At 39.2% G+C, this 281,819-nt stretch overlaps 3 protein-coding genes and 1 long non-coding RNA gene across 13 annotated transcripts in view; 2 read left to right on the top strand and 2 right to left on the bottom strand.

The window, feature by feature from the left end:
• Positions 1 to 25,624: 25,624 nt before the first annotated feature.
• Positions 25,625 to 86,402, bottom strand: EPC1 (enhancer of polycomb 1). 6 transcript variants are annotated; one of them, XM_078378549.1, is made up of 15 exons: positions 86,144 to 86,402; positions 85,369 to 85,560; positions 54,056 to 54,215; positions 48,289 to 48,434; positions 48,005 to 48,211; positions 47,684 to 47,832; positions 45,852 to 46,011; positions 44,043 to 44,219; positions 43,863 to 43,952; positions 43,625 to 43,773; positions 41,813 to 42,165; positions 30,815 to 30,933; positions 29,749 to 29,890; positions 29,062 to 29,425; positions 25,625 to 26,996 (listed from the first exon to the last, which is right to left on the bottom strand). In XM_078378549.1, the coding sequence occupies exons 3-15, from the start codon at positions 54,153 to 54,155 to the stop codon at positions 26,924 to 26,926; spliced, it is 2,229 nt and encodes a 742-aa protein (XP_078234675.1). In that variant the 5' UTR covers positions 54,156 to 54,215; positions 85,369 to 85,560; positions 86,144 to 86,402; the 3' UTR covers positions 25,625 to 26,923. The 6 variants fall into 6 exon arrangements, with proteins under 6 accessions (XP_078234675.1, XP_020656336.3, XP_020656309.3 ...); XM_020800685.3 differs by lacking the exons at positions 85,369 to 85,560; positions 86,144 to 86,402 and adding exons at positions 30,648 to 30,734; positions 69,538 to 69,838 and having other exon boundaries at positions 26,425 to 26,996; XM_020800677.3 differs by lacking the exon at positions 86,144 to 86,402 and having other exon boundaries at positions 85,369 to 85,854.
• Positions 86,403 to 98,467: 12,065 nt separating this feature from the next.
• CCDC7 (coiled-coil domain containing 7) lies at positions 98,468 to 217,657 on the top strand. Of its 5 annotated transcripts, none has more exons than XR_013537752.1 (66): positions 98,468 to 98,653; positions 102,017 to 102,252; positions 102,922 to 103,011; positions 106,104 to 106,193; positions 107,377 to 107,397; positions 107,519 to 107,551; positions 109,771 to 109,931; positions 111,132 to 111,196; positions 116,144 to 116,218; positions 117,885 to 117,960; positions 118,570 to 118,600; positions 119,978 to 120,067; positions 122,310 to 122,407; positions 124,728 to 124,794; positions 126,344 to 126,409; positions 127,162 to 127,563; positions 129,640 to 129,710; positions 138,015 to 138,369; positions 139,401 to 139,452; positions 140,555 to 140,680; positions 141,284 to 141,364; positions 144,886 to 144,993; positions 145,180 to 145,296; positions 145,505 to 145,624; positions 146,894 to 147,016; positions 147,640 to 147,762; positions 149,057 to 149,185; positions 150,650 to 150,751; positions 151,154 to 151,273; positions 154,425 to 154,550; positions 157,981 to 158,100; positions 160,345 to 160,470; positions 161,186 to 161,305; positions 161,735 to 161,854; positions 162,363 to 162,482; positions 163,745 to 163,870; positions 167,160 to 167,279; positions 169,263 to 169,382; positions 170,889 to 170,996; positions 172,377 to 172,499; positions 173,840 to 173,959; positions 175,266 to 175,391; positions 176,352 to 176,483; positions 177,007 to 177,132; positions 182,168 to 182,269; positions 184,232 to 184,357; positions 184,977 to 185,090; positions 187,069 to 187,191; positions 188,007 to 188,126; positions 189,333 to 189,449; positions 190,656 to 190,775; positions 191,226 to 191,351; positions 192,686 to 192,787; positions 193,886 to 193,984; positions 196,024 to 196,146; positions 198,250 to 198,363; positions 198,647 to 198,754; positions 201,083 to 201,205; positions 204,457 to 204,531; positions 205,360 to 205,452; positions 206,740 to 206,826; positions 207,726 to 207,871; positions 209,714 to 209,803; positions 211,159 to 211,245; positions 212,215 to 212,279; positions 214,080 to 217,657. XR_013537752.1 is itself a non-coding variant. In XM_078378545.1 (66 exons), exons 2-66 carry the CDS (start codon positions 102,034 to 102,036, stop codon positions 214,164 to 214,166), a joined length of 7,368 nt encoding a protein of 2,455 aa, XP_078234671.1. In that variant the 5' UTR covers positions 98,470 to 98,653; positions 102,017 to 102,033; the 3' UTR covers positions 214,167 to 217,657. The 5 variants fall into 5 exon arrangements, 4 of the variants coding, with proteins under 4 accessions (XP_078234671.1, XP_078234670.1, XP_078234672.1 ...); XM_078378545.1 differs by having other exon boundaries at positions 98,470 to 98,653; positions 106,107 to 106,193; positions 207,746 to 207,871; XM_078378544.1 differs by having other exon boundaries at positions 98,470 to 98,653; positions 207,746 to 207,871.
• Positions 217,364 to 270,972, bottom strand: ITGB1 (integrin subunit beta 1). Its single transcript, XM_078378548.1, has 16 exons — positions 270,666 to 270,972; positions 258,492 to 258,561; positions 257,133 to 257,218; positions 247,312 to 247,534; positions 237,806 to 237,976; positions 236,609 to 236,847; positions 233,948 to 234,103; positions 232,933 to 233,028; positions 232,032 to 232,121; positions 230,419 to 230,559; positions 230,044 to 230,246; positions 228,243 to 228,481; positions 226,746 to 226,968; positions 224,960 to 225,192; positions 222,299 to 222,465; positions 217,364 to 218,521 (listed from the first exon to the last, which is right to left on the bottom strand). The coding sequence occupies exons 1-16, from the start codon at positions 270,672 to 270,674 to the stop codon at positions 218,456 to 218,458; spliced, it is 2,412 nt and encodes an 803-aa protein (XP_078234674.1). The 5' UTR covers positions 270,675 to 270,972; the 3' UTR covers positions 217,364 to 218,455.
• A 10,530-nt stretch (positions 270,973 to 281,502) lies between these two features.
• The window catches only part of LOC144583800 (uncharacterized), a 7,079-nt gene continuing 6,762 nt past the window's right edge, over positions 281,503 to 281,819 (top strand). Inside the window, exon 1 of the long non-coding RNA XR_013537751.1 lies at positions 281,503 to 281,632. This is a non-coding gene — a long non-coding RNA (uncharacterized LOC144583800). The remainder of the gene's footprint in view (positions 281,633 to 281,819) is intronic.

Here is a 281,819-nt window from a genome sequence, read left to right as displayed (position 1 = left end):
AACTCTCACAGATACTTTAATCATTCATATTGATGAACTTCACTGTTTAAACGTACCAACTCTACTAAAGATATATTTCTGTATAGGTCTATAGATATAAAATGGACACACCCGTACCCCTTAAAATGTCTCCTAAGGAAGTATGTTTTTCTGAACCTAGTGGGACTTCTTTCTAGGTCAACTTCCACTGCAATTTTTTACATACTTCCTCAGCTGAGTTCAAAGTGGTCTTCTCCCAAGCAAGTGGATATAAGATTGCAAGTGCTCAATGCAGTCCAATGCATGATTACTAGTACAGTGGGGGAGTAAACCTCGCTGAACACGGTGGCACCATTTTGTTTAAAAGCTTCTTGCACTGTCCTTCAACAGAGCTGCAAAAATTATTTACCCAAAAAATTAAAATAAAATTCTTAACAGCATAGTCAAAATAAATTTCATAAAATCAGGTTGTGATCCAATATCCATTTACTTGGCAGTGGACAAGTATACAGTCACATTGCTAAGGATGTTGAAGGCCTGAGTGAATATAGGACTACTGTCTGCTCACTTTGCAAATACATGCATATTTTAGAATTCCAATTTAGGCTTTTTAAAAAAAGGCTGTGGTCAGAAAACATAAAAGAAATAACCATTATGTTTATCAGTCTCTGTGTTGATGCTTTAGCCATTGGTTCTTTAACAGTGGGGACACGTGCGTGTGTAATAAAACCTTGATATTCTTAAGACTGATTTAATAATTCATTTGAATGTATTCCTTCAGTGACAAAACTAGATTTCAAAGCAGTCCAGGAGTAATAAGGGGAGAGTGCTTAAGATTATTAAAATCAGAGGCTAGAATGATGGAGAAGGCTCCAAAGATGATGATACCTGTTCTTTAACAATGAGATAGGTTTTAAGAAGAATTAAAAACATAGGTAAACACTTAAATCTTATCCTCCAGGTTAAGACCATGTAATGTTCCATTTGTTTGTCCAGAGGTTCTCTTCATTGGAAGTATAGTCAATTACTTCGCCACGTTATACAGTCTGTCTCTCCCAGTGACCTGCTGCTTTATCTTGTATACCTATGAACTTGATACCATGTAATCTGAGGATATAACGTGTTCTCAGGGGCACAAATGCACATTGTAAAAAATAATGACATATATATTATTGCTATCAGCACGGAAGGAAAATCAAGCTAGGTTGCAGAAGGTAATCTGAGCCCTAAGGAAGATGACCAGTTGCAGTAGAAATCCTGTGTGTTGGATAAAACTTTGGAAATAATAATAATACTAATAATGGTTATTGTTGTTATTAATAGATACTGCTGCTGCTGAATTGTAAATTTTAATCTTGCAAAACACCCAATGTAGTGCTTGCACTAATGGAGTGGTATATAAATCAAATAAATAAATAAATGGGGGGGAAATACAATTACCCCCCAGGCCATATGGCCAACAGCAAGCTCGGATGTTTAGGTAGAGGTGTATTGCTCCAGGGATGTAAGCCTGATCTATGTAATCATTTGAAGGGTAGCAATTGCATTACAATGGAAAAATAAACTGTTGCACTGAAAATAAGACCTAACCTGAAAATAAGCCCTAGTAGGATTTTTCAGGATGCTCGTAATATAAGCCCTACCCCCAAAAAATAAGCCCTAGTTAAGTGAAACCCTGCCCTCCACTCTTGTGCAGCAACCAGAAGAAGATGACATGACTGTATTTGAATAAATGTAGATGGTTGTCCATGGAGAAAATAAAATATCCCCTGAAAATAAGCCCTAATGCGTTTTTGGAGCAAAAATTAATGTAAGATCCTGTCTTATTTTTGAGGAAACGCGGTAGATAGAAGCATTGAAGATGTGGATTTACCATGGGGTGCTAAAAAAAATTTGGCTTGAGATGGTGACTAATGAAGAAGTATTAAAGCTTTTGAGTGAAGACCAGGAAATCCTGCAATAAAAAATGGAGAAAGCTAGAAATCCCATAATAAGGAACAAATATTACAGTTGGTTACAGCTGATCATTCAAGGGAAAGGATGTACAGGAATTAAAGGGGAAAAAATTGACGAAAAAATATTTAAGACTGGTTTGTATGCAACCCGAGAACTTTCATTGCAGCTGCAGCATCCAAAGCCTGGTTAGCCATGATGAAGTCTGATTTTCTGCAGCAAAGGGCTGAGTGTCTCATATTGGTGGTTGAGACTGTTTTTTAGTTATCTCATTTCACCTTGAGGAGCGACTGCTTCTCAACATACAGAAATTTCCTTCAAAGGCCTTGAGTGCAGCAAAGCCAGATCTGAGTCTTCTTCATGAAGATCATGTTGAAACAAGTCCACCGATCTTATGTTGTAGGTAAAGCCTTCAAGGATGCAGCCAGGTAAGTGCTGTAGGCAAAAATTATTCACTCGGCAAAGGGTGTGACTGCACTTTTTAAAGGCCACTGCTCTTTGAAGCTGTCTGAAGTAACTACACTCAGGAGGTACATCATTCCAAAAATATGCTCACAATCATCTTTTTAATAAAATGCATGGAATGCCGTATCATAATTACACCCAAAACTTATGTGCGCTGCAGTGCCTTTCATGGTGCTCTTGTGCATGTTGATGGCAGTCATGTTTACAACAAGGTTAGCACATGATTGTGATTTACCGTTGCAGTACATCTGACTTACAGTAACCCTAATAGGACTTTCAGGTTACGCTATGTGAGCCATTTAAGGAGTGGTTCTACTGTGGCCCCTCCCTGCCTCAAGTTCTCACAGCCAAGCACGGATTTGAACTCTCCTGAGACCTATTTGCTAGTAACACCAGCTTGTATTACTGTCATAGTTAGCAAATTTATTTGTTTATCTTATTTATATCCCGCCTATCTGGTCGGTTAAGACCACTCTAGGCGGCTAAATATCATGTATTTACACCATTATCAGTAATACGGTAGTACACTGAAAGCCAGAGCAGTATTGTGGTTGAGTGTTGGCTCAGGGGATATAGATTCTGTTCCCCGCATTGCCATGAAACTATGTCTGGGGAGATGTTCTACCTCACTGGTTCTTAACCTTGGGTTACTCAGGAGTTTTGGACTGCAACTCCCAGAAGCCTTCACCACTAGCTGTGCTGGCTGCGGTTTCTGGGAGTTGCAGTTCAAAAGCATCTGAGTAACAAAGGTTAAGAACCACAGTTCTACCTCATGTATCAAATGAGGCAGCTGGGTTTGGTGGCAAGCATTTGCTGTTTTTCCTCAGGCAGCAAAATGTCTTGGGCCAGCCTGCTTGTACTTCCTAAACCAGCGATGGCGAACCTATGGCACGTATGCCACAGCTGGCACACTGAGCCCTCTCTGCGGGCACGTGAGCCATAAGTCTCCAGATCACTACTCCCCCCCCCAGCCAAACCCGAGGAGGCAGCTGGCTCCCTCACAGGCGACAGGCCAGGATCCAGAATTCCCCCTTCTGCCACCAGTTCTGGTTCTGCCACTACCCACTGGGTTTTGCTATTGTTTTCAGTTTGGGCATTCAGGCCCAAAAAGGTTCACTATCACTTTCACTATCCTCCTGACCAAATAAGGTGGAGGGTACTGTACTAGCAAATCAGTAGGATTCTTGGCTTCAGTACATGAAGTGGAGTGGAATGGGAGTTATCCATTTATCCTGTACTTTGGCAGCAAGACCGGGAGTGTCAGATATTCTTTGGAAAATTTACCCCTTTGGACAACAGCTGTCTTGAGGAATTCTGGGAATTTCGGTCCTAAAAAATGGAGGTTTTTGCAAGCAATGTTTCAGTGTGAGCTAATGGAAAGTATATCGTTGTTCCTTTTCTCAGTGGTGAAATTAGTGTTAGCGATGTGCTGTTTGAATTCTCATTTTACAAACAAAACAAGAGAGTAATCTTTGGGTGAAGACAGGCGGACTTGCAAAAGTCTGGTTGAAACTTTTCTGTCTCTAATCGAGTTTCTGTCAAGCTTTTTAAAGCAGAGGTTGTGTGTCCAGGGCTGGGTTAAGGTGCAGGTTCGTTACTGGCCTGGTTGTCCTACTCTGGGAGCTCCTGTCAGAGGCTTTCAGTTCAATTAGCCGCTCAACAGCTGACACAAATTGTGCAGAATGCTCGGCCTCGTTTGCACAGGTGGTGCCACTCACTGCCTTGGAGGCAGATGTCAAGCTCAAGCAGACTTTCCGGGAAAGGGCGTTTTGCAGGGTGTGTCAACTCAAAAGGCCCTGCTTTGTGGTGTCTTAGCCAAAGCGACAAAAGGAGCTCTGGGCCACAGCTGTTAGGCAGGATGCTGGAAGCAAAAATGGATCCAAGAGTCCTTATTAAGTCTCAGCTTGAGATGAGTAGAATGCTATTAAAAGTTGGCATTTCCACACTGGAGTTTCACTTGTATGTTTGTAAAGCATTGGCTCAGCAAAAATCAGGGGAGAACTGATGAGTCAACTGCAAATTCCATCATTTCAATGGTCCTACTCTAGCCATGACTTACTACAGGATGTCGGCCAATAACAACCTATAAATAAATAAATCTATTCACATTACATCAAGTAAACCTGCAATTCTAGACACACAAATTGATGAGCAAGCTGTGCTGTACTTTATAGAATCTACTTTGGATTGACTAAACCCATGAATATTTAGTACTTGTAGATAAGCTCCATTCAATTCATTTATTGTGATTTCTAAGGTCAGTGTCCCTTGGAATGCAGCCTCAAGCTCTTAAAGCTTCAACTTTTACAGTTAACCTTGAATAATTTACATACAGTAATTTTGTCTGTTGCCTTGCATTATACATACATCCCCTTTAGGCTTCCTTATTGTAGGGATTCTGCCAACACTGAAGCTTGGGATTTGGCATGGAGAAATTCAATTGGATCTACAAAAAAATAAATTTGACTAAATTGTCAGCACAGGTGCACATGCAGAATCAAACAGATCTTGTTTCCATCCACCCTGGTTTAAAAGTCAAGTGGATTAATCACTCTGCGGTGCTTCCAGAACCAGAGGTTGCTGCTGTTGTTTCAATTTATATACTGCCCCAGAGCACTCTCTGGGTGGTTTACAATGTGTTTATGCAAACAACTTACCCCATTTCCCAGCAAGCTAGGTTCTGATTTTACCGACCTTGGAAGGACAGAAGGCCTTGAGCTCACTACCTGAACCTGTTGAGACTGAACTCAGGTCCAGAGCAGAGGTTTGACTGTAGCGGCTGGAGCGGGTCGGAAATTGAAATGGTCGTATATCGGGATGTTCGTAAGTCAAGCCACCACTGTACTAAAACATTGCATTCCAGAGGTGATGCACTTTACTCTGTCAAGTGAATAAAGTGATGAGACTTTTGAGTTATAATCTTCCTTGCGGCAGCCACAGTAGCATAAAACCTTGGTGTACTGATTGCTTAACTGGGACTCCCATGCGGTATAAATCTTCACTCAGAGTATGGCAGATACTTGAACAATTAGAACTAATAATTAGTGGTACCATAGCCATGTTTTTACACAGTTGGTGTATAGAACATTCTAAAATACCTGCATGACTTTCCATTATTTAAGCAAAGAAATATGTATGTGGTTTTAAGTGAAATGCATTTTAATTAGAAAGAAAGGCAAGCAATCACTTAATATTATTTAACTGAACAATAAGTCTGCCAATATGATATTAGTCATTTTCCTGCAAGGGTCCAGCAGCATTACTGTTGATTGAAGTCCATTATAAAAATAGGGAAGGATAAAATCAGTAAAAACCGCCTTAAAGTGCATGCTGGTGCACTAAAATGCCCTTCCTGAATGATAATAGTCTTACATTATTTCTGCTATGTTATTACACCTAATTTGGCAACTCGGGATTTTAGAACAGCATCCTGCGGCATTTATTTGGAAAATAACAAAAAAAAATCTGACTATAGTGTAGTAATTGGTTTTGCCAGGCTTAATGCTGACGTATGATAGCAGTATTGGTGGTAAATGACTGCTACGGGAAAATGTATAGTTTTAGGACAGGTTCAAGAAGGATACCTGCACATACTCAAAGCCTGGGCATACTCGGCACAAGCCCCAGGATATGTAGAGATGTTCTTGATTAAATCCACCTGTTTCACGCCTTATATTTGTGCCACCTTGGACAGCCTGTTACAAAAAGTATCTAACAAGTCAATCTCAAAACATAAAGGTAAGATCCCCTGCCTTATCATTCAAGGACTATTCTGTGGGGCTTAAAAATATATATATATATATTTTGAAAAGCAGACACCCATTACTAATTGCTTCGTAACATCATCACAGCTGACAGACAGCGGTGTCCTGGAAAGAAAAGTCCAAAGGGCACTTTCGTAGGCAGAATTAATTGCACAGGTGATTTATTTATTTATTTATTTATTTATTTATTTATTTATTTATTTATTTATTTATTTATTTATTTATGCTTTGCATTCCTGCCATAATGCCCCTGCCACGTCATGTTTACCACGTAAGATGTCGCAAAGACCACTTACAAGCGTCTTTACTCCAGCCCTTCGTTATTTTATGTCGAGTTAGATTTTATGTCTATGCCTCATCTTTCTACTTGATGTCTCTTTAACATTGCAAACAACCTTGCTATAAGGTGGTTACAGAAATACTGCGGGTAAGAAATAAATAAAATACTTGGTAAAGTGGGACAAAAAATAGTCTCTATTTTTATACCGATGCACTTTCGTAAGCAACACAACAGTTCTCTCAGTTGTTTGTTTTCAGTATTAGAATCAGGAGGTCTTTACACAAGATGGCAAACAGTAGTGCTTTATGGGAAGAAACTGCTTTCATCTAAAGATATCAGTGAGTAGGGCTTTGTTTTGCTTTGCATTTTTAGTCTCTACCCCTAGAGAGCTTTTTCCTGAAACCCTCTGGGACGCAACCAACTGTATTACATAACAAACAAATGAAATAAGGAGCTGTATCTTTGTTTAGTTTTCTAATGAAGCACTTTGAGGTATACCACACCAATTATATATCTACAGCCTTCAGCAGTTACTTGGCTCTAATTTTTTAGATTTTAAAAGCACTCTTGAAGGACCTCTGGTACATACATACCGTTAATGTTACATACCCAAACACACGTGTTCTCTGACTGTATATATGGTTTTCCCTGTAGTGATGTACGGAAGTGAGAGCTGGACCATAAAGAAAGCTGACCACCGAAGAATTGATGCTTTTGAATTGTGGTGTTGGAGGAGGCTCTTTGGGGTCCCCTGGACTGCGAAGAGAACAAAGCTATCCATTCTAAAGGAAATCAACCCTGAGTGCTCACTGGAAGGACAGATCCTGAAGCTGAGGCTCCAATACTTTGGCCATCTCATGAGAAGAGAAGACTCCCTGGAAAAGACCCTGATGTTGGGAAAGTGTGAAGGCAGGAGGAAAAGGGGATGACAGAGGATGAGATGGTTGGACAGTGTCATCGAAGCGACCAATATGAATTTAACACAACTCCGGGAGGCAGTGGAAGACAGGAGGGCCTGGGGTGCTCTGGTCCATGGGAGTCCCAAAGAGTCAGACACGACTTAACGAATAAACAACAACAAAAGTTAACTACTAAGGAATGTACAGTGTTCCTACCCTGCAAGTAACATTTCATTGGTCTAACCGTGAGGCAGTTTGGAAACGGAGGAGTCTTGCAGTCATGCAATCTCCCCACATGATTCCTTCAGATATCACACAGTAGAAAATTAGCAATGAATGCTTTGTGTGCTTATAGGGGCAGAATATCTAGTGATCCAGTCAGCTGTTGCTGCATAGCCTCAATGCTGTTGTTGTTTTTCTTTCCAGATGTAAGATATGTGGGCAACAAAATCACAGGATTACAGTACATTTGTTTTGGGCTTCTATCCGTTTGTTTGTTTTTTGGTTTTTTTTGCTACTGTGTCCTGTTGAGATTTTTATGCAATATGAATCTAGACAAAGGCTATTTTGACTTCAAGTGTAATTTCCCCCATTGCTTAGGAAATGGCTAAAGAGATAGGGAACAGACAGACCTATTTCTAGACCTTTATTAGGATTTTTTAAAAAGTTAGGATATTAAATTATTCTAATCAATAGACTGTTGTACCATTGATTGGGTGTGCCTGTGTCCATGCAATTTTTTCTATGGCGTGAAGCCCTGTCATCAACCAAAGTTAGTTTTTTTTTAAAGTGTTTTTGTTTGTCCTGAGAGAGTGAAAAGGGACTTTTCCAGTGTCCCCTTGGTTCGTATGAAAATATCTTTGCAGGTGTGGTTGCTACCCTCCATGTTTCAATATGATCATTTCCAGTCCTGCAAAACCCCACTCCTGTATATGTGGTTCCTCCACCTATGGAGGTTACCTACCTCACATTTGCTTGAAGCTTACTGGGTTGCTTAAGCTTGTGTGTTTCAAAGAGCCAGGAACGATGATATGCCCTGGAGTCTTCTCAGAACTTGTTGAAAAACAGCCCTAGCTGTTGCTTTGTGTTTTGGGTAAGACATGATGAACTGATGAAAACAAGGAAACAGGTTCTGAGATTTTTCCTTGCTTGGTGTCTCTTTGTGAACATAAGAGGGTATCCTGTAGTACACCATCTTGCCTGTTGCCCTTGCTATTGTCAATATTCAGGCTGCCCTTTGCTGTGTAAAGTTTGGCAACCTTTTTCTTGCTGGCAATGTAGGCATGATATTGTGCAGTCCTATCAGGCCATTTCCCGGTGTTCTGAATTGTGGATTGTAAAGGCAAAGGTTCCCCTTGATATTTAGTCCAGTCATGTCCAACTCTAGGGCATGGTTCTTATCCGTTTCTAAACCGTAGAGCCAGTGTTTGTCCGTAGACAGTTTCCGTGGTCATGTGGCCACATAGGTGGTACCTATTTATCGACTCGCGTTTTTACATGCTTTTGAACGGTGAGGTTGGCAGGAGCTGGGACAAGCAGCGGGAGCTCACTCCGTCGCATGGATTCGATCTTACGACGGCTGGTCTTCTGACCTTGCAGCACAGAGGCTTCTACGGTTTAACCGTCCCTGAATTGTGGATACAGAAGTACAAAAACCAGAGGGTTTTTTTTTGAATAATCTAATTATAGATAATACTTGTTGTCTTGGGTTCCTGATTTAGCCGTATGTGTGCTATTTATTTTGCGGATGCCTCCTAAGAAAAGATATTTATTTAATCTGCCTCCTGTCTGGTTAACAGATGTTGTTGCTGATTCACAATGCCAGGCAGCTTAACTTATACTTTGAGGAAGTTATTAAATGTCTTGCACAATCACCCAGGCCTCATTTAATTATTTTAATTATTATTTTAATTATTTTAGACACATCTTGAGATTTAGAGTTGTATGCCAGGCTAAATTGGCCTTGGAACAGCTCCATGTTTTCTTGTTTCCATTAGTGCTGTAGCATTAGTGATTGCATTTTGAAGCTGCATCTAACTGCAAATTCAGCTGTGCATATTTTCCCACACATCAATGGAACCCAGGATACTGTTAGACTTTGGGTTTCCTGCTGTTATCCGTTTCATTCTTAAGGCCTTAACTGTTTTAATAATTGTCTGCTGTCTTGTATTTTTCTTCAAATGGCAATTACAACTTATTCCCAATATTTATTCTATATTTTTTTCATTATATTATATTGTATTGTTTTGTCTTAAAGTACTGTATTGCCGCATCGTTCATTAATCAGTTTCCATTTATTGCTATCCCAGCAATATGGCAACTTGGGTAAAAAATTCCCCTTGTCATAAGAAAAAAATCCTTGACATTGCTGACATGCCATATTTATAGGCTTGTGACAGCTGGCAGGGTCTGATAGAATCTAACAGTTTGCCAGATCTTACCCATGTTTATTTGGGGATAACATAGGTTTTAGTAAGGTTACTTCCATCCAAATAGACATAAAATCACAATCACAGCATGTGAATTACCAATGTATTGGGAAAACGTATTGTCCACTTTGCAGCACCTGACTAGCTACTGTGAGCACATACTTATACTTGGAAAAAAATTGGCCTTCCACAGTAAAGGATAACAGAAGATAAGTGAAGAGATTCTCTGCTTCTTCTGGATATATTCAGGTTTATCTGTAGAGATGGAATATTCATATTCTTTTTTTGGGGTAGACAAATGTGAATATTGCCACACAGGTGGCTGGGCCAATTAGACCACACACACACCCCAGAACTGGGCCATCCTCTTACTGCTTTCAGTGTGGCATGCCTGGCCCACTGTCATTCACGCTGTGCCAATCATGGAAGTAGCCTGGCCAGGGCTTCCCCACCTCCCTGCGCTGCTGACCAATCCAGTGAGGAGGCACAATGATGAGTCTCCCCACTCAGCTGCTGGGTGGTCAGCAGCGCAGGGAGGCGGGGAAGCCCCAGCCAAGTTATTTTTGCAATTGGTGCAGCGTGAAGAGCGACAGGCTACATGCACTGTGCCACAAGTGGTAAAGGCACAGACCAGTTCTAGGGGGAGGGTCCAATTGGCCTGGCCACCTGGGATAGCAATATTTGTATTTATCTCCTCGGAAGAAGAATACAAATATCCCTTCTCTAGTTATCTGCCTCTAGCCCAACTGAATCTCTCTGTTCATGTACGAACAACAATTGGCTGAAATCCTGTTGACATGATCATTAGGGACAATTTTTCAGAAATTCAACACTTCTTCCCTTCCCATGCATCCCATGACTTCCTCACAAAGAAGTTTACAGGGAGTTGTGGGGACCATGAAGCAGAAGTAGGAAATGTTTATTTTCTGAAACATTAGCACTGCTGATGATGTCATCAGACTTTCGCAGGCATACTGATGCTAATAGAATTTCAGCCACTGTTTTCTAACATGGATTGTCAACCATATTTTCTGGCATGAGCAACTATGGGCAAAATGTTCCTGTTAATAACTTTTATGTTTCTTTTGATTTGTAATATATATTATGTCTCATTAGGGAGCTAAATTGTTCTGGAGCATCGTATTCTGTGGTTTTCAAACAAGTGGCTGTATTAGTCCGTGCAAGGATATCCAGACAAAAACAAAAATTATAAAACTATTCCCAGCATCTTTTGCGGACTGTTATATTTCAGTGTGAGTTTTTGTATCTGAAGAAGTGGGTGTTGTTGTTGTTGTTGTTTAGTCGTTTAGTCGTGTCCGACTCTTCGTGACCCATGGACCAGAGCACGCCAGGCCCTCCTATCTTCCACTGCCTCCCGGAGGTCTGTCAATTTCATGTCCAGCCATCTCATCCTCGGTCGTCCCCTTCTCCTCTTGCCGTCACACTTTCCTAACATCAAGGTTTTTTCCAAGGAGTCTTCTCTTCTCATGAGATGGCCAAAGTACTGGAGCCTCAGCTTCAGGATCTGTCCTTCCAGTGAGCACTCAGGGGTGATTTCCTTTAGAATTGATAGGTTTGTTCTCCTTGCAGTCCAGGGGACTCTCAAGAGCCTCCTCCAGCATCTACAAAATATTACACCACAATAAAACAGCCAGTCTTTAAGGTGACACAGCATTTTTGCTTTCCTTTAAAAATTCCTGTACTAAGGATGGAAAGCCTTTTTTTTTAGCCCCAGGGCTGAGTTCAATTTTGAAAAAAATATTCTCAGGCAGCTACAGTCCACCCTGAGAACATGTGCCAGTGGTGGGTGTACCCAAAAGGAATCATGTGAGACGAAAAATGCTGAAATTGTTTTAACATAAAATTCTTACTGCCAGTAACTAGCCTCAGCAAGAGAGATTTCTATATTTTTGAATCAGGAAGATACATTTACAAAAGCTGAGAAATGGCCAAACGGGCAGAAGGCAAAATGACCATCTGTGGCCTTGCAAGGGTAAGGTGTTCAACCCTTGTCTAAGCCATTCATAATTTTTGCCTGAACATAGTCCTGATGTTCTAACACAACAGTGACATTAATTTTGAAGCAATAGAAACATTTACTTTAATCATCTTAGAACTGCAGAGCTGGAAGGGATTATCAAATCCAGCCCCTTTCAAGGAAGCGCAGTGAGGAATCGAACTCCCAACTAGAGATGGGCATAAACCACTGGTTTGACAGTTCATGCTGGTTTGGCCGATGACCACAGTTGTTCCGCAGTTTGTCAGTCTGCCACCTCCAGTTGGCACCTACTCAGAGGCAGGGCACCGGCCTCCCTTCCTACCTCATCTGGAGGATGTGGGGCACTGAATCACAGGTGTGGCTATTGGCCAAACTGGCAAGAACCACCACTTTGTGACCATCTCTACTCTCAACCTCTGGCTGTGCAGCCAGATACCTAAACCACTGAGCTATTTACTTCCTATCTGTGTACTGTATTTACATTGCACTTTAGAGTACAGAGGGCTTCATAGACAGTAATCTCAATAATCTTTACAATAGTATTTTGGTGTGAGTATCAACTATAATGCCAGTGGAGACTTCTCGCATAGCGAATTTGTGACTGACATGAGATTTGAACCAGGGACTTTCCAGATCATGTTCAGCACAGAACCATTTTGTAAAGTTCATCATCATGTCAGATATTTTTTTTTGTTTGTGAAGTATTTACAGCCAGAATGAGACGTCAGCCAAAAATAATCTCTCTTAGCAGCTGGAGTTGAGGTCAACTGACGGCACATCTACAGTATTTACCATGCCTAGAATAAAAAGCCCACAGCTTTTCATGAAACACAATAACACCCAGGCACTGTTTTCTTGTTGGCTGTCATTTTCAAAGTGGCATCTGTGCAAATAGCTATGTGTTACAGTAAGTAGCTGTGCCACAGATAGTGGCCAGATATATTGATTTCAAATTGTCATTTTCCACCACATTCCTGTTATTTATTTGACACAATTTTAATTTATGAACCAAAAAGAAACCCAATCTATTGCATATTCTTTTGTCATATCATTAATTCCACTGAAAATAATAACTGGAACCATGGGTATATAACATCAAATGTATATATTAAATGTAAATTTTAATGATTATATTATTTTCAAAAACTCATTACTTTTTTTTTAAAAAAAGATTGTGTGTCATGGTTGTTGTGGGTTTTTTCGGCTGTTTTGTGTGTCACTTCGTCAAACCTCATAAAGTCACAGAACACAAAGGCTACACAAATGTGATATGAGATGTTGTTGTTGTTGTTTATTCGTTAAGTTGTGTCTGACTCTTCGTGACCCCATGGACCAGAGCACGCTAGTCCCTCCTGTCTTCCACTGCCTCCCAGAGTTGAGTCAAATTTATGTTAGTAGCTTCCATGACACTGTCCAACCATCTTGTTCTCTATCATCCCCTTCTCCTCTTGCCTTCACAGTGATATGACATACATCATACATATTCAATGACTCAGATTGGCTTATGTAACGTTCATCTCCAGCCAGGATGCTTCTTTTGTTCTCCTCTGTTTATGCCACCCTAAATTGCACAATGCCAAGCTGAAGAGGGGTTCTTTCAAAGTTAGTGAGATATTTAAGGAATGGCTTTACCAGTTCCTCTCCCCTACTGAGTTTCCATGGCTGATCAGGGATTTGAACCCTGTTCTCCAGAGTCCTAGGCAGTCACTCCATCTTACACCACGCTGGGAAGCCTCCCTAAGCTGATCATGGGATGGATTTTGACACTCGCTTGGTGATACTTAATTGTACATTATTTCCATAAAATACAACCCATAATACCTTCAAAATAGTACTTTATGTCATTTAGGATTGATATCCTGTCCTGATGAAAGCATTATTTTATATTACATCTTCCTCTTAGAAATTTACACATAATTTGACATAAACTTATTGATGCATGGCTGAGTTTTGTTCATTTTCTTTTGTGATAAAATAATAACATTTTTTGGAATAACATCCAAAGTCAACTGTCATCTCCAAGTAGAGTAGACACATTGAATTGGGTTTGTTAAACAGCACTTATGTTAACAAAGTCTCATAGATTCAATGGGGCTGCCTAGTTGGAAACATCAACCAGTTGGATTCATCACAGTTCTGCAATGAACAGAAGCCCAACCTGTTTATAGGATTTGAAAAGATAATATCTAATTCTTGCTTTCAGTTAATAGGCGCTATGTCACCAAGTGCCAGTCTTCATTGAGGTACATATAAGCATTCTTTCAAACTGTATGGAGTTAATGCCATTGTGTGAATAAATATCAGATTATAAGTAATGCCTTAATACAGTGGCAGCTGATGCCCCTTGTGGTTGAAGATGAGAAGGCATAGCAACTGCGGATGGAGCCAAGCACAAAAGGGAGGTACCTACATTCATGCACTGATGCACATGCACACATGCATGCACACAGCCATTGTCTTACTTTTTTTTCATACACACATAAGCAAGCAAGCATTCACCCATACTGACAAACAGAGAATCCCTGTGGAGGAAGGAAATCTCCCTGTGAAAAGGAGCAGGCAGGAGAAATATAGCTGAGGGTAGCCTGATCGTGAGGTGGGGTGTCACCCCTGTTGCCCTGTTGCCTTTCTGAATAGATGTTGATGTTTCTCCGATGACAAAAACATCACTGGCATCTGGTATCAATTTAGTTATCCAATTCAGCCATTACTCAGATTTCTTCAACTCCTTTTTGTGATCTCCCTGCTGTTGCCAGAATGCAACCATATTTTAACCGCGTATCTGAGCTTTAGTTTAGGTGCGCTTACTAGGATAGATACAGCTGTTCGTCCAAGTTCACATAAGTTTCCTATTTCAAGAGTCCTATGAAATCCCTCACAAACTTTGTCACTAAAACTTGATCTTAATTTTAACACTGCAATATAAATAGAAATAAAATAAAATAAAATAAATAAATAAATAAATAAATAAATAAATAAATAAATAAATAAATAACAGAGGGCTGGTCTTATTGCTAGTTTAAAGCTTAATCTACTCAACATGTGCTAAACAGGCAAGAAAAGAAGGATGACTGTTCGTAACAGCAGTCCAGGTGGAATTAACAGATCGGCCATGTTAAACTTGAGACTGTAAGCAGCATGACTGTTTCCCCCACTAATAGCAATATCGTTTCTCTTGCCTTGAATCTTGGATTGGGATCATGACACACAGTTTAATGCGGCTCCGTCCACTGCAGTCCTGACCACAGTTTCTCTCCCCATGTTGCTTTTAGCCCTGGGATTTTATACGTGTAATTTATTTTTAATTAGAGCAGTTTCTATTGACTGTCAATAAATATGGGATTGCTAGCTCTGCATGGCTTTTACAGTGAGCCTAGCTCAGAAGTGCTAGAATAGCTTTGCCCTTGTTGGATGATTTACATGTCATAGTTAAAAGAGGAGCAAAAACACTTTGCAGAAAAGGTAAGTGAATGTAAATAATCACCTCTTAACAACAGAATTAGTTAAGTAGCCATAGGAAAGCTCAGCCCTTAAAATGACCACTCTAAATTAAGTCTCTATTGGCTTTGCCATAAGAGGATGCCCTACAGCAAGGATGGTCTATGCAACCCCCAGCCTCCAAGAGTGGGAATTCACCTTTAAATAGGTCACATCCCTCCTCCTTCCCCATTAGGAGGACTCCAAGGAAAAAAACTGGTCACCCAGACCTTCCAAGGTTGCCTACTCCAGCCCTAGATGTTAGTTTGTTTATTAGCTAGCTAGCTATTGTGTCCTTCTTCCAATAAACAGAAGGCACCATGCATGGATGTCTCTATAGCAGTGGTTCCCAACCCTGATCTTGGATGATAGCTCCCAGAAACCTTCGTCACTATCTGTGCTGGCTAGGATTTCTGGGAGTTATAGTCCAAGAACATCTGGGGATCCAAGGTTGAGAATCACTGCTCTACACTTTGTGTTCCCGACAACCCCGTGAGGGAGGTTAGGCTGAAAGAGAAGGGTTGGCCCAGGGAGTCACCCACCAAGTTCTGTGGTTTGGTGAGAACGAGAACCTGATGCTCTCAGGTCTTGGTCCAACATTTTAACAACTACACCCTATAAGCAATTTCAGTGTCAAAGAATTATATACACACATGTGGAGTATAGAGGTTGAAGAAATTAGACACCTGGCAAGACTGTAGAATGATTCAGTCCTTCTGACTGAAATGAGGAATGATGAAAGCCTGTGTCCATTGACCTACACTTGACAGACATCCTTGTATCTTTGCTGTCTCTTCCCATCTATCCCTTCAGAGCCCATCTGTAATGGGGGGCCTCATTTTTTACATGGGCACCCCTTACTACACATGCACCACCATGAATGGATGATGGGGAAGTCACAGCTGTTAGGGCAAGAACGATCATCATTCCCACATTTTCGATTCTTTATCACATGAGAGATAATGCTTTAACAGGCATTAATAGAACTGAATAGAACTTTGTGAGCCTACCAATCAAGCATATACCTCCGAGCAGTTTGAGATGTGAATGTTTGTGTGCTGGCTTAAAATGCAGTTGACACAACGCCAACAAAAGGAAAATGGAGGTCAGAGGAAAACCCCAAACTGCTTATATGAAATATCTTGAGGGAGGTTGGGCGGGGTCTGTTTTTAGGGGATACTTTTCCAATCTCCAAAACTGCAATGTCTAAGCTTTAGGGAGGGCAGTCCTCCATTTGAAAGGCTGTCTAATCCAAATCTTTTTTAAAAGCAGGAAATCACGAATTTTGAAACTCCCCATCTAAAACGAGCACCAAGGCAGCAAACTGAGAAACAGACATGTCATCTTGCCACAGGCATCCTCTCTCAAGTAAGATACGTTGCAATTTTGTTCAGTTTTAAGAAACAGACAAACTTAAATCAGGACATACAGTTTCATGCAAATCGGCGCCCCCACACTTTGTCCTCCTTTTTGGCAATTTATAAGTGGCCACCCTACCCACAACCCCATAGACTTTAGCGGAGTAGGTGAAGGGCTCATGAAGGTGACAAGAAGCAATTCCTGGTCTTTCCTCACTCCTGAATCTCCCTCCTTTCTGAAACCTGAGCATCTCCACAAAGCACCTGTTTCAAGTTACCTGGCCTCATGAAGTGCTCTGACAAAGCAGAGGTATACTGCAACATTGTGTTGCAGGTATCATTTATTTATATAGATCCTTGGCAGAAAAATGTCATAAAATCTATTCTGTGCAGTTTATGTTCCAGGTACCTGAAGGAATATCTGATTCTGCCTCAGCCTGATTGTACACTGAGGTGATCTCTTCATGTTCTCCTTCAAAGGTCTGTACTATCACGTGACCACAGAGAGTCCTTTTTGGCCAGTGGACTTCTCCCAAGAAGGCTAACCTAACACCTATGTTGCTTAAATAAAATAAAATAAATAAATAAATAAAAAATAAATTATCTTTCGGCACAAGAGGAAAGGAACAAGGCTTTAGTCCCTTAAGCCTTTGGTTTAAAGCATTTAATGATTGTATTCTCAAAGGCATTTAGTGATTATTACATTTTTACTAATTGAATTCTTCATCTGCTGCTTTTAATAACAGCTGCCTTAAGATTAATTATTTTATTTGAACTGTGGTTAATAAAGAAAATCGGATAATTGATATTTGTTCAGAATATTCAAGAAGCTCATTGTGGATGCCCAACATTTTAATTAAAATTAATAATTATGGCAGAATACTTGACAAAAATACATGAGGAAAATAGTCAAATAATGAGTGATGACAAGAATTTCAATAGCTATTGCCACCAATCCTTATTTATCAACTGCAGTACATCCTGATACCACAAGGTGGCGGAGCATCAAGTCATCTCCAGATTTGTTCCCTCAAATGTGCTTTGGATTTTATGAAAGTATGTTTTTCCTGGTATGGTCCACTGAAATACAAAAGGATAGAAAAGAACAGAAAATGATTTTTAAAACCGTAAGTCTAGGACATACTGGTATTCAGATATTTAGGCTTTTTTCCCCCTCCCATTTTTAAATTAGCTCATTTTTGCACCTTGAGCAAAATGATATACAGAAAGCGGTTTAGGTTTTGAGCAAAAAGGCAGGCATTCTGATGGCTTTTTATGAGAATTAATTATCAACATCCAGCAACTAACCCAACATACATCCCTCCTGAACCTGAGAGCTGAAGTGGGTTTCCTACCAAAATGCTCAGCTATATGTAGAAAGTTCTGAACGTAGTTCTGTACAGGCACAGAACCTACGTAAGGTTCCACAAAGAAAACTACACTTCAAGTTGATATATGCATGTTTCCAAACCTGAGCATGTTATGGTCAATAGAATGCAGGAGCATAAGGGAAATTCGTTAGAGAGAATTGACCAGAAGGAGAACCTGAGGTCAATGTCTCTGACAGTAGACGATTCACTCCCAACATCCTACTTCAACTGTTCTCCCACTATGGCTTGGTTTACCTTTGAACCAAAGTCCAGCAAAACTATGCATATAAAACCTTAATGGTATTCTCCCTTTGCCAAGTGTAATAGCTATAGCTATTCTCAGCATGGAGAGAAACCTATTATTTGGCTGGCATTGCCCTTCCAGAAGTACATTTAGAGGTACAAGCAAATAATGAACAAACTAAGGTAAGACAGTGGACCCTCGACTTACAGACGGCTCGACTTACAGACTTTTCAAGTTACAGACTTCTCTGGCTGCAAAATTTAGGTTCGACTTGCAGCCAGAGAATTGACCTACAGACCAGACCACAAAAAAACCCAAAATGGAACAAAAACGGAACAAAAATGGCCAGTTACGGATTAATCGGTTTTCAGTGCATCGTAGGTCAATGGAGACTCAACCTACAGACTTTTCGACCTACAGCCACCGTTCCAATATGGATTAATTCCATAAGTAGAGGGTCCACTGTACAGCACTAAACCCATCGATTTCATGGGTACCAATCCCCCTGGACTACAGCTCCCAGATTTCCTGGTCAGCCCAACTAGTGGTGAAGATTTTGTCCTTCCATGCTTCCCCTTTGATTATGCTTCTTTTAACTGAAGTTGTTTTCCACTTGATGTGAAATGCCAAGAAATCTGCATTAAGCCTGTGATATGCTTGCCAACCATAATGTTTTGATGGCTATTTACATGATTATTTATTACTTTAATGCAGTAAAGAAGAAACTTGCATAGGCAGGGAGTTTGGCAATGGAATGAAAATGCTGACCCAAAAAAATAGAGGTTCTTCAGCCCAAAGAATTGAATGAGAAAGGAAGGGGTATAAGAACCAGGTGCCCTCATCAGCTGCTGAAGAACATGGGCTAAATCCAGTCCCAGGTAGAGCAGACCCACTGAATGAACAGGATCTGTTAAGCAAACTCTTAAATGGGTTTCTTTCAATGGGTTTATTCTCATTTGTAATAATGACTGGATTTAGCCCTGTGTTCACTGCTATATTATATCGCTTTTGTTTTATGTAGGAGTGGGGAGCCCTTCCCTATCTAGTTTAAACACTAGCTTTTCTCTGCAAAATATTTGGAGGAGACTGGAACATTGCTTGGAAGTTCATGGTAGATATATCCATGTTCACTGATAGTGATATGCTTGTCCCTTGATTTTTCCCCAAGACAAAACTGTGCCTCCTTTAAAACTGCTAAAGAGCCTACCCAGACATCCTGTTTACTCCTGTTTATGAAGGGTTCAGGAGCTCATTGATTCAGATTAGTTTAACAGATGTGCATGATGTTACTGGAGTTTCAAATCAAACCTTTCGTCCCATGTATCCAACATAAAATAAAAGGTTGCATTCTTATATGACTTACTTGAAGTGCTTCACCTCAATCTTCCCTTGAATCTCTACAAGAAACAATAATATCCACTCTGTCTTTTCAAATTTACTTCTGCAATCCACAACTGGAATTAAGATTGCCAGAAGAAATATAAACAACCTCAGATATGCAGCTGATACCACTCTGATGGCAGAAAGTGAGGAGGAATTAAAGAACCTCTTAATGAAAGAGGAGATCGCCAAAAATGGTCTGAAGCTCAACATCCAAAAAACCATAGCTTTGCCTATGTGGCCCTTTGTCGGCAAGGTGATGTCTCTGCTTTTTAAGATGCTGTCTTTGTTTGTCTTTGGTTTCCTCCCAAGAAGCAGGGGGGCGCTGTCACCTTCTGCAGTGATCATAGAGCCCGAGAAAGTAAAAACTGTGACTGCCTCCATATCTTCCCCTTCTATTTGCCAGGAGGTGATGGGACCAGTGGCCATGATCTTAGTTTTTCCAGTAGCGATGCATGAAAGTGAGAGCTGGACTATAAAGAGGGCTGACCGTCGAAGAATTGATGCTTTTGAATTGTGGTGCTGGAAGAAACTCTTGAGAGACCTCTGGACTGCAAGAAGAACAAACCTATCAATTCTAAAGGAAATCAACCCTGAGTGCTCACTGGAAGGACAGATCCTGAATGAGAAGACTCCCTGGAAAAAGACCCTTATGTTGGGAAAGTGTGAAGGCAAGAGGAGAAGGGGATTACAGAGGGCGAGGTGGTTGGGCAGTGTCATCGAAGTGACCAACATTAATTTGACCCAACTTTGGGAGGCAGTGGAAGACAGGAGGGCCTGGCATGCTCTGGTCCATGGGTTTGTGAATGGTTGGACATAACTTAATGACTAAACAACAACAATCCTGAATCTATGCCTAACTGAGCTGTGGTAGGATGCTGCTCTACAATCCAGTGGAATTATGATGCTCCGATAGTTCCCATCTGTGATGTTTACCCTGTGCCCCCTGCTTGTTTCACCAAACAACAAGCTCACGTTATGTATCCCAACACGTCCTTTAATATGCTGCCACCAGTTGATCTCTTTACCAGCTATGTTTCCAGTGAAAGACTGAGGTCCATTCAGTACTTAACTTTGAACTAAGAACAGGTTTATTGGTTACAAGTTGTTTCGGGAATACAAGTACATTCTTAAAGTTACACAAAGCGTTCAGTATTTTCCTTTAACTTCTTCTATATTTAACTAATACAGATAACACTGACTGTTCACTCCCCAAACTTTCTCTCTGCCTCAAAACCCAAACCTTCTCTTCAAACCTCTCTCCTCTATCTAACTCTTGTCTATCTCTTTTCTAACTACTTCACACTCTGCTTCGCCCCCCCCCTTCTATATAGCCGACTCTGCCTCCCAACAGCTCCCTATTGGTTAGTGCTGAATATGCATGACAAGGTGACCACTACACCACCATCTTACCACTGTTTGATGTAGGTGGCTTTCATAGTATTAATTCTTCCTGAAAATAACATTCCAAGCGTTGGGCATCATCACTCATTCCTAAAGGAGCCCTCCAAGTTCCAACTTCTGTGTGAATCAATAATGTGGGTGCAACTACTGATTAGAAGGGGGCAAGGCCAAGGATGTGAGATATATGGAGATCCAGAGCCAGGCTTTTTCTGAAGCTAATAAATTTGATGCATCTTGTTATCTGGAATGACAGAATATTCCAGTCTCCCCAAGATACAGTTATGAAAGAATTGCCTCTCCAAGAGAGCAGGGGGTAAAGGTGAATTCGTTCAGAAACCAGACAGGGGAATAATGGTAAGGGCCTTAATGCTTTCTCTTAAATCCAGCTGCCAACCCAGCTAGAGTAGACTCTTTGAACTAAACTACTGAATGGCACGTCAACACTCCTGTAAATCCCATTGATTCAATTGGCCTTCTCTAACTAAGACTACCAGTTGAATTCATGACCATATTTATTATAGAACTTTTAATGCCTTGGGTCCTTTTTAAGAGAAAGGTGGGATAAAAATATTTTAAATAAATAATAAAGAAAGTTTGCTTGCAGCATACATAAACTGTTTTAGTCTACAGCTTGGGAATTAGTGCTCTAAGCACAAGCCATGAAAGCTGTGGGAATCCTTCCTGCACAGAGAATCACACAGAAAAAATTAAACAAATGCTGCTGGTAATTAATACATGGCATTGGTTGCAAGCCAAGGTAAACTCTTAATTAGCTCTTTGCCCAGAGGCGTGATACCAAGAACAAATGTAAAACATTATGCAAGCTGATTGTTGTCAGTTAACTATACTGATTTGTAGCAAATTTACTTGCATGGCTATTTACACATTTACTACAAGAGGGTAATTTCATGCTACGTTAGCTTAGGCAAGAAAGCTTTTACGGACAACAAAATCAGGTTGTCATGCCTTCATTGGCTACTGGTTCGTTTCCACATCAACTTCAAGGTTATAATGTTAAAATTCAAAGCCCTAAACGGTTTCATCTAATGTGTTCATTGCTACCACAGAAGCTCTAGAATCTTCCGATGAGGCTCCGCGCAGGCACGAATCACGCCGGGTGTGATTCACAGAGGCCACGAAGAAGAACTTCTTTACTTCCAAACTAATGAAGAGACTATTGCCGGTTTGTGGAATTTCCCATGTGACGTCGTTTCCTTACCACCCCCAAACAAATGGGTTAATGGAAAAAATTAATGGAACATTAATGAGAATGATACGTTCGTATGTGGCAGAGAACCCAAATGACTGGGATAATAAATTACAACCACTGCTATATGCTTATCAAGATATTCCCTAAGAAAGCACAGGTTTTAGTCCTTTTGAACTTTTATTGGGTCGTAAAGTAAGAGGGCCTTTAGATTTGTTATGACAGAACTGGGAAGATTATAAAGAACGGGACCCTGAGTCAATTGTAGAATACATGGATAATTTAATGAACAGCTTACAAAAATCCCTAGAGATAGTTGGGGAAAACTTAAAGGGGGCCCAAAGTAGACAGAAAAGTTGGTATGACAAAAACAAACAAACAAACAAACAAAAAACCAAGAAAGAACATTCGATCCTGGAGAAAAAGTATTGGCCAGTGCATTTTTGGTTTCTGTGCGGGATTGCATCAGATATGACTCTTCTCTGTTTTTTTGTGTTGTTCCAAGGCAAACAAAAGAAATGAAAAAGTCAATACCAAAACATTTGCAACTACAACAATTTTCTGAGAGAAGAGCTGCAGTTTCTGACAGAATTGCAAAGGTGCCAATATTTTTGGCCATGACTGTACATGTTGCACTTACTACTTGCCTGACATGCATTCAGCTGCATTCTAGAATGGCAATTGCTGGAGCTTCCTTAGAACAAATATAGCTGCCCATCTTGATATAAATAGGCCGAGAAAGTATACCCTTTAGAAGTAATAATTAAAATTCATACAGCATTGCTTAGCTTGTTTGGTATCTCACATACAGTGGTGCCTCGCTTTACGATTGTCCCGCATTATGACGAAACCGCATTACAACAATCTTTTTGCGATCGCAATTGCGATTGCAAAACAATGGTCTGAATGGGGTTTTTTTGCTTTGCGATGATCAGTTTCCTGCTTCGGGAACCGATTCTTCGCAAAACGACGATTTTCCTCCAGCTGATCGGCGGTTTGAAAATGGCCGCCAGGTAAATAAAATGGCTCCCCGCTGTTTTCTGGGATAGATTCCTCACTGCACAGGCACTGAAAAGGGCCGCCCTATGGAGGATTTTTGCTGGACTGTGAGTTTCCAACCCACTGGAACACATTGAAGGGGTTTCAATGCATTTCACCTTGCAACCTTTACTTCCTTGATAGCAATACACAAATGTATACTCTAAGGGCAGTTGCACACATTATTTTAATTGAATCAAATGAAAAAAACCCCACCTACCCAACTTCCATGCACTCAGCACATTCAAGACACCTTTTTGTGTGTGTTAGCCTGCCACTAGTTAAGTCTTGTGACACCATCCACCTGGGTGTTTGTATAATGTACAATTGTTCATTTATAGTTTATTTTACATGCACAAACTGTCCTTGCTTGTGAATTTAAAAATATATAATAAATCAAGGTTTCTTAACAAAACATTTTAACTTTCCTCCGTCAGATCATGCTTCTATAATAACAAGGTGAGTGCAGAGACATGTGAACACAAAGACACTAGTGGCCTTTCCACTCCTCCCATTATTTCCATTGGGAGGATCTAATACCTTCACAGATCCTCTGGAATGACCTTAGGTGAAACCACTCAGAACTTTGCAGTAGTCACTTAATATATATACTTTGAATCCTGCAGCAATATTTCCTAGGCACAGTAGTTATTCAGGAGGCATACTCTATGTAGTCAAAAGCAGTGATGATGAACCTTTTTGAGCCTGAGTGCCCAAACTGCAAAGAAACCCAAACCAAAACAAAAATTCAACCCAGTGGGTGGGTGGAAATGGAAGAGGGAATCCCGGGCACAGAGGTGCCTCCAGACCCCTCTGGATCCACCTCCAGTCGAGCCCAATCCCGCCGTCTACGGCTCAGCTGGTAGGAACATGGCTGGCCCATTGCCACCAGCTGCTCTGGATCCTGACCCACCGTGGCACTAGAACTGTGTCTGCAGCCGCCTCCTCTGGTTTGGCTGCCTGGGGTAGTGATCTGGTGACATATGGCTCACATGCCCACAGAGGGCACTGTGCCAGCTTGGCATGCATGCCATATGTTCGTCATCACTGGTCTAAAAGGTAGTAAGGCTACCAGGCCTAGGAAGCACTGCAAGAGGAAATGAGGCAAAAAGGCTATACAGTCTTAAGAGGACTAGGCCCAGCTACAAATGAGTGAAATACAGGTTTCTAGATCAGTCTACTGCAACTCCCAGAATTCTACCTGGGAGATTTTAGGAGAGTTCTGGGAATTGAACTTCCTCCAAGAAAGAAATAGCACATACCTACAGTGCTCAGAATAATTTTAGACAGGCTTATTTTTATTTTACTGTACTTCTTTCTGTCTTTCTAGTGGTGGAACTAAAGGCTTTGATGCAAAGTGGAATTGGCCTAGTCATTCAATTTGTAGCACAAACAGGAGATGTGAACTTTGGCTTAGGCACTCAAACTTATGAAAACTTGATGTCCCTCTTAGCATGTATGTGCTTTCAAACTTCCAAAAGATTGCTATTTTCTTATCAGTTCTCTTTTCATTATGCCTGTTTTAAAAACATTGCTGGACAGTATGAAGGTCTGTTTTTAATCCTTGTTTATGTTGTATATTACCTTGTGTTGCTTTGACAAGAAAATAATGGCAGGCTGGTGTTCTGCTTCAGTAGGATAGGATCCATCCATTCTCCTGGTGGCTTGGCAATGTATTAAAAGTTGTCAACATAGTAGCTATTTATGGAACTGATTAGGAAAGATACCCATGATAGATTCATAAAAATAACTCAGGAAGCTGAACAGTGAACACAATAAACCAGTGACAGGACTGAGATAACTCAGCTAAGCTTCTGGACTTATTGTTGTAAAACTGAAGACAGAATAGTTTAACCAGCCATTCTCTAATCTTTTTTTTTTTTTTTTTGGCCATGTAAGAAATAATATAGGCTGAATCATTGATTATATAAGTTGCATAACACACCTTATAAGATGGTGTGTGAAGAATTGTGTCTAGTCTGTGGCCCCCTTCAAATGTGCCAGGGCCCACAAGGAGCCACATGACCTGCATCCAGAATGGCTGTTTTAGACAACTTACTGCTGTGATCAATCAAAGGCCTGATTTAATGACTCTGAAGATATGATACATGCAACAAAAGCTGATGTTATCTCCTACTTTTTATGTTTGATCCAATAGTTCAACAGCTTTAATTCTGAACTGAGTAATCAGGAAGTTGAGTCATGGCAACTGGACTCAACTTCCAGATAACCTCACCTGGAAGACTGAGAATCTTCACAGATATTTTGAACTGAGTAGTTGTATTAAATTGTAGTCTCTGAAGTGCCCTGAGAAGCTATAGGCAAAATGTGGTATACAAGCTGAATAAATGAAGTATAGTATGAAACACACCACACACTTGTCTGTCAACATGTAATGCCCTGGGTTTATTTTGTGAGAGTTCTATCACAATTTTCCAGGTGGGAATAAAAACCTTAAGGATAATGTATGCCATTGGAGTGGGCATTCAGGCTTCGGTACTGACAAAGCACTAATAGTAGAGTCTTAAGTACCATTCTCTTCACAGAAGAGAGGGCAAATATTTCCAAAGGAAGGCACCCGACAGTTGTGGTTCTGGCCTTGCAGCCTCCTGGAGAATCTTAAAAGGAAAAAAAGCTGGCTGTTTTCAGAAACTGGAATGATGATACACGTACAGCAATTACTGCATTCTTCTCCCTTATAGCCTTTTTCTTAAGAACAAGTAAAGAATGAAGTCTTTAACAATTATACAATAAAAAAAATATAATTTGTGATCAAAAGAAGGGCAAGACAACATAAAAACTCCAGTTGTAAGGACTCCATTTGCATACTTGATTTGACACCACTTTTTTTTTGGTGTGCATGGAAATGGGACAACAGAGAGGGCTGTATGAAGAGCAGCAACATAACTTTAGTGCTTTAAGTACCAGAAACTTGCACACATGCTTGTGAGCTAGTTGGTTGGTAGAATCCATGAGACTTCATTTTTAGCTTGTTACTCGCCTTATGATATTAGAACAGGAAGATCCCATTGAATAGTACATTCCCCATTTTTAAACTGATGCCTTTTTAAAAAATTCTGTATGTATGTCACCATTTTTCACATGATACACAGAAAACTCAAGGACCCAGAGGGGGAACCAAGTTATGTTAATACCATTTACAAAATACCAAGGAGTCCACAGCTACCTAACACATTTACTACAGCACAGGAACCAATGAAGGTACAGTGTACAAAAAACTGTAAACACGGCACAATAAATAGATAAAACAGCAGGTTCCGCACCATGCACATGATGTGATGACACTTCATCTCTATACAATCTCACCTTCTCACACTCTTACTTTGTTGCAATTCTCCCTCCCACCCCTCCCCCACCCCAAGTGCAAAGCATCACAAATGAACGGTTCTGTATTCAAGTAACATATATACAAGGGTATTACAAATATGCAGTACTGTACAGATAATTGCTGTAGTCTTAATTTACAGATGTTGATTCTTTCCTATTAACAGTAAGAAAAGAAAAACCAAAGCATGAGAGATGTGCATTGCTGTCAAGTCCCCACAGCTGCCATGGAAACGCAATATGCTGCATTCCATCATCCCTTGCATTCAAATTGCTACTGATGCATAGCACCTAAACAAGTTCCCAAGGCTGAAGTTCCATTGCAATGGAAACTACGTCACCTCCATTGCTACTGTATTGTCTGCTATATTGTTCAGTGCTGGCTTTTCTGTTTCATGGTTTTCCCTGTGGGGGAAAAAGGGGAGAGGAAAGAAAAAAGTAAATATTTAAGCAGGACAGAAAAACTAAAACAATCTGTGAAAGGCCTGGTACAAAAATATAGTAAAAATAACTTTCTTCTATCTTCAGAATATCAATATAGCATCGAACTGTAGCCTTGTAAGGCACCACAAAATTCATTTAGTCCAATTCCCTGCTAATGCAGGAATGGTATCAGTCCCTCAACTTCAATTAAGAACACTTTCAAGAGCAGACCAGTTCAAAAGCATATCTGAGTACAGAGTGAATATGTGCATGGAAGGCCAGAATGCTAGCCAGCCTAGCATCCCTTGGCAGGGGGACTTGTGATCCGGGAGAAGCTACAACTGAACTGCTGGATTGCTCAGTGGCTTAGGCATCTGGCTGCAGGGCTAGAAGTAGGGAGTTCCAATTCCCCACTGTGCCTCCTTAACAGGGGCTGAGCTCAATGATCCATCGATCTGTTTCAGCTCTGTAGCTCTGATATTATAAAGCAATAAGTAAATAAATAAACAAAAACACATTTAAAAAGTCCTGAAAACAGCCTGAAGATTCACTAGTATGGAATAGGATGATACAATATTGAGGGACTGCATGAAGAGGACAGAAGAAAAAAGCCAATTACACAAAAGGATTTGAACAGATGTGTGACTATTTCCTGATTCATGCTGACATGCTGTTTTTAAAATGTACCAAAGAACACCAGAAAATTCTCCCTAGAAGAAATTATAGTAAGATAGTCAACCTTTTAAATTTCACTTTCTGCCATGAAATTTTACTATAGTTCTTTAAATCCAAACATTCTAATTTTAATGTTGAAGAATTCAGTATGAACAATGACTGAAAGTTATTTTGAATTGCAGATGCATCTGAATAGCCTCTAGTCTAGATGCTACAGTCTAGATATTTTCACCTTTAACTGGTTCATTCAGAATTATGAGGGGGTGCTGATAAGTATTGAGCCTTTCTCAGAAAAAATTGAACTAGGAAGCTGTAACTGCCACACTATTCTACATATCCCCCCTGGAAGTCAATGCACTTGCGACATCTGTTCTGCAGCTTCTTAAGTCCCTGCAAATAAAAATTTTCCGACTGCCGGTGTAACCACTCAGTTGCAGCATTAGTTGCCTCCAAAACACTCCCAAATCGTGGATAATGGCACAAACTCTCTCACGTGATATTCTCAGACATATAGTAATACTTTTGGCTGATATTCGGCAGTCCTCCATGATCATGTCATGGATGGCTTTCACATTTGCAGGCACAGAGACAGAAACAAGCCTTCCACTGGGTTTCTCTTTTTCAACACCAAAATGGCCTGTTTTAAAATTGACAACCCAACGTTTAACTGTTGCATATGAAGGGCCACTGTCACCCATAATTTCTGACATTTCATCACGGATCTGCTTTGCACCTTTCCCTTGTAGAAAGAGGAACTTGATTATGGTCCTATGCTCTTCCACATTGAACTTTCCTGGAGGTGCTGCCATGTTCACTTTGGACCTGAACATTAAAGATAGGTTAAACTCATAGGTGGTTGAATTTTGCACAACTGAATACAACAAATTGGCCAATATACTCTGTAATTTATAGTTTCCTAGCTCATTTTTTTGGGGAAAGGCTCAATACCTATCAGCACCCCTTTAACTGGTTCATTCAGAATTATAGTAGCAGATAAAAATGCATTTCATAGGAATTTCTAATTACTCACAAATAACTATGCCATTTTTTCTAGTAAGAGAATCAGGTTGTAATATTAATGGTCCTTGCAGACCATTAACTGACCTTTATTTCTTGTATAATTTAAGAAATAAAGAAAAAGAAAAAATACAAGCCATATTTTCCCCACTTAGCTTATCTGATTAGCTGGGAGCAAGGGGAAACCTCTGACAAGTACAAAAGAGCTTATTTCCTCACCGTGACCTATAAAGTCATACCGTTAAGAGTGCCTGCAAAACATCTTGCATTGCCCAAGCGCATGTAGATGATCTTACAAATGGTAGACAGATATTATAGCTTCTCTCATGCTAGCATGACTGCCAATATAGCTTACCTTGGTACTGTGTCCACAGAAGATGAAGCTGGCACCTTGGGCACCTGACAGTTTGCTGCAGCCAGCTTTAAGGCAGATGATGGAACAGCACTTAGAGTCCTAGGTATGTGTCGTGCATTGAGCGTAGTAATAGAGTTAGCAGTGGCAACAGAGGAGGGTACAGTTAATCTAATGTTGTTCCCAAACAGAACCTGAGTTGTTGCAGAATTGGCAGCAGTTCCTTGATGACTCAGTGCACTGTGGGAACTTGAAGTCTGTGTCATATTTGAAGGCTGTAACAAGGCTGAACCTGCTGTTGATGACGAGCTTGTATGTACAAGTGCTGTAGGCGAAGTACTACTGAGGTGTAAGCCCTTATATACTCCTGGGGAGATGGGGGGGAAAAAACCACAAATAAGGTATAGTGTCACTATTAGCACATGCTGGCTGAAATTCTGTTGTGCAGACATGCAAACAACATAAGTTTTAGACATATATTGCCATAAGTTAAGAAATCTCTGTAGGCATTGTCTGTTAACACAGGTTCGCTCAACTCAGTATCCAGTCAATAATGTTTGTAGAGATTTCTTAATTTATGGTACTTCACGCCTAAAAGCTACACTATTTGTGCAACTGTGCAACAGGATTTCAACCAATGATTTACAATACACAAATATTCAGGACACAATCATTTTTACAATTTCTTACCTGAGGCTTGAAGGATGCCATTCACCCCAATTCCAAGCACCACGTCATCCTTTATTTTGATTCCCATGAGCTGTTCTGATGTAACCAATGCTGAAGCAGCAAATTGAGCACTAACAGAGTCCAATGTCTTGGAAATAAAACCCTTTAAGGAAAAGAAAAAGTAATCAAGAATTTACACATCAAAGTCAAAGCATATATTCTAGCAATTTACTAATTAATTCTAATTAATTGCGAAGTAGTTTATGCAACTGAAAATAAATGATACTAAAAGCCACTATAGCTAAAAATCAGACCCCAAAGACAGAGCATAACAGAGAACAAAAAACTCTATTTACTAAATAAAGATTAAAATAATTTGTTCTACAAATACACATAGATCTTTGCATCTTCTCTCTTCTGAAGAAAAAAGAGAGAGAAAAGGACCAAAGCTCAATAGGGAAGCAATTATACACCCTTGGAGGAAACATTAATATCCTGAAAGCCCATTTACTCCTTAGAAACAAAGACAGACTAGCTAGGATTTGGGAAACTCTGTAAGTAACATGTAGGTATGTGTGACTCAAGTATTAATATAGACTTATCTCCTGCTCTTAAAATATTTTTTAAAAAGTCAAGAAGTTGAACAAACCAAGTGCCTAGAGTCTTCCCAAGAATCTCAAAACCTTATGTTTAGCAATCAGTGATGATGTGATGATATATTACTATCTAAAACACTGAGGTGTTTAAATATCATGTAACATTTTGTAGGAGTCAAGTTCTGAATCTTAGCTGAATAAGAGAAAACAAAAAAGAAACAAATACATGCAATCTAGATTAATGATGCTATCTGGAAGTTTTTAGATGTCCTTAAATACTAAGCCACCTCTTTTCTGTTGGGAGGCAATGCCTACTATACTCACCTGTAGCATCCCTTCTAAACATTCTAGAGGATGGCTAAGATGTAGATTCGAGCGAAAGCCAGTTTCCTGTTGGTTAGTTGCAAGGTGCTATGGCAACAGCTCATAATTAGAGATGGACCCTGGTGGGAAAAATGAGGGATAAATCATAATACAGACAACTCCCTCACCTGTGCAGTGTTCGTAGAAGAATTAATATTTGCTTGCTGTTGATGAATTTGTGCAAGCTGCTGTTTCTGCATTAGTGCCAGTTGCTGTTGATGTTGCTGGTATTGTTCGGCTGTAAATGCTGAACAAAATATAAAATGAGAGAATACTGTATCAAAATATGTAAACCTCATATATACGTATCATATCCTAAAAGAAAAACATGTACAGGTCTGAGGGACAGTACATATATACAGTGCTCTTACTTCAGTGGGAACTAGTACTAACTTCACTTGTAATAGAAGTGTGACTGCCACACAGGATTATTAATGTGGCTTGCTGTTCCAGGACAGCCAGTTTTCAGGACATTACACTCACTATACTCAAAGAGTTGCTGCTATTAACTAAAATGTCTTAGATTAAATTTGTGTCCTGCTCTTGTGTTAAATACTGTTTCCATTCAGTCCCAAGGAGACTTTAAACATTATTCCTTTAAAACTTTTAAAGTCAGACTATGGTGAAGCTTTAATTCAGTTTCCCTCAGTTGACCCACCTGGGGAAAAAAATCCAGTCAATAAGATGGTTATGCTGATTTATAGAGGAGTGAAGAAAGACTGTATTATACTACTTATTTTTCTATGGAGAATTCTAAAATAGAAAATAGAGAGGTTTCATTGCAATTTTCATTTTAGTGCATGTTAATGAAAAACTCCCCACTGCCAACATTTGAAGCGTGTTCATCCCTAAGAATAATATTAAAATTAAAATTATAAATTTAAAATTATAAATCTAGATATAACCATGTATTACAAGATTTTCCAAGTTAAAAGATATAAGAATTTGTGACATTGCCACTCCTGTGCTCTGAAGATGCCAGCCACAGAGACTGGCGAAACGTTAGGAAGAACAACCTTCAGAACACGGTCAAAGCCCCCGAAAAACCCACAACCACCATTAGATCCTGGCTGTGAAAGCCAGGATCACGAATAAATTCCCTTTACGTTTGTTAAGACACAATAAAGGCACACAGACTTGACCATATTTGAGAATCATGCGTTCCAGAAAAAAAAGCAAACTGTAGAGAAACTTTTTTTTAAAAGAAATGACTACAAGTAAAAGTGGTACGATAACCTGAATTTACCAGTGAAGGGAACAATTTTTAGTTTGTCTCTTGTAAGTTATGTTGCCAATAAAAATAGGGTTATAAAATATTTATGTAGATTGTTTATAGGCAGACGTACTACTGACATGGCACTTTTGATATCTGGATTTTAATAGCATACTAAGATTTAATTATTCTGTAAACAATTAAGACATTGCCATATGATGTTTTTAAGTGGTAAGGATTTACAACGCTGCACAACTGAGTGCCTACACTTTCAAAAATGTTATGTAAGGATTTCTGAAGTCATAACAGGCCACCGGAGCCTCTCTAGATTTCTGTACAGTGAGCTCTGCTTAACAGCTGTGCAAAACCCATGTAGAAGAATTATTAATCTCTGGAAGAACTGGAAATTTGAACATTCATAATCTACACATTGGCAGTTATAACTTAATTCTCAGTATCTTCTGAGCAAACTCAGAAGATTAAATTAAAAATTGTACAAAAAGATATGGGTTTCTTCAACTGACTGCCTGTGAGTCAGTCTTCTTCCTCTAAAGATGAAAACCCTTAAAAAAATTGCAAGGCCATTAAGTGGTTTGCTAGGAATACTACAATGGTAATATGAAAATATGAGACTGTTAGTAAGTCATCATTAGCTCCAACTCATAGGTATGTATATAGTCAGATCTGAGACAATCATAAAAATGCCTTCCCATACAACTTAAAAAAATTATCCATTTAAATCCAGAGTTTCTAAGAACAGCACATGTATTTTAGAGGATGCTTTTAAGCAAACCAAGGAGGTGGAAGCCCACTGTACAAACCTTTGCATTTATTAAAGCAGTGGTTCTCACTCTTATATACCTAACGCATCACCAAGTGTTCCATCAAAGAACCTGATTCACATGACAAAAGGAACGGAAAGCCACATTCTCTCCAAGAAATATGCTCCTATGTCTACAATCATTTTGTTTTTATATTTTTACTTAATGGCCATGAAAAATTACATCACTACTGTTAGGAGTAAGCATCAAAATAATTCTATCAGCAGTTGAAAACTCTAATACTGTTAAATATAAATTGTACTGCTACAGTAACAATAATAGATAAAAAGGCAGTAGGATTATTGGGAATAAGTTTCATAGCTATGATTAAAAAGACAAGGAAGAATATTCATGTAATTTCACATTATGAAAACTTTCACCCCACTTAGTCTAATATGCATTTCACTAGTGGGACAGTATGGCCAAACAACCACTGCCTGCCCAACTGTGTTACAGAATCTTTTCAAGTTTCAGAAAACAAAAGTGAATCACCTATTAAATTTACTCACATCCTTACAATATCTCCATAGCCAGGTATATTTTTCTACATTTCTCCATACCCAGCTATTTCTCTAGAAATCGTAACTTAGGCTTATACCATTACATTTACTGTTTTATTTCCAGCAGGAACAAAATACAAAGTAAAAAATGAATTATGTATCACTGTTCTTAAACAATTATTCTGTCACTTTTCTTAAGCTTGGATGAGGATGTTTGAGAAACATAAAAATTTAAAGGGGTGCATACGAGTATGGTATTTACATCACTGCTCACATTAAATTTCTTTTGGTTCTTTTAGTTCTTAAACTGTATTTTTATTCCAAAAATAGCTATTTGTGCCTATTTCTTTAAAATTCAAAATAAGCTGAATTCAGATTTGTGATTTATTTTACTTTTTAGATTACACACTGACTTTCTGTTAAAAGGACTTGGAATTAAAATAAAGCAGAGCTCTGAAGGCATAAAGATTTCTCAAAAATCAAAAAGTGGGTTGGGATACTGGTAAGTTTGAAAACCACTGTTCTGCATGTTTGGAAACTTTTACAATTATTAAAATTATCTGCAATATGAAAACCTCTTATTTTTTCTTAAAGTTGTAAAGTACTTAGCTTCTGGCAGGATGCATCTTCAACAAGTAATTAACAGGGTATCACAAAATTAGCCTGCTGCTGTGGGAAACTGCAAAGCTTTATAGAAAACTTCAAGTAATTTTAGAGTATCTAACAGAAATTATCATAGGGATGTGATGTGTTTCAACCCTGTGCTTGATGTGTCAATATGAAGGGTCTTTTCACATTATAGCCATAGTTCTCCATGTCTTGACAACTTTTTGTTCAAATAATACAAAGAAGAAAAACTCTACACAGGTTGGTTGATTTAGGCGGCATGAATGTTTAATAAGCAATGTTACTAGCAGTATGCCAATTGATACCATCAGTACAGAAAGGCCCTTTCAGAACAAATTATCACACAACATTAGTTGACAATTATGATCGGACAGGTTACAGCATCTTGAAAAATGACAAAAATATAATATGCTGAAATTTCTCTAAGCAACTAAGCATTGCTTGGTTTTGAGTAAAACTGAAGTTTTGATTAGCCTACAGTCCCCTTAAAAAGCCACCTCTTCGCAGATTAGCACTGTTCATGGAAAGTTTAAAAAAAAGGTTAAGAACATTCAATTTATCTATCAGATTTCTAGACGGAAGAAAAGGTCACTTAATTTCTACAAAGTTATGAGCGTCTGAGCAGCCAAATTGAATATACAGTGTTTAGACTTGTTCTTCTAATCTAATGAAGCATTAAACCTGTTGATTATTTTACTCTAAAGAAATATCAACCATACTTAGGTAAGAATGTATACCAAAAAAGTCACACTACATGCTCATCAAGCCTTGTGGTGCAAACTACAATATTGCAGTCAAGAGTCTGCTCACAACCTAAGTTTGACGCCAATGGCTAGTTGGCCATGAGGTTGATTTAGCCTTCCATCCTTCCGAGTTTAGTAAACAGAGTATCCAGCTCACGAGGGGAGGGGATGTGCAGACTGCATAATTAAATTGTAAATCACATAGAGAATGCTTTAAGCACTATGGGATGGTATATAAGAGGCACACTTCATACTTTGCTTTTAAGTTAGTGTAACAAGCCAGCATCCAATCATCCAGTACAGTATTATATTTAAATTTTTTCACGAGTTATTAGTTATGCATTGGAATTTGTATAAAAAATATTTTATATCAAAACAAAAAAATCATATGGTATACCCACCATGATTTTGGACTTACACTCTCACATTCTCTTCTAAGCCAACCAACATGCAATATCAGAAAAACACAATACTAAAATTCCAACTACAGTGGTGCCTCGCATAGAGAGGTTAATCCGTTCCGGATTAACCTTCGCTATGCTGAAGTATCGTTGAACGGGGCAGGGATTTCCATTGGAACGCATTAAACATGGTTTAATGCGTTCCAAATGGGCCAAATACTCACCGTTCAGCGAAGCTTCTTAATGGCCGGCAGCCATTTTCGCGCCCTCGCCTCGCTTAATGAGGGCGCGAAAACGCTGCGCGTGGCCATTTTGGGCCATTTCCGGGCTTCCGGCGGCCATTTTGGCCGCCAAACAGCTGATCGTCGGGCTTCGTTTTGCGAAGATCGGTAAGCGAAACGCTTACCGGTCTTCGCAAAGCGAATTTTGCCCTATTAGAAAAACGTTAAGCGATCGCATTAGTGATCTGAAAAAACGGATCGCTATGTGATTTCGTCGTTATGCGGTGCGCTCGTTAAGCGAGGCACCACTGTATATCTAAAGAAGGGATGTGGTGGTGCTGCCAGTTAAACTGCAGAAGCCTCTGTGCTGCAAGGTCAGAAGACCAGCAGTTGTAAGATCGAATCCACGCGACGGAGTGAATTCCCATCGCTTGTCCGAGCTCCTGCCAACCTAGCGGTTTGAAAGCATATAAAAATACAAATAGATAAATAGGTACCACCATGGTGGAAGGGTAATGGTGTTCCATGTCTAGTCACGCTGGCCACGTGACCACGGAAACTGTCTTCGGACAATCACTGGCTCTACGGCTTGGAAATGGGGATGAGCACCACGCCCTAGAGTCGGATACGACTGGAGTAAATGTCAAGGGGAACCTTTACCTTCATATCTAAAGCAGCACCCTAGTTTGTGGCCCACATACATGATGGAAACTTTTAGCACACTAATTTGACAGAGCATTGTGAAGCTTGTTTTTGCTTCCATTGAATTAGCCTTGTCTTTTAGTAATATAAGATAGGATGGTCAATCCAGATATAAGATGCCTGTAAGCTTCCAGGCCATGTTCAAGGTGCTTAAAGCCCTTTTAGGTCTTGGGACCTTGTTACCTATCTAAGCCTCTCTTCCTCAAAACATCTACTTGTCCCATCTGTACCTCTCTCATATTGGGATGCTTCCAGTGGCCACCCCAAGGGAGGCCTATAAATTTGTTACCTGAAACTGGGCCTTCCTCGAGATGGCCATGTCAGTTTGGAATTCTCTCCCATTAGAAGTGCAACTGGAGCCTTTCCTCCTCGGTTTCACGAGGTAACTTACGAGCTGGTTGTTTTCCCAAGCCTCTTTGTAGCCTGCCCCAGATTAAGGAATTTTTAACACTTCTCTCTGCCTGGCTGCCTATTATTTTTTGTAGTTTTACTGTCCTTAACTGCCGGGCGCATTTTCCCGGATCATGCTTATCTGAGTCTTATCTGACTTTTCCCAGTTCTTTTCCTGTCACTTTCATTGTTAATATTTTGTTACTTTGATGTCGCTTTTGTTAGCCGCCCAGAGTAGTGCCTCTGCTACTAATTGGGCTGGATAAAATGTACACAAATAAATAAATAAATAAATAAATAAATAAATAAATAAATAAATAAATTTTTTTTGAAAGGCATACATGTAAACCAAATGAATATCACTATATACTACTTTAAAAATAATTTATGCCAAATGATGCTACCCAGTGCCACTGACAATTTTGATGGAAGCACTTAAGGTATAACACTTTTCTTTCTAGAAAAACTAAAATTAAATGAGTATGTGAAAATATTCTTGGGTTGGTTTAAACTTTAAAGCAGTGGTTCTTAACCTTTGTTACTCAAATGTTTTTGGACTGCAACTCCCAGAAGCCTTCACCATCAGCTCTGCTGGCTGGGGTTTCTGGGAGTTGCAGTTCAAAAACACCTGAGTAACAAAGGTTAAGAACCACTGGTTTAAAGGACACTAAACGTTAAAGAGCATGATACTAATGGGGTAGTAGAGACATGGAAATAATAAACAAACAAAAATAAATTTTCCTAGTGTAACTCTCTAATGCTACTTTACTATGCATTGATTTACTTAAAAATACTTCTATTTACATGTTATTTCTTCAACTGCTTCAATTATGGCTCACTGGTATTGAGAGACGTTTACTGCAAAGTATAACCCGTTTCTCATTCATACACAGCAGCAAAGTTGGCAACACAATCCTGAAGTATTTTAGTTAAAAAGGCTTTCTGAAACTGAAAAAAAAAACCCCTCAAGTCATCTTGTGACTCCCAAGTTTTCATTTATTTTATTTTTTTGAGTAGGTGGGGGCTGGGGTACTAAATGGGCTCAAACATGTGGCAAAATTGGTAGTTACACCATCTCAAAGGGCACAAACACATCTGTTGAGTAAAAATGAACAGTTTTTTTTTTTAAGGTTATGATACGGGGCTGTATGAAGATTGCAATTTGCACACCCCCAAAACACAAGATCAACAGGAAGCAGCTTACTTAAGACAGAAACTGGAGATCTGAGAGAATGCACAGATTAACTTAGCTAAATACAGTAGTTGACCTATAAGAAACTGTTATTTTACTGAATAGCTAACAGAATTCTCAAACTAAATTAGTAACATTCCAGAAAACCGTGACTTATATATTTTTATTTATCTCAATCTTAACTACAATATTTTGATTTAAATTATGGTAAGTATATTACTGATTTGATTAGTTGACAACTCATGCCTTTTTTAAAAGAAGGACTCCAGGTCACAAGTGACAAATTGCTTCTGTGAAACATATGCTCTGAAATAGCAGTGTCTCAGGTTTTGTAGACAAAATTGTACCAATGCAGTTAGGAAGTCACCAGACCATTTTATGCAGAAAATGAAACTGTTTAGCTCTGAAGATACTTGGGTTAGCACATATATTTCAGCTCTCATCTCTCACCTTCTTGCTGGGTGGAATGCAGTTTCCTATATGTCTGAACAAATGAAACGAATAACAGTCTGAAGTTTTTCAATTTTGGTCTGGAGCAGAAGCACCAGATTGCAATTCACATTTGGCAGCAATCACAAATTATGACTCCTCCAAACAAGTCAGACTGTGAATTAGAATTGGGGAGAGTGGAGATGGGGAGAGTGTGTGCACAAGTTCAGTCACAAACATGGGCCATCTCTTAGGTTTATGCCACCTTAAAAATCCATCTATGAATTAGGTTTAGCAGGCTTTAATTTACACACTCACATATTAGTGTCTTCTAAAAAGTGCCATTGCACAAGAAAGTCAGAACATGCTGTCTTAGTTACAGATATAGGTATGATACACTTTTAACACCATAGTCCTATGAATGTTTATTTGGAAGTAAATTACTTGAAAGTAAATTCTACTGTGTTTAGTGGGCTTATTCTATAGCAAATGCATTTGGGACTGCAGTCTAAATACAGTGGTGCCTCGCAAGACGAGTGCTTCGTTTAAAGAAGAAATCGCATAACGGAGAAGTATTTGCGATTGCAAAAGTGATCGCAAAACGATGTTTCCTATGGGTTTTTTTTTCGCTTCGTGATGATCGGTTATCTGCTTCACTAACCAATTATCGCAAAACAAAGATTTTCGCACAGCTGATCAGCGGTTTCAAAATGGCCACCGGGTAAAAAAAATGGCCGCCCGCTATTTTCTGGGACAGAGTCCTCGATGCACAGGCAGCGAAAATGGCCGCGCTATGGAGGATCTTCGCTGGACAGTGAGTTTCAAGCCCATAGGAACGCATTAATTGGGTTTTAATACGTTTCTGTGGGCTTTTAAAAATTGCTTTACGATGTTTTCGTTCTACAGCGATTTCGCTGGAACGAATTAACATCGTAATGCGTGGCATCACTGTATTAATTCTCTAGGCTTTGTAGTTTTCTACTTACTTAACTTTCAGATCACCAGCAGCTAAGCACAAAAACTTCCAGTAACTAGAAATAAATTGTCTTTTAATTCTAACTACTATTACTACTCTTTTGACAACTATAAATGTTGAAATAATTGGCCATGCTTGGTGAATGCATCAGAAAATCTATATTATTATTATTATTATTATTATTATTATTATTATTATTATTATTATTATTATTATTATTATTATTATTATTATTATTATTATTATTATTTTAAAGGGCAGGAAGGAGGGTAGCCTCCATGCTGGTATTTACTCCAGACCTAACAAACAATTTTAACTTGGTGGCGTCACTCAAGAAAGCTTGTCCCAATACACTATACAGAATGTAGATTTCTTAATGCAGGCCTAGCAAACATCTATGATTTCTCAGAACAGAACACACAGTCCATTAAACTCTGATGCTGATGCTTGTCTGAAACAGCTGTGTGTGTTTTTTTTGGGGGGGGGAATAATTTCCTGCACAGCTCCCGACATAGTGTTGAGATGTCTATCGTTTTTTAGGTCATAAGGCATGCAATGTTCTCCTAATACAATGCTACAATGGTCATACAAATACTTATTTGATGTTTTATGTATCACTGTTATTACTCTTCTACATGGGTCTGGAACAGGCTAGTGAAAGAATTCATGAAAGACTAACTACTGAACATAGTTTTACATTTAAAGTGTATAAGTTACATTTAGAACATAAAATATCTTAAATTATTAGGGACAATAGTTTTTTTTAAATTATATAATTGCAAAGTTTTGTTTTCTCTGAAAGACAAATAAGCATTGCCACTGAAGGATACAAACAGAATTCAATACTGCTACTGAATATTCTGTTTCATTAGTTTCAGCTAAGTATAATACTATCAGCATTTAACTATCAAAATCTATGTCTCAATGTCTTACTTTTAACAAAACACTTTACCTCCTAGGCACTGCTTCCATAAACCGCTCTGTACCATAGGTATCTAAATTGCATGCTGTTTGCTTTATTTATTCAAGTGTACAATTCTGAAAAAGACACTAAAATCTAACATGGAAAAGAAATTTGTTGTCTTAAGTCATGTATATCATAATTCTCTAATATAATCATTTAAGAAAAAAATCATTTTTCTAGGTAGGCTGGAAAACATTGGCGTTTCTAACTTAGGCTTCATTATGAAATGCCTATAACTTAAAAGGAACATTTTATTTCCTGCCTGCCATCCTACTGTTCAATATCTAGCACTGAAGATCTTTTGGCAGCCCTGTAGTCTAAGAGGCTAGAAATCACTGTCCAATGAATGAATGTTTCCAGTGGCTGTGTCTAATTTTTAGAACTAGGACATCCTCAAACTATAATGCATATACAGTCGTGCCCCTTTTTACGATTACCCCGCATTACGATGAATCCACTTCACAACGACGTTTTTGCAATCACAAGACGATGGTCTAAATAGGGTTTTTTCGCTTTGCGACGATCGGTTCCCTGCCTCGGGAACCAATTCTTCGCAAAATGATGGTTTTTTAACAGCTGATCGGCAGCTTCAAAATGGCCACCGGGTGATTAAAATGGCTCCCCGCTGTGTTTAGGGACAGATTCCTCGCTATACAGGCACCGAAAATGGCTGCCGTATGGAGGATCTTTGCTGGACGGTGAGTTTTTAGCCCATTGGAATGCATTGAACGGTTTTCAATGTGTTTCAATGGGCTTTTTATTTTCGCTTTACGATGTTTTCGCTTAGCAGTGATTTTCCTGGAATGGATTATCGCCGTTAAGCGAGGCACCACTGTAGTCTTAATACTGTTTACAGGTAGTGGTGCCCCACTTGATGACGAATCTGCTTTACGATGAGTTTTTTGCTATTGCGATCACAAAACAGTGATTCAAAGGGTTTTTTTCACTTAACGATGGATTCCCTGCTTCGGGAACCGATTTTTCGCTTAACGTTGGTTTCAAAACAGCTGATTGGCGGGTCGCAAAAAGGCCACCCGCTGTGCTAAATGGCTCCCCGCTGTGTTTAGGACGGATTCCTCGCTTTACAGGCACCGGAAAATGTCCGCTCTATGGAGGATTTTCGCTGGACAATGAGATATTTCCCCCACTAGAACGCATTAACTGGTTTTTAATGCATTCTAATGGTTTTTTTACTTTCGCTTGACGACGATTTTGCTCTACAGAGATTTCGCTGGAACGGATTATCGTTGTCAAGTGGGGCACCACTGTATTTAAAAAAATGTTTTATGCATAACACTAGCTCAATAGTTTTAATATCTGTATCCACCATGGTCTAACCTTTTATGATTTTATATTTTATTTTTAGCATCTTAATTTTACATTTCACCTTAAGAACTAAAAAGCAAGCTAAGCTGTTACTTATGAATATAGCACAGGATCACACTAAATCTTGCTTATAAGGAGGAGACTATCAGGGTACTGTTTTGACGATGTGCTCTAAGAACACACTAGGTCGGAGACAGTGCAATTCAGTGTACAGAATGTATAGAATGTTTTAGATTAGAACTTAAGAGATCTGGGTTCAAACCACCACTCTGTCATAGAAATTCACTTGAGGGATGGGTCAATGGTAAACCACTTACTGAACATTTAATATACTTTGAAAACCCTGCTAAGAGTTGTTGTAAGTTGGAAATGAGTTGACCACACATAACAACTCCAGGTTACAACTAGAGTCTGTCATACTTGGAAAAGAATCACTGCAATCAAGTTAACCACTCTCAAGTCTAGATCCAACCCTCACAATTAAAATTTGCATTTTAACAAGATTTATTTTATGTAATGTAAACACAAATAGCTGAGAAAAAAACATGGAGGAAGTAAATAAAAGTCTGATCTTATTTGCCACAATTATTCTTAGAATTAAGTTTGTCAAAATCAACATACCAAAGTGTGCTGAACCACTGCTACTTTTACTTTGTATAGAGGTACTGCATGTCTGGGTCCCAGGTTGTGCTGTGCCTGTTCGATTTACACTTCTGTGTAATTTCTTATAGGAAAATTCGTCACTGTCACTGTCATGTAGGGTTGGTGTCCGAGGCCTAAAATGCCGCCATCTACATGATTTGATATTGACTAGTATCTGACTGAGGTCTTTAGAGAAAGATCTGTCCGAGGTATTTGTTTCTGAGGTATTGGCAAATTGATTGATTGAAGAGTGTAGCTGTGAGGAAAGCATTTCTGAATCCAGCTGGCAAAATGCACTGTTGTTCTCCGAATATGCTCGGTCCAGTAGCACTCTAAAAGAATAATAATGAAAAGGCATGATTTTTCTCTACCATATACAAAGCCTAGTTAATAGTACCATGAGGAGCACACAACAGAAATAGACTTAGAATTCTATTGCAAACATTCTTTTCACATCAATTAACTCAGAATATTTCAAACACATGGGAATTATATATTTTGTTACAAGCCCTATGAGTAAATAGCAGGTCAACATAAAAATGTGACTTCTCATTGAAAAAAAAAGTGGCAGTATATAACTCCTGATTCAATCTAAAGAAAGGTTTTGCATAGTGTGGCACTCCATATGTTGTTAGACTGGACTACCATGAGCTCTAACCAGCACAGCCTATAGTGAGGAATGTTGAGAGTTTTAGGCCAATAATAAAATTTGCTGTACAAATAGGTATCAAAAAATCTGGTCCAAGTCTTCATAGAAAGATACAGTCTTCTAAGGGTTTCTGAGGAGGTTCAGACTCATGTGTTCCCTCCCAATGCATCTTGTGCTGATCCCTGGGTTCCTGATTATGATTTGGGGCAATCCACAAATTGAACATTTGGATAAAACGCAAATAACAGTTTATTTCCAAATAAGACTCAGAGATGAAGAAAAAGCATTGGGGGAGAAGATGACCGTTTGTCATCTTCTGTAAGCTTTATAGGACTTCAGGAACAGAGGATAGAAGCTTCCCTCTTCTCAAATCAGAAGAGATTTTAAACTCTTCAGATGCCCCCCATTGACACAGCTATCTTATACTACAGAGCAGATCCTGTGGTTGCTATCAGCTAATGGATATGCAGACAATACACAACAATGTTTACTGTAACAGCATTTTCTTGAAAAATACCATTTTATGGACCAGGAGTGCAACTGGGCTGGGGGAAGCTTAAGATTTACTATTGTCAACAGATCAAATGTCCTATGTGAAAACAGAAGATCAACATAAAAATGAAATTTATCATTGAAAAAAATGCTGTCATTGTGACAGCGTAACATATGTAATTTCCAGGCCCCTTTACTAAAGGCAGCTACAAGTACTATTACCGATGACCTCCAAAGGACTCAAAGAGGGTATGCAAATGACAGTATCAGTCAAGCTGTTGGAGGCAGCCCTATGGTAGGGACATGATTCACTGGCAAAGCACATACTTTTTGCATGCAGAAAGGACTGCATTCAGTACCCAGCTTCTCTAGATCAAGATGAAAAAGTTCCTACTTGAAACCCTGGGGTGCTTACTGCCAATGTGACTTGACAAGGCTGATACAATATTAAGCAACTTTCTATATAGTTAGAACTTTTAAAAATGCAGGCCTATACTCAACACTGACAATACAGGATTGTCAACTGAATCATGGGTACAGTTAAAAAAAATACTGAGGGCTGCTTAAGATTTTTGCCCAAAATGTTTCAAATGTGGCTTTGTGCAAATCTAATACTAGCAAATTGATTAATGAGGCACGAAGAAACTTACCTTCCACCACGTCCAACCCGTCTACGTGCAAACCCAATGCACCGATGTGGTACAGTAAGGGTTGTTAAGCAATATCTATAGCGCTCATCTCCTAAACCTGTCCCTTTAGGACTACTCCACGGCCAGTCTCCAGTTCGGTCTAAATGCGGCTAGAAAACAAGTATTTGAGAAGGATTTTAAAATGGTATTTTCATTACTATAAACCTTCACAAGAAATCTGTAAAAACCCAAGACTTACAGCATAATACTGACAGCCTGCTCTCCTACGGAAAGCAAACGGACCATCAGGATCATTTTCTTCCTCAGCTTCAGAAGAACCAGACAAGACCTTCAAAAAAAAAATCAAGGAAAGGAACAGGTAAGAACAATGAACTAATGCTTCTTCCCTTTCCCAAAGTACTAAACTATGAAGTCTTACTTGAGAAAGAGGTTCCTCATCAGAGCTAGGAAAATCATATTGGTTCATATCCTTCGCATTAAAGACTGGCAGTGCAGCAGGAGTTGCTTGTTGAGTAGCAGCAGTAGCTGATGAAGGTACAATTTTAGACTTCTTCTCATACTTTCTCTTGGGTCGGATAGCATCAGCTTTCTCTTGCTGCAAGAAAAGGCAACAGGTCAATACTTCTGTCTACTTAAGTTTTACCTTACTAAATGGCCAGCCAATACAACCACAATAATACAAATGAGTGAACAATATAATTACTTTACACAACCATTCTGTTCTCCAACTCTTTGGCAAGAATCTAGTTTCAGATAGTGATTTTGTAATGTAATACTAAACAAATTCATTACATCTAATTCTGCTGGAATCCTGCTAGTTATTTACATATGTGTAAGTTAAACTGGTGAACTGCCACTAAGTAACAAAATGCCAGTCACCTTACCAGCTGCATGCCCGCTATGCAATACTTCTATTTACATGTTATTTCTTCAACTGCTTCAATTATGGCTCACTGGTATTGACAGACGTTTACTGGCAAAGTAACCCCAGTTTCTCATTCATACACAGTGCCTCATAACAAAACTAGCACCTCATCAGTTAGTTCCAATATGCTGCAGTATGTTACTCTAAGGCTCACTGACCCCGACTGTGTAAGAACCGCAGATCTCCTACCAGTAGTTCCACTGGCTCCGGACTGGTTACGTTTTCTTAGTAGAGTCTGGTGCCTTTGACAACGGTTCCCTGTCACTGCTCTCCTCCATCTCAGGAGACTGAGCATCACTAGTCCCCTGACAAGAGTCAGTTTGGCACTGGCATCAGTTCTCGTCATTGAGGCCAGTGAAGTCCTGCTGACCACCAAGCCCAGTCCAGTGGTTGGGCTTCGAGCCTCTCAGTGAGGTTCGGTAAAGGCAGCTGATGGTGAGCATCAGTTGCTTTCTCTCTCCTTGTAAAGCCTCCTCCTTCTCTCCTGCTGGCGTTTAAGCCACCAGCACCTCAGCTGCATGAGGGTGGTGCCACAAGATCCACTGGGTGTCTTGGACACTACAGAGCTGCTGGTGAAGTTGTCTCTGGGGCTCAGGTGGCAGCAATCCCCCTCCCTCTGAAAGGGATTGACCTTCTGGTCCCAAGTCAGCTCAGTCACTCTACAAAGGATTGGATCCTGGTCCTCTGACAACGAGTCCCAGTTCTACACTTCTTGGACTCCTCAATGGGAGCCCTCTGGCCCAGAAGACTAAATCTCCCTGTTCACCTTCCTTTCATCCCAGTTACGTGCCCTACTCCTGTTCTCCAAGGTTCCACTTGTCACCCCTCCCACCATAGAACTGTACTTCTTTCTTTCCAGCCACTTTGGAAATGCAGAGCAACTGCTACACACAAACTCTTGGGTGGGGGGGTGGAGGTGCTAGGGTAGGTGGGTCACCTGGGGTGCTAGAAGTGACCCCCTCACAGTTACATAATTTAATTTCTGCAGATATAAATTACCAACAGGATTCTGGCACTGTCTGATACATGCCCATCACAATTCCAGTTGGAAGTGCTTCTAGCTATTATGATGCCCAATTATGATACAACCTTGTTACAGATAGGGTATTTCTCTTCTCTATTGGACTTGCGAACTGTCTGCCTTGAAGTATGGCAAAGGGGAATATCCACTGCAGTAACCAGTTATTCTTACTTTTACAAACTATTACAAAAATATTCACATGGCTTGTATTGTTAATAACATGTTCTTCTCTACGAGCAATCAGTAAAACACAACTCGCATGTTTTAACAGTTTCAGTCACCTTGTTGACTTTAAATTCTTTCAGTTCTATACTTTCTTGGTGTTTAAACTGAGTGCTGTTGGCAACAGGAACAACGGGGATGGCATAAGTAGGCTTCATGGGCTGCCGCTGTGCCATTACCTCAGACATGATATCTCCATTATAATCACCCAAATTGTATCTGAAAATGGAAAACAAGAAGTTTGAACTTGCCATATTTTAAAAACATTGCATTAGTCTACTAATAGTACCTCACCTTATGTTTAAAATTTATATAGTCTTTTATCCAGTGAATACAAGCTTTATTAGTGCGAATTAAAACATTTTACTCAAAGAGAAACATCCAAACAGAACAATAAAGAATATGATGATAAAATCCAAAGTATTGAATGCATGACTGAAGCAAACCAATTACAAGGAAAGGCAACAGGTGGCAAGTTACGATTTTCAGCAGGCATAAACATTCATTTGACAGATCAAATGGATCTTTAATTATGAATCCAAGCAACGTAAATCATGCCAGTGTGGTCACTGCAATCCCCAACCCAAATTTCTACATATACTACACATCAAACTGAGTTCCCTTTAAGCACTTAAGAAGTCCTACACAATGTCCTGATTTCCATAAAAAAACAGTTTCTCTGGTGTTCTAATTAAGATATCTCCCATCTGTCTCAGCTTTAAACATACAAAAGAAATGTTTCATAGGAGCTTATAAAGCACAGTACAGCAGATCATATCTGTCCATCTATCTGATTAGTTTTGACTAGGGCTCAGGTAAAGTTTTCCCAGTTCTACATGGGAAAGCCATGGGACAAAAACCAGGGTTCTTCTGTAATACATGAACTCTTGAATAATTTTGATGTTTAACATCTCCCAAAGTGAAAGACATGTCAATGGTACTAAACAGAAAACACATAAAGCAAGCAAGGATTTTTTAAACACACCTATCCCCCATACTTATCTATGTCATGTATACTAAGTCAGCTGACACAAAACTGTAAGATATTGTTGTGAAAAGACTGTATAATCGTGACTGTGTGCAAGAACACACTGCTCACTATTCTACCCAGCTTGGACTGTAACAAACTGAAAAGAACTGAACAGTACAGTATTCCTCCACACACTGCAAGCATACTTTTACAGTCGTGCCTCGCTTTACAACTGCCCCATATAACGACGAATCTGCTTAACGATGCCTTTTTTGCGATCGCAAAACCATGCTTCCTATGGGCAAAATCCAATGTGCGATGATCGGTTCCCTGCTTCGGGAACCAATTTTTTGCATTACGACGATCAGCGAACAGCTGATCATCGGGTTCCAAAATGGCCGCCAGCTGAAGAAAATGCCCCCCCCGCTGTTTTCTAGGACAGATTCCTCACTAGACAGGCACCGAAAATGGCCACTATATGGAGGATCTTCGCTGGACGGTGAGTTTTTAGCCCATTGGAACGCATTAATTGGGTTTTAATGCGTTTCAATGGGTTTTTTATTTTCGCTTTACGATGTTTTTGCTCTACAGCGATTTCGCTGGAACGAATTAACATTGTTAAGCGAGACACCACTGTATAAGTAAGGAATAACTTTATGCTTAAAGTAATGCATATTCAGCATTGTAAAGATACCATTAAACCTAAATTTAAGAGGTAAGTAAGTATCAATTTTTAATAATTAAGTGATTTTTCATATCAAGTAAGCTATTGTTAAATATTTTAGATTTTACTGTCGTAATTAGATGTAGTGTTTTATTTATATGTCCACACATACATAACCATATTTCTGTTCTTTTTATTTAACATCACTATAATAACTTCAACAGCCAAGTACTCTGAAAGATTCAAGCATTCCTTACCTCTTCTCCATAATTTCCAGTGTTAAATGGAGTAGCTCCCTCTTACTTTTTTCCCTTCTCTTTATCATCTCTAGAATTGTTACTGCACGACTCAAATCTCGACGCAGTTTAAGCATCTTTTCATAGGAAGCTTCATCATTCTTTCGATTCTGCAAAATACAGAAAACCCGAAATATGTAAGCTAGACAAATATGAGAACTTTAAAACCAAACTCTGAATTAAATACAATCAAATCAGAGTATATCCTATTCCCTTTACAGGGACAGATTCTAAACAATGTAAATGAGCAAAGATTTTCTATAAATATTTATCTACACTCACTTTGCGGGTCTGCATCTTTTCTGTTCGCCTCCTAAATGCAACGTAAGGATCATTTGTGCTGGAACCATCACGCTTCTCTTGTTTCACTGCTGGGATAAGAGAGGGACCTCGACAGTTTTTCCTCTTTTTAATCCAGTACTCATATACTTCTCTAATTAGTTCATCATCTTCCTTCAGGAGCAGCTTGGCTTCCTGCAGACTGACTGGCTAAAGGTAAAACACAGTTACATTAATTCCATATATTCATTTCTTGGAGAATTTCAAATGACTGAAAAGCCTTGTACCTGCTGACCACTGCCTTTTTCCAGTCGATCTATCATTTCTTCAAATTGTAAAGGAGAAATATCAATCTTTTTCTTCAGCTTATTCACAAAGGCCTCATCTTCTGAATCCAAGTCATAATCTGGCTGCTCGGCATCCAAACTAAAAGCTAAAGGAGAAAAGATGTGTTTACATTTTGTTTTTCAGACATTCTGGTTAAAGTACCCTGTTTCCCCCCAAATAAGACAGGGTCTTATATTAATTTTTGCTCCAAAAACGCAGTAGGGCTTATTTTCAGGGGATGTTTTATTTTTTTCATGTACAACAATCTACGTTTATTCAAATACAGTCATGTCATCATCTTCTGGTTGCTGAGCAATGCTACACAATGGTAGAGGGTGGGGTTTCACTTAACTGGGGCTTATTTTGGGGGTAGGGCTTATATTACGAGCATTCTGAAAAATCATACTAGGGCTTGTTTTCAAGTTAGGTCTTATTTTCAGGAAAACATTGTAGATCAGATGGGGCAGAAGACTTTGTGCTGAAACTGCTTAAAGGAATAGATGAGCTTAATAACTGCTTGCTTTACAGAGGCCCAGGCTCAAACTCAAGATAAATTGTCCTATTTTAAATGAGAACTTCAAAACTGACTATTCTGGGATTTCTAGAAACAGACACATACATTTCTGTAAGTTAAAACACTACTAAAATTTTTAAAAAATGTATTTTTACTGTGTTTTGAGAATACTGACTGGAGGCAGGAAGCTTTTCTTTCTAGAATCAAGATAGGCAATTAAATTTATTACTGAGAACAGCCGGCCTGTGCACCCCAGAGAGCACCCAGAAGAAGGGAATAGTAACCCACTCCTGAGTGCTTTATATCTAGAAAACCCTGGAAAAGGTAACCATACATAATTTATCAATCAAGGATGTACATCCAGTAATATGGCTTTTAATCAATGAATCGATTCTACACAAATGCTGTATAATAATATCATGTTCCTCTTTTTTATTTGAATGGGGGCATGTCCATTGGCAGAGGCCCCTCAATTAACTCTAGCCATTCCAAGACAGAGGCAATGGAAGTAAGCAGATACAAACACACTCTGTCTCAACAGCATTTGTAGAGGAGCGAAGAGAATGTTACTGGATTTTAACCTATGGAAATCAAGAGCCATCGTGGAACTCAAGTGGGAAATCCCCAGATCAGTGATTGCGTGTTCCTACAATAGCTAAATATTCCCAACTTGGGGCACTTGGGACAGAGAGGATGCCAGTCTCAGGAGCCTTAATTATAGTTGAAAACACCAGAAGAGGCTAATATTCTGACTCTAAAATGGCAAAGCAACACCACCACTGCAATGAAAAACAGGCTATGACTCCTTAGAGATCACTTGTCTTGGTGTGGTAAACACGTTAGCCATTTGGAAACAAATGCAGCTGTGCTAACATGTTCACAAGCACTGGCCAGTCAGACACAAGATTAATATTTATTGATACAAAGGCCACTCTCGCTCCCAATAAACTCTGTAAAATAAGTCTTGTCCTAGTGAACCCTACAAACAATATGCATCAACATCAAAACTAACAGCTTTTAAATAATGAATATGTGACTGCTAGTGGTATATACAGATTGTTGTTTCAATAGCCGCCCCGAGTAGACATGGTCTAGAGGGGCGGGGTATAAATTTAATAAATAAATAAATAAATAAATAAATAAATAAATAAATAAATAAATAAATAAATTTAATAAATAAATAAATAAATAAATAAATAAATTTAATAAATAAATAAATATCTATTGGAGATATCCAAAGTAACATCACTCAGTTTTCAGATACTGCTAGAAATTATACATCTGTTCTGTTACTAATTACTAATACTAATTAATGATTACTGTTAACACTTTTAAGTTGGTCTTAAATATCCTTATTTCAACAACCCTCCGAGCAGCAGTCATACAAAAAGAATTCCAAACAAAAACAAGTGACCAAAATCATGAAGTGCAGGAGGAGGGAACTGACCCACTAATAAATTCTGTGGGTCAAAACGAAACCAAAACAACCCTCCTCAAAGCCACCAAATGCTGTTGATATAGATTACCAAGGAAGTGATGGCGAACCTTTTTGAGCCCGAGTGCCCAAACTACAATACAAAACCAACTTCTTTATTTCAGAGTGCCAGCACTGCAATAAAAGGCACTACAGTAGTGCCCCGCATAGCGAGGTTAATCCGTTCCAGATTAACCCTCGCTATGTGAAATCGTCGCTAAATGGAACGTAAAAGCCCATTGGAACGCATTAAACATCGTTCCAATGGGCCCTAAACTTACCGTTCAGCGAAGTTTCCCCCATAGCGGCAGCCATTTTCGCGCCCTCGGTAAGCGAGGGGAGGGCACGAAAACGCTGCGCGCGGCCATTTTGGGTGTCTGGTGGCCATTTTGGAACCGCCGAACAGCTGATCGCCTGACGCTGTGGAAGGCTTGGGGGGGTGGTGGCAAGAGGAGGAGAAGAGGGAAAATGGGGGGGAGGACGCGCGAGCGCGCGCCATTTCCCTCCCTCCATCTGCCTGCCTGCCCGTCTGCGTTCCTCCCCGGCCAGCGCGGCCCCGCATCACTCTCGCGGCAGCGGCTCCTTCCTGGCACCCATCTTCGGTCAGCGAGTTTTTTCCATAGGGACCAACGCTATGCCTCCACATTAGCGATCCCGGAAAAGGGATCACTATGCGGATTCGTCGTTATACGGTGCACTCGTTATGCGAGGCACCACTGTATTACTATCTCTGAGGCAAAAGTGATGAAACTGAGGTTGTCCTACTTGGGCACATCTTGAAAAGACAGGATTCTCTGGAAAAGACATAAATGCTGGGAAAGGTGGAAAGCAACAGGAAGAGAGAAAGATCAAACACAAGATGGACAGACTCCCTAAAGAAAGCCACAGGATTGAGTTTACAAGAGCTGAGCAGGGCAACTGAGGACAGGTCATTTTGGAGATCATTGATTCATAGGGTCACGATTAAGTCAGAGGCAACCTGGGGTGGAAGAGGGTGGGCTTCAGAACCCGCACGCTGCCACCCCTACCTTTCCTTTCCTGTAGTAGGGACCCCTCCTTCTGGTCAAATGGAGGGATCGATTCCAGAGGAGGAGGAAGCACCAGTGACCCCTCCCCATTTCTCTCTGCCTCTTTCCCCTCCCCGGGGAGAAGGACTGTCATGAGCGCTTGGTCTCCGGAGAGGTTAGAACTCTCCTCAGAACTGGAGACGCAATGCCTCAAGCAATTCTGGAGCGGCTCCCTCTCATGTCCGCCATGGAGGAACATGGTAAGGGGGGGGGCGTAGAGCAAAGAACCAGCTCCCCAAATCAAAGCGAAGCTAGAAGTTACTAGAAATTCCTGTTGCTGCTTTCCCCCCCTCCCAGGCTCTGCCCGCCCAGCTCGGTCCTTCTCGGAGGCCCCCTTCCCTTAGTCATTCATACACAAACTGAATTACGGATGCTGCTTCTTCACTCTCCCAATTCCGCATAGGGAAGCAAGCAGCCTTGGCCGGAAACAAGCCAAGAGAAAAAGGGGCATGGCTGAAAGGGAAGGGCAAGGACTCATGCAACTCTCACACACAATGTAACGTGGAGGGCCCAACAGTGGTGGAGAAACCAAGGCAGCATTGGTGTTGTTACAAGACTAGGTTAGCTACTAGCCTTATGGCTCATGTACCCACAAAGAGGGCTCTGTGTGCCAGCTGTGGCACATGCACCATAGGTTCGCCATCACTGACCTAGGGTGTATTTCCTTGTATATTAGAAATAAGTTTTTATTCCCTACTTACATATACCATATTTTATTAGTGAGAGCTAGCAAATGAAGTCTGATATCATAAAGGTTCCAACTGCATTACGTATTTCTCCATAAAATTTGCCACAGAGTGTGATATCTCATTAAAAATATATCAGTTGATTTGCAAATTAGGTGAAAAGAACTGGTCCTAAAAAAGGTTGCCAGGAGATTTGCTAATATCTTTTTTCCACTATCAAAACTGCCTGATTATTGTTACCATCTGCTTTCTTTGAATTATTTATATTTAAAAATACATGTCTTATAATTCAGTTTATTCATTTTTATGTAAATATGAATACACACAAGTGACGCACAAAAACTATGAAAAACATTTTTAGTAACTCTCAATAAAACAGACAAGTACCATTCTGCCATTATATAAATTTCCACCTTTCATTGGATGTTTTGTCTTTTTGTTTTATCAAATATTTATATCTAACCGCTTAGGACAACATACTCTCAAGCAATGTTTCCTCTAAGCTGCGTGCATGCCTGCTTGCCCAGAGCTCTTCAGGGTTGCGCACGCGCAGCCAGCAGCTGGCTTGTTTACTTCTGATTCTGAACGAAGCCCTGCCCACCCCTGCGCACATGTAGTGAGGCTCCCACACAGTGGGGCAGAAACTTAGAGGGAACATTAGTCTCAAGATAGCTTACACCTGATCCTCAGTATGTAATGCACAAAAATTAAAAACAATTTAGGAGGTATTTTCCAGAAGCTTCCCATCACAGCTGTCACCAGTGCCTGGCAACTGACCATGCTGTCTAGGACCTATGTGAGATACAGTTTGAAACACTGGGAAAGCTTGCCCAACATGCTATATGTTTCTGGAGGGTGGTAAAATTCCCTCCTTGGATTTATTAAAAACAAGATGAGGAAGACCACAGAAAAAACAAGGTAACTTGCCAATAGGGACCAAGTCCAAAATTATAGCATAGCACACGAAGCCAAGCTTATTGAATGAAAACAAAATCAGCCTGTGGCATATTTCTGTAACTCCCCCCATGGGAGCAGAAAAGAATTTCTACCATAAGTAATATGATCAATAAAGGAGAAAAATATTTTCCAGTTATGTCTTGCCAGTCTTATTTTACAGAACAATCTTATTAGTAAGGTTTAGCAGCATATCTCAACATTTAAGAAACCTCATGTTAATTAAACCAGCTATGTGACCCTGTGGTCGCACCAAACATATTGTGCTTTTTATTACTTCAGACAAAAGCAAAGCCACGCACAACCAACAATTAATCTTAGTCCCCACACTTTAAAATATGTAGCTGAAATAAAAACCATGCAGTCTGAATCCATCTCTTAGAAACATATGCATCTCCCCAAGATGTATGTGTTCCCTGCTGCTATTATTTCGGTTTGTATTAATGCCTATGTTGAGCTGTTTATTTCCTTTCTCTCTATGAAGCTACTTCCTCAGCGTTTTTTTTAACACTTCATATAAAAGATAGATTTTGAAATGTTTTGCAACCAATCCCCCTAAAAATCCCTGAGCTATAAAACCCAGAAATCATTACTAAATTAATGGCCAGGATCCAACAGGCAACATCTTCTCGTTGAACCATTTCCACCAGTACAATCTAGAGGAAGGGGATCTCTTCTTCCCTGCTTCCTTTCTCGATTACGCCAAAAAACTATTCTGGAAGGTGAAAAACCCTCTGGAGCTGATTTTTAGGCAGCATAGAGGGCTGTTGCAGGAAAAAGGGGAATAAACGTTTGTTGCACTGCAGCACAAGTGTAGACTTTATAAATTACCCACTGTTTTAAAACAAGCACAGCACTACCTGAAAAGACCCATTTGTGGACTTCAGATATCATAAAAATAATGGTTGTTGTGGGTTTTTCGGGCTCTTTGGCTGTGTTCTGAAGAACACGGCGAAAGAGCCCGAAAAACCCACAACAACCATTAGATCCTGGCTGGGAAAGCCTTCGCAAATACATCATAAAAATACTTACGCTGTATGTGAATAAGCTGCTTTGGCATCTTAAATTCTCCAGGGTATATAGATTCATAATACGCAATATTACTTTCTGCTTCTGGGACTGGTATGACCATATTATCCCTCTTCTCTCCATACACCTGCTGTGCTGAAATTGCCCGCTGAAGATGATGTTCCTACAAATAAAAATGAAGCAAGTAGAAAGCTGAAATTTACACTTAAATTAATTGGGGATGGGTGGTGAATAAAGAGGAACTTATAGGAATATTACAATTATTTTTAGCACATGTACTAGGAGATATGTAGGACATTTGCAGAACATCTCAGTGGGTGATATAAGAAGCATTTTTACTGACTAAATATTGTTAGCTACTTAGAAACACCAACACAAGACAAAAACGATTATATACAGTAAGGTAAAGGTTCCCCTTAACATTTACTCCAGTTGTGTTCAACTCTAGGGCGTGGTGCTCATCCCCATTTCCAAGCGGTAGAGCCAGCGATTGTCTGAAAACAATTTCTGTGGTCACGTGGCCAGCGTGACTAGACATGGAATGCCGATACCTTCCCACCGTAGTGGTACCTATTTATTTTCATGCTTTCAAACTGCTAGGTTGGCAGGAGTTGGGACAAGCAACAGGAGCTCACTCCATCGCGTGGATTCAATCTTACGACAGCTGACCTTGCAACAGAGGCTTCTGTGGTTTAGCTCGCAGCGCCACCCACAGAAACACCAACACAAGACAAAAACGATCATATACAGTACCACAATATAACAATCAAGATTTTATCAACACGTTGACTGAGTCCATTTGTCCATTTTTAATTTCCAGCACTTTAAAAATTGACTTATAAAGCTACTAGCGGTTTCTAGTGTTTCTCAGACAGAACAGTGAAAATAAAGCTAAGTCAATGCATGTTTTTGACAAAACTGCTCTATCTCCTCAAACCATTCAACCATGTAACCTCACAATTGCCTAGCTCCCCTTTTCTTTTCTCCCGTTTTCTTTTTTTCCTTTCCCATCTTGGACTAATTTGGATTTTATCTTAGTTTATTTTTATATTATATGTAAACCACCCAGAGTAGACACGTTCTAGATAGACAGTATAGAAATCTAATGAGTAAATAAATAAATAAATAAATAAATAAATAAATAAATAAATAAATAAATAAATAAATAATCATCATTAAACACTGTCCTTCTAATGCTGTAAGTCCTCTTATATTTTTTTAAAGGAGAAAAGCAAGGTTTTAAAAAATTAATTAATTAATAACTAACAGAACCATCAAATCATATTCATAGTGGTTAAAGGAGAATTTTACTCTAGAGGGAGTGAAGGACCCAATCTCCAATATGGATCTTTTTTTGTGCAACCTGTTCACAGGATCCCCTTCAAGCCATGCTTCAAAAGAGGAACAGATAAGCTGTCACTGTTCAGGAGTTGTTGAACACCAGTTGCCATTAGTCCCAAATAGTACAAACAAATGGCAGGAATGGGAGGGGGGGAGAGATGTGGAACTGAAAGGCACCAAAAAGACCAAATGCTGCCTACCTCTGCTTCAGAAGATCTGAAACATGATACATGTATTCTCTTTTCTCTTCTGATATAGTATAACTCATGGATTGATGGGGCGCTGGAAATTATTTTGGTAATCAATACCCTGGTTCCCCGAAAATAAGACTGGGTGTTATATTAATTTTTGCTCCAAAAAAAGACATTAGGGCTTATTTTCAGGGGATGTTTTATTTTTCATGTACAACAATCTACAATGATTTAAATACAGTCGTGTCATCTTATTCTGGTTGCTGCACAATGGTGGAGGGCGGGGTTTCAGTTAACTGGGGCTTATTTTTGGGGTAGGGCTTATATTACGAGTATCGTGAAAAATCATACTAGGGCTTATTTTCAGGTTAGGTCATTTTAGGGGAAACAGGGTAGTTTTCTATCCTTCTGAAAGTACCTGGGCTCACTTAAGATTCCTTCGATATCTGAAGATCACCATTGCCAGTCCTAGCAGAAATTGCAGTGGTAATTTTTAAGACTTCCAGCCCTCCTAACAGAGATCTCAAAGGTTTTCTCAGGACCAAAGATTATAAAGGAGTCTAAGAATCAGGGTTGGTCTTATAAAAATAACAGGTCATGCTTGATTATGTATGGATTCTAAATTTAAATGTGATTATACAGAAGCTAAAAAATGGAGATTGGATACTAAAACTTTTCAAGAAAACAATAAAAACAGAAAATGGAAATGTGGGAAATTAATGATAGGGAAAGTTGAAACCAGAGTAATGTATGTGATACTATGATACAGAGTGTGATGAGAAGAATTGGTATCATGTAATCTTCAAATACAATGAGAAAAATCATATAAGAAAGGTTGAAGATGAAACAATTATTAGAAAGAAAATATATAAAGATTAAAAAAAACAATCTCAGTGATACTAGCAATAAAGAAAGGGTTAGAGAACATAAAAACAGAGGAAGTTCAAGAGAAATTTAATGTACTTGAAAAGAGATAATTTTGAACACAGTAATAAAAATTCAATATTGGACGCAGCAATGTAAATTTTTAAAAAAGAGCTTTATTGAAGCAGTTGAAAATGACAGGAGATCTTGCAAGAATTTTTATAAAAAGTTATACAATGAGGGGAAGCTTTCTCTGGGAAGAATTCAGGAACACATTGAGAAAAATGAGGGGAACAGACTCCAAGAAATGGATAAAGGTTTAATGAAACAGCCAATAAGAGAGGAAGACATAAAGGAAATAATTAATACATTAAAAGTAGGGAAGACCCCCAGGAATGAATGGGTTGGGACCAGAGTATTAAAGAAGAATATTGCTACCAAAACTAAAGTCCCTAATATTTCAGTTAATTAGAAGAAGATAATTTTAAAATATTAGAAGATATAAAAAAGAATTGTGATTTAGGGAAAATTGGCCTATCATAGATTGCCAGAATTACTGAATACAAAATGAAAATAATTTTAATTCATGTTACTGATTAAGATATACAGTGGTACCTCGACTTACAAACTTAATCGTATTGGAACAGTGTTCATACGCCCAAAAGTGCGTAAGTCGAGGCAAGATTTACCTTAGAAATGCATTGAAAATCATTTAATCTGTTCAAGCTGTTTTTCGTTCGTACGTCGAGGCGCTGTTCGGAAATAGAGTTCCCATAGGAATTAATGCAAAGCTGATTAATCTGTACTCAACCACTAGGGGGAGAATTTTTTTTTCTTCTTTTGACCTAAGATGAACTTAGGTCAAAAAAAGGGCAGGAAAGGTTTTTTCGTTCGCAAGTTGAGGCTCCATTCGCAAGTCAAAGCAGCATTTTGCAAACTGAGCCATTTGTAACTCAAAACATTTGCAAGTGGAAACAATCGTAAGACAAGGCACCACTGTATAAAGAAAAGCTAAAGGACCAGCAAAATATGATTAATAAATTTTGTGATGGAGCTAAAAGTCAAAGATTAATGAGTGTGTAAATCTGAAAAAGCTGGAGGGCTGGGACCTCCTAATTAATTTAAGGCTATATTATACAGCCAATCAGTTAAGAAATATGCTGGATACTATAGCTTACTGTAATAAACTAATTTGGCTGAATGCAGAAATACAAGAATTAAATATGAACCCTGTACATTTTCTTTTCATACAAGATATAATAAAAATATAGTAAAAGCATATATGAAGCCACTTCTTTTAAAATATGCTTTTAATCTGGAAAACATATACAAAAATATTTGTTCCACCAGTTTCTCCATTATATCCAGTGGTAGAGTTGGAGAAATTCCCCCCAAATTTGAAAGAATGGTTGAAAATTTATCAAGAAACATACAAGTTATTAGATTAAATGATTGGTTTTAAAAATGGGGAATAAAGAGCAAATAAAAGAAGTAATAGGAATGGTAAAAATATCTCAGAATTATTTAATTAGGGCAACGGACAAAGGATTATGCTAGAGATGGGCATGAACTGCAGTTTGGCCAAGTTTGATGCTGCACCTGCAGAGATGTGGTGCAGACAATGCCAACTCCCCTCTCCTAGCTCCTCTGCACCTGTGCCCATTGCCTAGGCGACGTGTGCTTCCCTCCGTGACTCCCCAGCATAACTGCCCACTCACAGATTGCATCACACACTTCTCTCCAAGAAATGGATAAAGATTTAATGAAACAGCCAACAAGAGAGGAAGAGATAAAGGAAATAATTAATACATTAAAAGTAGGGAAGACCCCCAGGAAAAGTAGAGAAGACCTCCAGGACCCCCAGGTGAGGGAAGCGTGCATCACCCAGGAGGAAATGGGTGAGTATGCAGAGGAGCTGGGAGAGAGGAGTGTGCAGTGCCCACATATCATCCATGCAGGCACTGGGCCAAACTTGGCCAAACCACTCAACTGTGGTTCATATCCATCTCTACACTGAGTTAAACAATAAATGCAGAGAAGATACAAAATCTGGAGAAATTATATTTCAAAAGTGCAAGTGAAAATAAGGTAATAAAACAGAAGAGAGTAAAATTTATAAAATATTGCTGGTAGCAAAAAATCAGGAGAATTTACTTCAAACATGAGAACATGATCTGGGGGAAAATAAGTGCCAGTGTTTGGAGAAACATATGGAATAATAGGATATTGAAATCTGTATCAGTAAGGATTTATAAAAAGGTAAGTTAGTTTGAAGATAGTACTTAACTGCAGTGAAATTAAATCAAATAAACTAATTATTTTAAGATGTGCTGGAGAGGATGCCAACAAGCAAGTACTTAATTTCATATGTGACAGGAATGCGAGACTATATAAAAACTGATATAGGAATTGATTTTTAAGGAAATAAATGACATTAAGTAAATTAAACTTAGTTGTATATCCTGAAATAGTGCTTTCATCAGTATTAGAAAAGGAAGAATATAATCAGACAATTAAATAACTTATTTCCAACTAGTTAACCGTGGAAGGATTGATTATAGCTAGAAACTGGAAAAAGTTTCTAATTAAATTATTTGTACAGGGAATTTTGGGATATAGCTATTAATGATAAACTAATATGTAATATTAAAGTTAAGAAGTGGGAGAGCTAAGTCTGGATGATTTTATAGATATCTGGATATAACTGATTTTGTGTTAATAAAGGAGAAAGGACAAACGTCCTTGCAAGAGTCATTACAATTTTTAGCAGGGAAATAGGGCTCCATGGAGGTAAATGGTTGCAATTCTCAGCTGGTCCTGATGAAGAGGGAACACTACCTTTAGCAGATTTTTTTTTTTAAAAAACTTTATATTTAAAAAATCAGAAGTGAAATATGCCATTCAAAAACTTGAGTAGCATGTTTCATTTGGGGTGCTTTTAAAGTGCCATACAAAGTCCCCTTCATCATCAGGAAGCTACAGGGTACATATAGGTTGGAGGAGGCATGTGTAATGACAAAACAGCACCACTGCTGGAATGACTTTAGTTGTACTAATAATTTTTGATCATTAAAGCCTTCCCTCCATCCCGCAGCCAATATCTGCATACCAAAAGCTTCTCAATAAGGAAAGTGATTTCATGGGAGCCTCGGTATATTGGGGGGGGGAGAATAGGGAATGTTTTGTTTCTGAAAAACTGTTGCAGCTGTTATGTCATCAGCTTTACACAGTGTAACTTGCAACAACAGAATTTCAGGCACTGCATCAGGAAAGAGCTGAATTCTACTTGCAAGTATAGGAAATTCCAATGTGGATAAAAAAAATCAATGATTTTATAAAAATCAATTTGATTTAAATCACAATTTAAATAAAAACCCATTTTTAAAATTTGAGTGATAAAAATCCTAATTTTTTAAATTTAAATTGTGACTTGAAGCTATTTGATATAAATCCAATCCACCCTGGGACATTCCCATATCTATCATCTAGTTGGTACAGTATCCTGATGAGAGCTCTAAAGCAAATCATTATTAAAGTGAACTCTATTTTCCCTTTAGGCTCAATGTCAGCATAGGGATTTGCACCATGTAGAATATTCATGCCTTATAAATTAAACTTATGCTGTTTTAGTTCTGCTTCACATTTCCTTTCCCTTGCTTGTTCATTGTTCCACTCTGACTTATGCTATCTTTTTCCTTAACCCACTCATCTCTGCTCTCTTGCTGCCATGCTTAGTGACGCAAATTTACAGCACTAGTGATAGTGGTCCACTGTTTTTTCACTTCTTAATCTAGTCTACCAGACACTCTCTTCTGAACTCCAGTGTCTGCTCCTTTCTTCACCTATCCCCCCTTCTCTAGTGTTGTCTTCCATTCTCTCCCCCTCTTACTGCTGTGCCTGATACAGCAACATGTCTTTTTATACAACCAGTCACAGTAGCCATACAAGTGAGTTACAACAGTTTTAAAAATGAGTTTTGGATTTGGGTGGATTAGTTAACACTGAAATAGATACTCTCTGGCCCCACAAGCACATTCGGAAAATCAAGACAGTGCTGGATCAACACTTTATTCAGCAATATGCCCAGTCTCTTAGTTTTTCCGTTAAAAATGCATAAATAAAAATTTGGAGCACTGAAAGAGATCACAAGCATAGATTGCTGATACTATTTATTTATGGAAAATAGTTTTACCTTGCATTTCTCCTTAAAAAGACCCAAGGCAGTTTACACACACACTACATACTCTCCCAACTGTGAGATAAAGATGCAACCTCCTGGACCAATGATATAAAGGCCCTACCATTCTGTATAGGGGGATGTCAAACATTTTTTACAGCTCTAACAAGAAAAGAACTTTCCAATAGCAGACAAACTTTAAAGAATCTTTAATCAGGATATTTGGTTAATTTTCTTACAAAACTTTACTTCACAGCAAGCCATTCCTAGCTCTATGAACAAAGGTTGGTAACATGAGGGACAGGTAGGTCTGTCAGAACAGAACTCACAAAATTTCTAGTTTTTACACTCCCCAGGTTGTTTTGTCCCACTTTTGTCCACTCTGTCTTCCCACATAAATTAACATGGATTTTATTTCAAAGGAACAATACACGGTTTACTTGAAGTGCACTTTAAAGTCATACTTTTTGCTCTCTGTACATCTTTCTGATGTGCCTGGAGTATCAAACACATTCTTTTTTCTTTCATGGAATGCATCATATATTTTGAAATATCTGACCATGCACCCATATCTGCATTCGGGTCTAGGAGGTTTAAACTGGGTAAATCCATTTTAAAAGCATATAGTTGAGATAATGTCTCACCATCATATCTAAACTTGCTACTCTTTCACTAAACAGGAGCACAAATGATCTCGTAAACAAAGATTTATCTGTAAGTTTTCAGGAGAACCTAAGCTTACCACATAGGAAGACAAGGCCAAGCCTCAAACACAAGATACGTGGTGTTCACAAGGAATAATGCAACCTACACTTTTATGCTCATGTAACTAAATTTCAGCACAAATGATGCCCCTTTTATATAGCAAGCACTGTTGTTTTCATAATACGGTATGTACCTTGGCACCCTATTCCTTTCTCATCACCTAGTTAAGTAACTATGTGAAAGCTTTGACACTGAATGCAACCTGTGATCAACAATCTTGAAGATTAGGCCTTAAGCAAATAGTGAGTCACACAGCTGCATATTTGGTGTTGATGATGACAAGATAACAGTACTTTAATCTGCTGCTGTTTATTTTGCTAGTGGGAATTGCTGTTATATTATTTTAGATTTGGAAATGGAAGCCAATTTCTTATTGTGGGGATGTTTTGAGACAGTCTAAGTTGCCAGAGTTCCAGAGGCAGTTCATGTCATTCTGCCAACTCCTGCAACGTCGCTGGAACCAATTTTATTGGCTCTTGCCTTTCCATTGGACTACTTCAGCGACGTGGAGAGGGGGGATTTGCTGAGTGGGTAACGGCCTATTCTCCATATTATTTTACCCAGGCTTCGTGATCTGGAGAGGACACTCCAGCTTCGCATACAGCGTCGAAACAACATGGACATTGATTGCCACTCTTGAATTGGCCTTCTCAGCCACACTAGACGCTGTTCCACGTCCTCCATACAGAGCATGTTACCATAGTCTCTCAGGACTGAAGGATGCCTACCAGTAAGTTGTGTAAAAGTACCAAGACTGGCTTTTCACCCAAGAGACAAAGCAGGGAATAGAACTCCCAACCTTATGCTCCAACTCAGTAAACTGTCCAACTCATATGATCTTACAGCAAGTAAACAACAACAACAAACTTTTTTAGAACTCAGCTTCTAATCTGAGGGGAGGGCACAAACTGAACAAAGCAGGGTTGACAAAACCTAGAATGGGTTATCGATGGCATCAGAAATCAGTTCTCATCAGATGTGACCTGAATTATTGAGAAAACATTATGTTTAAATCATTGTAGAAGTAGATTTCCTTACACCAAAGGAAGACATGGATCCTTAATGAAATCCAAAAACTCAATCTCTGACTTCCTGTGGTTTATGTAAATCACCCTTACGAATCTATGAGGCTATCCTTACAAGTGTGTCAGATCAATGGTCCATTTAATCCATTCTTGCTAATACCAACTGACAACTGCTCCTCAGGATGTCAGACAAGAGTCTTTACAGCTTTAACTGAAAATGTCTAAGATAAAACTTGGAAGTTTTTACATGCAAAAGATGTGCTCAACAACTATGCTATGGGCCCTCCGATGCCTTGCAAAAACAGCTAAAATGATGACAAACAATAAGCGGGGACTGTACTTCCCTCTAATTCAAGCACTAATTTTTACCTTGGTCTAATTCAGAATACTGAGTAAGAAAGATTGTGCCACAAGGCAAGACCTGAGGTGCAAATTCACTGTCCCAGAGAAATACTGTATCTACCAACAAAGGTCTGAACTGGAAAATACTGCCAATGACAAAAAATAAAGACAAGATACAGAAAGGGGGACAAAGATATGGGAAATTACTGACTTCCACTCCCTCTTTTTTCTTGAAGTAGAAAGGCAATGGTGTTCCTATTCAGATCTACTTGGAAATTATGTGTCATAGAAGGCAATGGCAGATTGATACACAACAATCTGGGACACATAAGGAGCCAATGGGAGACATAACGAGTTTTAGAATAACAATACTGCAATTCCTTTTTCTGAAATGCTGAAAGGATTTTTCTTTCTTTTCTTTTTCTTTCTTTCTTAAATTATAGAAGAAATAAAGGTCAGTTAATGCTCTACAAGGGGCTTCCTCTTTTCCCCCACTAATATTACAACCTGATTCTCCCACTAAAAAAGGGCATAGTTGTGAGAAATTCCTATGAAATGCATTTTTTATCTGCTACAGGTAATTCTGAATGCACCAGTTAAAGGGGGTGCTGATAAGTATTAACCCATTCCAGAAAAAAAATGAGCTAGGAAACTATAAATTGCAGGGTGTATTGGCTAATTTGTCTATATTCAACAGTGTAAAAAATCAACTACCTATGATTTTAACTTAACTTTCATTTTTGGTCCAAAGTGAGCATGGTGGCATCTCCAGAAACATTCAATGTGGAAGAGCATAGGACCATAATCAAATTCCTGTTTCTACAAGGGAAAGGTGCAAAGCAGATCCATGATGAAATGTCACAAACTATGGGTGACAGTGGCCCTTCATATGCAACAGTTAAACGTTGGGTTGTCAATTTTAAAACTGGCCATTTCGGTGTTGAAAGTGAGAAACCCAGTAGAAGGCCTGTTTCTGTCTCTGTGCCTGCAAATGTGCCTTTGAGGTTGATGCGGAAACTTCAAGTGGTGCAGAATGCAGCGGCCAGACTCCTTACTGGAGTGAGAAAATACCAGCGTATTTCTCCTACCCTGGCCCATGCTGCACTGGCTGCCCATCTGTTTCCGCATTGACTTCAAAGTTTTAATGCTCACCTATAAGGCCCTAAACCAGGGGTTTTAAACTCAATTTACCTGGGGGCCGCTAGAGACAGAGTCTGGGTGAGGCTGGGCTGCATCAGATTTTCCGCCAAGCGGAGCAAGAGCCTTGGAGTTTCCTTAGCCGACAGACAGGTGGGCTGGCTGGCAGGCTGCAGTTCTGGATGAAGGGTGCAAGAGCTGCTGTCTTGGGAGACAGACGGCAAGCAAGGCAAGGCTTTTTTTAAACTCTTGACAGCAGAGGATGTGTGGGCACTTTGGGGGGGCAGGCAAGGCGAGGGCCACAAATTATCATCTGGAGGGCCACAAATGGCCCCCGGGCCGCATATTTGAGACCTCTGCCCTAAACGGTTTAGGACCTCGATACTTGGCAGAATGCCTGCTCCCACCAAGATCTACCCAGATCACCCACACGAGTTAGGAGGTGAGGCTGAGGAGCCTGACGCCGAGGGAGGCCCGGAAGGAAAAGACATGAAATTGGGCCTACTTGGTGGTGGCTCCTCGCCTCTGGAATAACCTCCCTCCAGAGATTTGCGTGTCCCCCACGCTGGATACCTTTAAAAGCCAACAAAAAACATGGATGTACACTCAGGCCTTCCCTCCAGTCAACACTTGCTTTTCTTTTCTTTCTATTTATTATTTACTCTATTTTTGTACTGTATTTGTTATTGATTGTTTCATGTAATATTTCTGTGCTATTTTATTGTATGTACAGTACGTTATATTGGAAGCCGCCCAGAGTGGTCGTATAGACCAGATGGGTGGGATATTAAATAAATAAATAAATAAATAAATAAATAAATAAATAAATAAATAAATGTGAAAGCCATCCATGACATGATCATGGAGGACTGCCAAATATCAGCCAAATGTATTGCTATATATCTGAGAATATCACATGAGAGTTGGTGCCATTATCCACAACAACATGAAAATGAGAAAGCTGGCAGCAAAGTGGATCCCAAAACTTTTGACAACCGAACAAAAGACGAAATGTGTGGAGTCATTGGTGGCTGCTTTGGAACATTTTGCAAGAAATGAGTCAGATTTCCTCAGCAAACTGGTAACTGGTGATGAGACATGGATCTACTGTTATGATCCTGAGACAAAGGAACAGTTTAAGGAATGAAAGCACAGTGGTTCCTCCAGGCCAAGGAAGTTCTGAGTGCAAAGGTCAGTGCAGAAGCAAATGGCAACAGTTTTTTGGGATAAGAAGGGAGTTTTGCTGGTGGACTACCTCCAACAGGGTTCAACTGTCAATGCAAAATATTACTGTGCTTTATTGATGAAGTTGAGGCAAAACATCAATGAAAAATGTCGAGGAAAGCTCTCCAAAGGTGTCATCCTGTTGCATGACAACACCTCGTCGCACACTGCAGGTGAAACAATGACAAAATTGACCTCCTTAGGCTTTCAAGTGATGCCCCATCCACTCTATTCTCCTGACCTGGCTCCTTCTGACTATTATCTTTTCCCCAAACTCAAAAAACACCTAAAGGGACAAACGATTTGGGAGTGTTTTGGAGGCAACTAATGCTGCAAATGAGTAGTTACACTGGAAGTCGGAAGAATTTTATTTGCAGGGACTTAAGAAGCTACAGGACAGATGTTGCATGTGCATTGACTTCCTGGGGGAATATGTAGAATAGTGTGGCAATTACAGCTTCCCAGCTCAATTTTTTTTCTGGGAAAGGCTCAATACTTATCAGCATCCCCTCCTACTTTATGAACTTAAACCATCACAATACTGAGGAGGCTTAAACTATTCAGCCAAAGCCACTCCCTGCATAACTTTTAAGAGGACATCTATACAGCAGCAGACACAAACATTCTAACATACTCAACTGAAATTTGATTTGGGACCAAGATATGAAACAAAAGCTGCAACAAACCTTCCAATGTTTTTCTACTTTGTAATTGATAAACAAATATTGGCAGTTGAGAACATTTGCTGTCTTGCATCACTCACACAAAATTAGCATGTCATTTATCTTGACATCTCACCTTACTTAACTCTCTGATGTTACTAAACAAATATTTTGGTGGCATACTACATATAGCTGGTCATCTGTTCAGCTTCCTTAGAAATGGAGCCAAAGAACAAAATGAAGAGTAGGAAGACTAGAACTGCTGGATAACTTGGTGATTCAGGAATCTGGCTGCAAAGCCAGATGTTGTTTGATTCCTCACAGTGCCTTTTTGGCATGGGCTAGACTCGATGATCCATAAGGTCCCTTCTAGGTCTGCAGTTCTAAGATAATGATACTGAATGTAAGAACCACATTACAAGTGATTAGAGATAAGTTTTAACTCAAATATGAGATCAGTTTTTAACATACTGGCTAGAACAGTGAACCAATTTTAAATCTGCTCCTTCCCTCCAACACTGCACTCAGGTGACTGAGCATCCAACAATTAATCATGAAGAGCCACTCAAATATAAGGTGGGAAGTCTCAAGCATGCAGAATTCACTAGGTATGCCATTAGTGCAGAAGTGTAAAAATCTGTGTGCTAAAGAGAAATATACTCTTGAAACAGCATGCAAAACTGGTATTAAAAATAACATGCAGAAAACTGGAAAGCCAAATTTGCATGCCAACAAAAAGCAAGACTTCTAGCTTAGTGTGAATATGCTCTGCTCGTCCCTTCTTGCATACTGGCAGAAACAAGGAGAAAGGGATTGCTATTTTAACAGCCAAACCCAAGATTCCCAGTTTCTTGCTCCTGAACAAGCCAGAATCATAAGCCAGCAACAAATTTTGTTTATTTTGCTACAATATTTTTCCCCAATGAGCAACAAATCAGAACAGCATACTCAAATATCCCAGTAAACTATTATTTCCTGGTTACTTTTATTTTCATGTTTAGAAGAACAACCAGGTTGTTATATCAGCAAAGTGCTCCTTCACTGTGAGTAATGATAATGTATGATTTCTGACTTATCACTGCAAGTGAAGACAAGCTGTTAGAATGTAAACTAAAATAACTGCCTTTGAAACCACACAGACAGCAAGAGCAATAATGCCACTAGCTTATTCAGCCTACTATAGCTTACAATAAATATACTAGAAAAAGGTTCATTAAACTGAGAAGGCAGAATGCTTGCAAAAGAATTCCTTTGCACTGCACAGTTATGTCTCAGTTCCAGGATCAACAGACATGTCACAGATAGCAATTTTAGGAAGATGCTCTTCAGTTTCCACTTTGACAATTAAGCCTCAGCTATCACACTGATAACTGGGTGCAAGAATAAACTGTCATCTTCCAAATTAAACTATCATTCTGTAAATGAACTGTTCATTAAAATCGAAGCTAGGGCAAATCCTATAGAACCTAATAATTCCCCATTGCTTTAGTCTCAGGTTAGGAGACCTCTCAAGCTATACAAACAGCAGGGAAATCCCATGTGAGAGAAAAATGTACCCCCATTTACTCCTGAAACTCCACAGTCAAAAAGTCCCAACAGTAAACTTTCATTTGGGAGATGGGCAAGTGCCACTTTTTAGCTTTTTTTATTTACAAGTTCAGTATTGCAAGACATGTGAAATACTATAAATATCAAACGTACTCCTATTGCTTGGATTTCATTTTAATGACTACTATTGTTACAAAAAAAATACTGTATGTCATTTTCATAGCCCCTTAGCACTAGTTTGTTAGTTTTTGTGTAAACATACCAGTTAATATGTGCCAATGCTCCCACAGACTCACTGATTGCTACACTTTTAGAATACCCCTTTAGGCTGCAGCCTGATATCACTTAAAGCCGAAAACCTAGTGTTTCTCACTTCTGAATAAATACAGAAGAGTTGCTCATTTTTGTCAGCAAGATCTGATGTCTAACCTCATTGACTTTTGGATCCTCTCCTGCTCTGAACCACCAACTGTAGGGCAACTGCAAAAACCTGACCCAGAAAACATGTATGATGACAATTTAGGATACCTGAAATTCTTGAAGATTAGATCCAGAACACAGAGGCTTCAACAGGAAGAAAATGCAATAGGACACCATTTATTTTCAACCTTATCCTATGCCAGTTTATCCAGAAAGAGTCATTCCTTCCTGCCAAGGAAAGGCTGATTTCATAGGACTGTTACTCTATCTTGTACTGGTCTCTCCAAATAAACTGTGCTTTTAATCATGCTAACATCCTCTGTTCAAACAATCTGTATTTTCTTTACAGCATCTTCAGAGGACAGCATCCAGAGTACAGGTTGCTGTCCTCTGAAGATGCCAGCCACAGAGACTGGTGAAACGTCAGGAAGAACAACCTTCAGAACAGGGCCAAAGAGCCCGAAAAACCCAGAACAACCATTAGATCTAGCTTTTATTTTAAAATGCAACATCAACCCAACCATGCATTCACTACAACTTTACTAACTAGAACTGTAGAAGTTATTACATGCCAAAGGATTCACTATGCATCTACCTGTGTCAGTAAGCCTGGATTCATAGTCATTAATTCAAAAACAGAGCTGTCGCACTCTAAAACATGTCTGCAGCTCTTCAAAATTTATAATTTCCTTGGGAAAAAACTACCTATACAAATTATGCATGTTTTAAAAAGTACAATTTTAGAGTCATTTACTAGATTTCTCAGACTTGTTACCCTCCATCGTTACATGCAAATTTAACATTATCTTAACGAAATGCACAACTGAGCTAAACTGTGATTACAGCTATTTTATTACATTTAGAACAAGTTACTTAATCCCAAACTTAAATGTGCTTTAAAATATAAAAATTACTGCCAATGCATAACTAACTTACCCACGTATACTCCGCTCATTGCTCATGCTTATCTCCTAACAGTGAATATAAAGACTTTCGCTCGAAGCAAACACTAGAAAGCTCCGGATAACAGTAGTGGTTTCACTTTCAACCACTTCCCCCCTCTCCAAACGCAAACTACCTACTAAGCGATTTCTAAACTAACTAAAATTGATTCTTCTTAGCATTTTTGTTAAGGGCAAAAGATGAGCCGCGGCACTACTTTAAACCCGCAAGGCAACAACCCGCGTTACACCGCAGTTTGCAGCGTTCGTCACTTCTCAGCTTAAACCTTTCGCCAAACACCACACAACTGGTTGTTATCACCGGCTCCGGTGCTCTAGCGCAGAAAAAACACGCCGCCTGCGACCACATGGGCCGCCTGGACTTCCTACTCCGTTGGCTTCCCCAGCACAGCTTATTGCAACGCAAAGACGCCACCTAGCGTCGAAAGCGCCAAACGTCACCCCCCCCCCCCGGTCTCGGCCTCTCTCAGCTCCCTACTGCACAAGGCCCAGCCCAACCAGAGGCACAACAAAATGGCGGCCAGCCGCCGCGTCACGTGACCCCCTTTGTGCCTTTCGGGGGGCTCAAGGAAGCCCGGCCGGCGGCCTCAGCGCACGGCACGCGAGAGGAAAACATTTCAAAGGGGGCTTCCTAGAAGGAGTCCAGCGGGGGGATAAGGCCTCAGTGTCAACCGTCCTTTCCCCCTCCCCCGGAGGGGGCAAGGAGGAGGAAGCGGGGGAAAAATGGCGGCCATTTTGTGCTTGCGCAGAGGCGATGGTGGGGGCCCGGGTGCGGGGCGATGGCGGGGCCCGGACAGAGCAGGGATGGGAGGGGGTCTCTCACGTACCGACTCCTCTTCCTTCTCCATGCCCGTGGGCATCTGCGGCACAGCACGGTTGATGGAGGCATATTCGGCCAAGTCGGGCAAGTCCTCGCAGCGGAAGACGGGAAGCGGCTTAGACGCGTCCAGCGCCCGGGCCCGGAACGACAGTTTGCTCATGTTAGTCGTCGTCGGCTGCTGCTGCTCCGGCTAAGGAAGGGGGGGAGGCAGCGAAAGCGCTCCGAGCTGAGAGCCGGACCCCGCCGAGCGCTCTCATGGAGGAACCGGGGCTCCCGCGGCGGGGCGGGGCTCGCTCCGAGGCGGGTCCCAGCAGCGCCGGCAGGCGCGACTATGCTGGGGCGCCGAGTTCTCTCCGCCGCCGCTCCGGTTCTGCTCAATACGCCACGGCCAACATGGCGGACATTAAACCTCGACTGGCCGCCTCTTTCAGCCAACCCCAGCGCCACAGCCATTCCCACACTGCATCGCGCAAAGGCGCGGGCACGGCGCTGCCGGGGGGGGGGTTGAAGGAAGAGGGGGCGCGCGCGCGGCTCGAGCACGCCGAGAAACGAGCGCGAAAAGAGCGGCAGAGCTCGAGTTGGGACCGCCTGGCGCCCGGGGAGAGGAAGCCCGTTCAAGTCTCCCTCCTCGAAGCCGGTCACTGCCTGGGAAGCTCTTTCCTCCCCCCCCCCTCTGGTGAAGAGTGAAAATAACTGACCCGCCCGAAGGAGTCCCCTCCCGCTCTGAGAGGAGCGAGAAGGAAGAACGGGCTCAATGACTATCGCCTGAGGGAAAGCGGCGAATCCGCTGCTGAGGGAGATCAGGGACACCCCCTCACGGCCGGACAGGATGCTCCACAGCGGGCACAAGGCAGCACCCGGGCCCTCTGTGAGAAAAGGGGTTCTTACGGGGAGGCGCTTCCAGGGCAGCAAAACTCCTCCATCTCCCTATTTTATCTCACTTTGGGCTCTAACTGGCTCCCGGTCTCTGTGACATCAATAAATTCTATGGAATTGGACAGGAAACAAACCGCCTCACAGGCAACGCTATCTGAAACGACTTGAAGTGCTTTTTTTAAAATAAGCGTTTTGAACATTATTTTTAAATGTCTTTTTAAATTAGACTTCACAAACTTTTTAAAGGCCCAACAAGAATTATATATTAAAAACAAACTCTCCAGAAAAAAAAAGTCACTGTGATGGACAATATCTTGCTTACCTTAACTGCCTGAGCTATTACATTATGAACTTTCTATAAAATGCTAGAACAATATTTCTTAATCCTTTCGCATTTTAAATCTTTCAGTGTTACCTGCCTTCCACCGCCCCTTAAGCTATTGTCTGTCACTGTTTTTTTTTTTTTGGGAAAGCCTGCAGAAGCTGCTGCTGCAGCCTGACAGTAGCAGCTGGAAACTAGAACTTAAAAGGGACAGTCTGGTTCCTGTCTGAATACCAGATGGGGTGGAATCCCAATGCTTTATCTCACATGTCAGAAATCAGGGTGTGAGCTTACATGACAGAAGGCTTGCTATGCCCAGCCTACAGAAAATTAGCATACCAACAAGCATGCTAGGTTCATCTTCTCTTCAGTATGTTTGCCACAGATGTGCAGCTGATCATACTTCACCTGGATTCTGAGAGAGTACCTACCCAGACACTAGAACAGTACTGCATCTCCTGGTTTTGGATACTATAGTTATAGACAAGATGGGGAGAAATTTCTCGTGAACAAAATCCTCACCTCTATAAAGTTTAGCAGGTTTGGCAACTACAGTATAAATCTCTGCAAGGGATTGTGCACCTCAATTTCTCAGCCACAGTGCTGGGAGAAATCTTGCAATAAAGTCTGGTCTACAAAAACCATAAAGTATTTCTATCCTGCCTTGGGTCCTTTTGGGGAGAAAGACAGCATAGAAATATTTAAAATAAATAAAATGAATAACATAAATATCATTGTCTTGAAGATGTCAGAAGACCTCTAAAACAAATGTGGCTATTGCTCTGCAAAAGACATGAAAACCAAATTTGTTATTTAATCAGTGCTATTCACATTGTGGTGGCTCAGGCTGGACACAGTGAAATGAAAGAAAAGCAAGCATACAATAAATGCATAACTTACTTTCTGGTCCTTCCTGGTAAACAGCGCCCTGCCATGTATTTGGGGCGCATATGCATCAAATCACTGTGCATAGGCATTCACTTGCTAACCCACAAACCTCTGGGAATCTAAATAAGTGCATTCTATTTACCATGAAGGAACGGATGGACAGTTATGCTTTGGCTTACACTATGAACAGGATTTCAACTAATTGGAAGTTGTTGTTAAGCATAATCACAATCCTTTTGCAAGTCTGCAATATGTATTTTAATCATCCACAATATACATACACTTTACATTTTTACCTGGCAGTAAGTCCAATTATCATTATTTCTGGGTAAGTCAAATCAGTAGCAAGTTACAAATATAGCCTGAAGTCTGATTTCTCCACAGTTTAATACAAGTGTGAGCAGTAGTCTACCCATTCATAATTTTTTCAAAGTATTGTATATGAAGGTGCTTTGACCAAAAGAACATATTTGGGAGATGCTTTAGGTGTAAGAATACAGAAGGGATCCAAGGAATAAGTAGCTGTTAAGACTCAGACGGCAACTAAATGGTCAAATACCATGGGATTTGCTCTGCTTATAAAAGAGGTGAATTTATTTACAGACTCCAAGACAAAACAGCTGATTTGACCTGGTCCAGCCCAGCTATTTTTCTCTGCCACTGGGGGGACTTCTACTTTTTCAAGCTGGAACAATTCAAATGGGCTTTTCCCTATGTGGTTAGTTGTGATATGTTCCTGTAAAGATGATGTTTTGGTGACACAGGCATTTGGGGCATGATGTTCAGAACCAGAGAAACATGCTCCATGTTCTTTCCTCTCCTTCAATCTTCCTCCATATTTTTAAAAATTTGTAAAAATTTCTTACATATATGTCATTAGTACTAGATCACCCTATCAACTTCTTGCTGGCTCTTCATTATTATTTCCCACATTTATATATATCTTGTAAAAAGATGAGCAGAGGTGGGACTAGAATAGGAAGGACGGATTGGCAGAGGTGGAATCAGAGAAGGAAGGAAAGAAGGGGGACTTGTAGGCTGGAGTGTGAATCATATCACATCCATTATGAACAGCGAACTCCCAAATCAGCCCCTGTGTGAGCACTGACTGCAATTTCAACTATATATAGGCTGTAAATCAAATCATAGCAGTGTAGTTGCACCCTCACTGACTTACTTCCAAATTTTATTCCCTGCTCCCAGTTACATGTGATCTAGGTTCACACCAGCTACACTCTGGAATCATTTTATACTTAAATACTTCCCACAAAGTGGATAACCACAGAGATATCAAATTTGGTTGGGATTTCTCCAGACCTTCACAGCTTAAAAATTTAAGAAGCAACTGTACAGTTTTTAACTGAATAGATATATAGGAACATGGGAAATGATGTCTGAGGATGAACTATATGAAATGATGCATAAACCAACCCTGGATAGAAAAGCAATTTCCTTTTGTAGTTGGAAGGCTCACCTTCCTCAGCCTGATTTCACACAATTGCAAAACTGGTCAGTTGCACATGTAGTTATGTGAACAGTGGCGGATGACAATTATCCTTACTTTTTTTTTTCTCCAACTGCATTTTAGCCTCTGAGAAACACTGGTAATGGAAGAGGAACTTCCTGCAGAGATCTCTTTATAGGTTACCTGGCATACAATGAAGTCATACATTAAAGAAATGTTTTAATGAAGAAGAAAATGGCTTTAACCATCTCACATGATCAAGAAAGACGTGTCCAAGTCAAGTAAGCACAGCAGCCTGAAAAATAAGTTGTGTTTTTGTAGTAGTTTTGTGGGTTATAAGGAAATGATGCACAAACAGCAACTTCCCTGCGTAGTCAGTTAAATTTGCTCTAAAAACTGTATTAGAAATAACTCAATATTGTCTGCAGAAAAATAATGATGTTTCATTCATAGAAGGATATCAATGATTCAGTAGGAGTAATAATTTGCTTTTACAACCAAGCTGTCTATTCCATTCTTCCTGAATAAGGAATAAAAGCACATCCCAACTGATGAACTGTGGCTATAAACAAAAAGACATAGTGTGATATTTAAACCTGAATCTGGCCTAAGAGTACTTGTGGCACAGTGGTTAAACTGTAGTACTGCAACCAAAACTCTGCTCATAACCCAAGTTCAATCCCAAGTAGCTGGCTCAAAGTTCACACAACATTCCATCCTTATGAGGTTGGTAAACTGAGTATCCAGCTTGCTGCTGCCACTAGTGGGGCAATGTGTAGCCTGCATAATTGTAAACCACCCAAAGAGTGCTTTAAGTGATATGTGGCAGTATATAAGCAGCATGCTTTGCTTTTTATAGTTCATAAGTCACAGTGGAGTATCTGTATTTGATAATCACTGGGCAAAATTAATTATTGAACTGAATGTCCCTCTATATACAGAAATAATGTAAACCTGTTCTGACAGAAGGTTGGGACACACGACTGGATTTTGTGTATATGCTAAGTATCTAGGGGAGAAAAAGGATTCACCATAGTTTAACAGTACATTTAAACTTCCCTTGATGCAACTTTGTGTTACTCTCATGGTACTCCCTTTCCTCAGAATAACTTAGAAAACATGTATACATGTAGCGATACCATAGTCCCTTAGGAGCATTCTCCTGAAGGACAGGCAATCTGATAATTAGCCGCACAGAGTGGTCGACCAGACCAGATGGGCGGGATATAAATCAAATCAAATCAAATCAAATCAAATCAAATCAATAAATAAATAAATAAGAGTTCCTGTGACGGACAGCTCAGTAACCACTCCTGTCAATCACAATGGAACCTTGATATATCAACCAATGGTTGAACAGAAGAGGCGGAACTAAGGAAATATAAGAGGAATGGAAGACAGTTAAAGATCAGTTAGAAGTTAGAGTTAGGGATATCAGTTAGAGAGAAGCAGTTTAAGCAGTTAGGACCAGCCTTGTGTTAGAGAAGAGTAATAGAGAGATAGAGAATAAGACGAGGAAAGTACAAGTCCTGTATGGTTTACGGTTATGATTGGAAAGAGAAGTGATAAGAAATGAATAAATACCTTGATTAAAATCATTCTACCTAAGCAAATATAAATGTTACCAAAGCACAATTTATTGAATGAGTAAAAGAAAACCATCCATGATTCACTTTATATGATTTACTGATAAACACATAAATAAACATTGTTATATTGGATAACTGTGATTTAAGAATCATTTTTGATAGAGTGAGGAATAAATCCTCTGGTCGCAGCAAAAAGTGTTGAAATGTCATACCCGAAAGTGAACCTGGGTTGTGTGGAAGAACAAACAGGGAAACTGGGTGTGTGTGACAGTGCCATATATACAGTGCTGCACAAAAAATGCCAAGCCACACAAATGAAATGTCAGTTGTTCAATGCTGTCTGCTTGACCACACATATACAGGACAAGGGGCCTGCCAAATAAATATCTGTAGTGTATTTGTCTCATTGATTTTAATGGAGCCTACATTCATCCAGCTAAGTTTGAATCCTACTTATTAAGTGGAAGTAAGCTTCCTGGACTGTGTTTTAGTTCTTTGTTTTTATTTTATAATGTGCAAAACTGCAGCTGTAGTTTCATCTCGATAGAACACAAATAGTCTTACAGTATGATTTTTAGTATTTTAGCACACCAGAAGAAAGGAAATGGCTGCTACTTCTTGTTCTGATTTTGAATTACTGAATATGAGACTGGTGTGATCGCTTTCATATCAGCCAACTAAGATTAATGTGACACTCATGCTCTCGGTTTCTTCTCTAGCTGCAAAAGCTGTTAGCAAAAACTTGATCTAAACATACTGGTCTTTTAAAGCTAATTTTCACAAAGATTTATGTTATTTCCTTCAAAAATACTGTTACTATGTTCCTTCTTTTCTTTCAGACAAAAGGTTTTCTAAGAGCTAATTGGGGTAGAAGTTAAAGAAGTTGTTTGGAGTGGTGAATCAGAACAATTACATCACTGAATATACTTTGTTTTCCATACTCCTAAACATGAACACTTATTCTAATTCTATACCTTCTATAGTATGTACTCTCCAGACTTTAGTTAGTAGAGCACTTCCAGATGTTGTTAGATTGCAACTCCTATCAGTCCACATCAGCAGAGCCAATTGTGAGCGATGATTGGAATAGCAGTCCAACAACATCTGGAGCACCATATATTCTCCATCCCTATAGTTACGTTATGGCAAGATATGTGGAGGTTCCTATCTAATGAAAGTGGCCAGCAGTGCCATTCTGCTTCATGCAATAGACTGTAAGCGCACAGGGGGAGGAATGGGCTTTAGAGCCATTAAATTCAAGTGGTCGCCCAGAATAGACCTTTGGTCTAGATGGGCGGGGTAGAAATCCAATTAAATAAATAAATAATGAAATATTTGGGCACATAATTATATTACTTTGTCCTCAATAGAAAAACTCAATGTGAATTGAGACTCTAAAAAGAAATATAATGGTTGAAATCCTGTTGTGCAATTTACACAAGCAGTGTAGCTTTTGGAAGTGAACTGCCATGCTGGATAGCTGAGTGGTGTAGGTATCTAGCTATGAAGCCAGACGATAGGAGTTAAATTCTCCACTGTGCCTCCATGATGGGCTGAAGTTAATGATCCATAGTGTTCCTTGCAGCTTAAGATTATTATTAAAAATCTCCATAGGCATCATTTGCTGCATACTGAGAAGAGCAATTGGGTGTGCAAGTGATGCCTATGGAGATGTCCTAGCTTGTAGCAATTTACTTCTAAAAGTTATGCCACTTGTGTAACTGTCCAACAGGATTTCAGCCACTGTCAGGCCAATTGAAGGTTTTGTCTCAGAAATCTAAGATAGCTAATCTATGAAGACAGTGTTTTTAAAAGTACCCATATATCCTCACCGCCCAATCACTGATGTGATTATCTGACTACCTTTTCAAGACACAACATTGTGACATAAAGCAAGATATATCAATTTATAGTAATACAACCATAAAAACAATGGGAACCTGTTTATTAAGAGGGATGGCTTGGAGACAAAGGGCCTTTTCGGTAGCTGCCCCCAGACTATGGAATGCCCTCCCAACTGAGATTCATGTGGCGCTGACGCTGATGACATTTCGGCGCCAGGTCAAAACCTTCCTGTTCCAGAAGGCTTTTAATTGAAATAATGTCAACTGTGGGTCCTGATGGCAATTTTTAGAGTATCTATTTTAATTGTATTTTAACTGTTTTATCTTTTTATTGTATTTTAATTGTATTTTAATTGTTGTAAGCTGCCCAGAGACCTTTGGGTAGAGTGGGTGGCATATAAGTTAAGTGAGTAAGTGAGTAAGTAAGTAAGTGCATTTATATCCCAGCTGTCTTTCATCACAGAACTCAATTTTGTAGATAGACCTACATGGCATCTCACCCAAACACTAGTTACAGTGAGGGTACTTAGCTTCATCAAAATCCACGCACTTTCAATTATAGCTGTAAAAAAGGCCTTTTAAGGGCTGAAACAGTTCACCAAGAGAATTGTTTCGGAGTAATCTGTGCTCTCCAGAAGCCTCTGGAGGACAAAATTTGCAATTCTTGAATAAAATAAGGACGCCTTCCTGGGCAAGTGCACTTTGACTACCCCCTTTTTAGACCACCAGTATTGAAGCAACAACATAGGATGCAGCTGGAAGTAAAAGAAATAAAACAGATATTCATAGAGAAAACACAAACATTAAAATGAACAGGATTTGGTCTGGAAATAGAGCTTAAAATTTAATTTGGATATCGGGCCCTATGCATCAGGATTAAAATCTTTAGACATCTGCAGAATTTCTAGAATCATCAGCATAAATTCTCAAATTACTAAAATAGCACTGGTTTTGAGAAAAGCAAAGGTACTAACTAGAGATGGGGATATTAGTATTCGTATATCCCCGCACAGGTGGTGTTAATGAGGGTCCAGCCCCATGGGGCCGGACGGTCCACTCACCGATCCAATGCAGACAGTGTGATTCTACCAATGGCTCCACAGTGCGCAACCTACTCACCACTCCTGGCAGGAGGTGGGAGGACAAGCCTTGCTGCAAGGTCAAAGAGTGGTGAGTGGATCGCGCGCTGCAGAGCCATTGGTACAATCGCGTCATCCATGTTGGATTGTTGAGTGGACCGTCTAGCCTCATGGGGCTGGACCCTCATTAATGCCACCTGTGCGGAGATATTCGTATTCGTATACCCCCATCTCTAGTACAAACACATAAGGCATCTCATGATACTAAAGCAGGTGCATCGGAAGTGTGTTTTGCACATTTTTTTAATCTTTTTACAAAACATACATTATTTTCCACAATTTGGTAATAATGAATTTTGCTGAAGGCCATTTGTCTAAATGGTGAAAATAACTGGGCTAAGTCAAAGAAAGTAAATCTATCTTTTAATGACACACAAAAGCCTTGTTCAGAAGTACTACTTGCATTCATTTGTAAAAAGACAGAATAAGACAATGGTTCCCAAACTTGGGTAATCCAAGTGTTCTTAGGCTGCACCTCCCAGAATCCCTGGCCAGCACAACTAGTGGTGACAGCATCTGGGAACAGCAGACCAAGAACACCTGTGTTACCCAAAGTTAGGAATCAATGGAATAAGAGAATTCTGGTTTATGGTCCATTAGCAATTAACATCCAGGTTCCTCCTAATGGAAGTATTACAGTAACACAAAACTGACCAGGAAGTGACAGTTTAATATTATGACTTTGGCAGCATATCCTGCCCAAATCAGCCAGACTGTAAAACTAAGCCTGGTAGTTCGTTTCGAATCCCTGGCTGGTTCAGTGGAAACAAAACAGGAGTTCTGTTTTGGATTTAATACTAAGTTTTTGCTTCCTGCTAGGTTTCTGTTTACTTTAATTAATCTTGATAATCACAGGAGCCAAGGACCATGCACAACAACACATTGCCAAAGATAAACTAGATTTCCTAGAATGCTGCTTTGTTATGTGAGAACATATATAGTATCTCTGATTAAAAGTTGATGAGACAACATAGAAGCAGCTATTAACTTTATCAACAAAGTGCCTTATAGTTATAGATGGGGGTATTTGTATATCCCCACACAGGTGGCATTAACAAGGGTCCAGCCTCATGGGACTGGATGGCCCCACCGATCCGCCATGGATGGCACGATTCTACAAATGGCTCCGCAACGCGTAATCTGCTCGCCACTCTTCAACCTTGCAGTGAGGCTTGTCCTCCCGCTTCCTGCCAGGAGTGGTGAGCAGATCGTGCGCTGCAGAGCCACTGGTAGAATCGCACCGTCCATGCTGGATTGGTGAGTGGACTGTCCTGCCCCATGAGGCTGGACCCTCATTAATGCCACTTGTGCAGATATTCGTATTCGTATACAAGTACCCCCAACTCTACTTAGGGTACCTTAAAAACAAATGAGCCCCATGGAGGTGTTACTACCAAATCCTAAAATTTGGTAGGGACAGGGTGAACATGTAAGCTTTGCTTCTTTGCTTCTCTCCCCCAAAAACTGACAGTTCTTCACATGTGCATAGTGAAGGTCTGCAGCATAGGTTCCAAGTGTGTTTTGTTAAATATCCCTGCAGCATTTCCATGACTGGGAGCTCTCATAAGGCAAAGCCCACAAGTACACTCTAAGAATATGCTTACAAGCTTCACTGCAGACCCTGGCCATGAATATCTGAAGATCTGCCAGTCTTTTAGATAGATAGGGGATATGGCGGCTCAACCTGGCTTGAATCGTCACATCACTACCATGCTTCAATCCTTGTATGGCCTCAGACTGTAATGCCAAAATGGGACTATGTATTTTACTTTATCTGGTACACTGGAATATAGTTTACAATATTTTGTGGGAAATAAAGAATAAGGGGTCTCAGATTTTGTTATCTGTCCTGGAACAAAGTGATATGGTTACCTCCCTTGAAACTTCTATTAAGACTGTATACTGCCACTGGATTTCATAGAGATATTTTGTTGACTATATTGTTGATCAAATTCCAGTAGATTTTCAGTCAAATCTAATGGGCTGTTTTTAAGCAAAAGAAGATCATGGCTATCTGTTTAGGTTGAGTTGAAATAAGATAAATCTGTTGAGTCAAAAAGAGACTCAAATAGAGATGTTTCTGTTCAGGGTTCTAGCTAGTTAGCCACATCCGCTACCAAGACACTTCACTATGACCCAACTTCCCCATCTCCACAGTCCTTTTCCAATCAATATGCACTTCTCTGTGACTACAAAGTTCCTCAGTCATCTCTAGGTTTTTGGATTTTTTTCTTTCCCCAAGGTTTAGAAGTTTTAAAAATATTTGTGTTTCTATAAACTGAGAGGATCAGAACACGTCAATTCCTTCCTTTTTTCCTCAGAGACCCAATTTTGGCTCTATTGCTCTTGGCACTCAAACAAGTTGTGTATTCCGTGGTGAGAAAGATGAGGAAGTTGAACAGTATGCAAAAATATATCTTATGTTCAGTTTTGGGCTCCAAAGCTGTTTCTGTATTCTCCCTTCACCTACCCTTATATAAGTGACTCAACATTTCCAGTATCACATAATATCCCTGTAGGGGATACAAACTTGGGCTCTTTCATTCTCTCTCTCTTTTAAAAAGGTTGAGGGTCAAGAGGAACGTACACTCTGCATGCAGATCTCTGCCGCTGTTGTAATTATAATAAAAATAATTTTTTAAAAATCCACAAGCCTAAATTGTTGAAGTGTCTTACACACAGTTTGAGTACTTCAAATTAAAAATGCCAGTGTATCTCATTTGTATTTTAACTTAAGAACTAACGCCAGAGGCTCTTTGAAGGTGAACAGATGGGCTACTCTTCACATTTGCAGCCACCTTGAAAACAATACAGAATTATTCACAGTAGTTAGGTAGAAGCTGTTTATAGAGACAAACGGAATGGCTTCATATAACTGAGTGTATAGAGAACACAGCATCATGTGCCATTCAATGTTGGTAGGAATGAAGTCAAATTCATTGGGAAAACATATCATTTTAATATATAATAATCATGTGCTATTGTCAATTCTGACTTATGGTGACCCTTTTCAAGCTTTTCCAGTTTCAGAAAAAACAAAAATGGTTTACTATCCCCTTCTTCTTCTGGGGGCGCCCCAGGACTGTGCAGCTTGTCCAAGGCCACACATTGGCTCTACTCACAGGAAACACACTGGGGAATCAAACTCCCAAGCTCTGGCTCTACAGCCAGGCACCTAAACCACTGAGCTATCCAGCCAGTGCTTCTTATACTGTCTACTGTACAGCAGAAATTGTCCTTGCCCATGTGGAAGAACCCCACAGGATTTGGAATTCTTGTTTTTCCACTTCATCCATTTTCTGCAAATAGTTCTAAGTTGTATATGGATACGTGCACCAGGGCAATTTAGGGACAGATGTGTGCACCCCTCCCATATGAATCTGTACCAGTTTCAGACTGCAGAAAGTCTACAGCTGCGATTCTGGGTACTTACCTGGAATTAAGTCCGACTGAATGCAATGTGGCTTACTTCTGAGTAGACACAGGTTTGCACCGTAAGGTTCTTTAATACCGATATTAAAGTGAAAAGGATTATAACAGACTCCTTAATGTGATTAGTACTGCAACTTATCTTTCCATCCACAGAATAAACATATTGTGCAAACCTATGTCAGAGTTGCTACTTGATCCTCTCACCAATAAATGCAATGGAAGAGTAAGGCAAGAGAACACAGAACCCTCAAGGTTTTTCACTCCATTGTTGCATTTCTCATATTAAATGTAAAGTATCTGTTTTATCAACACAAGTATCCTCTGAACTAACCTTTGTATTGATTTGAAACACAAACACTCACCATTGTCCAGAACCAATTCATCTTCAGAAACAGTAGCATGAGAATGACACAAGATGTGTGTGGAGAATAGCGGTTTTATGTGGGACTGCTCCTTTTTAGATAAATGGGAACATAATCTCTGGTTTCAACTATATAAATACCACATATCTCTCAACTGTGTCATCTTGAGGACTTGCATCCCAGAAGCAAAAGACATTTGTCTGAAGTTATACTTAAAGGCCTATTGTAGAAACCTAATACATGACCTTTTTGGTGGACATTTGACTATAAAGGCTACAATCTTGCCACTGAATAGGTACTAGGACTCAGCCATGATAAACTAGCTCAAATGAACTGTACTCATGCAATTATTCAGGACACTTCTTGTCTAAACTGCTAAAGCATACCCTTTCTAGCCCTTCCTTCTGCTGTATCATCCTCCATATCAGAATGTCTCAAGAATAACTGTATATAAGCTGACCTCTTTCCCAGTTCCTTACATTAGCACTTTCTATAAGCATCAGATTTCAACCCTCTTGTATTAGCCTGCCAGTTCCCTGCCTCTGAATGTCTATCTCCTCATATATGGTTTTTCTCAGTACTTTGCTTTGCCCTACTTCATCCACTCTAAAATCCTCTATGCTTTTGTTCACTCATATCTTCTGTGTTATTATTCCCAATGCTTCAAAATAAATCCTACACAATCTGTTCAGGAAGGTGCACCTATAAGTGCCCTGCCTTCATCATACCAGATCATGCATCATTCTAACAATCTGTTACCAAAACTTCCCTAATTCTTAGTCTGACAATTCTTTCCTTTAAATTTTCTCTCTATTACAGCTACCATATCAATCACACTGTATCCAGAAACTACAAACTTACAGTGTTTAAAAAATGTGTTGATAATATCTTTTGTGGGCTTTACAGACAAGGTCTCACTCATCTAATAAAGTTTACCATAACATGTGTTATATGATGACTTAAATAATGAGTTTTTCTCTTTTTACAGTTAAAGGTAGACTAGCTTTGTTGATGCAAACTATGCTATTTGGCCTTGAACAACTCTTGAACCTGAATAGTGAGATTTAGATATTTATCTTACCAAGTATTAGCAGAGAATCTACACACTGCAGATTAGTTTTCATTTTTATTAAAACAGATGTAGCCATCTTGTGACTGAACCAGGGAAACTCCTTACTCCCAAATAATGAAGTAACCTGCCCTCACCATCTGCTGCCTTGGGCCTTGAAAATAACTTGAGTAACAGTCTGGCAATGTCTGATCTAATTCAATTTGTTAATGTTATGAGAGCCTAAAGGCTATCTACACTAGGTTCCCTTGTGTCAGAGGTCAGTGCTTGGTTAGATCAACAAAATCTCAGGTATAGCTCTTTCCCAAATATCCAATAGAGGTGGAAAGAATGGAATCTCTTATCTTTACATACAAAATATGTTTTCCACAATAAATTACAGACCCCAAAACTGCTCTGAGCTCTCTGAAGAAAGATGAGAAACACTGGTGTGCCAAACAACCAAAATCTACACCATCATTTATTCTGCTATCAGTAAATGTGTGGAGTATTAGATATGTGGAGAGGGAGCAGTAGTCTCTCCTTTACCATCAATAACAGTTGATCAACTAGAGCCAACCATGGCACGATCCAAACTCCTCTTCCTTCACAGCAGCTATGTATACAAGGTGCCAGGGACTGCACCCATGTATCAAGGTGCCTGCAACACTGTATGGTGCAATCATGTGCTGCACTGCCACATTTTACCGAGATGGAGGCTGCATGAGTTGCATTCTTAGATCTGCAAGAGAACATCCATGTCTGGTATTTTCAAACAAGCATTGTTATTACATAGTGAGGCCCATAAGCAGTGAAAGCATCTCTTGTTGCTAATCTGCTCTCACCTAACCCAAATTTTACTTACTCAAATGTGAAATTTGTCAATGTATCCAACTAAATTACCGCCATCTAAAAAGAGGTGACCTTTATTAAGTAAATCTACTTTGAAACCTTCAGATAAATGCTATAGTATGCAACTCTGAAATCAATTTTATTTCAAGGACAAGAAAGGATTACCTTGAAGGATGTGAAATATATTTGGTATAATGCATACAAAGAATCAATGTCCTCTATAATTGCTGTTTAAATATACAGTACATGCTACAGAATTATATAAATTACACATACAAGGGACTTTATAGTACCAGGCTGAGAAATTCTTAGAGAGAAAAAAACATTCCTTTGCAATACTTTAATAGATGTCTTAACCTGTTGCATTTTGTAAGATATTTTGGTCTTTTCAAAACCATGTAATAAAATATAAGGCTATTAGCTATTTCAAGCAGGTGTGAATATATATTTCCAGCCATCTTTGCATCACATCAATCACTTTTTGTTTATATAAGAATATAGATGTCTGCAGGGGACACTATAATTGTGTCTTTTGTGTGCATCTGTATGTGTGTGTACATGAAAACCAAGCATGGAAAATTACTGTAGAATTTATACAAAAGCTTATGTAATATCTGTCTTGCTAGCCTTAGCTTCCATACTTATAAAAATAATCTGAATTAAAACATAACTATTTATAAAACATCCTTAAAAACACAGAATTTTAAAGAAAGGGCCAAATCCCGACATTTGGGTTCATGTATATACAGTACTTTCTTTCTCTTTTTCTTAATTCTTATAAGCAAGGACTAAAAAACCGAAACAGTAATTAAAAAAAAATACTTAATGAATGTATTGCATGCTAAAATCATCATGCATATACTTCCACAGATAATATGGAACTATTCTTAGCTCTTTAAAAATTCTTTATACAGCAAGTGTGAAAAGACTACCAAAGGATGGCATACAGTAGTTCTTCACATACCTTAGGAGCGTTTTCTAAAAGCAAGGGGGGAAAAAATCCAAACCCTCTTCTAGTCTCTCAGAACAACAAAGGACTGTGACGACACGTCTGTTACGGTGTATACTGTACTTAATATGTATAGATTTTACAATGCAATATATACGTCTTTTTAGACAGACACAATAATTAAGTAATAAGATTCCAAGTTCTATTTCGTTAGCAGAAACGAGAGAATGATACAAAAGAGCAAATCTTGCCCCACCTTTCTCCTGCCCCCCTCTTTTCTTGGTGAAACGAACATAAATTGTTTAGGAGCACCACAGCGCCACCAACACAGATCAATACAAAACAAAAAAGATTTCCCACCGTGTGCAAAAAAAAAAAAAAACCCTAGAAAAATGCCAAAAATTACAAAATGTCTCCCAAATGCACCTTCTCAAAAGACCACGACACCTAGATGAGGTATGCACATTCGGATCCTTTACATAAAGAGGGCTTAAGATGAGTGACCAAAAAGGAGCTGATTGGCGAATAAAAAGGCCAATGTTTAGTAACAGACATAACTTAATATAAACCCTGTTATGTCAATCTCCTCCTTCATTACACTAAGGGCAGTTTCTCCTGTAGTCTTCCTCAAGCCAGCCCACCCATCTCCCACCCCCAAGTAATTACAAAAGACAAATACCTTAAGGCGTATCCCCTTTTCCAATTAAACAATACACTGTGTTTCCCTTTCTTTAAAAAAAAAACACATTTTGTTTCTGGATATATTTATTAAAAATGTTGCCGACTTCAGCTCCACCTTACAAATATCTTAACTCCCCATAAAACCTGTAAGTCCAACGCATGCTTCTATTACATTCATCTTTAAGGAGAAAAGCAAATTTATTTTCTAATGATTAAAAAAACAACGAGACGACGTTTGGTGTAATTATTTAACAGAATTAAAGGAGAAAGAGCTTTTATTCGCGGCCGCGGGGAACGCTTCCGAGACGAGTAAATGACCGCAAACGGGGGGAAAAACCCAATATATATAAATATATATATATATATTTCCTTAGAAGATTAGAAAACTTACCTCGCAAAGAAGCAGACAGCTGCCTCTTCCCAACCAGGGTAACAAAATAGGCTGTGCATGGTTCCTCGCTGGGGAAATAGCCACCTCCACGCAGCAAAAAGATCCCCAAACATCTTTAAAAAATCTTTGTAAACGAAAACGGAGACTCTCTTCCCTGACCAGGGGTCGATTCCGAAGGGTTTTCCTCGGGATCTGTGGGGGCGTTTTGGTAAACCGGAGAAATATCCAAAGAAGATTAAAAGCATAGGCAGCAGGAGCCAGAAGACTCTGGGGTTAACAACTTTGTAATGGCAAACAGGCGTGTTCTGATTGGTTAGGAGGGCAGTGTCCCTACACAGTCTGCACTATCCCCCGCTCTCCCCCCCTTCTGCAGCCTGGAAAAAATGCAGAAATGCAGTGTGCCATTTTATACAGGCTTTTAAAACACGCCCCAACTCCACCAGCAAAAGCCCGGGCTTCATGTTTTGTGACCCTACTAAACAAGAGGACCTCTTCTCCGTCTCCTTCAGTACATAAACGTGTCCTTGCGGGGGGGGGGGGAAGAGAAAAGCGAGAAAGGCAGGGGAGGGAAAGAAAAAAAAAGACATACAAACAATCTACTCTTTTAATACAGGGGCTTTGGTAACCTTCTCTTCCCACGTTAAATGTTTATTTTTAAAACCACACCAAATTCTAAAGACGCTAATTAACTCTCCTTCCCCCCCCTCCCGCAGGTTAAGGCACCTAATACAATTTTAAGGTCATCGCAGCGAAATTTGTTTAAATGATATAATACCTAAAAGCGAGTCACGCCTGGAACAAAAAAAAATCTGCAAGTCGTTGGTACTGAAAGATGACTGAAAAAAAAAACAGAAATGGCTTTAATTTTCTCACACAACTGCATACCTACCGTCACAAACAGAGCTAAGAATACTGATTTCAATAGATAAACGTCCATTGTGAGAGACATAGTTATTTCACAAAGACGGTTTAAAAACCCCTCCTTATACTGACTGACAGAATTCGACCATGCTGCCCACAAACAAAATGGCTGTGGCACCGAGTTTTTTTGGATCCTCCCACCATGCCTCTCCCCCCCCCCCCGCGGCCTCCGGGAAGTGGTAAAAAATCCAAAATAAATCAGTACTCAAAAGTACAACGTACGGTCCAAACTCCACACGACATTAGAAAGGCACGGAGGGATTCTGGCAAAATGATGTTCTGCGTTTCTGCGGGTTTTTTTTTTTTTTATTGTTGAAAAGTGTGCATCAATCATTAGGAATGTATATGGCTGTGTAATTCGAACTTCCTGCTTTACATATGTATAAGGTCTTTCACCTATCTTGGCTGGCTTTCAAGTTAAGAGTGCTGGGAAATTTTATATTGTGCGTCTTTTGAGTTGTGACCTGAGTCAGTTAAAAGCTGGTAAAATGTAAGCAAATTCCCTATACAGTATATATATTAATATAATATATATAGGAAATTTGCTTACATTTTATATATTAAATGCTCAATAATTTGCTTACATTTTATATATATCTATATATATTTTATATATACATATACATACATATATATATGTATATATTATATATATACATATATATACATATATACATGCATACATACATGCATACATACATACATACATACATACATATGTGTGTATATATATATATACATATATATAGGAAATAACTGATGAGAAGGCTGTTAATATAACAGTTATATATATAAAACTTCAATATTAAACTTCCTTTCTGATGCTTAGTATTTTATTGCACATTATATTTGTAGCTTAAATACTGCCCTCTGAATAATCCATTCAGTTGTGTAGCTATTAACAGCCTTCTCATCAATTATTTCCAATAAGGACAGACATTGCTTTTTCAAATTAAATTTACTAACCATTTATTTCAAACATTTAAACAATTAACATAAATATAAAATAATAAATATATAATAATAAATATGACATCTCTAGATTTGGTTCTACAAAAATCTCCAAACTGAGTTGAGGCTGGCTCTGAACAAAACTTCATCCATACAGCCCCAAGTGTTTCTCCCCATTCCTCCATTCCCTCCCAGTATAGGCTAATGTCATATGACCCAAGTCTAATGGACAGGGCAGAGAAACCCTTGGTGCCAACATTGCTAGTTATGGCTCTGTAGCCTAGTCTGCCTACGGCACAGAAAGCCTTTAATGGCCTTCTTATTCTGAGAATTGCTGGAACTGTGAAAATAGAGAAGCTTATGCATTCTTGTTGCACAAGACCTTGCAGGACCGTGTGGAAGAAATTCCCTCTGGGCTGGTAGTGAAGATTTCGAGAGGCCCTAGAAAGTAATAAGGTGTGGAAAAACTTCAACTTGTCACCTGTATTGTGTATAAGTCTGAATGTATTGCAAACCCTAGCAGAAAGAACAGTAATGTTTTTCCTGCATGCCTAGTCACCCATAAGCAGTTTGTTTCCCCTGCCCAAACTCCTGGGTGCCTTATCACCTGATTCAGCTTGATTTACTGAATTCTGGACCTATTTACTCAGATTTCCCTAAATCTAATTGCAACAATCTTCTGGTCCATAAGTAGTTCTAGACCTCCTTCCAAGTCTTGCCATCCTGCTCCTGTGACATCATAGTCACCCATTCCCTATGCCAGGGGTGGGCAATTACTTTCTATAAGAGGCCACATGAAAAATCTGAACTGTATTCGGGGTGGGTAGTTATAGACCCCTAATAGACCCCCATTGGGTGAGGCACTGCGGTGAACGAACTACAGTCGTGCCCTGCTTAACAATTGCCTCGCTTAACGAGGAAATCGTTTTACAATGAGGTTTTTGCAATCGCAATTGCTATCGCAAAACAATGGTCTAAATGGGGGAATTTCACTTAGCGATGATCGGTTCCCTGCTTCGGGAACCGATTTTCGCTTTACGACAATCAAAAACAGCTGATCGTCAAGTTTCAAAATGGCCACCGCCTGAAGAAAATGGCCCCCCGCTGTGCTTAGGGACGGATTCCTCGTTGCACAGGCATGGACAATGGCTGCCCCTATGGAGGATCTTCGCTGGACGGTGAGCTTTTAGCCCATTGGAATGCATTAACCGGGTTTTAATGTGTTTCAATGGGCTTTTTTATTTCGTTTGACAATGTTTTCACTCTATAGCAATTTCGCTGGAACAAATTAACATCGTCAAGCGAGGCACCACTGTACAAGGCTGACATAGTTAACTCCCTAAACTTTTTAGGGAGTTAACTATGTGAGCATTGTAATTCATTCACTGCGGGGGGGTGGAAATGGCATGACGCTAAGCTAACTCACCTATCCTCCGTTTCCTCATGGCCTTCCTCTCTGACTGTCTTCTATCCCGTGCAAGCAACATGATGCATCATCGCGTCACCTGCGCAAGGATCTCTTCTGGCCTCTTGAGTCGCAGGCTCCACAGCCTGCGACTCAAGAGTAACAGTTAAAACTCACAATATCCCAGCGTCAGATCTCACGAGTTTTGCTTTCTCAGCTCACTCAGCGGCGACGGGCAGGCTGGACTGGAGCGGCGACTAGCGGGCCTGACAGGAGCGGCTCCTGGGCCGTATGTGGCCTGCGGGTTGCACTTTGCCCAGGTCTGCCCTATGCTCAACGTCTGACCCTGAAATCTCAAAAAATGGCATGTTGTCTTCTGGTATGGTGGCCTATATCCTGTATCTTATTAGTAGTACATTAGCAGTAAGAATATGCCCGCATTTTAACTAAGCAATACTGTAGTTCAAATACCTGTCTGTTAAAATTATTTTTGTCTCTGAAGGAAGGCTGTAATCTAGTTAGGCAGTTTTTGTTTGAATAAATTGTTTTAATAATCAGTAGTTCTACCCTAACATGCAACATTGATGCCTTCACATTTTTGTTTGGAACGAAAATGTAATGATTTGGGGATTTACAATGTGTAAGAATTGTTTACAATTTTTTTTGAAATTATTGAATTAGACCCAACCAAATAAATCTTAAAAGGCAATAGCAAAAAATGTTGGTGTGAAGGAGCAGTAGGTCCCAAGGAGGAAGAGCAGAGTGAGCTGTCCCCTCAGCTAGAGATGTTGAAACAGGAGAAAGTTATAGAAGTAGGGAAGAAAAAAATAAAACAAGGAGTTGAAAATAATGGAAGGAAAGAGGTATCAAAGGAGAGGGAGGAGAAGATTGAAATATGTCTAGTAGAAGAGAGAGATGGAGAAGAGGGGAAATAAGTGGGAGGAGACAGTTCAATATGAGGGAGGGGGGAAGACAATGGGAGCAGAAAATTATGAGAGAACGCGCGGGTTGTTAGAGTACTGTACTTTCCGAATTTGAGAGTAGGAGGACTGCCACCTGATCCAGACAAATCTAAAGAAAAGAAGACCTTGGTTGAAGCTCTAGAATGGACGGTCAAGGTTTTCCCGTGAGGATAGGGTCACTCAAGGAAGGTGATTCAACCAGACCCGTCCTTCAACCATCCATCTCCGGAGGGAGATTGGGCCAGACACCTGTGCTGTGGGACAATATGTGCGGTCTGGAGTGCTCCATTGAGGAAACCCACATATTGGGAACATTTTGGACAAGCCTCTCAATTAATCTTGCTAATCTTCAGAGAGAGTTATTGTCTTCCCAAATTGAACAGTTACCAGATCTGAGTTGTTTTGAACTGTTAGAAGTTGTAGTAGAGTCACAAAATGTCCAACTGAATAAATGTGTTAATGCTCAAAAACAGACTCAGTCGTCATTTCCCACCAAAAAACAGGAACTGCTCCCAACCTTTAATGAACACAATCACAGTTGTATATTTATTATTATTATTTTCTCTTTCCACTGAGCTTTCAAATAAAATATCAATAGCCACTGCAATCTGGAAACAATAAGGACAGAGAAGACTCTGCTTGTCCTGCTGTACTGGGGCATATCAATCTAGTCTGTTTATCCTTAGGAATTTTTATGGATGATGAGACCAGTTTGTGCAAGATATATTTTATCTCATGCACACCCCAACATTTAATGGACTCTGCCACACACAGATAGTTCGGTATATAAATACTGTAGTATTGTGGAACCAAGAATTGACAATGTATAAATGACTACAAAACATTATTATAGTCCCCCTTCTGAATACAAGTACGTAGCTGACCTGATAGCTCAGTAAGTTAGGTATTTGGCTACAGAGCCAGAGACTGGAAGTTCAATTCCCCACTGTTCATCCGGGCAGAACCAACTTATGTGGCCTTGGTCAAGCTGCACAGTCCCAGGACAAACCCAGAAGAAGGTACTGTAATGGTAAAACACTTCTATTAACTGTCTACCTAGGGCAACCCTGAAAAAAGGTCACCATAAGTCAAAATTGACTTTGCAGCAAATGAATACAAACAGTGAAAGCAACATGATGCTAATGCGACAGGTTATCATGGCAGATATTGTACAGTATGCAGACAATAATGTATAAAAATCAAGAATACACAAGAAATTGGGTCACTGTGACTGGGTTCTTGTTCTAAGTTTAGCAGTTCTTTGATGTGATTAACCACAGGAGACAGAATATCATTCACAGAACCTTGACTATCTTCAGGAGGGGAAGGGTACACAATAACTTCCGTAGGTTGAACAAAACTGTTTAACATAGGCGAAACAGTCCGTATCGTAGGCAGTCCCATCTGGTTTGTTCTCTCCCTTAATGCGGTGACATCTCAAATTGGTTCCAATCGTTTGGTTTCCTCAGTGGGATGCTCCTTGCTGTGCACATGGTCCCACAGCATGGGTGACGTGCCTACTGTCCTTCTCGGGGTGTCCCCCCAGGAGGGATAGGCTCCGGCCGTTCCACCTTCCTCCAGGGACCCTTTCCTCTCAGGTAAACATAGACCATCCATTCCAGCGGGTCCACCTCCCCTAACTGCACTTCAGTACCCATTACCCTACGTCCGTGTGTGGGTCTGCCTCCTCTATCACTATCTCTTTCCTCTCTTTTTGGGAATGAGAATACATAAGGTTCTTCTCCCTTGTCTTGTTGCTCACTCCGCTTTCCACTTTCCTCCTCCCTTGAGTCTATCTACTTCTCTGAATCCCAACTCCTTTTCCTGCCTTTTCCTCCCACTCTCTCATCATGAGGAAACCTTACACTACTGACTGTTCTCCCGCCTTCTTCCTAGTATGGCCTTCCTCTAGAGACATATCTAGCACTTCCAGGGGTACATTATGTAACACAGTGTTACCTCCTTCCACACAAGATGATTGAGAGGATGGCTCACTTCCAGGAACAACTGTTTTAATCCAGCTGTTCCCAACCGTTTTTGGTCCGCAGACCGGCTAGGGAAGGCGGGGCATCCCCGCACTCGTGCGCATGCACGAACAAGCACTCTCTCACACACACAAGTGCGTGCACCCCCGTGCAAGTGCCGCACCACCGTTTGCACATGCGCTCGCACACTTGTGTGCGTGCACAAGTGGCAGTGCAGTTCTTGTCAGGGCGAATGCGTGCTTGCGCGCAGGTGCAAACAGGCTGTTCGGGGGTGAGTGTGTGCAGGGGGTGAGGCAGGAGGTCTGTTTCGGCGGCCCAGTCCTGCTCAGACCATGGACCGGCACTGGGCCATGGACCAGGGGTTGGGGACCTCTGCTTTAATCAGTTCATCTTCATAGCCACAGTGTCAGACAATAGGCACTGTGCAGATTTTTTCCAGTCTTCTACTTCAGAGACACAACCAGTGGCCTTAAGAGCATTGGCTGTATAGCCCAGCGTTGTTGACACTGATTGACAATGTTCAGGCCTGATGTTTCATACCTATGCTCAGTGATTGCAAAACTGGAAACTGGTACTTCAGATTTTTCCTTAGAGAACTATTGAGATACCACTGTTTTGGAACATGGACACTGAGAAGAGGCAGAAGTAACACTGGCAGTCTTAACCTATCCAACTAAGGATTTTGCCTCAGTTTTGTTCAGGATTTTGCATCGATATATTCTGGTTGATAAATATTTGAGTAAGATTTGCACAGATACTATGACGTACAAAGTGACTCTTTTTCAGAAGTGGGTGTTCAAAGCAAAGGCTTTTTTCAATGATAGATTCTTGTCAACCTAGCAAACTCGAATGTGTTTTAAAAACCAAAGGAAGCTTTTTTTTCTGTTCAAACTATATTACAGAACCCAAGGCACTGAAGAGTTCAGCAAGATGTGTTAGAATATTGTAGCAAATAGTGTAAGAATATACACTTTAAAATATATTTCCCATCATTGTGACCATTAACACTTTGGAGGAGTGGACTGTACAAAACAGATTTCTTCGGAAGAGCTGGAAATAAATTCTGAAAATGGACTATGTAAAAATTGTCAGCTCATGCTGTTTGACTATCAAATGGCAATGATGCTGTATACTTGCAGTCCCATATGCTTAAGAATTGCTCAAAGACTTGATAACTGATATTAATTTTGCTTGAAATTTCCATCTCTTTTTATTTTTCTGAATCTTACACAGTTCCTTTTCTATAATACTAATTATTGTTCTGATGCAATCAAGTTGATTTTGACTTATGGCAACTCTTTCCAGGATTTTCCAAATAAAACTAGGTCAAGAAATAAGAATTCAAAGAGAGGGAGCCAACAATTAATATATCAAAACTTCCCATATAAACGCCATTCTTCAAAGGCGCAGCTCTCCTCTCTACCACCTAATGTGACTACAGAAACAGCACCTTCTAAGTCAGTGGTTCCCAACCTTGGGTAACTCAGATGTTTTTGGACTGCAACTCCCAGAAATCTTGGCCAGGACAGTGGGTGGTGAAGACTTTTGAGAACTGCAGTCCAAGAACACCTGGATTTCCCAAGCTTGGGAAAAACTGTGCTAAGTAATTAAATTTATAGCAAGAGCAGCCTCTTGTTGAAGATTGAGGGAGTGTCAGCCGCACACATGGCCATCTAGCCACAGGCTACATTGTGGAATTCCTATCTCTAGGGAGGCTTGCATTGTTTCTTCCTTTTTGGGGTTCAGATGACAAGAGTGCTGTTTCAGGGGCTTTGGCTGTTAAGACCATTACTTAGCAATGTCTGTTCTATTTCTTTATTATTTCTGGGGTGTATTTTTTTTAATTAGTTACTCCATTGCCATTAATAGTTTATTTTGTTGGTGATGTCAAGTTGCTAAGCTGGCCAATGGAAGAAAAAATAGAATATTAATATTTTAATTAAATTAATTTTTTAGTAATGCAGTAATTATAAATTCACTGATTATAGGCCTTAATATGTCTATTTGACTTAAGTACTGTCTATTATGATTTAGGGAAAAGGAATGACTAATACATTTCCATTAATCATTTTCCTAGAGAGGAGAAGAAACCTTAAGGATTGTGCACTGCCTATATGACAATTTAACTTATTTCTTAAATATAATGTGTGTATTATCAAAAAGTGCAATCTGGCAATAAGCTAAAATAGATTAATTTTAGCAATACAATATGATTATTGCACAATATTATCTGAAATTCGTACTGGGAAATTCCATGCAGCATTCCCATCTACACATATAATCTGCTGTTCCTTGCTGTATGAACTCTGTGTCTTCTCTGTGATGACGGAAATCTAGGTAACCGCAGATGCATCCACTCCTCTGCAGTTACAGTTGCCACCTGTTCTCCTAGGAGATTATCAGTGCCTTTGGTGTGTAGGTGTGTACATAACAGTTATGGGAATTCATTATGTGAAGTTTCCCCTTTCCCTTTATTTCATATCTTAAAACATTGAAAACATTATTATTGTACATTTGTCTGTTCTAAGACCAAAGTTTTTACATACCAACTGAAATGTCTGTTGGCAGAGCAAGGTACTGAAAAATATTTAAATATTATAAGTTGTATGGTTCTCTCCAAGAGGCTGGGACCCTGAAACAGTGCTTGGATTATGACTAGAATATGCATAGAGGAATGTATATGAAAAAGACTGTTATTCAGTTCCATTTTTTGTTAGGGCTTTACAGGTTCACACCGGTTACTTACTATTCAACTAATAACCTAGTGGTTGCATTTTGCATATTTGAAATGCAAGGGCAGCTCCAGATAAAACATTTTGCAGCAGTGTTATCAGCCTTTGTCAGGAATGGCCATTGCTGCTAAGCCAGTCAAGGTCAGAAAAATAAGCTTCTTGCTACTGCTGCCACTTGCATATCTGCAAAGGATTCAAGAAAAAAAAAGACAAATGACAAAGCTGATTTTTCAGGAGTGTAACTCCATATAAGATAGGTCACACATCTAATTGTGAAACAAGCACTTCAGCTGTCAACAGTGTTTTCATCTTGTCATCATGGTGCTTCTGCTCCTTTTGCTTGCTCCATCCAAGTCGTCACCATTATAGTGGTAAGACAGCAGACTGTGACTTTTACTGCCTCCCTAGGTACGAATGAAAATGTGAGAGAAGTGTGTTTTAAGTACATACTGATGATTCTAGAGCCCATATCTTTGAATGACATTACTAATGTATCATGTGGAAGTTGAATAGTGTGGTGGACAAAATGGAACCCTACAGAGTTTTCTATAGGCTGCCAAGCCAAAGAAAGGAACAGTGGTTCCCCACCACCTCAGTACATTACTTCCAGTACCCATCCTCTGCAAGCAATCTGAAGGATATACAATTAGTACAATTAGTACAAATTAGTACAATTAGTACAAATCAAGAGGACTGCACTTCCCCTTCTCTCTCCCAATGAACATCCAATAGGCTAGGATGACCGCCAAAGTAGTTTCCGTCCCCATAGGAGGATGAAAGTCAGCCTAGAAAGGAATGAGATACCAAGGGTGCAGTCACACATGCCAAAAGAACCTCAATCATATTGATTCTGCTGCTTTAAAAATGGTTTTATAAATTCTTGTTCACATGACACATGGATAATATACATTTGGCCAGCACTGTGTGTATCCTTTATGCTTAGCAATAAAAAAACTTTTAAAAAAATTTATTAATTAAAGAAAAACAATAATGAAAATACTGGCATAAAAAGTGTGTACATATATACCGTACAAAATCCCCCCCGTGCCACCCCCCCTTGGGACCAGATAACCAAATATATTCTTTTAACCTCTTTTCAACCCATTACCCTCCAAAAAGACATCGATTCTTCTGCTGGCTTAGGACCTTTCCCTTTTACAAAAAAACAATTCAAATATGGATTCCATACTTACAGTGGTGCCTCACTTAACGACGATAATCCCTTCCAGGAAAATCGGCGTTAACCGAAAACATCGTAAAACGAAATTAAAAACCCCACTGAAACGCACTGAAACCCGTTCAATGCGTTCCAATGGGGTAAAAACTCACCATCCAGTGAAGATCCTCCATACATTTTCGCTGCCTGTATAGCGAGGAATCCGTCCCTAAACACAGCGGGGAGCCATTTTAAGCACCCGGCGGCCATTTTGAAACTGCCAATCAGCTGTTAAAAAACCATCGTTTTGGGAAGATCATCGCAAAGCGAAAAAACCCTATTTAGACCATCGTTTTGTGATCGCAAAAAGATAGTCATACAGCGATTTCATCGTAATGTGGGGCAATCGTTAAGCGAGGCACGACTGTATTCAAAATCATTCTATTTTGTCACTCTCCTTCTTACTTTTATTTCACATTAGCTTATTATTTATCGCTAAACTCCAAATTTCTTTATACCAATCTTCAATTTGTTTGTCATTTTTCCAATTTTTTTGCAAAGATTAGTCTTGCTACTGTGACCATTATAACAATTAGTTCTTTTTGTTATTTTATAAGATGGTAATCCTTGATTATATGTACAAGTCTGTGTATCCACCTGACACTTGATCTATCCAGCCCACACCTAGTTACAGTAGCTTGCTAATCAGGATATAATGGGGCACTTTGTCAAAAGCTTTGCTGAAGTCAAGATATACTACATCTACAGCATTCCCTCTGTCTATCAGCGAGGTGACCTGATCAAAATATGAGATCAAATTAGTTTGACAGGATTTGTTCTTGACAAATCCGTGTTGGCTTCTAGTTATTACTGCATTGTTTTCTAGGTGATTGCACAATGACCACTTTATGATCTGTTTCAGAATTTGCCTGGGAATGATGTCTGGCTGACTGGCCTATAGTTCCCAGGTTCCTATTTTTTTGCCTTTTTTGAAGATAGGAACAACATTGGCCGTCTTCCAATCCTCTGGCACCTTACCCATTTTGCATGATTAGAAAAAAATGGATAGTGGTTCCGAGAGTTCTTTCAGTACTCTTGGCAGAAATACAGTATATTGATATAAAAAGTAAGAAAAATAAACAATTAAAATGGTCCATGTGATTAGGTTTTAAGTTTCATCCAGAAATTTCTGCACACTTGCGATGGTCCTAGTAAAGATGCTGCACTTTTAAACTGCATGACAAATATTCAGACGAGGCTCTTTCCATTTTTGTCTTTCTCCTGGAGAAAGCTGCACTTGTTGAACATCAGCTGTAACTTGTGAAAGGAAAAAAGATATTGCAGCTTTGAAATTCTGGATATATGCATTTATAAAACAGCATCATTTTATTTTATATATAATTTGAATTGGCTTCCAATTATATAAAAATTGATACATTTTATAATGTAATATAATGGTGATACCACAAGAACTAACTTCAGGATCTGATTGTAAGAATTCAAACTAAAGCAAAATGAGAACTCATTAATAGGAAAATTGTATTCATGAAGGCTTTCACGGCCGGGATCTAATGGTTGTTGTGGGTTTTTCGGACTCTTTGGCCGTGTTCTGAACAATCTTCAGAACACGGCCAAAGAGCCCGAAAAACCCACAACAACCAATAGGAAAATTAATCAACAAAAATCCTCCTTTCAGTATTTTAAACTGCCAGAAATACTGCAGTTCAATTCTATGAAGTAAGGCTTCGATGTAATACACTTTAAGATTACTTGACAATAGAAACAGCACAATAGTTTACTTCTGAGTAAATGTACAGAGTTATGTTGTTAAGTCCTGCTGAATTCTATGAGAAAATGAAGACTACCCTCTGGAAAATGAAGAAAAATTATATAAAGCCAGTAGGGAGGGGGAAACCCTTTTATTTTGATAGAGGCAGCAATTGTTATTTTCAACACAGAGTCTTAGAGTGCCTTTAGGACCAAAACATTTACAGTACAGTATTTTAGCATGAGTATTGGTGGATTACAAACCACACGGCCAAAGAGCCCGAAAAACCCACAACAACCAATAGGAAAATTAATCAACAAAAATCCTCCTTTCAGTATTTTAAACTGCCAGAAATACTGCAGTTCAATTCTATGAAGTAAGGCTTCGATGTAATACACTTTAAGATTACTTGACAATAGAAACAGCACAATAGTTTACTTCTGAGTAAATGTACAGAGTTATGTTGTTAAGTCCTGCTGAATTCTATGAGAAAATGAAGACTACCCTCTGGAAAATGAAGAAAAATTATATAAAGCCAGTAGGGAGGGGGAAACCCTTTTATTTTGATAGAGGCAGCAATTGTTATTTTCAACACAGAGTCTTAGAGTGCCTTTAGGACCAAAACATTTACAGTACAGTATTTTAGCATGAGTATTGGTGGATTACAAACCACTTCCTTGGTCACAAGACTTTTTTGGTTCAGCCAAGGTATTAAAAGCTTTCCTATCAAGTTGCTTTACGTTGGCTATGACATGGTGCCAAACCATTGAAGAGTAATATCTTTGTTAGGGCCAACTAATTCCAATAAAATGAGCAAACGTAGAAGTTCATGGACGGTGAGCCGAAAGACAGAAAAAGAGGTACTAGAAGGTTGGCCACCCCCTCATGTGTTTTCCACTGCGTATCAGTTAGCCTGATGAAGAATGCTGCTGATGACCTCGAACGTTTCCTGCTTGCTTTGTGACCTTATAATTAATCTTAAAACGGTCATTATCTTATAAGGTTCCTCTTGGATGCCGTCGCTACCCAGTGTCACCCAAAAGCCACGCTTCAGCGCAGGGAGAAAGAACGCGGCGGGGGGGGGGGGGAAGCGGCCTCCCTCCGCGCAGCGCCCCCAACCGGCGCAAGCCCACCAGTCTCTCCATCCCGACGCCTCGCGCTCTGAATCGAACCAAATGACCGTTAACGAGGAGGGGGAAGGGGGAGGGAGGCGCGCGCGCGTTCTCTCTCCCTCATTCTCCTCCGCCTCAGTCTTCTCTCCTAAAGGAGAGAGCTGCAGGAAAGCGCGGGCTGGAGGAGATGAGGCGCCCCGGGTAACGGAAGAACAACATCCTTTCGGGAACGAAAAACAACAACAACAAACCACTAATTGCAGAAAGGAAAGAGCAGCACAGCTTTCGCGTAGGTGGGTCTGTGGCAGCGAAGCAAATATGTGCCTTAACGCCACGTATTGGGGCGTCGTCAGAAGAGTAGCGGCGACAGTCGCCTCACCCTTGAGCCCTTTTTCTAGGGAGGAAAACGGGGTGGGAAAACGCTGAGGAGAAGCATCTCCGTTAATGACACACCTTGCTCTCCGACTCATTAAATTCCCTCCCGTCATCGAGAGAACACCTCCGTATCCCACAAAAACTCCAGCTACGTATCATTGGAGCATATCATCCTATTTATTGTAGTGCTTTTGTCTGTCCATCTAGCCTCAATTGGCCATGGAGTCCTGCTTATTGCGGTGGTAGTGGGGTTGCGGGACTGGAAAAACTTCATTTGTTATTAAGTCGTGTCCGACTCTTCGTGACCCCATGGACCAGAGCACGCCAGGCCCTCCTGGAGTTGGGTCAAATTTGCATTGGTTGCTACCATGACACTTGTCCAACTATCTCGTCCTCTGCCGTCCCCTACTCCTCTTGCCTTCACACTTTCCCAACATCAGAGTCTTTTCCAAGGAGTCTTCTCTTCTCATGAGATGGCCAAAGTATTAATGCCTCAGCTTCAGGATCTGTCCTTCCAGTGAGCATTCAAAGTTGGTTTTCTTTAGAATGGATAGGTTTGTTCTCCTTGCAGTCCAGGGGACTCTCAAGGGTCTCTTCCAACACCACAATACAAAAGCATCAATTCTTCGGCGGCCAGCCTTCTTTACGGTCCAGCTCTCGCTTCCATACATCGCTACTGGAAAAACCATAGCTTTGACTATGCGGACTCAGCAAGGTGATGTCTCTTGCTTTTGAAGATGCTGTCAAGATTTGTCATTGTTTTCCTCCCAAGAAGCAGGCGTCTTTCTTTAGTGTCAGTTCTAGAAGGTGTTGCAAGTCTTCATAGAAATGGTCAATTTCAGCCTCTTCAGCATCAGTGGTTGGTGCATAAACTTAGATTACTGTGATGTTGAAAGGTCTGCCTTGGATCCGTATTGAAATCATTCTATCATTTTTGAGATTGTATCTCAGTACAGTGGTGCCTCGCTTAGTGATTGCCTCGTTTAACGGACATCGCAAAACCATTGGAATGCATTGAATAGGCTTCAATGCATTCCAATGGGGAAACATTGTTTCGCTTAGCGATGTTTCCTATGGCGATTTTCGCTTAAGGACGGTAATCTGTTCCCATTGGAACGGATTAACCGGTTTTCAATGCATTCCTATGGGAAATGGTGTTTCGCTTAGCGATGTTTTCCCATAGCGATGTTTTTTTTGGGAACCAATTAACATCGTTAAGCGAGGCACCACTGTACAACTTTTCTCACTCTTTTTTTGACTATGAGGGCTACTCCATTTCTTCTATGGGATTCTAGCCCACAATAGTAGATATGATAATCTTCTGAACTGAATTCACCTATTCCCATTCATGTTAGTTCACTGATGCCCAGGATGACAATGTTTATTCTTGCCATCTCCTGTTTGACCACATCCGGCTTACCAAGGTTCATAGATCTTACATTCCAGGTTCCTATGCAGTATTTTCTTTGCAGCATCAGACTTTCATTTCATTTTCCAGCCGCATCCACAGCTGAGCGTCCTTTTGGCTTTGGCCCAACCACTTCATTAGCTCTGGAGCGACTCGTACTTGTCCTCTGCTCTTCCTCAGTAGCATGTTGGACACCTTCTGACCTGAGGGGCTGATCTTCCAGCATCATATCTTTTAGCCTTTTGTTTCTGTTCATGGAGTTTTCTTAGCAAAGATACCGGAGTGGCTTGCCAGTTCCTGCTCCAGGTGGATCACGTTTAGTCAGAATTCTCCTATATGACCTGTCCGTCTTGGGTGTCCCTGCACAGCATTGCCCATAGTTTTTCTGAATTACTCAAGCCCCTTCCCCACAACAAGGCAACAATCTACATTCATTCAAATACAGTCATGTCATTTTCTAGCTGCTGTACAATGGTGGGTTTCACTTAATTGGGGCTTATTTGGGGGTAGGGCTTATATTATGAGCAGGATTATATCTCGCCATAAGAGCCTTCTCAACTCCTAAGACCTTCAGAGGAAGCTCTAAATCCTGCTACCTTTTCAAGTCCAGCTGGTGGGGATGCAGCTGGAGGGCCTTCTCTATGGCTGTTTCCAGCGTGTGGAATGCTATTTTCTTGATTGACCATACTTTTTAGGTAGGTTTTAATGGCTAGTTGTCCAGTAATGAATGTTAATTTTGAGTATTCCATATTATTTTATGTATGTTTTAATTTGCTTTTAATGTCTTTTTTAAAAGTTTTATTTTAATTCTTATATATGTTTAATTGTTCTTAATGTAATAATTTATTGTGTTTTTAATTGGTTTGTCTTTTAATCATTTGTGAGCTGCCTTTCATCCTGTATTTGGGAGAAAGGTGGTGTAGAAATAAAACAAATTAAATTAAATTACAGAGTGTTTGTCATTTTTGGAGGTAAATGTAGTAGAATGTATCAGATCAATCAGGGTGGGAGAGACGGTTATGCACCTTCGCCTTATGTATGTAAGGAGTGGTGACTAGTTTAATTTTGTCCTATCCTGTTCTTACTGGCTTTGGGAATTGTGAGAGGAATGACATTCTTCATAGCTGGCATCTATGGTACATAATAATTTTTTACCTTATTTGCACATCATAGCCAATGGACGGAAAAGTGAGGTCAAGTTGCAGAAACTATGGAAAACACAAGGTGTAATTTCCTTTATGATTATTATTAATTAAAAAATATCCTAACTCAATTTATATGCCTATAGGCACAAGCAAGTGCCAGTCTAATGTGGTACCTCCTTCCTAAACCTGTACCTTAATGAGCTGCCTTTCTTTTAAAAACAGATCATACTGTCGTAGGGAGTGAGATTTATAGCAGAATCTTACATTTTACTTTTTGGACTACACGATCTAGAATCCCATAGTTAAACAGTTACTGCCCATGGTGGCTAAAAGATTCTGGGAATTGTAGGCCAAGAAAGCAACATTGCTAATTTCTTCAAATAAGTATAACTACAGTATCTGCTACCTATGCATATATGCAGTACAACCCACTGAATTTAGTAAGAATATATCTAAGTAAGCAGTTCAAAGAGCCATACCATACTCCCAAGGCATATAGAATCAATTGTCTGGAAATTATATTATCATCTCCTTATCATCTCCTTATCATTGTTGAAATCATTTTTTCACAAGTTTAATAATGACAACTACAAAAAGCAAAAGATTCAAATAATTTATGCCTGTTTCTTTCTGAGGACAGCATTTATCCAAACTCCCAACTAAGCCCCCTAAAGGCGATAGAAGATAAAAAGAAACTGACATGTTTTTAAAAATCTGCTTTTGAAAAGGTAATAAAACCATCAAAATGCAAGCAGCAAAAGTGAAAACAAAAACGAAAGATTACTCACCTCCTGGATCAAAAAAAAGAGGAAGAGCAAAATTTGAACCTGAGGCAATGGTTTTAATGCCTGCAGTTCCTCCAGAATCTGTTACACAGTACTCCCTATCTCTGCCATCAGCCAATAAAGACAGAATGCTGGATGAGATGGATATGCTTAGGAACATCACGGAGAATCTGAATAAGGTATGATAGTCATTAAAATGGTTTCCACTGTTGTTCAATCTTGCCTTTTAATTCTGTGGTAGGTATGTACTACTATTCTTAGATGTTTCTCTTACATCATCGGGTAAATGAAAATTTGTTAAACCAGATTTTTAAACTTATTTTCCTTATATCTTTTTTGTAAATCCTGTTATCTATTACAAATAGGTCATTTTAGAAAGACCAGTCAAGATTACCATACTACATGCAATCATACCCCTGATCATTCACTGACTACTCCTGTCACTTTCTTCTTTTCCTTGTAGTAGTACTGTTTATCTCTTCTCTGTAATGCTGTAAATTTTAAAATCCCTTTTAACACCTTGTTGAATATGTGGTTTATTTGTTAATGCACTGGACTGGGACTCCATGTTCTAGTCCTCTATGAGCCACGAAACTCATTCAGGGATCTTAGGCCAGTCACTGTCAGCCTATCCAACAGGGTTATTGTGAGAAAAAAGTAGGGAGAAGAAGTAGAATAGTCTTGAGGTGTGGGAAGAAGAGCATTATGAATCTTAACAAGTGCATAAAAGTTAATAAAACTAAACAGTTAATTTTAAAGTTCTTATGGCATTTAGTATTTTTTAGTATGAGATCAGTAGGAGGTATAGCTACTGAAATATTACAAAAATGGTTTGGAATTTTCTCTAGATTGTAAGTACCATGGAAGGCACTTATACAAAGGATGATGAAATAGAAGAAGAGGGAGAATATGAGGAAGAAGAAGAACCTGCAGCACCTGTATGTTTTGTGAATCATTTTATATATCACTTCAGTAGGTCTTATGATTTAGCCCAGCTGTGACAAAATGCATATGTATATGCAGTCTCCATAAGTATAATAGCATAGATACATTGTTACTATAGAACAACAGACAATTGCTACTTACCAGTGATGCAGAAGTACATTATTTTATCCAAAATAATTAACACTGCTTTGTTTGAAAAAGTAGATGTTTCAGTCCTAGATACAAAATATTGAATAAAGTAGGGGGAAAAATTGTGGTTCCTTGTTGTTAATACCTGTCTGGGGGGCATTTCCCCTAAAGTTGGGGAATTTCATGATCAGTTGTGCAATCTATCCGTGATCCTAGAACAGAAAAACAAGTCTCTGCTGTGGTGCACTCAGCCTTTTGCCAACTTTGGTGAAGCAGCATCCCTTCCTAAATGATAGGTTCCTAGCAACGTTGGTCTACACACTAGAAGTCTCAAAAATTGACTCCTACAATGCACTCTATGTGGGGCTTCCCTTGAAGCTGGTACAGAAGCTTCAGGAGGTCCAGAATGCAGTGGCCAGATTGTTCACTGGGTTGAAGAAGTCTGACCATATCGCCCCAATTCTGCTCTGCCTGTACTGGTTATCAGTCTTCCTCTGTTCCAGGTTTAAGGTTTTGGTTCTGACATACAAAGTTCTAAACAATTTAGGACCTCGGTACTTGTCTGAATGTCTTCTGCCAAGTTTGACTGCCCATCTGACTCAGTCCTCACAGACCTCACATCAGTGGGTGTTGACACCCCAAAGAAGCCTAGAAAATGGTAACTGGAAATTGGGCTTTCTCAGCAGTGGTGCCTTCTTTGTGGCATGCTCTTCCACAGGAGGTACAGTGAGTTCCCTCCTTTGCGCATCCAAAAAGCTATTACAAACGGAGCTGTTCAGAGAGGTATTGGCCAGAATGCTATTGAGATCCTAATCTATCAGGAAACAATAATTAATAATGATTTTACTCTAGAGCAGGGGTCTCCAAACTTTTCAGCATGAGGGCCACATCTTATATTTTACACATTTTTGAGGGCCGAATGAACACACGCATGCATGCATGGGCTGAAGGGAGCGGACCTAAGCCTGTGGCATTCGCTGGGCCAGATAAAAAGGCAAGGTGGACTGGATGTGGCCTGCAGGCTGTAGTTTGGAGACCCCTGCTCTAGAGCAAGTTAAATTGTTTAAGTTGTGGCAGCAAGTTTCAACTAATTAACAAGCAGCCAGGTGGATGCCTACTTGCATGACTTGATTCTGGTTATGGAGAGATTCAACTCTGCTTAAAAAAATTAAGAACGTATCTGATTAAATGTATTGTTCCACAGTAAGCTAAAGAAACCTCTGACCTGGGAATATTTTACCACACTATATGTTTTGTTTTGGATTGTGTCATCATAGGATATTTAGGGTATGAAATATTCAGACGTGGTTCGCCATTGGCCCTCTTTTGTAGAGTACTAACAAGAATTGGCTTGAGTGTCACTGCCATTATTTGTGAAAGATGCTTCACTGGTGTCACCTTCTCTCCCTGCCTGGGAATTGTACGGAATTTCTCTGCTTTCTTCACCACTGGAACTATCAATTATCTTCTGTTGGCAACAACTGTTAATTCCTGAAAAGAATGGATATATTTCAGTTTGGTGTCTAAGCTATGACCATTCTGGTTTGGGTTACCTTTTTAGTAGTTTAGATCCATAGTGGAATCTTACGTATTAAAATTTCATTTTCAGCTCCCCTGACACATAGAAGCCGTCTCACTGCATTAAAGTATATATCCAAGTGAGAGTTAAAATGTTTACCTTAATTTTGGAGAAGCATTTCTCTCCCATCCTTTAAATACTTCCCAAACTGCCTTACAGTAAAAATATACAATAAAAAAATCTAAAGAACAGTCCAAAGGAGCAAAATTAGTAAGCAAATTGTATACAATTTATTAGTAGAATGAAAATTGAATTTAGAAGTTTGGGGGTGTTATGTTTCTGTACTGTGATGGGTCTTTGGGGATTTGTTTATTTTTTTGGGTTCCCCCCCATTTCCGATGGGTCTTGGGGGGTTTGGTTGCTTTTTGGTTCCTCCCCATTTCTGATGGGTCTTGGGGGGGTTTAGTTGCTTTTTGGGTTCCCCCCCATTTCCGATGGGTCCTACATGCTTTCCTTGCTTTTTCCTTTGTTTTCTTTGCATTTCCAACCTTGTCCCTTTGTTCTCTGTGCATTTCCAATCTGCTCTGTTTGTTTTCTGTACATTTCTGATGGGTCTTGCACTCTTGATTGTTTTTCCCCCCTTCGGCTGGAAGGGATTAATCATGTTTCCAATGAGTCTTGCAGTGATTTGTTTTTTGTGATCCTCCCCCGGCCCAAACAGATTAATTGGGTTTCAATGTATTCCTATAGGAAATGGTGCTTCAATTTACAACCATTTCGGGTTATGTCCATCTTCTGGAATGGATTATGGCCGTAAATCAAGGCACCACTGCACCTCTTTCAGTTTGAGAGCCAGTATGATGTTATGGACAGAGTGACAGACTAGGCCTCAGGGGGTATGGTTTCAGATACCCACTCATCCATGGAAACTCACTAGTATGGTAAAACCTCATTAAATATCTGACAAACTTTGAAACTCTGTTGACTTTGCCATTGGATGCAGCTTCACAGCACATAATAACAATTTTAATTTATAACACCTCAGCTTAAAATATAGTGGCATGGCCCTTGTGCCCACAGAAAGCACAAGGGAATTTCAGCCATTTTTTGAATGTCAAAACCTGAAGGGATAAGTGGGGGATGCTTGGAGTCACACTTGATTTCGGGGGGCAGGCTGCATGTGGCCCAAGAGTGGCAGTTTGCCAACTCCTAATACAGAGTAACCAAAAGTTAACATTGTTGAATTTTAACAAAAGGAAGTCTAAATAATCTGAAATGGGAAAGATAATTCAAGAATTGAAATTAAGTTAGTATAGAATATACTGTACTCATGAATATTTTTCACTAGGCGGCATTGGAGTTTACATTTTTTAAAAAAATTTGGGTATGCTATATTTCAGTCTCTGTATATCTGTTTTTTTTTTTTTTTTTTACTAGAAGGAAGAACATGAAGATATGACCTCTTTCCTGATTTGTTGTTCTCATCTCAGGAACCAATTAGAGAAAGCACTTTATGAAGAAAAACAAGTATGTTCACTTAAAAAAATACAATTTGTGTAAACTTTATTTTGCTTTTACATTTGCTTTCTTGCTCTTCTTGCAACATTTTCAACACAGTCCTATCTACCACATCAATAACTGGTGAGGGTGAGGATGTAGCTAGTGTATGGTCACCCCTCATTATGTTTTACATAAGTGCACATCCAAGATCTGCTACCAGTGGGGTTTCGACAGTGATAGCCCCCAGAATAAAGTGATAGGAGATGGAGACATTTGGATCCAAAGCCTGCCCATTTTCTCAAATGGCTCAGAATTAATTTCCCACCTTGCAGCTGATGCACAACCTCTCCTCTGTTTCCAAAAGGGTGGAATTCAGAAAATATTGACAGGTCAAAAAAGTTGTAGCTAGCAGGAGCTGGCATAGTTTGGAAGAGGCTGACAAAACATAACTTTGTGCTAGGTCACCCCATTTAGAATTGCTTTACTTAGCAAGCAAGATATTTTTCTTGCTCATGTATGCATGCATGCTTAGGGATATGCAGACTTAAGGCTTGCTTGGCATTGGCAAGCCATTTAACTTCAAAAAAAACTTTAAAACAGCACCATCCCAAAAGTCCAAGGTGATATATGAATGCTACCTTGTACAGCTTCTGTTTGTCCTATGTAGGGAAACAAAAGTGAGAAGCTCACTGTACCAGTGGAAAGGTGAAAGGCCACACAGGAAAGTGGTCAGAAGAATGAAGACCCAAGCATCAGGTGGAAAGAAGCTACATATCATTTTGACAGGGGCCCTGATAATTTCAGTGGCTATTGTCATGCTCCTGAATGTCTTCTGGTGCAGGGAGGGCTTGTGGGGGAATCCATTTCATATCCCTGCACCTGCTTTGAGGAAGAGGAATGGCATGCTGGACCTATCTTTATAAGCACAAGGGAATTGATATTATCAATGATAGACATTACTGAGCTTTTTATTATGTATAACATAACCTTAATACCATTTTTCAAAGCTGGTTTGTGAATGAGCATTTTGGGCAGCCATGTGTAATGTAGCTGATGTACCTATTAACATTTGGAAGTCTTTACTTGGTGTTGTAGGGGACTGAGAGACTGACCCCATGTTCAAACAGGTTAGTTAGTTGTACAAATATTTCATGGCATATTAACAAATGTAAAGTTTACATTGAATTATATTTTACATTTTCTTTCATAGATATTAGAATCATTGCTTAAGGTAAGAAATTGTCCTTTAGATACGTATTTTAAAATATATTTTATTTCAAAAAGATTGTCTTAGATTGTCTTATCTGTCAAACCCTAATTGTATTTATTTATTTATTTTTCTTTGAAATAAGTGGTTTGAAAAGGAAGTCCATGAGATGGAAGAGGTAAGCTAAAATGTGAAACTTTGGTGATTATAGTTTGCCAGGAAAATCATGGAACATACAATAACAATGTGAATGATTTTTCTATGTGGGCTGCTGTTTCTTATTTATTATTAATTTTACAGTAGTTAAGATAAATTTTTAATTACTAATCTTAGTAATTCCACCCTTCAGTCTCATTTTGTATTTCAGAATTCACTTGAAGAATGTCATTTTAAAAAGATAAAAATTAAAATTAAACCACTATTTCCTGTTTTAAAAGATCCCAGAACAAAATATAATCTTGTAATAATTATACAGTTGAGTTAATTGTATGTTATAATTTTCATGTTGGGAAATAAATTTTAAACACATTTAAAGTGAGACAATATTAGAAGAGTTAATCAATATTGACTCCTGATACTACTTTACTTCCACAAAAGATACAGACAAAGAGCTCTTTAAAATTGTCTTTTGTGATGTGAACAGCAATGGCCTTTGTGGAGGTTCCTTATGTACAGCTCAACAGTTGTTTCATTTTAGAACATTCACCAGTTGGCTTTGTTGTTGTTAAGTCGTGTCCGACTCTTTGTGAGTCCATGGACCAGAGTATGCCAGGCCCTCCTGTCTTCCACTGCCTCCTGGAGTTTGGATAGGTTTGTTCTCCTTGCAGTCCAGGGGACTCGCACCACAATTCAAAAGCATCAATTTTTCGGCGGTCAGCCTCTTCACTGTTCCCGTATTGCGCATGACCATGCTCAGGATAAGCATTAGTGCATGCGGGTTCAGGAGATGTGAATCTCTTCTAGTCAACTTTTATTTCAATATTCCTTCCTTGCCCCTGAATCTCACTCATGGGGAAGTGGGGTTAAAAAAGAACTTAGGGAGCAAATTAGCTTTTTTCATTGCTTAGTCTTTGGGGCAGGGTTGATATTGAAATTTAAAAGAAGCTAATTTAGTGCTTAAACCATCCTTCTCTTGCACATGCTGATTCCTTTCCAGATTGGATTCTGATGACTTAGTTCAAAATGGTAAAAGAAATATTAAACAGCACACTACATATTTAGTAAACTGTTCAGTTTAGCCCTTCATTTACATGTCATTTCTTGTTGTAGATATTCACTTGCATGTTAACAAGATTTCCAAGTGTTTTGAAATATCAAAAAGCAAAGGATCATACAGAAGAAAAGGGGATGCAGATTTTGTAGATTCTTTATTTCTCTGCAGCCTCTCTCCCTTTGTATAGGTTTTCCCAAAACTTTGAAGCAGACTTTTAGAAATCATAAGGTACTGTAGGACAGTGGTCCCTAGCCTTGGCCCTCCAGATGTTCTTGGACTTCAACTCCCAGAAATCCTGGGCAGCAGAGGTTGTGGTGAAGGCTTCTGGGAGTTGTAGTTCAAGAACATCTAGAGGGCTAAGGTTGGGGACCACTGCTGTAGGAGATCTCACAAATGATGAAATTCACCTCTGCTCCAGACACAGGAGCATTCCAATGTAAAGTGTTCCCCTAGCAGGGGCAAATGTGATCTTAGCCATTATGTCCTTATTCAATAGTAAGGTGTCCTGAAACAAGGCAGAAAACTCCCTTATTACCAGAGTATGACCTAAAAACATTACCTTTCTGTGTCCAAAATCACCCAATTTTGAATGGCTTGAGTTTTATATATGAGAAGAATACAACTTCATCAGGTTAAAAATTCCCTTTTCATTCTCATTTGCCTGTTTCTTAGCTCAGTCATTTGTCTCCCTGGGGTGTGGATTTTGAAGTTCATTATGTCTTTTGGACTTTGAAGAAGCTTGGAAGAAAGTGGCCAGTGTGTTATAGACTGTATTGCAGGGATAAGGCTTGGTATCAGCACTATAGTGGGAAACATGTGGAGCTTATGTATGATGTATTTGGCCTCTAAGCCTCTAGTTGTCTGTGCTAGCTTGATGCCACGGTTGGGAAATATGTTGACTTCCAGACACTATACTGCAGCTTCCATCAGCCTTAGCCAGAGAATTGCTGTCCCGTAATATCTTTAGGGCCTAATATTTTAAACTCCTGTTCTATACCATTAAAGTAAATAATAAACTGTGCAACCCAAACCTGTATATTTTACTTGGTGGAACCTTTCATTCATTTCACTTGAGCTTCTTCCCAAGTAAGTATGAAAAGTATTACTCCTTCCAGAAATTGGAAAGAAACACAGTTAATAAATAACAGATTATAGTAATATTTTGATATCTAACTCTTTTTCAGATGGGCGAGGAGCAACTTATTCCAGATTGGCAAATTCCCTTAGCTGATAAAAACATAACAGATAACATTAGTAAATTATTGAACCGCATCCAAAGGCTTGAGGAGTTGAAGGGCCGTATTCAAGAACTGCCCAAGCTTATCCAGCTGTCTGCACCAAAACAGTAAGAGGATTGCAAAATAGGGTCATAACAATAAAATACAGATTTTATTTTTAAAAAGTTTAACTTTACAGCAAAAATGTATAGAAAAAGCACAATAGCTGGAATCCTGTTAGGTATTTATGCAAGAATAAGTGAAATTAAAGAAGTGCAGGTTATATAACTTGTTACATGATAGACATATGATCAGGAATGCAATTGGGACCCTGTTAATTAGCAACAATCCATCACTGCAATTTACATGATTTCACTTGTATAAATCACCAACAGAATGCCAGCCAACATCTAACCTTTTTATATTTGTTATCTAGAATATTCACATTCATGAAATGTCTGAGGTTCTTAAGCATTACACCTTTTTCTCCTTAATTAAGTAGACATTGTACAGGACCTATGTCTGCCCATCACACTTACCCAATAACTGCTAATAAGAACAAAGTATGGTATTGTTTTCTGATGACCAAAGTTTGTCTGATCTTTGTGAGCAATGGCCAATACATTGGAGCAGGTGTCAGACCCCTAGACAGGCCACTTCACTTTCCCAGGAGACCTATAAAGTTTTATAGACCTCCTAGGCAAAGCATAGAGCATATGGTTCATCATAGCTGACATTACCCAATAAAGGGTTAATCCCAGAATGAAGCCTAGCAATCATTGACAAATGTTTCAAAATTCATCTGGTTATCTAACTGTAATTATTTTCTTTGTTGCAGTAATTCCAGGCCACCCCAAACCTTATTTATTCTACAAATGTGTCATTTCTACTTGGCTTCTAGTTCCATAACATAAAATTACTTCAGAGTTCTTGTAACATCCAAATATCCTACAGTTTTAAGAAAATATCCTACAGTTTTTTAAGAAAAACTGTAAGCACATTACTTAAAATAATTCTTTCCAGTTTTAACATCTGTGAAACTTCAAAGTGTTATAGGCAGTTTTTAGGAAACCAAATCAGTGAAGCACACTAAACATTCTCATGCCAATTTATTGTTTGGTTTTGTGACAAGTGTTTCTTTTCTATCTCTTTTAAGAACAGTAAAGATTAAGCTATGATTTCTTATGTAGGGCATCCTAATTATTATAATGGATTTTTAATTCAATGTAAGATATAAGATAAAGTTAGGAGTCTTCTTTTAGAGTGTAGTGAATTGGCATTATCTTTGGAAAATTACTGTAACATTTCAATACTGTCCATTTTGATAGGGAGAAGAAAAGACCAATAACCCCAGTAGCACCTGCTCAAAAAGATCCAAGAAATATTATTGAAGGTGAGGAGTATCATTTAATATGGAGTTGTAGGTAGCAAAAGATAATGTTATTAAAGGAATGTGCATGAAGATGGAGCAGAGAGAAATAAAAATTTTGGATAGTGAAATATGTTGGATGAGACATTTGTGGCTAAAGGAAGCAGGGCTGGTAGAAATAAGGACTTAGAAACTATTGACAATTTCTCCTTTGGAAATTGGGCTTTATTCCTGAAGTATTTGTAACTATATACTTCTCAAAAATAGCTGCATTATTTGATTTCATAATTAGCAGCATGCAATATTTTCTGTACAATTTTTGGTTCTGTAACTTTGTTTTCAAAATGAAACTAAGCAAATAAAATCATGGTCAAGGAATCAATATTTGCAGCCCAAGCGAAATGCTTGGTTGAAACTGTGCAGTCAGAGAGGAAACAAATTACAGTACAGTGGTGCCTCGCATAGCGAATGCTTCGCTATGCGATGAATCCGCACAACGATGGGTCCCGGGCCATCGCTGGAGCGTTCGCTCAGCGATGGCCCCTATGGGCTTTTTTCGCTATGCGATGATCGCGCGGACGCGATCAAAGCATAGTGAACAGCTGATCGGCGGTTCCAAAATGGCCGCTGCTAAAACAAAATGGCGACCGCTGTTTTGCCTCGCTAACGAGGCATCCAAAATGGCCACCGCAAAACTTGCAGAACGGTGAGTTTTAAGTCCATAGGAACGTATTAAATCAGTTTTAATACGTTCCTATGGACTTTTTTGTTTCACTTAACGATGGATTCGCTGAGCGAGGGTTAATCCGGAACGGATTAACCTCACTAAGCGAGGCACCACTGTATATCATAGTTGATGGAAAACAATTGGCTGGGACATCATTGGTTACAATCAGTAGGTTTGGTGCAACATTGTATTACGCGTCATGGCACTGGATGACTTAACTGCTAGATGATGAACTACCAAATCCAATTGCTTGATCATAGGATGGCAGGACTATCAATGTCACCGGGGTATTTGGTCACAATGACAACCTCTATCATATACTGTAAATGCAAGTGTAGTCTACCTGAAAACTCTCTGACAGCAGTCATACCAAGATCACTTAAAAGGATCAATCAACTAAGCCTATAGGTATGCAAGCCTCATTTCTTCCAAACTGGATTCTGCCCACAATTTCCATTCCTGCCCAATCAGTTTGTAATCACTGAGAGATGATCTCAACAATGCCCTGCCCCTCATCAGAGTCCCTGTTTTAATATAGAAGAGAGATGGCTGGATAGTAAAGCTGCAACAATGACTGCATGCATGCGAAGCGCTGTGGAGCTTTTATATGATCAACACCCAGACCAGATTAAAGACTGCTCCTGTGAAGGCTACGTCCTCTAGTCCCTCCTCTGGCTAGGCCATCCTTGTTTCTATTGGCTTGCTAAGCACAAAGACAGTACAGTGGGGTCTTGACTTGAGAACTTAATCCGTATTGGAAGGCAGTTCTCAAGTCAAAAAGTTCTCAGGTCAAATCTGCATTTCCCATAGGAATGCACTGAAAACCATTTGATCCGTATCTGCTCTTTTCCGTCCATAGAAATTAATGGGAAGCTGCTATTCCTCCTTCAACCACTAGAGGGGGATATTTTGTTTCTTTTTTTCTTAAGTCAAGAAAGGTTCAGGGAAGGCAGGGAAAATACAGTCCAGGCAGTAAGGCGGACCCTTGACTTACAGAATTAATCCGTATTGGAACGGTGGCTGCAGGTCAAAAAGTCTGTAGGTCAAGTCTCCATTGAGCTACAGTGCATTGAAAACCGATTAATCCCGTAACAGGCCGTTTTTGTTCCATTTTGGTTTTTTTCTAGTCTGTAAGTCAAATCTCAGTCTGCAAGTCAAATCTAAATTTTGCGGCCAGAGAAGTCTGTAACTCAAAAAGTCTGTAAGTCAAGCCGTCTGTAAGTCAAGGGTCCACTGTAGTAGAGTCTCATAGCAGTTGATGATGTTCTTGGGAAGACTTTTCCTTCTGTGGTGATGCCCATCAATATGATGATAGTTTTGCGCGTCTCCCCAGCTGCAAGTGCTGCACTGGGAACAGGGCCTTAAGTGAGATAGGTAAGTTGCCTATTGGAGGCATGGATTTGAAGAAATGGTGTCCAGGGAAGAGATCACACTGAGGACAAATTTCACACAGTAGCTTTTATTTCTGCTTTATTAATGTCAGAAGAAATCAAATGGTGCTTCCAGACTGGAAAGGGGGGCCAACAGGGCAGGGGACCAAGAATGACCCCCCCAATAAATTAGGATTGTGAACAGGTTTGTGGGTTCCATGGGCAGCAACACTGCTCTCTCTGGTGGTGTTCCATTGTATCCACAGTTCTCATTTTCTTCAGGGAGGCTACTTTCATGTCCCCACATAGGAGCTTACATTGTTCCAGCAAGATTTCTAAACTATTCAAAAATAGCATGCTTTATAAAAAGGTAACTTACTGTACTTCCTTGCTCCATTTTTGTATAGGACAATCAGTAATTATTACATATATTATTTGCATTTAATTGAGTTCAAAGGCCTAATATGTTTTCTGGAAAAAGATGGCAACAAATACAAATAAGTACCCAAGAGCAGACAAAGCCATGAGATGTAGACAGGTTCATATTCCCCTAATTTTTCTAGCTTTGCATCTGTGCCTTCCGCATTAATCTAAGAAAAATTAAACTGATGAAGCAGGACATTTTTTTGAATTTGTTACCAGTATCCCATGTGGTGTCTGCCTAGGTCAAGAATATTCATATGCTATCTGCATGGACCAATGAGAGTGCTGGATAGGTGGAGTCACAAGATATAAGATTCTCGGCAGAGATTAGATTGGAGTTGTAGGGTTTGAGAGTGGGAGAGTTTGGAAGTTTGGGGTGGATATAGAGTTGGCGGTTGAGGGTGGATGAAATGCGATATTTGGTTCAGAGTTAAAGACATTTATTGTACCTTCATCACCTGTATTAATAAACAACTTCTGTTTGATTCTAGTTAAAATGACACATTGTCTGGACCTCTATTATTAATAATACATAATGTTGATGTAATCAACTGGTGGCAGCAACACGACACGTAGCTTGTGCCCTTTGCTTGGTGGAACAACCAAGGGGCAGGCAGGAACGTGACACATGTATGTAATAATCAAGAACTAGGAAACTGGAAGGGAGGTGGGATTAACTGCTTAGCTGATGTATTGGTGCTGCTATTTGAGCAATCTGCACATCAAACCATTTCCTGAAACTGAAAGATTAATCACAGTCTGCTTTTCCTCTCTGTTTATTGGTTGTTATCTGGATGGTGAGGGTTCATTTATATGGAAGATAATGTGTGGAAGATTCTGCTTTAAGTAATTGAACATCTGTAAGCCGATTTTTTAAATTATATTTCTCCTTATATTATTGAGTTGCATCTTGACTTTGGTGTGACTACACAGGAGGAGAATGCAAATATATCCTCTGTTAAGCTGCACTCAGAAAGTCAGATTCCCTAGGGTTAATTCACTTCAGCCAACCACAAAAAGGGGTCAGCAGAGAGAGGGGAGAAAATCAGCCTTATTTTCAGCTTGTTAACTATTTGTATCCAATACTCCCCAGACCTGGTGCCTGGGTCTGTTTGCTTCCCTTTTCTTGTTCTGTTTCTTTCATTTTCATTTTTCTATTAAAGTCTTGCTGTCTTAGCAGTTGTCAAAATAGGTGACTGAGGAGTAGGGGGAAAACAAGGAATTGGCAGAGAGACAGGGAGGAAGTTTTCATTTCAGTGTTTTTTCCAGCTTCATAAGGGAGCTCTGTTCTGCTGTGGCTGCCCAGAGCTGCAGGAAGCACAGTTAGAGCAGAGTGATCTTAAAACTTCCTCCTCCTCCTCCTCCTCCTCCTCCTCCTCCTCCTCCTCCTCCTCCTCCTCCTCTTCTTCTCTCTCTCTGCTGTTTCCTTTTTTTCTTTGATTGCCTAGTTGCCCCATGTTACCAAATATGCACTCAGAGCATATGTATGAACTCGCACATGTTTGGAGACACAAGACACACTTGTAAAGACTCTTTGAAGTACTGCAAAGATAGTTCTTGCGTTGACTTCTACATCATGAGGTCAACAGAAAATAATGCAAGTCTACTATCCAAATCCCAAAGCATTTCCTACTTTATTTGTCAATATGGTTGCAACTAGAGACAGGCATGAATCAGAAAAATGGTGATTCATTTTGATGTGTGATTCATCAAGGTTGACAAGTCATGAATGACAAATTTATAATTTTTTTCTGACAAATTGATTCACCAATTCATTTTTTTGCTTTAGAATCCTATAAACTGCCCCTCACCGTACCCAGAGACACCACATTCTCAAGGAAGATTTCCCTGACTCCTCTAAAAGGCCTCCAAGTTTGGTGAAGTTTGGGTTTCAGATATCTACTTTGTACACTCACAAGTAGGGTCCCTAGGAAAGTCCCCCCCCCGACACCTAGGAACACAAACGTTACAGAGAAGCTTCTACTGACTCTTCTCTATAATCCCTCCAAGTTTGGTGGAAATCAGGTTTCAGACATCCAAGTTATACACCCATAGAGTGGGTCCTTTTAGGAAAGCGCCTTTTAGCAGCTGGCTTGGCAAACCCAATCTTCACCAAACTTGGAGGGATTGTAGAGGAGAGTCAGTAGAAGCTTCTCTGCAATTATGGTATTTCTAGGTGCCTGGGGGGACTGTTTTATAGTCAAATGAATCGATGAATACAAAATCACTAAAAATTCATTGATTACCATTCTTTGGGGGCATTGATTCGAATTAATATAAATAAGTGAATTAGTGATTTTTGAATGTATGTGCTGCTTGATTTTTTAATTCATGCCCATCTCTAGTTGCAACCTTACAGAAGGGTCCATTTAAATCAGTGTATTAAGTGTATGCATTAGAAGAGTTTTAAAATATAGTTTCCACTTAGCAGTTATACAAATTCTGTTTCAGAGCTTGCTATGAAACATGCAACTGAAGATGTGATGAACATGGTGCAGGTTTTCCAGGACGATGCAGGACAACCACGTAAGATATTCAAAACTTGTAAAAAAATGATGATTGAAATAGTAGAGTATATCACAACCAACACTAGCCAGTTTTGAGTCATAGTAAATTTTGTCTCATCAAAATCATTGGAATTTCAGTGTTTGACTGAATTAAACTTCGGAATGTATAACTCCATTCATAACAAGTGGAGTACCAATAAAGAATAAATAACTGTGATAAAAACGGAATAATTGAAACAAACATAATATGGATAGATGTGACATAATCAGCCAATAAAGGGCATCTACACCTAACTCAAATTGCAGCACATACAGAGATAATTTTTAATTGAATTCTATTCTATGTATTTTTCTGTGTATAAGATGCTAGTTTTTTGTAAAATCGTTAGACTAAAAATTGAGGGTCATTTCTTACATGGAGGTAAGCTGAGGAAATAACAAAATGGCCCAGACCTTGCCTCTGCAAACTGGCTTCCTGCAATCACGAGGCTTAGATGGCTTCCTACAGTCAGGAAACTTAGCTTCCTTCAATCACGAGCCTTATGTAACTGATGTCAGTTGATACTGAACAAACCAATTGCAACAGTGTTCAGATGCAACAGGGACTTCTAATATCCAAGCGTTCTGAGCCCAGAGTTAAACTGCGATGCATAATATGACAGCACTGGTATGTAAATGTTACCTAATTACTAAATAAAAATGTGTTCTCTTTTATGAGTTAAATATTGATTTCTTATTTTTGGGTTAAAAAAGCGAGGGCATTTAATAGGAGTTATATGTAATTATATAATTCCCAGTAGTACTGTGCTGAACTATTATTGTAAACTATAAGACTACACATACCTCTAGTAAACATAACCAACATATTACAATACTTCAGTAAGTATTAAAGTAGGTGAACAGAGAAATATTTCCTCTGTAACAAAAATGAGTAAAATGTGCATTTTTGTTGATTAGATAAAAGAATTTGGGGACAGATAAATGAGTGATATGCATGGACTTTTCATAATGGACTGATATGGAAGTAGTCTGTACATTTTCCCCAATAGTTGGGGAGCAAAGCTTCAATATGATTTATTGAAGCTCTGCTCTGAGCAGTTGTTAGTTGCTCTGGTTGTCAGAAATTGTGCCTACAGAGGACTGGTACCTTGATTGTTACAGTTAGAAGATTTGTGTGTATTAATTAGCTACATATAAGTACAGTGGTACCTTGACTTACGAACTTAATCCATATTGGAATTAAGTTTGTACATCAAAAAGTTTGTAAGTAGAGTCAAACTTTCTCATTGGAATGCATTGAAAACCATTTAAACCGTATCTGCTGTTTTCCATTTGTAGGTCGAGGTGCTGTTCGTAGGTAGAGGCATTAGTTCCCATAGGAATTAATGCAAAGCCAGTTAATCCGTACTCTACCACTGGGGGGCGGCGAATTTTTAAAATTTTTCTTCTTTTGACCTAAGATGAACTTAGGTCAAAAAAGGGCATTCGTAGGTCGAGGCTCTGTTCGCAGGTCAAAGCAATTTTTTGCGAACGAAGTCATCCATAACTCAAATCATTTGCAAGTCGGGACATTCGCAAGTCTAGGTACTACTGTATGTGATTTTCTTTCAACTTGAAGCATCCAAGGCTGTTCAGCTACAGGCTACAAACAAAGTACTAACAATGTATTTTATCTTTTTACTCAGAAACAATTGAAACAATGAACAACCGCATGATAGAAATAATGAAAGTCTTTGAAAGGCAAACAAATAAATTACACAGGTAATAATGTGTATGTAATTTTGCCCCAAAAAAGAGATAGTCTTTTCATTACAAATGAAATAGAATAGTCATGATAGAAAACTGATTCAAAGTAACTAAATAAATTAAAGTTCTTCTAGAATGTTATATAAGCCAGTTTTGTATGCCCTCAGAGGTTTCTTAGCATAAGTCTAATGATCTCACCAGCCACAACAATATTTTAGCAATTAAATGTTTCTTATTCCCCCTTTCAAAGGCTCCTAAACTCCCTTAGGATCCTGGTGCCTTTTGAAACAACAGAAATAGGAGGGTCTTAAATGTCTGAAAATCTGTTGCTGCAGGATCTCTTAGTAACGCCAATTTTCAGACTTTTGTAAGTTTCTGTCTACATTCCCCAAAGACTTTTCCAGGACCAAGAGGATTTTAAGGGAGCCTGGGAATCTTTTCAGGAGGCAGGGTATAGAAAACATTTAATTACCAAATTATGGCTGAAGCTGATAACCTCATAGATTTAACATGATGTAATTTTACATTACAGGAATGCAGCCCTTGCATCTAGGCATCTTAGCTAGAAATTGGCTAGAGGTTTTATAACAAGTTAAATACATTCAGTGTCTTTATCGTTTTCAGAGTTGCAAATGAACAGGATGTGCTGGAAGGTGTAAGTATGTTACAGTTTTTAGATTCTGTGACTGGTAAGAGTAGTCACTTCACTACTCTTTACAACTGCAAGATGCTGTCATATAGAAAAAAATAGTGCCATTGTCTACTGTATTAAAAAAAGACAGGTTTGCTCATTCAGATACACCTCTAGAATCCACTAAATCATGTTTGTGTGCCATTGAAGAATTGTAACAAAGGAAACTAAATAATCCCCTTTATGGAGCTTTGTGACTAAATGAATAGCCCTAGACCGCTGCCTTAGCAGATCAGTGTTATAATACAATTAGCCCATAGTGCTGATTATTGAGATTTGTGGCTAGATAAAGAGTAAGAGTTATATCTAGCTGTAAGCCTGAGTGCAACACTCTGGAGGTATAATTAGTTTTCTCTCATGGTGGTATACAAGAAAATTGGGTTGAGTGCTAAGATATACTCACAGAGTACTGTATCTCCTACTATGTCTTAACTCTAAACCTTGGTTGAGAAAATTGTAATCGATTTATGACTTTGCTCTCCTTTCTAGTGAATATGTTCCTTTGGTGGCAGTGTTAGGATAGGAAAAAATACTGTCATCTCAATAAATCTCTCTCTTAATTTATTGTCAGAAGCATCAGAATATCAATCTGAATTAATCCCTTCTCTTTATGATTCAAAGGAGTCAAAGCCCTTAAAAATGTAACATTCTGGTCAATAGAGGGATCTATAGTTGGGGATGTGTGCCTCATAATCTGGCTTCCTCAGCTTTCTCCATATTGTATGGGACTCAAGCCATCTCTATGGCATCCTCCCCTTTTTTTCTTTTCTAAAGCTGACTCAGGTGAATCTTTATACATTCTTGGCTCCTGATTCCAAAACATTTTAAACATATCATAATAATAAGGATGCTGAGTAAGTTCTGCCTTTTGTTTATTTGAGAGTTGTAGCGTATTTTTGCAACAAAAATATACTATTTTTGAATGACAGAAATCCATACTTTTTTGTTTGATGTAGAAGTTTGTAATTAAATGTAAAGCAGCTAAATAGAATTCTTAAAACCGAAGAAACTAATTGATTAGTTTTCAGTAAATCGCCAATGGACTTAAGGCCATTCAGTTAGGAATAAATATTATTCATGACACTAAAATTGTTAACAACATGAGCAGTCATTATAATACTTTTTCAAAGTAACAATGTTTCCAGTGTACTTACCCTTAAAAAACATGCTAAATGTAAATGTTGTTAAGTGAAATATATTACTTCTGAGCAATGATTGTGTGTATCAATGTTAAAAATTATTTCACATTTAAAAACATATTTAATTTCCAGTTTTTTAAACATATTCCCTACTTTGTAAAATAATCATTTGCTTCTCAATTTCCCTTTTCTATTTATCTAGAAATTACAGAAGATTCAGCAAGAATTTCGAAAGCTAGCAGAAGAAAAAGAAATAATGGAGGATGAACTTCAGAAGATGAAAGGTTCAGAGGTATTAAGGTTTCAATTACAAACACATTTGCTAGGGAGTAAAACCCAACACACATAGTCAGCATACTATTTTTACTATAATATTATTCATAACAATACATAGCAGTGTTATGAAATATAATAGAGTTGTAGTTATAACGAGAGACACTAGTCCAACTGTTAGAAATTTTAGCCACATTCAGATTACCACTGAATACATAGAAATCCCCACCAGATGGCACTAAAAGGAATATTGTGAGGAAAAGAAGAAATTATATCTTCATTGATGGTTGTTGTGGGTTTTTTGGGTTCTTTGGCCGTGTTCTGACGGTTGTTCTTCCAGATGTTTTGCCAGTCTCTGTGGCCGGCATCTTCAGAGGACTGGAGTAGAAGCTCGTCCATGCTCTGTTGCTGTTCGTTAGATAGTTGAGTATTTATAGCTGTGGGAACAGCTTTTGTCTTTTTTCAGGAGAGGTTAATCCAGACCTTGGCAAAGTGCGGCCTGAGGGCCACATATGGCCCACGAGCCACTCCTGTCTGGCCTGCGGACAGTTTTGAACATCAAAACCATTTATAGCTTTTTGTCTAAAGTTGATTAGTTGCTTATCTTTAACATACCACAAAAAACTCTTTAGCATTTGTGAAGATTAACAAGTTAAAAAAAACACAATCATAACATCACTGTTTTAATTTATTTTTAAGTAAAGTTGGTTCGGCCCCCGAATACAGTTCAGATTTTTCATGTGGCCCCCTTATATAAATTAATTGCCCACCCCTGGGTTAATCCAACAGTGTTGTTGAAAACATGTCTTAGAGTTGGCATAAATTCAGATCATAATCCTGTACTCACTGTAGTTTTTACAATATTAAAGAAAATGCAAAAAAGTGAAAAATGGAAAAAGATAGAAATTGAACAACTGAATAATGTATTGTAATTGCAAATATTGTTTATGAGATATAGGCTCACAAAGCATCAATAAGATTGCATACTGAAATAGTGCAGCTATAAATGCTATTTAATCTAAACTGATTGAGGTATTTATATGCTTCAAAGTAGAAAAGTACCTGGAAATAAAGAAATGAATAACAGAAAAATATTAGAGTTACCGGAAGAGAGAGGAAAACAAAAGAATAAAGATGATATCAAATACCAAGAATCACACAAGGATGTCTGAAATAAAATTACAGAGGCAAAGAAGAATGGTGATGCAAATGAGATAAGAAATAGAAAACCTAGAGCAGTGGCGATTAACCTTTTTAGGCCCGAGTGCCCAAACTTTGGGGGGGGGAAGAGCGGGCAGTGGGCCACAGCGGTGGCAGCTGCCCTGGACCCGGAAGTGGCAGCGGTGGAACTGGAAATGGCAGTGGAAGGGGGAATCCCAGGCACATAGGTGACTTGAGACCCCATTCCAGATCTGCTGCTGGCGCCAGCTGTTCCGGATCCTGGCCCTCCTGTTGAAGCGCCAGCACCGCACATGCAGATGCCTCCTGAGGTTTGACTGTGGAGGGGGGAGTAGCGATCTGGTGACTTATGGCTTGCATGCCCGCAGAAAAGGCTCTGCGTGCCAGCTATGGCATGCGTGCCATAGGTTTGCCATTGCTGACTTAGAGGTTCACCTAGAGGTGAAAACTCAGAGCATGGATTGGACATGTACTGTGATTTCAGTGAACTTCAGACCTGGTTAACTTCTAGAACACTTTGAGATCACATACTGTGAAAACTATGTTGTGGGTGTCAGGGCATTGGGATTAGAAAGAACGTTTATTCTAATTTATTCAGTCTATTTAAATAAGCAGAGGAATGTTTTGTTTGTTTTTAAGTGTTTACTGTTAATCATGGACAATCATGGATTGCTATTTCTTGCCTATTTGATGTGTTGTATTTGAGTTCATATGTTTCTTTAAATCCTATTTGATAATGTCTGTTGCTTTTGTGCAGTTTTATATTTGGGAAGGAGTATATGCAAAGCACAGTAAAGCAATTGTTTGAGTAGAGAATGAAAGGTTTTTGCTCTTTCCTGACTTACCATTTTTGCAGCTAATAGGTACAAGACATAGTAATAAATTCATTTTTTCTGGTGATTTCAATATCACATTTTATGAAATATGTGAGTACTAAACAATATGTTTGAGTATGTAGTGGCAATTGGAACTCCAAAATTTATCACCTTGTCCTAGTTAACAGCCATGTGACATCTTTCCTGCTGCTTTTATCTATCTTGGGGAAAGGCTTACACAAATTGTCTTTTATTCTATATCTTTAGCTCCCAGAAAAGGTAGGACCAGATGCAAGGAAAAAAATCCTGCAGAAAGTGGAGAAAGCGAAAGGTGAAGAGAAACCATCCTCTGCACCTGCAGAAAAGTAAGACCAAAGTGTAAGAATATTAATCAGTAACAATCTGGTTAACTTAATATAAACATACTTATTATTCAGAAAAAAAAATCAGAAGTGGTTGTTCAGTTTTTTTTGGAATGGAAATGGTAAAAGAGGTTCATTGTTAATTATAGTGGCATAGATCTTCATGCTTCTATGCGTACATATATATGTTGGTCTTAAGTTTGAAAGTTGCTTACTTTTTAAAAATGACACTTGATTTTATTTTTTCTGTTCCGCCGAGTGAGAAAACAGTAAGGTAAATTAAAATATTTTAGGTCTTCGGTTTTGAGACCTGTATTTTGGTTTCTCCTACTGTCTCGGCCATTGATTCCTTTTTCTTTATTAAAACAAGAAACCCCCCTAGGTTTGCAGATATTTTGCCCATATCATCTCTTGCGTGCAAGGTGTACCATGTGTCTTGATGGTGAGAGTGACTACTGTTTACCCCAGTTTCATGCCTACTATGCCTTGAATTACAGTGCTCATACGCTCCCTCAGTTCTGGGTTGTTTAATGCATAGAAGGGGCTTGGGTTTTATTATTTTCTACACTTCCCTCCCTCTCTACTTTTTATTCTTCTCAGTGCTGTTTGCCTCCATTTGTTTACTTATATAGGATGCTTTGTCCTTATGTTGCCTACTTCAACGTCCAGAAGCTTAGGGTTGAGGGGAGAAAGGTTTTTCTCTCTGTCTGTCTTTACTGTGGAAATGTGCTGCATTGTCCAGTTTGCAGTTTGTTACTTTTCTGAAATAGTTTTCCTTCCTTTCTCTGGTTTTCATATTTTCATGCCTATCTCCTGATGAAGTCATTATGTTTCTGTGAACATAGAGGCAAGATAATATCCCATCAAGTACATTTTCATGAATTGATATGTGAGGTGTGTTCTGTTTGAGAACCTGTGTTTTAACATGGCTGGTTAGGAGAAATGGTGTCTACCAAGGGCTGACTACTGTGGCTGCAACGACATGATCAAATACTACAGAGTTTGCTGCAGGAGTACATCGGATGATGAGCTTTTTTAAAATTAATGATTGCAAGACACAAAGGCTAATTTGAATTAATCCAATTTTAAACTTCTGCTGTGGCTTTTTTCCCCTCTGCTGCTTGGGACTTCTACTGTTTTCAAGCCAGAATGATTTAAATGGAGTTTCCCCTGTGTGATCAGTTGTTTCATTCTCCAAAGGGATGAGGACGTGACGGTATTCTGGTGACAAACTAAGCTGGGTGTGATGTTTTGGACAGTGAGAATACCCACCCCTACAAGCTTTCTCCCTAAGTGCCCCTAAATATTTGTTTTTTAAACAAATTACTGAATTTTGCACTAGATCTCATCGCTGCATTAATATACTAGTTTAGTGTTAGATCACCTTTGCAGAAACAAAACACACACAAACATATAAAAATCAGTTTGAAATATAAACAACTTGGATTAGCTACAACGGAGTACTCTGTTTCCACGGTGTGTGTATACGTGTATGCATGTTATTGAGAACTTTGGAAAACTTTCTTTTCCCTAGCACTGTGCAAACTTTAAATAACCATTGGTTTTGCAGTGATAAAAGAAGAGCCAGGGAACCTCAGAGAGCAGGCTCAAAGTAAGGGTGTGTATGGGCTGTGGCACAAATCAAACTGCATTTGATTTAGAGGCCAGCGCAGACACTGGCTTGGAAACAATCCATAAAATAGGCTGCAAAGCAAGCTACAGCAAAGCTGAATTACTCTAACTTGACTTGCCGGTATAGTTGCAGCCTGAGTCTGAGATTGCCAAGATGTTCTTTCCTGTGTTCTCTGTGTATCATACAAATGGGAGAGTCATGGTGGCTGAGTAGTGGACTCAAAATCCACTGGGGTGTTCCCACAAAGGTTCAAAGCCTACCTCAACCAATCCTGCTTGATTTGCAGGGGATTTACGCAGCAGGGACTTGGCCTTTGTAAGTCATGGCTTAGGAATTTTCTTTAGAAGAATTCTCCGAAATTGGCAAAGCAGGCAGCTGAGAATAGGCTACTGTACTCGAGATTTCCAAACCATGCCTGCCCCAGTACCTTAAATATGGCAGCTACATCTCCCTGCAGACTGAAGAAGCACTTCACTAAGAGTCGAGGATTACTCACCGGAAAAGAGGCTTTGAAAGTTAAGAAGCTGAAGCATAAGGAATTGTCAGTATTGCGTACTGAACAGATCAGCTCACCATAAACATATGTCTCACCAGTGTTGCAGGTCTTTCTTGCTGCCCTGGTAATACAAATGTGTCAAATACTTTTCCAACCTCATAGACAGTTAATTTGTCATACATTTCTAATTATAGGGTGCAACCTTTTGCCGGAAGACAAAAAGAACATCACAAGATGAAGGAAGATTTAGCTAAAGCTCAGGTAACGAGTAGTTTTGTGACAAGTTAAAGCTCTCTGAAACTCTCTTACTTTCAGTTGCTAGAAATCTTTAAATTTTAATATGATACATATCCTAAAAAAGGAATGGATCAGAAGGAACTGGACTTTTAAAAATAAGTCTGGTTTTAACTAACCTAGCTCTTTCTTAAAATTTGTAACAACAAAAAAAGAAGATGGGATTAAGTACGTGTTGTTTACTGTTTTGTTCGGTGTCAGCTAAAAATAACTGCAATGGAGAAGCTCCCATTTAGGAATACCCCTTATGTATTGAAGGCCATTACCTGGAAATTTAAGGACTTTGAAGACTCATAGGCCAGAATCACTTTGTTGATTTAAACTTTTGTAAAGAAAGTCATGCAAGTCTTGGTTTGCAATCAGGGACATGCCTAGGAATTCAACCAGTGCCTGGCAAACCTCTGCAAGAAACCTATGCTAGTGGGAAGGAGTCACGACTGGGAAAGCTTGGTTCCTAGTGTTGGGTTTTTTTTTTTTTGGCCTCCTTGGGTGTTATAATTCTTAACATCAAGAACTGTGAGGGGTGGGATGGGTAGCTATTTTGTGGGAGATACATTTTGCCAAATATTAAGGTCCTAAACTGTTAAGGGCTTTATATAACCAGCACCTTAAACTGAGCACAGAAACTAACAGGGAGCCAATGAAGATGTGCCAAGACTGAGGATATATGTTTATTTCTGCTGGTACCTGTAATCAGTCGATAGTTTCAGAAGTGAAGGAGCCTTGTCTTCTAAGGCAGTAATAAATGATCTCAAAGGACTTTAGAGCCAAAATATGCCCCATCTCAACCTCCCCCATGGGGTACACTGGGTCCAGACAAGTATGACTTTGGGGACTTTTCAGGATAGAGAGATCTTGGTGGACCCAAGAGGCCCTGTACTGAAAACCACTACTGTACTTCTGAAGGCCTCCAGAAACAGGAGTTGGCCCTTTTTATCCAATTAAAATATTTTAGAATACAAGGGCTTGGGGCAAAGTTGGCTTGTAAAAATGCTGTCGGGGACACATGAGACCAACATTTGCTCAAGGCCTTGGTGCCTGTCCTTTACCCATTAATTAATTATGAATCAGTTCCAGTTGGAACACATCCTCTAGGACATAATGGGAAAGCTTGAAGCTAGAGATGAGCTTGAACTGCAGCGGTTTGTGCCAGTTCGTTTACCCCTGCAACAAGTGTTAGGCAGTTCAGCACCCCACCCCGTCCAGTGGGCACCCACTCAGAAGCAGCTCCTGGAGGAGGTGGGGAATGGAAGCTGGGACACTGCTTCTGAAGGGGCATCTGCTGGAGGGGGCTGAGTATCGAACCACTGAACACCTGTTGCCGCTGTTAATGAACCAGGCCGAACTGCCAAATCAGCAGTTTATGCCCATCTCTACTTGGAAAATTACACATTTCTGTTATTTGATAGGGATATATTCACAGAGAGTATGTCATGAACTTCACAGTTTCAATATAAAATACATTTGAAGTAATATTACTTAAAAAATTTAAATACCTCAATTTTTGATATTATAGGCAAATATCCAGTCACTTGAAAATGAGAAGAAAATGCTTGAAGAGAAACTAAAGAAGGCATTAGAGGTATTACAGCACTGCTTGATCTATTCGAGTATTGTAAAAATATGTTAATGAAATAAATTTGCATACTTAGCTTAAATTATATGATTACTAGAAGGTTCAACTTACTGAATGGTTCAACCAGCCCTGAGTTTTAGCAGGATGAGGTGTTTAGATGACTGCTGTTGCTATAAAATCTGCATCCAGAGGCTTACAAGCTTGTGGAAGCAACAAGTCAACACCCTGGCTCGCATCCATGCTCCTGCTTATCTTGGACCTTGTTTTCTGGATCCTTGGCTTTGAACTCTGACTTCTGACTATGGTTTGTGTTTTGGCTGTGGCATTTGGTATTTGCTTTGCATCTTCTGGACTTCTGATATTGGACTGGTTTATTGGACTTTTGCCTGTTAAAACTCCGAACAGGCCCTCAGTGAGCACAAGATGAGGGCATATAGCCTATTTGTGATCCCCTCATCCATTCCTTTCTTCTAAGAGTGTCTTGGTATTGTGTAGCTTGCCCATGGCTTCACAGGTTAGCTCTTCTCCTGAGCTGAATAGTGAGGAATTGAACTCCCAACCTCAGGTTCCACATCAGATGCCTAACTCATTGAGTTATCCAGCCAGCAGAAATGTTACTGTACATATATAGACGGTGTGCTTCACATTATAAAATGATAATTCTACATTTATCATTCTGTCATTCTATATTTAAATGCTACATTCTATATTTAAATTCTATATTTAAATGCTATATTAATTTTTTTAAAAAATAATAGGAGGCTGAGATGGCGAAGAGTCAACTTGCTGAAATTCCTCCAACTATTCCAGACTGGCAGTTCCCTTATACAACAGTTGTAGAAGATGATAAAGATATTCCAAAGAAAGGCAAAAAGATGAAATCTAAAGGAAGAGGAGAAGACCGAACAGATTTAAAACAGTTGTCTGCTAGTGGACTTGACAGAGCAGGACATAAATTGCAAAGAGATACAGGAAAAGCAGGTGAAGCCCAGGACCTTTCCACAGCACCTGAATTAAAAGATGTCAAACAGAAGAAAAAATTGAGTGGTGCTCAAGAGAAAGAACTTCCAAAACAGGTTTCTCAGTCAGAAATCACATCACGTGACAAAAAGGAAGAATCGAAGAAAATGAAAGTCAAGACAGAGGGAAAATCAGAGACAGTAAGCAATGGCTTATTTTTATTTCTAAAATATAGATTATTTTTGAATGAAACAACATTTCCATATTTATTCTGACATCCTAGTCCTTTATCTTCAGTGAGTATGGGTAGGCATATAACTGGGTGCACACAAAATGTAGGCCTCCCAGAGAAAGAATCCATTTAAGCTATTCCACAGATTATCCCAAAGGGCCTATCTGAGGTACTTAGGGTGCAGTCAGATGGTCATATAGCTTGCGTTTTGAACTGCTTATGGCATGGTCTGGTTTGAGCTGTTTTTTGGTGTACAAGAAACTGTGAACCAGCCCAACCTTGCTCCATGCCCAATCTGGAACTTTTTTGGTCCAGCAGCAGGACTGTTCTATTTTGGAGCTGGGCTGGAACAATTCCTGTGTGCGCTGAAGAGTTGCTTTAAGGGAGATCACTCCAAGGAAAGGGGCCCTTTCCGACATGATCCTGTATTGCTGTCGGATCACACTCTTAGTTATCCCCACAAGATAAAATGGGGTTATGATCCATTTTGGATCTCTTGGTAATCAACAGTTTCATCACCACCCAGAATTTTACATGATTGAAATGGTTAGCATTCTCCCTCTACTGTGAAAAGGAGACCTTTCCACAATGGACCTCAGAGACAATCATAAGTGTGAATGTGCACATGACTACTTGATAAACCGCAGTGAGCAATCTATTATTTTCAAAATATTTCCTATCATTTTTGGTACTTTGTCTACTCTGCTTGGAGTCCTCTGAGTCTGAAGTTATGGTGCTGGACCAATTATTTCTAGTAGCGCTCCCTTTTTGTTCTGCAGTGCTTGCCAGTTACTGTACATATCTGTAAAGGAATAATTATATGAAAAGGATACTTTGACTTGCTAAAGGAATCCTTCCTTCCTTCCTTCTTTGCTTCCCTGCTTCCTTCCTTGCTTCCTTCCTTCCTTCCTTGCTTGCTTGCTTCCTTGCTTCCTTGCTTCCTTGCATAAATCAGCTCTGGAATGATAAATCAGCTCTAATATGTCTGAACGTTTGTTCATAATCCACAAAAATGTATGCTATAATAGATGTTTTAGTACTGTATTTCAATCGCCACTTTGTTGTTTTTGCTGTAACTGATTAACATAGTTACTACTCCTTTGGAAACAGTAGCTACACTTTAAAATGATGCCCCAATTTATGCAATCTTTCATTTAATCTCCTGCAAGCTTATTTACAAAATGTTTTAAGATAGTTACATTTCAGCAGAGGCAACATTTGTGAGGAAAGCATTGCACAATATGTTTGCTCCATAAAAAGAAGGAACACATGTTCTACCCAATTTACAACTTTGCTTTTTAAATTATAATATAGCTTGGAGACTTTCCTGTACCAACCATGAATGAAATGTTATTACTACAATGAAGGTTGCTGCTTGCTGACATACAGAAACTCTTTATGCGCAGTCTTATCTTCATTTAGTGTCTATTTCTCTTTTATCATTATTTTGTTTCCATTCATGAAATATATAATGAAAAGGTAAAAGACATTGCACAAAAAAGTATTTCTTACCCTATTTCTTGTCAATTTAGTCTTGCTTTCTTACAATTGGCCATATAAACTTGGGCATGTTTTGAAATGGAGAGGGATATCATCTGGGAAAGTAGAAGTTGTAAAACGGCATTAGGAGTAAAGTCTGATGACCCTTTGTACGCTGTCAAGAATAAACCATCATAGTAAATGCACATATCCTTTTCTTACTGAAAGAGAGACAATTATTTAAGACTGTAGATTCTTCAAAGGAAATGCAGGGGTCTTTTATACAGAGCACTTGTCACTACTCTTGTTCTGCTGCTTGGGTGGTACCAGAGGAATGGGCAGTTTACTGGGATTTGTATCCAGACAAACTTCAGTCTCTTCCATTTAAGAAAGATGCACGACATTGTCTTTTTAAAAAGAGATCTTTTGAGATACTGTATATAGGAGAGATTAATTTTCCTGCTGGGATTTCTCTACCGAAGTTTTTTTTATGTGAAAAAAATGTAAGCAAAGTTCTCCGTTTAGTTGGTTTACAGATCTAAAATTGACTATATTTTTCTTCAAGGTTGATTCTAAAGGTGCGGCAAAATCTAAGGAGACTGCAGAAATTAAGAGAGGACGTTCAATAATAAAAGGGTAAGTTCAATAATTAAAGGGTAGAAATACGTGAAATTTCAAAGTGTGATAGTAAAAGTACGTACAGTATAAGAATTTGCATGTGAATAGGCATTCGTGATTGTTTTATGCTACACAGTGAAAATGTGTAGTAAACATTACAAAGCATATCTATAGTTATTGTTTGCTATTCTAGTGAGCAGTTACATTTTCATCTTGTACTGAAATATTAGCTATTCACACACTTGTCCAGTATGTAAAGTCCCCCCAAATTATCCCATATAGGTATTTTGCTGTTTATGGCCTGAATAAAAAAACATTCTGTTCACTTGAACAAGATTTAAATTACACCTATATACTATAATGATCTCTTCAGCTTCTTTTGTTTTCTTATGACCGTATTCCTCTTTTGAAGAATATGAAGATTATTGCACAGTAAAATGAAATACTGTATTATGTTGTAGACTGGTAGACAGAAGGTGAATATTAACAATTTGTCTGTTTGTTGTAATCATATGCCTGCTTTCTCTCAGAATTGGGACATAAGGTGGCATACAAAGCAGTTAAAAAACAATAGAAATTTAAAATACATTAAAATCAATAATAACTGTCCCATCAAATCTGTTCTGATTTATGACAATCCTTTTCAGGGATTTCTAAGTAGAAAATACTCAGAAGTGGTTTACCATGCCGTGCTTCTGGGGGTATCCTGCGACTGTGCAATTTGCTCAAGGGTACGAAGGGTAACTTTTGTAGGAAGCACGGTGGGGAATTGAACTTCCAACCTCTGACTCTGCAGCAGATACCTAATTCAATGAGCTATCCAGCTAATTTACAATAAACTTACAAGCCTTAAACTAAGATTAGATTCATTATAAGATTAAAATTAAATCACTTAAAATATTTGATTAAAAACACAAGTTTACCTTTAAAAAGAGTACAGCACATTACATAAAATCTTATAATTTGCAGCAATTAATTTACGAAGGCCTGCCTGAAAAAAAAGGTCACTGTCTGCTGCTGGAAGCATAACAGGGAGGAGCCAAACCTGACAGCTTTAGAGAAGGCGTTCCAGGGCCAGGATACAGCCAACAAGAAAATTTAATTGAAATAATATTTATGTTTAATGTAAGGTGTAATGAAGAGCAGATTTGCATTCCTAAATTCAATTGATTATGAATTAGAACTGTGAATTGAAACAAGAGATATTATCAAGGAAAGATGCAAAAAGACTATCCGGGTTGTCCAAAGAAAATAAAAGCCTAAATAGATGACTGAAAATATTTCCAAAATTGTTGACAAGAGATGAGGCACAAATGTGGAAAGTGAGAGAATTAGAATCCTAAATGCAACTTTTCCTTTAGCACCGAAAAGAGTTATTACGGTAATTTGTGCAAATTGTGAAGAACAACAAAAGAGGAAAAAGAAGATACCTCTTCCATAAAATTCAAAAATTGAAAGGAAAATCTAAACCTAGAATAGGGTTGCTGAAAGATCAACAATATCTGACCAGGAAAAAATAAAAAGATGAAACCTATATACTGAAGATCTATATAGACGATATTCAAGGATGGCAGATTCCTTTCTAGAAGAATCATAGGAGAAAAACCCCCTGCAATTTAGCTCTTTAAGGTGCCACATGTTTTTTGTGTTTTTGTTTCTTTGGATTTTGCCTGATATGTTTGCACAGACTAATTTGGCTTCCGCTTCTAAAACTAAAAAAGCCACTTGTAAGAAATGAATCACCAGAGTAGGTAGTGTAGTGTAAATTAGAATTTGTGAGCTATAGAAAAATCTGTCAAAATCCTAACAAGAATATGCTTACAAATATGAAAAGTAGAATAATGCCCTAAATATTGCAGTGTTCAAGATACTTAACAAAGCTATATTGTGCAAAGAATTTCTGACAATTTATCCTCTTTTTTGTCACAAAATAATTTTTTGAAAAATAATGCTCCCTCTAATCTCAAACCCTGCTGGTGTCAACAAAATTTATTAGTTTGGTGCCACATTTTCAAATATTCACCAGATCATTGTGGCATGGGGAGCCAGGAGAAGGGGAATAAAAAAATCAAGTTGACTGAGCATGCCCAGTGGTTGCAGAATTTTAAGTGCCTGGTTGATAAAATAAAAAACTGAGGGAAGAGGAATACAAACTATGCCTGATTGTCTAGAAAACTCAACAGGAACACAGGAGGTGGCAACATAGAGTTTGAGGTCCATTATTGCAATTTCAGATGATGCAGTATCTTCAAGCTGGAAGTGAAACATGCAGTAGCTTTTGGATATTTAAAGAACTCTGTACTACATGCATATATTTTATATGTAAATTAAAATGGCTTTAAAATAGACTCTGAAAAGCTCTCTAGTTTTGAGAGTTCATGCAATATTGATGATGTTGGCTGAAAAAACAAGATAAAGGAAAGTAGGAAGAGGTTGAAACTAACCTGCTGACTCCCTACATAATATGCATAGGTGCTGAGATAGGAGAGAAATATTGCTACGTGGTTTGACAATTTTTCTTTTTCCATGTTCTGCGGTGTTGACTTGCTATTTTACAGCAGAGTACTCTATATGTTCTGTCAAAGAAAGTAGAAGGAAGTATTTTGCAGTTGCTAAATAAGAAATGGTGCTACTAGTCTGTATATCTTACAGCTCTGTAAATGGTGTTCTTTGACAAGATGTTTGATTCCTTCTTGCCTATTCTTCCTATTACACTGTAGATTCATTTCTCTGAATTTATGTCAAAGGCATTTTGCAGTGGTTGTGGGGTCTGGTGGCTGCAGACAAATGCTCTTGAAAGATTCCATTTCAAATTACACATTACATCAAATGTGTCTCTTGACATTTCATAGATTTTTTTAAAAAATCTTGAATAGTAGGCATGGAGGGGGATCATGGTTGGGGCCATGGCATTCTGAGAAAGGAGGTGAACTCTCATTTGTTGACATTGACTTGGTTAGGGTGTTGTTAGCCCCAGGATAAGTTCTCTTTAGCACCCATCTAAGCTTTTCCTACTGAACTGGTAACCATTTGGCGGACTTTTTTTTTTTTTTTTTGGTATTTTCTCCTCTGATGTTTCATTAAACTGGGTAGGGAAATATGCACAATTATTTGCAGAAACAAATAAGCATGAAGTAAGTTTAAACTACTGCATAAAAAAGATGAGCAGGATACAGATATTCTGTACTAATTGTAATAGTTTTCAGTGCATCTTACAAAATTTTATGAATAAATGGGTATGACTGATCTGGTATTATGTTAGCAAAAACATAGTGTAGGCATCACATTCACAGTTAAAATGAGAGCTACAGACAGTTTAAAAAGAATTATATGGGCAATATAAATAACAGTTAACAGCACTAATAGAACAATTTATTGAAATTAATCCCGGATTGCTCTTTAGGTCCTAAAAGAATTCCTGAAAGCCTTTGAAGAATGATTCCCAAACTTCCACGAGGAGAGCGATAAAACCAAAACAAGATGCTGGGGCTTGCTGCTGAATAAATAAATAAGATGGTTTGAACTGTAAAATGTTCTGCAGTCTTATTAGAAATCAAAGAAAAACATCAAAAGAAATGTTTTTGTGCAATATGACATAAATATTCTCACTTTATTGACTTTTTGTCATTTTCTATTTATGCATTCATACCTGCGGATACATTGGCCACTTTCCCCATACTGCAGTACCTAAAATAGTGGAATACGTCCAATATAAAACACTAAAGTTAAATATAAATTATAATTAAAACATGAAGTTGTTTAAAGCATAATAAACAAATTTAAGGCCCTTTGAAAGCCTTTCTGAAAAAATACGCTTGATTCTAACATTTTATAGCCTAGTCTTTAAAGAAGGCTATTTAGAGATTTGATCTACTAAAGAAAACGTCTGATATCCCCTCTGCAAATTCACTTTGCTTAATGAAGATAGTCTGAAATCTGTCCTTCTCTGGCTGCATGGGACAGGAGCAGTAAAAGAGATGAAGAAACTCTGTAATCTAATTAATGTTGTTGAGGCATGGTCTATACAAAATTAAATTTTTTGTCCTATTGTCATATTTCTGTGTGCCTCTGTCTCTGAGCGAAAAAGGAATCATGTGTTCCGGTAGAAGCAATTGTTGAGGAGTGGTTGATATAGTTTATGACTGTCAGCTCTTTATCTAGTAGTTTGGAACATTCTAATTCACATTGTCAAAGATAGTCTGAAACCTACCTTCTCTGCAGCCTCAGTTTTGTAATCCGGCTTCAGCGGGGAACATGGCCCACATGTCTGACCATGGATTTTGGAACTTTTCTGTTTTTTCTACAGCATACCCAGCCCTATAATGCCCAGTATGATAAAGACTTGTGTGGAATTGAAAGCTAGGTTCTGGTTTTGATATTTTGGTGGTCTAGTGAAGGTATCTTCCATGCTTGTTTTTGGTTCCATATTTATGTATTTATTGGAAGACAGAAATACCGCCTATCTACGCAGAAATCCATCTATGCATACATCCTCAGTTCTTTATTTTGTCCTCTGTATGATAACGCATAATAATACATCCAGGAGAGTGTCTTCCGTTCAGTGATATATGCTGCTCTGAGCAGTATTTTGCATAAGGAACATAAGATACTGCTGAGCATGATGGAAGGAAGGAAGGAAGAAGAAAAGGGGACACAGCACAATAAACATGACTTAGCAGAAACCTGAGGGGGGTCCAAATTATTGCGGCCTAGATTGTTCTAAACAGGGTCTAGTCTGTGTACCTGTGTCACTCAGGGCATGCATACACTGTTGAATTAAATCAGGAGCTGGCTAGAGGTTTGTCTTTTGAGGAAATAAAATAAATGATTGTGTTAAAAACACTGTAGATGTTTGCCTAAAGATAGTTCTCCATATCTGATGGGGAGCAATCAACTTGAGTAATAACAGAATTGGTTTCCATCTTTTTCTTGAAATCATGGAGGATGGGTGAAGTACCAGATGATTGGAGGAGAGTTACATTGTCCCAATCTTCAAAAAGGACAAAAACGAGGAACCGGGGTACTACAGACCAGGCAGTCTGACATCAAACCCAGAGAAATTTCAGGAGCAGATTATAAAGCAGTCATTCTGCAAGCACCTTGAAAACAATGCAGTAATAACTAAAAGCCATCATAGATTTGTCAACAGAAAATCCTGCCAGACTAATCTTATCTCATTCTTTGATCAGGTAGCCTCCCTGCTAGACAGTGGGAGTGCTGTAGATGTAATATATCTTGACTTCAGCAAAACCTTTGACAAAGTGCTCCATGATAGTCTGAATAACAAGCTAAATAAGTGTGGGATGGATAGAACAAATGTCAGACTGCTAATCAAAATATCATTGAGCACTGGAAGACAGGAACAAAATTCAAAAAGATCTTGATAGGCTTGAGCACTGGGCTGAAAACCAGAGAATTAAATTTAACAGGATAAGTGCAAAGTTCTTCATCTAGTGGAAAAAAACAAATGCACAGTTATGGGATAGGAGATATTTTGCTCAGTAATACTATGAATTAGAAGGATCTTGGAGTTATTGTAGATAAAAAAGAAAATGAGCATACAGTGTGTTGTTGCTGCAAAAAAGGCAGTTACTGTAGGCATCCTTTAGTCTTGAGAGACTATGGTAACATGCTCTGAATAGAGGCCTTGGAACAGTGTCTAGTGTGGTTGAGAAGGCCAATACGAGAGTGATGATCTTTCCACAATGAAGACAATCTGTCCACTGTCCAGCTCCCTAATTTGGCTAATTTTGGGACTGTCTCTTGGCCTCAGCCTGCTGAACAATTATCTCTTCAAATTGGGAGAGGCGATGCTGCACCACCTGCCTCCAGGCTGAACGTTCAGATGTCAAAGTTTCCCATCTGTTGAGATCCATTCCTAAGGCCTTCAGATCCTGCTTGCAGATATACTTGTATTGCAGCTGTGGTCTCCCTCTGGGGTGCTTTCCCTGCACTAATTCTGCATACAGGAGATCTTTTGGAATCCAGCCACATGCCCAAGCCAACGCAGATGTCGCTGTTTCAGTAATGTATACATGCTAAAAATTCCAGCTCGTTCTAGGACTACTCTATTTGGAACTTTGTCGTGCCAGGTGATACCAAAAATGAGTCTGAGACAACACATATGGAACGTGTTCAACTTCCTCTCCTGCCATGCACAAAGGGTCCAGGACTCACTACAGTACAGGACTACTTAGGACACAGGTTCTATAGACCTGGATCTTGATATACGCCATCAGCTTCTTATTAAGCCATACTGTCTTTGTGAGTCTATAGAACATGGTAACTGCTTTGCCAATGTGTTCATCCAGCTTGACATCTAGAGAGAGGGTGTCAGAGATTGTTGAGCCAAGGTGCACTTTTTTCTACAGAAAAGGCAAATGCTATTTTAAAATGCATTAACAGAAGTATAGTCTCCAAATCCTGTGAGGTACTAGTTTCCCTCTATTCAGCACTGTTTAGGCCTCATCTAGAGTGCTGTGTCCAGTTCTGGACACCACACTTTCAGAAGGATGCCAACAAACTGGTGTATGTTCAGAAGAGAGCAATGAGGATGACCAAGGGAACTGGAAACCAAGCCCTATGAAGAAACACTGAAGGAACTGGGCATGTTAAACCTTGAGGAAAGTAGACTAAGGAGAGATCTGATAGCATTTTTTGAATACTTGAAAGGCAGTCATACAGAGGAGGGGCAGGATCTCTTCCCAATTATCCCAGAGTGCAGGATAGTACACATAATAATGGGCTCAAGCTATAGGAAGTCAGAGTTATCAGGAGAAACATTTTAATTGTTAGAGGAGTATGACAGTGGAACCAATGACCTCAGGAAGTGGTGAGCGCTCCAACACTGGAGGCATTCAGGAGAAAATTGGACAACCATCTGTCAGATCTGCTTTGACTTGGATTCCTGCTCTGAATGTGGGGTTGGACTCTATGATTTTATAGGCCCCTTCCAACTCAATTATTCTATGATTCTATGAAAAACTGCCTGTCTGTGATTGGCATGGTGAATTGTGAGTTTCAGGTCAACCATGTTACTAAGCTCCATGGTAATGTGACGTCTCCTATATAGCCATTTGTATGCCCTCATTCAAGTGAACAAATGCTCCATATATTGGAAAATCTGAATATTAGTCCAGATAAGGGTCCATACTGAAGGGGAAGTAGACTGGTTTGTACACTCAGATTCTGATCCAAAGCACAAGCTGGCACTAGAGCAGATTGAGAGAATCATGCTCAGCCGTAGTTTTACACTATTTTACAGTCAACAAATATGAGGAAAATGCAGGAATTTTTCTTTCTTTGATTTCTTTTTAACATTGGAAAAACGTTGCTCGGAAAATCCTGTGCTTGTAAACTGAGACACCTCCATTAAATGAGAAATTTAAGCACCAATACATTTGCTTTTATTTGCATTTAATAGAGTGTAGCAAAAGCATAGTAAATTAATTTTCTGTAAGCCTATAAAGAATATGAATTTTGTCAGGTTGTCTTAAGCAGTGGCCCTGATTATGTTACTTTCTAGAAGGAGGTGGGATCTGACAGGGGACAGTGGAGAATAGTATGCTGCCACAGATCGTCCTGATATACTTTCATATGCCTGAAAGTGTGCTTCTTGAATAAGAGTGAAAAGGAAAGACATTTTATTGTGTGGGCTCCACTTGGAGAGAAAACTATTACTTGGGAAGCAGCTGGTAGGATATATGCTTTAGGAAGTTGGTGAAGTGTAGTGATCGCTGATAACATTAGTCAAGGCAAAGAAGAAGACAGACCAGAGAAGAGGGGGAACACTGAAAGGTGCCTGCTGTTTAGCCTAAGGGTACTGTTGCATCCTTCTCCACTTCTAACATGGACAGCTAAATGGGTAGAAAGCTACCATTACCATTATTCCAGCTAGAGATAGCAGCATTACACTTTGAAATGAGGCATTGCAAAGGTGGATTGGAGCAGAATGGAGCTAGCTTTGGATTCATGAGTCCATGCTGGATTCCCCTCAGTTTGACTTGAGTTGGATACCTCAGCTTTGCCAGTCTGGATCATAACTAATTGCTCATCTTTTGTTATTAGTGAGGTAAAGATTTTTTAAATGGCAAGATATGACAGGCTAGTATGAATAGTAATACTGTAGCCCCCCCCCCCATTCCTTCTGCTGTGGTTGTCATGAAGGGACAGTGCTTTAAGTATGTGCCTTCCCAATGCCATTTATGGCTACCCAGTCATAACAATATATAACTCAGTGGATGAATGAAATAGTTCTGTTAGTATCATTTAATTTGTGTGAAGAATGTGTTTAAATAAGCTAATAATTTCTGTTTCTTAAAGGACAGGGAAAGAAATCCCACCTACTATTCAAGAAAAAGAGCAACTACCTGATTCCACAGAAATTAAGAAAATGTTGCCAGTCACTTTAGATACATCTCCAGAGGAAACACTTCCACCTGACTCTAAAAGAAGAAAAACAGAAATTATGATGTCCCCTGAATTTGATACCAAAGAAGAAAAAGAGGATTCACTCAGCAGTGAGCAGAAACTACTTCCAAAATTTCAAGTAGAAGAGTCAGCTGAACTTGAAAAAATTATGGGAGTGTCTGAAACAGGACCGGAAGTTGGTATAGTAGTGACACCGGAACCCACTGGAACCATGGAAGGGATACCAGCAGTTCTTACTTCAGGAAAGGTATAAACCTATAGCAAAAGAAAACCCTCTTCAGTCATGAATTGAGTGTTGATAATCCACGCACAATGAGGAGGAGGAGTATACTAACTCTATCCACACTACATCATGCATTTATTTATTTCATTCATTTATAAGCCTTTCTCTCAAAACTAGAATCCAATGTGGTTTGCAATAGAGATAAAACAATACAATTACAATATAATTTAAAATAATTTTAAAATAATTAAGTTCATTATAGTATTACTATACAGTTAAAATAAAAATAAAAGATTAGGACGAAAATGTTGTGACACATGAAACTGCTGATTTCTCTAACCCTAACTGACTTCTCTAACTCTCATTTCTTGACCAGCCCTTTAAGAGAAGGCAAAGATGGGCTACAGGATTGATTTCTGTGTGAACAGAAGGACTTGATTAGATCACTCTAATCAAGCCTAACCATTCCAAAAACAGCCCACACTAGCTCGCTTCCTGATGCTAATGTAGCTGCACCCTATGGCAGAATTCTTATTGGTCCACTTACAGAAAAATAGTGCCTCTGTTTGTATATAGTTATTATTCATGTATTTATGTAAAAAGTGAATGTAGAGTTTTTTATTATTAAAAAAATAGAAAATTAAAACAAACTATTGTGTCACCTTAACAATTAGGAGATTATTTCAGGGTTGAGTGAAGGGCTTTGTAGTTCATGTAGTTCATGGTAGTCTTTAAGATGTGTCAATAGTTTTGTTTTTATTTTTTTATTTTGTTTTGCTTTTGTTATGTTTTTGCTAGTGTTATACATGGTGAAACAGATTAACATGACTAATGATCAAGTTAACTTTGGTCTCTAATACTAGAAGCCATTGCAATGGCATGCTGATCGAAACAGGGGTATAAATGTAGTAGGAGTGATGGAAAGAAACTCTAAACTACAGCTGAATCCAAATGGGTAAAACTTAGTGTTTCTTCTTCCACTCAAATTGACAGATCTTAGATACACATCAAAGAGTAATATTGTTGTTTGTCTTATAATTTTTCTTTCTTAATAGATTTTAACAGAAGAAGGAATTCCAGGAGTTCCCATAGATGTAAGATATGGAGGTAATTATTATTTTGATTTGTTAAATATAACTAAAAGAATCTAGCTCAATGTTATTTGAGAACATAACTCCTAAATTATTTTTAAGTTTTAATTTATTTAGCTGAACCAAAGGTTGGATATGGGGCTGTTGGAAAAAAATGGAGGTGGTGTTATATCAGCAGAGATGAATACCTAGCTGATAGACAAGCATTTGTCATGCCTGAGTCTGCAGTACACCTGCAAAAGGTTCCATGGTTGTACATGCCTGCCAGCAATGATAACAAAATAGATCAACTGGCTTTTTCCTTCATTGAGCAGGAGGTTGGACGTGATGACCTGATAGGCCCCTTCCAACTCAATTATTATATGATTCCATTATTTTATGATTTTTGTGTTCCAAAGGGTGACAAATGATGTCTAGGTGGAGACATATTCAGGTGTAAAGATCATTAGTCCAGAATTTCTCATGGTGCATTGGAGGACTAAGCTCTGAGGATTCTTTGCTCCTATGTGTAATAAATGTGTGTCAGACTCAATAAAAGCAATGTTTTTTTTTTTTTTTTTGGTTTTTGTTTTTTGGCTTCCCCGATCCTCAGTTGTACACTGTATGTCACTTTCTCTACTGCTAACAACTGGATCTAGGTCATTGATGAAAAACAGAAAAATACTCCACTTTTCCATTTCAAAAGTAAATGTGCATAGGAATTGCGATCTTTCTGGCTCCAAAGTATGTTCCCTCTATTTGGGACCATACAATTAAAGTAATAATGGTCTTTAGAAATTCTGGAAGTATAACTCCACAGAGAAAAATTAATATATTTTGCCTGTTATTTGAACAAGAAATTGAGCTGCTGCAGGAGTCGTGTTGAGATCACAAAAACTGTGGTATCATCACACAGAAATGTTTTGGGATGTCTGCTGATATATTTTTGTCATAAAATGTATTTGCATCAAATATATGCAGAAGTTATACATGTTGTAGTAATAAGTATGTGAAAATATATCATGTTTCCGAATTCACATAGAAAACTATTTTGTTGTTAAACTTAACTTTGTCTGTTGCCAAGGAACATTGGACACTAATAATTTCTAAAAGAAAAAAATGATTATCTTTCTTCATAGATGTTGAAACTAAGGATAGGATCAATAAAACAATGCTTCAGCTTGCAAATAATTTGAAAGAATTAGAAGGGATGCCTGAGGCAGAAACATTGGCTAAACTCTTGTTAGAGCCTGGCAAAAGCATGGGTAAGTACTAATCAGAGCTCCTTAAAATATTAGAGCACAGTCCGTGCTTGGGGTGACCATTGAAAGGTTGTAGCCTATTTAGTAGACTTCTCTACCCCTCTGCCTTCCAGGGCTACAGTTTTTATAGACTTTTTTTTTGAACTGAATGACAGTAAGAAGGGATCACAGACATTAAACTTGACATCTGTCCACAGGATGCTGAGATCAGAATTTGCTCTGAGTTAGTTGAAATGTTTGAGAACAATATGCTACTGTTGTTTTAATTCTTTGTCCAATTAGTAAAGGGTATGCTTTGCAACTATTTGAACAAATGTTTACAAAATCGCCTGGTAATATCGAGCTAACAGGGTCATCATAAAAACAGGATTTTTAAAACAGCACATGTGTAAGATTAATTACTGCATAACATTAATTCATCTAAGAAGGATTAATAACTGGCTTTTCTGCAGAAAAAGTAGTATGTTCTGCAGATTATTTTGGTAAATCACACAACGATTTGAGTGGCATTTTAATGTAATCGAACCTATCAATAATATGTGATCAAAATATGTCAGTAATTACATTCACTAATAATTCTGTAATCTACATTTGTCAATGAGATAGATGAATTATCAGATCGACAAAAACTTCAGTTACTGCAGACACTAAATGAACTGGTAACTCCAGATGAAATACAGCAAACTGGTAAGTGAACAGTTAGTAGTATAAAGAGCTAATAAAGACAGTTATCTGAATGCTCCACTATGTTAGGTTTACTTTTTTTACTTTTTTGTTCATTTTATTCAATCAACTGAATGTAATTTTTCAACAGGTAGATCTGGGTATTTGCTCTGCTGCATCTTTATGGCAATTAACCAATCCTCATTTGGATTTTCAGGCACATCTTCACCCCCAAGCTAGGTATGCATTTGAAAATCCATTTGAGGACATTAATTATCAGTGAGATGCCTCTGCAATTTATGCTATTTGCCTTCCACAGGCCTAACTGAGAGGATTTTTGTAACTTTTAAAGTCTTTGATCTCTTACTCTGAAAAGGGAATAAAAGGCATTACATCTAAACCTTACAATATTAACATGTTAGCTTATATTGTGATACAGTGGCCTTAAAACATGCATGGGAAAAAGACATAGCCAGCATGACAGAGACTTCTTATTGGCAGGTGCTATGGAACAGAGAACAATTCCATTTCATATCATTTTTATACTGCCCATCTGGCCAAGGGCCACCCTAGACAGTTTACAACATACACACAGCAGCAGCATAATTAAAATACCACTTCAACAAAACAAAGTAATGATAATATAATACAAATAAATAATACAATCAGAATGTATTACAATACATTTACATAAATAAACATTTAAAATACCTAATGGTATTGGTCAAATTAAGGCTAGATAATTTCAGCAAAGTCTGCAGGTATTATATTTTGAAATGCCTGCCTGAATAACAGGGTTTTTAGTGACTTTTTAAAAACTGCCAGCAAAGGGGCCAGACGAATTGCAGGAGGAAGTTCATTCCACTGTCAAGGAGCAACTGCTGAGAAGGCTTGGTTTCTCATTTTCTCTTTCCAGAAATGTCTGGAAGGCTGACCACTGCAACATGCTATTACTCTAGAGATTAGATTTCACCCCCAGCTACCCTGCTAGCTACCACTTTCCTTCATAAAAGCCACAGAATACTAGTATGTCACAAATCCTGCAGACACCTTGATCTTCAGCAATGAGCACTGCAGTGGACCATCTTCCTCTTTCTTTGCTAGAAGTGGGACCCAAAGGGGTTAACCTCACTAGCTTGAATTGACCCAGATTATTCTCCTGTCACAGTAGGGAATCAGTGAGGCCACAGTAGGGGCTAGGGAGAGGAAAGCTGGGAGTGACTTAACAGAAAGTGCAACAAAGGGTTCCATGCAGCTCCCTATTAGCTATCGGAACAGTATTTAAAAATAATTCATAGTGGCGCCTTTCATTATTCAGACTGAGCTATTATGATAATAATGTTTCCATCAGGTGTTGCTAGCACTGTGGGAATTTTGGCACTTGCACATATAATAGTATTACTCAACAACCCACCAATTTGGGGTGGAGGAAGAAATTTCAAAGTAGTAGAATTTATAGGCAACCGATCAGTTGATATGACACTGGCATTGTGTAGGCATCCTTCAGTCTCGAGAGACTATGGTATCGTGCTCTGTATGGAGGTCTTGGAACAGTGTCTTGTGTGGCTGAGAAGGACACTGGCATTACAACTACTGTATTATCTTCATATTTGAGCACATACTCTGAATTAGACATGGGCTACTGTATTTGTATTTGTGTCTCTGGGGATACAAAAAAGACCCATAGCACCACAGGTACTGTGAGGGCCCAGTTTCCTCTCCCAGAATCAGCCAGCCCACTCATCAGGCCCCACACAGTGCTAGGGTCCTTCATTGTTGTGCCAATCACTGCAGGAGCCCCATTGGCTTTCCATGCCTCCTTGTGCAGCTGACCACTTTGGTGAGGAGGCAGAACAGAGAGTCTCCCGACTCAGCTATCAGTGGTCAGCTATGCAAGGAGGTGGGGAAATCCAGCTGGGCTCTTGACGTGTTTGGTGCTGCAACAACAAAGGACCCCGCCTCTATGCCAAGCCCAGTGAGTGAGCCAGCTGGTTCTGGGGAAGGGAATTGGGCCCACGCAGCACCACAGGTGCCTATGTCTACTCTAAATTTACTTTTTTTAAAACTTCATATATTGTAGCAAGACTAATTGCCTCGAATTGAAAACTCTACCAATAACTCCTGATCCCACAATAGTTACGTATTCAAAATATGACACATTGCCATAATGGGAAAGCTGACCATCCATGTTACAGCCGTAGGTACTCAGAACAGCTTCTCTGAGATTTATTTTCCTTTCATTAAATGTGTATTGACTGTGGTTCCCCTGATACATAATATGTGCTTAACCTCAGTCAATACCAGATTGCGTTGCCTGTCTTACTATGCAATTGACATCACTATCATAACAGAGACCTCATACCATGCCATCACTATTTTTCATTCCAGTGGCTTTTCCACCCTCCTTGGAACTAGCAGTCTTACTGTAGTTTTGTTAATAGCCTCAATGATAGTTACACATGCTGTTCTTCCTGAGACTCAAATTCAGCAAAATGAGATTACAACTAAAAACTATCACCAGGATCACTCTTGCCTTTTATTTTCTCATTGGGGGATGTTAATTCATTATTGCCATTAGAGGGTATTTGATTATATTCCAACATGGTTCTCAGAATGGCTGAATCTGCATATATAAAAGTGAAGAAACCAATACATCTGATCTATAATTATGGCTGTGTACAAGATTCAGGTGTGAAGGGACATGCCTTGCTGTTGCATACTCTTTCACATATTTCATTATTGCAGTATTTGTTATTTTTCCACTCTATAACTACTGCTAGCATATAACAATGTACAAAGCGTACAACCTGACTGCAGCTAAGGACTCTCTCTCAGTCCTTGCAGTGAATTTTTAACTTAAGAAATAGTTGTGATACATCTCTAATTGTTACCCAAGAAGGAGCCAGTGGGCCACTTCAGTTGGTAAAACTTTTCAATAATTTTAGAGAGGAGAAAGCAGTTCAGTGCAAGTTTACTCTTTCCTGATTTTCTTCCCAGAGTGGTGAGACTACCAATCAGCTAGATAGGTACAATTGCGCATAGTCTTTAGATCAAGCAGAAGGCATGTCTTTCTCCCTGCTGACTTCTGTATTCAGTGTTTGGATTATTTTTCAAGAAGCACTTGCCCAAATCCCCTAATTTATTGAAAATTAAATTAGAGAACTTTACAAGGTAAAACTGGCCAGTATGTGTTGAAAGCTTATAAATAATGCAGTGATAAAAGCAATGTTTATATTTTCATTATCTGTTCAAGATGTATGTATATAAAAGGGTCGAAGGTGTGGGTGGCAAGAGAGAACATATTAGGAGAGAGAGAATGTGAGAATTTTTAAACCAAATAATAGCACATGACATAAGGCACTATGGATCTCAGAATAATGTACTGTATTGTTTAAAATATGCATTTATTATTAAAGTGCTTTATGAGAGCCATTGTGGTATAGTGTTGGACAAGAACTTAAAAGCAGTAGATGAATCACATGAATAAAAGTGTGGGGGTACCTTTTTTCTATGATGTGATCCCTTAGATATTTCACTCCATGTAGGTAAAGAAGAAGAAGAACAGAAAGAGAAGAAAAGAAAGTTGTTTGAAAATGTTGCATCAACTCTACACCATCTGCAACAAATACAGGTTCCTGAAGCTGGCCAGTCAGGTAGTATCTGAGTCAGGTAGTATCTGAGACAATGCAACAAGTACGTGCTTAGGATAGCCATAACTGATGTTCTACCTGATAAATTATAATGATACAGTAATACAGTGCTATAGTACAGCATTGCATTAGCAAAATGTTTAATTTCTTTGATACTGTGGCTAGATGTAAAGCTTTCTTTTTTCCTAGAGGAAGAAATTAATGAAATGAGAAAGAAAAGAAGATTCTTACTTGGAAATCTAGAATCAATCTTAGAAGATGTTGAACAACCAAAGTCTGCTGTTGAACCTACTCAGGAAGACTTTGGTAGGTTTCAGATTCAGAAACATTAACTGAAGGATGGCTAACTAAAATGTATTATAAAAGTATAAAATTTTCTACGAAGGTATGTTAACACTGCTTTAATCTAGCTGTTGTTTTGTTGTTTTGATCCAATACTAACTGCTGTGTTTCAGTATAAGCCAGTGTTCTGTTTCAGTATAAAATAGTGTTACAGTCATTTTTCCTTTTTTAGACAGAGAAATTAATAAGCTGTCAGAAGAAAGAAGCCTATTACTTGCAAGCTTGGAATCAAACATGAAAGATTTGGAACAAGCCCAGGCTCTTGCAACTGCTCAGCCATCAGAAGGGAATGGTAAGTGGTGTCAGGTGTTTATGTTCTTCTTTATGGTCTCGGTGACTTGCACATATGAGTCTTGTGCCTGTGCAGAGCAATCTTCAGAATGTTCCAGCTTTGATAGTTTTGAGAAATTCATCAACCGTTTACTCTTATAAGCACAAATGGAACAAATCTATTGTGTTTGCATACTTTGTCAGAGCACCACATACTATAATGAATTTAGAAACCACCTTTGATTTCCTTCTTCAGTTGAAAGAGAATGACTTATTACACTATTCATTAGTGTAATAATTCATTGTTTAGCAGTGGGCAACATACACGTCTAACTTTCAGCGTCGCTTGGCAGGGCTCTGCTATTTGCGTATGTGACTTCGCTCCTGAGTGCACATGTGATTCCCCCCCCCCCAAGGTTCTGTTGCAACCGGAAGGAGGCAGAGTTGCACACTATCTATTAAGGGGGTTATAGTCTCTTTTCGCACTGCTTCATACAATGGGCAGGTGAAGAACATATACTGTATGGTCTCAATCTCCCTCAGGTGGCAGGAGCATAACCTTTCAGCAAAAGCAGTATTTTTATACTTCCCTTCTAGTGCAGCAGAGGGGAGGGCCAAACATCTTGCCAAAGTAAAGGCTCTTCTAGTTCCTTTAATTTCCACTTACTCTGGGAAAGAAACTAGTGATGAGGTGAGAGGAATCCATGTGCATATTACTATTAAAAAGTTAGAGATGCATTTTCAGAACACAGGAAAGCAATGCAAAGTCACTCCATATTCTGTACAGTAGTGTTCTTTGTCCGAGAAGGGATTCCACTTCACTCTGCAATTTCAGAATGGGCTCGTACGTTTGCTTTGGTCATGAAGTCATTATGATCATTACTCTTTATGTCTGAATGATGTTGGGAGTGAGACCTGTAGCCCAATTTAAAATTTGCAGTGTGGGCTGTGGAACTAGAAAGATGGTCCAGCTTCATTCCAGGAGAAGCTAATTTATGGAAAAAATTCAAATAATATTTTTTCTTTAGTATCTCATAATTATTTTCCAATGCTACCTTAATCAAGAGGATTCAGATGGTGAAAGTAATAATTTGTTAAGCTTATAACAGCATATTCCTTTGAGTCTTGCTTTCTGATTATTTTTCAAACAGTTTTTCATTTCAGTGTCTGCTCTTTGACTACTTTCTTTCACACATATCTCTGGTTCTAAAGCCCACCTCTTGAACTATTTAAAAGAACTGCAAGCACAAAAATGTTTCTATTTTTCTTTTTCCTATTTTTCTTTCTACAGAAAACAAAATAAAGGAGCTGCTAAAGCAAAGAGAACTGCTGGCTGCAAACCTAGAAACAAATCTGCATGATCTACAAAGACTAAAATCTTTTGAAATTGGATTAACGGAAAAAGATAGGCATGGTAAATGACAAACACACAGGTTAAATTAGAATTAGTCTACATATATTTGACGGAATGTATACAGACACAGCAATTACGCTTTCCATTGGAAATCTATTTACAGCCATTTTGAAAGTAATGGATTGAAGAAAAGAAAAGCTCGACAGATTTTGTTTTTTTCAGGCATGTAAAACAGATTGGGAAGGTATTGCTCTCCAGATGATGTTGAACTCCCATCAGCTGTAGCCAGTATAGGTAATGATATGATATGAGGAGAATTGCAGTTCAACAACTTCTGGAGGGTGACATGATCTCTGTTTCCAATATAAGAGAATATATTGAATGACTTTCAAGATTGGTTGAATTTTTTCTTTAAAAAGATGGTTATTGTTTCAGCAGTAACAAGTTTTAAATTTGAAAATACTTCTTTAAATGAGTCATTAACTTAAAACATGACCTCAGCAAGGAAACATGACCTTAAGTGGAAATAGACAACCTTTCCATCTTGGTTCTGACATGGGAGAGAGCAATATTTTGACAGAACATCTAAAGGAAAAACCATATTAAACATTATTATTCCAAAGTGTTTTGATATTCTAATATTTTAATATTTTCTGATAAAGTGGTCTGAAATACCTTTGTAGGGGACAAATTGGAGGAACTAACTAAGCAAAGAAAGCATTTGGCTGAAGAGCTGAAGGCAGCTGTGACTGATATACAAGAAATGCGTCGTCCTTCACAAAGATCTTTATTTGCAAGACCCAGTGGTAAGTAAAAAATCAGAGATGTTGGATTTTGTTAAACTGGTTCATAAGGTTCACATTCTGGCAATGTTGTAAGTTCAATTTAAGGTTTGTGCCAGAAGTATTCTAGATTCTAGTCAAATATATGTATAAAATCCTTCCATGTGTCAGGAGGTCCTTTTTCATCTGTTTGCATATGGATCACATGGCTATTCTGTTTAATTTCTGCTATTTAAACATGGCATCGTTAAACATGGCAACCATTACTAACTAGATGAATTGCCAATATTCTATTGCCTTGTAATAGTTCTCCAGCATTTAGTGAGACCACATATATATAATTATAAAAACAAATAAAAGGATTCCTGTTAATCCCTCATTAAACTAAAGGAGTAGCTCAGATGGGGAAGAAGTGAACTATTCTGAATGTATCACTCTGTAGTTAAAGGAGACATAGATTAAGCAAAGTGAAGAGGGAAGCCTTCCAGCTGATTCCCCACTATACCTCCCAGTGAGCTGGGAATTAAACTCCCAGTCTCTGGCTTCACAGCCAGATACTTAAGACACTGAGCTGTCTAGCCGTTCTTTCCAATATGGACTTTTTTTCTCCTGCTGCTAAGGGTTTCAACTTTTTTGTAACTGCAACAATTTAAACAATGATTTGTCTGTGTGATTGCTTCATTTGACAAAAGGACCAAGTGTCCTTTGGGTGGTTTTCTAGTGATGTAGTAAGTTGAGGTGTGATGTTCTGGGATAGTGCAACCTTTCTCCCTAGTCTCCCCAAAATATTTTTGTTTATTTAAAAAAATTGGCTCTAGCACTAGATCACCTTATCACTGCATTACTACATTAATTTAGTGCTAGACCACCTCCACACAGACAAAAAAGAAATATAAAATTGATATAAAATAAAAACAACTCTGATAAACTCTAGCAGACTGCAGAGTTTTCATGGTATATGTGTGCACTTATAGTGCATGGAAAGCTTTGGGAAACTGTCCCTTTTTCCCTACTTTTAAACTGTCATGGCTTCAGGGCAGACCATAAAAGGAGAGCTGGGGATTAGCAGGAGGGCAATATCGATGGAAGGGGGAGTATGGGCATGGATTGAATTTACACTGGATTGAGAAGCCAGCGTGGTCACTAGCTCAGAAACAAGCTGGAGTCTTCATGTGGTCACGTAAACTGAATGCAGCCTCAAATGAGACTGTGAATCAAGCTGATGCAAATATTGTCAGTGTAGTCACACTCTTAGTCAGCAATGAGAATGTTTGAAACAAGAATTCAAAAAATCATTCAGAAGCATTTCTGATTGCAGAATTGGAAGTGTATCAAATGTATAAGCTATCTGAAAAGAAACAACAGCTACTAGAAAAGTTGAAATCTAATCAGAAAGAACTACAAGAAGCTCAGGAACTTGCAGCTACCCAGCCAGGGAGTGTTAATGGTATGTATATTGTGATTTCTCACACTGTAGCTACCACTTTCAGCATATGTCCTTGAAATTAAAGTACTTAACTGCCAAGCATATTTATATCCAGAACCCTGCACTTGTGGGGTGGGCCCCCCCACTCAGTACTGCTGAAAAATTGGAGGAAACGTTGATTCTGACTCATGTGGAGAGCCCCCATGGGTATCACGGTCTCTCCCTTTCAGACTCATAATTTTATACAGTGAGGTCTTGACTTAAGAACGGCTTGAGTTAAGAACATTTTGACTTAAGAACCGCTCTCATAGGAAAATATTGACTTGACTTAAGTACTTAGATTTGAGTTAAGAACTGAAAAAAAACCACGTGGGAGGCAGGGAAAGTGCAAAATTTGAACTTTCAGTTAACTGTTGGCTAGTGAAAAGGGTGCCTGTCTGCTTCCTCACTCCTCCCAGCGTTTAGAGAGTGGATTGGGAGACAGTCTTCAGACTGCCTGGTACTGTACTGCCTGGACTGTATTTTCCCTGCCTTCCCTGAACCTTTCTTGACCTAAGAAAAAAAAGAAACAAAATATCCCCCTCTAGTGGTCGAAGGCGGAATAGCAGCTTCCCATTAGTTTCTATGGACGGAAAAGAGCAGATACGGATCAAATGGTTTTCAATGCATTCCTATGGGAAATGCAGATTTGACTTGAGAACATTTTGACTTCAAAACCACCTTCCAATACGGATTACGTTCTCAAGTCAAGACCCCACTGTATATGTGGGAGAGCTATGAAACTGGAAATAGAAGAAGTGAGGCTAGTGTGCTCTGCTCTACCAGTGATGAGTGTATCTATCTTAATGATGACTGAATAGGACTTCTGTGAAAGATAAAAATGCTGTCTTCACAGGCAGCACTATCACCACAAACACTTACCAGACTGGGAAAGAGTGTTGCTAGTTGTTGACTATCTTGTTGATGGCACCCTCCAAAAGAATTTGGGAAGAAGATCAGGAGGAGGATTTGGGTTTCTGGGAAATCACCAAATTATCCCTAGTACTTAGGAAGCTGTGCAGGACATGCTAAGTGTGTGTGTGTCAGACTAAACATTAAAGGAAATGCTTTTTCCTTGTGAATAACCCATTTCCTTCTCCACCATGGGTTCTCTTCGGAAATGCATGTCGCTGCAATCAGATTTATCAATTAAAGCTTTTGTTTACCTGTAATGGCCAATCTGGAAGCAAAGCACAGCAATTGCAAGCTATGTAGGTAAAAAAAATACTGTACATTGAAGAAATATCTCTTCTCTAAACAATGTTAAAAATACTGTCCGGTGTGACTGTGCAGTGTTTTGCAAGGGAGGTGTCAGTGAGCAATGTTGAGTTGCTGCTTGACTTAGATAAATTCTAAGCAGAAGTAGTTGGAAAAATTCAAGGAACAGTCAACATTCATTACCATATTATATCCAATTTAGTTAGTATTTTGTTATGAAATCCATAGAACAAAAGCTGCAAGAGCTGGCTGACCAAAATAAATACTTGACTGCAGAACTTGAATCAACTTTGGAAGAAATGCAAAGAACTGTATTTCTACAACCTGTTGGTAAGAAGAGTATAAATTTTTTGAAATTGCTTTGATGTTGTGAATCTAATTATCACTGTAATAATTAAGCTCATCAGGAGCAAAAGTAGCAGTTGGAATCCCTTCCATTCCACCCAGATCCAGATAGGCATGGAAGTCCACCCCAGTACAATGATTTAATACTGGGTGAGGTATGTGAAGCACTGCTGAGGAATTTAATTTTTAATTAGTTTTTATGAGTTTCTAAAATGCCATTTCAGACTTAAGAATTTGACAACTAGCTGTTTTTTGCCATTGTATTTACACAGGCTTCGGCCAAAATGACACTTCCCAGAAAAACATAATTTTTGGGTTATATTCTGAACAATAATGACTTTTGAACTTGTTTGTCAAGACTATTTAAAAAAACACTTCTACTTGCAGAAAGAGAGATAGATGAACTGTCTTCAAGGAAGCAAGATTTGTTGGAAAAGCTGGAATCTAATCGGAAAGAGCTACAGGAAGCTCAGGAACTTGCAATTATAAAACCGGGCAGCATCAGTGGTACGTACTGTATGCTGTGATTTATTTTCCTGTCAATGACAATCTGAGTATATGGTGACTCTGAGCATTGTATCTTTATAGTTGTTAAGGTTCCATGTTGTCTTTTGTACAAAAATGAATGTTACAGACTGCTACCCTTTTCCATTCTGGCAACTTTTTAAAAAATGACTATTCACTGACAATGCAGTTCTACCTCTTGATCCTGTTATCTCCAGAAAGCTTGCTATCTGTATACAGTGGTATCTGTATACAGTAAGCTAGACGCTTACCCTGCTGAATGACGAAATCGCTTGACGATGACTTTTTTGCGATCGCAATTGCGATTGCAAAACGATGTTTCCTATGAGGGATTTTCACTTTAAGTTGATTAGGTCCTTGCTTCGTGAACCGTTTGTTCGCAAAATGTATCTATATTTATATTCACTTTTTATCCAAGTAGACAATTTAGAGCGAAAATTCTCTTATGAAAATTGTGGGGTTTTTTACACCTACCTTCCTTGGGTGGGACTAGCTTTTTGACAGAGAAATGTTGAGTTGTACACTAACACCAGTGTGCCAGTATTTTGTGTGACGACACATGAATATCTTTGCATTGGGGGAAATTGCTTCAATCATAATGTTTCCTTTTCTTTGTACGTGGTTGCTTCTATCATGGTTTAGAGCCATGATAGAACCAACCACCACACAAAGACCATAAGCCAAACAGCTCATCTGAAATGTTATCCTGACCTTAGCCTCCATGCCTTATTTCAGTGTAAAGAAAACTTTGTTTATCTGTACTGTCTGAGAATTGGGCCTTTCTTCTGTGGATAAGCGAAGAGAGGTTTATCATATAGCCTCCCTTCTTGGTAACTTAACTATCTCTGTCAATTTCTAGCAGAAACATGGAAGACAAACCTATTAATCCAGTATAAGCCTCTGCCCTTTCTTAGAACAGGAAAACTGTGCTAATGTGTCTGTGAAATATGTCACTGGGATTTGTTAGAAACCCAAGACCAATAAGGCTTTGATTTGTCTCATTTTGCTACATCCAGGTATATCAATGTACTTTTTTGTATTCGCGAAGGCTCTACGGCCGGGATCTAATGGTTATTGTGGGTTTTTCGGGCTCTTTGGCTGTGTTCTGAAGGTTGTTCAGAAGGGCCAACTCCCGTTCTTAGATGTCATGGTCCTACGCAAAACTGACCTCCGACTGGGACACAGTTTTCTACAGAAAACCCACCCACACAGACCGGTACCTACACAAAAACTCCAACCACCACCCACAGCAAAAAAGAGGCATAATCAAAACACTGGTAGACCGTGCAAATCGGAACTGTGAAGCTCAGTTTTTCAGTACTGTACTCAATCATCTGAATTGGGCCCTACAGACAAATGGCTACTCCAAAAATGAAATCACAAGAGCCATCAAACCAAGAAAACAACACCGAACTGAAGAAGAAAAACAGCCACCCACAAATAAAGTATTTCTGCCATACATCAAAGGGATCATGGACCCCATGGGGAAACTTTTGAAAAAACACAACCTACAAACAGTATTCAAGCCACCACAAAAATACAACAAATGTTACGATCAGCAAAGGACAGAAGGGACCCCCTCACCACTGCAGGAGTGTATCAGATACCTTGCAGTTGTGGCCAGGTATATATTGGAACCACAAAACGAAGCATCCACACCAGAATCAAAGAACATGAGAGACACTGCGACTAAAACAACCAGAAAAATCTGCAGTAGCTGAACATGCCCTAAAAAAAACTGGACATGAAATTCTATTTCAAAATACTGAAATACTGGATAACACCAGCAATCATTACGTCAGACTGCACAGGGAAGCCATTGAAATCCACAAGCACCAGCAGATCTTCAACAAAAAAGAGGAAAGTTTGAAACTCAACAAAACTTGGCTCCCAGCTCTCAAAAATACAGCGTGCAAAAGGTCAACGAACTCTACCCAGCCACAAGGACTGGGGATCACTACACACAAAAGAACAGCTAATGACACCCATCAACCACAGTGACAGATAATCTCTCCTTCTTATCACAACAATACACCCACAACAAGACACACTAATCACCCATCTACAGAAAAAGACAAAAGCCCATCTCACAGCCATAAATACTCCACTCCCAAGCCAACTACACCAGAGCACAGAGTGAAGATGCCGGCCACAGAGACTGGCGAAACATTAGGAAGAACAACCTTCAGAACACGGACAAAAATCATGGCACCTTAAAGGCTAACCTTAAAGAATGGCATTCTGGAAGTGGACGTATCCACGAAAGCTTACATCAAAATATAATGGTTAGTCTTTAAGGTGCCACATTTTTTTGTCTTTTTTTTATTTCCCTCTTTTTGGTATTGTTTTCTTTTGTTTTTTTGGATTTTGCCTGATATGCTTGCACAGGCGAACACAGCTACCTCTTCCATTCCACTACTAGTGAGTGAGCTGCCCAGTCATCCATATGTGTGATTCATAGAGACAACAGAGGAAGTTGTTTATCTGTAACTGGTTCTTTGAGTGGTTATTTGTAATTCATACAATCCACTCTCCTTTCCATGAAGATGCCTGTAGTACTATCGTACTAAACTCATACTTGAGTGAAGCAGGTGAGAAGTGGTTGGTCATGCACTTCATGAAGGTGGAGCAGTATTGCTTCCAAAATGCTACCCAATTCAAGAATGTTTGAACACTGGCTCTACACAGGCACAAGACCCGTATATCTGTATTCGTAGATGTGTGTTCATAGATACTCAAAAAACTACAGTTACAAGTAAGCAACCTGTCTAACTTTTTTCTGACCAAGCCTCGCATGTAATTTGAAGCAAATATGGTATAATCTAGATGTGTGTAGAATAGAATATTTCTTTTTTTTTATCATTTAGGCTGTCTTAATTTGATGAGATTCTTAAAAAGTATAAATCATGAAACTTTTAATGTGTGCCTTAGCACTAAAGAAGAGCCTGTTCAGATCATGTAATGTAGACTTAACAATAATTGATTTTATTGTTGCATTAATTTATATTAAAAGTTTGGACTATAAATTAAATTATTTATATGTGATATTGCATCACTGTTGCAAAATTCTATTCAATACAATTATTTTAAATTATATTAATATCCTATACAAAGTCATGTAAACTAATTTTAGAGCATAAGCTGCAGGAGCTTATGAAGCAAAGAAGACATTTGACTGCTGATCTAGAGACAACTATGTATGAGTTACAAAAAGCACGGGATTTTGCTTCAGAAGGAGTTGCAATCATACGACCCTCTGGTAAGCAGAGGATAAATTATATTCAGTTTTACTAAGGCATGTAATGTGCATCTTTTTCTAGTATTGCAAGTTCTGTTATGATTTTCACCATTGAGTCCATCAGCAGGAGGAGAAGAGGCAAATGTGATATCTTGTTGTAGAGCTCCAGGCAAGAACTTCTGCCTCCTGCTGGCATCTTTGATTTCCTCAAATCATTTTCTGTTTTGTTTTAATTGGTGTTTGTATTATCTTTGATAATCATCTGAGCTGAATTCGCCCATTCCTGTCCATTTTAGTTCACTGATGCCCAGGATGTCGATGTTTATTCTTGCCATCTCCTGTTTGACCACCTCCAGCTTCCCAACGTTCATAGATCTTACATTCCAGGTTCCTATGCAGTATTTTTCTTTGCAGCATTGGATTTTCCTTTCACTTCCAGGCACGTCCACAGCTGAGCGTCCTTTCGGCTTTGGCCCAACCACTTCATTAGCTCTGGAGCTACTTGTACTTGTCCTCCACTCTTCCTCAGTAGCATGTTGGACGCCTTCCGACCTGAGGGGCCCATCTTCCAGCGTCATATCTTTTAGCCTTTTGTTTCTGATCATGGGGCGTTCTTGGCAAAGATACTGGAGTGGCTTGCCATTTCCTACTCCAGGTGGATTGTGTTTAGTCGGAACTCTCCACTATGTCCTGTCCGTCTTGGGTGTCCCTGCACGGCATAGCCCATAGCTTCTCTGAGTTACTCAAGCCCCTTCGCCACGACAAGGCAGCAGTCCATGAAGGAGCTACATTCAATATGCCAGCAAGTTTGGAAAACTCAACAGTGGCCAGAGGATTGGAAAAGATCAGTCTACATCCCAATCCCAAAGAAAGGCAGTGCCAAAGAATGCTCCAACTACCGTACAATTGCACTCATTTCGCACGCTAGCAAGGTTATGCTCAAAATCCTACAAGGTAGGCTTCAGCAGTATGTGGACCGAGAACTCCCAGAAGTACAAGCTGGATTCCGAAGAGGCAGAGGAACTCGAGACCAAATTGCTAACTTGCGCTGGATTATGGAGAAAGCCAGAGAGTTCCAGAAAAATATCTACTTCTGCTTCATTGACTATGCGAAAGCCTTTGACTGTGTGGACCACAGCAAACTATGGCAAGTTCTTAAAGAAATGGGAGTGCCTGACCACTTTATCTGTCTCCTGAGAAACCTATATGTGGGACAGGAAGCAACAGTTAGAACTGGTCATGGAACAACTGAGTGGTTCAAAATTGGGAAAGGAGTACGGCAAGGCTGTATATTGTCCCCCAGCTTGTTTAACTTATATGCAGAATACATCATGCGGAAGGCTGGACTGGAAGAAACCCAAGCCGGAATTAAGATTGCCGGAAGAAATATCAACAACCTCCGATACGCAGATGATACCACTCTGATGGCAGAAAGTGAGGAGGAATTAAAGAACCTTGTAATGAGAGTGAAAGAGGAGAGTGCAAAAAACGGTCTGAAACTCAACATCAAAAAAACTAAGATCATGGCCACTGGTCCCATCACCTCCTGGGAAATAGAAGGGGAAGATATGGAGGCAGTGTCAAATTTTATCTTCCTGGGCTCCATGATCACTGCAGATGGAGACAGCAGCCCTGAAATTAAAAGGCGCCTTCTTCTTGGGAGGAAAGCGATGAGAAATCTTGACAGCATCTTGAAAAGCAGAGACATCACCTTGCCAACAAAAGTCCGAATAGTCAAAGCTATGGTTTTTCCTGTCGTGATGTATGGAAGTGAGAGCTGGACCATAAAGAAAGCTGACTGCCGAAGAATTGATGCCTTTGAATTGTGGTGCTGGAGGAGACTCTTGAGAATCCCCTGGACTGCAAGGAGAACAAACCTATCAGTTCTAAAGGAAATCAACCCTGAATGCTCACTTGAAGGACAGATTCTGAAGCTGAGGCTCCAGTACTTTGGCCATCTCATGAGAAGAAAAGAGTCCTTGGAAAAAACCTTGATGTTAGGAAGGTGTGATGGCAAGAGGAGAAGGGGACGACCGAGGATGAGATGGCTGGACAGTGTCTGCGAAGCAACCAACATGAACCTGACACAACTCCGGGAGGCAGTAGAAGACAGGAGGGCCTGGCGTGCTCTGGTCCATGGGGTCACGAAGAGTCGGACACGACTAAACGACTAAACACACATTATCTTTGAAGCCATTTCTTCCTGAAAAGTGAAATAAAGTAAGCAAATGAGTAAATTAAGTGCATATAGCAGTAGCATGTTAGATCAGTACTTCTGAGCTTTCCTGCCAATGTTTTATTCCGCTAACAGATCTTAGACTGACAAAATGTATTCTTCTTTTTAGGTCTTGAAGTAGAAATTTTATAAACATAAGTTACTTTATTGGCTTTTCAGTTACAGTGATCAGTACAAGATAATTTATGTACAGTCCTCTATTTCTAATGCATTATTTTTATTTCTTTTCTAAATATGAAGTTTCCAATAATTTGTAAGTTTTTACATAAATATGAAAGAAAGAAAGAAAAGGAGACCATTAAAAAATAAGAATGTGGGAGCAGACAAAAGTGATACATTTGTCTAAGTGGAAGATTTTAAATGCTTAGCTTTTAAAGTATCAGGCCCAAAACAAAACAAAAATATAAAGAAGACAAAAGTGTTGTGACACCTTAAACACTAATTGCTATTTTTAATGTGAGAAGAAATGAGTGTGCCTTGACACTTGATTGTTCTGATGTGTAACTTGTATTGTGGACAAAAAGCTAGTGTTAAGACAGAATATGGAGAGACAGAATGGTTTCTTATAGGCAAAGATATCAGATGAGTGTACATGTTATCTTCTTCTCTGCTCAGTCTGTGTGCAGAACGTATCATACAGAGGGCTGAACTAGGTTCAGATGAAGGAGGAGTGAAAATTTATGGAAGAAACATCAATAATTTAAGATATGTAGATGACACCATCTTACTGGTAAAAAGCAGCAATGACTTGAAATGACTTCTGAGGAAAGTGAAAGAAGTGCCAAAGCAGGACTGCAGTTATGGAGTTATAACAGTAGGAGGTTGTCCTACTCTGGTCGTCTCATGAGAAGACTGGATTCTCTGTAAATCACAATAATGCTGGGAAAGGTGGAATACTGCAGAAAAAGAAGATCCAAGACTCTATAAAGGAAGCTGCAATCTTGAGTTTGCAAGAGCAGAGCAGGGCTGTTGAGAACACGACATTTTGGAGATTATTCAGTCATAGGATTATCATAGGTTGGAGCTGACTTGACAGTATGCAACTACAACAATGATAATAATATTTGTTTAGTGGAGTCAGAAATTCACCTTATATTAAAATCTGTGATCAGCAAATAATCCAGTTTTAGAATATATTTCTTTTATATTACTGTGTTGGTAGTAATGATATTTAGAACCATTTTCAAAAGGTGATTCAAAATATTTTGTTTGCAGGAAGACAATTATATGAGTTATCTTCAAAAAAGCAAGAATTACTGGAAAAGTTAGAATCCAATCAGAAAGAGCTACAAGAAGCTCAGGAACTTGCAGCTACACAGCCGGGCAGTATAAGTGGTAGGTATTCTGAGATTTCACATATTATCAACTATAGGCCAAATTCCTGTTGCTCAGTTACCCAAAAGGCATAACTTATAGTGGGAAATTGTTGTAAATGAAGAAATTTCCATAGGCATTATCTGCTGCATACTTAATTGCACGACTCAGTATGCAACAGAGATTTCTTACCTTACAATGATTCACCAATAAAACATACGCCTTTTGTGTAACTGTTCAAGAGGATTTCAGCCATAGTCATGTGTGTTTGTATGTGAGTATGTGTGTGTGAGAGAGATTAGTGATTACATGCACAGACAGTATGGAGAATATATGCAGCGTTCTCTATCTAGTACAAGAGCAGCAACTTTTTTAAAAATGCAATAAAATTGGCCAGAGATCTTATCTTAACTACAATTTAAAAACTATTTACAGTAATCATAAAGCCAACAATAAGTACTTTATCTACCAGGAAAACTAGAAAGAAGAGGTAAAATTACTTTTCTATGAATGTTATTGATAAAGTATAGTGTAACAGCTTCAAAGGTTTTTTGACCATCCTCAGAATCTTCTAGAGCCTGAAATATTAGGACACGCCTTCTCCACCATGCATGCTACCCCCTCTGAGGATAGGCCTCAGTTTTCCCCAGTCCAACGCTGCTATAGAAACAATAGGAATTGCATGGCAGATTTAGATCTGAAATAATTAGTATCTTTTTTTAAAAATAGCGTAGTGAATTCTAAGAAAGGAAAAAAGAACAAAATATTGATATTAATGTTATCAGATGTTTGATGATCTAAGTCATGTAATCTTTGTAGCTATCCTAACTTCACCTTACTTCCTTCACTGTAGTTTCAACTAAACATAGGACAAATGATGGAGAATATCCTAATTTCTTACCATACTGTGAAGAGGTTTCAGCCATTTCTTTCTCTATAAATCTTGTCAGACTAGAGAATGATAGCTAAAGGTCCTAATGCTTAAGTAGAATTTTAAATATCTGGAAACTCCCTGTGCCCTATCTTATGTACAGCAATGTGTTGGCTAAATGCTGATGGAAAGTAAGTATTGTTCTGAGAGAAACTGACATTTAACCTCTTTGTCAGTGTCCTGTATCCAGATGGCTGTCCCACTGGAAAGCTTACTATCTTTGCTGGAAGGACTGCTGTGCTGTGTTAATCCTTTATGGAAGGAAAGAAGGAATTTCTGGGGAGATATCTGTCTGAGCAAAGCTAACAGAATTATTTGTAAACATAAAAGTAGCTTTTAGACTAATCAGTGCTGCAAATTATTTTGGATTGCTTCATCAGGAAATTTTGTCAGAAAAAAGTAATGAAATAGTCTAGTAAAGTTACAGTGGTCTAGTACAGACCGGCCAAGTGTAGAATAAATCTGTTCATTTTCTATTATGTTAAACTTGTGTGTAGGCATCCTTCAGTCTCAAGAAACTATGGTAACGTGCTATGAATAGAGGTCTTGGAACAGTGTCTAGTGTGGCTGAGAAGGCCAATTCGAGAGTGGCAATCCTTTTCATACTGAAGACAAATACAATCTGCCCCCTGACCAGCTCCCTGGTTTTGCTGGTTTCTGGACTGCCTCTTTGCCTTGCCCTGCTGAACAAATGTCTCTTAAAATTGGGAGAGGCCATGCTGCACCGCCTGCCTCTAGGCTGAATGCTCAGATGTCAAGGTTTCCCATCTGTTGAGGTCCATTCCTAAGGCCTTCAGATCCCGCTTGCAGATATCCTTGTATTGCAGCTGTGGTCTCCCTCTGGGGCACTTTCCCTGCACTAATTCTCCATACAGAAGATCTTTTGGAATCCGACCATCAGCCATTCTCACGACATGCCTAAGCCAGCGTACGTAGATGTCGCTATTTCAGTAATGTATACATGCTAAAAATTAAACTTAGTTAAGCAGATTCCAAGCTTTCCTACTTTTCCTACAGACAACCTACCCTTAAATATTTCACTTACCATGAAAGTCCAATATGAATGCAATAGGTAGGTTCTGATTTGATGACCTATCACATGTACATAATTAGCACTATAAATACAAATATTAATGTTTAAAATCTCCAAATAATAATGTTTAAAATCTCCAAGAGTGAGTAATAACAGTATTGCAGCCTTCCCTAATCTGAATATAGTTTGAATTAATTATGCCCACACTTAACTAGCAAGCGAGTGCTGCACAATTGTAAAGCATAGTTATTTAAACATGCATTGGTATTTTGTTATGGATTGGAATAACATTATTTTGTAGAACATAAACTACAAGAGCTAACTGAACAAGGAAAACTGTTGACTAAAGAGCTAGAAGAAACTTTGTATGATATTAGAAAAGCAGAACAGTATGCTTCAGGAAGAGCTCTAATTGGAAGGCCTGCTGGTATGTAGATTACCTTGTTAAAGAAAAGACATTGAGCATGGTTATTCTGTTTCACATTCATTATCGGAAAATGTGGAGATATAAACTAGGCATCATGCCATTGTTCTTCAGTCTAGAACTCTCCCATAAATCCTGACCAGCCCAGCTAGTGGTGAAGGCTTCTGGGAGTTTTAGTTCAAGTACATCTGGAGGCCCAAGGTTGGGAAACTTGGATCTAGAATACTTTTTCTCAGCTGTACCATCCCCAAATGCCCCAGAAGATATTCTATACTATTGTATGCATCTTGGGTATTCTATAACTAAAGACTCTGTCCAGTTCCCAGTGTAGGGAACTGGAAAGTCATCCACCAAGGTGACCAAAGCAGTCTGTGTCTCATAGCCAGGCCTGAAGCCAGATTGAAATGAATGTAGGTAATCTGTCACATCCAGGAAGCCCTGGAGCTGTGAAACCACCATACATTCCAATACTTTGCCCAGGAATGGAAGATTAGAGGGTGATTGGTAATCAGACATCTGGACTGCCTGGATGTAACCCTCTTCGAACTTCTGTAGGCATAACTTCATGCTATGCCAAATGCAATAGGATTCCAGCCAGTTTGTGTTAATAAACATTTTATTTGTTCTTTTTTCGTGCAGTTAAATTTATTAGCATTTTGAAACATTTTATTGCTTTTAAACTCATGTTAAGAAGGTCTAACATAATTTCTGTTTAAAGAAAAGGAATTACATGATCTGTCAGTGAAGAAGCACATTTTAGAGGAAAAGCTGGAATGCAATCGGAAAGAGCTGGAAGAAGCTCGAAATCTTGCAGCTTCCCATCCAGGCAGTATTAGTGGTACGTTAAGTAAAGCCACAAGTGTATCTGTGCATTATTAAATCAATTTTATTTCAATCCAGCTATGTGTCTCACCGTGCAACTTTTGTATAGCAACTGAAATTTATTCTTTTACAGTTATTTATATACCGGTATGTGTAATGGTTAACCAACCATTTGTTAGGCCATCTCAAAGATTACAACCTTTACCTTTACCTAAAATATGGAGTTTAGAATGCTTGCGAAATCTCTACAGTTGTTATCTGTCTTACCAAGATGATGTATATGAAATAATTAGAACATTCAATTAAATGAAATAATTAGAACATTCAGTTAATACTTAAATTTACAAATACTGTAATATTGTATACTAATTTCAGTGATGTGCTTGTGTAGTCATTTCAGCATATATTAGTATTTGGCATGAACAGGTCTGACATTACTTTCCAGAGCACAAACTACAAGAACTTGAGGAGCAAGGAAGAGCTTTGGCTGCAGATTTACAGGCAACTATGCAACATATACAAAAAGTACATAGTGTTTCAGAAAGAACTCAGCTGGAACTTGCAGGTACATAAAGATTCAAAGATACATTATTGTTATTATGTGCTGTCAAGCTGCCTCCAACTCATGGCAACCTGATCACTGAGTGACCTCCAGAAAGTTCTGTCTTTTACAGCGGTGCTCAGTTCTTACAAACCCAGTCTGTGGCCTTGTTTGTTGAGTCAATCCACCTCTTATTCGATAATCCTGGTTTCTTGTTGCCTTCAACTGTTCCCAGCCTTATAGTCTGTTCTAGCAAGCCTTGTCTTTTCCTGATGTGCGCAAAATATGACAGCCTCTGTTTCATCATTTTTGCTTCTAGAGAGAATTCAGGCTTGATTTGATTTAGGACCCACTTGTTTGGCTCTTTGGTGGTCCATTGCATCCAGAAAGCTTTTCTCCAATACTATATTTTAAATGAATCAGTTTTGAATCTAGTTTTTTAAAAAAAATCTTAATTTTGTGTAAATTCATGAACAATAAAAATATTCAACATTATTTTCCAAAAGATAATTCAAAACATTTCTGTTCGCAGAAAGGGCATTATATGAGCTATCTGAGAAAAAACATCTTTTACAGTCATATTTAGAATCCAATTTGAAAGCCATACAGGAAGCTCAGGCTCTTGCAGCTATACAACCTGACAGTGTCAGTGGTACGTATGCTATGATTTCATATGTTGTCAATTATAGTTTCAACATATTTTAGAATTAAGATCATTTTATTCCAATTGAACGTATAGTAAATATGAGACAGCTGTTATAGTTATGTTAGATTAGAAACACAGAATTTATAAAACCTAGCCCAAACTGTGAGAATAGTGCTCCAAGAGATTATATAGTTGCATTACTGAGGGGCAGGGGAGTCCATATTCAGAGAAAAAAATGAAAAAGAAAAAAATTGCTTATCTATGTTAAAAAAATTATAAAAGGTTATGGTTCCCTACCCCTGCCTTGCAAGACAACACAAAATTAAACAGGAAAAAGTTCCCACACTGAAAGAACAATAATTAATAACTTAGGTTCACAAATGTCCTGACACTGTACCCTCCCTTTCCTTCTTGAGGTGTACTGGGTAATGAATGGTGAGAGAAAAGGATCAGAAGTGCTTTCAGTATTCTGTACATCATGTAGTGAGTGGAAATACATTGAAATTAACGGCATACACAGTGGGACAAATTGCATTGTAACTGAGCCCTCCAAGTAGCAAACAGCTGCTAATTGACATGTTCCCCACTTAATTATTAGATCTATGCCGTATCATTCAGCTGATTGCAAATAGGAATTCAATCATTACCATGTTTCCCCCAAAATAAGACAGGGTCTTATATTATTTTTGCTCCAAAAAACGCATTAGGGCTTATTTTCAGGTGATGTTTTATTTTCCAGTCATGTTGTCTTCTGAATGCTGCACAATGTTGGAGGGTGGGGTTTCATTTAACTAAGGCTTATTTTGGGGGTAGGGCTTATATTACGAGCATTGTGAAAAATCATACTAGGGCTTATTTTCAGGTTAGATCTTATTTTTGGGGAAACACGGTAATTAGCAGCTATTTGCTTCTCCAGGTTATGCAGCTGCCTTTATGGCAGTGTAAATATTTAGTTGGAATCTGGCCAAGATAGCTCACAAAAACTAATCACATTGAAAACAAAGTTAAGTAAGCTGATTCTGTACTTACAGAATTTTTCTTGTTGAGGATGTTTTGTCACATCACAACTAGGTTTTAGATGCTTCTCTCCATGCATTACAGGCCAAATAATCTTGTGAAGTAGTTAGTAGTTACATTGTTCATTGAGGCATTAAAAAAACAGAAATTCAAATAGTTGCATTTAAAATGGTCAGAAATACTGTTTATAAATTTATCAATATTCAAGGTAGATTCCTGTTTGTTATTAACTGGCATAAATAATTTCGCAGAACATAAACTTCAGGAGCTCTTTGAGGAAAGAAGACGATTGACTGCAGATCTAAAGGCAGCTGAGCAAGACTTACGTGAGGCAGAACATCGTGCTTTAGACAGGGCTCTAATTGAACAACCTACCGGTAGGTTAGAAATTCCATGGCTTTCAAAAAAAACCCACCACCTAATGTGTGACTCTTAAGTGTTGTAAAACAGTTATCTCACTATGACTGTTATGGAGAGAAAGCATGAAGCAGGTGGTGTGCATTTTTTGATTAGTACTTCTCGAGAGTTTACCAAAATGAGATTGTTTGCCTGGCAAATTATTCACTGGAAAATACTCGGTTTCTGCTGGTCTGAGATAATTTTTTTTGCAGCAACAAGGTCAACAAACAGATGATGTTACATACTTTCAAGAGAAGATAACTAGCTTTAGATTCCAAGTAGTGGGTGATTTCAGTGTTCATTGTAGATATAACTCAGTCTCGAATGTTTTAGGATTTCATGTCTTCGATGGCAACCTGGGACTGTTCCAGTTCATGTCCAACCCCAGACATGCAGTCAGGTCTACGCTTTATTTGGTATTTTCTTTTGGTGGAGTTGTTAGTTTGGAGACAGAAGAATGTGCAACATCATTGTCACTACCTGGTTACTTTCAGAGCATCTACTGTATGTCTGCAAGGGTAGTGGATCAGTTAAGGTGGTTCACCCCAGGCACCTGATAGATTTGAAGAGTTTCTTCAATGTACTTTGAGAGTTTGCTGCCTTGTTTTTCAGTAACACTGTTGAAATCCTAGTCAAACTGTAGATTATGCAATTTGCCAGGGTGGGTGATGTCCTTGCTCCTAAGCATGCTTCCCATTCATAGAGCCAGGTCAGCTCTATCTTGTTTAACCTCTCTGTGCAGATGATAAATCAGGAAGGTTAGACAGCCTTTGGAGAAAAATTAAAAATGAAAATATGCTACTGATATCATATTATCTTAATTCTGAAATATATGCACTGGTTGCCATTTAACTGAGAATACAGTAAATCCCATAGAATTCAGTGGGATTTACTTCTGATTAAACATATTCTGTATACGATTGCACTGTTAATATCACTATTAGTTGCACTGTTTCACCCCTTCGTTCAACCCAAAAGGTCTTAAATTTTTTGTCTGCTTTCAAATAAAATAGGTTCAAGGATTTCCTATGACATTCTTACAAAACATTCTTACAAAAACAAAAGGAAAAGACATTTAAATATACAAAATCCATGCGTATTAGTTCAGTTTAATAGGCTTGCATGGAATGGCACTCCCAGACTTTAGAGTTTAGTTTTAGCAAAACTGTTTCTGTCACTTTCCTTTCGTTGGTGTGATATTTAACACTGCACTTCTTCAATAAATTTAGCTGGTGAGGGAATGATCTTCCCGTCCAATAAAACTGTATTTTTCTCTAGATACTGGACTCTTTTATGCTGGTAGCACTCAGTGATTGCCAAAGGAGTTATGACGATATGGGTTTTGTAGTACTTTCCCCCCAGGATTTGCAGGGGTTTTGTCTCGGCCAGAGGCCTGGCTGTTGTTGTGGAAGAGCACCAAGGCCACATCTCAAGATTGATAAACATAAAATTCCTTGCTAATGGCCTACCAGCCTGGGAACGAAAAACAGGAACTGTGGAAAGTTACAAGTTGGGTGTGGACTTGTGAACTAAGGACTATATGCTGATTGGATACAATCACGAAGCAGAGACTTTGATTTAAGTTATAGAAAGGGGGGGGTTAAGTAGGTGTGTATGTTTTAGTTAAAGGAGGAGAAGATGGGTGTCAGGTTTAAAGCCTTTGCTGACTGATTGGGAGACTTTAGCTATGGTTACTTAGAATAGCCTAGTAATTTAGTAAAATTATTAGCTAGTCATTTTATTGTTTTATGGGGAAGCCTTGCACAAGCTTACTTAATACTTAGATGCTTGGCGTTTACCAGTACAATGGTATCTTTTTGTATTTCTTTTGTTTTATAAACTTTTACTCTTTTTGAATGACTATATTATATTTTACCCAAGTGTGATTCTTGGGGGCAAGGGTGAGAGTGCCTAAAGAAAATGCCTTAGCCACAAGGGCTGTGTTTGCTATTTTTGTTTTTGGGTGTCCTACCTGGTAAGGCTGGTGTGCAAGGTTTAAAGTACATAGCTGAAGAGTTTTACACTTAAATAGGTAAAGAAATAGGTTCCCCTTGACATTTTAATCCAGTTGTGTCCAACTCTAGGGCGCGGTGCTCAGCGCCGTCTCCAAGCCCATGGAGCCAGCGTTTGTCCTAAGACAGTTTACGTTTATGCTTAAATAAGTAATTGGAAATCTAGGAACAGAAGCTTGTTCATGATTGCCCACTCACACACCTTCTACATCTCACCCAATTTAAATGGTTCTGTGATTTTTTTTCTGTCTCCAGAAATGTTTCACCATATGCCCCAAATATAGTAGAAACAAAACTGTCAGTCTCAGAGTGATTGAAATGACTGAAAAACATACTTACTAGTCTTGTCTATTTGGGATAGTCCTATTTGACACTTCATTTCTTTACAAATCCCCCCTCCTGCAGATGTGAGCAAAATGTTTGTATGGCTTCCAGTGTGGCACTGTTGCATATAGGGATTATGGTGGTAGTTTGGTTGGAGGTCGCTCAGCACAAACCTGGTGAGAGATTATGAGAGGAGGCAAAACCAAGAATGGTTCACTGTGTTGGGATTGGAAACGAACAATGATGTTGCAATTGTAATGTTCTTTGTCTACCTGTTATCTGGCTGACATTGCTATGCTGACTCCACTAAACACTCCCTGTGGACACTTTTGCTACTTACTCTACTAAATATAGGTTTTCCAACTTCTGCTTGTAAATCCAGGCTTACAATGTTACTAATGACTGTACGGACACTCTGGTACTAGTGATCTAGGTGATTTGAATGTAGCAGTTTTGCTGCATTTTCAGAAGGATTTAATTTAGTTCATGGGTAATATTTGATGCTGGATTTGATCAGGGCTACATACGTGTATGCATATATATTTGCAAAGAATCACACACAGACAGACATCCCTATAATCCTGGCGCAGATTGCGCTTCCCTTGCTGCTAACATGAGTAAGGGTGATGAACGGTCTTTGTGATGGTTACTAGGAATGGGAATGGACAGAAGGCTTTTCACTTTTCCCCAGTGATCCTTAGACAAATTAGTATTTGCTGGTTTGTTAACAGTCTCTTTGTCTTGTCATAAAATGGGCAATCTGTAAGGAGAAATGACGTTATTTGCCATTTCTGTAAAATAAACCCCTTTTATTAACCATTTTAATAAAATAGATCAGTTTTAGAATATATTTATTTTGTTTGCCTTTGTAAGAATAAAAACATTTGATATTACTTTTTAAGAGGTAATTCACAATGTTTTCTGTTCACAGACAGTGAATTATATGACCTGTTTGAGAAGAAGAATCTGTTGCAAGCAAATTTGGATTCCAATTGGAAAGAGCTGCAGGAAGCTCAGAGTCTTGCAGCAACCCAGCCAGGCAGTGTGAATGGTAGGTGCAGGTGCAGCTGGTGCCCACCACAGTTTGTGGGACAGAAGTCAGTGGTGAGCAAAGTCAGGAGCAAAAGTGCATATTCATTCCACACACAGAAGTATTCATAAAGATGCAGATAGGAAAGCATTTGCTTTTGAGCCCCATTGCTTTAATAGAACTCCACTGCGTAGGCGTTTCCCAATTTCTGATGCTTTCAGTTGGAACCTAAACAGATTGAGTTGGAAGGTTATATTGCCGCTCCCAAATCTATAGTTAGAACAATGCATTGCTAAGCCGTTAGTCACGTATGAATCAAGTGTGGCACTCCTGACACCGATGGACCATGACTCCCAGCTCTCCTCACTAATGGCTATACAGTACTGGCCAGATGTGATGAGAGGTGAAATCCAACAGCATCTGGGCTGTAGTTGGCCCATGCAATTGTTTCTGCACTTGTTTTTACATTTGTATCATTATTTGTATATAACCCTAAGGTATACTTTAATGTTAATAACAACAGATTTTGTGATGGCATGGTCCTTTTTTCCTGGATCACCTGTAATTAAGAGTTTAAAAGCCTTCAGCAGCATTTAGTTAAATTAATGGCATTGTGTTAGTCTTGAAAAATTGTGCTTGATCTCAGCTCTGAGTAGTTGAAATAAGAACTTCAAACTATAGTTAAAGAAGTGGGCTTATTTCCACTGACTGTAATTAAATCAACTCATTAATTACAGTTTATGGGTCAGAAAACATGATATTTTTTGGTAATTTTAAACAAATACAAAATCTTCTGATCCAGCCATGTTCTAAAAGGAGATGGAAAAGATAAGCAGTGTAGCTTGAGAGTCATAGAGGCCTATTTTCTGAATAATAAACCATGGCTTAGTGTTACACTCCAATATGTTAAAGAAGATGGTTTTTGGACACACCTAAAGCCAAATTTGTAAAATATACAAATGCTTACTGTAGTGTCTTTGTTATTTAAAATAATTTAATGAATTTCTCAGCCACATCTCTAACTACAGTGGACCCTTGACCTATGGAATTAATCTGTATTGGAATGGTGTCCGCAGGTCAAAAAGTCTGTAGGTCGAAAATGCATTTCCCATAGGAATGCATTGAAAACCCTGTAATCTGTAACCCCTCCAAGAACCCACCCCCACAAAATTAAAATAAATAAAATAAATTACACCTTACCTTTCCAAAGCCTTCAAGGGGTTCCCTGTCGCCACCATCGCCGCTGCTGGAGGACTCTGAGGGCTTTGGCGCCGCTGCCGGAGGCCTCTCGGAGGTTCCTCACTGCTGTTATTGCTGCTGCTGGAGGCCTCTCGGACGTCCCCTGCCCCTGCCGAGGCAGGCTTTCCCAGGGTGGACCAGGCCTACCAGGGGAGGTCTTCCCCCGGTAGGCCCAGTCTACTCCCCGGGAAAGCCTGAGGAGTAGACCAGGCCTACTGGGGAAGCCCTCCGCTAGTAGGCCCAGTCTACCAGGCTTTCCTAGGGAGTAGACCGGGCCTACCGGGGGAAGCCCTCCCCAGATAGGCCTGGTCTACCAGGCTTTCCCAGGCGGTAGACCAGGCCTACAGGGGGACGCCCTCCCCTGGTAGGCCTGGTCCACCCTGGGGAAGCCTGCGTCAGCAAGGGGGGACCTCCGAGATGCCTCCCATGGTGGCGGAGAAGCCCTGGAAGGCATCTGGATGCAGATCAGCGGCCTACGGACTAGAAGGGGGAGGCGGGGAAAACGCCAAATTTGAATTTGGCACTTACCCCGCCTCTTCCTTCTGGTCTGTAGGTCGATTCTCTGGCCGCAAGTTGATTGGAAATCTTGTGGCCGGAGAAGTACGCACATCGAAAAGTATGTAAGTGGAGCCATTTGTAAGGCTAGACTCCACTGGTATGTGTACTATATATGAAGAACGTAAGGAGTATGTAAGTGGAAAACATTAAGATTACAGCATATGTTAATGTTTTATTATGAACTAGTCTACTTTTTTAAAAAAACAGAACAGAGACTGCAGAAACTCAATGAGGAGAGAAAATATTTAGATGAAGATCTACAGAAAACTGTTCGTGATATAGTACAGCGTTCTTTTTCAATAAAAGGTCTAACTGGAAAACCTGTTGGTAAGCAGAGAATAAATAACCCTAAACATTTAAAGCAGGCATCTAGCAGGTATGTTGCTTTAAAGTTTCAACCCCAGTTACTGCTATCAGTAACAAGACTATCAGATGGAGAGGAGGCATCACTATTACATTCTTTCATCTTTGAGTCCCAGTGCAGAATGTTCCATTAATTCAGCAATGCCGTAGGTGGGAGGGAGAGGTGGAAATCATATACAGTGGTGCCTCGCGCAACGGTCGCTCCGTAGAGCGACGAATCCGCGCAACGATGCCGTTTTTGCGATCGCAAATGCGATTGCAAAACGGCACCTAGATAGGGGAAAATTCACAGAGTGAAGGTCGGTAAGCGGTTCGCTTACCGACCTTCGCTTTGCGACCTGCCGATCAGCTGTTCTGCGGCTTCAAAATGGCTGCCGGAACAGCTGAAAGGGCCGGGTGCAGCGTTTTCGTGCCCTTGGTAAGCAAGGGGAGGGCGCGAAAACGCTGCCGGAACAGCCGAAATGGCCGCGCGCAGCATTTTCGTGCCCTCCCCTCGCTTACCAAGGGCATGAAAACGCTGCGCCCGCCCATTTCTGCTGTTCCGGCGGCCATTTTGGACCCGCCGGACAGCTGATCGCAGCGTTTTCGCGCCCTCGTTCAGCGAGGGGAGGGCGCGAAAAATGGCTGCCGGCCATCCCGGAACATCGCACAACGGTGAGTATTCGGCTGAATTGGAACGCATTAAACCATGTTTAATGCGTTCCAATGGCTTTTTACTTTCCGTTGAGCGATGTTTCACACAGCGAGGGTTAATCTGGAACGGATTAACCTCGCTGTGCGAGGCACCACTGTACTTCCTTGTCATTCCTATATTATATCAAATGTTGGTGGTTAACTACCCACACATCCTAACTTCCATTGTATGGTAAGGAAGGGGGGGAAATAGAAAGAAACTCATTAGTTGTTACTGTAGGGATTTTCTGTCTTTTTAAAATGTCTCTATGAACTTATTTATGGCTTATAATAGGTTGAGGAAACTAAATTTAAGTAAATAAAATTTATTCTGGTAGTTCCCAAAATTTATCAAATTCACCTGCCAGTGCTCACTTTTCTTGTCCCCGGAAGCAATATTTCTACAAAAATAAAAACAAGCATATATTAGCAATTTGCAAGATTATTAATATAAGATGAAGTATACATAATATTCCAGTTTGTACTGATCTGGGGAAGCATTGGGACTGAATTTGCCCTCCTAACAAGGGGAGGCAGAGGGGACAATTCTTTGTATGTGTCTGTGTTTATAGATTTTTGTGCCAAGTCAAAGGCTTTGTACCACTTGACATTGCTTTGCAGCAGTTCTGGAAAACAAAATTAATATAGCTGCTTTGTCTATTTTACTTTGAGATCTGGATTGACAGAATCAGATAATCTTTTGTTAAATTATTGGTTTAAAAATAATTTTACATTTTCTGTAACATGAATAGTGAGGCATTTGAAACATGTTTTCAAGGGAAACATTTCCTTTTGCAGAAACAGAATTATATGAACTATCAGAGAGGAAACAACAGTTACTGGAAAAATTGAAAGGACTACAGGAACTTCAGGCTATTGCAGCGACTCAACCGGGCATTGCTGGTGGTATGTATGCTGACGTTTCTTATTCTTTCAGTTATAATATTAAACACATTTTCTTGGAATTTAGCTTCTATCTGGGATAATAAAGGAGCCGATAAGCAGACACTTTCATTCTTTTGCTACCTTAACAATGTGAATTGCCACTTACCAAACTGTCACGTAATTTCTTGCTCCCTTCACTGAAGATAATAAGAATGGAGCCAGGCTTTTCCAATAGAAAGCTGACACTAGCAGCTCAATAAATGCACTTTGCCAATCATTACACCCTGGTACCTACTGAAACTGCTTATATGCAGCCATGCTTGGCTATAATCATAATGAATCATGTATCAAAACACAAATAGGGAACTTGGCTTTTGATGGGAATGGCCTCTTTTAATATTTGTACAGATACAGCAACTGTTTGCTACCAAATGGCTTAAATTGGGTTGACACAGACAATCTTATGCAGATGAATTCTTATGGTAATTCTTCCAAGCCTTACCAAAAGCAATAGTATGACCTAAAATAAGAAAACTGTTGTAAAATGAATAAAGCGATTAGTGTGAATACTTAAGATAAAATAAGCTAAGAGCCACAAACCTGTAAAAGCAGCATAAATGTCCAACAAAATTGCATTTTTAAATCTTAGGAGAGTAAGAGAGCCTTCCTTTTGCACCAAAATTTCAATAAACTGGGCACAGGAAGACCTCTGTGGGAATATTTTACAATTCCAGTGCCATCATTGAGATGCTGTCTTTCAATTAGTCACTGTGTCACCTCAGTTACTAACAAGAGACTTTCCACTGATGGTCCTATCTGGGTATGGAATGTATGGAGACAGAAAACCCAAAGCTCTGAGGAGTTTTGAAGATTAAAATTAGTACTTTGAATTGGGCATGGGAACCAGTGCAGTTGACATAGTTCATATTGCATAATGTAGCATCAAGGCCCAATTAGTAATATAACTAGCAATCTTGTGTGTAACATTGAGATACTACTGAAGAATGAACAATGGATGCCAGATTATTTTTGTTCAGGAGGGATCACATTTGGTAGACCAGCCCAAACTGATAAAAGAATGTCTCTGACACAGAACCTAGGTTGCTCAAACTGTGATTTATACACCAAAGTATGATTTAATTTGGCTACTCCTTGTAAGTTTGTAAATAATGTCAGTAAAGTACACTAAGTCTGTAAGCAGCTTCAGCTCATTGTTAAAATACATGGCTTTACATTACATTTTAATGCAATCATTATTTTCACAGGCAATATATAAATGCTAATTGAAATTAAAGATGTTCACATAATATTGAACATTGATTATATTATTATCTTTAGTTCAGCCATTTCAAAGTACAGTATTTTAATTTTTAAATATCTTGGTCTGAAATGATTTTGCAGAGGAAAAACGAAAACAGCTGGCTGAACAAAGAAGACATTTGGCTGCAGATTTAGAGGCAACTGTGCATGATATGCAAAAAGCACAACATATTTCAGAGACACCTCTAATGCTAAGACCCAGTGGTAAGCAAAAAAAAAAAAAAAATAATTATCTTTCTTTATAAAGTAAAAATGTCCAGCGTAAATATTCAGTGGTTGAATTTAATACCAAATTTAGAAATAAAAGAGAGGCTTGTGAGAATATCTGTGTCATCTTTGTTTTAGTTTTATCTGTGCTGCTATTAAGTATCTTAATACTTCCACTGGGGAAATCTGACTGCCAGACTGACCCATGAAGAGAACTGGGAACCAGGAGCAATGGGACCAGAAGAGTTATCAGAATTGAGGAGTCAACTACTGTAGAACTGTAGGACAGACCAGGAGGCAAGATTATAAGGAACAAACCAGTAGTCAGGAGTAGAGATGGGGGTATTTGTATATGAATACCCTCACACTGCTGAACTTGAGGGTCCAGCCTCTGGGGCTGGGCCATCCACTTACACGTCCAGTGGTGGCGGCCCCTCTCTTCCTGCCAATTACTCCTAGAGTGCCACTCGGCTAGCAACTCAGCAGCCTTGCAGAGGTACCCGTCCTCCCTCCCATTGCCAGGAATATTTTGGCCAGAAACAGACTGTTATTATGAGAGGAAAAACTTTAATTAATGAAAGCATCTGAGTGTCACAGCATTCAGTTTCTCTCACCTCTAGGAATAGGCAATTTAGCCTGATTTATTTAGGTTCAGTCTCCAACACAGGATTCCTTTGAAGTCCAGTTTCACAAACTAGAAAAGACTGTGAGTCTGTCTACAGTTTTTTAAAAAAACACTATGTAGTGTTTTAATTTAACCGACTCAAATCATGTGGTTTTTGAGTCGTTTCCTGTATTCCTACTGAGTAATTTAAACTGGCTGTAACATTCCCAATGGACTTAAGCTGGTTAAGAAAAAAGTGTGGTGATATAATTGGCCCTCTGGTGGCTGTTTATTTTAACTCACTTCCTAAGAAAAGAACACGAATCAGAAGAAAATAAATATGCAGTTTGGAATTCATTGTATGAATGTTAAACTCAGCACAGTTTTTAAAACAGGTCAGATCCCAGGTTTTTTAGCTGTGTGACCAAGCTCTTAGGCAGTCTTCTGTTTTGTAACTGTATTGCGATTTCAGTCCACCTTGAATGAGAAAGGGTAAAACAGAAGAGCAGGATTTCTTTCATTCTCAGGAAGATTTAATTTCTTTTGTTTGAACTGCCCTGAAGACTGCCTTGACAGAGATGCTATTTGTCATTTTAATGAAATAATCCATTTCTGAACCAGGTTTCTGTGTTTTTGTGAGCAGGGTATTCATTTTGCCAATACTTTTACAGTACAGAAACCTTGTACTGCCAATACTTTTAAAGGGGTGAATGTAAAACATTCAATTTTGCAGAAATGAAATTGTATGAACTATCTGAGAAGAAGCGCCTGTTATTGGAAACTTTGGCATCTAATAGGAAAGAGCTACAGGAAGCTCAGGCTCTTGCAGATGCCCAGCCAGGCAGTATCAGTGGTATGTATGCTATAGTTTTACATGATGTCAGCAACACATTTAATCATATCTTCTTAGACTTACATTTCATATGATTTAATTTAACTTAATTCATGTCAGGCAAACTTTCTACAGTGGGGTCTCGACTTACGAACTGAATCCGTATTGGAAGGCAGTTCTCAGGTCGAAAAGTTCTTAAGTCGAATCTGCATTTCCCATAGGAATGCATTGAAAACCATTTAATCCGTATCTGCTCTTTTCGTCCATAGAAACTAATGGGAAGCTGCTATTCCACCTTCTGCCACTAGAGGGGGGATATTTTTTCCTTTTTTCCTTTTAACCTAAGATGACTTAGCTTTTTAAAAAAAGGAAAAAAAAGAGTTCGTAACTCGAATCTAAGTTCGTAAGTCGAGTCCATATAGTCCTATGAGAGCGGTTCGTAAGTCGAAACGTTCGTATGTCGAGCCGTTCGTAAGTCAAGACCCCACTGTATTTTGAAGAGTCTGGTTCTGTATTATTACTTACAAAGCTTTAATACACAGCATCATCATCAGTAAGAGTCATTGCTTGTTTTTGTAAATTGATATTTATTTATTTGTGTTTTAGAGGGTTTATATCAAACATTCTTTATGAAAACCAGAAAAGCTAATAATAGTGACAACAATTAACATTAACATTAAAATAAAGAAGGAACAGAAAAGTGAAAGATATAAGTAGATAATAAAAGCTACAGGATGTCAGACCATAAGATAATAAAACCAATAGACAAGCCATTAAAATGGGCACTGCAAGACAGCAGTGTCAAGTTGAACATAATTCGTGCTTAAGTGTGAAAGGCCTCTGTGAAACTTTTCTAGAAAACAGGTTTTCAGAAGGCATCTTGCTGGATATGTTGTTAAGATCTAGCAGGCCTCATGAAGGCACATTCTATTAGCCCTGATACCTCTGCATGCAAAATCTGCACCTTATGAACAACCACTACACTTAAGTTGTTAGAGAAACATGGAGCAGGACTTCAGGCATTGAATGGAAGAGAGTGAAAGGAATATACGTTTTTTAAGGTAACCACATTTTAAACCATTTAGGATTTTGAAGCATCTTAATCATCTCCTTAAATTGAAAAGAAAAGAATGGGTAACAAATGCACACCAAATAGCAGTAAATCCTTGGCTTTAGTTTGGTGGCGACAATTGTATATCAGCTCAAGTTTCTAGATATTGTTTAAGAGCTGCTTAAGAGAACAAAGGGAGAATAAGTTTCTTTTAAAAGGTAATATTCCAAGCTCTGCTGATATTTAATTATGAAGTGTCCTAAAATTCTTTTGTAGATCATAGGCTACAGACACTAACTGAGCAAAGAAGACAATTGACTCAGGATCTGAAAGCTACTGTGCATGATATACAAGAAATACAACATCGTGCTTCACAGAGAGCTTTGACTGGAAGATCCACTGGTGAGTAAAACATAAATGACCTTGAGTTTTTGAAAAAAAGAATACTGAAATATTATAAACTCAACTGGACTCATTAAGACAGAAGAGGTATAGTTACAACAATCTATTGTTACATCTGCAAGACTGTTGAATTGTTGAGAATTGCACCAAAGAGCATCAATTTGCATCTTATTATAATATATTTTTATATACTTCCATTTCATAGAGCAGTGAGAAGTTCAGCTGTCAACTCTATCCAGGTTTTGTTCCTTTTGTAACAGAGATCCCTTCATACACCTGATACCTGGGTCTGCTTTCCTCTTCTCTTCCTGTTCTGTTTCTGGAGAACAGGGTTCAAATCTCACTTGTCCATGGAAACTCACTGAGGAAGTGGAACTCCTTAAAATATCTTACTTACCCTGATAGCTCTATTAGGATTGCTATAAATTGTTTCTGATGTGATGGCACAGAACACACACACAGAGTCTAATGCAAGGACAACTGCCTGACCAAAGGGAAAAAAAGGAAAGCAGAGAGAAAACAGGAATTTTTAAGACAACTCTTCTCTAACTGTGTCTTCTGCAAATCTGGACAGCCAGAACAGAACTACCTTTAAACTTTCTCCTCTCTGACAATTCCTTGCTTTCTTTTTAAAGGCTTGCTGTCCTGGTCCTAGGACAGGAAGCCTAGAAAGAAAAAAATAAGAGAGAATGGAAGAGAAGGGCAAAACAAGCAGACCCAGGCACAAAGTGTGAGGAGGAGAAAATTCAAATGTTTGATAAGCTGCAAACAAGGCAGATTTCGTCTCCTTTCTCTGCTGACTTCTGTGTGGTTGGCTGAAGTTAATTAACCTGGGAAAACCTGATTTCTTGGGTGCGTCTTCACAGTGGATCCATTTGCATTTTCCTGCTCTTTGGCTGCATTTTTTGTTGTGCAAATAATGGGGAAATAGATGTTTCATATGTTCTTCTTTTAAAAAAGATCTGTTAGCAGAAAGAGAGTTATTTGAACTGTCTGAGAAGAAACAACTACTGATGGAAAGTTTGCAGGCTAAGCAGAAGGAGTTACAAGAAGCTGAAACTCTGAAAACTTCCCAGCCAGGCAGTATCAGTGGTATGAATTGGATACAGTGATTTTTCTTGCTTCGAATTGCAGTTTTAATTTGATTTTAGTGGTCTAGGTAAAGGTTCCCCTTGACATTTAGTCCAGCTGTGTCCGACTCTAGGGGGCGATGCTCATCCCCATCTCCAAGCCGTAGAGCCAGCATTTATCCGTAGACAGTTTCCATGGTCACGTGACCAGCGCAATTAGACATGGAATGATGTTACTTTCCCACTGTGGTGGTACCTATTTATCTACTTGCAGTTACGTGCTTTTGAAATGCTAGGCTGGCAGGAACTGGGACAAGTGACGGGAATCACATGGATTCGATCTTATGACTGCTGGTCTTCTGACCTTGCAGCACAGAGGCTTCTGCGGTTTAACCCGCAGTGCCACCACATCCCATGGGGGCTACTCTAACAACTGCTAAATGGACTGGACCAGCCCCATTGTATTCTAATTGTGCTTATTTAGCTTGGTGTAGTTATTTCAGCATTTATATTTGGTTATGACGTTGCCTTACATTATTTTGTAGAACTAAAAATACAGGAGCTCAAAGAGCAAAAAACACGATTGACAGCAGCTCTGGAGGCAACTATACATGATATACGAGGAATACAGCATCGTATTTCACGTAGAGTTCTCCTTGGAGAACCTGGTGGTGAGTAAAAAACAACCCATAATGGTATTTTCAAAATAGACATCTAATCTGCAAGCCTAATTAAAATAAACGTAGTAGCAGCTGGTACTCAAACTGATTGGTTGAATGGAAGATATAACAACCAATAATGGATAAAGTTGGGGCAACCCCGCAGTCTCCCACACCACATGTACATAGTGGCAAACTGATATGGACACACACACAGAAGGGTGTAAGGAAGTGGATGGCAGCAGGAATAGGATGGGTGAGGTAACCTGAGCCTGAGGTGGGTGAGCACCTCAGTTGCCACTTCCAGAAATTTTTATTAGAGTATCAGAATTTGCCTTAGAAAGTGTTGTAATTCAGGGTGTCATGGGGACACAAACCTTATTTGGCAATGTCCATTCTTCTCCTTAGTTCCAAAAGCAGAGTTTTTATCGAAGAAAAACATTGCTATATTGCCCCTCAGTATAACAAGACTGAAAAGTGGTATCACTTACTCTTGCCTATGATTCTTAATACATCCCTCAACTTCCCTAGTAATCTACTGGATTTCCCTTGGGAAACTTTCCTCATATTTTACAGGTTTTTAAATATAGTATTTCTCAGTTTCTTACTGATTGGAAGGGACGTGGTGGCGCTGTGGGTTAAACTGCAGAAGCCTCTATGCTGTAAGGTCTATAGATCTGCAGCTGTAAGATCGAATCCATGTGACTAAGTGAGCGCCCATTGCTTGTCCCAGCTCCCGCCAACCTAGCGGTTCGAAAGCATGCAAATGCAAGTAGATAGAGACCACCTCGGTGGGAAGGTAACAGCATTCCATGTCTAAGTCTGGCCATGTGACCACGGAAGATTGTCTTCGGACGAACGCTGGCTCTATGGCTTGGAAACAGGGATGAGCACTGCCCCCTAGAGTCGGACATGACAAAAATTGTCAAGGGGAATGTTTACCTTTGCCTTACTGGTTGGAAATAATGTAGGGATTCTATATTTGCCTTTTCGATATACATCCAGTTTGCCTCTCAATGTGGTAAGGATGGGAACTTTCAGGGATTCTTTTTCCTCACCCAGTGCCTTTTCCCAATTGGAAGAACCAGGATTTCAATGAATTATGTACAAGTGGAAGTGATTTAGACGACCCACAGGGCAACAATTCCCGTTCCTAGGCCAGTTAGTCTAAAATGGAGGGGGTGGGGAATGAAACAGCAAGATGCCAAAGTTGATATCTTTTTCCATCCCTTACTTTGTGAACCTATGAGTTTGATGAAGACTTAGAACTTGAAAGCTTGCACATTTTTGTGAGCACTTGGTTGGTCATAATGAGGGTGATACCCAACTGTTGATTGTGCTCTAAACAAATGACAGAAAAGGAAAGAAACAGGCAAAGAGAAAAGGAGAACGGGACAACAGTTCTTCAAGTTATTCTTTCCTTCTGTGTTTTGTAATCATCAGTTAATATTTTGCTTTGGGTCCTTGTACCATCAGAAGTTTGGGTTGTGGTTATCAAACACAAGACACTCTTGGTAGTATTGTCCAGAATTTTGAACAATGCCCACAGAGTTTACAGAACTTTTCTTTTTTGTTCTTTGTTTGTTTGTTTTTAATTCCAATTAAAATCTGTACTATTGACGGAGACCAGCTTGATGCCGCGACGAGACAGCAGCGGGAGGACAGAGCTCTGTCCCCTGGGCTGAATTTTGACCTGTTTGGGACACCCCAGGGTGTCAAAACCACCCCAAAGAGGTGGTGAACTGGGGGGGGAAGCCTGTTGATCACAGGGGGGATGGCAGTCATCCCCGTTTGATCCAGGAAACTCCCCAATCAGCCAACGGGCAGAAACAAGCAGGTAGGAAGCTTGCTTGCAAGTCGTTGGCAGCTGGCAGTAAGAGAAGCAACAATCAGCTATTCAACATTGGTGTTATTATTGGGTGAGATATATTTTTACAACTAAATGCTTATGATTACTCCTGGAAAAGACAATTCCTATATACAGAAAAAAGAATCTTCTATCAATCTCATCATTTGTAGAGCAGCAGAAAATCTGGAGAGAGGGATAGTTGATGCAAAGAAAATAATTTAAAGATTAATGGGATTAACTACTCATTTAAATACATTCAAAATATATTTTAAGAATATTATAATTTGGCATTATAAATCTTAAGAAACTTTTCTCATAAGCTATTATCAGTCAAGCAGCAAGTCTGGAGTTATCTTCTTATGTTCTGGCTATCTGAAGTCTTTTGCATAATGCCCAGAACAGTGACCTTGAGCACTCTACTGCTGTTTAAAGCTTGGAGACCTGTTTTTTTAATTTCCTTTTGATTTTTTCATGCCTGGCTGGAACATAGACAAATTAACCCTAAATTGAATTTTTTTAAACTGTACTTTGAGAATCAGTATATTGGGCCAGAGTGAACTTTTTGGAACCACCTCCAGGGACTTGGAATTTCAGCTTTGGCCGATGCAGAATTGCAGGAACTAGGCTACCAGGACATGGATACAAACACTGAATTCGACTGTGAAATTTGGGGGTTTTGAGCCTCAGTTTAAGCCTATTCGGCCAAAGTAGATCCTCTGAAACTGCCCTGGGAGCTGGAAGTGTTTGTGTTTGACTAGCTGGCGTAAACCTTTGGGAATTAGGCCATCAGGCCACGGATATAACCATTGCATTGTACTTTGGGGGTTCAAATTTTGGTTCAGGTCTATTTAGCCAAAGCGGACTCTTTGAACTGACTCTGGAGACTTGGAATATCTGTTTGGCTGGCATCAATTTGCCAGGGATCAATTGGGCCACAGATACAGTCATTGAACTGGACTGTGATACTTGGGGGTTACGAATCTTGGCTTAAGCCCTTGGGCAGCTGGAATAGAATGGCACAACAAGGACAATTTTGGGATGAAACAAAATCTACCCTTCAAACAATCCTAGAAATAGTGAGATTCCACTACCAAGAGGCAACATTATTCAACGAACATCTGAAGAAGAATTATAGTCAACAAGAGACAGGGAATAACAAAAAAAGAAATGAGAGCATGCCGGGTGATGTATGCCAATCAAAAGAGGAGCTGGAGGAAATTAATGGGGAAAACCTAAGAGAAACAACTTCAATCTTGGATCTGAGGAGGAGAGTATTAGGGGAAGACAAGGGGAGAAAATCAGCAAAATTGATTTTAAAAAGCCCAGAAGATCTATTGAAGATAAACCAAGTGCATAAAGATCTAGTGGAGATAAACAGATGCACAAAATGGTTTCAGAGGGCATGAAAGATGGCAGAATGACTAGAGAGTCAGAAACAAAAAGTGAAAAAAGAGAAATAAGAGAGGAAACTACTTAGAAAGATGAAAAAGGGGAAAATAGGAACGTTGAAAAGTATGTACAGTGGTGCCCCGCATGACGATGATAATCCATTCCATTACAATCGCTGTACAGCGAAATCTTTGTCATGCTAAAACAGTTTCCCCATTGGAATGCATTGAAAACCGGTTAATGCTTTCCAATGGGGAAATTACCTCGTCATCCAGTGATAGGTCAGCCATTTTGTGAGCGCCAATCAACTGTTTTTAATCACTGTCTTCCGAAGCAGGGGTCCAAAAAACAGCGGGAGGCCATTTTGTGAAGCCGACGATCAGCTGTAAAGATCGAAGCACGGACCAAGTCGTCGAGCGGAATTCTCCCACTGAAATGCCTGTTTTGCAAATCTCTATAGCGATCGCAAAAAGGCATCGTCCTGCAGTTTCGTCATTCTGCGGGGTCATCATCATGCAGGGCACCACTGTATATATCTAACTTCGGGAATTGTAAAGGAGCATATCTTTTATATTAAAAAGGAGAATTAAATTGAAATAAGGGAGCACTAACCAGGGTAATATGGTGGGTTTTCTTTTTAGGTAAATTAAACTAGATATAAGGTTGAGGCATGGATCTGGAACTACTTTTATTAAGTATGTTACTAGAAGATCTTGAGAATATTGTACACTATGAAAGCAATATTATGATAGTAGCCAATATTATATACTAAAATACATAGATTAATGGTTTGAATGTTTGAAAGATGTCTGGAATTTGCGGGGGACAATTGGGAAGACACTGAGATGTAAAAAATAAATAACTAAGATCATGTAACACGATGTTTGACAAGCACAAATTAAATGTAGATAGAGTGAAAAACTAATAAAATGTATTTAAAAAATCTGTACTATTGACAAAAGCTTTTGGAATGTAAAAGGATAAGGATTTGATCAATGTTTCCTTCTGTTAGGTTAAATTATAGTTAATCTGATTTTTTGTGCATGTTCTGTTTTATTTTGTACTATTTTACTACAGTGTATAAGCCATTTCAATTATTTAGACAGACAGCCAATAAAAAAAATAATTGCAAATACACAAATAATAATTTCTGTAATACTGCTGATGACTTGAGCCTCCCTTAAAATTTACTATACAGTGGTGCCTCGCATTACGAGCGCTCTGTTTTATGACAAAATCGCTTTACGTTGAAGGTTTTGCAATCGCAAAAGCAATCGCAAAACGAGGTTTCCTATGGGGAAATCTCGCTTTGCGTTGATCGGTTCCCTGCTTTGGGAACCGATTATTGCAAAGGGATGATTTTCGGCCAGCTGATCGGCAGTTTCAAAATGGCTGCCGGGTAAAAGACATGGCTCCCCACTCTTTTCTGGGATGGATTCCTCGCTGTACAGGCAGCAAAAATGGCCGCGCTATGGAGGATCTTTGCTGGCCGGTGAGTTTCAAGCCCCTAGGAATGCATTAATCGGGTTTTAATGTGTTTCTATGGGCTTTTTAATTTCACATTGCGACGTTTTCGTAAGACGGCGATTTCACTGGAACGAATTAACGTCATAATGCGAGGCACCACTGTATTTTCTGAAGTATTCCAATTACCTGCTTTGCTTTGCTTTAGCAGCTTAAAATGTGTTAGTCTTTATAAATAAATCATGTTTTTATATCCAGTTATTTTTCTTTCTTTATGTGACTGTTAGGAATTAGACATTTGAATCTGTCTTTCAAAAGATAATTCAAAACTATTGCTCTTTATAGGATGGGACTTGTATAAACTAAGCCAATGGAAGCAACTTTTGCTGGAACATTTGGAATCACACCTGAAAGAAACTCATGCTCTTGCAACTACTGAACCAGATGGTATCAGTCATATGTATATAATAATTTCTCATGTTTATTTTAGTCACAATCATAAACAATGGCTCTAGTATTCACTTCTCTTATTTGAACTGATAGTAATTATAACAACAGGATCACCACAAGGCTTGTACTCTGATACAGAGGATTAGGTTGCTGAGGTTGATTGGAAGAAAGCTAGTGTTATATCCCAGGCCACCAGTTTCTAGAATTCATCATTTTTAAATAGCTAAGAAAAAAAATGTTTTTTCAAAAACAGGAAGATAAAAAATTACTTTAAAATGTAATGTAACTACGTTTTTGGCCTTGATAACTATAAAAGCAAGTAATTGTTTTTTAAAATCAACATTTTAAACCATTTCTTTACCTGTCTTTCCACATCGGTCTTAGCTCATAAATGAATCAAGGAAAGCTAAAGTAAGAAGGACCTTGGCTTGCTAGTATAAAGGTTACTGACAGAACATAATGAAAGTATCATAGATTCTGTTCAGCAGTTTCCTCAGGATAGCCACTTTTGTCTTCTGCAGAGTGAAATAGTGAATTTGGGGCTACGGAGTTTTATCTGGTGCAAGCTTTTATCCAAATAGCACAATGAAAGCATATGTCAGATTACAACTGTAAATCGTTAAAGTACCACAAAACGTTCAATTGCTTGTGTCTAGACATTTCATGAATCAAATTGACTTCATTAGCCCCTCAGAATTTTCTTAGAATAGAGTTGATTAATTGTTCTCCATCCTGAAGGAATATTGATATGCAGAAATCTGTGTCTTCAAAAGATAGTGTCTGATCATATCATTTGATTTTCTTTGCAGATATTTTGACTTCCATATTATTTCTTTTATTTCATAGTTAGATGTGTATTATCCGTTGAAAACCCCAATATATTAAGTAGATTTAAATTAAATTACATTGGGAAGAATATGTAGATATTGAGACTAAATGGTTTAGGTCTCTGGCTCTGGAAACAAAGGTTGGGAGTTCATTGCCTCCTTGATGGTGGCTTGACTCAATGATCCATAAGATCCCTCCCAGCTCTGCAGTTCTAGGATTATTATTATTATTATTATTATTATTATTATTATTATTATTATTATTATTATTATTATTATTATTATTATTATTATTATTATTATTATTATTATTATTATTATTATTATTATTATTATTATTATTATTATTATAATAAACAATTACAATCTACAGTTGTGCATGTATCAGCAAAAAGAAATACACAATGTTACCACTAAAGAAATGATTCTACATCTGTTTGACTTCAACAGAAAAAAATAAGCATACTACATGTGCTTGCTTAGGCAAAGCATTCCCTGAGTATGGTTCAATTAATTTCATATATTAGTTTGGCAACGAAGCTTTACCATTTCAGTTGTCCCTCCATGTTAATACACTAGCTTCAGTACCAATTATTTCTTTATACATCTTTTAATTTAAATATTGATAAAATATGCATTAATAATCTTTAACTATTTTGAATAATAAGTGAAAATATTTTTGTATTTTCTTTCCTTTTGTTTCATTGGTTTAAAACAAACATGAGATAACATAAGGATACAGACTACATTGGTTATGTTTTCGGTCCATTAAAAACAATGAGACTTGTGCTAGTCATGAATAACTTTGTCTCATTGATGTCAGTGGAGCTAAACTACAATATACAGTACTTAGAAAGTAATTATCTACATGTTTACTCAAAAGTAGGCTTCAGTGGGTTCAATATGACTTCCCACCAGGTTATAAGGGAATTGGATTGCCATCTTAATTCTGATCCAACCTGGAAATGTTATGCATTCAGTGATTTCAGAAAGTCAGATCCTATTTTTATTGTGACGTTTCAATGCATTGTACTAAGGCAAGTTTATATTGTCATGCTTAACAGTAAAGATCATGTTAACATAGTAAATATATTTCAATGTTTCTATGAAATGTGTTGTATTTGTTATGTAGAGAAAAAAATACAAGAATTAAATGAGCAAAGAAAGATTTTGATTGAAAATCTGGAGGCTGTTGTGCAAGATATACAAGAACTGAAAGCTCACATTTCTGAGGCCATTAGTACAATAAAACCCATTGGTGAGTACAAAATAAGTTGGTCACTAAACAAAAATCAGAAGTTGATTTTACTCAATATCTTTGTGGAGTTATTAATGATATTTATTACCAATTTCTTGAAATATTTTCAGGTCCATAATACATTGCTCAGTTTATTGGTGGTGGCTGGGGATAGTTTTTGTAGTAGATATGGACATGCCGTGCATCATTCGGTGCGGCCCCATGGGGGAGTGTTCCTTTCCCTCACCCCCAGCCAGCTTCTCCCTTCACCAGCCAGCATGCGCTGTTGTTCCCCTCCTCTTAGGGCATTTGTCCAGTCCTGGCAGGAGTGTCTGCTTCTCTCCTCTGCCTCCTCCAGCTGCCACCCACTGAGACGAGGATTCCTGGGGCAGGGATTCCTGCAGAGATGTTGCAAATCTCTGCCTTATGCTCAGTTTTTGTATTTATAGATAAACACAAATACCAAAAAATGCTCTATGCCTCCTTTGACTTCCTTCCACAAGAGTAGACTTGTGTCTAGATGGGTGGGGTATAAATTTAATGACTAAATAAATGAAATTGATGTAATCACTGGATCCCCTCTCCCCAAAATTATCAGGATTTTTAAATTTAATTTTTAAATTTCCATTCTTCGAAAAAGATTCAGGCCAGCTTTTGGAGAGAAAAAAGTGGTTGCTAGAATGTTTGGAGATGAATATGAAAAACCTGCAAGCGGCACAAAGATTTGCAGCTACCAATCCAAGCAGTATAAATGGTAAGTTTGATTGTATACATCCATATTCTTATATGGGATCTTTTTGTCTTTAATGATGAAACCTAAACATGAGTTTGGGTTGCAGAATGGAAAAAGGAGATGTCTTAAACCATATGAATAAAATTATAGGCAGTTCCTTTCCTTCTCACATGTCCAATATATCTGAAGGATTTTCTTAATAATCACAACAAAATATACCCTTGTAGCATATTTATAGAATAAAATATGAACTCTTTTGTACATATGTTGAATCTCATTTATTCTTCTGGTTGCCCATTCACATGAGGAGCTAAGAATAATCACATCCTACTTTACACTTGTGTAAAAAGTATGCATTACAGAAATGTATTCTTGTTTGGGATTTTGTGTATTTATCTATGGGAACTTTAATAGTTTTGTGGTCACTGTCTCCAGCTTGCCTGGAAAGTCTCAGTATCTTGCCCACAGTGAACATTGGATATTGTTGGGAATAAGCAAGTATGATAATCTGCTCTTTAAAAATGGCTCTTATAAGGGGGAGAAGGCCTGTAGGCAACTGCCCAGTTTAGAGAGCTGACTTGCTGGCCTCACTTCCACATAATAGGAGAAAGCCATTTTGGTGGAGTACCCCATCCTGTCACCCTACAGATTCTTAGCAAGAGCACTAGGTGGAGTATTAGCTGGGAGGCTGGCCATTCAGTGACTTGATCTGCTTTGTTGCTCCCATACATGTAACGTATTTTTCTGTTTATAAGATGCCCCCGTGTATAAGACAACCCCCACTTTTCTAACCCCAAATTAGAAAATTTGACTGCTGTTTTCCCCGCCACTTCCTAAGCCCCATGGGGCTTAGCAAAAGGAGGGGGAAAGTAGCAATCATAGGGCTGTAGGCTTTAAAAAGTGCCATTTCCATGACAACAGCATAGCTCCCACCAATCTTAATATATGTTGCCTCTTTTGCTTAGACAAGGCTCATCTATCCCAGCTGTGCCATATTTTAAGGCCTTCTTGAAGCAGATGCATCACCTTAGTCTAACCTCGGCCTTAGCTAGAAGGGCATCAGAAATATGTGCCTTCAGATGTGACATTTCCTGCCTGGTCTTCCATGCAGATAAAGTGGTCCATACAGATGTTGTGTTTCTCCCTAAGGTTTTTTTCTTTTCTGCATTTTTTGCAACCTGTTTGTATCATTGCTTGAACACAACCTCAATTCTCTGGATGAAATGAGAACATTTTTTTAAAATCTCATGTACATCAGCTTTTTGCAAAAGCTTCTGTCCCTTTGTGTGCTGTGGGTGATCTAAGGAAAGTTCCCCAGTCTCATGACAGCACTTTGCTCATTGGGTCACTTGATGCATTTCTTTAGCCTAACCTTGCCCAAATTCTACCTCCTTTAGGCATAAAGAGCCATTCAACTAGATTTGTGGTCTCCTTTGCCCTCTGAGGAGTCCTAGATATCTGCAAAGCTGCTGCTACCTGCACTCAACCACCCACCTTTATAGATTTGATATGAGAGGCCATAAAGATACTTAGTTTGGGAGAGCAGTCTTATTGATGGTTCTGCCATTACTCACCCACCTCTGATAGGTAAACTATCAGAGGTGGGTGCATGTTCCACATAGATCACAAAGAAGAATGCCATGTTCCTTACCTAACTGTGATTCTTCAAGTGGTCATCCGTGGAATCACATAACTTGCCCATCTCCTTCAGTGTCTGTTTAGGCTTGTAGTGGACAGAAACCATAGTCTTTTCTCCAGGAGGGTGCTAGTTGCATGCAATGGAAGTTGTGGGCAGGGCTTCCACCAAAAAACTAGCTCAGCTTCAGAATGTTCCCGGATTGCTTTTGTGTAGGCACAAAAACCCAACTGTGTGTCTTCACAGATGGCCATTCAAAGACCCACAATTACAGGTACTGTAACTTATAGTGTAAATGCTCATGTACTTTGAAGCTTGCATTTAATAAGCATGTGTCTATTTTGCCAAAACATTTTTATGTAGAGCAAAAGGTTCAGGACCTCATTGACGAAAGAAGGCTTCTGACTGCAGGTCTCGAAGCAGTTATCCAAGATTTACAAGATATAGAGAGTCTTCCTCAAGAGGAAGTTGGAAAAAAGACCAGAGGTAAGCATGGAAAAATTACTTAGGAACATAAAAGTTTGTTGCAGAATGTTTCCTTCCTTCCTTCCAGCATTTGCTCTGTATTTCCTTTTCATTCTCCTCACTGATGGACACACAAAATGCCCTTTTCTGTTTAGGAAGTTTCATAATTCAGCTACTGGTAAAATCTATCAGTGTTTTCTGCCCAGAAGAAAGCAAAAAACTACTGCTCAGTCAAAATCTTATTTACTTTTAAAGGCCATCTCTGTAGATGAAAACACTCCAGTAATATCTTCCATCTGTAAACTGGCTGCAGTCCTTAATTTCCTGTTCTTAACAACTGAAACACTGACTCCATTGTCATTTCCAAACCATCAACACTGTTGATATTGACAACATTGTGGTATGATTTCTGCATCCAAAATCTCTGCCAGCACTTAGAGATTCAGGAAAAATAAGACGGCTGATGCCTAAGCAAGCCAAAGGCCAGAAAGGAGAAGCATAAGCACAACCAGCCTTTGGACTGTTTTGTTAGTAAGATACTAGAGGTGGAAATCTCGAACCATCTTCAAGGTTATTTTTACCCAAACATATCCTCTTTGCTGCTAACTGAACATTAGCCAGTGCTGAGGTCCTAGTGTAGGCTTAGTTTTTGAATGAACTCCTAGCCCACAGTCCCTCTCCTCCACATCGCCAGCTATTATGGTCAACAATGAGTTATCCAGAGGCCTTTCTCCCAGGAAATATTAATAGAAATGTTAGCTTTTGGATAGAGTCAGGAGATTTTTTTAAAGATACAGGTTCTGTATATTTATCCTTCTTCCACATTACAATTGTAGAAAAGATTTTGGAAGAATTATCTGAAAAAAAGAGAATATTTTTGCAAAATCTGGCATCAAATTTGAAAGATCTGAAAGAAGCACAGGCTCTTGCAGCAGCCCAGCCAGACGGTATCAGTGGTAAGCATTTAAAATGTTTTGGTACTTTAAGGCATGGTAAGAATTATCTGCAGCAGATGAAGAATCAATGAAGCAATCTGAAAATTATTTTGGTATCATACAAGGAATATGGGGATTAGTTTAGCATGATATTTACTTTAATGTTTGTTTCTTAATATTTGATGAAAGAAGTTGAAATTGCGATGGGGTATTTCTGACAAATGATCTACAACTTCCAATGCCATGCTGGCTCTCTGGTCAGTGTAGGGGATGGTATATTTTCCAGACTTCATATTATTTCAGGGTCAAAAGTTGTTGTTGTTGTTGTTGGTGGTGTTGGTGTTGGTGTTTATGTTTTTTGCTGTAAAGGAAAGTTGCTATGGGAGAGGAAATCTTTCCCCAGCTTTAGGCTGGCCCGAGTACAGGAACCAACCCAGGGATTTACTGTCAGCACAATGGGACTTTGGATCTAGTGAAGCCAAGGTCACCCCAATCTGTTCCCAGAATATCCTGATTTAGCTCATATCACATTTAGAAAGATAAGTTATTCTTTCCTCGTGAGTCTTTGCATGGTCATGCATGGGCTTCCAAGGTGAGGCCACCAGTGATCTGTGTTAAAAGAGATTGCTTTATAAAGATAGAGGAAACATAATCATTCATTTTTTACCTTTTCTGGTCTCGTCAACATAGAAGGAGAGGGAAGGGTAGACCTGCCACTATTTGCTCAAACAAATAGCAATAATTCTAAATATGTAGGCCCTATACTTAAGGAGGAAACTTGGAAAAACTGAGTTCTTGCTTGTATGTATAGCCTACATGGGAGCAGACATCTCTTTACTTCAGGCTTGAAATTACTCACTTGAGCAAAGTGGTAAGGGATGGGGTAGAGCCAGCCACTCTAAATATCAATATAATTCATATTGTGGATTTCGTAGAGATAAAAGTTAAATAAAAAACTAAATGAAAAATATTTAAAGAGCAAGCTGTGGTTTCTGATTGTTTATTTCTTTGAGGATTATTCTGGTTGATCTTAAAAATCATGGTCTCTGAAATAATCATTCATATACAGTATAAAGTCGAAACGCTTTTCAGAAAGGGTTGTACATTTGTAAAAACTGTAACATTATTTATTGTCATTACTTCAGAAATCAAAAAGCTGCCTTTCAGAATGCATCATTTTTTATATTGAACTTTTATATTTTTAATTATGTTGTATTGTTTTGATAGAGCAAAAAGTACAGGAACTCACTGAACAAAGAAGACTTTTGGCTGTTGGTTTAGAGGCAATTGTGCGAGAAATACAAGGTCTTGTTTCAGGCAAGGTGGAAATTTTGCAACCCAGTGGTAAGTATGGAAGTGAAAATGCAATTATTTTTAAAACACAGTTTCACAGATTAAAGAAATTTTTACTTTACTTGTGTGGTAGAATGGGTGTGTGTAAGTAGTTTTGCCTGATAAAGAAAATTCCAAGCATGCTGAAATTAAATCACTAGATCTTGACGTGAAAAATATTTCTTCCCTGCCTCCATCATATCCCTTCACTAGCAGAAGACTTATAGTCATGTATTTCCCCATTTAATGCCTTCTAAATCATCTCCGTGTCTCCTAAGACCCTTCAAATTATTGGGTAAAACATACTGAAACACTTCTATTAGCTTTTTAAAAAATTAGCACACAATCTAACCTTATTTTTAGCTTTGTTAATGGTTGCCTTGAATCAAATTTTAGGAGATAAGAATACAAATCTGACAAACAGTTTCTTATTATTTCAATTGGCACTGCCAAAAAATATTATGTTTTGACTAAATGAAGGCATTGTGAGTTTACCATCCATGCTTTCCTTGTGCCATAATGGGTTACCCGTACATTCTATGAAGCTTGAAGAAACAGCTGAGAATGCCAAGCTTATAAGATGGAAAGAAAGAATTGCGTACCTCTTCAAACTGATGGAATCCCAGGAAAGTCTAGCTCATGGTTGCAGAGAGAAGTGGGTTACTTTAAACTCACTTAATAAACTACAGATTTGAATTTATATCTTTATGTCAATCATTTACTTCAAGGCACCTCAGTCCTTGCCATCATTTTCTGTACTGCAGCCTCCATATAGTATTACAGGGGAAAACATTCATGATGCCTTTAACACCTCTGCCAAGTTCCATTGTGGTGCCTGTCTTTTAATATGGCCTTCTCAGTCACTATCATATCAGTAAGGCTAGGTTCTGAGTATAAACAGAGTCCACTTTTTAAAAGAATCAACAATATAAAATGTTTTTGCTGACTGCCTGTGTGATGAAATTCATTTTATTGTAGAATATTTTAGAGGACTTATCCTGCTCTAGATCAATATTTTTATCGTTCTTCATTGATGTCTGACCCTTCTATATCTTAGAGAAGTATAAAAATGTTTCCCCATAGCTTCTTTTGTTTAGAAATGCAGCTATGTACATTTTTGTGGCAATATTCTTCAGTAACAGATAATTATTCTTCACCTCAAGCCATTAAAATAACTGATTTATGAAGCTAATATTTCTAAAACTTTTCCATTTATAGAAAGGGAATTAGCCAAGTTATCTGAGAAGAGAATAGTATTTTTTGAAAATATGGAATTAAATCTAGAAGAAATGAAAGATTTGCAGGCGTTGGAACGTTCTGGATTGCATGGTATGAATGGTGAGTGAAGTGTTAAATTTTAGTACATTGGACTTTCCTGTACAGTATATCTCCTCACTAGTGTTTGGTACTTGACAATTAGGGCAGAACCGTACTGGAAAGTTATGCTGGTTCTTGTGAGAAGATACGACATGCAATATGATAATAAGAAAAGGCCTATAGTTAAAGTAAATTGAACACAGGAGGATAAAGAGAACTGTTTACATTCCTCCACTACATGACTCTCTCTTTTGGAGTAAATGAATTTTGTATCATTGCATTAGTAGAGCTGTGGTGATGACTATTTAGACATATGACCTCTATGATATTTAATTTGCGTCTTCTTTAATTAAACAAATTTCAAAAGTTCTTTAACAAAACATATTGGGCTTGTAAAGCCTGTCTGCCAATTTACTTCTGTGAAGAACAGCTTTACAATGTGACTGGTAACAGTGGCATTTCTTTATACAGAACAGAAAATGCAACAACTGGCTGAAAAGAGAGCACTTTTGGCAGCAAACTTTGAAACATTTCTTGAAGATATGCAAGAAGCACAGGATGTTGACTCAGACCATATTGTCATGACAAGACCTGATGGGAAGTACAGATTAATATTCTATAGAATTGTTTTAAGTTATGTACTCAGAAACCCTACTGCTAACATCAGGGACTGACCATTGCTCCTCATTTAGTATCTCCCATTTTGCAATACCTTTAGCTGAAGATAACCACTGGCACCCTCCCTCACTTTCTCATCTACCATTTCCCTGCTTCAACCACCTCTTTAAGCAGCTTTTCCCACCACAGGGTTCCAAATCTGTTTTAATGAAAGCAGATACAGATTTCAAGGCCTGTGGGAAGGAAACGTCATTTGAGAGCATGGTTTGTAGTGGATATATAGTATCTTGCCAAGGCTTACAATGGGGTTTTTTGGACTCAGGGACAATGAACAGATCAATGGAGGCTGGTATGGATGATGGAGATAGTGGAACAGAAAGCATAAACCTTAAAATAGCAAAACAATAGAAATCCCATGCCGTAAAATAGCAAAGTAAACCTTACAATAGCAAAGTTGTAGAATTCTCATGCTCCTTCTGCTCCCTGAAAGATCCTGAAGAAGACCAGTGGGTAACTCAAAAAAATCAGAAGTTAAACAGCATCTCCTGCAGTCTGGGTCTCTACTGAAGCTTGTTGAATTATGGCATCTCAGGTCTTTATTTTTTGATACCTTTGCAGTAGGTGCACCTGTTGATGAAATGTGTGATGCCAGTTTCTTGATATTTACAGTTGACTAATTGATAAAACGGTAACAAAACATCTCAATCATGAGCAAACTGTTAACAGAAAAAGACATTAAATCACAGCGGAATTGAACATCAGAGCAATAAACATCTGCTAGAGCTGTCTAGCGAAGTGCTTCTTATAATCTTTGGCCCTACATCTGGGGTAAACAACTTGTATTCTCCCAAGTGACCTCAGGTCACACAAATGAGACTAATTCCTATCAGTTTCTTTCATTTGGCTCTTTCCCCAGGTAACCTCTAATAAGCAAAGATCACAGAGGGGAATATTAATGCATGCCAAACTAAAATGTCTTGCCAAGGTCTTCTGGATGGAATATAGGGGAAAGGTGTAATAATAGTGTTCATGTCCATACATACAACACACTGCTTGCAAATAGGCTGTTTTTCATTTTCACTCCAGTGACTGCTGTTCTCACATGAGATGAAAACAAATAAATAAGAATTATGTTTTCTTTTTTCCCCCTAGCTGTTAAAAAATGCAAACAGGGACTGTCAAAATTATTCAGCGTTTCCATTTCAGTCTCTGCTTTTATCATGGATTTGAATATATCCTGCATAATTCTGCAGATAAAGGAAATATTAAACAATGCTTTCAGTTGTTGAATTTAATAATTTCTGCATTTGTAGAGAGAAAAGTTAATGATCTGATAGAACTTTCAAGACTAGAAACAAAACTGGATGAATTGGAAGAAGTAGAGGCTCTTTCACATCACCAATTTAATAATATAAGTGAGTATGAATTAGGACTTTCTTGTTTATACTGCTACATTTATTCCAAGTTAGTTTAGACTCAAGGATTTAAGAAACACAAGACTTGGTTGTAGAGAACAAAACTTCTTTACATACACTTTTTCTTCACAGTCTGTGAAATCGCACGTATGGGTTGTGTGCCTGCACAAACATCCTTGGAATCTTCTAGAACCTAAAGAAGTTTTAGGACACGCCCTCTCCATCAGACATGCCCCCCACCTGAGGCTCATTCCCAGTTCCTTTTTTGCCACTGCTGTTCCCTTTTTGCCAGTAACATAGTTAAATTTCTTCAAAACCATCTATACATAGTTGCCTTTTACCTCTACAGTATTTTTGTTCTCTCCTCTTTGCTTCGCTATTCTCCCCCCCCCCACAAAAAGTTATTTGTTTGTTACCATTTTTCAGTTAATGGCCATTCCCACCTTCTTATGGTTCATGGACCCATTCAAATGATGAGATGTAGCAATAAAATCTTAGTTTGGTATCAACCGAGGAGCTAAGGAAGGCGTCTCATCATACTGACCATCCCAGTCAGCCTCCAGGTCCCCAGTTCTGACTTCCAAGCACTATAACCCTGCCTCTCAGCCTCCATCAGGAAAGAAATACAGTCAGTGTTTTTGATTTTCATCATATATTGGACATCAGGACTACGCTTGATACTGCATTTGGTAGAGTGGTGATCTCCTCTGTTTTGGCTTGATATCCCACCATCCAGTAAGTGAGCTTGCCAGTCACCCATCTGTATGATTTCACAGAGGCCACAATTAAGAGGGACAGTTTATTTAACTGTAAGTGTAGTTCTTCAAGTGGTCATCTGTGAATTCACACAACCTCTCCTCCCCTCAGTCTGCCACACAATTCCTATTGTTTCTATCCCAATAGAAGGGGAAACGGAGGACTACCCTCAAGGCAGGAAACGGCCATTGTGGAGAGGGCATATCCTAAAACAACTTTAACCTCAGATGATTCTGAGGAAGTTCACTCAGGCACAAAACAAACCTATATGTGTGACCACAATTACAGGTAAACATCTTGTTCTTTTTCTTCATCAAATAGTCTTCTTTTTCACTTTTTTAGGATCAAAAATACATAAACTAAAACAGCAAAAGAGGAACTTAATTGATAAATGGGAAGTCCCTCCTCTAGATGGCTATCCAGAAGCATATGCAATAGATAGTAAGTACAAAAATTGCTATATTAGATTATTAACAATACTGTGTTGAAATGAATCTAATTCATATCAAGTACTTCTGTCCCTTCAGTCAGTTATGCTGCTTCTTACAGACCTTCATCTTCTTTCTATATGATTTATTGTAACTAAATCAAGCCTACATCTACTTGCAATTTTGTGCCACAATCATGCCAAAGTTGAGAACATTTAATTTTCATTTATTTTTGTTGTAGAATTATTATTTGCTTAGTTCTTTATTATGCAGATCAGATTGCTTAGTTTGCAGATAGGTCTTCAGAATTTAAACATGGGATCATCTGGTTTAACAACCTCATTTTGCTGAAGCATAAACATGCTTTCAGTTCTAATTATGGGCTCTTTCTAAAGTCTGTTTCTGGACTCAGACTCAAAACCTGAATACAAGAGCAACGGAGAAGGAAGAAAATGAAGACAGGTCTAGAAATTGAAAAATATTTTATGATTCCCTCTTTCCTATCATATTTGTTTCCTTTCATGTCATGACTTTTTATATTGTACAGCTGCAGCTAACTCTGTTTTATTAATTCCTTGTGAGCCACTCTGGAGATTTTCTGGGTGAGAAGCAGGATAAAAACATGCTTTAAATATCAGATAGGTGTGTTGATACAAATATAGTTTTGTGTGTTGATAGACAGAATGGAAAGGTTGGTATAGAAAAAAGATAAAGATATCCAGCTGTACCTACATATATAGTTACAGGCAGTTTGTAAATAGGGAATTATGTCAAAGCTTAATGCGAAAGATGGGATTGGAGGAAAGAGAACATCATGTAGAAATAGGAGTGTAGATCCTGAATAATTTGTAGAAGCAAGAAATCTTTGGAGGGCTGCAGGTGATGAAACTCCATGCAGCATTGGTAACTGCACATTATTTTCACAGTTACACGTATTTTAGGTAAAGGTTCCCCTTGACATTTAGTCCAGTTGTGTCTGACTCTAGGGTGTGGTGCTCATCCCCATTTAAAAGCTGTAGGGCCAGCGTTTGCCCATAGACAATTTCTGTGGTCACGTGGCCAGCACAACTAGACACGGAACGCTGTTATGTTCCCACTGAGGTGGTACCTATTTATCTACTCACATTTACATTCGTTCAAACTGCTAGGTTGGCAGAAGCTGGGATAAGCGATGGGAGCTCACTCTGTCATGTGGATTTGATCTTACGATGGCTGGTCTTCTGACCTTGCAGCACAGAGGCTTCTGCGGTTTAACCTGCTGCATGACCACGTCCTAGGCAGCTTTTAATTAAACACAGACTTTTTTTGTGCTGTGGTGTTTTTCTAATTGTTGTGGCTATTTAATTATTTTATTTTGGTTGAAGTAACTTCTGTAGCTGTAGCCAAAGCTTCATACAGTGGTGCCCCACTTGACAATTACCTCGTTAGATGAGGAAATCGCTTAACGATGAGTATTTTGCGATCGTTATAGTGATTGCAAAACAATGTTTTAATAGGAGAAAATCGCTTGACGATGATCGGTTCCCTGCTTCCGGAACCAATTTTTCGCTTTACAACAATCAAAACAGCTGATTATCTGGTTTCAAAATGGCCACCCACTGTTTCAAAATGCCTCCCCACTGTGTTTAGGAAGGCTTTTTCGCTGTATAGGCACCGGAAAATGGCCACCCTATGGAGGATCCTTGCTGAATGCTGAGGTATTTCGCCCATTGGAACGCATTGAACCGTTTTTCAGTGCATTTTAATGGGTTTTTTGCTTTCGCTTGACGACAATTTCGTTCTACAGTGATTTTGCTGGAATGGATTATCCTCTTCAAGCGAGGCACCACTGTATTTTTTTTAATTTTGTGATCTGCTTTGGAAAGGCTTCCTTTGAAATACAACCTAGAAATACAAAATAAATAGTCAGCTATATAAATGTGCAGCATTTTTCATGTCATGGGTTGTCTCTATAACAGTACTTCAAATTGCTAGAATAAGATGGCAGTGGTATGGAGACAACAGACCTAAAGAATTTAACTTTTTTTAAAATTGCTTCTTTTATTTTTAAAGAGAAAGATAAAGAAAAAGCAGTGAAAGAGTTCCTTGAACAAAGAAAGGGTTTGTTTACTTATCTGCAATCAAGTATCAGGGATCTACAACAAAAAGGCATTATTCAACAAGGCAGCGTGCCTGGTAAGTACGTTATCTGTGGTCATTCTCTTGTTGGCTTTCTTTTCATTTTTCAAAAAGATACACCATTACAAAAGACTGATTATGACATTACAGAAAACTATGAAAGAAGTCTAAATAAGTTCCTTATTTTTTAAAAAATACTGTTAACAAGCAACAGGAGTTAAGGAGTGAAAAATAAAAATAAAAGCCAGAATTCTCCTTGGGTATCCCTATCCTGCATGTTAAGGTTACGGAAACTGTACAAATTTGCAACTATATGAAGAACAATTGTAAAGAAGAACAGACAAGATCGTTCAGTGATCTAGGTATCTGGCTGCAGAACCAGAGGTTGGGAGTTCAGTTTTCTGCTTTGCCTCCCCAACAGGGGCTGGATTGAATCCCTAGGTTCCCTTCCAGCTCTGCAGTTCTAAGATTATTACAGTGGGGTCTTGACTTGAGAACTTAATCCGTATTGGAAGGCGGTTCTCAAATCAAAAATTTCTCAGGTCAAATCTGCATTTCCCATAGGAATGCATTGAAAACCATTTGATCCGTATCTGCTCTTTTCCATCCATAGAAACTAATGGGAAGCTGCTATTCTGCCTTCGATCACTAGAGGGGGATATTTTGTTTCTTTTTTTCTTAGGTCAAGAAAGGTTCAGGGAAGGCAGGGAAAATACAGTCCAGGCAGGACAGTACCAGGCAGTCTGAAGACTCCCAATCCACTCTCTAAACGCTGGGAGGAGTGAGGAAGCAGACAGGCACCCTTTTCACTGGCCAACAGTTAACTGAAAGTTCAAATTTTGCACTTTCCCTGCCTCCCACGTGGTTTTTTTTTCAGTTCTTAACTCAAATCTAAGTATGTAAGTCAAGTCAATATTTTCCTATGAGAGCGGTTCTTAAGTCAAAATGTTCTTAACTCAAGCCATTCTTAAGTCAAGACCCCACTGTACTGTTATAACAAGAGTAAAGAAAAAATGTAACCATATAAAGAACAGATACACTAAACTCAACTGATAAGAGTCTTTAGAGTGAATGGAAGAAGCTCTATGTATTTAAGGGAAGGTGGTTCTTCCCATGTCTATACAGACCTTGCATGCTCGTGATATCTTTCTGATATCCCTCCAGAGCAGAGTCAAGGGTGATATGGAGGGCTGCAGGGGTGGCTCAGAGAAGGAAAAGGATTCTTGCACTTTCATGGGGCTGTATGGATGGAAATGAATTATCTCCTTCCGAATCCATGGTGGCACTACTTCTTCAGCGGAGGTACGGAATCAAATCTTAGTTCAAGTGGTCATTCTTGTGGTTCCCCCCAACACACTAGGTTATACTATGATATAGAAGTTCTTCTCTGTAGAGCTGCTGCTATTGAGCTGGCAATTTGAGATTAGGTTTCCAATTTCCCCACTTCCAAAGATATCTTTAAAGTGTAATACCACACTTAACATGTTGAAGTTTAATTAGATATAGAATAGAATGGTGTTCTGGATACTGCCCTACAAATAGTTTGATGCTTGTGATAAAATCTCTCCTAGCTAGATCTCTACTATTCCTTTATAAAAAAGACAATAGCATGCATATAAATTAAACATATGAACAAATTGTTGTATACAGGACAGTGGGAACCAAGAGCTGGAACCATTGAGAATCCCCTAATTCTTATAATATAAAATCCACCTGTTACCTGAATCTATCAGTAATGAGAGGACTTTAGGCTACAAAGAGCCTCAATATAGTGTGGAACAAGTGACACCACAGGCAAAAACAGCACTTTCTTGTTTTAATAGCCCAGAACAAAGTACGGTATCTCAAGTCAAAGTACTGGCTATTACCTGTAAAGCTTTATATTGGCTTGGGTCTAACCGTTTGTATTAATGTGCTTGATGATAAACACGAGACTGCTGCTGAATAATGTATCAAGTGATTGCTCAGTTGCTACGATTTGTGGGGTGCTTTTTGTATAATTTTTAATATGCTTTTTTGTTTTACACTTACTGATTCATTGATTGAAAAATCAGTCATCTCCATGAAGTGACTGCATTTCTAGATTATATAGTGTAATTGTTGGTATCCATAAAGAGAAATAATTAACTGTTTCGATATTTTATCCTGTTTTTTTTGTAGAGGACATTACTGAAGATATATCAGAAGAGGGAGATGTTTTAGATCTTATGGTAGTTCCAATAGATCTTTTGCAATCAGAAGCTGCTCCTTTTGGCACGAAATATGGACAGATCGGTAAGTATGAGGACTGGACTAAAAAAAGGATCAATAAATAAAATAGGCTCATTTAACAAGTTCCACAGACCTACAGATAATTATTTGACATAATAAAATAATTTGCATAATTACAATGGGAAATCTGAGAATTGATATAAATATTGTTGTTGTTTCACGTGTGCACAAATTAATTTTAGAAGATTTTTGCCTGTAACTTTCAGAAATTCGGGGGGGGGGATAGTGTTTAATCATGTGTACTGTAATCATGTGTAGTTTTTATAACTTTTTTCCTGGTTTGTAGATGAGAAAACTGCAAAACGAAAGGCTTTAGCTGCCAAACTAGAAGCAAATATAAAAGATTTTCAAGCTGGTTTTGAAGCAGAGAAAATAGAAAAAATGAGACATGCTGGTAAGGTCAGAGAACAGCTAACTTGTATAATGGAAACATCTTTGTTCAGATAATTGGAAGTCCATACTGTTTTGTGAACAAATAAGCAAAACTGTGTAAGGATTGGCCAATGTTCTAAGAAAATCAAGAACTCAGTTCAACTGAACAAGATGCCAGTTTCTTATTAAAAATGTGTGATGTTGTTGCTTGTGGGCAACCATATTCATCTTTCATATTCACATAACAGGTTTCTTTCATGCCCGGTTAAGCAAACTATGTTTTATTATGACATATTGTTCTCATTATACCAGGCAGACAGCTGTACTGTGAACTCACGTGCTGGTTTCCAGTCAGATGCCAGCTTCATTTTTCCTTTGCTTCTGGGCCCAGAGGCATTCTTAGCAAATGAAATAATGCATATTATCTTCTCCATTTGTTCTTGGTGTCCCATCTTTTTTGTTAAAAAAACAAAACACCTCATCTTTAGAATGATGGTGTATCAAATTGTTATAGAAAAGCCTCTATGGGCATCACTGTCCATGCTTTCAGAATAGTTACTCCTTTTTGACAGCACTGACTCTACCAGTTCAAATGCCAGATATTCTTACAGTCTTTAAGGATAGTGCACTCATGGAAGAGAACTGTTTCCTTGTAGGGTGATGAGTAATCTTACATACTGTCAGTAAACATTATAAAATTAATGGGACACTGAATTTGTTCAGTAAGAGGCTTCTGTGGAGAGTAGGTATCCACTAACACTGATGCACTTGGAAACTCAAACTACTTGGAGACCTGGGATGATGTGGCTGTTACACAGTCCAAGGCTTCTGGAATGCCCTTCCAAAACTGCAGGGGAAAGGGAAGTTTTCTTTTTCTGAATTCCTTTGTTTCATTAGCAGTTCAACATAGCACTTACGTTGGCACCTAAATTATGCTGTCTAGATTTTGAGATCATTTTGCATTATGGCCTAGTGCTGTTATTAAATAATGAATGCTTTCCATGGGGAACAAACTATCCTAAATGTCTTACAGAAGATACTGAGATCAGGAATTTATGGCAAGAACTTTTCTCCCTCTCTAGTGTCTCAGACTTACAATGAGTTCATGTATAGCCATGCGTGGATTTTACACATGGTATTCTTGAGATTATATTTTATTTGTGACAAAAAGGTATACAAAGTGAGAGGCCAGTCCTCATGCTAGGTCACTCAATAGTCAGAATGTCCTGATACCTTTTTCAATTCTGGCAGGCTTCTGCCAAATGGGACAGAAATTGGTCAGGAACAGTTTTTCATTGGTTATTTTCAACTATTTCCTCCCCATTTCAACAGTACATAGAAGAGAAATGATTAAGACTAACTCCAGGTATGACTAGAATTAGAGATTGGCATGAACCGGTGCTTCAGTGGTTTGTGCCAGTTTGGCTATCAACCCAACAGGTGTTTCTCAGTTCCAACGCAGTTCTGAACCCCACCTCCTCCAGCAGGTGCCCACTTAGAGGCAATCCCCGACTTCCTTGCCCTGCTTCCTCCAGGTGCTAGCTCTGAGTGGGCGCCTGCCAGAGGAGGCAGGCTTGGAAATGCGCCAGGACCATGGAACTGGGGGTTCATGCCCATCTCTTGTTAGAATCTTTCTCCAGATCGAAGACTTTGGAGGCATTTGACACTGTGCACAGAGAGACTTCATAACCTCTTATCTCCATTAGAGAGGTGAACTGTATGAAAGACATACATGACAGAGAAAGGAGTCTGATACTGGCTTCAGCCAAATATGTCCCCTCTCTCTCTCTCTCTGTCCCTGGGAGAATGCAGTAACAGTTGCATGCTGAAAATGAAATGGTAAATGAGAAAAAGATCATTAGTCAATATATACTTACAATGACAATAAATTATTATTATTATTATTATTATTATTATTATTATTATTATTATTATTATTATTATTATTATTATTATTATTATTATTATTATTATTATTATTGTTGTTGTTGTTGTTGTTGTTGTTGTTGTTGTTATTGTTATTGTTATTGTTATTGTTATTGTTATTGTTATTGTTATTGTTATTGTTATTTGATCATAAAATTTCAACAGAATAAATTAATTAAATACTTGGTTAATTCAGCAAACAAAACCCATGAGGTAAACCTCAGTGTGGTATCATGTGGCTTCAGTGGCTGTCTGTGTTCTGGATATATATTTCTATTATATTTTGCACAGCAGGACAATCTACAAATGACATGTTTAACTGTTCCAGGCAACCATTGTCAGCTATGTAAAACAGTTTTATCTGAAATGGTACATTGGACTGATTGTTCATTTTTATTTTCTTCATGGAAATAAAAAATCTCAGGCCCCAGAGAGTTTTCAGAAACACCAGGCAGACCCAGAATTATTATAACTGCGCAATCATCAGATCAGCAACAAATAAAACCATCACACTCAGGGCTGCAAATACAAATAAGTAAAGCACCAGGTAAGTACAGAATGCTATGTCTAACATACATTTCTAAGGGGTGCTTACATTAGTCTGGTCTCTGTAGGAGCAAAAATAACAAAGAGGCTTATGACACTATTAAGGTTAGCAAGTTTTAACTAACAGGTTTAATGAACTGCAGCCTACTTCGATGAAGTAAGCTACTTACTGTTCATGAAAGCTTATACTAAATAAAACATGTATTTATTTGCTTATTTAAAGCATTTATAGCCAACCCACAGGATGTCAGAGAAGGTAACAGAGCCATATAAAACTATTTTAAAACATAAGATGTGTAAAACAATATAAAATCAAACAATTTCAACCAAAGTTCAAACACTGAAACATAAAAACCATTGTGAAACCTGTGCAGGCCACAGTCATCAGTCCCCAAAGGTTCTAATAAATAAGTATGCATTGACAGTGCTGAAATGCTGCCATTGTTGGTGCCAACCCAGCCTCAGAAAGGGAGGGCTTTCCTTAGGTGGGATGCTACGGCCAGGAAGGACCTCCTCTGCATCTCCATATACTGTTCACAGTGGTGAGATATGGATGAGGGCCTCACCTGCAGATTTATTGATTTATTGATTTATTTAATTTATATCCCGCCCATTTAGATCAAAGTCTACTCTGGGTGACTAACAACAATATTAAAATATAATTAAACAACAATATTAATACACTAGAGGATGGCGAAATAAGTTAGGTATTGACAGGAAGGAAGGCCTGTCTGAAGAGCTGGGTCTTAGGTTGGCTCTTAAAAATGCCCAGCGAGGGAGCCAGACAAATTTCTGGGGGGAGATTGTTCCAGAGCTGAGGGACCACTGCCGAGAAGGCCCGCTTTCTTGTTCTTTCTCTTCGGGTCTCCCTTGCTGTTAGGCCCCTCAGCTGCCTCTCCTAGCTAGATCGAGTGATATGGGTAGATCTAGGTGGGAGAAGGCGTTCTGCCAGATATTGAGGTCCTAAACCGTTTAGGGCTTTATATGTCATTGTGGTAAAGGAGACGAGGCAGCAGAGGCCCTCGTTGAAGTCCCGTCTCTCCCTAAGGCCAATAGAGGAATACAAACTTCTCCACCGCCGACTCTGCCCCGGATGATACATCAAAGCCTAGATGCCAGAGAACTGGAATTGAGTCTGCAAGGGTTAAATGTGTCCACCCAGACGGAGCAGGTTTTGGCGGGAAGGGAAGAAGGGGGACAGTCTACGGTAGAGGCAGGCTTGGGGGATATAAATACAGGGCGGGATAACATACCGGGGGGCTGGGAGTTGATTTGGGTACAAGACCCATGGACGGGGCTATGGGAGCAAGTGAAGGTTCCCCATGAAGAGGCCGATTATAGATGGTGGAAAAGTCTACCCCCGCGACTGTCGTACTGGGGGAAATCAGAAGCGAGAGAGTGGAGGAAGAGGCTGAAAGAGGAGAGGGAAGCCCGTGAAGCAGAAGAGTGGCAGCTATGGCGAGCAGCAGAGGTGCGACGGATGAGACACCTCCCAGACCGTGGGGAACCTACCCGGGAGAGGGATCCCCGCTTTGGGGAGATGAGGGCAATGAGGAGACCTTACCGCTGTTGACAGAGGATGATGTTGGCCGAGACTTGCCAGGTTATGACCCACTGGGCAGTTAAATCTTCTAATCCCTTTGAAACTGAACTTTGGTCACCCTTGAGAGACCCATTGGTCCCTCAAGAGAAGTTACACAAGCTTGCTGTTCCTGATTTGTTATCGTTTGACAAAGAAATAAAAACCACAAAAGATTTTGAAGTACCCACAATGTCTGGTTTATTGAACAAAAATGGGGAGGCAGAAATCGAACCCTCACAGTCATCATTAATACTTTGAAATAAATGCAGAAACAAACAGGTAGCCAATGCAAGGCTGCCAGAGTGGGAGATATATGTTGATGTTTTCTCACTCGAGTAAGAAGTCTGGCTGCCGCATTCTGCACCATATGAAGCTTCTGCATCAATCTCAAAGGTAGCCCCACGCAGAGCGCATTACAGTAATCTAATCTTGAGACTACAAGCACATGGACCAGAGTGGTGATTTTACTAACTGGGCATAATTACTGTATTATGGAGGGACACTCTTTCAAATATTCAGGTCCCAAGCTATTTAGGTCTTTGACTCCTAAATTTAAGATTCCTGAAGATTCTTTGTTGTTATGCTTAAAATATGTCAGTTATATGATAACTGACATCTTGTTGCAAAGTTTTCTAATTCTGCTCAAGTAAGCCTATTGATTTAGTGAGGATTTGGTCAGGCAAGTTCTCTGTAATTGCAATTGATTCAAATGGACCTACTCTAGCGTAGCAAGTCTCAACTAGAGTAGGCTTCTTTGAATCAATGGGCCTTATGTAGAAGTTAACTCACAAAATCCTCAGTGATTCAATAAGCTTATTCTGGTGTGACTTACTATGTTAAGCAACAGGATTTCAGCCAATGTATCCTCCCATGAATGTCCATTATCTTTGATGTTTTAAAAATACAGTATGACACACTTTACAAAAAAGTAGCGACAATGCATTTGTGACAAAAGAGGAAAGAGAAGTCTATTGTTGTTGCTCCTTAGCATTGCTGGTACGGGGAGGGGGGCAGAGCCAAGGGTCAGGTCTAAAAATTAGGAGTCAAGTCCTAAATATGTATGTGTGAGGGATTACAAAATCAATGATTTTTTTATTTTATTTCAGGAAGCAATTTAGCAGCGATTGGCAAGCATTTTAAATTGGCAGCCAAAGATTTTGGAACTACTGTAATTGCTGAAATTGGTGTGGAGGAGAAGTATAGTCTCCAGAAGTACAATTTCAGCTAGGGATGGGACTTTCATTTTAAAATGAAAGTGAAAAACACAGAAGAGCCTCTCCCTTTCATTTTTTGGCCCTTACATTGACTATGAGAAGAGAGCTGCTTAAACACAGATGGTCTACATTAGCAGGAAATTGAAAATGTGTTTTTTCCATGTTTCTCTCTTCCATTCCTTTACCCAAATTGTGCAGAGATTTTCCTCATCTTGGCATGCCTTCTTGCCCTGCTGCGAGCCCTGCATTTTTTTGTACTTCTTCCTTCCCTTGCCAGTACTGCTGTGCTGTTTACTGTACTGGGGGGCCTGCCAACCATACTTTCTTCTCCCCCTAAGAGTTATACTAAGCTAAGTAACTTTCCCTTCTCTCACAGCTGAAGTCATTCTCCCAAATAATGTGGTACCAATTAAAAGTATTAATATGAATATATTTTCTTTCCTCCAATCAATTTAGTAATTAGAAGACTCAAGTCTGATCGTACACCACAAAAAAGAACAGTAATCCAGGACCAACAGGACGATGCTGTCTGTAAGCAACACTTCTTATCTGAGTCCAATTGAACAGTTATGTCTCTCAATAAACACACAAAAGTTCTGACATGGTAGAACATAACACTTTATGTCAACATTTGCTCAAAATGTTTTTGAGGAACTAATTATTTGGAAGGAAATGTGGGTTCTGTATGCTTCTTAAAACAAAATTTGTTTTTCCACTTATGTATGCATACTTATCTAAAATATTAATCTAGAGTTAGACATAAAATTAATTCCACCATTCAAAAACCACCTCCTGATCAACAGATCTTTGAGTAGGCTGAGAAGATATTATGTATCAGTAGTAAATCTGAGAAACATAATGCATAGTTGTTCACCTATTTATTTGTCATTGTGAAAAAGGTAACTAGGAGACAGGTCTCTATGTTGGCATGCCATCCCCTCTTCTCCAAGAAGTAGAGGGATATGAAACCACCAGCTCCTCAATAGAAATGAGCCTAGAAATACTGGGAGTAGAATCCCTGCCCAGAGGTGTCAGCTTGGGCTTCATAGAAGGTCCAGGAAGAGAGTCACCTTTAAAATCTGATAACCTGGGTCCTCGCGAGAAAGGGAGAGAGAGAGAAGTCTGGGGGCTATATGATGACCCTCCTTGATGTACTGAAACAACAGATTTTTGGGGGCATATCATAACTTGAAATCTAGGGCTGTTTCAGTTGTACTTTAGTGCCATGTTTGGCTATATGCTCAGCACTAACCCAGTATTTCTGGAGGGCAGCTACATATTGCCAACCTGTTGTTTTAGATCCTGGGGAAAATATGTACAAGAAATTAATTTTATATTAATTTTGTCTCTCAATTTTAGTGCCCAGAATACCAAAGCCTGATTATACAGATATCAAAACACCAGAAATAGAATTGGATGCTGCAGTCCAGGACCAACAAGACAAAAGTATATGTGAGTAATGTTGTGAATATATGGAACTTCTTATTGAACTGATTAAGTTCCAGAGTAAACATGTATACAATTCAAATTTATTTGACTGCTTTCCTCCATTTCTTTGGCAACAGAATGCAAAATTGTTATGTTGCTTTTTACCTGTATTTTGTATGTGGACTTTTGCTGTATTTGGAAGGAAATGTGGACTCTGACTGTTTGTAAAACAATTATATTTTTTCATAACACTATTTTATGTATAATGATTCTGTGAATCAGTAAATCTTTGGATAGCCTCAGAAAATATGGCATTTCAGTGATATATGCAAGGGAAATATGTAAGTACTCATCCAAAGATTTATTTATGCACCTATTTATTAAAAGTTTTTCTTTCTGCTCACTACAGTCTCCCCATGATACCTAAGTAGAGTGGGTAAAAGGCATTTAAAAAAAACATATTTAAACAAAATTTTTAACACTTTTTAAATATCAAAGGCTATACAAATAGTTCAGTTTTGGCTGTCCACCAGAAGTTCAACAATGATTGAGCCTGGCCAGTTTCCACAGTGAAGGTGCTAGTTACCTCTCTCAGGCTAGTGGGAAATACATAAAGACCTGCATTGAAGACCACAAATTCAAGTCAAACTCATAAGAAAGGAGGTGTTTTTCTGGCCCCAAGCCTGCTACTTTATATGTCAAACCCAGTATCTTGAATAGATTTCAGAAACTTAACTAGTGCATTTAGTAGAAGACTAGGGATGTTTGCTCTATAAAGATTTCACCAGACAATATTTTGGATGCTGAATTTTGCATTGGCTCTGTATAATTTGGAGAGACCAATTAATCTATGATTATCACAGTATGTACCTGGAGCCTTGTGGCACAGTGGTTAAACTGCAGTACTGCAGTGAAGACTCTGCTTATTACCTGAGTTCAGTCGCAGGGTCAGGTTTACCATCCTTCTGAGGTTGATAAATTGAGTACCCAGTTCAGGGGGTGGGGAATGTATAGCCTGCATGTTTAAATTATAAACCATCCAAGAGAGTGGTTTAACTGATGTGGGTGGTATTATAAATCAAGGACAGAAGCACCAAGAGCATAATTCTGAGGGTTATATGAGAGATTTTAATGCTAGTTCTAGAGTCCCATATTTTAATGCACAAATCAGAAATATGCAGTACATAAAAAGAAATTATGCAATAATCAGTCAGCCATTTACTATTCAGAGCCATCTGTGGCTGTAACTGTCAGGTACTAGATTTTATGCATAATTGCCTGTTTGCTGTGCCTAAATCTTTATTGTTGCAGACAAGGAAATAGAGAGTACATCCAGAAGGCAACAACCACTGACTTTGCCGCTGCTTAGTCCTTCAGGGGTTGACATCAGACATCCTGGTAAGCATGGATTAGTATCTTGGAGAGATACTGAGGCCCTGATTTCGGTGAATAAGGTTAGGAGCATTTGGCAAGAAAGATACCAGAGCTCAGAACGAGAAAATAATCTTGTACCCAAGGTCATTTGAATCTTTTTTTTTAAGTGAGATATTGACATGCAGAAATACCAAGGACTTAAATGTGGAGACCAAGGATTAGAAGATCTTGGCCAATGATAGAAACCCTTTGTATGTATAGAGAAAAGATTTTGCCACCACATCCTGAAAATTGTCTTAGATGAGAGCTGTGTATGCAATATATCCCTCATGTCTGTGGAAAATATTGACTGCACCAGAAAACATCATTCAGGTGTTGGCCTTGGACTCATAGACAGGGGGAGCGACTGTGATGAACTAAGTCTCTTAAGACTGTCCCCTGTACTCCAAATAGTCTGGAGTGCACCATTGTCTTGGCAAGGTCTTCCTATATGAAACATCACAAGCTTAGTTCCTTCCTCTTCTCTTCTGTCATCCGTTCAGAAGCTAAGTCCTTTTATGCTGAACGTCGTGCTTGAAAATTGAAGGGAAATGGGTTCTAAGACAGCACATTCTCGTTTGGTTCTTAAACAGTCACAATGTGTAATGGGCTAAGATGCAGAGGACTTAAATTATTCCTTTAAACATTTGTTGTAGGGGAAACAAAGAAAACTCAAAGGAATATAAATAAATGTTAGTTCCCTGAACAACATTGGCATTCTAAAATTAATCCCAGGCATTAGACACATAGTCAGGTGTATCCATCTGACTATGCCTATTACATACACAAACTGAACTGATTCAGCACAGATTATTCAGAAGCAGTCTCTGCACTGTAGATAAACAGGATCTTTCACTGCTGAAAAATACTTTTATTGATTTAAGACAACCATTGCTGTTCTCAGTGGATGATGCACTGCAAGAAATACTAAATTATAACAAGAGTCTGCTTCCTAGCCATAAGGCGAATCTGCAAAAAGCACTGCAAATTGCACAGCAACAATTACAACAGCAGCAAGCAAGCATGCTGGGTAAGTAAAAAGAATGCAGACAAAAATAGCATTCTGATTCATTGTTATATTTTTTTCAGGAACCCAGAGGATATTTTGTTGCAGTAGTGGGCAACTCAATTTAAAATCAGAACAGTCAGAGTTTGTAAAATATTACATTGGCAAATGAGTGCCCAGTTTGTTTTAGATTGTAATTAAAAAAAATTGATTGTCAATCTGATCTAAACAAAGTTAACTTTAAAATCTTCTGTTGCAGCATTTTAGAGGCCTCACTGACTTCAGCATTCGTAGACTTACGTTTTGCAAAAGTGATCCTGATACATTTTAAACATTCCAATTCTGAGAGTGAAGAGTTGTAATCCAAATCCAGTGGTTTTAAAATTATTCTTGGAATGTTTTGGATGTACTTATTTTTTAATACTTAAAATTCTATCTGATGGTTTTGTCTACAGTACTTCTTTCCTGAACTTGTGACTGCATCTTGTTATATTATGATGCTTTAAAAAGCAGAACTTTTAGACTTCTTACTCTGTTTCCATTTGTTTTCTCACTGACCTCCATTTAAATCTTCCTGACTGTAAAAACTGAAATTTGATGTTAGAAACAGCTGATAGAGCTGAAAATGTATTGATATTGTAGATGGGTGACTGAGGCAGTCTTTCCATGTTTCTGAAACGAGACATCAAAGGAATCTTATGCTTAAATCCTGGAGACCAATCACCAAACAAAGCAAACGTATTTCCATAATGCCAGCTGTGAAGAACACAGGATTTTGATTTTTCCCTAGAGGTCTATAAAGTTCTGTGACGATCTTAGGGAGATGTTCAGGCATCAGATTCCCTGACCTGACACTTCCACCCACAAACATGTTCTATTTGACTCCACTATCTGAAGCCTTGGTGCAAGAGATCAACACTCTTCTCATCAAAGTAGCCATTGTGCTTTGATAAACAAGTTGCATTGGAAGAGATGCTTTGTTTTGATGGTCAGTTCTCTCCACTGTGCTCCAGTGAGTACAGGTGTCTGCTTCCCTACTTGTACATTCCTTTCTGGAGGTGAGGGATTTAGTTGGCACATAGAAGTATGAATGTATAATGAACACGATGAAGAAAGCCAGGTCGCTCACGTATAGCATTTGTTCTTCTAGCATCATTTATATATTTTCTTGACCTGCCCTTCATCCTCTCGTAGGGATCAATGGCAATTGAACTCTACTGCTGTGTTGTCTGAAATGTGGAACAAAGGGGGTGGCATATGTGCTGTAGATAGGAGGGGTGGGGCTTCTGTGAGAGCTCTCTCCATCTGGGATGTTCCAAAGAGTGGGATGTTCCAAAGTTCTCTCTGTCTGGAATGTTTTAAAGGATATACACATGCAGACTCATCAGTGTGATTGCAGAGACCCCCATTGTTACAGTTAAATAAACGTTACAGGTGAACAACTTTTTTTTTTATTCTTGAAGGCTTTCACAGCAGGGATCTGATGGTTGTTATAGGTTTTTCGAGCTGTTTGGCCATGTTCTGGAGGTTTTTCTTCCTAATGTTTCTTCCTAACATCTCTGTGGCCGGCATCTTCAGAGGACAGGAATTCTGTCTGTATTCTAGCTCCTGTCCTCTGAAGATGCTGGTCACAGAGACTGGCATTGAAACGTTAGGAAGAAAAACCTCTGGAACACAGCCAAACAGCCTGAAAAATCTACAATAAGCAACTAAGTTTTTACAAGTGATTTTGTTTAGAAAATTGAAATATCATTAATATTACTGGAGCAGATATCTTGAATGTATCTAACATTTTACTGGCCTTATTACAGGTACTGAATTGCATTCACGTTACAGAAATAAATTTTGTTTTGTTTTAATTTGCAGCTGAAAAGTTAAGGAATATCTCAGCGTTTTTCCCCCAACCACCTGGCACAACTAGATTTCATGATTATTCCTTACAGCCCTCACAGCCAGGTAATCTACGAAGCTGACTATCTGAAGAAGATATGTTGGTGCTTTTTAAATGAGAAAGAGAGTGTTCTTACTATAGGTCCATACAATTAAAGGATTCATTTAGTCTAGGAGTGCGTTGCTTAATAAGTAAAGTAGAAGATGTATACTTCTTTACTGGAATACAATCATACAGCTGATACTTTAATGGTCTAGAACTATAATCTGAGTCAGAGTTTTTCAGAAGGCTGCTTTTAGCTCTTGCAGCACCCACAAAATGGAGAAAATGTAGCAGCACTGGTTCAGTATTAAGTGTTAAGGTTTCGACTGCTTATAATACTGCAGACAATAAGCTCAGAATATAGCTTTTTTTGACAAATGCACCATTGTGGAGAAAATTCAGAAGGGTGCATGTGTATAATAGGGTGCACTATACAGTATAATAGATGCACACATTTTTGTGTATGCAGTATTTGGCTGTTGCAGCAAGTCCTCTCAGAATAACTATTAGTTTAAAAGGCTTCCTGCCCATCCACTGGACCAAGGAGCTTAGGTACATCCCAATCCTCAGTGGTTCCTTTGCTGCAGTCAGAGAATGGTAGGGTGGCTTAATTACTGTGAAGGTCCATTCTGGACTGTGAAGAAGACATCCAGACCATCCCAATCTGTGACTTCTCTCCTTGCTAAAACATGTGTACCTTGCAACTTATTTCTGTCACTTTTTGCGTTATGTTCTCTGTCAGAACTAGGGCTGGAGTATGGGGTCTATATAATATGAATAACTAATATTGTACATTTGAATTCTTCCAGGCCTTGGCAGCCCTATGAGTTGACCCATTCTTGGGTGTCGTCTTCCCTGCAGTCTAGAATGAATGCTTATTGTAAATACATGACAGTACCATTTAGATTCTGATCACAAACTGTACATTTAGTCCTGAAGAAACTTGCATGCAGTTCTATAAACAACGGAAGCAGCTTTGAACAATACTAGATGCTGGATGCATATAATTCTAATCCCCCCTCCTTCCTTCCTCCTGGAAGCCAGTCATTCCATATTGCTCCAGATACATATTTTGGGTCTCCAGCACTGGGAGTCAAAATAGTTTGCAAGGATAAAATATTTTCATATACAGTAGTCTTATGTTTACTAAGAATGACACATTGTTTTTCTTCATAATACTTATTAACCTATTCTATACATTAATGCATGAACATAAAGAAACATGTTAATCATTATCATTTCTATGGAAAAACGTAACTGTTTTTGATCAATTTCGCTGAACGTTCCTAAATTCAAAATAATATTATTATTAACATAATAATATGTTTTTACTTTAAATTGATATTGCGTTTTTAAAATCTCATATGTTTCCATGCAGGATGGGAGTCAAATCAGTTACCACAGAAAGGCTATGCTCACAAACTGAAAATGTTAAAAAGAAAGATTTTAGGGCCAGAGCTGAAAGGTAATTTATCTCTTTCATAATGGGTTCTGTATTCTTTAATTCTTCTGAGTTAAAATATAGGATCAATTTCTAGATGGCTGACATTTTTCTTTTTGTTGACCTGTCATGCAACAGCAGTACTTAAATCCAGGGGGCCTGTCACCAGGGCTATACAGCCTGTCTGAAATGGGAGACAGAGACAATTTACTGTGTTTTTAATTTGTTTGTTTTAATGTTGTGAACCACCATGAGTTCCCTCATTGGGAGAAAGGTGGCCTATACTGTAAATTACACTATCTAAAAATAATTTGAATTTGTCTTTCCTGATTAAGTTGTACTGACTCAATTATATCCTCCTCTGCTCAAAATGCTATTCCATAATGGTTTTTCCCCATCTCAGCAATTTTATATGTTAAGTAGTAGGTGTCCTGGGTTTGCTTCAGTGTGTGCATGCAACAGTGATTTGTAACAATGAGATGTTATGATTTAAAATAAAATTAAAAGATTAAAACATGATATGCTAAAATGGGGTTCAGGGATTCAGTTGTAATTATTAAAAGCCTGCCTGAAGAGATGGGTCTTTAGCTTTTTCTTTTTTCTTTTTTGAAAGGATTTGAAATTGTGACTAAATAATGTGTTAGACACCAGCCAGTGATTGGCTCAGAAAACAGCCTGGTCTTCAGCATGAATGTGATATGGCAGTTCAAAAATCCTGAAACTTTTTCCTCATCTCTGCTTCTGCAATGTTGTCAAGCCATATTCACAATTACGTTGGATCTCAAAATTCTACCCCTGATTAATCAGAAATGGGGAAAGAGCAGTAAAGAGGGCAAGCAATTGTTAAACTTCTGTATGATGAACTGAAACTGTGCTGAAATCATAACAATTGCTTGACTCTCCTTTCTAATAGGAGATGGCATTCCAATTAGCATAGTATTAAAATAACTAAGAATTTAAATAGTATAATGAAGCCATGCATTTTGTGTTTAGCATTATGGCAAGCTCCTCCACCCACTCAAGGCCCAGGTACTGCAGCCAATCTGGATCAAGAAGCAGTAAGTAACTACGGATTATGTTAGAAAGCTGAAAAATTGCCAGTTCTGTAGTTGCTGTCTTAAAGAATATAGAAATTAAGGAGGTTCTTGGAGGAACAGTACATTTAAAGGGAATTATCTGGTAATTTATCAGCTCATTTTCTGTGTTAAAATAATCAGTAGTCCTTTTTCGCTCTTATGGGAAGGGAAGGAGGGTGTTTCTGTCATGAAGACCCAAGTTTTTGTTGGTATACATATTGCAGACATAAAAGGACTTTCCTATTTGTACTGAAGCAAATGTATTTTAGGTCCTTCTTAATATAACGATTTTACTGAATTAGACCTATTTACTTCACATAGTAGTCAACAGCTATTCTTAGAAGGCTTGCAAGTAGCAGAAAGTACAAGTGTCTCTGATTTGTATATTTTCAGAATTATCCTCTCTATATTTGTCTAAAACTTTTTAAACTAACTGATCAGTACAATTTACTCTGTGATTCTGTATGAATTAGGTGGACTAGTGAGTCTACGATTATTAATCACACAAACTATTTTGGCTTTGCTCCTCTAGCCTCCAACATGTAGCGGGAAACAACCAGAAATTCATGGTGAAAACTAGATTACTGGGACTACCAGTTTAGAAAAGTGCTGCTTAGTTCTTTACTGGAGATTGAGTGAAATCTTATCTTCAATAGATGATTGGCTTTAGCAAAGTTCAGTTATATCTGTTTTGCAGGAAATAATGCTGTTTAACAGGCATTAATCATTTTGTAATTTAGAGTTGAACAGAAGTGAAAAAAACATTAATGATGTGGCATATTAAATGTTAAAATGGTCGTTCTACATTTTTATTTACTATAAATGCTTGCTTTTAACTAGTCATCTTTGAAACGGATACTGTACATTTAAAAAGTAATGAAGCTACAACTTTGATAACTTTGAAACACTTCAGCTGCTTGTATTTCAGGAATTTGTTTCTGTGAAGAAGTTTCAATCTACTGTACACTTTCACTTGGTGTATGAGGGAAAGTGTACAGTATATTGTCCTTATAAAAGCATGGCATGCTCAGTCCAACACGTCAAACTAGCTTAAAAGTAGCTATTTGTTTCAACAATACAAATCAACAGTTATTGTATTTCAGTACTAGGACCTTTCTGTGCATGACTTCTGAAAACTAGGTAACTTAAACATTATGTTATGCAAATCACAAAATGTGCTGACTATTTTGTTCCTCAAACAACCTACTAACACCAAATTAGTTGTTCTCTAGCTCCATCTGCTGGCCTCCAGCCAGGCAACCATGTCAACCTTTCCCAGGCTCTGTAGTTTAGTGAAAACAATGGCAGTGCAGGCGACAGAGGGAAATGGTTGACTTCTTTCTTTTTCTTTTTCTTTCTCAATGTACATGGCTGCTAAGGTGACTGCCATCATGGGTTACATTTTCATGTGTTTTCTATGTTTACTTACCAAAATATGACACTGACATATATTGATTGGTCAGTGTTGGCTATTCAGATTAGCAGCAGCTTTCTCTTGTCTCCTCTTTGAGACCTTTTCCATCACCTACTACTGACATTTAACAAGAGCTACCAGAATTTGGATTTAGGGCCTTCTTCATGTGTCCTACTGTTGAGCCATAAGTTCTTTACTGCCATTCTCATATTGATTGGATGGGTGACAGTCTCATAACAAGATTTCCTAGCTCACTACTTCAACAATTGACAGCTGAACAGGATCTTCACAGTCTGATTTACATTGTGATGCATATAGGTGTGTTCACTGAGTTATAATAATACGGAACATTTTTGTTTCATTTTTAGGATCCAATCGTCATTTGCGGAAAGGGAGTCAGTCCTTACAGAAAACATGGAGCTTTTCCAGTCATAAAGCAAAATCTAAGACATTAACTTTATTCTAAATCTTTTTAGAATTCCTCCAGTGAATTGTGAAAAAGAATAATTAAGATTCATCAGTAATGCATGACTCTGCTTGAAAGCGGTGGGAAAAATCAGTTGCAGTGGAGTGGCTGTTTAAATATATGAAATCTGATTAATCAAATCTTGTGTAGTAACAGTAATTTTAATGGTTGAAATGGAATAACATTATACTGGTTCTTAGTTGTGTAATTAGGAGTTTGAAATTAATGAGATCCTTGGTGTTTTCAAGCAATGCTTCCAGAGAGAAACACTAACAATGGGAAAAAAATCCTTTTGTTTTTCATCACTTACTAGAGAGAGCAGGGATTACATTTACCAGGCCATAGTGTTCCCTGCTGGATAATTTTCCAACCTAGACACTGTTCAGTTGTTTTAACAACCTCCTTGAGTAAGCTCTTCAAGCCAGCAGCCACCTTTGTTTTGAGGCTGCTAGCTTTCAAAGTGGTCTCGTGGTGTCTGTTACCTCTGTTATATAGCAGGTAAACTTTGCACCTTGAGGTCTAATCCCTCGTACTTCAGTTGTCATAACAAGGCTGTGCTTTGTCCAGTTTAATTTTTGCTTAAAGTGGTGTCACGTCTGTCATATCTTTTGTTCTTTCTGGACTGTTAATTGGATAATTCAGTGGGTTTGGTACCTAGCTGCAGAGCCAGAGGTCAGGAATTTAATCCCCCATTATGAATCAGCCTATAGTAAACTGTACTTCCTTAGAAGTGCCTCTTATAAGGTTACTGGCCTCTTGTTACTGTTGTGTTGGTCTTTGGGGAACTGAGAATGAAAACAGGATTTACTTTGAGATGGGGAATCTTTACTGGCCCAGGTGATAAATTTTGGAAGTGTTTCAATGGTTGCATTCCAGCTATCTGGTTGATACATGTCAGAGTAAAGCCAAAGGACACTAGAGACAAACCAATTTGAAAAACTAGATATAATTCTTACATGTGTGGTCATTTTTAAATACCTTCTCATCTCTAATTGAATGGCAGGAAAAGCAAAAGTTCCCCATTTTTGCCAAGGACATATGCTTTAGGAGTGCAGCAGACCCATGTACTGACATATTTTTTAGATCTGGAATGTTCTTTGGGCAAGGACAGAACATATATGTGAATGCATACACATGATAATTAGAAGACTGAGAGTCAAAGGTAAGCAATATGTTCTTGCCATTGACTTGTAAACTGGCAAACAGATTCAACACAACCAGAAAATCAATCCAGTTTTATTGTTTGTTGGGAATCAATTATTAGATTAACTATAATTTGCCAAATAAGTACATTACCTGTGTTTTGTTGTATTTGTGCATATTTTGTAAACGAAGGGACTTCTATTTTAACCTAATACATCAGTTGCAGTTACCAAAGTATAAAGTTGTAAACTTTTCCAAGCCACCAAATAGCTAAAACTAGCAACCGAGAAAACAGAAGGCAGCATAAAATAATCAGTGTTAACTTTCTGAAGAGAGCATTGTCTCTACATGGAAGTTTTCCATGTAAGCTGGAATAGTAGAACATGTTTATTCTATGTCCCGTGAAATACCTCCTGGCATTTAAGTAGCATGTTCTTCACAAAAGTGCTCTCTATTTGAAGACAGTGGGTGAAGTGATGACCGAGGAAGTAGCGCTAGCTAGTACACTCCTCATGTTTTCATTTTATTTAGATGAATGAGGCCCAAATGCTCTTATATTCAGGGTGTTACAGGTCAAGAACAATACTTTGAAAATGAGCCTGGAAATAGTGCAAAAAAGTCTAAATGCCTGGGGTTAAATCCAGTTATTAGTAACAACCAGAATAAACCCACTACAGTGTGCCTCTCTTAGCGACGTTAATCCGTGCAGGAAAAAATGTTGCTAAGGGATTTCGTCGCTGAGCGATTTTTAAAAGCCCATAGAAACGCATTATAATGTGTTTAATGCGTTCCTATGGGCTTCCAAACTGACCTTATGCGAAGATCCTCCATAGGGGCGGCCATTTTCGGTGCCTCTAAAACGAGGACACACAGCGGGTGGCCATTTTGTTTTTCTGGTGGCCATTTTGTAACCGCCAATCAGCTGTTTAGAAAGGGTTGCTTTGCCATGATCGCTTCCCCGTGATCATCGCAAAGCGATTTTTACCCATAGGGACCATTGCTAAGTGATCGCTCTGGCGATGGCCAAAACCCCATCGCTAAGCGAGGCACCACTGTATTTGGGAACAACAGTTAAGTTTGCAGAAGTTCCATTGATTCAGCAGATCCACCCTAGGTAAAGTAAAGGTTCCCGTTGACATTTTAGTCAGTCGTGTTTGACTCTAGGGGGCAGTGCTCATCCGTTTCAAAGCCGTGAAGCCAGCGTTTGTCTGAGGACAGTTTCCGTTGTCACGTGGCCAGAGCGACTTAGATTCAGAACGCTGTTCCACCCTAGCTGAGTCTAATAACTGGATTTAGGCCCTGCCCTTCACAAACTTCTTTGTGGCTATATTCAGTTATCAATTGACGCTTGTGAATTATCTTTGTTTTAAGAATCCCCTCACAGAAAACTATAGCAATCTAGATGTAACCAGAGTGTGTGCATGCATCAAGGTGGGATTGAAACAGTTTGAAACTGAAAAGAGCCACATGTCTACTTCTGATCACAAAATATTTACATACCAAGCATGGCTACATAATACAGAATGCCTAGAATAAATGTGAAGTGCAGGAGACTTAACATTGTCATGTAACTGCAAAAATAGTTTTGGAATTGGATAATGTCACTGTGCAGGTGGCCCCATGCACCTGGTTTTAATGTTAAAAGATTACTTAGTTCAAGAAGCAATTTTTTTGCTTCTTGCATGAGCTGCAAAAATAGCTTGGAAAAAAATGCATTTTGCTCACCCCATTGTAAAGCCAGAGCCTCTCTCCCTCACCTTGGGCTCCCCCCCCTCATGTGGAATAAGCAGGTGATGATGTTATCCAATTCCAAAATAACTTTTGCAATTACAGAAAAGTGTTAGGGCTCCTGCACTTCACATTTATTCTAGGCATTCTGTAACCATGCTTGGTATGTAAATATTTTGTTATTTGTAGCACTTACCAATCTGTCTTTTTCTCTAGGTGGTTTTCTCTCTTTAGAATGAAGTATAATCTGTAAAAACATAGATTGCAGTAGCTACAGTACTAAAATGCATCAGGCAGAAAGAAATAGATCTGTGATATTTTAAAAGGTTTTTTTATTTAATAAATAACTTACATGACAGCACTGTAAAAAGTGAACATCTGTTAAAATAAAAGGCACTTAAAATTAGGATGAGGCTAGTACTGAACAAATGACAGTATAGTCAGTGGCAAATATACATGGCAGAATCACTGATCTCTCTGACTGACAAGTCATGTTACATGACATATTATGCAATCTTAACTTCAGGGCAAAGGCAAATGTACAGCCCAGACTGCAAAAGAAAATCATGTTGTTTTGACAACATTAATCTTAAACAATATGAAATAAAATACATTATAGAAAAAGGTGACAAAGCACCAGGCTTTAATCCAAGCAAGGCCATTTTTGTAAAACCCTAATAATAAGGCGCTAATATATTTAAAAGAGTCTCATGCAGACTACTTTTCAGTACTCAAGCCAAAACTTGAATTTACAAAGCAAAGGTCTGAGGTTACTGTGCAGCAACATCATGAAAATGAATGGCACAATGTTAAAGCTATTGTTTTGGATCTGTTCTTAAAGATAAACTCTGACAGTTTAGAACATATAAGCACTTACTAAATTGTCTTTCACAACATGATTTCTGTCGTATTAAACTCACTGGTACCCCTAAAGATACAGTAGTACAATCAGTCCATTATTCACAAGCTAAAATAAATGCTGTAATTCACAAAGACTCATTTGGCTCGCTTTTAAACTGTGCAAACCAAGCCCTGATGTGCTAAAAACTAATTTAATTTTAATACTTAACGGCTATCCAAAGCCCTCCCACACTGACTGCTTTAGTCATTTCACTCCAGGCACAGGAGAGAAAGGATCAGAAAGGCACCGTGTGACCTTAGTTAAGTATGCTACGCAGTCTCAAGTTTTATGTCAGTCTCCTGGCATTGTTTATTGTAAAAAAGAGGAGAAAAAGAAAATACTCAAAAATAAAAAACATACTGTACATTTTCAAAATCTGCATAGAAAACAACCTATGTGTAATGTAATGCATTAGTAAATTCATTGTATTATTGGCCTAAAGCTAGGTTACTGTGACTACAAAATTGCTACATGGCATACAGTGTTGTGAAGTCAGAAAGGAGTTTTCATTTGCCCTCATATTTAGGATTCACCACAGTTGTCACAGCACTCTTGTATATAGGATTTTCACCCTAGAAGGTAAAAACAATATGTATTAATGATATGGACAGGTTACTGGTAGCATTTTTTGAAGCTTAGTTACTAAAAATAGTTCCACACACAGTCAACTCAATCCAGAACTCCATGGTTCTGTAAAGGATCACTTGGATGAAACAAGCACATGTAGCTCTTTCAAAAAACTGTTAACTTTCATCGCGCATGATGCCTATTGTACATTACCATTTTACAATATGCAAGAAGATTAAGATACCTGACTGCAAGTATTCCTTCGGTATATCTTTTTCTAAAAGCATCATTAAAACACAAGATGCATAATATGTAGGCACAGGTACCTTTAGTTCATGGTTCCTGCACTCTGCCATGGAATTAATACTTCGTTTAGGTATATTCTTGCCAATGTGAAATTCATGCTGCCATTATTGCATTACAGATGTCCACAAACTGTTTGTTACATCCAAAAGACCTTAAGGGCAGGACTATACTAAAATTCTGATCACCACAGCAATCTTATTCTAATTAATCCAAAATCCACAGCAGGGCTGTGCCTTTATTATTAAGACAAAACAAAATGTCACAAGCTAATTAAGAATAAATGGCAGCTGATAGGCGAAGAAGCAGAGAACGTCCAAAGTCAGCTCAGCTGTCGGTGCTTCGAGATCTTAGCTTATGCTCAGTTTGAAAATGGAGATTACAGTCTGAATGAACTAACCATCAATAGATGCACAATACATATATACAAAAATAAAGGTACTGTATTGCCCAACTGGGAATTTGATTTGCTCTTTCTCATGGACCAGAACAGGTATCTTTTTACTTTTTCCCTTTATTTTAAGCAAAGTCAGCATGCAAAAATAACAATGAGATTCTTATATATACAGTTATTCTACCACACACAATTATTAGTTCAAATATGAGCACAATCATTCCCATCCTTGACTGTTCAAAAGCGGAACTGGCATGGAAGGTTTATTGCTCAGGCACAAGCCCTATACAAGCTGTATTAAAAAACACACAAATTGTATACATATATTGTGACCCTGTAGATTGAGCGTCAGTTTACAAACATCACTCTTGAACTCTTAATTGCCCTATGTACCATGTTAGGTGTATCTGATTTATGGTGATACCCTTGGACTACAGAGACATTGTGGTATGTTGGTTTTGACTGGAAGATTCATCTCCTTTAAGGTGCAGTTTCTAACACTTGACGTGCCAGATGTATTGTTTCCACAGATGAGAGAAAGCCTATTTGTTACATGCAGCCTCAACTTCTTAATTTTAAATGGTCATTCTGCAGGCCCATCAACAATTATGTAGATGAAAACGTGCAACACATATACTGAACATGCTTTGTGATTTCTGCAGCCGATATATGGCAATGCTTTAAAAATATTGAAGAAAACCCTCACAATGTTTAAATCTAGATATTTGTGAACCGGAGAGTAAGTCAGGTTCTTCAGACCAAAAAAATAAAAATAAAATAAAATAAAATAAAATAAAATAAAATAAAATGTATTATCAGTGAGCAACCTAACAAAACATTTTATTGCACAAGTACTGGTGATTTACACTTCCATAAAGCAGTCTAAGTCTTGGTAGCAATTTGCCTCTACAAGATTCCTAGTCACCATGTGTGACCCTAAGACACATATAAGCTGAATAAAAAAGGGAGAGAGAGATTGTGGCATTTCCTATGGAAAGAGGATGAGAAGGGAAAATGAAAGGAATAAAGATATCAGTGAGTCAACAAAATATTATCCCTGTGCTGTGAAACTCTGCTTACAGAAATGTAGGCCAAAACGAAGTGAACAAAAATCTAATGCTATGCTTAGTATAATCCAGCCTCTGGATACAGCCGGGAAGTGGGGACAAACATTCATTGCTGGGTAAGTGGAGGAAGCAATGGGAGGAATAAACCTGCCAGAGATGTCAAATGGGCAACCACGGGAAGAAGTAAACGATCCAACTGGGTAGAATGCAGTATGTGTCATTGAACGTGTAGACTGGGTGTTCATTCTACTTCTCTTTTAGTTCCACTAGTCTGCAGTCTATAAAATAGGTGTTTCACGGCTGACCATATCCATGAAAGCCATTTTGTCCAGTGTTATTCTTCAATATTCCAGATGCGTTAACTGGGCTGAAAAGGTAGAAGCCCAAAACCTAAAGTATGTGGCTTTATCTAGAAAAATTAAGTGATTTCTAATGAAATGTATCAAGCACAGATTTTATTTTTCCACTCAGATTATAATGACTTAACCATTCTTATATTTGGCAGGATCATAGATGTACTTTAGTTGCTGCAAATATGGAAATTTGCCTGAACTCCCAAACAGAAAAAGCATGCACTGTATCAAGATCAGCACACTTTGGCATGCTCTGGTCATGTTGTTTACAAAAATCTGAGAAAAGTTGGAGGCAATGCAACAGAATTCTGTTTACATGCCCCACTTTTTAAGTCAAGCTCTTTTACTGAGGACCATCAAGATCCTCAAGCAGGTACTCTATATACAATAGGACCCCCTGTATCCACACGGGTCAGTTCCATGACTCATGGTGGATGCCTGAAACTGGATATGAGGGAACCGTATATACAAAGGGGACAGACAAAGTTCACAAGGGACTGCCCTTGTATGTTGTATATCCGGCTGTAGCAAACCGTGGGTAAATGAAACCACACATACCAAGCATATGGATACAGGGGTTTTACTATATGCTGGAGCAACGAGTTCGCACTTTATGTGCTGTGGTGCAGCACAACTTTTTCAGAGTGGAGTTTTAAGTTCTCCATTCCCTCTGTCCCTAAAAGGGCTCTGCTATGTACTTAATAAAGGAAAGAAAAAGAAAAAGAAACAACAGCTGATAGAGCTGATAAGAGTCAAGCAGTGATTAGTTAATGGTGCATACAGCAACATTTAAGAAAGGAACATGCACAAAGAAAGAAATGGAAAAGAAAATACGAACGGAAACTTAGAGACCCGCTTTACGTCCATAGTTTGGATTCTTGAAATTATTAATAGGACTCTTGTATATTGGATTTTCTTGCTGAGATAGACAGAAAAATAATCAAAGTGGGAAACAGAAAACATTCTCAAACAGAAAATAAGTCATGCTGTATCTACACAGAATTGTTAGTTTTCCTATGGTTTATAAATGAATTAACTGATTCGTTTTAAAACCTTCAAATTTGCTGGAGTCATACTACAAGTGAACAAAAGTAGAGCAAGACTACATGGCATGTTTGCATGTTGAATCGATCTGGATCTGAGTATATCAGTTTTCAACATTTAAGACATATTTTTAAAAAAATTACTTTTCATCACCTCTCCCCACACACACACACACACACACACACACACACACACACACACACACACACACACACACACACACACACAGAGAGAGAGAGAGAGAGAGAGAGAGAGAGAGAGAGAGAGAGAGAGAGAGAGAGAGAGAGAGAGAGAGAGAGAGAGAGAGAAACACTGTGGCTATAAGACTGCAAATGTAATGATGAATACAGACAAGCTGAATATCTGACAACTCCAGTAGTTGCCTTCACATAAATAAAAGTAACAAAACTGAAGAGGTTAGAACTAGTCCTTTAAGATGTAACTTATCCAGTCCAAAGAACATTGTCTTTTAAAGTAACTATTTTGAGAGATTTAAAAAAAGAGACTATATTGGGGTCACATTTTCTATTGCACAGAGATGTAGGCCAAAATGAAGTGAACAGAAAAATATATACTGTATACTCTTAAGATTTGTTCATAGCTGTTTACTATATAACTTACTGTATCCCATTTTGCATTCATTTTTTCTTTTTCAAATTTTGCAAATTCTCTTCTATCATGAATGATCATAAGTAGTTTCCAAATCAGCAATAAAGCCAGACCAATGAGAACAATTCCAGCAACTACACCAGCAACGATGGGGATGATGTCAGGTCCTGTTGGGCATTCTAAGGGTCAAAATTATTTTAGAACAATTTTAGCATAATGAAAAATCAACACCATGGAAATATGATCTCTATACTTGTTACAATATTAACAATAATATTATCACATACAATAATGATTTACAAGCACCTTGATTTATCAGTTTACTTAATCCTTGAATTCTCCCTTCCTCCTGACAGCATTTTTGATGTCAAGCCACTCTCACCTTCTAAATATTTATTTTACCTTTGTAACTCTCTATCTTTAAGACAGAAGTAGGTAACCTAGTGGCCCTCCAGATTTTGAGGCTACCGCTCACTCTAGCCAACATGTCAAGGTAAAAGGTGATGGAAGATGCAATTGAAATTATCTTTAGGATCTCAAGTTACATGTCTAAAAGGACCCACGCTCAGATGAGATGCAGACAGGCAGTCAGATATCAGTCTGGTCAAATATGTCACTGTTGTGTGATGCCATTACTTTTATGACACACTCTTCATCATTATTGTCACAACTTCGGTGCAAGTCACTGTCAAAAGTGTATCAAATTTGCAGATGACATAAAACTGAGGGGGACACCTAAAATCTCAGTACATGAAAATAAACCTTGCCAAAATGTGACCACACTTTAAGACGAATGAGACTGACTGCAACGAATTATCTCATATTTGTGATAACACAAACCTGGTGGTATTCTCCAAATACCTGAAGGCCTATCACAAAAACTTCTATTCTGATGGCCCAGAGGACATGTTTGAATAGGCTTAGGTTACTGAATGGTTTATTTTGGCGGAATATTAAGAGAAACATTATTCTCTTAAAAATGCAACCTGGTTATCTAGATGAGTGGAGGGGGAGCTCTAAATAGATGCTTGAAACACAGGCTGGACAGCTGGGGCTGTTCTCTGACTGGGTTTCCTCCATCAAGCAGAGGAACTACATGACCTACACAAATCTAACATTGTGTGAAGAATACAAGGGAGATGGTGGGACCAGGTCAGACTGGTAGCATTTGTTTGATGAGGAACCATGTTTGGTTCAAGGGCTGAACTGGCTGTGTACTAGGACTGTGGTTCTGAACCTTTTTGAAAGAAGTGCCCCCTTGAGCCATTGGGGACGTTCATTGCCCCCCTCCCTGCATAGGCACATCCACTGCCAGCATCAGGAGGGGGGGCGATGATAACTTCATCAATGGCGGCAGCAGCTCCATTGCCCCCTATTGCCCCCCTTCTCTTCCTTTGCTCCTGTGTCGGCCCTTTTCATTCCATCGCCCCCTGGGGGCAATATCGCCCAGGTTAAGAACCACTGTACTAGGAGACCAAAATGTCTTCACCCCACCAAATACATTTACACATATATTCTCTCACTTGATTTCTGCAGATCACCTGGGAGAGCATCCCCCCTTTGTGAGTACTGGATACTTAATCCCCAACCAACGTGTCACTATGGGATCTCTCTGAGCTGCAGAGCTCTCCTGTGCTTTCCAGCTCAGCTCAACCTGTGGAAAGCTCCTGGCATTTATAACCCAGGTGGCATGTGCTGCAGATGAAGATGAAGGCATTTCTAAAACAAAGCTCGAGAACTGAAAGGTCCCTATCTTCATCTCCAACAAGCCAAAATAAAGGTGAGAAAATGGGGTTGCAGGAACAGGGCGTTTCCAGGCAGGAACTCCTCATGGATTGTGTTAGGGAGTCTCAGGTCAGAATAGGCACTGGCTAGAGATTCCCTGCAACTGCTGTGGCAAACTGTGTGCCCAGTACTACTATCAACACACAATTTGACTAAATATGCCATTTTCAACAGATGAAATGATTGCTTGAAATGAAATCCCATGTGCTTGTGTCAATGACCTACAGAACAAGGAAGAGCACTTCAGAACCATTTCTTAACTGCACTAAAAAACTCATATTGTGTAAATGTATCCCATATTCAAAAGTGTTAGGCTAGGACTTGGATTCTAACCTACTGTAAGCTGATGATAACTGAGGTGTAGGTTTCATAACCAGATATTAGAAAGCAGATGAAGATTAATTACAAACAAGGAAATGTTTTGATACGTTATTTCTTTATGTATTTCTTACCCATCTTCCAAGACTATAGTAATCTCCATATGGCTTATAGTATAAACCAGTAAATTAAGGCTCATTTTAGCATTAAGACGTAATATAGTAACTATGTTTTACAGACCGCAGAACCTTTGGTACACCAGATGTTTTGGACTACAACTCCCACAGTTCTTTATTACTGGCAATACAGGCTGAGGATTCTAGGATTTGTAGTCTAAACCAGTGGTCCCCAACCTTGGGCCTCCAGATGTTCTTGGACTTCAACTCCCAGAAATCCTGGCTAGGAGATGTGGTGGTGAAGGCTTCTGGGAGTTGTAGTCCAGGAACATCTGGAGGCCCAAGGTTGGGGACCACTGGCCTAAACCATCTGGAATGTCAAAGGCTCACCATCCCCACCAAGATATTACCAAGGAAAACTGCATCATCATTCACTGCCAAAAATGAAACATACCTGGTGTCTTCACTACGTGGACAACGGCCTTATTGCTTGAGTCAACTGAATATGTATAATAAAACCAGCAGTCATCAATATCCTTCTCTTTGCAATGAGTCAGTGCATCATATTGCCCAGGCTGTGGCAACTTTTCTCTCTGATCTACCAGTACCACGTTAAAATGTGAGCATTCTTCGTCACATCTCTCCTTCTTTTCTCCTTTGTTAAAAGCTTTGCACTGTACGCAGTCCCTATGGCAGGAGAGAGACTTATCATTACTCAAATATTCTCCCACCCAATTTCATTATGAAAAAAAATTAAACAGCAACTTTAATCTTCAAATGAGGTATATTCAGATAAGATTTCCACCATATTTGCCTAATGCTGCAAGTATTTTGCCTCAGACACCTTTTCCTTTTCATTAACAAATTTATCAGGATGCCAGACTAAGCAAGATCAGCAAGAAATCTCTCACATTGTACTCCCTGAGATTTATTAATTTACTTTCAAGTAAATATGTTTAGAATGCATCTGTAGGAGATGTAATTAACAAAGCAATCCTAAGTGTGGCAGTGAAGAAAGGCACACACTTCTACATCCTCACTGGCTTGTACCAGCTGGGGAAGAGGGACCTGTTCTAACTACTGTACTTGTTTTTGTTTTTAATTCAATTTTCCTCCCATTCAAACTACCCAGCATAGAACCTGGAAGAAAATGAAGTTAGGGAAATGGAAGAAGCTTTAGAACAAAGGCATTCATGGTTACCCATACACTACCCCACTTTGGGTCTCCCCACTCACAGAAACATTGCCAGTACCATGTGTATTCCTGCCAGGGACAGACTGCCCTGCTTGTACAGCTCCTCTTCAGCAAAGTGGCACTGCCATCCCACCTCAGCCCTTGAGCCACTGAAGCGGATGGCACTGCTCTGTATGATCAGTTAGATTCAGACAGCAAATCCTCAACCTTCACTACAGCAATACTATGAAATAAATGTGCAGACCGAGATGTAACTCCTTTCAGTTATTCCAAAAATTTATACTTTGCAACAAAAGAAATTCCAAGGATGTCTCTAATCATAGTAATTTTGAAAACTCAATTCTCCAGTGGTTTCTGGGTAGGGCAGGCTACCTACACTGGGAAACACTGCCCTCCAGACTGCCAGAAATATCTACATAAATAATGACCTTGACTCCCAAGTTCAGACTTCCAGCTTGCAAGCAGCAGGCTTTTGGCATAGCTCATAGTCCTGCAACACCATTTCAATGGTGCTTACACAGCTTTATTCGTTTCCAGGGGGAAAAACGCTTTTGAGATTTGGGATGAGTCTGTCTGCATCCTAACCTCAAAGTATTAAAAAAAAGGTACCACTGAAACCACAACATTCTGAGGCAGATGTGGCCTTCTCTCTGCTGCTGTAGCTTCATGGCCTATCCTTCTCCCATTCCTACAAAGAATAGGAAAGCAAACCTGTACTGAAGAAAGGGAGGGTGAGAAGGAAGAGCAAGACTAAGCAAAATCAGACCCCAACTTTAAGCTTGTATACTAAAACAGGGTCCCTCAAATCCCTCTAAATCAATTTCCAAACATTCTCCTTTTTGGAGCATTGCATTTTCTCAAAAAACAGAAAAAGCCTTTGTTGGTTCATAAGCCATAAAAACTCTTTGAATAAAGAAAACAAAGTACAATGATCTAAGTTAGGTGTGCAATTAACTGAACAATTAACAATCAGCCACTAAAAATATCTCTCTATAGGTTTGTACTGGATGCAGCAGGGATGTATAAGCATATAAAGAAGCCTTACTTGTGCTCTGCACAGACGCCAAGGCAGGTCTGACACAACTCGCATGTGGGTCCCTGAAATTTGGAATCTGTGCAGTTGCAGACTCCACACTCACAGTTTCCTCTGCCATTGCAGATTTGTCCATTTGCAGCTACACATGGGGTCGTATCCAGGGGGCACTCACATGCAGAGCCTGTAAAATTTGCCCAGCACTCACACTCACGACATTTACATTCACCATGCCCTGCATTTCAAGACAAAGAAAAATTTCAACACTGTGGGATTAGGCTCCACGTAATATACAGACAAACATTTTAAGAGTTGCCGGTAAATTAGTATGACAATAATCTCTGTTCTTCTATAAGATAAGCATCTCTCCTTTTGACTACTTCATATCAAACCAATCAGGTATGGATGACAGATGTTCTTTGATGAACAAATAAGCAATGTTAGGCTTCTCTTATGCATGCTAATTTACAATTGGAAATACGCAGTACGGCCACGCTCATGTTTCTTTGCCAAATTATGATGCCACAATGTACTGTGCTGCACAACAAAAACCATAGGTTAATAGTAACTACAGTAGTACCTCGGTTTACGAAATTAATCCGTCATCCGAACCATTACGTAATGTGGAAATTACGTAAACCAGAATGCGGATTGCCATAGCAACGGGGGCAGTACTAGAAAACACCAGGCGTGATGCGTCCTTTTCATACAATGAAAAAATCCCATAAAAAACGTAAACCGAGGCATTATTTCTTACAGATTTCAGCTTGTAAACTGAAAATCACATAAACCAATGTATACGTAAATCAAAGTATGCCCGTATCCCTTAATGTTAGGAATAAAAGTTCCTTTTTTCCAAAAGAGGGCAATTTGGAGGGAACGTTCTGGATCATTATACAGAATACAGTGGTACCCCGCTTGACGACGATAATGCGTTCCAGCAAAATCGCTGTTAAGCAAAATCGTCGTCAAGCGGGGAAAAAAATCTCCATTGGAATGCACTGAAAACCGGTCAATGCATTCCAATGGGGGAAATACCTCATCGTCCAGCGAAGATTGCCCATAGGGAACCGCCAATCAGCTGTTCTAATTTGCTGTAATGCGAAGCTTCCGTCCAGAAAGCAGCCATTTTGAAAAGGGAGGGAAGCCATTTTCCGTAGCCAGAAAAATCATTGTTTTGCGAACAAACGGTTTGCGAAGCAAGCTCCTAATCAACTTAAAGCGGATTCCCCCATTAGAACCATCGTTTTGTGATCACAAAAATGTCATTGTCAAGCGATTTCAACGTCATGCAGGATACCACTGTAGCAAGATTTTGTTCTACCCCATATTCTCTATATACTACTTGTAGGTGCAAGAAGCTTGTGTTGATTACAGTTTCTAAACAAAACATGAGACAGCTGAAGTAAAAGAAACTACATTAGTATCGCATCCATTCCCAACCTAATCCCTAAATCTCTAGCTTCAACCTTATCTCCTCATCTCTTGGTAACAAATGAAGTGAGTTACCTCCACAGATCAAACCATCAGATCGGTCACAGTTGAAGTTATCACACTGGCAAAACTGGCCTGAGTAGACTTCGTTTGGATTCTCTCTTTTCTTGCACACACACTGCCCACATATACAGTCTCCATTGTTACTACATATTTCAGAACTGTTTGTTGCTCTACAGGTGCCAGACATGTCTTCACTGTTCACTTCTTCTATGCTGCATTCACACTGTTTGCCAATGCGCCCTGGATTACATCTAGAAGGAAAACCGCCCATATTGCTGAAATGTTACACATGGAAAACATGCACGTATTTCTCCACCTTTCTACATTTCAAGAATAAAAACTTCAAAAGAAGTACTAGTGTCTACATACAGGAAACAAGTTCTTTTAAAAAGATGGCACGATACAAGAGTGTTTGTTTGAAAAAGCTGTTCAATGACAGCTCTCAGTGCTTCAAAGGAAGGCATTGGGAGGGGTTGACAGAGAAGATTGGGGAGGCTGCACTAACTATGACAGCCAATTCAAGTAGACAGTTTTGAGTCCTGTCTGCGTTCTTGAACAAAAAAGAAGATATGCAAGTGTTACAAACTTTGTTTTTTAAAAAAATTATAGGGTTTTTCACTTAAAATATTCCCACCATTCCCCAAATAACTATATGAAAATCTAGCTTAAATCAGATCAGGGAGACCAGCTGAACATAATGCACTAAAGTACATAAGCCCAGTAAACATTACTACATATGGAATCAGGATAGACTGCTAAAACAAGTCAGATGAGGAACCATGGAGAAACCACAGCTATTCTTCTTAGCTTCCTAAGACGGCCTGGCTGGGTTGGAAGAAATAGCTCTCCACTATATGTCACAATCAAGAAAGAAGCACTGTAATACCTTCTGTTCCAAATACAGCAATTATGGTTGCTGTGGGATTGACCCTTTCACAGCTTCAGAATATTTAACTGGGTGAAATTTTATTGCTTATCACACTAAGTCACACTAGTGTAGGTCCAGTGAACCATTTGGTAAGTCAGCTTTCCCATATGTTCTATTGATTTAAATGGGCCCACTTTAGTTCCAACTTACTATGCTAAGCAACAGGATTTCAGCCACTGTCTACCAATATTAGAAGTTACTGTCCTCATATAAACTTGCCAGCAACCACACAAACATGAATATACAAAACTGAATGTATCTCAGATAATCGTACCTTAAAAAGCTTTAGCAATGTTTTCTTTTCAATGTAAAATTACTGCAACACTCAAGTTGAATCATGGCAACTGGACTTCTTACTAGGTTGAAACATTTTGCTATTCATCCAAGTAGCTTCTTCAGTCTGAAGAAAGATGTCCAGCTGCCATGACTCAACTTCCAGATAACCTCACCTGGATAACAGAGAATCAGATATACTGCAACACTAATGTGGATTTTAAAGGTAAGGTACATGTAGCAATGAAGGTGCAGATTGACCTCCACAACATGTTTTCGGGCCTTGTTTTCCATAAGCTGGCTAGACAGCTCAGTGGTTTTAGGTATACGGCTGTGGTGCCAAACGTTGGGAATTGTTCTTTCTGTGAGTAGATCCATCCTGCATGGCCTTGGGCAAACTGCACAGTTCCAGGGTGCCCCCAGAAGAAGAGAATGGTATATTACTTCTGAGTATTTTCTACTAGAAAAGCCTGGGTCACATAAATAGGAATTGACTTGACACAATTATTACTACTTACACCATGATGAAATAAACTACTTGCTAGTTTTGTACAAAGTATTATTTCACTCTTCTCTTTGAGGGAAAACACAACAAAGTTAATATTTACGTACCTGCAGGCACCACACTCAAATGTTCCATTTCCATAGTGACAGAGGTCGCTGTCAGTTATCCCTTCTAAATGACAGTCACATTCACAGATAAACTCCAGATTAATCTCTACCTCCTCAGTGAAACCTAATGGCTTGATTTTAATGGTTTCACTCTGCCCCTTTTCTGGACACTGGTTGGCTGTTACTTTAATCTCAAACCTAACCTGTAAGCAAAGTAATAATATAAACAATGCTCAGGTATAGTTTTGACAGTATAAAAAAACAAAAACAAAAGAATAGATACTTTATACAGTATCACATTGCACATAAACAAGCCTTGATATGTTCCGAAAGAAATCCAACACACACATAAGGTTCTATCATACAAAATGGTACCTCATCTCCAATTGAAATGTTGGAACACTTTCTTCCTTCATCTCCTGTTCCATTCACTCCATTCTTGCAGAAGGATTTATATTCAATGGAGACTTCTTTTGGCAGCTTGTTGTTTTCCAAAATAACTTCTGAAGATAATGACTAAAACAGAGAGGTTCAGCAGTTTAATCGAATAATAAAGTAGGGTATTAAGGGGGGCTTAATAAATTCTGTAAAGAATGTGCATTTCTTCTGAAATAGCTCTAAACCACCACTCTATCCACGTATCTTGGTTATTTACACAGCAGACTTCAAGCCTGTGCTACAGGTTTCCTACAAGATTCACACAACCAATGTTGCTGCAGCTTATAAAATTGGAGCACAAGCTACTGCCTAAGTCAGTGCTGGTTTCACTCTCTTCCAGGAAAACACACACGGGGATACATAGGAACACGCGAGTCTGTACACAGAAACAAAAGGTGTTCATTTCTTAAAATTTTGTATTGTTTGTGAGGGGTTCAACTTCTCACAACCCCTATTATGCTTTTTCTCTTCAAATAGAAAGAAATTTCAAACTTCAACTTCCTAAAATCAAACTAAATATATAATGAAAAAAAAATTCAAAAAAGCACATTCAGATTGGAAAGATCACGTGAGAGCAATAGTAGAGGTCTTTACTCAGTACAGCTCAAGAGACCAATTGTACGCCGCCTAGAGTGGTCGTAATTGACTAGATAGGCGGGATATAGATTCAATAAATAAATAAATAAATGAATAAATTGAGAAGCTAGGTTGGCTTTTGTCATTCCATTGTCAGGCAAAGGTCTTCCTTCCTTTAAATGGAGGTGGTGGGATTAGGAGTGATATATTCATTGAGTTTAGAGGTTTTAAAAATGTTTTCAAAGTGTATTTAAATGATAAGAAAAATAATAATCTCAGAACTGCAGAGCAAGAAGTTAAAATTGTTTTCAATTGCAGTTTTAATATTGTAATAACATTTTTAACATATTGTTTCTTATGGTGACAACCATATAAGTTTAATTGATCATGAGCTGCCTTATGTCTCCTATGAGGAGAAACACTACATATGAATAAAAAAAATAAACAGTGGAACACACAGATCTTCTAGTACTGCTCCTGACCTCTACTCCTGGTTAATGTCCTTAACCTCTAGGTGATCATTAACTACAGCTGCAATATTTATTAATTTTCTATACCTTTCATCTTAAAAAGGCTATACGTTCAACAAAGGGTAAAGTCATGCTTCGTGTGATACCTTATTAACAAATTAGTAGAGGTAATCTCCTTTCAAAGGCTTTTGCAAAAGCTCAATAAAGGACAGGTTTCTTAGAGAATATCACTATTTCACAGTGCAGCTCCTGTTTACCAGAATCACAGAATTTAGCAGTAATTCTGCCAATAACTATTAAATAAATAATTCATTTAGGGACCATGTGCTGATTTTCAACCTATAATCTCAGCCTCCTCAACTAAAAATATCCTTAGGTGTAAGCCTGTTCTATTGCATTTAATGATAGCACTGAAGTTCTATGCGTAGCTGTGTCCTTTGCGAAAACCTATGCTCAGGAGGTGGGGGAGAAGGAAGAGAAAGCTTCTCACTGAAATTGACTTACATTGTATGCATCTATAATCAGCTGAATCACATTACTGGAATTGGAAGACAGTGTTCCTACTGCAGATTTTGGAATCAGATTCTTCAACTCCTTTACATATGAAAAAAGAAAACAATAATAGGTTAAAACTGTCATTGGAACACACATTGATCAGAAATATTGTATTACAGCACAAATGCTCTCAAAAGAGCAATACTTACTTCTAGTTGTAGAATATCTAAAGAGGCCATTAAATAGTTTCCATTGCTACAAATGAGAGCTTCCCTCATTCAATTAAATTCAAATACTACATAGGATAAACAGAACTACTATTTATATGGGACTACACTGGAGAAATACATTGATCGTTGTTAACAAGCACTTTTGTATTAAAAGAGCAGAGTTTTACTATACTGCCTTGAATTTCTTTAAACAAGCTGAATGTAAGATTGCAACAGAGTAAATCTCTCCCTTGAACTGCACGGGTCTGAACAGTATGGTTTTGCTTAGACATTGATTTTTTTCTTCAATAAATATTTCAACAAATAAATTTTCAATAAATGACTAATCAATAAATACCCTGGCCATCCAGAACCCCAGGAGTTCAATTACAAAGTGATCTACTTGCCCCCAAACACAACAGCTCTAATTCAGTTTCGAAATCAAGGGGGTCAAAAGACTCATTACACATGGTACTGTATGGAAATGATTGTCAATGCTACAGAAGAGAACTTCGATAGAGAAATCTACTCTGTGTGTTCTAACTGTTTATACTTTGTAGTTGTTTGGGGGGGGCATAAAAGTAATACATGGATTTTTAACTACACAGGGGTCTGGTGCCCCTAAGCCCATTGTTGTCAAAGGAGAAGTGTATGAAGTGTATGACACATGCAGATAAAAGGTTATGTTACTTGACCTTTACCTTGTAAACTGGCTGAAATTCTTGTGTGACAGCAAATATTATCTGAATATTATTGTCACTTAGCTTCTGAACAAGATGAGCAATGGAGGGATAATCCTGAAGAATTAAGTTTAGATCATTAAAAAACATAGGTAATGTACACATTTGAATTTCACACACACAATGCATTCTCTACTTGTGCAAGAAAAAATGTCACTCAAACACACAACCCTTAAAAAATTAAATAAGGAATTCAACTTATTTTCTGTCACTTCTAACTTTAAAATGCTTCTTTAATGTTCACAATATAAAGCTGTCAGTAGAGAGGATCAATAAAAAATTGTTTAGTTGTGCTTTAAAGCAAAAGCAACTCCCTAACTCTTACTGACACATACCTTTAATTTTCCTTCATTTCTTTATTCACATAAAAAGATAAATTATTTGTATTTCTTGGTTTCCAGCTGGACTTACCAAAAGAATTTCAGGAAAGCAAGATTACACAGAACACCTTATATTTTTGACTCTAGGAGTCGTCTAAAAAACACAGTTAAAAACCAATACTCTTCCTTCATTCAAGAAAAAAAAACATGAAAACTATTCTTACTGCAATCAAAGTATATATGGATTTAACATAATAAAAGGGGTGCTAATAGGTAAGTCCTTGCAAATGTGGTATCTTAATTTCTTAATATTCAACAAATCTGCATTCCTACTTAAGCTTTCTCATGAGTTTTCTTCATGGGGTGCTTATTCTACAGAGAAGTGGTCGCTAGCTGGTTTCCACAGCTGCTTGTCCTTCTACAAGCAGAGCTCTCCAGAACTTACTGGACTGCAACTGTTGTCATTCCTCACCTCTGGCTATCTTGTCAAGTACTGATGCGAACTGCTGTCCAACAACATTGGTTGGGCCACACTTTGCCCACTATAGTTTGTAATAAGCACTAGATCATGAATTCAAAATTTTAATTTTAATTTTTTTAAAAAAACACACTGGGATATAGCATATACCTTTAAATAATCTGTTGCACATACTTACATAGTAATGGCTCATTGTGTACATATTATTATCTAAGTGGCATTGCCCATCATTTGGTAAAACAATTCCTCCCAGCTTCCCATCTCCAGCAAAATGAAATCCAGCATCCGTGGAAAACACCAACAGCCGAGTGACATTTCTCCATCCAATTTTTGCCTTAGGGAGAAGAAAAACTTTATCACATCTGTGAGGGTTTTTTCCCCCTTTAAGATGTACTGACCAAAATCCAGCAGCCAAAAACCACATGCATAAAGGCAGTCCTCGAGTTATTTTCACATTTCGCTGTCTGTGAAACCAGGGGAAAACTGGGTGTGCAACAGAAAAACCACATACATAGCATTGCCTGTTCACTTACCCTTATACGATTGGGTGGCCAGTATATATAATTAAAGAATATGAACTAAAAAGAAATGATCAGGATCCCCATCTATCTTTAGCAGGTCTGTTTGTCTCCTACCAGTGTCACAAATTTACTTGTAGACATGGCAGTAGCTTCCAGGAGTATTTGAATGACTTAAAACAGTAATACAGAAAGAAGCTACTGTGCAAATACTCTGAGATTCCTACTGGAGTCTGATTCAAGATGCACGAAGAAATGACCATGCAACCTTTGCAGCAAAACACTTTATGACAGAGAAAGTTTCAGAGTAAGAGAACAAAGAAAGGGGGGGGATTCTTCCTATAGCTTTCACATGCCTGTCCAAAGCCATCTGTCAATTGCTATTTTTATACTAACAATAGCTACTGTCCTGCTTTCACATTCAAAATCACTGTCTTGTTCTAAGGTATTGTTCAATATCTTCACCTAACTGTGCCTCTGAGAAGATAAAACATATTGCCTGAAATCACACTGTTGTTAGTTAAAACAACAGGTTGTAGACTATTAAACTGTACTGGGGTAGGAAACCTTTGCTTATTCAGGTAGTTTAGCCTTCAATTCCCATGGGTCCCACTCAACATGATTCAAGAAAGAGACTGGGGAATCTGTACTTCAAAGCACTCAGAGGGCCAAAGGTTCCTACCCAAGCCAGACCTTAAGGAAAAGAATATGCAAGTTACAAATTGATCTGTCAATCCTTTTGAAGGGGCAGGCAGAGAAAGCTTTCTACAGGCATCTTTAAAAAATGAAAAAATTAAGCTGTGCTTAATATCACCTACACTAGAAAGGGGGGAGACAGATCCTATACATACTTACTCAGACGATAACTCCATTGTGAATTTAAATGGACACAAGGAAAAGAAGGTTCTTAATGATGCAATGGACAATTAACGCATTGAGATAATATAAACAGCTCATGCAAAGTACTCTTTTAAAATTATGCTGGTTGTGTAGGGCTTATGAACTCTTCCCTCAGTGCTCTAAAAATCCTGTTATCATTAATGGTTATGTTTTTCTTTTAAATTAAAACAAAGACTGCCATTTCTTTAAATATCAGTTCTTCCAAAAGAGAGACTCTTCTTCTTTTTCATAGTTAAATAAAGACAACAGCCAAACAGTAAATATTTCTCCTTCTAATCTTCATTAGTAGAAGGTATATAGGAGGGTCTTAAATATTCTTCGTTCGAATCTTCCAGAAAATAGCAACCCTTTCTCTTTCACGCCATTCTCATTTTTATTTTTGGATTAATTGTACATAAGATTGATATTCAGCTGGCAATTGGAAAGAATGAAGAAGAAGAGTCATAGCTCAGCTCAGTAGTAGAGCACATGCATCACATACAGAAGGTCTTAAGATCAAGCCCCAACATCTTCAATTGAAAGGACCAGATAACATGCCAGGTGAAAGCTACCAGTCAGAACAAACAGTATTGGACTTGATGAATCAAGGTTTTAATAATGCAGTAGCTTCATATGCTCATGCCAGTGACACTAAAAGCACTGGCTTTTTTAAAAAAAATTCTCTTATGGAGTAGTTTAAATTGATGGTTTAAAGAATGCCTACTAGCTTTATTTATAATTTTTCCACTTTTTAAACTATTGCAGCCTATGAATAAACCATATACTGTATACTTGCAATGTCTGCATAGAAGTAACCCAGCCATTAGTCTCAATGAGTTGAACACTTCAGGTGGGCAGCAGGTCTGCCATTATCCTCCACTTTGGCAAGGGCCCTGATGCTCCTCACTGATGTTGCGTCCTAGAGCAGCTGCTTCCTCACTGCCTGACTCCGAGAGACCTCAAATCAGGTCCTATGGAAAAAGTGACTAGGAAAACTGCCTGTGCTGCAGTGCAGAACTCTCAGAGTTAGGTCTTAAAGAAGCAGGCAGTTTAACACAGCAAGGTCTGATAAACGGGCTGCAACTAGCATCACATCGTCTTCCTTCAGGAAGTCCTCCTCCTGGCAGCACTGCCATTTTGTTCCTTCAGGGTCATTAGGAAGTGAAAGAACTTGGACCAGCCTCATGTTCACTGTAATTCCTTCAAGTTTTTATTTCAACATCTGCCTTCTGTTTGCTATATCATTACTTTTAATTTTTACTGTGTTATGGCTTGCGGCACTGTAAGTACAAGAAAAATATACTTTTGTCGGCACATTTAACCATGAAGATTAATTTAATCCATTGAAGGGTAAGACATATACTTAATTCTGAAAGACAACTATTAGAATACAAGTGAATTTCATATATAATAACAACCAAAATGAATGAGAATACACTTACACCACAAACAGCAACCTGCATGATTGCATCAAATCCACCTTCTGGAGAATCCAAGTTACCCGAAATCTGTTGATCACCTACAAGTTTATTGAACAGACTTCCATCGCTGGTAAAGTTGAGTACATTTTTGTAGCTAAAAGGACTTGTACAGTTGAGGTCACCTGTACAAGGGTTCCTGAGTTTGGCAGGTGTGGTACTAATGTAAGGCATTACAGTTTTTTCTACAAAAGAGCCAAAACCTAAGATAATGGAACAAAGAAAATGGAATAAAAGTATCTGGTTCCATGTTCTCAGTGCTACAAAAAGCCCTATACAGATGCAGACAAGTTCCTAACTAGACGTCCAACTCTTCAAAGTAATTCTCCTTTCAATCTAGAAACCATGTTTTATTTGGGCAACCAGGAGAGACCTATCCAAGGGAGGTATCAAGGAAGAAGGAAGTTTCAAAGGAACAGTGGCCACTTAAGGTCTTCTTCTCAGATATGTACCCCTGAAAACTAAAGAGATTTGGTTGCTGCATGGGTTTGAGATTTTTGTGCAGTACTGAAGGAATATGTATTCTTTATGTGTTTTAAAAGTATGCAACCACATAGTGTAATTCCTTATTAAAACACAAATTCTCCTATAGCTATAACACCCTGTTTCTCTCCCAGTGATTTTCTACAGGCTGTATTCAACACCCAGCACAAATTTAATGTTTGCAAATTCCATGCACAGCCCTGATTAAATTCATGCGAGCATGCTATGCAGAAATTTGGAAAAAGTAGCCATTTTCTGCACGATAGGAGAATCACTATGACAGACCATCTATACCCTCTACTGACTTTGCTAATATAACATCCTCAGGTATCTCACTTTTGCTTTGTTCACCTTTAATTCAGAATTTGTACGACATTGTTAAAGAAATAGAACTTCTTTCTGGATCACAGATTCCTTTATTCCTACAGCAAATGAGCTGTCATGTCCGAGCTGACTTACAATAACCCTAACAAGGCTCTCAAAGAAAATGAGATATTTAAGAGATTTACCAGTTCCATGCCTCCAGTAAGTTTCTACAGCCAAGTGGGGATTTGAACCCTAGTCATTAAGAGTCCAAATCTGTCTAATCATGCTTGCATTTATGATCACATGCACATTATCCTATACAGATCTTTTTTTAATTAAAATTACTCTGATCACTAGAAACAAAATACATACCAATTCGGAAATCTGAAGTTATATTCTTCATTTTACTCATTAAAGAAGTCCCAAGGCTTTTCACATTCTCCAAATCATCTTTCATAGAGTAAGAGAGATCCATAAGGTAATAAAGGTCAATAGGATAATCTTCAGCTCTCTTAAATTTTAAGGAAAATGTCTGTGGTTCCCCTAATATTTGAGATGGGGAATAAAAGATACTTAATATAAGATTCACCAATTAAATTTATAACAAATAAGACAGTAATACAAATCTGCTCAAAGTAAAAACAAAATACAAAAAAAGCTTGCTACTGAACCTTCCCTTTGTATTTTCAGACTGAAATGTGGAAAGCGAATTCTTTCTGCAACTAGAGTGGTCGAATACGATCAGATAGGCGGGATAGAAATAAAATAAATAAATAAAATAAATAAATAAAATAAACTACCTCAGAAAGATCATTTGCACATAAAGACACAAAAGCTCCCACCAAGACGGCTGTTTCGGACACCCAGATCTAAACATATTCAGACATATCTACACTACACTGTTTGACAGGAAATTTACTACAGGTGTGGAGACTCACTGAACACAGTGATTGCATAATGTATAAAATTAAAAACAATAGCACAGGATGACCAATATTCACTACTGGCAAGTAATACTTGTCCTTGCTTTGCAAACTGGTTTCTGCTAAGAACTTTCCTTACGAACCACAAATCCTAACAAAATTATTTTCTAGTGTTTTCCCTAAATATTTTTTTTAACTGAACAACCTCAGGCAGGGGAGTTCTGCTGTGCTTAGTTTCCACTGATTGAATCATCTTATAATAGTACATAATTTCCACCTGCCCCATAACTGTACCAGGTAGGCCTCTTACTTAAAACTGAGTTTTCTCAATGGCAAATTTCAGTAAACTTGAGTTGGATGTAGAGCCGAATTGTATTTTGTCTTTGGACACAGAGAAAGCTCTGCAATCCAGGAGAAGCTTCTGTGAATTACAGGGGTGGGTCAATCCTCAGTAACTCCTGCTTCTTCTTCATCATCTTAGAAGTTCAGATCTGGAAACCACCCCATGGATCATCTAGTACTAACCCTGTCAAGCAGGCACAGTAGGGAATCAAACTCCCAATCTTTGGCTCTGCAGCCAAAGACCTAAACCACTGATCTATCCTGCAATTCTTACTTCTTCTGGCAGCTATCCGCACAGACCAACACCTGCACAAAAAGATTACTAGAAACAGCACAGAAGGCAGCATTTGGGGTGGGGCTTGGAAGATCTGTGGAAGCCTTTACTGTTTTGAAATATTCTGTCTGAAGAGTGAGACACTACTGATTACAAATTAAATTATATTAATTATGGGTTTAGTTATGCGTATACTGCAAGGAAAAAAGTATATTTTAAATAAAACTGCAAATAGATGACAATGTGAAAATACTATAAAATCCTTATACGTTCAGTTTTGTTGTAAGTTAATTATAGCATAACAGAGGAAACACAAATGGTGCTGTGGAAATGGCTTAACATATAGATCAGGTCACATTTTTAAGAAGTATCAGTCACTGACTTACTGGGTTTTCCAACAGAAAAATCTGCATTGGTGGGAGGATACAAAATGTCTTTTAACTGGGACCAACTAAAATACTACAAAAATGTGCAAGCTTTCAAATTTTCCCCTATACTCTGAGCTATCTTCATGTATTTTCGTGCAAACACAGGGCAACCTGGGGGAGGGGATTATGAAATGTCCTGCAGTTTATCTCTTTTAAACTGTAACTCAGAAATCTTTTGTTTTCCACCATTCTGACCATGAAAAGGGAAATGGCACAATTTTTCCTCAACAGGATTATTGCTAATCTAGAAATGTAGCTGAAAATCAAATTCTAACCACCTCTGTTAAGGTTATGTCCTTGCTCCCTGTCGAACAATGCTAGCAATCTCCTATCCACCTAAGATATATTTAGCTTAGAATATCTTGAGCCTTACATGCAGAAGATGAGGAATGGTTGTTGTAGGTTTTTCGGGCTGTTTGGCCATTTTCTGGAGGTTTTTCTTCCTAACGTTTCGCCAGTCTCTGTGGCTGGAATCTTCAGAGGACAGGAGTTACAACTCTGTGTTCTGATGTAATGTGTGGGATAGCTGAGTATTTGTAGCTATGGGTGTGACAAACCCAGACCTACTGGGATCTGCCACACAGTTACACTAAGCTGCCACCAACCATTCCCTATAAAAAGGCACACAGACCAGGGATGGATTTTTAAACAATTAAAAGAATAAGGTTTATTTTAAATACAAACAGGGTAAATAAAACAATCAGGTGAATAAAATAAAGTAACGTGGCTTATTCTCACACACACAAGCATACAGTTTGGTTCACCTAGAACCTTTAACTTAAAGCACAGACCCTGAACCCATCAGTTCTGGCTAACCAACAGACCCCTGAACCTTTCAGGCTGGTACTCTGACACACAGTAGTACCCTGTCAGACACCCAGACTCCCACAACAGCTTCTTCTTCCCAGCTGCTGCTTCGTCCCAACCCAGTGTCTCACAGTCTGTCTCAGCATCTACTCTTCACCACACAGGCATCACATATTTATACAGTACAGCCCCTCCTCCTGATGTCCCGCCTTCCACTCCCCATAGGATGGAACTTTCCCTCCAAACCCATGACAGACAGGTAACATCAGTGCTGTTATGTAACACCTCCCCTCTTTATAAGTTGTTTTGTAGGGGGAAAGCTAAGAGTGCTTTTCACCAAAAAACAACCTGCATAAAATACACAACAACATTTATACATACCATATAATACTTACATATACTTACACTCCAAGTTAACCATAGCAAATAGACATTTAAACATTTATCATTTACATTACATCCATTTACCTTTATTAATACAAACCAATTTAAAACCAGGTACATTTTAACTTTTTGTTTTCATTATATACATATAGTCCATGTTCTTTCGCCGTCTTCAGTCTTCAGGTCTTCTTGATAAGGCGTCAGCAACACAGTTCACTGACCCTCTGACCACCTTCACTTCAAAGTCATAGTCCTGTAAGTTCAAAGCCCACCTCATAAGTTTGCTATTGTGGGTTTTCATTGTCTTTAACCATTGCAATGGTGAATGGTCAGTACACAGAATAAAATGTCTTCCCCAGATGTAAGGCTTGGCCTTCTGGATCGCGTAGACTATGGCCAGACACTCCTTCTCCACGGTTGCCAAATGTCTCTCACCTTTTTGAAGTTTCCTACTCAGGTAGGACACCGGATGTTGGTCACCATTCTCATCCTCCTGGCACAGAACTGCTCCTACCCCGCTGTTAGACGCATCTGTGTAGATGATGAACTCCCGGTCGAAGTCTGGAGCCCGCAGGACTGGATAGTTGATTAGCGCCTCCTTCAACCTCTGGAACGCCGCCTCACAGTCGCTGGTCCACGGGATGCGGTCATCAGCCTTCTTCCTCGTCAGATCGGTCAGCGGAGCCGCCATCTCGCTAAACCTCGGGATGAACTTTCTGTAGTAGCCCACCAACCCAAGAAATGATTTGACTTTTTTCTTGGTGTTGGGTCTAGGCCAATCACGAACAGCTTCTATTTTGGCCTCCAGGGGTTTTATCATTCCTCCCCCTACCATGTGACCCAAGTATTTTATTTCTGGGCTACCCAGCTGACACTTGCTGGCCTTTACTGTTAGCCCTGCTGCACTTAACCTTTGCAGCACTAACTCCAGGTGTATCAGGTGATCTTCCCAGGTATTACTGAAGATCCCTATGTCGTCAATGTAGGCCACTGTAAAGTCACTGAGCCCTGCCAAGGTCTGGTCCATCAGCCTTTGGAATGTGGCTGGTGCATTTCTGAGACCAAAGCTCAGGACTCGAAACTCATAGAGACCAAAAGGGCTGCAAAAGGCAGTCTTTTCTTGATCCCTGGGATCAATTCTTAATTGCCAATATCCCTTTACCAGGTCCAATGATGAGATGAACCGACAACCCCCTATGGTTTCAATCAGGTTGTCTAGCCTGGGCATGGGGTAGGCATCAGGAGTGGTTACACGGTTTAATTTCCTGTAATCAACACAAAACCTAATGCTCCCATCAGGCTTGTCCACAAGGACTATCGGAGAGGACCAAGGACTAGAAGAGGGGACGATTATATTCTCCCTCAGCATCTCGTCCAGCTCCTTCCGCACCTTGTCCCTATAGGGTCCCGTTACTCGGTATGGGGATACTGCCTGCGGGGGTGCATCCCCTGTGTGGATCCGATGCATCACTCCCTTCACTATCCCCGGCTTGTTGGAAAACACCTGTTGATATTTACTAAGCAGCATTTTTAGTTCTTGCTGCTGGTCTTGGGTGAGTGCAGGACTGATCTTTACCTCCTCTGGGTTGTATTTTACTTCCCCTCTACCCTCCCAGAAGGGTAATTCAGCTTCCTCACTCTCAGCTGCTTTTATCGCGAATAAAACCCTCTGTTCCCCTCTGTAGTAGGGTTTTAGGGCATTCACATGAACCACCCTCCTTGCTTGGTTCTCCTCCTGCTCTATAAGGTAGTTCAGGTCTGACATCTTGGAAATGACCCTATATGGTCCTGCCCATTTAAGCTGCAGTTTATTCTCTCTGCAGGGCCTAAGCCAAAGCACTTCCTCCCCTGGGTCAAAGCGCCTCTCTCTAGCTTTGTGGTCATACCATGTTTTCTGTCTGACCTTCTGAGCTTGCAGGTTTTCTGCTGCCAGCTCTAGATTTCTCCTTAGGTCATTCATCAAGGTGTCTATGTAAGTCACAACGTCTTGTGGGTCATCCTGGGTGATCTGCTCCCAAATTTGTTTGATCAAATCAAGGGGCCCTTTCACCCCTAAGTGTGCAGCAAACATGTCAGAGTGACCCCTTTGTAAGATTATGGGGCGATACTTTTCCGGTACCACCAGCTGACTTCTGATCCCATCTCCCCCTTTTGAGATATTCCTCAGGGTCTCTCTATATAAAATCCCCTTTTTCTCCAGAAATCTCACTGGGGTTTCAGGTGTTAGCTGGGCGTCAGTCACCTGTTCAAAACACTTTTGGAGAGTGGCGTCTGCCTTTTGCTCCTGTCCAAATCTGCTGTCTGTGGTTAAGGTTTCCACCACAGCTTCTGAACTTCCCCCACCTGCTTCCGTCTCTGGCTCATCATTACCCCCCTGAACTGTCCCTGTGGTGGCTTGTGAGCGTGTAATCACTAGCACCCGTTTCACATGTTCAGCCAGGTCATTTCCCACGAGCACGGCTGCTGGCAGAGTCGATGAAATCGCTATCCGCCAATCTCCCCTCCAGCCTTGAAAGTTGACAGGTACCTCTGCTACTGGCAGAGAGATTATCTGCCCCTCAATCCCTGCCACCTTCATGCTCTCATTTGGGATTATAAACTCCCTAGGGATGATATCTGGATGGCATAGGGTTACTTGGGAACAAGTGTCCCGCAGCCCCCTATACTGACGGTCAAGTATTCCTACGTCCACCCCTGCTGTCTCAAACAACTGAGAATCTGTTTTTATCAGCAAGCAGCGCTTTACCTCCAGAAGAGGACCATTTTCCTCAGCCTGATCAGCAGAGGCAGCTGTCCCAGACTGAGTAGCCATGGCAACAGGCTCCCTCTGTGACACTGAGCCTTGCTCTTTCTGGACACAGAACACAGCTTTTGGCTTGGTCCCACTAGAATTCTGAGGCACCATTCCTTTTAGCTGCTTTAATTTTTCACACTCTGAGATTAGATGACCCTTTCCCTGACAGAAATAACATTTTCTAGTGTATTTGGATTCTCTCTCCTCTTGTTTCGGTTTTCCCTCCAAATTCTGAGGGCTTGGTTTCATGCCTGAGGGCTTCCCTTCACCATGGGCCCCTCCCCCTTGCTGGCTTTTCCCTGGTCCCTGAGAGTACTTGCTGTAGGTTTCTTTGGGTTTACCTACAGATTTCCCCTCACCCAAGGGCTTTCTTATTTGGGAGATAAAATCCGCGATTTCTGCGGCTGCTGCCACAGATTTCGGTTTCCTTTCCCTCACCTGGAATTTCAATTCCCCCTGCAGGACTGAATAGAACTGTTCCAGGGCTATCAAGTCTTTAAGCTGCTCATAGGTCTCTATTCCCTCCTGCGATAGCCATTTCTCAAGCAGCCTCACCAATTGGGCCCCCACTTGGGTAAAAGTCTGTTCTGGTTTCTTGGTGAGGGACCTGAATCTTTGTCTCAGCTGCTCTGCATTTATCCCATGTCTGGCAAACACCAGTTTTTTAAACTCTGCGAAATCTTTCATCCGTTCCTCAGGCATCTCGGCATAAACCTCAGCCAGGCTACCACTGATTAAAGACCGCATGATGGTCATCTTCTCAGTTTCCCTCACTGAGAAGTCCACAAACGCTCTTTCCACTAAGGAAAAGAACACCTCGGGACAATCTCCCTTGTGGTACACAGGGAATTTCTTCAGGTCAGCCTTAGACAGTTGGCCCCCCTCAGAATCCCTATTATTATTATTGTTCTGGTTCATCAGTTCCAGTTTTCTTAATTCAAACGCCATTCTCTCTCTCTCCAATCTTTCCTCCCTCTCCATTCTCTCTCTCTCTCTCTCTAATTCAAATTGCCGCTGTTTCTCTCTTTCCCTTTCCTCCATTTCCCTCACCCTCAGTTCATGCTGTTGGGCTAGGAGTATTATTCTAAGTTCTGGGTTCTGCTCTCCTGTGCTGTCACCTTGCACTGAGCCAAATTCATCCTCAGAACCTTGGTCAATCTGGGGGTCTTTCACTTCACCCATGTCTGTTACTTGACTTCGAGTCAAGGGCATAATCCCCCCTCAGAACAGGCTGCTTTAAAAAGTCAAGCCTCAAAATAAAACGACCACTTTTTTCCTTCTTGCCTCAGAACCAGCTCTCCTAGAGATTGCTGCTGTTCTTCAGCACTAAATTTGCAACAGTATCGAGTCAGAGCCTACCCCCCTCTGCTGGGCCTCTCAGCTGGCAAGCTAGCTCGCTGTTGCTACGCAGTTTTGCCTCAGCGTTTTCCCGCCAAAATCAGGCTGCCTCAGAGCACCTTAATCTAAGTCTCCCCAGTTGGCACGTTCTTCTACTAGTGCACCTCCCCGTGAGGTACACCTAGAAGATTACCTACGCGCCTCAGACTGTCCCTGACTAGACCCCCCTTGCTCTGGGCACACCTGCCAAGGCTTTGCTGGACCGCTGGACAACTGGACCAGTCGTATCCCACACGCTGGACACCAATCAATGTGACAAACCCAGACCTACTGGGATCTGCCACACAGTTACACTAAGCTGCCACCAACCATTCCCTATAAAAAGGCACACAGACCAGGGATGGATTTTTAAACAATTAAAAGAATAAGGTTTATTTTAAATACAAACAGGGTAAATAAAACAATCAGGTGAATAAAATAAAGTAACGTGGCTTATTCTCACACACACAAGCATACAGTTTGGTTCACCTAGAACCTTTAACTTAAAGCACAGACCCTGAACCCATCAGTTCTGGCTAACCAACAGACCCCTGAACCTTTCAGGCTGGTACTCTGACACACAGTAGTACCCTGTCAGACACCCAGACTCCCACAACAGCTTCTTCTTCCCAGCTGCTGCTTCGTCCCAACCCAGTGTCTCACAGTCTGTCTCAGCATCTACTCTTCACCACACAGGCATCACATATTTATACAGTACAGCCCCTCCTCCTGATGTCCCGCCTTCCACTCCCCATAGGATGGAACTTTCCCTCCAAACCCATGACAGACAGGTAACATCAGTGCTGTTATGTAACAATGGGATCAGCTTTTTGTCCTTTTCAGGTGATTGGGTGATTATGGTGATCAGGGTGTTTTTTTGTTTGTTTGTTATGGGTGTATTGTTGTGATAAGGGAGGAGATGATCTGTCACTGTGATTGATGGGTGCTGTTAGCTAGTCTTTTGTATGCAGTGATCCCTGGTCGTTGTGGCTGGGTAGAGTTTGTTGACCTTTTTGCAGGCTGTATTTTTCAGCGCTAGGAGCCAGGCTTTGTTGAGTTTCAGACTTTCTTCTTTTTTGTTTAGAAAAAGTCAGCCACTGACTTTGAATAATATATGGGAAATAATACCGAGTAGAAATGAGCAGATAGGTTTAAAGAGCTCACAACATTATACAGTGGTGCCTCGCTTAGCAATTGCTTCGTTTAACGATGTAATTGCTTAACAATTAGTTTTCCGGAGCAATCTTGCGCTCCATTTAACGATGTTTCCTATGGGTGATTTTCTCATAGCAATGTTTGGGACCTTGCTTCACACAGCGATGACAGTTTGGGTCCACCTGTTTCGCTTAACGATGGTTTTGACAGCCTCGTGTTGGCTGTCTTTTAAATGTTTAAAAATGTTTAAAAAAGGTTTAGAATGCTTAAAATCATAAGTGCACTTAATAAACCCTCAGTTAAACTAATTTGACTTTGTTCTGACTCTTTTTGAATTTGCTGTAATTTCCCCCCCATTGAAATACACTGAATAGGTTTCAATGCATTTCATTTGGTGAACCGCGTTTCGCTTAGTGATTTTTCCTATGGCGATTTTCGCTTAAGGACAGCAATCCGTTCCCATTGGAACGGATTATCCGGTTTTCAATGCATCTCTATGGGAAAATGCGTTTCGCTTAGCAATGTTTTCCCATAGCGATGTTTTTTTTGGCACCAATTAAAATCGTTAAGCGAGGCACCACTGTACTCCGTGAAATATACTCTGAACTGATATGTGAAGGTGAGAAAGGGCTAATATAGATGCTGGAATGCTGCCAGAGTGGGAACATGTACTCCTCCAGATACAATTAGACTGCTGAGTTCCCATCATCTCTTATTATAAGCCATGGTACCAAGGCCTGATGGTAGTTATACGGCAGCATTTGAATGGCCAAATTTCTACATAAAAATTTTGTGTTTTCCAGTAGAGAAACATTGCCATTTTCCATTGCCGTAGCCTCCATCTCATCCTGCTTCCCACTGCCCTTTCCCCAGATGGTTTGAACCACCCTGTTTATTCATTTTTGAGACATATTATGTATTTAATTTGAGCTGTTTCAGACCACATCTTGTTTTAAAATGAGAAAAGTACTATATTTTTCGGTGTATAGGACACCCCCATGTATAAGACCACCCCCACCTTTCTAATGCAAAATTAAGAAATCTAAGCGGAGCTTAGCAAGTGGAGGGGAAACCAGGGATCAAGACGATCCTGCAGCGCTTTGATCCCTTTCCCCCTCCACTTGTCTTTGTTTTCTCCTCAGCTTGCTTCCATGTATAAGACAACTCTCAATTTTTAGTCTAAAGATTTTAGCTAAAAGTATCATACATGGAAAAATACGGTAATTTAGAACTTTCCAAAATTAATCTTCAGCCAACCAAAACTGTTCAGAAAACTCCAGTAAAGTCTAAGAAATATTTTATATCACAGTATCATGAAAACTGGTTATTAAAGATTCCAGCTCCTTTCATGAATAATGTAAATTTAAGAGTTAAGATATCACCAATATCCTTACCTATCCGCAGCTTTAACAATACTTGTTGTGGTTGAATCTGGGTAATGTCTTCTGGTCTAAGACTCTCAGTGGATCCTTTGACACGATTTGTTACTTCCTTGTCTTTTAGTTTCTTTTGGGATCCTCTGGGGTTTTCTATTTCATCAGAAGGGCAACCCTTATTTTTCAAAACTTCCAAATCATCACATCGTGCTGAAGTAGATTCTCCTTCTTTTAAGAAAGTCTAAGAAACATTAACAAAATGAAGTTTAAAACTGTTGATCATAAACTCTCCACCAATACTTTCTTGGTTAATTTTAAATAGGTATCTCAAAGCAAATATACATTTTCTTTTTTAAAAAAAACAATCCTAATTTTAGTTTTCAAATGCATATATTGCTAGATTTGAGAGAAATCTGCTTCGTTAACTGCTTAATGACTGTAATTTTGTTATTTTTGTCTTGCTATTGATTTATTGCTTAACCACGCTATTGTTCTAATATTATTCCAGTTTTACTAATTTTAGTACTCTGTGCTCTTTGCAACCTAATGATGTGACATTCAACATAAACATGGGATAAAGTGCTGTGAATTGCTGTAATATATTTACAGTAGCTTTCTCCAAGCAATAGCTAAACTGACAGTTTGTTCTGATGACAATGGCTTGTGTGGGGACTGGCAGATGCCACAGCTGTCATCTGGCCAGATGAAGAAATACTACAGGAAGGGCAAACATATGAGCCGGGTCTGGAACTAATAAACCCTAAAAGAAATACACGAGACAGCTGTAATATGGCTTGAAATGTGCATACTACATGTAAGGGCACAGCCTTAGGAGAGAAGCCACAACACAAAAGGAGCATGGTCTGTGACAGAAAGCTGTGGAGCAGTCAATGCCAAAAATGAGTTCAAACATCCACAAGTGGGGCACACAGAGAAGCAGCACTGAAACCAGATGAGATCATGACAGGAAGAGGAATATGAAACAACAGTCAGACTGTAGAGATACCACATAGAGAGAAAGCCTTGTTTTAGATATGACTGTTGAAAATGGTGTTTCACTGACAAAATTTGGTACACGGTTCAAAAGGAAGACAAAATTGAACTGTGACTGGTGGGAAGGACTACACACAGCAGAGATAAAGCACAGCTGTCAGTTAACATAGCAATACAAACATTAAGGAAGACAGAACTGCTTTGATGTAGCACTCCAGCACATTCATTCTCTCTCATTTATGGTTCATTAGGAACTAAGCATAGTACTTTAATACAGTACTGTATTTGCTGGCGTACAAGATGACTTTTTTGGCCCCAAAAACATGGCTCCAAGTGGGGGGGGTCGTCTTGTACGCTGGGTGCACTTCATTTGGCCCAGGAAGGAGCTGCCGCCGCCGCCGCTGAGTAAGTGACGCGGGGCTGCGCTGACCGGGGAGAAAGGCAGTCGGGCAGGCAGGCAGTCTGTCCGGATGGAGGGAGGGAAACAGAGCCAGCCATGCCTGAGTGGCCAGAGCCCGCCGCCAGGCTGCCTGCTGCCCCGTGCCGCTGAGCTACCCGCCCAGCCACTTCCCCTCTTCCTCGCCCTCTCGCCGTTGAGCAAGCTACTCGCTCGCCCAGCCACTTCCCTTCTTCCTCGCCCTCTCGCTGCTGAGCAAAGCTGCTTGCTTGCCCTGCCACTTCCCCTCTTCTTTCTCCTCCTCCTCTTCCTGCCGCCGCCCGCCCTCCTCGTTGTCGCCCTCCTCGTCACCGGCCATGAACTTCCAGGGTGGGCCCGGGCAGAGCCCCTGGCAGCCACCGCCGCCACCGCAGCAGAGCCGTCCACTCTATATTTTGAGTGGAAATGTTGGGGGGTCATCTTATACGGCCAGTCGCCTTGTACGCTGGCAAATACGGTACTTCCTCTGAATTAGAGGTCCTCCAACCTCTTTTTTATCCTTTGTAAGTAAAATAAAAATCCTAGCAAGAACACAGGATGCTTCCTCATTTTGTGGTTTAGTCATTAAGTCATGTCCGACTCTTTGTGACCCCATGGACCAGAGCACGCCAGGCCCTCCTATCTTCCACTGCCTCCCAGATTTTGGTCAAATTCATGTTGATAGCTTCAGTGACGCTGTCCAACCATCTCATCCTCTGTCATCCCCTTCTCCTCTTGCCTTTACGCTTTCCTAACATCAGGGTCTTTTCCAGGGAGTTTTCTCATGACATGGCCAAAGTATTGAAGCCTCAGCTTCAGGATCTGTCCTTCCAGTTAGTAACGAGGGATAACTTTTCAGAATGGATAGGTTTTATCTCCTTGTAGTTCAGGGGACTCTGAAGAGCCTCCTCCAGCACCACAATTCAAAAGCATCAATTCTTTGGAGGTCAACCTTCTTTACGGTCCAGCTCTCACTTCCATACATCACTACAGGAAAAACCACAGCTTCGTTGGTAAGGTGATGTCTCTGCTTTTTAAGATGCTATCTAGGTTTGTCATTGTTTTCCTCCCAAGAAGCAGGTGTCTTTTAATTTTGTGGCTGCTGTCAACATCTGCAGTGATCGTGTAGCCCAAGAAAGTAAAATCTGTCACTGCCTCCATATCTTCCCATTCTATTTGCCAGGAGGTGATGGGAACAGTGGCCATGATCTTAGGTTTCTTTTTTAAGTTGAGTTTCAGACCATTTTTTGCACTCTCTTCTTTCACCCTCATTAAGAGGTTCTTTAATTCCTCCTCACTTTCTGCCATCACAGTGGTATCATCTGCATATCTGAGGTTGTTGATATTTCTTCAGGCACTCTTAATTCCAGCTTGGGATTCCTCCGGTCTGGCCTTTCGCATGATGTATTCTGCATATAAGTTAAATAAGCAGGGAGACAATATACAGCCTTGTCATATTCCTTTCCTAATTTTGAACCAATCAGTTGTTCCATATCCAGTTCTAACTGTTGCTTCCTGTCCCACATATAGATTTCTCAGGAGATAGATAAGGTGGTCAGGCACTCCCATTTCTTGAAGAACTGGCCATAGTTTGCTGTGGTCAACACAGTCAAAGGCTTTTGAGTAGTCAATGAAGCAGAAGTAGATGTTTCTCTGGAACTCTCTGGCTTTCTCCATAATCCAATATATGTTAGCAATTTGGTCTCTAGTTCATCTGCCCCTTAAAAATCCAGTTTGTACTTCTGGAAGTTCTCGGTCCACATATTGCTGAAGCCTACCTCGTAGGTTTTGAGCATAACCTTGTTAGCAAATGAAATGAGTGAAATTGTATTGTAATTGGAGCGTTCTTTGGCACTGCCCTTCTCTGGGATTGGGATGCAGACTGATCTTTTCCAATCCTCTGGCCACTGGTAAGCTTTCCAAACTTGCTGGCATATCGAGTGTAGCACCTTAAAAGCATCATCTTTTGAGATTTTAAATAGTTCAACTGGAATGCCATCACCTCCACTGGCTTTGTTAGCTGTGCTTTCTAAGGCCCACTTGACTTCACTCTCCAGGATGTCTGGCTCTTTTTTTTTTTTTTTAATAATTTTATTTTATTTAGGAACAGGGATAGAGGGTACAGAAAGAAAGAGGGGATAAGAAAGGAAAAATGGTTTTGGGGGATAGGAGAGCATAAAGTATAACATCATCCAATCAATTCATATTACTAATACATATCAACTTTTTGCTTTTTCACAGTTTGATTACCCTCCTGCTTTTATCTTATCATTTAATTTTAATTTTATTCTATGTTATTCCAACATTGTCTGGTAGCTGCTGCCATTTATACAATACATCCCATCGTTCAGTTTCTTTTTGAATTGAACAGTCTTTCAGCCCATCTGACAGAATATCCATTTTTTTCACTTCCCATATTTTCACCATAAAATTATCTGGTTTCAGTATCTCTGCCTCCTTAAGATTTTTGTCATAATGCTTTTTAATTTTGGAAGCTGCATGGGTCACTGGATAACTCTCTACTGCATTCATATTACCTGGTGTCATGTCTAATACAGACGATTCTAAAGTCTGTACAACTTCATTTAAGTTTTGTTTGGCATCTACTGTCCCCTCTTTCGTCCCTTTCATCAAATTTTCTATTTTGCTAAGACCTGCATTCACTTGCTGAAACCCTGTTAATATTAGCCTTTGTATATTAATCTGCCATTCCTTTTCTATTTCTTGCACCACTATTCCAGAACTTTGGGATTGAACAGACCAAGTCTCCATTTGTTCTTTTGAATTTTTGGGGTCCATCTCAGGCTTTGGGGTTTGTATAAATACCACAATAATCACCCCCTAGAAATCCTTCCACAGTTTCCACAATTTTATCAACAATTCAAACCCCTCATCATAAACCTCCCCTTAGATCTCCCTCCAATCTTTGTCCAAATATTGTAGTATAAAAATCAACCTTTAGCCCAGCAAATACAATATCAATTAGAACCGTGACGCCGTTATTTCTTCTTCTCCTGAGTTCAGCAAGCTTCTATTATTAAACTCACACGTGGTCACAAACAAAACAACAGTCACAGAGTCTCAAACTGTCCAGTAGATTGTCCTTGGAGCTCGTCTTGTGATCTTCATTAACCCCTTAATGCTCCTTAGTCCAGTTGGCCACGTCAGCTCCTTCTCCCGAAAACCACCAGATTCTATTATTTATAGTTCACAAAGTCCAGAGAAGGCAAAGAGTAACGTGTCCCAGCCACACTGCATCCACTGAAGTCTCTTAAATCCAGTCAGACGGTGTTGCTGTCTGGGATTCTTCTCCAGAAACATAAGATTTATTTTTCCATCTCAGACTCTCGGCTTTAGAATCAGCCTGGCGTTTTAATAGTTCACTTGGAGAAGCTTAGTTTCGCTTTTGAGTCAGACTGATAAGATAAACCCGCCGCTGCATTTATTCTTTCCGCCAAATATTTTCATTCTTATTTCAGCTTAATGAGGCTGTTTCATAAATCAGAGGCTTCGGCTTACTTACTTGTTATATATTTTTAGTTTATATTGATTGCTCTCCTCTCCCCCGGTAAAGGGTTCCTCGCGGCTCAGTGCCAAAAAAATGGCGCCCGCTCCAGTCCGTGCACGGTGATTTCTTCAGAAGAAAAAAGTCCGGGTCTGCCTCCCTTTCTTCTCCTTCTGCTGCTCACCATCTGCTTCAGAGAGACTTCTTCTAGACTCTCCTTTGATCCCCATTTCAAAAGGGGGATCCCGGGCCGGAGGGTTCCAGCTTTTTCCAGAGAGAGCTCCTCTCTGGAGTTGCTGGCAGCACCGCAACAAAGCCCCGCCTTCCAGGATGTCTGGCTCAAGGTCAGCAACCACTCTATCTGGGTTGTCCGGGACATCCAGATCTTTCTTGTATAATTCCTCTGTGTATTCTTGCCACCTCTTCTTGATGTCTTCTGCTTCTGTAAGGTCCATACCATTTTTGCCCTTATCATGTCCATCTTTGCACAAAATGTTCCTTTAATAGCTCCAATTTCCTTGAACAGATCTCTGGTTTTTCCCTTTCTATTCTTTTCCTCTATTTCTTTGCACTGTTCATTTAAAAAGGCCCTTTTGTCGCTCCTTGCTATTCTTTGGAAGTCTGCATTCCATTTTCTGTAACTTTCCCTATCTCCCTTTTATTTTCTTTCCCTTCTCTGCTATTTGTAAGGCCTCATTAGACAGCCATTTTGCTTTCTTGCATTTCCTTTTCTTTGGGATGGTTTTTGTTGCTGCCTCCTGTACAAAGCCTCCATCCATAGTTATTCAGGCACTCCGTCCACCAAATCTAGTTCCTTAAATCTGTTTTTCACTTCCACTGGGTATTCACAAGGGGTTTGGTTTAGATTATAGCTGATTAGCGCAGTGGTTTTTCCTACTTTCTTCAGTTTAAGCTTGAGTTTTGCTATAAGAAGCTGATGATCAGAGCCACAATCAGTTCCAGGTCTTGTTTTTGGTGACTGTATATAGCTTCTCCATCTTTGGCTGTAGAGAACATAATGAATCTGATTTCGGTATTGCCCATCTGGTGATGTCCATGTGTAGAGTCGTCTCCTGTGTTGTTGGAAAAGAGTATTTGTGATGACCAGCTTGTTCTCTTGACAAAACTCTGTTAGCCTTTGCCCTGCTTCATTTTGAACTCCAAGGCCAAACTTACCTGTTGTTCCTTTTATCTCTTGACTCCCTACTTTAGCATTCCAGTCCCCTATAATGAGAAGAACATCTTTCTTTGGTGTCAGTTTTAGAAGGTGTTGTAAGTCTTCATAGAAATGGTCAATTTCAGCCTCTTCATCATTGGTGGTTGGTGCATAAACTTGGATTACTGTGATGTTGAAAGGTCTGCCTTGGATTCGTATTGAAATCATCCTACCATTTTTGAGATTGCAGCCCAGTACAGATTTTCCCACGCTTTTGTTGACTATGAGGGCTACTCCATTTCTTCTACATGATTCTTGCCCACAATAGTAGATATGATAATAGTCTGAATTGAATTTGCCCATTCCCATTCATTTTAGTTCACTGATGCCCAGGATGTCAATGTTTATTCTTGCCATTTCCTGTTTGACCACATCCAGCTTACCAAGGTTTATAGATTTTACATTCCAGGTTCCTATGCAGTATTTTTCTTTGCAGCATCGGACTTTCCTTTCACTTCCAGGCACGTCCGCAGCTGAGCGTCCTTTTGGCTTTGGCCCAACCACTTCATTAGCTCTGGAGCTACTTGTACTTGTCCTCCGCTCTTCCTCAGTAGCGACCTGAGGGGCTCATCTTCCAGTGTCATATCTATTAGCCTTTTTTTTTCTGTTCATGGAGTTTTCTTGGCAAAGATACTGGAGTGGCTTTCCAGTTCCTGCTCCAGGTGGATCGCATTTAGTCAGAACTCTCCACTATGACCTGTCCGTCTTGGGTGTCCCTGTACAGCATAGCCCATAGCTTCTCTGAATTGCTTAAGCCCCTTTGCCACGACAAGGCAGCAATCCGTGAAGGGGTGCTTCCTTATATCAGGCCATATTCTCTATCTGGCCAATCACCTGCTACTGCGGCTGGTCCATCCTTCTATGGTTACAAGCACAGAAGAATTTCCAAGCATCTGCTACTTTAGGAATAGACTGAATAAACTCCAGCATCTTCAAAGCAACCTCTCAAGCTGCCTCATGCTCTCCTAGGTATTATACCCCCCAAGGGAAACTGTCTCCTGGGAACCTCTGGGGACCAGATTAAAAAAGAAGATGGAAGTGGCCAACTTGGAGGGGGGAAATCAAGATTGGTGTGCAGCCCTTGATGGTACAAGGCAACAGAAATGATCCTCTGAAGTTGTCCACCACAGGCTACCTAATCTTCTGCAATTAAAGTTCTCAGAAATTGAACTCGTCAGGTCCCAAACCTCAGGTTCTCTTCTAAGCCTCACTCTTTTACCAGCATTTTAATGTACATTTTGTCTTTTCTCAGCAGCAAGAAGCCCCTCCATGTTTTGCATGTAACCAAGACTAGACCAGAAGAGTCATGCCATCTGTTGGCTGATTATCACAGCTCCAAGAATCAGTATACAACATTGTGCATACAAAGCCAACTAGATACTATTGTCTAAAAAATTCACATTGTATCACTTCTACACATTTGGATGTGGTTGACAGCATTTCCTGTAATGACCGAAACAATGTGACCATGATGTGGCAAAACTGCTGCTGATTACATTTGTTAGACAGCTTGGTTCACATACATTTTCCTTTTAAGTTTCCACCATGGAAACAGGCAGGAAACTCAAAAGGCAGGGCCACACACACAAAAAATTCCACAATTTAGTCTTGTACCCAGCTCTTTTCATACTGAGCTATATCATTTCAGACCACAGACAGTGGGTTGTATATGATGGACCTCTCTCTCTCTCTCTCTCTCACACACACACACACACACACACACACAACTGTTTGAGACAATACAGCCCATATAAAACTTAAAAGAGAAACAAGGCTTAGAAGTTAACTATCAAACACAAAAACATTTTAAAACACAATGTACATTTTAGATGTACCAAGAACATTTCCCTTTCCCCCTCCCATCTGCATTGTCAATATCTAAAATTAGTGTCCTTCTAATGTCACCAGGAGAATATAATTAAATGCAGACAGGGAGACACCAGAGTGGAAATATTTTTAAATAACTGTGAGGGAATGTTTTAGTGGAGAGAGGAAAGTAGCAAGTGCAGTTACAATTGGCACTTGAAGAAGGGAAAACGTATAGGTATATGCCTATACCTACAGGATATCACAGAAATGAGTACACCCCCTCACATTTCATAAATATTTTAGTATATCTTTTCATGTGACAACACTGAAGAAATGACACTTGGCTACAATGTAAAGCAATGAGTATACAGTTTGTACAACAGTGTAAATGTGCTGTCCCCTCAAAATAACGCAACACACAGCCATTAATGTCTAAACCGCTGGCAACAAAAGTGAGTACACCCCTAAGTGACAATGTCCAAATTGGGCCCAAGTAGCCCTTGTCCCTCCCTGGTGTCATGAGACATTAGTGTCCCATTAGTGTCACAAGTCTCAAGTGTGAAGGGGGAGCAGGTGTTATCGTCTCACTCTCTCAGACTGGTCACTGGAAGTTCCACATGGCACCTCATGGTAATGAACTATCTGAGGATCTGAAAAAAACGAATTGTTGCTCTACATAAAGATGGCCTAGGCTATAAGAAGATTGCCCAAACCCTGAAACTGAGCTGCAGCATGGTGGCCAAGACCACACAACGGTTTAACAGGACAGGTTCCACTCAGAACAGGACTCGACATGGGCGACCAAAGAAGTTGAGTGCCTGTGCTCAGCGCCATATCCAGAGGTTGGCTTTGGGAAATGGACTTAAGAGTGCTGCCAGCATTGCTGCAGAGGTTGAAGGGGTGCGCGGTCAGCCTGTCAGTGCTCAGACCATATGCCACACACTGCATCAAATTGGTCTCCAGGGCTGTCGTCCCAGAAGGAAGCCTCTTCTAAAGATGATGCAGAAGAAATCCCACATATGGAATTTTTTTTCATTCTAGTAACTGAAGTCCTAATTTTTCCAAACACACTTATCAACCTACTACTCCTTAATTTGCCTGGAAGTGTTTAAAGGAGCCATGTCTGTCATTATGGAGAATTGTTATCTTGGGCAAACTGTATATATATAAAATTCACCTCTATTCACCTGGTGTTCAATCACTATCAATAATTTCATGCATATATGTCAGCTACATGCATCTGCATGACACGTGCTCTCTTCTTTTTGTGTAAAAAAATCATGTGGTGAAATCTCAGTGTCAATATCGTACAGTTATAATCTGCAATGGCCATGGACATTCCTGTTGGCTTTGCAGTTAAAAAAGCAGAGGGAAATGGAGAGAGGAAAGAACTGGAGAAAATATATAGCATGCTATTTAATAGTTAAGGTGTAAGGAAGTCAGTGAATCCTTACTTACAAATGAATCAAGAAGAAGAGAGAGCTGGGGAGAGGAAGAACTTTCAAAGGGTGACAAAAAAAGTAGCATGGTAAGAAAGCTTTTCATCTGACAAAAATGTCTAAATCTCAGCTGTTCAGAATTTCCAGAAATTTGTCTAGTTTCAAATTGAGTTCTGTAGAATAAAGATTTTGTTTGCTTTTTTGAGCTAAAAGGTATCACTCACAGATCCCACAAAATTTGCTTTCCAATTTGTTACCAATAAAGAGGCGACTGGATAGAGTCAGAAGCAGAGAGGTGGGGTAGAAAATTTTCTAATATTTACATACACACACACACACACACACACACTGTCTATATCTGTGCTATTCCATTGTTAGTTGGGCTACTGTATGGCAATCAATCATGTTAGACCAACTACAAATAGAGGCGCATCAAAAAATAAACGAACAAGGAATACGTACTATATTTTTACACCATCCACAATTTGGTCCAGCTTGTATACATTCAGCACATGATTTTGCATTAGCTGTTATACAAGTGCTCCCACCTATAAGAAAACATGAACAGGTTAATATTTCAGACATTGCAGTAATGATTTGCTGTTTTGAAGTTATAAATAAATGTCTTACAAGCCAACTTAGATCACGGAATCAAGAATTAGTATGTGATTATTAGAGTTGCTTAACAATGAATCCCACAGATGCCTAAGGCCTACAGGGTAAGCTAGCATCTGTGCAGATTTCCTGCATCAATGCTGAAATTTGCCTGCTCTGCCTCACAATTAGTCTAGGAATTCAAGTTGCTTCACATGTGGGAGAAGGTTGGTACTTCCATGTAAGAGCTTTCTGTAAATCAAGAGCTGGCAACATGTGGCTCACAAGCCACACATAATTCTCATTTTTCTTTTGTAAGCCCAGGATTCCTTCCTTTCTTAAAAGTTTGTCTTAAAAGTTTGTTTGTTTTAATGGTGGGGAAGCAGAACTGACAAAGCTGGAAAACATTTTTCTTCCAAGGAAGACAATCCACCACATATCTGGTTTTTGCTTGGAACATCCTTTGTCCCAAAATATGTTGCTTTGAGGGTTTCCAGCTATTTCCAGTTTCACGTTAAGAGTGGAGCTGCAGCTCACTGTGCATCCTGTGCAGTAGGACTTGATCCTGGGGCTTGTCCACTTGATAACAGTCATGCATGACTGCTTGCACCTACCATTTATTTAACTGCATGCACCCAAAACTTTTTTCAACCTTCTCTTAAGAGTATATGCAGCGTAACAGCTGCAGGTGTGATTTTTCAACCATAAAAGAGTGAAACTGCATAGAAAGAAGTTACATGAAGCATCACACCTCTGTCTTTTTCACTGCACTTTTTTCTTTGAAAATGTGACACTCAGAATTTCAAATGATGATGCCCTCTATGAAAGCTCCAGAAGGCATTCTTGCTGCTTCAGGAACTTCCAGGGGTGCCAGCAGGCCCCTCCATGTGACAACAGAACTGATCACAATATCACTTCCAATTTTAAAAATAAAAATCTACCTCTGGTTTAGAAACAAACATGTTTTGCAGTAACAGATGTTTGTAGGAGAAGCTGGTAGAATTCTGGGGAGGGCACCAAGGCTTCATATGATGCCTACCGCTGTCCTAACTGGAACTCAAGCACCATTTCAAGTAGTGGCTTTGATTCCTAAAAATGGCCTATGCTTTTGTAAAGTTGAGTACTGGTCTGAAGATTTGGTTCAATTTCTTTTCCACCATTTCCTTTGCACTACAGAAATATTATAAAGCTGTACTTTTAAACTTATTTTTAAACTATTTTATTTACCTTGTTGGGCAAATCCACACACCATGAGGCAGTTTAATAAACCAACACAGATGAGAAACTTGAAATGTATCTGCAAGATAAAATGCAAACAATTGATTGTATTCTTTTCCTCCCTAGTCATGCCAGAAATAAGTACAGATTCTCAAATGGTTAAGAAAGTATTGTGAATATAAACCTCTAGCTATTGCATGTAAAAATGTTTCTGCACAAGCTGAATGAATACTACATTAGCAAATCATCAGAAAAGTAATTTGTGTTTCCTCACATTCTTGTAAAAGTAAAATAATTATCTATACACTAGAAATAGGCATAAGAGCCATGGACTGACACAACACCCAAACAATATTACTTCTTATAATGTTAATTGCATACTTGTACTGTATAATCTCTTGAGTTTTATCTCATCTGTAGAACTGTGAAAAACAATCATGAAGTGTATCCCATAATATTAGAAAACATACAAGGAAGTCTAAGTGTGGTATGTTTTTTTATTATATCCTACCACAGAAATGTTTATATACTTTGATTATAAGTTAATAGGAATGTATATTGTTGGGCAGAAACTCATTAAAAATACCTATCTATTATCTGTGGCAGGTCTTTCCCATTGCTAAGAAAAGATTTCCACCTATTCCTGCATTTGTATTAAGACATTCAGTGTTTGGATGCCCATACAATTAGGTAGGGAGTCAGGCACGAGTGCTTCATCTGACTTCCTCCCACACTTAAAATACATAGGGATGAACACATATATTGCATATGGTCTGTCAACGCATTGGAAAAACACCCTTCTCTCTATGCGAAGTATATGCCCACCTCTTCCTCCCCTTCAGGTGAGACAGAAACATGGAGAAAAGGCATATGATGTTTCCTCTGAACTGCTACTACAAAATCTCAGTGCCACTTCTATGAATATTTTTTCATTTTCAAACTTTTGAAATGTGTGTGAATGAACCAAAACACACAAGATAATCAACCTGTCTCATACTGGGATATTCATACTTGAATCTGACATTTGGAATTTCTAGCACAGCTATAACAGTCACAGCTCTAAATTGTCTTTTTCCTATCCAGAAGAGATCTACATGTTACAATCATTTCAATAGATAATTCTCCTTTGTTTAATTCCACTGATGAAATTATGTAGTGAAATGAAATGGGACTTAGAGGGGAAAATAAAGATAACGGTAAGCTGGGTATTCCAACAAAGATTTTGTTACCATGGCTTATAAAAGAAACTTCTGTTTACGCACTATATTAATCATACTCGCATACTGACTTGCCTGTGTGAATAAGCATTACAGTTACTGCCTTTCAATACTGTATTATGTTCTTCAACCGAGTTCATTTATACATTTTAGTCTGCAAGTGTTGAATAATCAAGACCAACATATACATGTACGTGAACCAGCCGTAATCACTTCCTACAGTCCATTTAGTAAAGTCTTTTGAAACTACTCAGGTCATCTTAAAATGTCCTGAAACTCTAACTCCCAAAGTTGATTTTCCCCCTTGCCTCTTTGCTACATCTTCCTGTAATACTGTGAAGTGCTTTGCACATTCCTGACATTAAATTGCTCTTAACCCCAAAATGGAAGAGATGCTAAGATAGAGCATGTATGTCAATGTGAAGATAAACCCAAAACAAACTTGATATACTGAAAAATGTTCTGCATAAAAGACAATATTACAGTCATATACAATTGAAATGAACAGGTAACAACATGTCTAGCAAAAATATACAAAGTTCATTTCATCATTCTTGCCAAATTGCTCTGTCTTATATGTACATACTTTTAATTCAGAAATCATTACATTGTAATTTAGATGTTTCACACAAAAAAATACTACTTCCGCTAATCTTTGTTTATTAAAACCCAGCAGTATCAGGTCTAGAATTCTGAATAACTATTCTTGAAAAATTTACTCCTATGGCTGAAGGTAGATAGAGATTTCAAAATCTAGGGGCTATTGCTGAGGGACTACAAATCATAATGTATTATTTTTATTGCCGTTTGGATTATGGTTTTGCATTTCTACTATTTATTATCATTAATTATGTATTAATTCATTATACTGGTCAGATTTTTACTAATGCTCATTAAAGTTTGTGTAATGTGCTGTAACATTTTAACAAAGTGTCTGGCCATGCATCAAGACACACCCTAGAATCTCATCAATTAGATACAGTCAAACACAGTTAAGTTATGCTAACCTTACATGAGAGCCAACAGGATTCAGGTCAATGTTATTTTTTGAAATGGCACAATTAAATCATGTTGTCTTGTCATTATGAGTGTGTACAGTACAGTTTATTGTTGCAGTCCTTAGACCAATCATATAGGGGAAAAACATAGACTTTACAGTTTCCACAATTCCAAATACCTTATAGAAACATTTGGCATTTAAAATACAATTTAAAATCTATTATCTAGTTAACATGGAATTTCCAAGGCATGAAATATCGCCATACAAAATTTGGCTATTTGATAAGTGATCTTGGAGTCTGTATCAAGAAACTCAAGTCTATTTTTTTCTTTGATCAGTGGGGTGATGATCTCCAGCTACCTCATAATCAAACAGTTCTTTACCTACAGTCCTCAGACTCATCATACAGGGAAGTGGACAACCCAGATCCACACAATCTCTGGAATATGTAAAACATCAAACTTAGACATAAAGCAAACAAACAAGTATAAAACAAGTATACAACAATCAAGTACAGTGGTGCCTCGACTTACGAACTTAATTGGTTCCGGACCTCTGGTCATAACTCAAAATGGTCGTAGGTCGAAGCACCATTTCCCATAGGAATGCACTGAAATACAATTAATCCGTTCCGGCCAAAGGAAAAAAAAATCACCAAACAATGGTAATTTCATAACTCTGCTAACCTACTCTCATGCCTTCTGACAGTTAAGGATTCTAACTGCTGGGGTGAAATAGCTACTGTACAAAGAAGCAGCTTCTTCACCACCACCAGTTAGCAATTTGAATTCCCTGCCTTTTTCTGGATGTAACTCAAAGCTCTGGCCACAAGTTGAAGCAAAATTTTGCGGCCGGAGCTGGTCGTAACTCGAAATGGTCGTATGTCAGGACTTTCATATGTTGAGGCACCACTGTATACAAGTGATTCAAAACCCTACATAACAATACCAGTCAAGTATGGGGAAATTTCTGAAACTTGAGAATTGCCAGACAGAACCCAGCTACCTTGCATGATATCTTACTATCCTTGTCCGAGAAGGGATTCTCAAGTCTAGTTTTCTCTGATTGGCCAGGGTATTGTGAGTGAATCACCTTGCGTTATTTTACATTTTTGTGTACACATATAATATTGTTAAGTGTTCAGCACTGTTTATGAAGAAAGAGCGCATGGAAATAAACTGACAATGACAAAAATCTACAGAAGCACTTCTGACTAAAAGCAGAACGATTAACAGTGAACGTGCTAAGCAATCTATCAAGAAATCCATGGCTTGAATCTATTCTCTACACTGAATTCTTGAAGTGGCCTTTGGTTACAACCATTACCACTATTCTATAGCTATCAATAGGAAGGTCACAAATCCTGCATCACACACAGATATCATATTATAACAACATAATGTATATAATGCAGTTTCAACAAATGAAGCCACTACAGAATTAGACACATGCACATCATTCAAATGTAAACTACTTTCCAAATAGCAGATTATTCAGTCACTATTGGAACTGTTGGGTTTTTCAGGATGTTGTGTTTTTGGAATACTGTATGTCACTTCACATGAACATGAACAGTTCCCACCCTAAAAATCCCTGCTATCATAAAAACATTATCAACAGATACCTATTTTAGCAGCAGGTGATCTGTTGCCCTCTATATGTTTTGGACTACAGCACCTTTGAGCCCCAGCCAGCACATCCAATGCGATTATGAGAAACAGAGTCCAAAACATCCAGAGCGTGAATTGACTACGTCTGAACTATACACCATCTGATGATCCATGATTTTGGCACAGACCTTGGAAGACAGATACAGCAAATATAGCTGCCTGCTGGTGGCTATCACCAAATGGTGAGATGCCACCAGATTTCTTGGTAACAGCCATGCATGCAAGACTTACACTACAACATTCTTGCATTTAGTAACAGCGACAAAACCAACTAGACATGTGAATTACTCATTTTCCTAGATTCCCAAAACGCTTTGCTCAAATCCATGACCCACTAATTTGTTCTCTTATCTGATGTCACCTCATCCATGCATGGTCCACACCTGGCTACAGTATCAAGCAGTAACTTGGATGTGTGAAGAATCCAACAGAAAGTGAACTTTCATACCAGAAATGAACAAAGTATGGTTTATTGCGCAGCCCAAATGTGTCCATAGTGTCCCCCAATGTTGTGCTCAAAAAGTACTCCTGTGTAAGCAATATGAAAGCACATTTGCTATGTCTGGCCCCCCCTCCAGCACCACTGGACACCTCAACGCCAACAATTTTAAAGAAAGCTTTTAAAAAGCATTGTCACTAGAGAGCACAAGGTATAGTAAAATGCCTCCATTTTCTAAAGCAAAACATTATTGGGGTGAGGGCAATGACTGAAGCAGGTCTCCAAGATTGAGAGATGGATATTCGTGGCCCTCAACATCTGGAGGGATGTGGTGGCGCTGTGGGCTAAACCGCAGAAGCCTGTGCTGCAGAGTCAGAAGATCCGGCAGTCGTAAGATCGAATCCACGCAACGGAATGAGCACCCGTCGCTTGTCCCAGCTCCCGCCAACGTAGCGGTTCGAAAGCATGCAAATGCGAGTAGATAAATAGGGACCACCTTGGTGGGAAGGTAAACAGTGTTCCGTGTCTAAATCACACTGGCCATGTGACCACGGAAAGATTGTCTTCGGACAAACGCTGGCTCTATGGCTTGAAGAGCGGGATGAGCGCCGCCCCCTACAGTCAGACACGACTGGACAAAAATTGTCAAGGGGAACCTTTACCTTTACCTTTACAACATCTGGAAGTTACCTATTATGCTTTACAACAACCCACACAACCTAAGTCAGTCAGTTCACATATTCAAATGCTCAGTAATTAGGTATCTGTCTATTAAAGTCATATGAACCTACTAATATATTTCCAAATCCATTAGAAATATTAATTCAACTTCTACAAATGAAAACGTCCCATATTACTGTAAATGCTAATTTCATAACACTGCTAACCTATTCTCATTACTTTAGATCATTCTTACAGTTAAGGATTCTTATCTCCACTACTATTAATTTCCTTATTGTAAGATTTTTATTGCAATTTCTAATAGAAAGCATATGTTTCAAGAAAACTACATGCCACAGAAGCTTTCCTTCTACAGATAATTCTAGAATAAAATATGTACCTGTGTGTAATTTTAAAGCTCTTGCTTACATACATAAATACAATTTTGTTTAAATATAAAAGATTAATGAATTCAGGACAGTTTTTAAAATATAAATAACTTAGCCTTAACAAATGCTTATTTTTAAATCAAAGTATCATTCAGAGCAAGAGAAAAGTTTAGTTTTCAGAAAAACACTGAATACACATGACGTTCTTTATTCATACAAATTAAAGCCTGTAAACATTTGGTTATTCCCATGATTGGCAAAATTCATCACAAAACATATAAAATTTTGGTCATATGATGGCAGGTAATTATTAGGTGTCCTATCAACCACTGCCAGCACAAACTAGCAGGGCTGAAAGAGCCCAATGAAAATAATATATGGTTTGAGTTTTTATAAGGTGAGGTTGCTATCCAAACAGAAGTATATTTAATATATTCAAAATATTATAAAAAGGAAGCATTTCCAAATGTGCATTGTGTTAATTTCTCTTTCTTCAGAAAAAGGAAGTCTGTTGCTTCCTTTAGCTCTCTGGCTTTTAAATGGCCTCACCCAAGGAAGTCAACAGATGCTCCCTGGTAAAGAAAATCTGGTCATTACAAATGTTTGAGGATGCTGTAAGGCTGAACAGCAAAGCAGCAATGCCAGCTCTCAAATGTGTAGCCCTTGCTTTGCGCAAATATATATATATATTTTCCCGAGGAAAGAGGATCTATAACACAAATATACCATAATCGGAATACTCTACTAAATTTGTGAGCAAAGAAAGAGGCATTATTAATAAGATGGTTTACAATCAGTTTCACATAATAATTAAGGATGCTACAATTATGGCCTGAAAAGAACACTCATAGCACTTCAAGCAGTATACTTTGTACTACTATGTCAGAATATTGTCCAGAACTTGGGAAGGTATTCCTCTATGATAAAGCATTTTAAGACTGATGCATACTTCTGAAATATTGGTTTATAATATATGGGATCAGGCTTGCTATTTTACTTTGACACATTATTTGCTATCTTAGAAAACAGTGCTTAATCATTTCCTTGGAATACTTTTTTATTACATTAGAATGAATCATCTGTTTAATCATCCTTTGGGTGGTTACTTAGAACTTGATGTCGATGCTAAGAAGTTCACTGTGTTGCTAGGGAAGGTGCCTTTGAATCTACTTGCTTTGAAAAGTTTTCATGATGACCTTACTGAAGTTTCAAAGACATGTGAAATACTTAAAGTGTACCACCACCTTTCTTGTGAGTTTTCAAAGATAAGCAGGGATATTGATCCAGGTATCCTGAGTCCTAGTCCATCAATCTAACTGCTATACCACACTGGCTCTCCAAAAACAGAATGAATGTGTTTTATCATCATTTGGATGGCTGCTTAGAGCATGATCTCTGTGCTAGCTAGGAAGTCCCTGTCTTGTAGGAGGTTCAAGATAAAGTATCTCTGAATCTACTTGCTTTACTGTCACTATAGACCATTCTCCTTCTGGATCACTTCAGCAGCAAACAGTCAAAAACAGCATCTCAACTTAGCAACTGGGACATGGCAATTCACATATTATATTAAAATCTCTGACCACTAAATGTCCCCTTCCATTAACTCTTTTCTTGTGCAGTTTATGACTGATTTTACATCAAGAACAAAAGGTGCCAAAATTATGATTTACATATTGTGTCACATCACATATAACATAGGAGCAAAGAAGTCCCGATTCAAATTCTGATTTAGCTTGCAACTCAGAAGATGGTCTCAAGCAAACCAGATTCTCTCAGCCATGATCCTTCATCTGCAATGACTAATTTTAAAACTGGACACTAGTGAAGTCACTGGCAAAATTCCTGAAACTATCCTAATAACAGAATTGTCCTTCATTTAAGCTTACAGCTTGCTAACCCTCTTGGTAAACATTTGATGAGAAGGAAAACACTTTATTTTTCATCTCCATTTTTCAACTCACAGCAACAAGAACACTGTACAAGTATGATGGGAAAGTGCAAATCAACCATAAACCATTCTTCTATAACTGGGAATCTAAGCTATTGAGAGATTCCCTTTCTCCAAGTAAATGCCTTCCCTGAAATCCTGATGATTGCCTTCCTCCATGTAAAAGAAATTATCACGATTTCAAGGAAGGCATGTGTATACTGAAAAAGAATACTCAATATAGCATTTCATTTAGAAAATGGCTTGAAACATTAAGTGGTTTCTTTGCAAACAGCTTATTACCTCATCCTGAACACAACAGTGCACCTACAGTCATCCTTTTAGCTATTGTATTGCAAAAATGCAAAAAAAAATGACTATCCATTTTTTCTACATTTACAAATTATTTGATTTGTTTATAGTCATGCTATCTCAAATTCCAAATAACATTATTACAATAGTCAGGATTGAAAGGGGACACTGTATTTTTTTCTTTATTAAAAAGGGTATAGGTTTAAAAAGGCGGAGACATCTTGTACAATATATACTAACTTGGTAATGTTAACTGAGTTTTAAGATTAGACTGTATGCAGTCCTTCAATTATTAACTGATTTTTTTCAAAAATTCAGTAGATACAGGCAGATTAGACAATGTGACTTTTCTAGAGGACATTCTCAATCACTCACGTGATCCGAATCAATAACAACTCTTCTTCATTTTCCTTCATGCCAGCACCACAATTTCTACAATAATAAATTACCAAAAGGACGTTGGTAACAGAAATGATGTCATTAGCAATAGCAGACTGCTGCTGACTGAAGACTTTTTATGATTTCATAGCACACACTGCTCACAGGTGAAGAGATGAAGCCAAAATTCTAGTAAATTAAACATTAGAATAGGGGTCCCCCGTATGAAAGCCACTAAGTTCCCTTGTACTGTCCCATTTTTTATTTTTAAATTTGGATGCCGGTGTGAGATCTGGGTGGAAAAAGAGGGATATGTATTTACATAATGAATGAAATAATGAATAAATTAGATGTACAGTTGTGAATGAAATGGGGTAGGGAGTGTTATGGCTACGACAGAGTGGGTATATATGGATGTAAAGCAAGACAGAGATTCTGGTATGTTTGTAGTGTAGGATCTGCTCTGATTTTCCTACTTCAGGAAATATATTTATTTTATGTGTGGGAAAAATTGGCTTGCCTTTCAGGAATACTGGCAATCATTACAGAGGAAAAGATAGAGTCAAAGGAATGGGTTATATCTTGGAGCTCAAACTCTACCTCTGTCTCATACACTCTGGGGCAAATTACAGTCTTTCTGAAAAACAGGTGTTTTATATCTCCACGTATCTACTGCAGCTGCCATTTTGTGCACGAGCCACCCCATAACAGATGTTTTAGAATAATGTCTATGATACCTTCCCAAAACTCCAATATGCCCACCAGCTCCAAAAGATGACAGAATCCCGCCTTATGGTGCCACACACCTCATACTACTTAAGTAGCATGATTTTAAGAGTTAATAATTTAATAACTAACAACACCTAAACAATTTTAAAAAGTATATAATCCATATTCCAAATGTTCTCAAAGACAATAAAAGAGGCAGATACAACTAAACTGTGATTTAATGTTACAAGAACAAGCTTCAGCCTCTGTGTATCATTGTCCTCTTTTGTGTCCATGGTAACCAGTAAACTTATCTTCATAAGGTGGCAATCCTGAACTTCCTGTTCCATTGAAATCCATCATACAGTAATATGATTTGTGCAAAGCAGAGTTTGCCCATAAAATAAGACTCATTTCAGGTTTGTAATCCTAAACAACAGCAAAGGATGGATTGTGTTCGCATTTCATTCTTAGTTTTGTACAAAGTTTCAAGTTATGGTTTGTGATTAAACCAATAGCACATTATAACCACTGCACAATAGACAGGAGAACATAAATGAACCCAAGGATCACATCTTTCTATTTTTTTTTCAAATTCTAAACCATGGTTTGTCTTACGCCTGAACATTCCCAACTTTTTTTTTTTTTGTCTGTACAGGATCCAGATAAGAAGACTTCAAGGAAAGATCTCGCTAAAATCTAGAAAAAAACAGACACAGAAAAGCACAGATGTTATATATTGTGCTCTTCTGAGGAGAAGAGAAAGTGTAGATCCATCTCACCCTATGCCCTTCCAAGCCAAAAAACAAGAAAAAAGAGGAAATGTTTTACACAGCTTGCTTGGGTTTTCTAAGGCTGTTTTTAATTACTCTTTCATGTTTCCTTCCACTGACTCAAAGGAGAAATAGTTATGCTCCAGGAATACAGTAGACTTGCTGCTAGTTTGAGGGCATAGCAATGGCAAGGCTCTGCATCCGGAGGATCACAATCCTCCCAAGCAGCCTCCTGAAACACCATTGGAACTCTTATTTTTTTAGTTCTTCTGACATCAGATTTCTAATGTCAGTGAAACAAGGTGTGTGATGTTTTCTACAGTAGGGGTTGATGTCTTCAAGGCCCTCTTCAACTTCACAAAAGGTCCAAAACATCCAAGGTCTGACACACGATTTCAAAGGCCACAATATTGGTGCCTTAAAGAAGTTTATAACCTGCCTATAGTGGCAAAAATCCCCAAGGTAAGCACCCTGACACTGCAGTAGCTTCCAGCAATAATAATCCAACTGTATGCATGCTGATTTTTACCCTTTATATAAAAAAACCCCACAGTCTTTTTTTCTATGCTATTATGATTAATTTTTAATAACTGTAAGCCATTGTGGTGAGCTATATTCCTGCTAAGCTGCATGCATGTGCACACCGCTCCATTGGGGCTGTGCACCAGCAGCCAGTGTTGCCGCTCATTAGTTCCAGTTGGAACCCCCTGCACATGTGTGTACACACGGGGTGATGCTTCCATGTAGCAAGGCTGAAAATTAGAGGGAACTTTGGTGGTGAGGTATATGTGTTTAGAATGAATAAATGTTTACCCTGAGAACAGTCTCAGATTCTAAGGTCTTTAGTTAAAATGAAACAGCAGTCTCCTGGCACTTGAACTTACTTTATTATAGCATGGACTGTACACTTCCACATGTGTGCATTAAGTGGTACCTCTGATTATAGGAACTACTTTTCCATAGTAGTTCAAAAGGAACATCAATAATGCGTTCCAGCAGCTAAAAAGACAACCATGGGTGGAGGAAAATCTTGTTCAGCCACCAAACTCCATCCCAAGTGATACCTACTGCATGGGGGAGTGGTGTGGCTAACACCATTCTGAAATCCTTACTGAGGAAGGAAACCACACCCCAAAAAATTATAATAGTGAAAATGAAATGTAGGCAGGTGTAGAGAAGAAATGGTACGATAACAACAGAAAGTCCCTATAAAGGCATGTTAAAAGACATGGGCATACTCGTGCAAGCTGCAATTAATCACACCAGATTTTAAAATGTGTATTATAGTAAGAATAAATGAGAAAGTGTTACCTCAAAAGATATTGTGAGAATGAAATCCAGTATCATTTCTCCAGGAAATGGAATGCATAACATCCTGAGGGAATAGTTGCATGCAAGCCTACTTGGAAATAAAGTACTGAGCCCAGAAATGCCTGCTTATAGGTGAGTAACCACAGGATTGACCTACAAGGCTAAACATGCTTATTTGGAATTAAACGTCAGGAAAATAAATTAATAGGAGCAGTTTCCAACTGCTAGACTACAGTTCTACGCAAATGCCCTGCCTCATCTATGGAGGTTGACTCAAGAGTAAGTTCAGCTGTGACTAACAGCGCTTGCTTCCTGATAAATGTGAGTAAGGTCATGGCTTCAGGGCACTTCTAAGCAAAAATTTTATTGGGCAACTGAACTGTCTGATTCATGCAGTAAATGAGACATTCAATAACCCTCACCTGCAGCTTGCAGCCCTCCCACATTTTTTTTTCTTAGCACTGAAAATCAATTTAACAGCAGTGCTTTTCAACTGCAATCAGTGGAAGTTGTCTTTCCATCTGGATGAAGGCTCCATGAAGAAAAAGAGACAGAAACTTGCAAGACAGACAGATAGAGCTCACACTTCAGCCAGTTCACATCTAATGTAGGGTTATGACATTTCCAGTTCCTTCTCCATCTCTCTCTGATTCAGGGCAGTTAATTCCCTCCACTTACAAAGAAACTACCGTTAAACACGGGGGTGGGGAGAGAAGGGAAGAAAGAACACCTCCTATAATGACTAATAACACTCTCTCACACACAACCACATAGCCCTTGCGGTATTGTGCTAGTTTGTTTTTTTTACGGTCGCCTAACGTTTTGTAAACTCTAGTCCTCAAGACCCTCTGCCTCAGCACGGACCTTGCTCGTTGCGGCAACACTTTTATGGCTGTTTGCTGCAGGACTAACCCTGTAAAATGAATAACCGAAATGCTAACAATTTAAGGGAGGAAAGGAGAAGTCCAGAGGTTTCGTGTGTGTGTGTGTGTGTGGCGGGTTTTTTTTTAACTTCTAACTCAAGTGATTTTAATAACCCCCACGGGGACCGAGCACTACACCCTTGCAAAAAGCCACGCCTTTAGCCTCGCTGGACTTCTGAAAAAGGACACACAACGGGCCCTTCCGCCCCCCACACAGCAGGGATTTGGGGAGGGAGGGGGAAAGAGGGCAAGGGTCCTTTCCCTGAATCTCGAGACTACCCCACCGGCCCCTTCACGCCAATTCCGCACCAAAAAAGGAGGAAAGGGCTGAGACAAAAAGTGGGGGGAGGGGGAGACCGGTGAGGAGACGCTGAGCCGCACAAAACACGTACACAACCCAAAGAGAACGCGGCCCCCTTGTCCCTTTTGCCAGGCTTGCTCTTTTTCGGTCACACACACACACACACACACAGTACCTGGGCCATGGCGGCGGCTCTTCTAAGGAGGGTCCTCCCTCCGGCAAGCCCGCCGTCCGGAGCTGTGAGGAGACTTTGTGAGCGGGAAGCCCGCTTGTTCCCTTTCCCTCGTTCTCCTCAGAGCCGCGCCGCCTCTCCCGGGTTGCCGGTCCCTGAGAAGCCCCGGCTCGGCCTCGGTGTTGGTGGGAGAGTGATTCCTTCCTCAGCTCGGCCGCCGCCGCCAGCCGCTCCTTCCACCGTATGGCGGGGAAGGCCGGGCCCTCTCCTCAGAGCCGCGCCGCCTCTCCCTCAGCGTCTCCGGAAGCGCATTCCTGGCAGCTGCCGTCAGCTTCGGGGCGGAGCGTTGGGAGAGCGCGGCGTTGGGCCTTGGGGCTCGTCTGGCGTCTGAGCAAAGCGGGGTTTTCCCTCCCCGCCCTTTTGAGAGATGGGGGGGGGGGAAACTAAACGATAAGCGCTCCAAGAAAGTGGTCTTTTGACTCAGTCTCAGCTTTAGGGAAACAAGGCCTCCCAAACCCACATTCCTTCCCAAATTGGGGAGGCCCGTCTCATTCTCCTCAGCCTCCCTTTCGTCAAGCCGCGCCTCGTCAGCATCGCTTTCCAGGCTGAAATCCTGTTGCTTAGCGTAGTAAATCACTCTAGACTGACCACTGAAACTGTGAGGATTTCGTGAATCAACTTTGTAGGCTCCACTGATTCAAATGGGCCTACTCCGGTGGTGACTTTCTTTAGTATAGTAAGTTGCTGTCGGAGTAGGCTTATTTGAATCAATGGGACCGATGGAGGAATTGACCCATCAAAGCCTCACAGCTTCAGTGGGCCCATTGAAGTGCAACTTATTGCTCTAAGCAGCAGGATTTGGGCCATTGCGGTATGTGGAGAATACAATGAAAATATTGCATCTGAAGCCAAAGAGGCTCTTCATATCCACCTCAAGGGAGCTTACTTCTGGGTAGATGTTAAATGCTACCAAGTCTCTTGACTTTTGACAAACCCATCAAATTGGAAGGCAAGTTAATTTTTTTTCCATATGCAGAGATTTGTGAGGGTTCAGTATTCTGCTCCAACACTTTTTCAAAGAATGCACCCACTCTCCATGGCTTAGAAACGAGGGTAACATTTACTGGGGTATTAACAGTCCAGTGTCTATAAAGGCATTCCAGATATTCTGTCCCTTAGACCAGTGGTCCCCAACCTTGGGCCTCCAGATGTTCTTAGACTTCAACTCCCAGAAATCCTGGCCAGCAGAGGTGGTGGTGAAGGCTTCTGGGAATTGTAGTCCAAGAACATCTGGAGGCCCAAGGTTGGGGACCACTACCTTAGACTACGGTTCTGAAGGGGGGTTCCAGTCGTCAACCTTAAAAGGGTTCTTGCTCTGGCTATTCCAGGGTCCGGCCCACTCAGAGTTCAATAGTAGCTCCTCCTCTCCTTCCAGTAGGGGGATAGTGTCTTCGCCTTGAATGTCCACCCAGCCACACTCCTTGGGGGGGTTCCCCTGTCTCCCATGGGACTCCAGGAACTCACTCTATTGATTCTCCCATATTCTCCATTCTAATATCTCTCTTCATTCTCTTTCCACTCTCTCCCTCTCCTCTCTCAATTTCCTCCTCCACTCCTTAGTCTCTCTCTCGCCCCAGTAAGATGGTTTGGGGTTTGACTCACGCCTCCTCCAGGCATCTGCCTCCTCCTTGGGAACACACAGTTTCTCTGTCTTCCCTGTCCATGGATCTTCAACCCAGATTCACTCCCAGCCCCCGGGTAAATCTCATCCTCTTTTTATATCCCTTAACCCCGCCTCCACTATTTCTCACCTCTCCCTCGTCCGCCAAGATAGTCCCGGGCTCAGTAATCATGAGTCTTTTCAAATCTCCCTCCAAATTCCCCAGGTCCTGTCCAGAAGGTCTCATCTTCTGGGATGGGGGCACAGGTGGAGTCTGGCTCTCTTTCACAGCGGTCGGCAGGAGGGACGGCACTCCCAAGAGAGGGGTCTCTCACCCTCCTTCTTACAAGATTGCTTTTCAAATTTAAAGATTTCCTTCTCAAGTTTTGGCAAGTGTATAACTCTTTTAACAGAAAGAAAGCATGCCTGAAACCATGACTTGGATAGAAAAGCAAGAAAGACCCCTCTGCATGGGTCACTACTTTGAGCATCTCTTCTTTACTGGTGGCTAATTCAACTCACAAAAGTCTGCATAGTCAAAGCTATTTTTTTTTTGTAGTGATGTATGGAAGCAAGAGCTGGACCATAAAGAAAGCTGACTGCTGAAGAATTGATGCTTTTGAATTGTGGTGCTGGAGGAGGCTCTTGAGAGTCCCCTGGACTGCAAGGAGAACAAACCTATCCATTCTAAAGGGAATCAACTCTGACTGCTCACTGGAAGGACAGATCTTGAAGCTGAGGTTCCAATACTTTGGTCATCTCATGAGAAGAGAAGACTCAATGTTGGGAAAGTGTGAGGGCAAGAGGAGAAGGGGACGACAGAGGACGAGATGGTTGGACATTGTCATCGAAACGACCAACATGATTTTGACCCAGCTCCAGGAGGCAGTGGAAGACAGGAGGGCCTGGCGTGCTCTGGTCCATGGGGTCCTGAAGAGTTGGACATGACTTAATGACTAAACAACAAAATGAGGAAGCATCCCAACATGAATTTGACCAAACTCAAATGACGTGCTCTGGTCCATGGGGTCACAAAGAGTCGGACACGACTAAACAGCAACAATAATTCAACTCACTCAAGAGCCTGTAATTAAGTAAATTATATCCTAGTACTCACTAACAAGTCCCCTGCATTCCAACAAAGTGCTTGGCACTCAGTTTGGCAATGACTGTCTAAAAGAAACAAGCTAGGCTAGTAGAATTAATTTCTTCCCCAATGTTATGGAAAATGGTAAATGCTTTACCATTTCCATTACCATCTGACTCTTCAAAATCCTCCCTACACTAGCATAAATCCTTGGTTTCCCATAAAATTAGAGACAGGCTAGTCTGAGCTACAATATTATCCCACATTTATCTTGAAATAAACTACACTGAATGCAATATGTTGGGTAGCATGTCAACATTTTGTTGCCCTCCTACCTAGGGTTGAATGCCATCAACCGTATCCAAACTTTGGATGCAACATCACCTAAATAATGATGTTGTGTTGCTTCCAAACCATCTTCTAAGTTTTTTTCAGCCAATAAGCTTCCTATAATTCTTTTCCCATTTATTTTACCTAAATGATCAGCTGTGAAACATTCCTCTCTATAACATCCTAACTGGAATCTGCCTGAGTTAGGGGACAGAGTATAAAATGTTTCTTTGCAATATGCTTGAGGCAAATGTTTCTTTGCAATATGCTGATCCACCTACTACCTAGGTGATAATGAGATATGTTAGGGTAACCATTTATGGGGTTCATATCTGTTTTCACATTCATGTTTGTCTATCATTTGGAATTAATGACTTATTGGCTGAAATCTTGTTGCTTGCTCAGGGATGTAAGTCACACTAAAGTAGGTCCACTGAATCAGTGGAGTTTTGATGAGTCAACCCCTCCATAAATTCAAATTGATTCAAGTGGCCCTACTCAAGTAGCAACTTACTACATTAGATTAATTAACTACAGTGATACCTCAACTTGAGAACGTCCCTACATAAGAATGATTTCAGTTAAGAACGGATCCGTTCGCAAAAAGTTGCTTCGACTTGAGCACGGAGCCTCAAATTAGAACCAAAAAAGGGGGAAAAATCTTTCCTGCCCTTTTTTTGACCTAAGTTCACCTTAGATCAAAAGAAGTATAATTTTTTTAAAAAAATTCACCCCCTAGTGGTAGAGTACGGATTAACTGGCTTTGCATTAGTTCCTATGGGAACTAATGCTTCGATTTAAGAACAAAAAACAGCAGATGTGGATTAAATGGCTTTCAATGCATTCCTAAGGGAAATGGTGCTTCGACTTTAAGAACGTTTCGACAAGAATGCAGTCCCAATACAGATTAAGGTCTTAAGTCAAGGTACCACTGTACTAGAGTAGGCTGATTTGAATCAATTGAAGCAGAGGATCAAATTCCCACTGGGCCTATTCTAGTGCATCTTACTACACTAAGGAACAAGATTTCAGGCATTGACATCTCCAGGTTAGTGCCCTGCCCCCTTTACCTTGGCCAGAAGTTGATGGGCTGTATTTATCCTTAAATATTTGTGAGCTATTTCATATTAAAGTAGTTTCCCTTGCTATACCACTGCATCTGGGCTTTTTAAAAAATCCCCTTCATTGATAACACTGTGGTAACTGTTGGTTCTTTTCTGAGAAGATTATATATCTTCCAGTGGTAAATGATAACCTACAGATATATTTAGAGGTAGTTGGTGGGCTTATAAGTGACACAGATCTACTCCATCATGTGATGTCAGAGACAATTTTATTACTCCTGGTATTTATATTATCAAAGAGGGAACAGCATTTATTCTTTCTCCCACTAGTTTTTGGTGCAAGCTGAAACCTTTGCATCTAGTTCAGTGCAGCCTGGTGAAGCGTATGTGGTGTCTCTTGTGGTCTATCTTAAGATAGCTAATGAAATACAAACCTTTGCACTTTCTAAAATTAAGGCTGTGAGTGTGTGTTTTGAGGAATTGTTAAGCTTTGCATAACCTTCTAGCCTGAAGAAATGTTCCAGGGTATTCTAGAATAGCAGCTTAACACTTAATTATAGTTTGTATCATTTTATATAATAATTATGGTATTATTGCTACTCTTTGGGTAGAAAAGTCATTCTGCTCATTTAATATAGAAAATTAAAATTTATTTTTCCTAAATCTTCTGAATGTTAGCAGAGAGGTAACTTTAACACCCATTCCAAATCGTTGTTGTTGTTTATTTATTGCCATTCTTTAACTTTGTTGCTGTTTAGTCGTTACGTTCTGTTCAATTCTTCATGACCCCATGGACCAGAGCACACCAGGGCCTCCTGTCTTCCACTGCCTCCCAGATTTTGGTTAAATTCATGTTGGCAGCTTCAATGACACTGTCCAACCATCTCGTCCTCTGTCATCCCCTTCTCCTCTTGCCTTTACGCTTTCCTAACATCAGGGTTTTTTCCAGGGAGTCTTCTCTTCTCATGAGATGGCCAAAGTATTGATGCCTCAGCTTCAGGATCTGGTTGGTTTTCTTTAGAATGGATAGGTTTGTTCTCCTTGTAGTCCAGGGGACTCTCAAGAGCCTCCTCCAGCACCACAATCCAAAAGCATCAATTCTTCGGCAGGCAGCCTTCTTTATGGTCCAGCTCTCACTTCCATACATCACTTCAGGAAAAACCATAGCTTTGACTATGCGGACCTTTGTCAGTAAGGTGATATCTCTGCTTTTTAAGATGCTGTCGAGGTTTGTCATCGCTTTCTTCCCAAGAAGCAGGCGTCTTCTAATTTTGTGGCTGCTGTCACCATCTGCAGTAATAATGAAGCCCAAGAAGGTAAAATCTATCACTCCCTCCATATCTTCCCCTTCTGTTTGCCAGGAGGTGATGGGAACAGTGGCCATGATCATTTTTTTTTTTGATGTTGAGCTTCAGACCATTTTTTGTGCTCTCCTCTTTCAACCTCATTAAGAGGTTATTTAATTCCTCCTCACTTTCTGCCATGAGAGTGGTATCATCTGGATATCTGAGGTTGTTGATATTTCTTCTGGCACTCTTAATTCCAGCTTGGGATTCCTCCAATCCAGCCTTTCACATGATGCATTCTGCATATCAGTTAAATAAGCAGGGAGACAATTTACATACTTGTCATATTCCTTTCCCAATTTTGAACCTATCAGTTGTTCCATATCCAGTTCTAACTGTTGCTTCCTGTCCCACATATATATTTCTCAGGAGATACAGCAGGTGATCAGGCATTCTCATTTCTTTAAGAACTTGGCGTAGTTCACTGTGGTCAACGCAGTTAAAGGCATAGTCAATACGAGTAAAGCAGAAGTAGATATTTTTCTGGAGCTCTCTTACTTTTTCCATAATCCAACACATGTTAGCAATTTGGTCTCTAGTTCCTCTGCCCCTTCGAAATCCAGCTTGTACTTCTGGGAGTTCTCGGTCCACATACTGCTGAAGCCTACCTTGTAGGATTTTGAGCATAACCTTGCTAGCGTGTGAAATTAGTGCAGTTGTACGGTGGCTGGAACATTCTTTGGCACTGCCCTTCTTCGGTATTGGGATTCTTTTAACTTACTTTTTCACAAATGAGTTTAAGGCAGTGTACATTGCTGTCCTCCAAAACATAATCCAAGTTATAACAACTCTGCTGTACGGTAAGCATTGGAATATTACCCCTTACTGCCAAGAACTGTCATTTGTAGGATTTCAAGAGATCCTCCCAAGTACTTGATCTTTTTCAGCTGTTTTGTGGCCTAGTGTATTCATTCTTCTCTTGAAAACAGAAAGATTGGCAGTGGTACAGAGTGAAATACCAAAAATACTTGCTTAGCATGCCTTGATAAAAATAGAATATTTTTGCTGCCATAACATAACTAACCAAATTTATTTGATGCATCAAAGTAAGGGTTTGGGTTGAAAGGCTCTCATTGTAAGGATCTATATAGGCCCAGCCTTTCTCCTTTGCAAATAGTGGGTTCTATGTACTGTGTGTGTTTTTTTAGAAGTAACCTAGATCAGCTGGTTTGACTTACCATTTTCTCTATGGTATTAAAAAACTAGATGGCTTAAAAGAATAATTAGAAATTAAATTTATGAATATAAAGCATATGATTTATGAATATCAAGCATATGATTTATCAAGTTCCTTGGTGAGAGTACTATTAAAAACAATGCTTTGATTAAAAGGATTTTTAAGTGTCTGAATATTCTTTTTTTGTTAATTATTACAACACTCCAAAGGTGATCTGTTGTTCCCTTAAGTTTCTGCCATACCATCCATGTTCAACAGTAAATAATTAGAATGAGTAGGGAGAAGGTGTGAACAGCCTGTTTCCAGAGGACATTTTGTCATGAAAATTTAAGTTGCCATGCACTTACAGGCAGATAGAAAACTAAAAAAAATTAAAATTAAAAAAATCGTTTTGCATGTTCCTTCAAGTTCTTATTTTCTTCACATCTCCAAAATGTCACATTTTCATAATTCTGTTACGCTGTGCTGGAGGCTATCATGCCCTGGAACAGTAAGGAACATTCACTGAATTCATTTGGGGGAAGGTTGAATGCTTAGAGGCACCCATTGAATCAGATTGTTGCCTCCACAGATTATTTAATTATGAAAAGTTTAATGCACATTCAGATTATGCCCTTTAAACTAAGGCTCTTATGTCTTAAGCCCATTTTTCACAACATAAATCCTGACCTACATGTACATCAAAAAGGGGAGGCTGCAGCGTTAAACAGGAGCCTGATGCACCACAATAAAATGTACATGTGAGGTGCCATTTTTGAATTTGTCACTAGAGATGAACACAAACGTCCAAACTGAGGTTTGTTGGACCAGAACCACAGGTGCCGCATGTTCCCTCCCCACCTGCTGCCATATCCCCCACTCACCAGCTGGCCCGCGCTACGCTGCTCTTCTCCTCTTCAGGTGTTGTACCAGTTCCAGCAGGAGCATGTGTTTCCCTCCTCCGGTTCCTCCAGCAGCCGCCCACTCAGACAGGGAGGTGGGGCAGGGATTCCTGCAGTGCTGCCTTTGAGTGGGTGGCTGCCAGAGGAGGTGGAAGAGGGAAGCACACACTCCTGCTAGGACTGGTTGAATGCCCAAAGATGTGAAGAAGAGCAGTGCACGCCAGCTGGTGAGTGAAGGGGAGAAAGGGAATACACGGCACCTGTGGGGCTCCTCTGACGAACCGGCATGAATCCCCGAGCTGAGGTTTGTGCCCATCTCTGTCACTGCAAAACAAAGAATCCTTGCATGCCAAAAGCCAGCATGTCAGGGGAAACTGTTGCACCTCTCCTTGCTACTTCCTTGTATTGTAACCCTTCAGCATTTGGAAATGGTATCAGCAAGACTGCTTCAGGCCTCTGTTGCCTTCTGCTGCACTTGCATACTTGTATACTAGGCCTTAATCAGCTTTTAGAGAAATATTTTATAAAACCTTTGGAGGCAATACCTACTTTCCCAAGCAACTGAATTTCAGCCATAGAATTAGTCCTTGGTACCACCTGCCACACAATCCATGCTCCACAGAAAATGCATTGTCTCCCCCAGAATCGATGGAGAGAGTCCCTGCTTCCCTTATGTTCTTCTCTCCCCAGTAACCTGGCATTATGGCTTTTGTGCCACTAGTGGCTAAAGGCTCCTCCTTTCTCCGCATCCCTGAAATAACTCTTCTACACCACTAATGACAGCACCAAGGGAGGAATGTCAGTCAGGGTGTTACTGGGGAACAAAGATGGATAGAGCTCTAGTGACTAGAATACTTAATTAGAAACAGAGGTGGCTTTGGAAACTTGCTACATATCTCAGCTTAGTTAATTTTGCAAAATGCCTCTGAGGATAAAATGAAAGGTATCTATAAAAAGATTTGTTCTATTATTGGCCCGTGGAGTAAGACAGCAAAAAATTCTAAATAAACCAGTTAGAGTGGTCCAAAACCTATGGATTATCTGTTCCACCCACCCCCAATCTGAAACAAAATAAAACAAAGCAAAGTAGATCTTATGGAAACAGCTATATTTTCCAGAATGTCTGAGGCCTAAATCACTGTCCACATGTCTTCACAGAAAAGTTAAACCAGACTGTTGCTATTATTTTTATTTGTAGATTAGAATTGCCAGTTTGCCTTTCATAGAAAAAATGGGAAGCAAGGAAATCAGGTTAAAAAGGTAAAGGTTCCCCTTGACATTTAGTCCAGTTGTGTCCAACTCTAGGGCGCGATGCTCATCCCCGTCTCCAAGCCATAGAGCCAGCGTTTGTCCAGAGACAGTTTCTGTGGTCACGTGACCAGCACAACTAGACACAGAACGCCGTTATCTTCCCACCATGGTGGTACCTATTTATCTATTTGCATTTGTATGCTTCCAAACTGCTAGGTTGGCAGGAGCTGAGACAAGCAACGGGAGCTTACTCCGTCACGTGGATTTGATCTTATAACTGCTGGACTTCTGACCTTGCAGCACAGAGGCTTCTGTGGTTTAATCTGCATCACCATGATGTCCCCCAATTAGTTGACTGTGTTTTAATAGTTGTAAAATAATTAATAACCAAAGCTTGTTAAAAGCTTAGATTTTATGGTTGTTCCATTATAGATGACAAGCACATGTTCAGCGATATAAAATCAAGCACTGAAACTAGCTAAAAACATTTTTTAAAAGGTTAGAAAACAAAGCACTATAGCTTGGAGCTATTGATTTTAACATGCCTGTGTCAGCTTTACTGTTTGATATATTTAGCTTGTGGTTATACAGGAAACCCTTATGTTCAAACCCATGCAACACATGGCTGCATGCAAAACAGACAAACAACATTTGTTTTTCTTTCTCATTTCTTATCATATATTCCAGAGGAGTTGCTCATAATGAATGGAAAGATACTATATCAGATTTCCAATGATTCAAAGCCACCTTCTCTGTCTTTTCAGAAGACTTGCCAACATTTTCCTCCATTAGCTTAAACCATGCATTTCTAATTTGTTTGAGATGTGGGCAAAGCAACTGTTTTGTGCAACTGATCATGCAGGGAGACTGGGTAATTATTAATAATTTAGCTTCTGTGTTATTTTATTCCTAAAACTATTGTGACTGAGACATTGTGAACTAGGAATTTCCTGACCTCCAAAACCTGTACTAAAGATATTATAAGGATACTTCATATGTAAATTTAACTTGTAAGAAATGTCCGGATGGGTAGTCATGTTACACTCTTGTGGAAAAATCATGGGTTTTTTGCAGCAAATTTAAGAATACTTTTGGGGATTGTGGGTGTGGCCCTCCAAGATCCAGGGATGGGCATGCGTAGCCTCTCCTACCCTGCTACAGACGTACACATTTGGTGAGAGATTGGAAACAGAAGGACCATATTCTTTATGCCTGGTTTATTATCACAGGTTTTAACAAAGTTCTTCCACAAAATTAAAGCAGACAACAATTAATTTTGGCAATTATAAAATAGACTTGTCTAAAATGTGGTAACAAGCAATCTTAAAGAACTCATCATATGTCTCTCTGTGATTACCTGCAAAAAAACCTCACTAAAATATTTACAGAATATTTGTCCTTGGTAAAAGCACTAAACCTACGTACAGCATTTCACATGTGCTTATAAAGTGCAAACAGTAAAATTATTTCACAGCCATTTTAGAATCAATTGAAATTTAAGGACCTTGAATATCACCATCTGAAAAGATGAGTAAAACAAGACAGGAAATTATTAGCATTTTTCCCCTCAGAAAGCATTGTAGACTGTTTGCATTTAGTAATGTGTCTGCTTATCAAGCAAGATTAATCATTTGCACAGCAATACATGTTTTCTAAAAAGTTAAGTCCATTGTGTAAAATGGGGCTTACTCTCAAATATGTGAGTATAAGACAGCAATCTAGTACAGTACTACAATCTGTTCTGGATCTTGGATTTCAACCAACTGAATTGGTGAAAAATATTGAATGTACACTGTAGATTTTGTAGGGATTGTTGCTTTCATTAACTCATACAATCAACAAGAGGAATCTTTGCCAGTTTTTCTGTACGCAAGCTTCCAGGGAGCACATTCCGTGCTTTATATGTTTCTGTTGCAGTGTTCGTTGTTGAGTTTGTCATAATCTGTAATAGTTCTCTTGCAGTACACTTTGCTGATTCATGCTGACTCAGTATTAAAGATAGATTTTATCTATCTATTAAAATCACAGGCTTTTTCGCCAGAAAGACTATCCAAAGGTTTTTGAAATGACTCATTCTCTCTTTCACTACAGCATTTAATATCTTGCTTGTTGATGTACAATACCAGCACAGTTCCTGCCTGGATTTAACAGAGAAAAAACACCCAGCAAATACAGTAAGAGCCTTTGAATGAAGATTTCAAATGCTGCGTGAGATTCTCCTTTTGTGATGCTAGCTGACAAGAAGAGCTGCCTGGTTTTACTGTATAAATATAGAAAGTATAAGTATAGAAATGAATATTCAAAGTGGTGACAGCTTTATTGCCACTGTGAGTAGCTCAAACTTCAGAGAGAAAGCAGGAG

Source organism: Pogona vitticeps, chromosome 6 (genome assembly GCF_051106095.1).
Source record: "Pogona vitticeps strain Pit_001003342236 chromosome 6, PviZW2.1, whole genome shotgun sequence".
NCBI lineage: Eukaryota > Metazoa > Chordata > Lepidosauria > Squamata > Agamidae > Pogona > Pogona vitticeps.
This window is presented reverse-complemented; position numbering and strand designations above follow the sequence as displayed.

Coding starts and splice junctions, on each gene's coding strand:
- EPC1 (XM_020800685.3), bottom strand. CDS start 69,690: ATGAGCAAACTGTCGTTCCGGGCCCGGGCGCTGGACGCGTCTAAGCCG. Junction 54,216..69,537: donor TGGAGAAGGAAGAGGAGTCG/GTACGTGAGAGA, acceptor TTTTATTTGTAG/GAACATCATCTTCAGCGGGC. Junction 30,934..41,812: donor CAGTGGTTCAGCACACTTTG/GTATGTTGATTT, acceptor TATTTTGTTCAG/CATTTACAGCCGAACAATAC.
- CCDC7 (XM_078378544.1), top strand. CDS start 102,034: ATGCAAGCAGCAAAAGTGAAAACAAAAACGAAAGATTACTCACCTCCT. Junction 184,358..184,976: donor TAGTACAATAAAACCCATTG/GTGAGTACAAAA, acceptor TCTTCGAAAAAG/ATTCAGGCCAGCTTTTGGAG. Junction 192,788..193,885: donor TCACCAATTTAATAATATAA/GTGAGTATGAAT, acceptor TCACTTTTTTAG/GATCAAAAATACATAAACTA.
- ITGB1 (XM_078378548.1), bottom strand. Junction 236,848..237,805: donor AACTTCAGATTTCCGAATTG/GTATGTATTTTG, acceptor CCATTATCTTAG/GTTTTGGCTCTTTTGTAGAA. Junction 226,969..228,242: donor TGATGGTTTGATCTGTGGAG/GTAACTCACTTC, acceptor CTTGAAATGCAG/GGCATGGTGAATGTAAATGT.